This window comes from Macrotis lagotis, chromosome 2 (assembly GCF_037893015.1).
Source record: "Macrotis lagotis isolate mMagLag1 chromosome 2, bilby.v1.9.chrom.fasta, whole genome shotgun sequence".
Lineage (NCBI taxonomy): Eukaryota > Metazoa > Chordata > Mammalia > Peramelemorphia > Peramelidae > Macrotis > Macrotis lagotis.
In genome coordinates, this window is record NC_133659.1 from 214,236,649 (window position 1) to 214,472,565 (window position 235,917).

The 235,917-nt window shown below is 34.9% G+C and overlaps 1 protein-coding gene across 1 annotated transcript; it reads left to right on the forward strand.

The window, feature by feature from the left end:
* Window positions 1–36,028: 36,028 nt before the first annotated feature.
* Window positions 36,029–166,619, forward strand: LOC141512089 (cilia- and flagella-associated protein 337-like). The gene is given in 20 exon segments (XM_074220973.1): window positions 36,029–36,054; window positions 51,456–51,708; window positions 52,273–52,419; window positions 75,494–75,616; window positions 76,616–76,787; window positions 78,508–78,554; window positions 82,337–82,474; window positions 85,162–85,347; window positions 85,453–85,681; window positions 92,239–92,570; window positions 101,410–101,532; window positions 102,078–102,227; window positions 103,706–103,890; window positions 113,157–113,296; window positions 129,269–129,414; window positions 131,761–132,047; window positions 140,716–140,903; window positions 147,964–148,065; window positions 148,068–148,090; window positions 166,293–166,619. Coding segments are annotated over 20 exon segments (3,225 nt in total). The 3' UTR covers window positions 166,521–166,619.
* Window positions 166,620–235,917: the final 69,298 nt, after the last annotated feature.

Here is a 235,917-nt window from a genome sequence, read left to right on the forward strand (position 1 = left end):
GTTTCCAGATTTATTTACCCACTCCTCAGTCTCTTTTGCTAGATCATCATCCAGGTCACACTTGTTAACTACTGGGGTTCTTCAGGATACTGTCCTGAGTCTTCATCTCTTCTTCCTCTATACTATTTTATTTGGTTATCTCAATGACTTCCATGGATTCAATTATATCTTTATAATAGGGATTCTCACATCTACTAGTTAATCTGTATATATCTCTCTGCTGATCTCCATTTTTATACCTCCAACTATTTATTAAACTTCTAAAACTGGAAGTCCCCTAGACACTGAAACATGAAATCATTTTCTTTCCTCACACACCCTCACCTCTTCTAAATTTCCTTTTACTGGAGATCACACCATCTTCCCAGTCACTCAGATTCATAGCCTAAGTGTCATTCTCAACTCCTCAATCTTTAACATTCTTCATAGCTAATCTATTGCAAAAAAGTCTCTCAATTTTATTTCAATAACAACATCTCTTGCATATGCCTCCTTCACTTTTCTGATATTGAGATCACCTTGGTACTGAGTTTTTTAATCACCTTTTACCTGACTTTTACATTTGCCAGATGAGTCTGACTGCCACATCTCTCCCCGCTCTGTTCCACCTTACACTTAACTAAAAAGCAGAGATATGACCATATCACTCCCCCTATGTGTGCATATTCTATGATCCAGAAATGCTGGCCTCCTTGCTGCCCCTTGAACAAGTCATTCCATCTCCTGACTCTAGGAGGGTCACTGCCTGTCTCCTATACCTAGAAAGTTCTTTCTCTTCATTTATGCATGCTAGTTTCTCAGGACTCCTTCAAGTCAGGAAGTCTTTCTCAGTCCCTCTCAGTTTTAATGTCTTTCTTTTACTGTTTATCTCTAATTTCGCCATGTAGGTAGCTTATTTGCATGTAGTTTTTACATGGTTTCTCCTCCATTAGAAGGTGAGCTTCTTGAGAGAGGGTACTGTCTTTTTTGATTTCTTTGTATCACCACCACTTAGTACAGTCCTTGGCTTAATATATATATTACCCCAGGCTGTTTCTAAAAGTTGGGGCAGTTAGGTAGTTCAGTGTACAGAACACTAGATCTGAAGCCAAAAAGACTTATCTTCCTTTATTCACATCTGACCTCAGATACTTACTACCTGTGTGACTCTGTGTAGCCCTGTTAGCCTCTGTTTTTGCATCTGTTCAATGAACTGGAGAAGTAAATGACATACCATTTCAGTATCTTTGCCAAGAAAATGCCAAATTGGGTCATTAAGTTTAGGATACAACTGAAAAGACTGCACAACAGCATTGCCAAAAGCTAGAAAGCAACTGGGCTACTTCAAATCAAAGTTCCTTGACTCTTAAATTCAGTGTTCTTTCCTCTATATTATGCTAACTGCTATTATGGAGAATGGTGAGAAAGAATATAGGATAAGATGCCCTGTAAGGAAGAGGAGCTTGACTCAGATTGACTCCAGGCCCAGTGGTTTAGCAACTGCACCACCTATTCATCTCTAGAGCCTGGGTCTAAAGCACATGTTTGTAAATGAGAAGGATTAGGAGAGTGAGTCTATTTTTACTATATGCAGACCCATGTGTTAATTGTTACTGTGCTAATTAGAGAGGAAAATAATATTATTATGGAACTCATGTTCTAATGGGTGAGACAACATGTGAATAACCATGTGCCCACAAGATCCATATGGAATAAAATGGAAAATAATCTCAAAGAGTAGGTGTTAAAAAAGTGAATAGGAGTAATTTGTTAAGCCATAAAGGAAAGGGAGTGCTGAGCAGGTAGAGGTGATAAAAGAAAAATTTGCAATTTTATTTGGAATGCTGGTATGAAAGCTCTTACCCAGTCTATGACCCTCCTCTTGATTTTCTGGGTTGTCTAATAAGAGAAGTACCATAGCATTTCTTCTGGGATCATACCACACCTCATCCTGCAACTTACTTTCAAGGCTTAGATTCCCAGAAGGATGGAAGATTGCTTATTATTTAAGACTCTAGGGATAATCCTGAGGAAATGAGTTTATATGACTATTGCTCAATATTCAACCATTATGCTTCTCACTAACAATTACTTAAAAAGACAATTAGGTTTTTTTAAAACTAACTAAAATGGAATAGTAAGAATATATGGTAAAAATATTCTTCCTAAAATCTCAGGGATCATTCTCGCATAAATACAAACAGATCCATAGGAAAAATGGGCTCAAACTTAGAGGAGGGTGGTGAGAAATGTGAAGAGGATTCACAACCGCTAGCTTTATGACTGAAGATCTTTTCTTGAACCCATAGCCATAATTCTTCTTGAAGCTGCCTCCCTTCTAGGTGAGTTCCTTTCCATATTTGTTTGTTTTGGTGTCACCTTGCTTCCAAAATGGATGTATTTCTCTTACTTGTTCATTCTCTCTGGATGCAATGTCAGCTATTTGTCTAGTCTCACAAATGACATGAGGGGAGTGGGAGGGGAAAGAGATAGTAAAAACTCTCTCTTCCTCCAAGAGCGAATCCCTCTTAGGGGCTTGGTTCCAACTTTACAACTAGAATTATCATCTCTCAAACTTGGTTCTCTTGGCAAATTCATTGCTGAAATTTGCTTAGTTCTTTGGAATTTCCAGAGAGAGATTGTATACCAGTTTAATTACCAATTAGTGGTTCCCTTCTAAACCTAAAGAAGTTCAGACTTCAAAAAGATATCATAGGGTATAAATCATCTTTTTCCCTACATTTAAACATCATCATACCTTTATATTAATTATATTAATTAAGATGAGGTAAACGTGGGACTCCCTCTGCCATAATTGTCTGTGTCCCAGATGAACTCTTTCTCCCAGATTTTGTGTATTTTTAAAAACTGTTTAATTATTACTCTTTTCTTTCTTTTCCTCTTTTTTTTAATTACCACTAGCATGTTAGGGGTAAATGACTAGTAGTGGCTTAGTCAGATCAAATAATATAATAGAAATTTTTTGATATAATTCAATTTGTTTTTTCAACATAATAATGGAATAAATTTATAGTACTAATAATAATACAATATGGGATGTGTCTTTTCTCAAACAATTGTCTTTTTCACTATGTCTTCTTTGACAATCCAGTGAACATGAGATAGAAACTAAGAGTTTGCTTTTTATTGCATTTTTCTTATTGTTTGTGATTTGTTGCTTTTTTTCTTGTAGTTGTTAATAACTTGTATTCTTCCTTTAAAAGTTACCTATTCATATTCTTTGTCCAGTTTTCTTTTGGAGAATAAATATTGGTATTTGTATAAATTCTTTAGCTATGAAAGGCATTAAAGCTTTATCAGAGAAATTTTCATTCAAAATAAATTATTCTACCCAGTTAATAACTTTCATTTTTATTCCTGATTACATTGATTTTATTGGTGTAGAAACTTTTCAACTTTGTGGAATCAGAATTGTCCATTCATGGCCTATATGCTTCATTATTTCCTATTTGATTAAGAATTTTGCTGTTACCAAATATTATGAAGCTTATCTCCTTTCCTTCTATTCTGTTCATAATGTAATTTTACCTATCTCTGTGTCATATACATTGATATCTATTTGAGCTCACTATGTATATAATGATATATTGGTCAAACTTAATTTCTCCTTGGACTGCTTTTCAATTTTCCCAATTTTTTAATAGTGAATCTTTACCCTACTAGTTGGAGTACTTGGTTTTATCAGACACTATATTCAATTGTTTCTAATTCTTATGTATTTAATCTGCTCCATTGATCAGCTTTTCTACTTCATAATCAGTTCTAAGCAATTGAACAGGAAAATTTTGGCAGTAAATTTTTTGATAAAATTTTGATATCTATGCTACAGAAAGAATTATCCAACTTTGATGATTAGTGCTTTATAATACAGTTTTCAGATATGATATTTTCAACCTGTTTCTTTTTTCTTTTTTAACTTTTTATTTTATCTAATTCTATGAACTAATTCTTTTTTTAGTTTGATATGACAATAAATCTAGAAATTAGACTAGATAGTCCTCTTATTTTGTTAAACATAAGCATAAATAGACCATAAGCAATTAATGTCTATTTAATTTGAATAGACTTGATTTATGATTTCATTCATATATGAAATACCCAATACCTTGTTTGTAACTCTTAGTCTTAGAAAGTTTCCTAGAACTATGAGAGGTTAAATGACTAGACTAGTCAGACAGTCAGTATTTGTCAAAGTTGGGACTTGAATTCTGCTTTTCCTGAATTCAAGGCCAGATCTCTATCAATTACGACTCACTGCTTTATTTAAATTTTCCTATATTTCTATAACAAATGTTTAGTAGTTCTTTCCCTGTGATTACTATTTTTCTCGGTAAGAGGATTCCAAAATAGTTTATTTTCTATTGTTATTCAAAAGGAATTTCTTTTGTCCAGCATTTCCTTTTGATTTATACAGAAAAGCAAACTTTTTACCAGCTTATTATATATTCTCAAACTTCAATTATTATTAAATGTTTCTGTTATATAACAATATTATCATTAAATGCTCAGTTGTTTCTGTTATATGAAATAGAAAAGCATAGCAATTAAAATAATTCAATAAAAGAAATGGGCTTCCATCCAGTCTTGAGAAAGTACAGGGAGAAGAGAAATGACAAGTTAGTATAACATGAGGGCAAAATACAGAATTTGTGAAAATATAGGAATGAAAGATTTAATTTATACTTGAACATGTTTGCTTTAAAATTTATTATCACGAGGGGCAGAGCCAAGATGGAGGCAGGAGAAGAGCCTCTCTTAGATGCTCTCTCCAAAATATTTCAAAAACCTTAAAATTATGACTCTAAATTTTGGAGAAAGAGAACCCAAAGAAAAATCCAGTGAGGCAATTCTCCAGCCCAAGGTAACCTGGAAAATAGTGGGAAGCTCTTTTCCTCAGAATTGGAGGAGTGGCACTATGCAGAGGGAAGGAGCTTCAGCCTCCCAGAAACAGCCCCTGAGTGCCTAGGAGCACCAGCAGCAGAAGCAGTTTCCTGACCTGCACCCCAGGGAGCACCAAGCACAACTTGGAAGATCAGCAGGGAAACCTCTGCCACAGTGAGCACGAAGCCCAGGCCCTCAGCATGGCCACAGCACTCAGCACAACCCAGGCCCTCAGCATAACCAGCACTCAGCCTGGCCAGCATTCAGTGAAGCCCAGATCCCAAGATATGGAAGCAGGCCCATGGAGCAATCCAGCAGGAGCCCCCAGGCAGCTGCACCCTGAGTGCTCAGCTCAAGGAAGGTAAGGGAGTGGAGGGAGACTGGCGATGTCTGTCCTCTGTCCCTGAAACTCTGGGGCTATGACCACATTCATACCCTGGTTGCAGTCTAGGCTTGTGGTCATTCACAGACCAGGAGAGCAGGCAGAGCCTCACACACACACTGAGTTCCTTGTGGGGGTGGTGGTGGGGTGGTGGTGTCCCAATAAAACTCAAAAACTCAGGAAGCACCCCAAAATCAAACACAGGCTGGGGAAATGAGTAAATAGGGGAAAAAAGATCCTGACCATAGACAGGTCCCATGGAGAATAAAAATCTCAATATGAAGATGAGAAAGTCCAAGCTTCTGCCTTTAAAGACTCCAAGAAATATAGAAGCTGGGTTCAGGCTTTGACAGAGCTCAAAAAAAAAGATTTTGAAAATCAAGTAAGGGAGACAGAAGAAAAATTGGGAAAAGAAGTAAGAGAGAGATGCAGGAAAAACATGAAAAATGAACTCAGCATCTTAGTCAAGGAGATGCAAAAAATGCTGAAGAAAATAACATGTTAAAAACCAACTTAGGTCAAATGGATAAACAGTTCAAAAATGTATTAAGGAGAAGAATACTCTAAAATGCAAAATTGGCCAGATGGAAATAGAGATAAGAAAGCTCTCTGAGGAAAACAAATCCTTCAGATGTAGAATATAGCTAAAGAAAGCTGATGACTTTGGGAGAAATAAAGACACAATACTTCAACACCATAGGAATGAAAAATTAGAAGAAAACTTGAAATATCTCATTGAAAAAACAACTGATCTGGAAAACAGATCCAGAAAAGATAATTTAAAAATTATTGGAGTACCTGAAAATAATGATCAGGAAAAGAGACGACCTCATTTTTAAAGAGTTTCTACAGGAAAATTGCCCTGATATCCTAGAAACAGAAGGTAAAAATAGAAATTGAGAAAATCCATCAGTCTCTCCCAGAAAGAGATCCAAAAAAAAAAACAACCCCTAGGAATATTATAGCCAAGTTCCAGAACTCCCAAGTCAAAGTGAAAATATTACAAGCAGCCAAAAGGACACAATTCAAATATCATGGTGCTGCAGTAAGGATCACATAGGACTAATCAGCAACTACATTAAGGGCTCACAGGGCTTAGAATAATAATATTCTGGAAGGCAAAAGAGCTTGGAATGCAACTGAGAATCAACTACCCAGCAAAACTGAACAACCTTTTCCAAAGGAAAAGATGGACTTTCAGTGAAACAGGGAAATTTCAAATGTTCCTGTTGAAATGACCAGAGCTGAAGAGAAAGTTTGACCTTCAAGTACAGGACTCAGGCAAAGCATAGAGAATGGATGAGAAGGTAAATTATAAGGGGCTTAATGATGATGAACTGCATGTATTCCTGCATGGAAAGATGATACTGATAATACTCATATGAAACTTCTCATTTAATAGAGCAGGTAGAAGGAGCACATTTAGATAAGGCATAGAAGAGAGATGAATCTGAAGATATATGGTTAAAATGGAGTCATTGGCTGAAAGGAAATGTACTGAGAGTAAGAGAAACTAGAGGTAGAATAGGCTAAGGTATTTCATATAAAAGCTATTTCATGTAACTTTTGCAATGGTATGGAAGGAGGGAAGGCAAGGGGGAATAAGTGAGCCTTCCTTCTCATCAGAAATGGCTCAGAGAGGAAACAGCATACACACTCAATAGAGTATAGAAGTCCAGAAGAAAAAGGAGAGAAGTGGTAGAGGAGGAGGGGAGGGGTTGTGGGTGAAAGAGGAGAAGGTAGATCAAAGGAGAGGATAGTCAGATATAAAACATTTTCTTTTTTTCTTTTTTTGCAAGGTGCTGGGATTGGGTGGTCTATCTGGGACTAAGGGGCAGGATGGTTGCTGGGTCTCTGGAGTGGGATATGAGCTTAGGGCCTCTTGACCCCAGGGCTGGTGCTTTGTCCACTGTGCCACTTGGCTGCCCCACAGCACATTTTTGGAAAGGGACAGAGTGAAAGGAAAGAGAAAATATAATAGATGGTAGTGGGGAGGAATGGATGGAGGGAATTACAATCAACAACAACTGTGGAAAAATATGGAAGTAACTACTATGATGGACTTAGGATAAGAAAGTGATCCACCCAAAACAGAGTTGATGGTATCAAAACACATACTGAAACACACTTATTTTCTCTTACTTTATTTCTCATGAGGTTTTATATTTTTGTGGGGGAGGGTTATTATGTTTGTTCTTAAACAAAAATATTTTAGTAATGTGCAAATAAATTAAAGAAAAAAATTCAGGAGCGGCTAGGTGGTGTAGTGGGTAAAGCACATGCCTTGGAGTCAGGAGTGCCTGGGTTCAAATCCAATCTCGGACACTTGGTAATTGCCTAGCTGTGTGGCCTTGGGTAAGCCACTTAGCCCCATTTGCCTTGCAAAAATCTAAAAAAAAAACAAAACAAAAGAAATTCAAAAAAAGAAAAATGCTTTCAAAAATATTTTGCAAAGGTTGATATATCTGTATCTTAAATAGTATTTTATCTACCAACAGTTATTTTTTTCTTGAAAGCAAATTCTTTTAAATATTATTTTGCCTTGACCTCTAATATACAATTGGGTTAACTCCAGGAAAGCCATTCAAAATCAGAACATGTGAGAAGTAATTTATTTGGACCCCTATGTTTTTCCAATCAGTATGAAACAGGTTGAAAGGCGTAGTGATTTTAATTCTGTGTATTACACCCCAGAGCTGTGAATTCCAAGTTGTAAACCCATTTGATTAGTCATAGGAAGTTAACTAGAGGCCCTCTATCCTTGTTTTACCTTGTTATGGTGAACAAGTCCAGTGTGGTGGAGGTTACACAATTATGTGGAAAGTCCCCCAATTTAATTTTATACCACTGAACCATTCTCTCTTGCCCGACATGATCAAGTGGCCATTTTATTATAAATCAGTCAGTTTGAGATGCCTCTTGCTCCACCCAGCTCAAGACCCTTACAGTCCTGTCACCACACTGATAAACTGTTTCTGGCTGATATATCACTTTTTTATTTGTGAAGCAAAATCTATTAGCCAAAGAGATTTTTCCTTTTTATAGCCTCTTTAGAATGTCCAGGTATCAAATCTGACATCAAATCTTATAAAAATAAGACCCTGGAAGGAAGGATCATCTCAGATCATGAGGAAGATCTTAGGTTCACTTCATTAGAGGAGAACATGGACCTTTTAATAAACTGCCATTATCTCAAAGTTCTGCCTGTCTTTTTACTGGACAATTTTAGGTAGGTTGGACAATTTTAATTCCTACAAGTATAAGAACCTCACTCTAAGAAAAATGATCTGGAGCATACCTTCCCCCTTGGCAGGAGGACCCCTTCTCACTGAAGCATATCTTTCTGGTGAATGCATCCATGTCTCTGTGCATATCAGTATGCTGCCCTTACGTTAGTTATACCCTATATTATTTGGTCTGCCTGGGCTGTATTTTGCATCTTTTTTTCCTGTTCTCTTCTTTCCCATCTTCTCCATTGCTTGCAATAAAGCTTTGCATTCAACTGAAAATAAAAATAAAATATATTATCACAAAATCATCATATTTGAGAGTTAGGAGGAATCTTAGAAACTATCCCTCCCAGTCCATGTAAAGAACAAATACCCCCTCTAACATCTACATCAAGTCCCCTCCAGTATCTGCAACAACTAGTCATAGGGTCTCTACTTGAAATACCTCTGCTGACAGAAAATTCATCATCTCTCATAATAGCTCATTTTACTTTGGATCAGCTCTAATTGTTATTATCTTTTTTCTTAGTATCAAGCCAAACTATATCTCTCTGAAACTTCCACGCATAATGGTCCTAATTTGTATCTTCTGGAGACAAATCAAACAAATCTACTCCCTTTTAGTTACAGAATACTTTAACATCTGTGATTAGGTCATTTGATTCTCATAACAGTCGTGGGAGGTGGGTCTGATAGGCATTAAATTCAGACCAGTGGGATTTAAAGTATTCATGTCCAAAAAAAAGGAACTAGGCTCACAAAAATGAACACATTTCTAATTAATAATGAATGAAAGTTGTGACATGTGAGAGAATAAAAGTCATGTGTTAATGTAAAGATAATATTGAAGTCATTTGTTTTGAACTTGTTTTTATTTGGAAGTCAGTATCTCCTCATTTCAAATAATACCAACATTTGATTTTAGAAATGTAACATTTTCATGATTAAAAGTTATGTGCCTAATTGTTAATTTATTCTTTATGTTGAACAAACCTTGCATATTTATCATAAATTCAACCTAGTGATAGTAGATGATATTTTAATAGATTACTGTAGGTTTTTGCCTGAATTTTATTCTAAAATTTTGCATCAATATTTTTCCATACATTTAAAAAGAAAATTAAAACTGGTTAGTTTGACATCTTGGAGAGAGAGAGGGAGACCCACAAATGCAGAAAGTAACAGAAAATAAGAAAGGAACAAGAAAAAAGGTTGTACAGTAGAAGAGGAAGAAGTACCTATAATAAAAATAAAGTAAATATAATATAATAATATAAAAATATTAATAATATATGATATATAATAATATAAAATAAAATATGATAAAATACTCAATCTTCAAAAGATTCCCACCAGAACACTGGAAGGAACTGTGCTTTTATCAACTAAGGAAATTCCCTCTACAATTCCTCTATGTTTTATTAAATATATACTAAGCAGTTGCCTGAGGCTCCTAGAATAATACAGCTATTAAATATCAGAAAGTGGATTGAAATTCTGATGTTTTGCCTTCAAACCTACCACTTATTCCATGATTTCTTGCTGCTTCTCTCTGGGAAATGTATTCTCTGAAAACCACAGCTAGGTAGCACTGTGGACAGAGCACTTGGAGTCAGGAGGACAGGAATTCAAATCCAGCCTCAGTTACTTGACACCTACAGTTAATGTGTCCTTAGGCAAGTCACTTAACCCTGATTGCCTCGAATTCCAGGGACATCTCCAGTTGTCCTGATGCATATCTAGCTACTGGACCCAGATAACTCCAGAGGAGAAAGTGAGGTTGATGACTTAGCACAGCACCCCCTCACTCAAATCCAATTCATATGCTTGTTATGGCATCATCTCCCCTGATGACATGAGGGGTTTTTTTTTGAGAATGGAGGACAGACATCATCATCATCATCATGTCTGAAATGACAATTTTATCACTTATGTTTCTTACAAACATGACAATATATTTCTGTAAAATCAAACAATCAATAAACATTTATTAAGTATTTTAGTATGAGTCAGACACTATGCCAAGCACTGAGGATACAAAAATGCAAGAGGATGTCCCTGCCCTCAAGGAGCTTACAATCTAATGGAGGAAGGCAACATGCAAAGAAACATATACAAAGCAAACTATATATCTATACACACGCATATATATGTATATGTACATATATATAATAAATAGGAAATAATTAAAAGAGGGAAGGCATTTAATTAAGAGAGTTTGGTGAAGGTTTCTTTATAGTAAGAATTAAGGACAATAACTATAATGCTAATATATGCTTTCAGGTTTATACAAAAAAAATATTCATTGATATTATCCCCAATTCAAGTCAAGAAATATTCACTCATGAATAACTGAGATTGAGGAGGAATGGAAGCCATGGGCATAAGAATGTTTTTGAACTGATAGACTAAGGGTGTTTAAAGGACAACAAGATGAATATAGAAGTCTCTAAGGATGAAGACAAGGAATGAGTAAAAGGAAGAGTATGAGTCAGAAACTAAACCAAATGAGAAAAAATAGAATTTATGGAGGTCAGTGAATAACTACATATAGCATTTGTTCCAAGTCTTAACAGCAATTATAATAACTTAAAGCTTTTTTTAAATTTCAAACATTAAAAATGCATAAAGCATTGGGTCTTTGATCATGGTACTAGGACAAGGGGAAGCTAAAGGCTTAAAGCAAGACACCTGGAGAAGTAGTGTATGGAAAACAAGAGCAATGAGGAAAAGATACAACCAGTGTAGTTCCAGAACACTGAGGCAAATATAATCTTCAGGGCATGGCAAGAGGAAAAAGGCAGGTCAACAATGATCCCCAGAAAGGGACATTTATATTTATATTTATATTTATATTTATATTTATATGTATGTTTATATTTATATTTATATTTACATTTACATTTATATTCAGCACACTCATCTACATAGGGGGAGTTCTCCAATACTCCTAGTTGGTAAAAGACACTTTTGCAATAATTTTTATATCACAACAGAAAATGGAAAGAGTAAAAAGGAAAAAAACTGAGGTAGAGGGAAATTTTTTAAGAATAAAATTTGAGTTCCAGGGAACATAATGCAAGAGAAAGGAAGATAAAAACGGGGCATAAGGAGAAGAGATGAATAGGAAAGGAGAACAGAGGAAAGGAATTATAGTAAGAGGAGGTAAGAATTTGCTAATAATATGACAAAAGAAGTTCCATGTATTAAGAAGCTTGATGGAAAAAATTCAGCTCTAAAATGGTAATTATAATTCTAGTGTGAAGGGACTTGTTCCCTTATTGAACCACTTTGGGGGAGAAATGAAGACTGAGAATTAATTGGAATGGAGGATGGAAGGGCAACTAGCTGGTGCAGTAGACAGCACACCAGCTCTTTTGAATCAGGAGGACCTTAGTTCAAATCCAGTCTCAGACACTCGACCCTTACTAGTGACCTGGACTAGTTACTTAAACCTAATTGCCTCACAACCTCCCCCCCACACACACACACACACCCACACACACCCTGTAAGGTAGAAAGTTCTTGAGATGAAGACTGTTAAGTGATGCCCATTCCTGTAGTTTACCTCTCCACAATGGACTGGTATTGGCATCTGGAAAGCTGATTTGTTAGAAAATTTCTTGCAATTTAGGCCAATTCACTCAGATAATCTTAAAACTTGTAAGATACCTAAGAGCTCTTGAACAAAAATTCCTTTTAAATATAACCAAAAAGTATCTGTCTGCTTGAGACCTCTAATAAGGGGGACACCATTTACTACCAAGGCAGCTTATAAAGCTCTATTAAGAATGTTTTGTTTATATCAAGACTAAATTTTCTTCTCTATAACTTCCATTAATTGCTCCTAATCTTTCCATTTGTGGTCAAGAATAAAATCTTTCTTCCCCATAATAGCTCTTCAAGGACAAAAGGGAACTTACTATACTCATCTACAATTCTTTGAGTTAAGCATCCTCAATTAATTCAAATAGTCTTCAGATTATCTTGAGATCTTCTACCTTCCTGGTTATCTTCCTCTTGGTGTTATTGAGTTTTTATTTGTTCCCTTGTTTTTGGCAAATCAATGGGATTGTGATTTGCCCAAGGTCACACAGGTAATAATTATAAAGTATCTGAGGCTGCATTTGAACTCACGTCCTTCTGACTCCAAGGCCAGTGCTCTATCCACTATGCCACCTAGCTGCCCCCTTATTGAATTTTTTAAATCATTAAAATGTGGACCCTAAATGTGCCAGAGTAGGATACAATGGAATTTTAACTTCCTTAGTTCTGGTCTTGAGTACTATATTTCTCTGACTGCAACATAAGATGTACATTTTTGGTTTTCATATCATATCATTGACTTGAGATTGCAATTATTAAACATTCATATATGTTTTTCTTCCCCAGAGGAATTGCTGTAAATCATTCCTCCCCCGTTATTTACTTTCAAAGTTGACTTTTTTTTAAACCAAGTATAAGACTTTGCATTTACCCTTTTAAATTTAAACTCTGGAAGGGTGTGAGGGTGATGGTAAAGAAGGCATGTAAGAGCCCTTCTGCTAATCAAAAATGATGATTTAGAGATCCAGTAGGGAGTTCACCTCAAAGAGATGACCTAAAAATCCTTTGTGAAGAAAATGAAGAAGAATTTTCTCTGCATTTAATCATTTTTCATGAAACTTTCTCTCAGATGTTAGAAATGGAAGAATAAATTGAAAAAGATCACTGGACAATTTTCCAGGAATCCACTGGGTACGATTCTATTGGATGCATAGGAGATAGAAAAGGCCCTCTTAGAAATGACTAGAGAAGGAGACTATGATTCATCTGCTACACAACTTGAAGTGATTCTTCGACAAAAAAAAAATAGACTTTGTTACTAAACTTTAAGATAAAGTGAAATCTTTCAGTGCAGTTCTCCAAGAAGTGGTAAGTAACAGAACAATCCAAAGAGACCCAGAGCCCATTAAAATAGGCACATGTTGCTAAAGAATTCCTGAAGACCTCCATACTTTAACATTTATTGCTTTGGCTACAAGGATAATTTGAACATTTAAAAACCTTTTTAGTATCTGTGAAAATGTCCTGTTCTTCATCAGAAGGACATTTCAATTGTGTGAAACACTTTGTCTACAAAAGGCTTTCTAAACCAGGAGTCTCAACCAAACAAAATTAGGATTTGTGAAGCATTTTGCTTAATATTTCATTTATTTGAATTATGAAGCTTAATTTGGTTATCCTGGCCATTTTTTTTTTGTTTTTGAAGATGAAGTAAGATTGTGGACTTTTCTTAAAAGAAAAAAAGTCACATTTCATTTTGACTATTCAATTTTCCTACAAAGACCAAATGAGCAGTTTTAAATTCTGTTTGAGTATATACATAACTTATCAGTGATTATACATTACCTGACCTTTCCTAAAGATAAATGTGCTTCTCTTTTCTAGTTCTGTGCCTGGAGTATGGTTAATTGATCCTAAAATTTCTCTTTATTGAAGCAAATCTTAATAAATGGAATTCCTTATTCAGTTGTGTAAATTACCTTTATCATGCATATATTTTTTAATGTGTGAGACTTTTTTTCATGTGGAGGATGTACCATATCACTGAATGGAACTAAAAAGCTGTGACAGTGACAAAAACCACTGGACATCTTAAATTTGTAAAAAAGAAAATAATCTGAAATTATGACTTGAAATAATATAGAGAGTAGTTTTAATATTCTTAGCACTTTATTTGTAAAGGGAAAATATATAAATTGCTTGATGTAAAATAAAAGATGAAGAGATAGAAAAAAATTTAAACTCCATGGGTTGCACCCAGGATGTTTATCTACTGAAATCTCTTTCAATGTATTTGTTTTTCCTTCCAACTTTGTATCATCTGCAAATTTGATCAGAATGTCATTAATGCATCTTTCCATGTCAGTAATGTGTGGCCAAGCTTAAGTTAAATTTTTAGATCCTACCATTTATTCTGTTCAAAGTTCATTTCATAGTATTATCACTGATCTCATACCTCTCCATCTTGTCCACAACAATAGAATAAGACAATTTGCCATGTCTTGCTAAATCTAGTCAAACTATATCCATGGCATTCCTTTAATCTACCTCTAGTGACCTTGTTAAGAAAAGAAATGGTTAGCTGGCATGACTTACTCTTTGGGTCACCACTTTCCTTTTGTGATATTTACAATATATTTTATAACATAGTCTAGGATTTTGCCACAAATCAGAACCAAACTCATTGGCCTACAAATTACAATCTCTATTCTCAACTCTTTTTTAAAATTTGGATCTCTATCCCTTCCCAGTTCTCTTCTTCACAATATTTCAAACATCATTTGCAATGGATCAGCATTCATACTCACTGATTATTTCAGGTAACCATGAAATGTATTTGGTCTGGATTTGGTGACATGAATTTCATTAAAGTCGAGTAGATGACCTCTACTACTTTATGCTTCACTTGATTTTCATCCATCTTCATTCTGACCCTTCTAGTTCAAATATAATTCTCCTTGGCAGGATATAATTGCATGGTTCTATAACCACTTCCTTCATCCCTGTCTACCACAATCCCTAAATGCACTCTGCTTTTCCGGAAGCTATTTCCCTATGACATCAATGGAAATTGTACCTACACTTAAAAAGATCATAAATCCATATAAGTATTTAAATAGAGAACTGTTCAATTGACTGATTTTTTTTTTACTTTTTAATCAGTTTTAACATTTTGGAACTATACAGTTTTTCTAATTTATTCCCTGTTTTCTTTCTGATGCACTCTTTTTACTATTCTTGTTTTCATTCCTTTTCAACTTTACCACATCCCCTTTTTGTTGTTTTTAAGTTTAAACCAGCATGTTTATTTTTCTACTACTTAGTATGGTTTGTGTTGAACAAATGCTGGTGTAAAAAAAGTGAAGTAGGTGAGTCAACATGAATGGAGTTTCTCTAGGGAGTATTCTTTGTTGAGCTTTCAGAGGGAGAGCACATCTGGAGAGCTGTGGAGCTGTACAGAAGATGAGAAAGGAAGACAAATCTATACTATCAAATAGTAGAGAGGAAAAAATACCAGCCTTCAAAGGAAGTGAATCTAATATTTTTTTTTCAGTTTCCAGGATCCTCCCTACTTATCTCTTCTCTCTCTATGTTCAACAAAAAATAAAAATAAAAATTACCCTGGGATGAAGTAAAATAAAAGAGCCTTACCTAAGCATTTTATTCAGTTAATTTAAAACCTGATTGGTGAAGCATAAGCAATTTTATCAACTTGAATCATATATATGCATACCAAGAAAGTGGCAAAGCCAGACTTTAGCAGGAAATAATCTCTTAAACTGAACTCAATTTAACAAGCATTTATTAACACTGAAACTTGAAGGATCAAAGTTTATCCCCATTTTCAAAAAGCTTACATTCTATTAAGGAGAAACATGCACCAGTGATATCAAACTAAAATAACAATGTGTTCATGCAAGGAATTTATTGACTTAAAAAAACTCCAAATTGATATTAACCATGTTGTATTTTTATTTATTTTGTTAAATATTTCCCAATTAGAGTTTTGCCTGTGTGTTGGGTCAATAATTTGACACTTCAGATGTACACTGTTATTAAAACAAAATGTGTATAAAGAAAACACAAAACAATATAAGGAAAGTAGAAGCTTTAATTAATTAATTGGAGAGATCATAAAAAAGGGATCTTTGAGACGGGAAAGCATTTCAGAAAAACCTGGATGAAGACAGAGATGTGAGAGGCAAAATATTCTGCATATGGAAGAACTAGAAGGCCAATTTCTCTGGAACATAATATGCATAAGGGAAAGTAGAAGGTAATAAGAGTATGAAAAACAGAAGGGAGCAAGACTGGTCTTAGATGTCAAGTAGAAGGGTTTGTATTTTATTCTATAGATAAATGTAGCCACTCTTGAGTAGGGAAGTGGCAAGGTCAAAATTGTGCTTTAAGAATTTCAATTTAATAGCTATGTGGATGAAGAATTGGAGTAAGAAGGGACTTGAGGTAGGGAGATCAATTAGGATGCTATCTAGGTGGACCAAAAAGGATAGTAGAGTAGGAAGAATAGCTTGTTTCTCCCTGCAAATACTACGAAAAAAATTTAAGAGAGGTGCAAGACTGAGTATTGATTGCAAAATTTAAGGAGAAACCAGAGTGGGTTATTTTTCAAGTCCAAGATCATGAATTCAAATCACAAGCAAGTGACCAGACAAGAAGTGTGGAATAAGGGGGTGCCTTGAGTTCTGTTGCTCCAATTTCAGAACCAAGACCAAAAAATAATATATTTCAAGAAATCAGAAAAAAACTTTCCATATTGCTTAGAACCAGAAAGCAAAGTAACAAGAGTCTTCAAGAAGTCTCTTCTTTAATTGCTATTTTTCTTCCTTTCCCTCTTCTCCAGCCACCAAAAATCATAAACTCTATACCAATGACCCTCCTGCCTACACCTAAGACCATGTTCTAGGGAATTTTAAGTCCTAAGGTATTGCTCTTGTACAATATTATGCTAAGAAAACTCCAATTATGCTTTACCTCACTCTCTCTCCTCTGACCATTTCCTCCACAATCTTCTCATTAACTGTTTCATTGCCTTCTCCTAAAGGACCCATGTAGCCTTCCCCTACCATCATTCCCTACACTTCATCACCACCTTTCCACACTCAAGTTTTGGAACCAAGTACCATGACCAAATCAACTCTGCCATTGTTCCTGTTCTCTTCACCTATTGTCCCATTCACTATATTTATAGCTTTTCAGACCAAAATACACTTCCCTGTTTACCATATTTTTGTCTCATACCTTCCTCATTAGAATGTAAGCTTTCTCATAGTGGTGACTACCTTTATTTTCATATTTGTATTCTAGTATGCCATAGTATTTAGCACATAGCTATAATGTAATCACAGTATTTTCATTCATTAATGCAATTATTCCTTAAAATATGGATATGCAATCAAGCTTCCAAATACAACTGGGTTTTTTTGGTTTGTTTTATATATTAATGGTATGCAGAGGGAGAAGCAATTGTTGGCAAGAAGACTGAGCATGGTAGGTATTTACTTAAGGGATTTATTAAGTTAATTGCAGATGTTTTTAGGGAAAGACAGGTGGATAGAGGATGTACCATGTCAAAAAATACTGAGAAATAAAAGACATGTATGGGGAAGTCAGCTGTATAATGTCTATAGATTTATTTGAAATTCTAATGATGACTAAAATGGATCTTCTCTGAGGCTCTATTTGAATCCTTAGCTTCTAGTTTCAGTTCAGTTCTAATATACATCTCCTAGATGTCTTGGTTAGGTCAAGAATGTCTGCATCTTTTCCATTTAAAATTTCTTCCTGATGGGACCTGCAGAGCCTAATATCCCTCCCTACAAAAGGGTGGGGGAAAAGAAAAATGGTGAAGGGAAAAAATGGTAAGCCAAAGATGGAAGACAGCATCAGATTGAGGCATTCTGAAGAAAAACTGAAGGGAAAATTAATTATGGCATCATGACTCAGAACCCTGAATTATATATTTTTTTATTTTTGATGTTCATATTATTACTTGCTGCTCCCAATTTACTATCAATAAGTGATAGTAGATGTGATAGAAATTCTATTTTAGTTTGTATCATTTCTCTATTACTGTGGTACCAAACAATAGAATGTTCCAAAGGAGACATTCTGAAAAATGCCACATGATATGAGGACCATCTCCAGTAGAAACTATACTAATATTGTTACCTGAAGGACAAGGATTGTATGGCTTTCCATGTTATCCTGGCAGAGATACAGACATCATTCTACAGCAACAGACATGATTTAGCCATTTTTATGATTGAAATCATGGTGTGCTCTAGCAATTCTAATTATTCTGATATTTTACGTTATTGTTCCTGCTTACTGATAAAGTCTGATAAAAGTATAAATCTGAAATATAAAAAATAATAATGTAATATTGCAGAACATCCCTGCACCAGGGAAAAGAAGAAATGACAAACTAGCTGTGAGTCATCCTGGTTCTGAGTTTATGAAAAGGGAATAGAAGAAAATAAGAATGAAATTTGTCTCCCTTCATAATTAGCGATATTTATGCAGTGTTCTATGAATGTCTTCAAAGTAAAATAAAAACTATTCATTTCTTCACTTCCTTCCCTTTTACAAAGGCTTATTAAGATAACTGATGTTAGGATTGACATTTTGGTTTCTAACAGTACAGCATTCACCAAAGAGGCAAGTTTTACAATCTAGGCAAGTTTTACAATCTAGTGGTATGGTAGAAATAGGGTCACATAAACAACCTCTTAATGTATGTTAGACATTCAGTTAGAAAAACTTGGGTTCAAATCCCTGACTCTTGCTAAGTAAGTGACATTAGTCAAGTTACTTTGAGTATATCAAGTACTTCATTGATAAAATAGGAATAATAATAATAATAATAATAATAATAATAATAATAATAATAAATAGTAATAGCTCTAGTGCCCACCTTTTAAAGTTGTTGTGGAATTCAAGTTCAATAATATATGTCAAATGTTTTGCAAACTTTAAAGTGTTATCTAAATGTCAACTATTATTATAGACAGATGCTTAATTTTTTTAGAAAAATACCATGACTACCAAAATGTTTCTGGCAGAGATGAAACTGGGAGATAGGAATGAATTCCAATATTAAGTAACATGCTAAGGAAGCTAAGTCCAGCTGCCAAATGGAAGACTAAAAAATAAGTTTCTTCAGCATCTAAATGATTTATTCATAAGTATTTGATTTATAGTTGATTCCATTACTTGTCTGTATGACCAAAGGGAGTAGCCTATCTGCAGTCCTCTCTGACATGATTCAAGTTCATGTTCACTCATAGATCTTCTATAGATGGTGCTTAAGACCATCCTCTATGTCTCTTTACATTCCAATGGACAGTGAACAAGTTGTGAATATGATTAATTGCTACTTTGCTACTTGATTGCTTCTACTGCTTCAATTGCTACCACTTTCTTTATATAAATTATTTTATTTGTTTTCTAAATATATACAATAGTAATTTCTACCTATCATTTTTTGATAAGGTTTTGAATTTTACACATTTCCCCCTTCCCTCCCCCTTCCCCCCCAAAGGCAGTCTGATAATCTTTTCATTGTTTCCATGCTCTTCCAATGATCAAAATTGAATGCGTCAAGGAAAAAAGAAAATATTGTAAATGGCAAAATTATGTAGTACATAAGAAAACTATTTTTAAAAAAATGAAGGTCTTTGGTCTTTATTTAAACTTCTTTCTCTGGAAACAGATGATATTCTCCATTGCAGATACCCTAAAATTGTCCCTGATTGTTGCACTGATGAAATGAGCAAGTGCATTAAGGTTGACCATCACCCCCATGTGACTGTTAGGGTGTACAATGTTCTGGTTCTGTTCATCTCACTCAGCATCAGTTCATGCAAGTCTTTCCAGACTTCTCTGAAGTCCCATCCCTTTTTATTTCTATTAGAACAATAGTATTCTGTAACATACATATACCACAATTTGTTCAGTCATTCCCCAATTGATGGACATTCACTCGGTTTCCAATTCTTTGCTACCACAAACAGAGCTGCTATCAATATTTTTGTACAAGTGATGTTTTTACCCTTTATCATGATCTCTTCAGGGTTTAGATCCAGTAGATACTGGTATAGCAGGATCAACGGGTATGCACATTTTTATTGTCCTTTGGGCATAATTCCAAATTGCTTTCCAGAAGGTTGGGTCAATTCACAGTTCCACCAACAATGTATTAATGTCCCAGATTTCCCACAGCTACTAGTTTTTGAGCATAAGTCATCTTGGGAATTATGTCTCATACTACTTGAACTTAGCACATACTACTCTATTGTCCTTTGGGTCATCCAAAATTTTAATTTCCTCTGAGACTATGGTATTCTAAAATTCATAACTGTGAAGTATCACTACAAGACTATTTTGGTTCAATTATAGGTTGTTGGACCAGTGCACAACTTGAAAATATTGAAAGTAGAACCATATCCTATGTGGAATCTAGCCTGGTTACATCCTCTAATTGAATTCTGGATCTTCATTAATCTTTTTATTGTTTTTATAGTAAACACATGAAATGAGGAATAAATAGACAGACTAAACATCCAACAGTCCATATTATATTCTGATCAATAGGCATTTTTCATAATTTGACTTTTACATATAGATTACTAGGACAAGGTATTATGGAAAATAATGAACTCCATTATAAGGAGCTAAACTTCAAGAAGAGAAATTGGTCTAAGAAAGTTCAAAGCTCTCAAGAATGAAATTCTGAAGACATGAAGGAAAATATTATTTTAATGTGGCAAGGGAAGAGAAGTTGCCTGAAGAAGACAACTGTAGATGAAAGGGAATTCATCAACCAACTTAGTTATTTTCAAGATGGAAATGTCTTAAAAGAAAATGAAAGCAAAGGTAGACAATAGAGGATGAATTTTTAAAATGTGGCATAGTTTTTTAATTATTGATAGCATTACATTCATAACATTAAAGTTGCATTTAGTATGAAAGATTGAAAACAAAACAAAGATAACAATAGAGATTTATATTAGTTGTACTGGAGCAAGGAAGAGGCTAAAAGAAAGACTAGGATCATTGCTTGGAGTGGGTAAAACAAATAAAAAATGTAGTTGTCTATTCTATTTCTCTTCCATTTTCTTTGCCAAGAGGAATGATCTTTGGACTAGAAAGAACCCTTAAAATGGCTAATGTGCAATAGATACCAAGATTTATCACAGGACAGTAAAAAAAAGAAAGCCAATTGTCCTTTAATTGGTTCAGACACTGATCAACTACATCTCAGAGTACTAAAAGAACTGGCATGTGTGATTTCTGAATCACTGTAAATATCCTTGAAAGATTGGAAATGTGGAAAAGAACCACAAGACTGGAAAATAGCAAATATTAGCTCTATTTTCAAAAAAATACCTGAAGAGAATGAAACTAAAAAAAAAAAACAACTATATGCCAAAATGGGTCCCAAGATAAAAAAGTGTCTCCATAAGGGATTCAGGGATTCAGGACTTTGTGACACTAGAAAAATACTCCACAAACCCTCCTTAGAAGGACTGGCCTTTTTTTTGTTTTTGTAAGGTGATGGGATTAAGTGACTTGTCCAAGGTGACACAGCTAGGTAAGTATTAAGCTAAGTAAACTATTAAATCCATCTGAGGCCAGCTTTGAACTCAGGTGCTCCTGACTCCAGGGCCTAGCTGCCCCTATCTAGATGTCCAAATATATATAATTCACACAAATAAAAATGGTAAATTGTTAGGGGGGGCAGGTACTAGCTAAGGAAACAAGAAAGGTAATATGCAGATGGTGTCATTTGAATAAACTTTTAAAGGGAAGAAGGGTTTTGGGAAGGCCAAAATTAGAATGAATTCTAGACAGAGAGTATAAAGATACAGAGAAGGAAAATGAAATGTCAAATGTATAGAGAGAAAGAAGGGTAGTTTGCCAATACCACAAAGTGTCAAAGGAGGCGGAATATATAATAAAATAGGAAAGGCTCCAGAATTCTCCATCTAAAGCTAGGAAGGTCTTCGAAAGCTATATAGTCCAATTTCCTTTTCTGATAGAAGAAGAAATAGAGGTTCAAGACAAGTAACTTGTCTTAGGTTATCCAGACAGTAAGGGATTAGAATTTCAACCCAGATTCTCTAACTCCAGGGATAATTTTCTTTCCACCATATCATTAAATGCTAAATAAAGGAATTTAGGAGAGAGTCATTGTAATTTATTGAGTAGGGAAATCATAAAGTCAGCTGTATACTTTGAGAGATTCACTTTGGCAACTGAGTGAAGTATGAGATGAGTCAGAGATGTGAATTAAGAACCTATTGAAGTAATCTAGATGAGTGGATGATGAAAGCCTTACCTGGGGTAGTGATCATGTGGGAAAAAATGAATAAGTTCTGCAGCTATTATAGAAGTTGAAATTAGATGATCTAGCAAGAGACTTGGACATCTGACATAAAGGAGGGTGAGGAGTCAAGGATAATATCAAAGGTTACTAGAAGAACAGTGGTACCCTCAACAGTAATTTTGAAATTTCAGAAGAGATTCTTTTGGAAGTAAAGATAATTGTTTTGTTCAAAGTAACATGTTGAGTTTGATATGGCTGTAGGTCATTTAATTTGACATGTTCCATATGCAATTGGAGATGCATGACTAGAGTTCATTTGAGAGGTTCAGTCTGAATATCTAGCTTTGAGAATCATATGTAGAGAGAGGAGATAAATAAACTGATGGGGTTAATGAGATCCCTAAGTGAGAGCAGGTAAAGATAAAGTAGAAGGGGGCCCAGGAGAGCGGTTTAAGTTATATTTACAACTAAGGTATCTGTTGAGAAGTAGGGGTCAGATAGAAAAAAAAATGAACAGAGTGTTATAGAAGATCAGAAAGGAGAGCATATCTAGGGGGAAAGGGTGGTCAACAGTGTCAGCTGTTACAGAAAGATAGAGAAAATGAGGATTAAGAAAAGGATAATGAATTTGGCAATTAAGACATTACTGGAAAATTTGGAGAGTAGTTTCTGTTGAGTGATGAGCTAGGAAGCTATATTGTAAAGGTACTATTTTGCTCCATCAAGTAAAATTTTTATTATTATAGTTAGTTCTCTGCATCACAGTTTCAGAAAGTCAATGATAATCTAAATTGTCTAGAGAACAGTAACCAGAATGATGAAGACCCTCTGAGTTCATATCATTTGAGGAAAAGAAAAGATGGAGATAGATAGGGGAGAAGACATGATACATATCTTCAAGTATTTGAAAGATTGTCATGTACAGCAACCCCTGAGAGAGAACTGGCCACAAAACCCCATAGGATTTGCAGTTTTTCTGCATTTTCAGAGAATAAACTACCTCAAGAACCACAAAGATTATAAAGATAAATTTAGAAATAGAGAAAAATAATCCCATTTTGTATCCACTTCTGATTCTCCTTCCATAGTCATTATAAATGCTCTGTGGATGCTGCATCTTAACAGAGGCTCACATGAAACTTTTGAATAGATTTGTTTTCACTTACATTGCTTTTTGCTCTTTTGTGAAACCTAATATGTATACAATTTTTCTCCAAAGGTTTAAGAAATGAGTTTGTATTTGAAAGTGACTTTGCTCAGGGTTGCTGTGCCTATCTCTCCATTTGACAAACAAATTAAATGTTTTCTGGCCAAGGTAGCTTCTGGACTCTTTTCTTTTCTTTGTGGTGACTGTTTTACAAAAATTCATTGCAGCAAATTCTCACAAGTGAGGTAATTTCTTTGCTTTTCTCCAATTCCATTTACCATTTGGGGGAGGTATCGGTGACTCATTTGAATAACACAGATTGAAGTTGTTACAATTGTGCTTTCATAAAATCCTACTCTGATACCCCATCATTAAGATTCTGAATTCTTAAACACTATGCCAGGAAAGCATAATTTTTTATGTCCCTTTGTACCTTACTGGAAAGTCTCTGAGTGTGGTCCCAGTGGCAGTCTGTTTAGTTAAGTATAAAGACTCATCATCAGAGATAATTCAGTTTTGAACACCATATCCATTACAACTTATGAAATAAATTAAAAAGATAAATGGCCCCTCAGTCTTATGTAGCTCCATTCTACTTCTACAATGATAAAATATGATGATAGAAAAGGGGTCATAGAGTACTATGGTTTGGGCATTGTTTATAAATATTAGTATATGTATTGGTCTTCTGTTCAATAATCAATGAATTGACATTATTAAAACTGATAGGACTTTTGGAACAGAGCCCAGATGGCAGTGTGAAACTAGCCTGCTCCTAGAGCTTTTCCTTATACAACATTATATGAAGCCTTAACACAGACATTAAAGCTACAGATATCACCAAAAAATAGATTGAAACAAGTTTTCAGGCCAGCAGAGAGGATCCCATCCTCCAAACAAAGTATGAACCCTGGGAACACTGGGGCAACAGACAGGACTGGGCTGGGAACAAACCATTGCTTAGACATAACCAGGACACAAAGGAGGAAACAAACCTCTGCATAGGCAACACCTGGGCTGTATAGGCAACATCTTGGCAAATGATAAGTCAAGGATCAGATCCCAACTCCAGCACAAAAAATTCAGGACTATACTCCCTATAGCCCACGAGCAGAGTTCAACATCCAAAATGAATAAAAAAATAAAAGAATCTTTACTATAGAAAACTACTATAAAGATAGAGATGAGAAAAATGCCTTCTCAGAAGAAGAAAGAAGTGGTAAATTACCTACTTGTAAGTCAAAGGAGTTTATGAATTGGACTCAAATCAAAAACATCATAGAATAGTTTTAAAATTATTTTAAAAAACAAAAAAGAGAGGAAGAAGAAAAATGTAAAAAACAAATGAGAACCATGCAAGAAAATTATGAAAAATTGACCAAAGAAATCAATTTTAAAAGTAAAACTAACCAACTGGGAAAATAATTAACTCATCAAAAATAAAATCAACCAACTGAAAAAGGAATGTAACTCATCTAACAAGCAAATCAACCAACTGAAGAGGGAATGCAATTCAACAAAAAAGGAAAATTAACCAAATAGAAAAAGAAAAGAACGCACTGTAAAATAAAATTAACCAACAGGAAAAGGAAGCACAAAAGTTAACTGAAGAAAATAAAACCCTTAAAATTAGAATTGGACAAATAGAAACTAATGAATCTATGAGACATCAAGAATTCCATCAATAAAATCAGATGGCTAAAATAACCTGAAGAAAATATAGGGTAACTTTAGGAAAAACAAATGACCTGGAAAATAGATCCAGGAGAAAAAAGTTATCAATTATTGGTCTACCAGAAAATTTAGACAAAAAAAGACCCTGGAAAAATATCTTTTTAGGAAATTATCATGGAAAATTTCCCTAATATTCTAGACTAAGAAGACAAAATAGTCCTTAAAAGAATACCCAGAACACCTCCAGAAAGTGATCCCAGGATGTAAACTCCAAGTACTATCATAGCCAATTCCAGAATTCTCAAAGAAGAAAATACTGTAGACAAAAAGAAGCAATTTAAATAAAAAGGAAGCATCCTGAATAATACAGGACTCATCAGCTTCAACACTGAAATATTGCTGGACGTGAAATGTTATATTTCAGGGGGCAAAGGACTTTGGATTACAACCAAGAATTTACTGCCCTGAAAAATTCAGCAAAATTCATATTCTATCAGAGGAAAAGATGAATTTTCAAGGAAATAAAGGATTTCAACATTTTCTGATAAAAAGATCAGACCCAAACAGAAAAAAATCAATCTTCTAATAACAAGACTCAAGAGATGCATGAAAGGTTAATGGAAAGGGGGAAAAAAATGCAAGTTCAGAATATTAGATTATATACATCCCTATCATTTCTAATTCTTGAGAATTGTATTTCTCTTAGGATAGTGTACTTGAAGGGATTGCATTTAGAGTACATCTTGTCTTTCAGTTGATTCTTATCCTTTGTTATTGAAGAAGATCAAAATGACATCACTTTGTCCAACTTGGCTGACCAGACCAATAGGAGCTGAGAATGCTCTGCCACAGGTCAGGTCCAGGTGAAGACCTGGAGTGTTTACTCTAAACTCAAGTATTTCCTATTTCCTTAGAGCTACTTTAATTCTGCTTTGCTCATATTGCTCAGCACTTTCTTTGATGAGGGCATCCTTTGCTAGACAGTCCTGTGCCAGTGTTTCCCATGCCTTAAATCAAATCTGAAGTTCTTAAGAGATACCTTCAGAGTATTCCAGTACTTAGGAGTACTTAGAGTACTCTCTATACAATTAGACCTTGCTTTTCTAGATACTTAGTTAAGGAGTGTTGTAATACAACAGGGAGCACACTCAGAAGAATTGGACATAAAGAGATTAGGAAGTGATCTTGCCTTAATCCATACATTAGTTAATAAGGTGTTTTAAGACCATAGTTGGGACAAAGGAATAGAGTGTACTTTATACTTTGGTTGGGGAGGATTATAGTGCTATAACTGGAGTACTATAGAGAAGGAGGGAAAAAGTATACTTATAGGAACTGAACATGAAAAACATCATGAAGAGATTTTGCTTTACTTGACACTTTGCCTACAATTGGAAGGAGTAGACTTGGGGGGAAGGGTATAAATGGTTCATGAAATAATTAGATTTTGCATGATACTTAGGCTCATGAGGATTGTGTGTCCATGGAGGTACTTGAAAAAGTGATATGGTAAAGTGATTAAAATTTGAAGTGATTTGTGACTCTTGAGAAGTGTATTTCTAATGAGACAAAGAGAGTGGAGGGCACTTAGTGACTATGAGGCAATGCTGCTTATCAAGCAATCAATCAACCTACCTTTGAAAATCATACTTCTATCAGGACAGATAAAAGAAATATATTTTGACAAAGAAGTTGCAAGTACAAGTCAGGGTTAAAATAACATAAAAAGAAGGACCTTACTAGGAAAAGGCCAGGCATTAGTGAATAAATAACACCAGATGAAGAGGCACATAAATTTATTATAGAAAAAAGAAGGGAGGGTATGAACACTGAGTAAATCTATTCCATAGATTTGGCCCAGAGAGGGAAATATATATACTCCTAATAGGATTTATAAAACAGTTCTACCTTACAAGTAAATAGGTAGGAAGAAAGGAAGAGGAAGAAGGGACTAATAAAAGGAGAAGGCAAAGATAAAACTGAAAGTAAATTTAAAATTTATATTTAAAAGAAAAGTCAAAGAGGAAAGAAAAAAAACATTGGTGAGGAAAGGAAAGAGAAAGTTATAAACAGGGAAAGACAGCATGGAGGGAAATACAGAATTAATCATCTTAACTATAAATATGAATGGGATAAACTTTCCCTTAAAATGGAAGCAGATAGCAGAATGGTTATTATAAAAACCAGAATCCTGCAATATGTTGTTTACAAGAAATACATTTTAAGCAGAGAGATACAGGGTAAAAGTAGAAGGTTGAAGGACAATATATTATACTTTAGCTGAAGTAAAAAAAAAATCAGTGATTCTGATCTCAGACAAAGCAAAAGTAAAAAATAAATCTCATTAATAAGGATAAGGAAGGAAACTACATCTTCTTAAAAGGTCCTTAGTCAATGAAGTTATATCATTATTAAACATATATATATATATACATATATATATATATATATCTCAAGTGATATAGCATTCAAATTCTTAGAGCAGAGGCTAAATGAATTACAAGGTGACATCAACCCCAAAATTTTGATAATAGAGACCCTCAGTCTCCCTCTCTCAAAATAAGAAATCTAACCAGAAATAAAACAAGAAGGAACTTAAGAAGATAAATAATATCTTAGAAAGCTTAGATATGATAGACCTATGAAGAAAACTGATGGGGATAGAAAAGAATAAACCTTTTTCAGTACATGGCACCTATACCAAAACTGACCATCTACTGGGCCATAAAAACCTTACACTGAAATGCAGAAAGGTAAAAATTATAAATGCATGCTTTTTTTTTGGTTTTTGCAAGACAATGAGGTTAAGTGGCTTGCCCAAGGCCACACAACTAGGTAATTATTAAATGTCTGAGGCTGGATTTGAACTCAGGTACTCCTGATTCCAAGGCTGGTGTTCCATCCACTTCGCCACCTAGCCACCCCAATGCATGCTTTTAAGATTAAGATGCAATAAAAATTGTATGTAATAAAGAGCCATGGAAAGATAAACCAAAAATTAATTGGAAACTAAATAACAATTTTAAAGAATGAGTGGTTCAAACAACAAATCATAGAAGTAATCAACTATTTCATCCAAGAAAATGATAACAATGAGACATCACACCAATTTTATGAGATGCAGCCAAAGAAATTTTGAGGAAATATTATATCTCTAAATGCTTATATAAATAAAATAGAGAAAAAGATCAATGAATTTGGTATGCTACTAAAAAAGCTAGAAAAAGAACTAATTAAAGATCCCCAATTAATACTAAATTAGAAATTCTGAAAATCAAAGGAGAGATAAATAAAATTGAAAGCAAGAGAACCATTGATCTAAAACATAAAGCTAAGAGTTGGTTTTATGAAAAAAAAATAAAATAGATAAATGTTTGGTTAATCTGATTTTAAGAAAAGAAAGAAGAATACCAAATTACTAGTATCAAAAATTCACCACAATGAGGAGGAACTTAAAGAGATAATTTGGAGCTACTTTGCTAAAGTGTATTCCAATAAATTTGATAACCTGAGTGAAATGAAGGAACATTTACAAAAATACAAACTACCCAGATTAACAGAAGAGGAAATAAAATACTTAAATATCCCCATTTCAGAAAAAAGAAATTGTAGAAAACATCAATAAGCTCCCTAAGAAAAAATCTCCAGGTCCAGATGGATTTCAAAGTAAATTCTACCAAATATTTAAGAAACAATTAATTCTAATTCATTTTTTTAAAAAGGAGGAAGGAGTTCTGCCAAATTTCTTTTATGACATCAATATAGTACTGATTCCTAAACCAGGAAGAGTCGAAACAGACAAAATGATAGACCAAACTCTCTAAATAACAATGTAAATAAAATTTTTGCTAAGAAATTAAGAGGATAACACATCATAATCAAGATGGATTTATGCCAGATAGTCAGGAATGGTTCAATTTTAGGAAAACACTCAACATAATTAAACATATCAATAACAAAGTCAACATAAATCATATGATTATCTCAATAGGTACTGAAAAAACCTTTAACAAAATACAACTTCCATTCCTATTAAAAACACTAGAGAGTATAAGAATAAATGTTTTCAAAACAATAAGCAGTTCCTATTTAAACCATCTAAAACCATCAACAAATATATCTAATAGGGAAGAACTGGGAGCATTTCCAATATGATCAGTGCTAAAACAAAGGATAAAAATGCCCTTTATCACCATTACTATTAAATATAGTATTAGAAATGTTAGCTTTAGCAGTAAGAGAAGAAAACCCAATTGACAGAATTAGAACTGACAATGAAGAAGCAAAACTTTCATTCTTTGCAGATTATATGATGGTATCTTTAGAGAACCCTAGATAATCTTTAAAAAACTACTTGAAACAATTAACAATTTCAGTACCTACAGTAGCAAGGTTATAAAATAAATCCACATAAATCATCAGCTTTTCTTCATATGAACAACAAAGCCCAAGGACAAGAGACAGAAGGAGAAATTCCATTTAAAGTAACTTCAGACAACATAAAATACTTGAGAACCTATCTCCCAAGACAAATTCAGAAACTGTATGAACACAATTACAAAACACTTTATATATATATATATATATATATATATATATATATATATATATATATATATAAAATCAGATCTAAATAATTGGGAAAATATCAGTTACTCATAGTTAGGCCATGCTAATAAAATAAAAATGACAATTCTACCCAAATTAAACATTCAGTGCCATACCAATCAAACTACCAAATAACTATTTTACAGAGCTAGAAAAAATATTAACACCATTCATTTGAAGGAACAGGATAAGAATATCAAGGGAACTGATGGAAAAATGCAAAGTAAGGTAGCATAGTTTTAGAAATATACTATACTATTGTATAAAGTGGTAGTCATCAAAACTGCATGGTACAGGGGCAGCTAGATAGAGCACCAGCCCTGGAATCAGGAGTACCTGAGTTCAAATTCAGCCTCGGATGCTTAATAATTACCTAGCTGTGTGGCCTTGGGTGAGCCACTTAACCCCATTTGCCTTGCAAAAACCTCAAAAACAACAACAAAAAAAACCTTGCTTGGTACTAGCTAAGAAATAGAGTAATGGACCAGTGGATTAGGATAGGTACAAAAGATACCATGGTAAAGGACTATAGTAATCTATTGCTTGACAAACCCAAAGACTCACTACTTGACAAAAATTATTGGGAAAGTGGAAAATAGTATGACAAAAACTAGACATAGACTCACATCTCATACCCTATACCAAAATAAGTTCAAAATGGGTACAGGATTTAGGCATAAAGGGTAATGCCATGGACCAATTAACAGATCAAGAAATATTCTATCTGTGGTATCTATTAAAAGGGTTGAAATTTATGACCAAGCAAGGAAATATAGTACATTATAAATTGCAAAATGGATGATTTTGACTATTAAATTAAAAGATTTTGCAGTAATAAAACCAATGCTGCCAAGAATAATGGAGACAATTTTCAAAGCTAGGGCTTCTAATAAAGGTCTCATTTCTAAAATATTTAGAACATTGAATCAAGTTTACAAGGTTGTAAGTCATTCCTTAATTGATAAATGATCAAAGGATATGAACAGTTTTCAAAAGAAGAAATTAAAGCTATATATAATCATTTGGAAAAAATGCTCCAAATCGTGGTTGATTAGAGAAATGAAAATTAAAACAACTAAAACAGCTATCAGATTGGTCAAGATATCAAAAAAGGAAAAATGATCTTGTTGGAGAGATTGTGGGAAGATTGAGACATTAATGCATTTTTGGTGGAGTTTGGTGGAAAGCGATATGGAACTATGCCTAAAGTGCATTAAGACCAATCATATCCTTTGACTCAGTAATTCTAATTCTTTTGCAAAGATGCAGAAGCTGGGAAATTCTAAAGGAAAAATATCTGATGAGATCCTTCAAAATAAATCAACATCAATGACATCAATGCAACAGCATACCCTGAAAAGCACAATTCAAGTTTGAGAAATGAAAGAGGTTTAAGGTTTATACACTTAAGCCTATATAGCATGCATTGTTGTCCAGGCCAGATTCATGCCAGTATGGTACTTCAGGTTTGCAAATGGCATGTGTATAACCAATTAACAGTCAAAAGGAAATTTTCTTAACAATAGCATAGAAAACACTTTCAGGAAGGATACAATAACAACTCACTTGAGTACAATTATGCAACCTCTTTGCTGATCATAGTAGCAATAGCAATCAAACCCAAGAGAGGCCTCTGGAGCTGATTTTTTTTCCCCTTAGGACAGAGGCATCAAGACCAACAGTACAATCATTACTCACCTGAATCAATTTAGTCCTAAAGTCAATTTCAATACTTTTCAAGGAAAAACTATTCTTTTACCTAACCTACATTGCAAATACTTGCTCCTGCAACATCATTAAAATATACTTATAATATCATATAATCCATTAAAATTTCAGTTCTCTGCAGAATAATCAGCAAAGGTATTGTTAAGGATAGTCATCCTTTAAAATGAAGATGAGATGACTTCTACGATTCTGATTCCATTACCTAAAATAATTTATTTTAATTATTATTGCACTGCCATACTTATTTAAAGTAGCATATAACCCCTTACTTTTTTTAAAATATAAAAAGGAACTTGGACATGTTCTATTGAAAATTCAAGCTCAACAGTACAGTTGTGTTATGTTGAAATATAGTAATGGCCTCAACATCCGTTGAGTTATATTGCTCTACCTTTGCCTGTGTTAAGTGATCCCATATTTCTGTGCTTATTAAATTTATGTTTTCTCTTTTTATAACTTTTTTATCTCTACCTTTGGTGTCACATTCTCAGTTGTTTGCTTTTTTATTTACACTCTTACCACCAGAACCCTTCTTCCTACCTATTGTGAGTTTGAAAATTCAAATCAGTTTAATTTTAAAAATTTCCTGAAATCAGTAGTAAACCTTGCTAGAATTGCATGTAAATATCACTTTCACTCAGTTCAATAAATATTAATAAATGTTTGTCATGAGTAAGATTGAATGTTGAATTTGGAATAAATGAATCAAAAAAAAGATCTGAAAATGACTCAGGTAAGTCCTGGGAATAAATAAATTTGCTATTTATTAACATGAACCTTATAACAGCTCCTTCAACTGTTCCAAAGCATTTTTACATCCCTTATCTCTGATTAGTTTCATAAGATTATCAGACAAATGTGATCTAATTATATGAGATACTATTTTATGATTTATTTTATAGTCTATCTGCCCCCACCAGCTCTATTTCCCCTCCTTTTTCTTAATCTTTTTTTATTTCTTCTATTTCCCTTATATTCTATTACATGAAAACACCTATTATTCTTTCCCTTTTCATTCATTTCTTCCTCCTGTCTTTACACATAGCAAATCTTTCCTTTCAAAATTTGAATCAAAATACTTGAATTTACAGATTGAATAAACCGAAAAAAAGACACAAGATCATGGATTTCTGGTGACATTTCTTGGCTTCACCAATTAGCAATTATATTTGACATAGTTAATTTGGTGCCTAGAAATGTGAATCAGACTGTTAAATGAAACATTCAGCTTTAGGACACAGGACTGTAATAGAACCACCTCAAGGGATTACCAAAAATTTTTTCTTAAGATTCCTTTCAAAGTAGATGTCTGACATCTGCTTTGGTTTAAATATCACATAGTTAATGAACATTCCTCTGTCCATCTGTCCATCTTTCTGTTGCATTGGGAATTTCATATTTTGGGCAGTTCTACTAGACTAGTCATTTTAGAAACATGTTTTTGGTAAGAACTTGTAAGTTTCTTACAGCTTTTGACCAATTTTTTAACCTTATGTTGATTAGAAATAAGAAAGATTTTTCTTAAAATCTGTGTGTGACTTTTCTGTATCCATGTATCCATGGTATGTAAACTAAAATCTACTTTCAGGAACACAATAGTTGCAAACCTCAATAATTGCACCTTTTACTCAGGGTGAGACTTTTTCCTTGCTTTCTCACCATTTAATTTGAGAAAAATTTACCTAGAAAAACCATAAAAAATGTACAGTATATTTTATAGCTATATGTGTCATGGTTAGGGGAATGTGACAATTTAGATATTACAAATCTATACAGTTAATTCAGGAAAGGGTATAATAGTATATTACAGAATACGCTACCAACTCTTGATAATCCTTGAACATCCTTTGAGGGAAAGTCTATTATATTTTTTGCTATTTATTAACCCAGAATGAGTGGATGTGCTCTCTATTATTGAATAAGTAATAATTTCATATATCACAGCCCTAGACAGTCAGGGAGGAAAATTTGGTACAGCTCAGTTATAGTAGTACTATTTCCTTACATACATGCTTGCCATCAAATCAATTAATCAATAAGCAGGCATAAAGTTCCTCCTATGTGAAAAGCATGTACTAAGGGATATAAAGAAGGCAAAAATTTGAATAAATAAATAATGAACAATCTTAGAGATCTCAGGGTGCTTACTGTCTAATGTTGGAGACCACATTTAAATAACTATGGATTTTGAGTTTTGGGGGCATCCTGGGACACTGTGTTAATGGGGGAAAAGAGAAAGGTAGAGGTAGTCAGGGAAGAACTCATATGGTAAATTATTATTTATCCAAGATCCTAAGTTTAATTGTTTATACCTATTGAAAAAACACAAGAACTATCAATATTACCTGCTCCCCCATTTTTCAGGGTCCTAGAATAAAGTGTTTTTGCTCTAATTTCTATGGTCTATGATAGTAGTATCAAAATCAAATAGATCCCAGTGGTTTGCATATTGACTTAGAAAACTACAAATTAGCATTATTTATGTTGTATTATATTTTTATTATCTTGTGCTTAAAAACATTTTCCAATTACATTTTTATTTGATTCAGGCTTTACTTTTACTTTGTAAAATTTAACACTTCTGATCTCCTTGCTCTTCCCTCCATTTACTAGATTTGGTTAGCATGGTCAAAGCCCTCCAATTGTATATAAAAAACATGAATTGAATCCTGATTTTTCATTGTGATGTAATAGAAAGAATTATATTAGGGATACTGCTAATCAAGTCTTTGGGAAGGAGGTCCCTATGAGAATACCCTGAAATTCATTTTGTTCATGTGCCTCTTTGCCATTTTATTAATGATTTAAATAAGGGCTAAAAGAAATGCCTATCTCCTATTTGTAGATAAACAAAATCTGGTATAAACACACCTGATCACTGTCAGGATCAATTAAATGAATGAGTAAATCTAATAAGATGAAGTATAATAGAGATAAATAGGGAATTTTACACTTAGGTTCACAAGTACAAAATTGGTAAAGACTGATAGATACCGATTTATCTGAAAAAAACATGGAAGACAAGTGGATTGAAAATTCAGTACAAGTTATCAGTGTGATATGAAAGGCAAGAAAGAAAGAAAATTCTGACAGCCTTCATTGAGAAAGGTAAAGGATGAAGAAGATGATAGTCTTGATCAGGTCACATCTAAAGAACTATGTTTAGTTCTGGCCACAACATTTTTAGGACATTGACAAAGTGTCCAGAAGAAGGCATCCCAGAATGGTGATGAGCCTTGATACAGTATGAAAATTGGTGGGAAAAGCTAGGGATGACTGAGCCCAGAAGGAAAAGAAAAGACATGAAAGTTACCTTCAAGTATTTTATAGGCTTGTTCACATGAAATAAGAATTCAACTTGTCATTCTAGGTCCTTTGGGACCCAAGAGTGATACGTGAAGAGTTAGACTTTATGTAAGGGAAGACTTTCTTTTTCTTTTTTGTCTTTATTTCTTCATTTTTTTAGATGGGGTCTTCCCAACCTACCCAAGTTAGAAATACACCAGCTACTCAAAGACCAATTCTATTTCTGAGCTATAACTTGTTCCATTTTCCTGACTTGAAACAGTGCCTGAGTACTTCTAACAGAATACTTAAGTGAATACTTCTAACAGTTCTAACAATTACAAAATGGAATTGGTTGCCTCAAGAGACAGTAGATTCCTCTTAATTGAAGGTCTTCAAAGAATACTTTAAACACTTGTTTGATATGCTGTGATGTTTATTCTTATTCTGGTATAGGTTGGACTCAATGCCATCTAAAACCTTTTCTAGTTCTTAGATTCTTTAATTCAGAGAAAGGTTTTATACATTATAAAAGTTGTATTTTTTATTCTATTGTGTTAGATGACTGATGAGGTCAGTTAAAAGTTGAATAGATTAGTTGTTTCAAGGCTATTTTAAAAATCAAAACCACAAACTCCTTCATGCAACCATGTTAGCCTTCATAATTCTACTTACAAACAATAATACTACCCTTTATGAAGCAAGCAAAACAACAGAATATGTGGGGGTAACACAAAGAAAGCTATCTCTTCCATTGTTTGCTTCATTGTGATGACAAGGAACCCTAAACATTGATGCTTTACTATCTATGGCCCATTTTTTCTTTTCCCTGTGTTTTAAGTGTAGTATATTTGAAAGTAAGAAGTGATTCAATCAAAGTATTGGAAAGAATTCAGGTGACCCAGTGACCTCTGTGGAAGGAGTGAATTATATTTTTAAAAATCTAAATGAAGGTGAATAAATTACAGTTGATTAATAAGTAAAATCTTATTCTAAATCTCATATTTCATAGCAGTGAGATATAAAACCACATGAACAAGCTAAGTCACAGAGAAAACAGATTTATACTCTCTGGAGAATATATTTTCCTAGGTGAAAACTGAAAGCTGGTCAATATTAAATACACTATATATAATCAATAGTGATAGCATTTGAAATATAATTTTCAGAAAGTCCAGAAAGCAGACAATCAACCTGAGATGATTTCCAATAAAAAGACCATAAGGTAAGTCTACTTTCTAGCCTTAACAATGGTTCTGGATTTGCTACAGATGTGATAAAGTTTCTTCTGTTTTATTCCCCTTCACCTTATACATTTTGTTGCTATTAATGTTGTTGTTGTTCAATTCCTTTCAATGATATCAGACTCTTCATGACTCCTTTTGGAGTTTTCTTGGCAAAGATACTGGAGTGGTTTGCCATTTCCTTATCTAGTTCATTTTATAGATAAGAAACTGAGTCAAATAGGGCTAAGGGACTTGCCCAGGGTCACAAAGTTAGTGAATATCTGAGGTCTCATATAAACTTAGGAAACTGAGTCTTCTTGACTTCAGTCTCAGCATTCTACCTACTCTTTCACCTAGTTGCCCTATCACAGACATTACTGCTCCATTTTTAGGAATGTGATTACAATAGACAAAATGTGTGGTCTCTATGTTTGAGGAAGTTTTCCCAAAAATACACACTAAAATTTTATGTTAGCACCCAGTCTACTAGTCTCTGATGGCAACTAATTTGAGAAGATTGAATTGCCTATTTTTCCAATATGAAACTGACCCTCTGTCTTTGGAAAAACACACTTTAAAATGTTAGAATGATATTTCCACAGATATTTACATCCTTCTCCTTTCTTTGCTTCCTGGATTACTTCTCACCTCATGCCATCACATGAGAGTCTGGAAACCTTAAGTTAGAAGGAAAAACATAGAAAACTCATAGAGCTGAGCAGGCAAAATTTCCAAATGACAGTGGTTTGCTTTTGGTTCTTCTCTCAAGTCCTTTCCTTTTTATTCAGGATCTGAGACTACTGTTCTTGCCAACTAGTAACAGAGTCTACTTTATTCAGTTCTTCCACTGTTGACACCCAGAACAAAATTCTATGATTCTGTAATAGAATCCAACTGTATCTTTATAATGATGGGAATTAGTACAAAATGTCAGAGCAGCTTGTGGTGCCTACCAACAGGGTTATGTTACTACAAACAGAACAGAATGTCCCTTTACTGAATATGTTTTCTATGGCAGGCATCTCATTTCATGAATCCTCTGTCTTCTACAAAATAGAATAACACAATGTCATCAAAGTCAGACTCAAAAATATTTTTTCCTCTGAGAAATAGCAGTTGATAAGATCAGTTGATAACCCTTAGCACTAGATGATTTCACCATTGGATGTAAGAAGTTTGATGTGGATATCACTTTTGTGTCTATGTCATTTCTTGGGAAGAAGGTGACATGAGACATATTTTTGTAGGCTAAGTATTATGCCTATATTTTTTCAGATCTTATGAAATTATGAAAGACAGAGTGTTATAGTGCTTTGAACCTTGGATATACAGTCAAGTTCTGCCAAATGATATCTATTAGTTACGTAACTATAGCCAAGTCACATATCTTCTCAGTTCCCCCCTAACAAATAACTTCTGTACCTGAAGCAGTTAGGTGACTGGTGGAAAGAGAATTAGCCCTGAAGTTAGAAAAACCTGAATTCAAAGCCAGCATCAGAAACTTTCTGGCTGTGTAATTATGGGCAAATCACTTAACCTCTACCTACCTCAGTTTCCTCAACTGCAAGACAGGAAAAAAAAATACCTCTTATTTCTCAAGGTTGTTGCAAGAATTAAATGGAATATAATATTATAAACTGCTAAGCACATTGCCTGGCACTCAATAGGTACTTATTGTCTATTTTCTTCCTTTATTTTATAGATTTCACTTACCTGAGAAAAAAAGTTAATGTAGTTTTGTTCAAATGCTATCTAGAAGGGTTTAAGAGATCACCTAGTGACTATGTGATCTACTTTGTACCATGTGAACACTTAGAAAAATGTAACACGTTTATGTATATGCATAAGAATATTTATATACTTATATATATGAGTGGATGAATAAATCATTTATCATGTAATGTAGGCCAAACACTGAATGAGAACTGGGAATACAAATTTAAAAGCAAAGAGAGTCCCTTTCTTCACAGGATACATATTTTAATAGTGGAGACAATACATTTAGGGTAACTATGACCAAAGATTGTTATTTTAAAGTGGAAATTTAAAGGGTTGGGGATTGAAAACATAAAGGAATGGTAGATTGACATATCTTTCTACGAGTGATGAAAGAGTTGATTTTGTATGCCCAATATCATGGCATTGTCCCAGGGCATTGTGAGAAGAAATATAAGGAGTGCAATGCATCAAGATTAAACCCCAGAATTAGATATAGTAACCATGAGAAATTCAGAAAGTCTAGGATGCAAAATATGTCTATAGAAACATATTATTGGGGCAGCTGGGTGGTACAGTGAATAGAGTCAGCCCTTGAGTCAGGAGTCTCAAGACACAATAATTACCTAACTATGTGACCTTCAGCAAGTCATTTAACCCCATTGCCTTGCAAAAACAAAAAGAAAAGAAACATTATTCATATAACATATGGATATATTATATTACCATATGCAATTTATATTTATGCTTGATATACAATATCTACAATAATATATATTATACATCATCTGATATGTGTCTGTCTATTTAGTTCATTTCTTGTACTTCTAACCAGCTTTCATGCCACATGGTACAGAAACCAAGACGTAGGTGCTTTTTTTTTTACATCAGAACTCTTGACAGACAAGGTTCCCAGTTGTCTCTATAATTCAACTGTAAGTTTCCTTGCTTCCTGGATTACTTCTCACCTCCTGCCATCACAGTGCATAAAACAAATTAGCACTATTGTGATTCTTGAAGAGCATATAAAAATCTATTCCCTTACGACTCCAGTCACCATCCCTGTATATGTAATATATGTATATAAAAATATACATATAAACATAATATACAATATACACATAATATACACATATAAAACATACATGTATACTATACATGTAATATAATATACATACGTGTATATATAATATCCAAGTATACATATATAAACATAATATATATAAAACATAAACATACATATAGTATATATATGTGTGTGTGTGTGTAATGTGTATCCATATACATGTGATTTACATTTACATGTGTATCCATATTTATATGTGTATGTAAGGTATCTAGAAGCAAAAACAAATAGCTATGTATATATACATACATATATGTATTTATGTATTACATTTTTCTAGGTACAAATGTTATATAAAACTAGACCCTTTCTAGATAAACTGTGAATAAAATTATGTTAAATTTTTCCCCATTAAATGAACTCTACAAAAAGAAAAAGGCAAAAATAGGGAATTTATTTGATTATAAAGTAGTCCTTTACTTGCCCATTATTATTTGGAAGTCTTTGGGATATAAATTCTCCAAAAATGTTGCTTCACTATTCTTAGCTTGGTTGAATTTCTACTGCCCTCCAAGACAAAAATCTATCCAAAAAATTTAAACTATTTTTGATCTTAAACCTAGCATTTAGACTACAGAGAATATGCTTGAATATCAGAAAGAAAATGGACTTGCTCTAAAATCGAATATCACATAATCTAACTCCACACATGGAATAAAAACATCATTAATCAAATTCCATTATGTAAATGCCACTATAGTCCAAATTCTCATCTAATAAAAAGATTTATAAAGTCTAGCTAATGGTCAGCTAGCTTTAAATATAATGTGCATCAGATTATATATATATATATATATATATATATATATATATATATATATATATATATAATTTGTCCAGTCCCTCAGCTTTTGTAAATAAAATTGTCATACCACTTTTTTTTGATTACATGGACTTGATAACAGAAAGAGATCCCAGACTTTAAGTCATTAATTTCCTGCTTTGTGGATTAGTCAAGTACTGCAGTTTTGCCAGTTTCTTTCCTAAACATGATCCTCAAGAAAAAACATGAAGTCAATTGTATATTTCATTAAATGAAAGGCATTCTGTCCACGGGTGCCCTCTTCTCCCATATTCATTTGTCTGATTACTTATCTTAGGTAAGTATTTATTAATATTAGCCACTCTTCTTCCTGCAAATCAAACAATATTGGGAGACTGACTTAGTTATCAGGACAAGTTTTCCTCTTTGAATTAATGACAGTGTCACATGGAGAAACCAAAGTACAAAGTTCCACCATATTGACCATATTTACTTAGATTTCAAAAACAGTTTCTGGGCACAGTGTCAGGGCTTTACAGTCAGACCTTGGATTCCTTGTGTTTGAAGTCACAGGTACCAGGACTTTTTTGGATGTCTTCTCCTTTCAGCAACTTTTCTGAACATTACAGATATATCAAAATATGAACCTATAAAGAAGAGCTCTCAAGCTTGAGGAAATCTTAAGAGGTCTCTAAATCAATTCTTTGTCTTTTTGGAATAATCAATTTAAAAAATCTCCATTGAAAAAAGGATGCATGCATGCATGCATGATCAACACAAGCATTTCTTTGTAGGCATTCCTAGTGGTGGAGATCACTAGAGTTAGGAATTCTACCTCCTAACCTACCTAAACTAAGAAAGAGAGCAATTTCACATAGCTTCCAACTTTAGAACACAACTACCTTTAGCCGTCTGAGTTGAACTTTAGATAATATATAAATATTGCCTCCAAACCATCTTTCCAGAATGACTAGGTAGTTCTCAGTCTTCATGCTATATATACATTCTAGCCTAAACAGTCTATTTTCCATGAATAGTCTATTTTCTATTCTCCATGAAAAATATTATATCTATAATCTATATGCCTTTTCATAGACAATTTCCTATATCTAGAATATATTTCCTTCTTGGTTTTGGTCTTATATTTTGCTACTTGTGACTCAGCAAATCACTTAAGCTGTCTGGATTTACTGTTTCTGCATTTTTAAAATGAGATTAGGCTAGATGACTTCTTAAGTACTTTTTGCATATAGGTTTAAAATCTTTTCATCTGAGCAAAGGAATGGCATACATGCTTAAGGAACATTACTCTGATAGCAGTATTAAAAATGTATTAGGTAGGAGAGTGTAAATAAATGGAAAGATCTTTTAAGAGGCTATTACATTATTGAAGGTAAAAATATTGGAGTGAATTATTAACCTAACAAAGGAGAGAAACAATTATGAAAGAAAAAACAAATCATTTTGATTGTGACATTGAAAAAATTTTGCATGATCAAAATTAATATATCTAAAATGAGAAAATGGTATAAACTAGGTTTAAAATCTTCATATGATATATATATTTATATATGTAGACAATAGATATAGAAAATTGAAAGAAATATGTTAGCAACTGTCACCATCTCCCCCCTCCCAGTAGATACACAATTATCTTTACATACTTAAGGGATTGTCATTTGAAAAAGAGTAAACTTGCTCTATATTGCTCTAGAGAATGGAAGTTAACTGTGAGTAGAAGTTGAGTTCCTTGTAAAAAATAACTTTCTAACAATTAGAGCAAATCAACAATGAAGTCATCTATCTTTCAAAGTAGTGGCTTCCCCCCACCCCACCACACCCAACCCCATTCCATCAGTAGGAGAGTTTTGTTAGGGATATTATAGCAAGAATTCTTATCTTGAGAGATTGGATTAAGTGGTTCCTAAATTACTAAGTAAATGAAAGCTGAATTCAATTTAATTAAGGCTAACTGTGTACCTACTAAGTGCAAAACATTGTGTGAGGTACAAAAAAAAAAAAGTTCCAAAATGCTTTACTGTGATCTTGCAACAGAAGGAAACATCTTGTTGACTGGGAGTGTTATTTTTCCAGCTCCTATACTCTGCAGCTGTTCTAGTCTAGGGAAGGGGTGGGGGGAATCCCTTTCTCTGCCCTGTCTCCCAAACACAGACCATCTTGTTATTTACACCAACAACAAACAATTCTTTGTTTGTTCCAGTCTCAAAGAACACAGTAAAAAGTCTCCACATTTCCCAAGAGGGACATTGCTGTGAATGTTTTCCAAGACTGAAAGTAGCTTCCCAGAATCCTCTGTAAATATCTTCAAGATGTGAATGTGGTCTTTTGCAAGAATTGATCTCTTGCTGTAAGTCAGATTCCTGGCTCTGATACAACCAGCAGAATTACTGGTCTCTGAAAAAAACCAGGAAAGTAGGTTTTCAAAGGGTGCCATCTTCTGGTCTGATTTTTTAAAGCCAACTCAAAATGCTTAGTTTGAATTAGTAAATTTAGCTTGTCTTTTAACCTAAAACAACCATTAAAAAACACAGCTCTGCTACTTCTTTGAAAACACTCAGAAGGACATATCAGTCTGTCTCAGACAAACTTAGCAAGTATAGTCCTGAATTGTATCCTAGCCATAAAACTGTAAAATTTCAGTGTTTATTTATTGAAAAAACATCATGTAGAACCCTTTCTTCTTTCATAGCGCTTTAATGATGAAATTGGAAGTGATCATGCTCCCTTCCAAGAAATGCTTTATTGTTGACCTTGTGTCTGTTGAACATGCTTAACTCCTAAGATGTACAGCTTTCTTTAGTTCAAAATTCTTTTTAATATTTCTATAATGTCTATTAACATCTGACAATTATATTTCCAAAGTAGGACACCCCCTTCAAAAAAAATTTCTTAACCTGGGGTCTAAGGACCCTCAAGATGCCTAGGAATAAATTTCAGAAGGTCTGCAAACTTGGATAGAAAAAAATTATTTAAATCTTTCATTTTCACTAACTTTTCACTAACTCTTTGTAATCATATATATATATATATATATGTATGTATGTATATTATTTTATGCATTTAAAAGTATCTTCTGAGAAGAAATCAATAAACTTCATCAGACTGCTCAAGAGTTCCAGGAAAAAAATTACACTTCCTGTTCTAGATGCTGATGATGTTCTGATTATATTCTAGTAATTCTTATCACTGCCCCCAGGACAGGCATGACTTTGGAGTCCATTTTGTCAAGTTTCAAACAGTTAACAAGTTCCATACATGAATATGCTTTATTTATTAAAAATATTCAATCAAAAATAGCAGTATAACTTAGTTATCTCCTTTCTGTGAGATTAATATTAAAAGGTTTAAATGAATCCATGAACTCATAAAGATGAAAACTCCTCCTAACCTCATTCTATCTGATACTTATTCCTATGTTTTGGTAAATATTTCAAAAAGAAGCTCACTCTATGATTTTCTATTATTTCAATAATTCAGCAGTACTTCATTGGCATAAATTTGTTCATTTAGTAAGTAGTATTAGTAATGACAAAAATAGTAATATAATAAGACCGTTAACCCATCATGCAAGGGAGGTTGGGTAGGGAAGTTAAGAAAAGTTATAATAATGATTTTATGTGGCCTTCTACCACTGTAGTAGTTATGAAGGCTTTATAGGAACTCTGAAACATTGGCCAGTTTTTCTCTGGTGAAGCTATATGACAGAATAGCATCTTAGTATGATGTAACTAATTCTAAAAGTAAAAAAAAAAAGCAGGATCACAAAGGCTTCATATACTAAACTGTCAAGATGATCATCCTGACAGAGTATAGCAAAATTACTGGTGCTAACCCGTGTTCTGGTACAACAGCAAAGAAAGGAAAGCTGCAATGGTGCAAATCAAAAATACTAACTCTCTACCACTCTAGAAAATCTGCAGTAAAAATGGTACTGAACACTAAAGTACACAAACTACAGGTATACATAAAACAGCTGAAGACCTGAAAACCTACATTATATACCTGAACTACAACCTAACAAAACTGGAAATTTATTTTTCCCTCATATAGACAATGTTCCACATTACTTTTTGTCAGTCTCACCCCCAGCTTCAAATCACATTGGTTTATATGACAAAAAAGTATGCATATGACCAGCCTTCAGACTTTATCAGTTCTTTCTCCAGGTATGAATAGCATTTTTTCATCATTTTTCATATTTTAGATAGCATCCCACCGTATTCAACTCAGTCAAGCTCTCTATGTAGGAATGCAAACAGCTTAACTTTATTGAATCCCTTCTCTTCCTGTTTATCTCCTTATACTTCTCTTGAGACTTGTATTTGAAAATCACAACTTTCTATTCAGTTATAGTCTTTTCCTAAGGGAATGCTTGAAAGTCGAAGTTCTCTATTTCATTAAATATACATTCTCCCCAAAAAGTTATAACTTCAGTTTTTTCAGTGTAGGTAATTCTTGGTTGTGATCCTAGCTCCTTTGCCTTCCAGAATTTCATATCCCAAGTTCACTAATCCTTTAGTATGAAAGTTGTTAAATTTTGTGTGAACCTGACTGTGGCTTTATGATATTTGAATTGTTTATTTCCAGCTACTTGAAACATTTTCTACTTGACTTGGGGGCTCCAGAATTTGATTATAATATTCCTGGGAAGTTTTCATTTGGGATCTCTTTTCAAGAGGTGATTTATGAATTTTTTCAATTTCTATTGTACCCTCTGGTACAAGGGTAGTTTTCCTTGAAAATTTCTTGAAAGTGATATCTAAGCTCTTTTAAGAGTATGGTTTTCAGGTAGTCCAATAATTCTTAAATGATCTATCCTTGATCTATTTTTCTAAGTCAGGTGTCAAATGAGATATTTTACATTTTCTTCTTTCCCCTCTGGTTGGGGATAATTAAATTGAATTCAACTTTCATTTACTAGGGATAGAAGTAACTGTAGGAATCACTTAATCCAATCTCTCAAGATAAGAATTCTTGCTAAATATCCCTAACAAAACTCTTCTACTGATGGAATGGGGTGGGGGTGGGGAAGTCACTACTTTGAAAGATAGATGACTATTTTATTGTTTCTTGTTGTCTCATGGAATCCTTAATTTTTACTTGCCCAATGCTAATTTTCTTCAGTGAACTTCACCTATTTCTCTATTTGGTCAATTCTACATTTTAAGGAATTCATTTCTTCGGTGAATTTTTAATATCTTTTTTCCATTTAATTAATTCTACTTTTTAAGGTCTTCTCTTCAGTGGATTTTATACCTTTTTTTATCATTTGACCATATCCTATTTTTAAGGTATCATTTTCTTCAGTATCTTTTTGTGCCTCCTTTACCAAGCTGGTACATCACTTATCATTATTTCCTTTTATCACTGTCATTTATTTTCCCAATTTTTTTCTTCTACGTATCTTATTTAAATTTTATTTATTAATTCATTCATTCATTCATTCATTCACTCATTTATTTATTTATTTATTTGTTTGTTCATTTATTTATTTTCATCCAGTTGTACATGCATATTTCCAAGTTACAAAATTTCACTCCACCCTTCCTTTCCACACCCCTCCCCTCAGTAGGGAACAGTCAGGTTAGCATTTTACAAACATATTTACAAATTAGTAATTTTTGGCATGAGGAATTAGGATTAAGATATATATATATATATATATGAGAGATAATTTTTATAAAGTGTTCATCAGATTAGGTAGGGGTGGTTTTTTGTTTGTTTTTTATTTCTGTGTGTTTTGTTTTGTTTTGGTTTTCTTCCTCTGGCTGGGGATAATATAGACCATTATCATGCTAATACAGTTGTCCTAGCTCTCTGGACTGTCTAGAGTTATTTCCATCAAGGTTGTTCATCTCATAATGTTGTTGATGTGTACAGTGTTTTCTTGGCTCTACTCCCTTCACTCAGCATCAGATCCCGCAAGTCATTCCATGTTTCTCTGGAGTCCAACCTATTATGGTTTCTTATAGAACAATAATATTCCATAGTATTCATGTACCATAACTTATTTAGCTGTTACCTAATTGGTGGACATTCCTCAATTTCCAATTCTTTACCATTACAAAAAGAGCTGCTATGAATATTTTGGAACATATAGGACTTTTCCCATTTTTTACAATTTCTTCTGGATATAGTCCTAGAATTAGAATTGCTGGGTCAAAGGGTATGAACAGTTTTATTGCTCCTTGGGCATAGTTCCATATTGCTCTCCAAAAAGGTTGGATCCATTCACAACTCCACCAGAAATGTATCAATGCCCTAATTCTCCCATAACCTCTCTAACACTGATCATCTTCCCTTATTATTTTTGTTTTAATTTTCATTTTTCTATAATCAATAGTGATTTGAAGCATTTTTTTCATATGATTATATATATAGCTTTACTTTCTTCATTTGAAAACTGTCTTTTCATATCCTTTGACCATTTATCAATTGGGGATCTTATGTAAATTTTAAAAGCCTTTTAAACTGTTTCAGAAATTCTTTTTTGGACCTGAGATTAATGTACATTTCTCTTTGAGATTTTGAAGATAGCAGTTTTGAGTTGTCTTCTCTGTTTGTGTTTTGATCTTCTCTTTCACCATAGTAACTTTCTATGGTCAGTTTCTCTTTTTTGTTGTTTGCTTATTTTCCAGCTTATTTCTTGACCTTGAACTTTATGTTAAAGTTGTACTCTGCTTCTGAGATGAAGCAAGCACTTCCATAACTTTGGGTTTTTAATGCAACTGTTTTGAGGGCTAGTTCAATTCTTCCAATATGGTAAGCTCCAAGAAAAGATGTTACTGCATTTTTGACCTGTGCTCTGTTCTGTCAATGACCACAGTCATTCTTTTCCAATCTAAAACTATGCTAAGGGTCCCTGCTTCCCTATGACTGAAAGTCCTGGGGTTCAATTAATCCTCTTTGCCTTGGACCTGTGACCCAAAACTGTCACCTAGATTCAATGCAACAGAGTCCTACCCTCAGTGCCAGCAAAGGGTTCCCTATAATCTCATTCTAAGAAGTTTTCTGATACCTTTACCATCTGTGGCCTAAGAGTTCCAGAAACTATTGCCACCATTTCACTTGCCCCCAGGGCCTACTGCTAGCTTGCCAAGGCACAATCTTGCTGGCTCATTGAACAGCACCTGCCCTCAATGAACTTTCACTATTGCTAAGAGAATATAATAGAGTCACATATAAATAAATATGGGATACACAAAGTTATAGGGGGTCATTAATGATCAGGGGAATCACAAGAGGTCCCTTGGATGGTATAGCTCTTGAAGTGAACTTTGGTAAGAATTAAAGATAAAAATAAATACCCTTCCATGTGTGAACTTATGCAAAGGTATTTAGGTAGAAGATGGAGGCTTTCAGTGTTCTCCTTTCACTTAGGTCATATTCCTGTCCTTATAGTACATATATGTCAACAGTAAAGATAAAGAATATTCCATGTATGAGATCAGTTTATGCAAAGGTACTTAGGTGGAAGATAGAGGCTTTCAGTGTTCTCCATTCACCTAGGTCACATTCCAGTTCTTATAGTACATATATGTCAACAGCAAAACCTAATTGCTTGGTCCTAATTTTTGTCTATTTTTGAAAAGTCTCCATCACCCTGCATATGAGAAAAATAATCATATCAGTTTGACTGAAGAATAAAGTGTGAGTAGGTTATTAGTATATAATCACTCTATCAAGTCATAATCAGCTAGGATGTGACTCCTAGCTGGAGTTCAATTATGAAGGCCTTTAGATTCACAGAGAGGAGAGGAGATTTATTATTATTATTATTATTATTATTATTATTATTATTATTACTAAAACAACAGAGTCACTAAAATTTCTTGAGAAAACATCTGACATGGTCATACCTGTGCTTAATAGCTGTTTGAAGGATGGATATAACTTCAGAAGCTGTTTTATTAGTCCAGGTACAAAGTGAATGTTGCCTAGACTTTAAAGGTTGTGCTGTAAGTAAAGAGAAAAGAATTATGCAAAAGATATTGAGGTAGAACAGACAAGAATCAGTAGCTAATTGGATAAAGTTTATCACTGAGAATGAAAGGGTAAGAATATTTTCTTGGTTGTGAAAGTGGTTGAACTCTTGACAAAAAATAGGGATATTAGAATGATAGGTGAATGTTTGGGAAAAGATAATGAATTCTTTTTGAATTAGCCAAGTTGATAAGCCTATGAAATATCCTGGTGGAGATGTACAGAAGGCAGAATTATATGATTGAAGCTTATGTGAGTAATGAAAGATGTTTGTGTAGATTTAGTCATCTTCTAGAGACAATTGTTGAATCAATGGAAACTGATGAGAACACAAGGTCAAAGTAGAGGAAAAAATAAGAGAGGGCCCAAGAGAAAACCCAGGGTTACCTCTGTCCATGGGAGATGGGACATGGATGATAAATTGAAAAAACCATGTAGGAAGCAATATCATGAAAATCCATGGAAGAAAGAATGGTTGTAGTGTGTCATATCCTACAGAGAAGAAGTGAGAAAAAGGTTTTTGAATTTAGGAATAAGGAAAGTAATAGTGATCCTTAGGGCAATTTTAATGGTAAGCATAGAAACCAGATTTCAAAGGGGTCAAGAGGTGAGGAAGTTAAAGCTATAAATATAGACAACTTGCTTCTAGGAATGAGAACATAAAGATGAGCATTATAGGACAAGAACTTGAAGGGATGGTGGGGTCATGTGAAGTTATTCCACATAGGGAAAATTTGTTTGTAGGAAGCAAGAAAGGAAACAGTGGATAAAGAAAAGTTACAATTTAGAGAATGGGAAAAAATAAAATGGGCAAACTACTAGAGAAGAAAGGTAAAAATAGTGGAGAGAGAGAGAGATCTCAGATGGATAAACTCAGTGTTTTGGGGAGCTGATTTTTTGTGGTTAAGTATGGGAATATTCCTCTGCTGAGGTGGTGTGTAGATGTAGGGTACAGGTGACTTGGGAAGAGAGGGTTTGGAACAGCCACTGTGGGGATTCCAATAGAATTCATCAGGAAAGAGTAAAAAAGACTATGATGTGAATACCCAGCTAAGATTAGATAAAAGGGTTGTTGTGAGGTTCAAATGAGATACTTCATAAACATTAAAGTGCTTTAAGAATGGTTATGACTAGAGAAACTCAGGCTTTTTTGGAGTTTTTCTATTCACTTGACACAACCAACTTTTTAATTTTGGACTTCTGCAATAAATTGTTTTCCTACAAACTGCAAAAATTAAACACACCTGCAAGGAAGGAAGATAGTATTCTCTTCCTTCCAAGTAGAAATAATTATGAACTGGTTGGTCTAAGTTCCTTTCCACTTGACCCCAACCTCCCTCAATTTTGTCCACAGTTGAAACGAATGGAATCTGGAAGCCTCCTCCTAGAGTCTTTTGGATATTCTTAATTAGGTCTTTGACAATACACTGAAAGTCATCACTGATGTCTGAACTCACTCTCTTTGGTATTATGTGGAACTTGAAAGTCTCCTTTCAGATAAAGCATACTTGAATTCATCTTAACTATCATATACTCTAGTCAGAATAATCCATTATTGAGGATATGGTTTCACTCATAAATGAGTCTAAGGTAAATTGGCACATCTTCATTCTCATTCTGGAATTAAATTCAAGTCCAAATTCTCGCCAAATCCTTTTTGATTAGTTATAAAAAATAAGAATGAGTAGAGAGAAAGGAATGTATGCAAGAGCCACTGAGAAGGCAAAACATACAAGAATTGTCAACACAAGAAGAAAAAATTCAAGTCATTTTTATGGCATGTCAATTCAAAGAATTGGTAAAATTACTGTTATGAAGAGAAGTAAAAGCTTTTTGGTTGAATAAAGGAAGGAAGGAAGGAAGGAAGGAAGGAAGGAAGGAAGGAAGGAAGGAAGGAAGGAAGGAAGGAAGGAAGGGGAGGGGGAGGGGAGGGAAGGGAAGGGAAGGGTGGGATTTGGCAGTCCCTGGGTATCTAAGCAGACTTTGAAGGGCCATGCTGTTTGTTCCTTGGTGTGAGATTTGCTCAACCCTGGCCTGTTTACTTCAACAAACAGGGATCCCACTCTATGGTCAAACATAAAAAAAAGATATATACAAAAACTTTTGCAAAGATGACTCCACTCACCATTGATACATGGAATGTATGCATGCTTATAGACAACACAAAATCCAGTGGGAAAATTTAGCAGATACCACCTCCAAATAGTTGCCCTGAATGAAACAGGTAGTTTCTGACAAATGAAGGCCAGCTTAATGAAGTCAAAATTGGATACACATTTTTCTGGCATAGCCACAATGAAAGGGGTGAAAATGGCATAGGTTTTGTCTCAAAACTAGTCCAGTCAACAAGCTTGTATACCTACCAAAAGGAGTGAATGGTAGATTCATGATAATGCTGTCACTCTTGGGAAAGCACTATACCACCATCCATCATCAATGCATGTGCTCCCATTATGATGAACTCTGATAAGGTCGAAGAAAAATTTTATGAAGACCGGAGATACTCATTAGCAATTTGCCAAAAGAGGTCAAGCTTGTAATTCTGGGTGACTTTAATGCAAGAGCAGACATAGAAGGAAGTCCTTGGGAGAAATAAATTCAGAAAAAATAAAAGCAATGGTCTCTTACTATTGAAGACATGTATCTCATGACCTTTTCATCAACATTATCTTCCATCTACCTCAATTCATTAAAACTTTATGGATACACACTAGCAGGAAAAATGGACACTTAGAGACTATGCCATTATAAGAGGAAGAGACAGGATGTGAGAGTGAGAAAGGCAATGTATGTCACAGAATGCTCTCCAAGCTAAACAGTCTCATTCAACAAAAGCAGCAATTCCAAGGCAAGATAATTAAAAGAAAACTTAATGTCAACAGTTTAGAGTGCTTCTCTGAACAAAACAGTTAATTGCTAATTGGAGGAAAAACTGAGCCAACAAGCCCTTGGCAAAAGTAGAACAGAAAAGGAATGGGCAGCTTTCAGAGATTTGGTGGACAGCATTGCAATTAGTCGTCTGTGCCATAACACTCTCAAACATCAAGATTGGTTTGATAAAAATGATGGGGAAATTCAAAAGCTGCTAAACACTAAAAAGGAGAGCTCCAATAGCAGGATAGCAGGGTTAGGGTTTGTAGTAAGGAGACATTGAATTAGAAAGAGGGTCTCCTGAGTCTTAGGCTACTGACATCTTCTTTGGTCTGAGTAGAGGTCAGAGAGCAAAAAAGAGCATATAGTCCCTCTGTGGGTCCTCTAGGTTGGATGAAATAAGAAGAATATGACTGTCAGAGTATAGCCCCTTCAATGGATACTCCAGTCCCTCCCTGAAGATTTCTAACATATTCTTTGCATTTGACCAAGGCAACAAACAAAGATTTGCTTCTGGGATTTCCACTCAACCATGTGAAATCCCATAAGGCATAGTAGCTGCTCCAAGAGGGAAATATTTTCACTGAAAAGATAATTGTGGATAACTTTTCACACTAATCAGAGTTTTTATTTAGTTATTTAAAAAAAAATTGTCCCTTTCTAACTTGAGTAATCATGGCCTGGAGATCAAAGTGCTGGAAGGACAGTCAGGAAATGTGGATTCAAAATTGTCCTAGACATTTACTAGTTGGGTGACTCTAAGCAAGTCAATAAATCTCCCAATCAGTTTTTTCATTCATGAAATGTATCCTCTCTTCTTGGAGAGAATCTTGGTGTGGATCAGAGATAATGTATATAAAGTGTTAAATTAATGCCAGTTATTATTATTATTATTATTATTATTATTATTATTTTATTAGCCCTCATCAGAGTGAAGATAACAGTCTGGAAGATAAGCTACACCTGAGTCATTTGAAACACTTGGAGCAGCTCTTTAGAGCCTCAAATAGGGAAAACACAGAATTTGAGAACAATCCTAACTGCTGAACACTCCCAAAACATAAGACATCTTACCCTTCAGGAAGTTTGACTCTCCAGGAGTTCAAGAGTGCTTTGACTGAGCTTTTGGGTTCAGAATACTGGAATGGCCAAACCGAGTTACTTTTTAACAAGGTACATTCTCAGTATTTAAAACTACCACCATCAATTTACATTCCTTCCAGTGAGGGATTGAGCATTTGTTCAGAATGGGGAAAGGGAAATGGCTTCTAAAATTTGCAATTTTCTGAGAGGAGTAATGGAGCAGTTACCTTTGGAAACTTTATATCCATGTTACATTGAGAATATCATCTACCCTTCATACAAGTTCCCATTTTCTTCCCCTACCCTCTTTCCCTTCTTTTATTCTACTACTGTTGCTCCCATTTGGTGTTTATCTAAATGGACTGTCAACTGGATTATCAATATATATACATATATATATATAGTGAGAGTTTGTGGACAACAAAAAATGCAATTGTCTACTAGTCTTGCTTTAAAATTTTGAACTTGGCTTGCTTGAAATCTAAGAAGTATCTCAGCCAGGGAAATAAAATATTCTTCTCCAGAGGGCCCATGGGTTTTAGGAATTTAAAAAAAACTTGACCTTTGGGAGGCATTTTATAATATCACCCAAATATATAAATTAATCTAGATGTTTTTATTGTGCATATACATGGGCACATTTTTTTTTTAAAGATTCACATAGCTCATGACAATATTGTGGATTGGAGCGAGTTCTGTACACATTTGCTACTACAATACAGAAAAAGAGAGAATTCAGAAAAATTCAAGGATATTTTCTTTCAAGGGAAGCCCTTGATCTGACAATGTTCACAGAACCAGGTGAGTATGAAGCTACTTTATCATGTCAAAGGTTAACCTAGCTACTTAAGGTCTACCAGAAGAAAGTAGGAATGGGTAGGATTAAGAATAGGGGAAATAACGCCTACTGACAATTCTCTAGACTGAATTAGGGGTTGGGGGATCTAGGAGCAAGAAAAAGTTTTCATTCCCTCTTCTGGCTTCCTTCAGGTGTATGGGACCATTTGGGGAATTGGCTATTCTAGTTAAACAAAGTTGACCTTTAACTTGACCTTTATCAGATATGGGATTTGGAATGTCTGTACAGGGCAAGTAATTGGTACTTCTCAATACAATTTGGAAGATATCTGTTAAAAATTCAATTTTGACTGAAAACTTTAGCTAAGGAGAATAAACCTAGAATAAAAAGATTTTCTCAAAGAGTGGTATACCAGAAAGAATCCTAGACTAAGAGGTGAAAGGCCTAATTGACATCTATCATTAACTTGACAAGTCACCTTAAACAAGTCATTTAATCTCTTTAGGTTTCTTCATCCTTTAAAGATAGGTGATCTCTAAAATGATAACAATAATAATAGCTATTATTTATATAATACCTGCTATGTGTAAGGTACTGTGTGGTAAGCTCTTTACAAACTTCATTTCATTTCTCACAACTCTGTGAAATATTGTCCCCAGTTGAGGAAACTGAAGCAATAAGAGGTTAGGTGATTTGTCTGGGGTCACACAGCTAGTAAGTTTCTGATCATAGATTTGAACTCAGGTTATCTTGTTTCCAGGCCCAGAACTCTGTCACTGTATAAGTAGTGAAAAGATTCAGAAATCCTCAAGAAAAGAAAAATAAAACCAAATACTAAAACAATTGAAACACAATAAATATAGTCAATAACAAAATTGCATGATACATAGCTTAGCTAGGAAAATAAACCTAGACTAATAACTATCTAAAATATATTTTCCTTTAAATCAGAGGGTCCTAACTGAGGTAAAAATGTTTTGATAATTGAATTTAGATAGATTTGTTTTCCCTTTAATTCTATATTTTTTATTTCATCATTTAAAAACATTCTGAGATGGACTTCCTCTTTACATAGTGCAAGTTATTGCATGGGGCAAGGATAATGTGCTAGAGGGGTTTATGACACACAAAAAAGGTTAAGAACCCTCTACTTAAAGATTAAAAAGGTGAGAGAATCTCAGAAGTTATTGAGAAATTACTATAGAAGCTATAGTAGGAAACTTTATATCTCTTCAATCAGAGGACCTGAGTTCAAATCTATCCTTCTGGTATTTACTGTCTACATGACTTTATGTGAATTACTTAATTTCTCCCTGAGTCTCCTTTTCTTTATCTATGGAATGATGTCCCTAACAAATCTAGAAACATGATTCCATAATACTACATTCTACAAGATCTATACTACCAATAAGAAACTGTTACCCTTCTTTGGAGGATTCCAAACTAACTATAGTTTAGACTTAGTAGAGAATTGAATTTCAAGTCAGTCATTCAGGGAATCAAAAGATTATGTATCAATATGTCAGAAGTTAATTGATGGAGTTATGGTATTTCTTTATTGTTTTATTTTAATTTTTTTAATTTTATGATTTTTCCCCTAATCTCACTTCCCCCCACCCCCCCACAGAAGGCAGTTTGATAGTCTTTACATTGTTTCCATGCTATACATTGATCAAAATTGAATGTGTCGAGAGAGAAATCATATCCTTAAGAAAAAAATGAATTTTAAGAGATAGCAAAATTATATAACTTTTTTTTTAAAAAATTAAAGGTAATAGTCTTTGGTCTTTGTTTAAACTCCACAATTCTTTCTTTGGATACAGATCATATTCTCCATCACAGATACTAAAATTATCCATGACTGTTGCACTGATGAAATGAGCAAGTCCATTAAGATTGATCATCACCTCCATGTTGCTGTTATGGTGTACAATGTTCTTCTGGTTCTGCTCATCTCACTCAGTATCAGTTCATGCAAATCCTTCCAGGCTTCTCTGAATTCCCATCCCTCCCGGTTTCTAATAGAACAATAGTGTTTCATAACATACATATACCACAATTTGTTCAGTCATTCCCCAATTGATGGGCATTCACTCAATTTCCAGTTCTTTGCCACCACAAACAGGGGTGCTATGAATATTTTTGTACAAGTGATGTTTTTACCCTTTTACATGATCTCTTCAGGGTTTAGACCCAGTAGAGGTATAGCTGGATCAAAGGGTAGGTACATTTTTATTGTCCTTAGGCATAATTCCAGATTGTTCTCCAAAAAGGTTAGATAAGTTCACAGCTCCATCAACAATGTATTAGTGTCCCAGATTTCCCACAACCCTTCCAACATTGATCATTGTCCTTTCTGGTCATATTGGCCAGTCTGAGAAATGTGAGGTGTTTTAATCTGCATTTCTCTAATCAGTAAAAATTTAGAGCAATATTTCATATGACTATGGATTGCTTTGATTTCCTCATCTGTAAATTGCCTCTACATATCCTTTGACCAATTGTCAATTAGGGAATAGTTTTTTTTTAATAAATTTACTCAATTCTCTATATATTTTAGAAATGAGTCCTTTGTCAGAAATATTAGTTGTAAAAATTATTTCCCAATTTTCTATATTTCTTTTGATCTTGGTTGCAGTGGTTTTATTTGTACAGAAACTTTTAATTTAATGTAATCAAAATTATCTAGCTTGGTTTTAATGATGTTCTCCTTCTCTTCCTTGGTCTTAAATTGCTTTCCTTTCCATAGATCTGACAGGTAGACTATTCCTTGATCTCCTAGTTTGCTTATAATATTGTTTTTTATGTCTAACTCCTGTACCCATTTTGATCTTATCTTGATATAGGACATGAGATGTTGGTCTAACTCAAAGTTTTTACCACACTAACTTCCAATTTTCCCAATAGTTTTTATCAAAGAGAGAGAGTGTTTTACTCTGGATTTATCAAACAGCAGATTACTATAATCATTCCCTGTTATCTCTTTTGCACCTAGTCTATTCCACTGATTCACTACTCTACACCTTAGCCAGAACCAGACAGCTTTGATGACTGATGTTTTATAATATAATTTTAGATCTGGTAGGGCTAAGCTACCTTCTTTTGCACATTTTTCATTAAATCCCTGAAAATTCTTGACTTTTTATTTCTCCATATGAATTTATTAACAATTTTTTCTAACTCATTAATTTTTTGCAATTTTGATTGGTAGGGCATTAAATAAGTAGTTTAATTTAGGTAGAATTGTCATATGATAAAAATATTAGCTTGGCCTATTCATGAGCAGTTGATATTTGGCCACTTATTTAAATTTAATTTTATCTGTGTGAGAAGTATTTTGTAGTTGTTTTCATAGAGCTTCTAAGTCTGTCTTGGCAGGTAGACTCCCAAGTATTTTATATTGTCTGAAGTTACTTTGAATGGAATTTCTCTTTCTAGCTCTTTCTGCTGTATTTTTGCTAGTAATATATAGAAATCTTGAGGATTTATGAGAGTCTATTTTATATCCTACAACTTTTCTAAAGTTGGTAATTGTTTCTAATAGTTTTTTGATGATTTTTAAGGATTCTCTAGGTATACCACCATGTCATCTGCAAAGAATGAGAGTTTTGTTTCTTCCTTCCCAATTCTAATTCCTTAAATTTATTTTTCTTCTCTTATTGCTGAAGCTGTCATTTCTAACACAATATTGAACAGCAGTGGTGATAACAGGGATTCTTGTTTCCACCACTGATCGCATTGGGAATGCCTCTAGCTTATCCCCATTGCATATAATGCTTGTTGATGTTTCAGAAAGATATTGCTTATCATTCTAAGGATTGTTCAATCCATTTATTCCTATGCTCTCTAGTGTTTTTAGTAGGAATGGTTGCTGTATTATGTCAAAGGATTTTTCAGCATCTATTGATATAATCATATGATTTATGATAGGTTTGTTATTGAAACAGTTAATCAAACTAACAGTTTTCCTAATATTGAACCAACCTTGCATTCCTGGGATAAATACTAGTCATAATTTGCTATAATTGCTTTGCTAAGATTTTATTTAAAATTTTTTTCATCTATTTTGATTAGGGAGATAATTTTCATTAGGCCTCTAATTTTCTTTCTCTGTTTTGACTCTTCCTAGTTTAGGTATCAGTACCATATTAGTGTCATAGAAAGAGTTAGGCAGAGTCCTGTCTTCACCTATCTTTCCAAAGAGTTTATATAGAATTGGAACCAATTGTTCCTTAAATGTTTGACAGAATTCACTTGTGAATCCATCTGGCCCTGGAGAATTTTTCTTAGGGAGTTCAATGATGGCTTGTTGAGTTTCTTTTTCTGAGGGAAAAAAGTATATTCCTTTCTATCACCATTTAACTGTCTCCAAAGGTATATCATGTCTAGGTTTTCTAACTATCTATTTACCTCCTTAACTTCCTTCTTGTTTATTCTATGGTTAAATTTATCTAAATCTGAGAGAGGGTTGTTGAGGTCTCTCACAAGTAGAGTTTTGTTGTCTATGTCTTCTTGTAACTCATTCAACTTCTCTAAATATATGGATGCTATACCACTTGGCGCATACATATTTAGTATTGAAATTGCTTCATTGTCTATGGTACCTTTTAGGAGGATATTGTTTCCTTCCTTATCTCTCTTAATAATATCTATTTTTGTAGCTGCTTTGTCTGAGATAAGGATTGCTCCTTGCTTTTTTCACTTTAGCTAAAGCAAAATATATTTTGCTCCAACCTTTTACTTTATATGTATCTTCTTGCTTCAAATGAGTTTCTTGTAAGCAGCATATCACAAGATTCTGGTTCTTAATCCACTCTGCTATTCACTTACATTTTATGGGAGAGTTCATCCCATTCACATTCAAAGTTGTGATTACTAACTCTTTATTGCCCTTCATGCTATCTTCCTTCTGTTTGTACTTTCCCCCATTTTTCACTTTATCCATCTTCCCCACTATTTTGTTTCTGAATGCCACCACCTTCAGTTTTCCCCTTATATCCAACCCCCTTCCCCTTTCATTCCCCTTTCCCTTTGCCCTTTTCCTTCTGTTAGTTCCTCTTTTCCTCCCCCCTCCCCCTTTCCCCTTTGAATACTTGAAAGGTAAGATATATTTCTTAACTTAACTGAGTGTGTGTGTGTGTGTGTGTGTGTGTGTGTGTGTGTGTGTTAGCTTTAGGTCAAATATGATGGGAGTAAGATTCAGGTGGTTCTCATCTTCTCCCTTCTTCCTCTCTGTTGCAATAGGTCCTTTGTACCTCTTTTTGTAATGTCATTTACCCCCATTCAATCTCCTTCATCCTCTCATCTCTTTACTGTCCCCCTCCCACCACCTTTTAAGGAGATAATTGTTTTTAAATCACAGATTTAAGTCATGGATAAGTCATGAGTGTCTAATACTTCTGGCTAAGTATATTCTGTCTAAGAGAGTTGCAATTCTCTAGAGTTATGAGAATCTTTCTCCCAGGTAGGGGTATAGGCAGTTTCATCTTATTGGATAGCAGTTTTTTTCTTTATCCTTCTTTTACCTTTTCATGTGTCTCTCTTGAGTCTCCTGTTTGAAGTCCAAATTTTCTATTTAGCTCTGATCTTTTCATCAGGAAAAGTTGAAAGTTTCCTATTTTGCTAAATGTTCATCTTTTTCCCCTGGAAGAGAAGGCTCAGTTTTTCTGGATAGTGAATTCTTGGCTGCCTTCCAAGTTCCCTTGCTCTTCTGAATATTACATTCCCGGCCCTTCAGTCCCATAATATTGATTCATCCAGGTCCTGTGTAATCCTTACTGTGACCCTTCATGTTTAAATTGTTTCTTTCCAGCTGGTTGCAAAATTTTCTCTTTTATCTGATAGTTCTAAAATTTGGTCACAATATTCCTTGGTATTTTCATTTTGGGATCCCTTTCAGGAGGGGATCACTATATTCTTTCATTAACTATTTTTCCCTCTGGTTCCATGATATCAGGGCAATTGTTCATCACTAAATCCTGTAATATTGAGTCCAGGCTTTTTTTCTCTTCAATGTTTTCAGGGAGCCCAGTGATTCTTAGGCTGTCTCTCTTGGATGTATTCTTGAGGTCAGTGGTTTTTGCCTATGAGAAAATTTATATTTTTTATTTTTTGGTGTTGTTTAACAGATTCTTGTCTCATGAAATCATTAGTTTCCACAGACTCCATTCTTTTTTTTTAGCGAAGAATTTTCTTCATTTATGTTTTGCAACTCTTTTTCCAAAAATTGGTCAATTCTATTTTTGAAGGAGTTTTCCATTTGCCCAATTGAGGTTTTGAGAGAATTATTCCTTTTTGCATTTGTCCAATTGCATTTTCCAAGGATTTGTTTTCTTATCATGAGATGTTAATTTTCTTTTGCAAGGTGTTAATTTTCTTTTGAGTTTCTTTCCAGTTTTTCCAATTGATTCTTAAACTCCTTCCTGATTTCTTCTAGGAAGTCTTTCTGGGCTGGAGATCAATTCATATTCTCCTCAGAACTTCTATATCATTCTGCATTAGGATCTTTGCCTTCAATGGATCCCCCTTTTCACTGGTCTTTCTTCATTTTTCCTAAGATCTTGTGTTGGAGGTGAGGGGGGGGGTCAGAGATCCTTGATGTTGAAAACCCTAGAGGCTTCACTCACTGGGTTTAGTAACTCCAAGTGGGCCAGCCAGTAGGGGGTGCTGGTTGCTTTCTCTGGAGTGTCTGTGACTTTGATTTGAGGCCCCCTCCCTAGGCCTGGAAGGGGGGGGGCAGCTGGATATTGTTATCCTTGAGCAATGTAGGATGCACCCTGGGGTGAGGTAGTTTAATTTCCCTATTTGGCTGAGGGGGCTTTGCTGCTGACACCTGAGCCTGGGACAGGGGGTAGGGAGGGTGAGAGGGCTGTTACTCTGCTACCAGGAGGTAGCATGAAGATGAAAGTATGGAGCTCAAGGCCCCAGTTGAGTGGATCAATGTCCAGCTGCACTCTGCAACTCTGTGCTGGAACTTATCTTCACTCCCACCCAGGCTTCCCAGACTACCCCTCCTACAGCTAAAGCCTCCATGGCTTAAGTTGGTCCTCTGGATTCACCCCACCACCCTGGCCTGGCTCTCTGTTCTCTACCACCAGTTCACCTACGCTCCTCTGAGACAGACCTTGTTGGTAAATGTTCTTCATCTAGCTTCTTTTTCTGGGTTTTGTCGATCAAATTTCTGTTAAGAGGTTTCTTTCATGTTATTTCTGAGAGAAAGCCAGGAGACCTTAGTATAGTGCCTGGATTCTCTCCACCATCTTGGGCAGAAGTCTCTGAGTTATGGCATTTTCTCAAAGACTCATTACTGTTTTAATAGACCCTGAATGAACAAACTGAGGGAAAAAGTGTGAGGGGGCATGGGGAAAAAGTAAAGAGGCAGGAAAGATGTTTTGTTGTCACTGTCCTCCATCTCAAAGAGATCTCAATCAGTCATTATTTATACTGAAGTTTTAAGTGACAATTTAAGATTAAATGTTTTAGTTCCTCTGCTTCAGTCATTACAGGGAGGGTGCAGCTAGAGAATCAGTGCCAGATTTTAAAGAAAGCAAATTAAACACAAGGGCAAGACTTCATTCTGTATTACTGGGAATTTGGTGGCTTGAAGGTAGCAAGGTTAAATAGAGTTGAGGGATGTCTCAAGGTCCTTTCCAGCAATACAACTTTATTCCCCATGAAAAGAGTTCTATAAAAGAACTAAATATATATAAATGGAAAATATGATTCCAAAAACAATAGTAGTAATACTAGGAAAGCTAAAAGAGGAATTGAATGCCTTTCCTTAACCAAGTTGTGAACAGATAGTGAAAGTCCAAACTTCTAAGTAGCGAGGGGTTTTTTGGTCAAAGTTATCTAAGTGTATATATTAATCTAAGTAAGGATCGAGTTGAGCTTTAAGTTTACAAAGTGAATAAAAAAGGAATTCAGAAGTTTAGTTTATATTCCTTTCAGATGAACAAGCTAGGGGCAGCTAGGTGGTGCAGTGGATAGAGCACCGGCCCTGGAGTCAGGAGTACCTGAGTTCAAATCTGGCCTCAGACACTTAATAATTACCTAGCTGTGTGGCCTTGGGCAAGCCACTTAACCCCATTGCCTTGCAAAAAAAAAAAAACTAAAAAAAAACTAGATGAACAAGCTAATCTTGAGAAAGATTTTAGAGAATACATGAATTTGGATGAGGAAATAATTACATCTGTTTTTTTCCCAGTAACTTTGGGGGGGGTGGGTTTGCAAGGCAAATTGGGTTAAGTGGCTTGCCCAAGGCCACACAGCTAGGTAATTATTAAGTGTCTGAGGCCAGATTTGAACTCAGGTACTCCTGACTCCAGGGCCGGTGCTCTATCCACTGTGCCACCTAGGCCCCCCCCCCCACTAACTTTTAATTGAAATTTAGCCTTTCTTAAATGTTGAGTCCGGAGGAGGGAACTCAGGCCGACATCAATATGATGCATAAGCTGGTTCGTTTATTGATCACAGGATACATACTTTTATACTCTACATTTATGTAACCAATTACATAAGCGTTTTAGCAAGCATTTTTTCACATGCATACCTTGTGTATGTCTTAGGTGATTGTTTTGAGAACTAAACAGTGTTCTGCTAAACAGAGAGAAGATTGTTTTGAGAACCAAACAGTGACTTGATAAACAAAGTGCAGAAGGTAATTATCTCAGAATGTGCTATCTATCTGGGCCTGGGAATGTACCTCCTAGCTCACACATGCAGCTACTCCCTTGTCTAAGCTCTGAAGCACATCTTGCTTGTTAAAGCACATAACTATTTCTGTATTAACCCTTCATAGCTCTTAGCCTGGAACATATGTGACACAACACTTAAATTACAAATATTGACAATAAAGCACTATTCTGAGAAGAAATTCTTAAGTTTCAACTATATGAATTGTAGTTGGATCAGTTCACGACTCCACCAGAACTATATTTATGTCCAGATTTTCCCACGTCCCCTCCAATATTTGTCATTTTCCCTTTCTATCCTATTAACCAATTTGATATGTAGAATATTATCTCACAGAAATTATTTTAATTTGCATTTCTCTATTCAATAGTGATTTAGACCATTTTGTCATATAACTATAGCTTTAATTTCTTCATTTGAAAAGTCCATGACAAAAAAGTCAAAAAACAATACCTGGGTTCAGTGCTTATCTTAGAAAGGGAAGATTGATCAATTTAGATTAAATTGAACAATGATTAACATTTTCCATATAGTCCTGAAATTACTAAATAATATTTTAATGAAATTAGAATCATATCAGCTCAATGGATCAAATACACATTCATACTTTTCCTATATAATTTTGTCTATTTTCTCTGAATCATCAATCTTTCCCATTCTCAAGGGAGAGGAGAGGCATTCTTTGTCCAACATTCTGGGATTTTCTCCCAAGAACTCAAGCATCACTGGAAAAAAAACTGCAAATTAAAAATGTCCCTTTGCTTGGTAAAACTTCACGTCACTAAAAGTCATTCAGCCAATAAGCATTTCCTGAGCACAGACAATGAGTTAAACATTTGCAGTATATAAATAAAGGTTTGAAAAATTAGTCCCTATTCACAAGGAGTTCACAATATAATGAGAGAAACAACAAAGCATATATATATATATATATATATACATATATATATACATGTATATGTATATGTATATATATATATATATATGTATATATATATATATATGAATTGAATAAATAATAGGCATAAATTGAATATGGATAAATTGAAGATAATCCCAGAAGAAAGGCATTAAGATTAAGGGGCAGCTAGGTGGTGCAGGAGATAGAGCATCGGACCTGGAGTCAGGAGGACCTGAGTTCAAATCTGGCCTCAGACACTTAATAATTACTTAGCTGTGTGACCTTGGGCAAGTCACTTAATCCCATTGCCTTGCAAAAAAACTAAAAAAAAAGGTTAAGTATAACTTAGCGGAAAAAAAAGATCTTAGATTGTGTTCCAAACAGGTAATCATCAAAGCAAACAGGTAATAGCTAGGAAATAGAATGGTGGATCACTGGAATGAATTGGGTACACACTAGATAATAATGATCATAGCAATTTAGTGTTTGATAAAATTCCCCCACTTTGGGAGGATGAAAACTCACTATTTGACAAAAACTGCCGGGAAAACTCAAAAGCAGAAAAATAGAAAATAAAGATCAATCAGCATCTTACAGCATATAGCAAAGGGTTGAAATGGTTATTTGATTTAGACATAAAATAAGATACTCTAAGTAAATTGGGGAAGCTTGGAATAGTTTATCAGATCTATGGATAAGGGAATAATTTATGATGAAATAAGAGATGAAGAGCAGTATGGGATGTCAAATGGATTTTTTATTGCATTATAAATGAAAAAGATTTTGCATAAACAAAACCAGTGCAACCAAGATTAGAAGGAAATAGAAAACTGGAGGAAATTTTTAGCAAGCTTTTCTGATAGAGGTATCATATCTCAACTATATAAAAAACTTGATCAAATTTATATTATTATTAATCATTACCCAATTGATTAAGGGTCAAAGGATATATAAACAGGCAGTTTTCAAATGAAGAAATTAAAACTATAGTTATATGAAAAAGAATGCTCTAAATCACTATTGAGTAGAGAAATGCAAATTAAAACAGCTCCTCTGAGATGCTACTCTACACCACCTATCAAATTGGCTAATATGATGGAAAAGGAAAATGACAGGTGTTAGAGGGAATGTGGGAAAATTTGGGTATTAAATATACTTTTGGTGGAGTTGTTAACTGATCTATCATTCTGGAGTACAATTTGGAACTGTACCCAAAGGAGTATAAAACTTTGTAAAATCTCTGATTCAGGTAATAGTACTGCTAGTTCTGTATCACAGAGATATAAAAAAGGGGGGAAAGATCTATATGTACAAAATAGTTATAATAGTTCTTTTTGTGGTGTCAAAGAATTAGCAATTGAGGGGAAGCTCATCAATTGAGGAATGGCTGAACAAGTTATGATATGTGATTGTAATGAAATACTATTGTGCTATAAAAAATGTTGGGCAGTATGTTATCATAAAAACCTAGAAAAACTTAGACGAACTGTTGTAAATGAAATGAGCAGAACCAGGCAACATTGTACACAATAATAGTAGCATTATTCAGGGATTAATTGTGAATGATTTAGCTATTCTCAGCAATTCAAAGATCTAAAACAATTCCAAAGGATTTAATATGAAAAATGCTACCTGACTCTAGGTAAAGAACTGCTGAAATTTCAATATGGAATGAAGCAAACTTTTTTTTTGCAAGGCAGTGGGGTTAAGTGGCTTTCCCAAGGCCACACAGCTAGGTAATTATTAAATGTCTGAGGCCAGATTTGAACTCAGGTACTACTGACTCCAGGGCCGGTGCTCTATACACTGTGCCAACTAGCCAGCCCTGAAGCAATCTTTTCTCTTTTTTTGTCTGGTTTTTCCTTCACAATATAGCTTATATAGAAGTATATTATGCATGACTGCATATGAATAACCTTTATAAAATTGCTAGGCTTCTCAATGAGAGGGAAGGAGAGGGAAAAAACTTAGAATTCAGAATTTGAAAAAAATAAATGTTGAAGCTATTACATGTGTTTGGAAAAAATAAAATATTTTTTAAAAATATTAAAGAGATCTAATAAAGGATTTTTGCAGAAGGTAGAACTTTAGCTAAGATTTGAAGGAAGTCAGGAGGTGGTGATAAGGAAGGAAGGAGAGTTCCAGGCATGAGGGGCAATCAGTGAAAGTAATACCTAATCAGGAGATGGAGTGTAATGTGCATAGAATAGCAAAAAGATAGTTTTCCAAGTGTAATACAGACCACTCTCCTTTTCAATTCTGAGCCTATCTCATTGTCCTCCCATGGTATCTATAACAGACATGTTCTAATAGACCAGGTCTATCACTGTTGTTCTAGTTGTATATCATAGTCTACTCTAGACAATAGGCATCTTCTATTTATGTGGTTTATTTTTTGCTTTTTCCCTGTATGGATAGTTTGACTAGACATCTGCTCATTAAGTAGTTTTTTTTAAAAAAAAACTTGTATTTCTCCATATCTTAACTTGTATGGGTAACATGGCAAGTTAATTTTGTGCTTGTGATTTAGTAGATTTGTTGTTGCTGTTATTGTCATTTTGATTGTGTCCAATTCTTCATGACTCCATTTGGGATTTTCTTGGCAAAAATAGGACCGTGGCTTTCCATTCTCTTCTTCAGCTCATTTTACAGATGAGGAAACTGAGGTAAACATGGTCAAATGACTTACCCAAGGACACACAGTTAAGTGTCTGAGACAAGAGCAGCTAGGTAGTACAATGGATAGAGCAAGGAGAGCCTGAGTTGAAATCCAGGCTTAGACACTTATTAGTTATGTGACCCAGAACAAGTCATTTAACCCTGAATGCTTCCTCCCACAAAAAAACCAATAATAATAAGAAGAAGATTTGAACTTGTGTCTTCCTGATTCTAGGGATGTGCTCTATCCATTTTGCCACCCAACTTCCCAATAGATTTGTAGGAAAAAGTATAACTGACAGAAAGGCCTTATATTTTCTTTGTCTCTTACAAATCTTACCTGAGGCAATGACAAATCTAGACCATAAATCTACACAGTCATAATCCAAATATCTTAAGTCCCTCAGTGACAGCTCCTTCAATTAAAAATAGTCTCTGGAACATTATCCTTAACAAATTATTTTTGGTATCTTTCAGAAAAGTTACAAACATGACACCCTAGTCAGAAAAATGGTACATGGAAATTCTTTGCTGATCCAGATTGACCACACATCTATAATTTATCATATTAGAAAATTGCCTGAAAGATTAAATGACTGATTTTTCTACATTACAAAGATAGCATATGTCAGAGGTAGGAAGTGATCCAGGTCTTTCTGGCTCCAAGACCAGTTTTCCTTATTTTTTTGAGGCACTGAGGTTTGAAGCAAGTGTCAGGTCCTCCTGACTGCAGGACTGCTTCTCTATCCATTGTGCTACCTACCTCCCCCCACTACCATTTCATTAAACTATCTCTCTTAACACACCACTTTTTATTTTTTAAAAATTTATTTTAAAAATGACCATACTTCTCAGAGGGTGAAACCAAGATGGCAGAGTAAAGGCAGGAACTCCCACAAACTCTCCCCTAAACCATTCCAAATATCTTTAAATAATGATCCTAACCTAGAGTGGCAAAATCCACAAAAAGACTAAGTAAAACAGTTTTCCAGCCTAAAACAATTTGGAAGATTCATGGGAAAAGACTGGGGTTTGGAAAGAACCTACAGTTTAGCAAGCAAACCTTTTCCAGCCATCCAAGAACAAATTGAAGGGTGTCTGAGTCCCTGTGGATGCCTGGGTCCATGGCAGCTGTGGCAGTTTCCAGATCTTTCAGTTCAGGGGATTACAAAGGACAATTGAGGTCAGTAGGAAAACTCTGGCACACCAGAATGAGAGCGGAGCCCAGTCCAGTGCAGGATTCAGTGTAGACCCAGTCCCAGGGAACCAGAAACAGTCCTGGGGAGCTACCTGGCAGGAAGCCACTAGGCAGATGCTTCCAGAGGATTCAGTCCACTGATGATAAGGGGGTTAGAGAGACTGCAAGGATCTCTTTGCTATCACTGAGGTAGAACTCCATTGTTTCACAGATCTGGGTCACAATTTGGGGCCCTAATCTCAGGAGATGGAGAAGAAATACAACAGAGCTTATGACCTGCAGCAGACAGGGACCCTCCTCATGGTTCCAGGACAGAAAGAAGTGCATATGAGACCAGCGCACAGGCCAGGAGAGCAGTCAAAACCTCTCATAAGATCTTGGAGGAATTGAGAACTTGCAGATCCCTGGGGAGTATCTCTGAAAACAGCTGCAAGAATTCTCAAAAGCATGGGACAATGTGACCTCCATCCTGGAAGCAGAGTACCACTTTAACAAAGAGTTAAAATCAGGTCATAGACTAGGGAAATGAGGAAACAATAGAAGAAAAAAATCCAAACATGGACAATTACTTTGGTCCTATGAAGGCTCAAAATACACACTCAGAAGAAGATAACAGAATCAAAGCTTAAGCATCCAAAGTCTCCAAAAATATGTTTTGGGATAGTCCAAAAATATTTTGAAAAACAAGTAAGGGAGGTAGAGGAAAATTGGGAAGAGAAATGAAAGCTATGCATGAAAATCATAAAAAACCAAGTGACCAACTTGGTGAAGGAGATACAAAAAAATAATGAAGAAAACAAATTCTTAAAAATCAGTTTGGGTCAAATGGAAAAAGCAGTTCAAATGGCCAATGAGGGGGGAGAATGCTTTTAAAAAGGCAATTGGTTTAATGGAAAAGGAGGTACAGAAGCAATTCCTTAAAATGCAGAATGGAGCCAAGGGAAGCTGATGACTTTGTGAGAAATCAAGAAACAATAAAACAAAACCAAAAATAGGAAAAATAACTAGAAGAAAAAGTTAAATATTTCAATTTTAAATTTTAATTTCAATTTTACAATTTTAAAATTATTGAACTATCTGAAAATCATGGCCAAAAAAAGGAGCCAAAACATCATATTGTGAGAGATTCTCCAGGAAAATTGCCCTGATATCATAGAACCAGAGGGTAAAATAAAAATTGAGAGAATCAACTGATCACCTCCTGAAAGAGATCCCAAAAGGAAAAGTGCCAGGAATATTATTGCCAAATTTCAGAACTCCCAAGTCAAGAAGAAAATATTACAAGCAATCAGAAAGCAGTCAGAAAGAATGTGAATCTACAGTCAGGGTTACACAGGATTTAATAGCTTCTACATTAAGCATTCATAGGGCTTGGAATATCATATTCTAGAAGGTCAAAAAGCCTGTATTACAACCAAAAATAAACTATCCAGCAAAACTGAACATACTCTTTCAGAAGAAAAGATGGATATTCAATGAAATAGGGGACTTTCAAACTTTCCATTTGAAACAACCAGAGCTGAATAGAGAGTCTGATCTTCGAGTACAGGACTCAGATGAAGCAGAGTAGACAGGAAGGGAAAATCATTAGTGACTTAATGATGTTGAATAGCTTGTATTCCTTCATGGGAAGATGATACTCATAACTCATATGAGTCTTCTCATTTATTAGGACAGGTAGAAGGAGCATATGTAGACAAGATACAAGGGGAAGCTGAATTTGAAGACTTATGTCTTTATTAAAAAGATGGAGTTAATGGGGGAGAAAGGAAATGTACTGGGAGAAAGGGAAAGGAAAGGTAGAATGAGATAAGTTATTTCACATTAAAGAGGCAAGAAAAAGCTTTTGCAAAGAGTTGGAAGAGGAGGGAGAGGAGGAATGACTGAGTTGTACGCTAATCAGAATCGATTGAGTGGGAATAACATATACATGCAATTGAGCATAGAAATCAATATTACCCTAGAGGAAAATAGTTGGAGAAAGGGATAGATCATAGGAGAGAGCAGTCAAATGCAACACACTTTTGAGGTGGGTCAGGGTGAAAAGACAGAGAATATAGAATAAATGGGAGTGAGGGGAATAGAATGAAGGGAAATACAGCTAGCAATGGCAACTGTGTGGGAAAAAAACTATTGAAACAAGTTTCTCTTATAAAGACCTCATTTTGCAAACATAGTCAACTGAGTCAAATGATCAAGATATATGAACAGTTTTCAGATGTGATTACCAATGTAATCTGTTTAAATATATTTTTAAATATTCTACCTCACTATTGATAGGAAAAACATGAATTGGAACACTTCTGAGATACTACCTTATATCTATTGGATTGACTAATAGGATAGAAGGAGAAAATGACAATATTGGAAGAGATGTATGGCAATCCAGACATTGATGCCATGTGGGAGGAATTGTAAAATGTTTAAACAATTCTGTCACTCAATTTGGAACAATAGCCAAAGGGCCATAAAGCCATGCCCACTTCTTTGGTCTAGCAGTGCTAATGCTAGATCTACATTCCATTCTATTCCATTGATGAAATATGGGAAAGAAATATGGGAAGAAAGACTCTATATGTAAAGGGATAGTTATAGCATCTCTCTTCTAGTGGCAGAGAGTTGGGAGACTGAGGGGATGTCCAGCCGCTGAATAATGGTTGAGTAAATTGTGGTATATGATTGAGATGAAATGCTATTCTGTTATGGAAAATGATGAACAGGATACTCTCAGTAAAAAACTTAAATGAGGGGTGGCTAGGTGGTACAGTGGATAGAGCACCTGCCTGAAGTCTCAAGGGCCTGAGTTCAAGTTCAGGCACTTAATAATTACCTAGCTGTGTGACCTTGGGCAAGCCACTTAACCCCATTCATTGCCTTGCAAAAAAAAAAACTTTAAAAAACTTAAATGAGCAGATACAATGTGAAATGTACCTTATACAATGTAACAGGATCAGCTGTGAATGAACTACCTTTGCTCAGTAATATTATTACTCAAAGGATCTCTGAAGAACTTGTGATAAAGAATGCTATACATCCCAAAGAAAGAATTGATGGTGTCTGAATATAGACTGAAGCATACTTTTTTCCCCACTTTATTTTTCTTAAGGTTTCTCGTGTGTGTGTGTGTGTGTGTGTGTGTGTGTGTGTGTGTGTGTGTATGTGTGGAGGGGAGTGGGGGAAGGCAAGGTTATGTTTACTTTTTCAACATAACTAATGTAATAATTGTTTTCATGGATACACTTTCCACCTACATCAAGCAACTTGCTTTCTCAGTGAGGGTGAGTGGGGTGGGAGGAAGAAGGAGAATTGGGGTTTTTTTCATTAATATTTTATCTGTTTTCCAGCTATATACAGTATTAGTTTCTACCCATCATTTTCTGTAAGGTTTTGAATTTGACAATCCTTCCTCCACCCTTCCTTCCCTCCCCCATTTCCCCCACAGAAGGCAGTCTGGTAATCTTTACATTGTTTCCAAGCTATACATTTAACGAAATTGAATGTGTTGGGTAGGGAGGGAATGCAGCTAGGTGGCACAGTGGAGAGAGCACTGGCCCTGGAGTCGGGAGGACCTGAGTTCAAATACAGTCTCAGACACATACTAATTACCTAGCTATGTGACCTTGAGCAAGTAATTTAACCCCAAAGCCTTGTTAAAAAAAAAAAAAACTTAAAAAAATAAATTGAATGTGTTGGGAGAGAAATTAATAAAATTGAAAGCAAAAAAAAAAACTATTGAATTAATAAATAAAACCAAAAGTTGGTATTATGAAAAAACCAATAAAATTGATAAACCTCTCATCAATTTGATTAAAAAAAAAAGAAAGAAGAAAACCAAATTGCTAGTATTATAAATGAAAAAGGTGAACTCACCACCAATGAGGAGGAAATTAAAGTAATAATTTGAAATTATTTTGCCCAACTTTATGCCAATAAATTTGATGATCTAAGTGAAATGGATGAATATTTACAAAAATATAAGTTGCCCAGGTTAAATGAAGAAGAGATTAAATACCTGAACAACCCTATCTCAGAAAAAGAAATTCAACAAGCCATTATTGAACTCCCTAAAAAACATCTCCAGGGCCTGATGGATTCACAAGTGAATTCCACCAAATATTTAAGGAACAATTGGTTCCAATCCTATATAAACTCTTTGGAAAAATAGGGAAAGATGGAACTCTGCCTAATTCTTTCTATGAAACCAATATGGTACTGTTACCTAAACCAGGAAGAGTTAAAACAGAGAAAGAAAATTATAGACCTATTTCCCTCATGAAAATAGATGCAAAAATCCTAAATAAAATCTTAGCAAAATGACTACAACAAGTCATCACAAGGATAATAGATTATGATCAAGTAGCATTTATTCCAGGAATGCAGGAATGGTTCAATATTAGGAAAACTGTTAGTATACTCAATTATATCAACAGCAAACGTATCAGAAATCATATGATCATATCAATAGATGCTGAAAAAGCTTTTGACAAAATACAGCATCCATTCCTATTAAAAACACTAGAGAGTGTAGGAATAAATGGACTGTTTCTTAAAATACTTAGCAGTATCTATCTGAAACCATCAACAAGCATTATACTCAATGGGAAGAGGCTAGAGGCATTCCCAATAAGATCAGGGGTTAAACAAGGGTGCCCATTATCACCACTACTAGTCAGTATTGTATTAGAAATGTTAGCATCAGCAATTAGAGAAGAAAAAGAAATTAAAGGAATTAGAATAGGGAAGGAAGAGACAAAACTCTCACTCTTTGCAGATGACATGATGGTCTACCTAGAGAATCCCAAGAAATCATCTAAAAAACTACTGGAAACAATTAGCAATTTTAGCAAAGTTGCAGGTTATAAAATAAACCCCCATAAATCCTCAACTTTCCTATATATGTCTAGCAAGAAACAGCAAGAAGAGCTAGAAAGAGAAATCCCATTCAAAGTAACCTCAGACAGTGTAAAATACTTGGGCGTCTATCTGCCAAGACAGACTCAGAATCTTTTTGAAAACAACTATAAAACACTTCTCACATAAATTAAATCAGATTTAAATAACTGGGCAAATATCAACAGCTCATGGATAGGGAGAGCTAATATAATAAAAATGACAATTCTACCAAAACTAAACTATCTGTTTAGTGACCTACCAATCAAAATTCCAAAAAATTACTTTAATGAGTTAGAAAAAAATGGTAAGTGAATTCATATGGAGAAATAAAAAGTCAAGAATTGCAAGGAGCTTAATGAAAAAAAATGCAAACGAAGGTGGCTTAGCACTACCCGATCTAAAATTATATTATAAAGCATCAGTCATCAAAACTGTTTGGTATTGGCTAAGAAATAGAGTGGTGGACCAGTGGAATAGACTAGGTGTAAAAGCAGGAGAGGATTATAGTAATCTGCTGTTTGATAAACCCAAAAAGTCCAGCCATTGGGATAAAAACTCCCTCTTTGACAAAAACTGCTGGGATAATTGGAAGTTAGTATGGAAGAAAATTAGATTAGACCAACACCTCACACCCTTTACCAAGATGAGATCCAAATGGTTACAGGACTTAGACATAAAAAAATACTATAAGCAAATTAGAAGATCAAGGACTAGTTTACCTGTCAGATCTATGGAAAGGGGAGCAGTTTACGACTAAGGAAGAGTTGGAGAACATTACCAAATACCAATTAGATGATTTCAATTACATTAAATTAAAAAGCTTTTGCACAGATAAAACCACCGTAACCAAGATCAAAAGAAATGTAGTAAATTGGGAAGCAATCTTTACAACTAATGATTCTGACAAAGGACTCATTTCTAAAATATACAGAGAACTGAGTCATATTTTTAAAAGAAAAAGCCATTCCCCAATTGACAAATGGTCAAAGGATATGCAAAGGCAATCTACAAATGAGGACATCAAAGCAATCCATAGCCATATGAAAAAATGCTCTAAATCATTAATTATTAGAGAAATGCAAATTAAAGCTTCGCTGAGGTACCAGCTCACACCTCTCAGATTGACCAGTATGACCAGGAAGGATAATGATCATTGTTGGAAGGGATGTGGGAAATCTGGGACACTATTACACTGTTGGTGGAGCTGTGAACTCATCCAACCCTTCTGGAGCTATTTGGAACTGTGCCCAAAGGGCAACAAAAATGTGCATACCCTTTGACCCAGCAATACCACTACTGGGTCTATACCTTGAAGAAATGAGGAAAAAGGGTAAAAACATTACTTGTACAAAAATATTTATAGCAGCCCTGTTTGTGGAGGCAAAGAATTGGAAATCCAGTAAATGTCCTTCAATTGGGGAATGGTTTAGCAAACTGTGGTATATGTATGTCATGGAACACTATTGTTCTATTAGAAACCAGGAGGGACAGGATTTCAGGGAAACCTGGAGGGATTTGCATGAACTGATGCTGAGTGAGATGAGCAGAACCAGAAAAACACTGTACACCCTAACAGCAACATGGGAGTGATGTTCAACCTTGAAGGACTTGCTCATTCCATCAGCGCAACAATTGGGAACAATTTTTGGCTGTCTGCAAAGGAGAGTACCATCTGTATCCAGATAAGGAGCTATGGAGTTTGAACAAAGTACAAGGACTATTCCCTTTAATTCAGAAAAAAAAACCCAGATGTCTTATTGTTTGATCTGGTTACCTCTGAGAATTCTGTTCCCTTTAAGGATATGATTTCTCTCTCATCACACCCAATTTGGATCAAGGTACAACATGGAAACAAAGTAAAGACTGACGGAGTGCTATCTGTGGGGTGGGGGTGGGGGGAGGGAAGCAAGATTGGGGGAAAATTGTAAAACTCAAATATCTTTAATAAAAATTTTTAAAAAATTGAATGTGTTAGGAGAGAAATCATATCCTTGAGGAAAAAATAAAATATTAGAGATGGCAAAATTATGTAGTAGATAAGACACCTCTTGTGTATAAAAAAAAATTGAAGGTTTTTGATCTTTGTTTAAACTTCATAGTTCCTTTCTCTGGGGACAGATGGTATTCTCCATCGCAGATGCTCTAAAATTGTCCCTGATTATTGTATTGATGGAATGAGCAAGTCCAATAAGATTGATCATCACCTCCATGTTGCCATTAGGGTGTACAATGTTTTTCTGCTTCTGCTCATCTCACTCATCATCAGTTCATACAAGTCTTTCCAGGCTTCTCTGAATTCCCATCCCTCTTGGTTTCTAATAGAACAATAGTGTTTCATAACATACGTATACCACAATTTGTTCAGCCATTTCTCAACTGATGAACATTCACTTAATTTCCAATTCTCTACCACCATAAACAAGGCTGCTATGAATATTTTTGTACAAGTGATGTTTTTACCCTTTTGCATGATCTCTTCAGGATATAGATCCACTAGTGGTATTGCTGAATCAAAGGGTATGCACATTTTTATTGCCTTTTGGGCATAATTCTAGATTGTTCTCCAGAAAGGTTGGATGAGTTTGAAGCTCTATCAACAATACATTAGTATTCCAGATTTCCCACATCCCTTCCAACATTGATCATTGTCCTTTCTGGTCATATTGGCCAATCTGATAGGTGTGAAAGAGTATCTCAGAGCTACTTTAATTTGCATTTCTCTAATTAGTAAAGATTTAGAGCAATTCTTTGTATGACTATGGATAGCTTTGATTTCCTCATCTGTAAATTGCCTCTACATATCCTTTGACCATTTGTCAATTGAGGAATGATTTGGTTTTTTTTTATAAATTTTTATAAATTTGACTCAATTTTCTATATATTTTAGAAATGAGTCCTTTGTCAGAAATACCAGTTGTAAAAATTATTTCCCCAATTTACTACATTTCTTTTGATCTTGGTTACAGCAGTTTTGTTTGCACAAAAGTTTTTAAATTTAATGTAATCAGAATTATCTAATTTGTTTTTAATGATGTTCTCTATCTTTTCCTTGGTTATAATTGTGATTTGGGCATAACTTAATTTTTTAGTGCCTAGGCAGTTTGTGAAAGCTTTAAGTTACACACCGATACCTGGCCATATTAGACCACATCTTTTTGGTCTTTTCTTTTTTCTTCCCTTTTTCCCCCTCCAGCTTCAAGCAAAAACAAATTTCAACATTTACTTCCAAAATCTTGAGTTGAACCCAGGTCTTCTTAATTCAAGACCAGCTCTTTGACCCTGATGCCTTGCTGCTTCTCAAAAATACATAATAGCAATTAACTAAATATTACATTTGATTTTTCAAATAAATAGTAAAAATAAAAGTAACTTTAAAAGTTATTGTAAATACCTGCACCATATGAAAGAATTGACCTATAGATTATAGTATGATCCTCTTTTTTCCTCCTTTTGCTCAGCAAGAGTCAAGCACTCAGATCTTAGCCCTTTTTTCTCCTTCTTCACACTCATTTGTGACTGTCAACAAAGGAGGAATTCTCATATGGTTCATTTCCATATATCTGACAAGTAAACTATTCCTTGATCTCCTAGTTTGCTTATAATATTGTCTTTATAGCTAGATCCTGTATCCATTTTGATCTTACCTTGGTATAGGGTGTGAGATTGGTCTAATCCAAGTTTCTGCCATACTAACTTCCAATGTTCCCAATAGTTTTTATCAAAGAAAGAGTTCTCATCCCAGAAGCTGGACTCTCTGGGTTTATCAAACAGCAGATTACTATAATAATTTCCTGCTGTCTCTTTTGCATCTAATCTATTCCACTGATCCACCACTATTTCTTAACCAATACCAGACAGTTTTGATAACTGATGTTTTACAGCATAATTTTAGATCTGGTAAGGCTAAGCCATCTTCTTTTGCACTTTTTTTCATTAAATCCCTGGATATTCTTGACTTTTTATTTCTCCATATGAATTTAGTTGCAATTTCTTCTAGCTGATTAAAGTAATTTTTGAAAGTTTGATTGTAAGGCACTAAATAAGTAGATTAATTTAGATAGAATTGTCATTTTTATTATATTAGCTTGACCTATCCATGAGCAGTTGATATTTGCCCAGTTATTTAAATCTGATTTTATTTGTGTGAAGAGTGCTTTATAGTTATTTTCATAGAGTTTCTGTCTGCCTTGGCAGGTAGACTCCCAAGTATTTTATATTGTCTGAAGTTACTTTAAATGGAATTTCTCTTGAAGAAAGAGAATTTGGAACTCAAGATTTTGGAAGTAAATGTTGAAATTTGTTTTTGCTTGTAGCTGGGGGAAAAAAGGAAAGAAAAAAGAAAAAAAAGAAAAATGACCTAAAAGATGTGTTCTAAAGTGACCAGGTATCGGTCTGCAATTTAAAGCTTTCACAACCTGCCTAGGCACTAAAAAATTAAGTTACGCCCAAATCACAAAATCAGTGTATGTCAGAAGTGGGAACATGAACCCAGGTCTTCTTGACTCAAGATCAGCTCTTTGACCCTGATGCCTTGCTGCTTCTCAAAAATACATAATAGCAGTTAACTAAATATTATATTTGATTTAACTCCAAATAAATAGTAAAAATACAAGTAACTTTAAAATTATTGTAAATACTTTCACCATATGAAAGGATTGACCTATAGATTAGCTCCAAAGAAACTATATGACCATATCTTGGTATGATCCTCTTTTTATTTCCTTTTTCTCAGCAAGAGTCAACCACTCGGATCTTAGCCCTTTCTCCTTCTTCTTCACACTCATTTGTGACTGTCAGCAAAGGAGGAATTCTCAGTTTCTGGGACAATAACTTGCAGCTCCAGAAGACATATGAGGTGATGATTCCAATGGGAGAGCTACAGGCAAACTAACTTACCTCTTTCATAGCATTGAGGGAAAAAAAGAAATGAAATGAATATTTATTGAATACCTATAATGCACTAAACATTATGCCCAGTAATTTTGGTTCTCACAACAGCCTTGTGAGGCAGGTGCTTTTATCCCCATTTTACAGGAACATAAACTTAACTAAGGCAAACAGAAATTAAGTGACTTATCCAAATCCAGACAGCTAGTAAGTGCTGAGGCTGAATTTGAACTAGGTGCTTCCTTACTCCAGGCCCACCACTCTGTCTACTGCACTACCTCAGTGGTTAAAACTAAAAGACTAAAACTCTTGCTAGATGCTAACAAATCTACAACAATTTTTTTATTTATTAGTTTAGAAGTTTCAGGTTTCTCTATTTAGTCTGGAAGTTTCATGATTTGACCCCGGATGTAGCTAACCCACATAATATTGAGACATATTATATCAAAATTGTAGTTTATCTGCTACATAAAGAATTATTACTTTCTAAAGGTACAAAGCACAGGATCTACTTTTTAAAGACACCTTATTTTCATTTCCATATCTATGATCTTCCATTTTGTGGAGGGAAAGAGAATTTTGTTCTAAGAGGCATTTTTTCATTTAATATAAGGAAATGCTTCCTGACATTCAGAGTTGTCCAAAAGTGAGATACGGGTGTCCTCAGGAAGTACAAGAGTTCTCTTAAGCCATTCATTGGGTTCCCCTTCATCATTCCTTGGGTTCATTTCAAAATTAAGCTGAATGAATTCTTCTAAGGGTTCCTAATAAGGAAAAGAGAGATTTCTTGGCAAAATGCAGAATGAAAACTAGCAAAGTCATGAGTTCAGTTCTAGCACTGACATTCTATGGTTGTAACAAATTGCATTGGAGGATAGTTTCTGGGCCTGAGATTGCTTCTGAGTAGCTCAGGGTGGCACCAGAGCCCTATTGTTGAGATCTGTCTCCCAGCCTTGTTTCCTAACAGATGTCAGCAGATGCTATTGAGGCTCCAACAGGAAAGAAGAAGGTAAAAGTTTGGACAACAGATGCTGTCTATATGCCTAATGTTCATAAAATTGCTGTTGCTACAACCAGCAGAAAATTGTACTTTTTTGAGGTGTTTCTGGGCCCCATCTTTGAAGATTTCCATCTATATGGTAGGATTTATTACCTTTTAAAGAGCCTATATTTACAATAGTTTGTGTTTGTTTATTGCTTTACAATTCATAGTGCAATAGCCTTGTGAGTTAGACATCATAAATATATGTGTAAGATTGTGGAATTTTTAAAGTAAGAAATAACTTACAGATCATTGAGATCAACTTCATTTTAAAGAAGAAAAAAATGAAACCTAGAGAGCTCAGGCAACTTACTTATTTTCACAGAGGGAATAAGTGGTAGAAACAAGACTCAACCTAAATCTTCTGATTGTGAATATTGTCCCATTTTAGAAATAAGAAAACTGAGGGTCAAAGGACTTGAATATAGTCACATGGCTAGGAGATGAGAGAATTGGAAAACAAGCACAAGTTTTCTGACAAATAATTGTTTGCCACACTTTCAAGTTTTCAATAAACTTGAATTTATTATAGACAAATTGAAAAGAATGCCATTCTCATTGAAAATAGCCTAACAAATTGTTGATTTTTATTTGTCTGATTTTCTTTCCATTTTTTTTAGCTTTGTGTCCCTGGGAAAGTCACTTAACTTCTGTCCACCTCAGTTTTCTCATCTTTAAAATGGGGATAATTATAACACCTTCCTCCCAGTGTTGCTGTGATGTTAAAATAAGATATTATTTGTAAAGTGTTTTGCAAATTTCAAAGCACTATATTAATGGTATGTATTATATATTTGGATAATGAGGTGGTTCAGAGGTCTGAGCCTAGAGTAAGGAAGAACCGAGTTCAAATTCAGTTTCAAACACTCCTAGCTTGTGATCCTGGGTAAATCATTTAACCATGTTTGCCTCAGTTTCCTAACTTGTAAAATGAGCTGGAGAAGAAAATGGCAAACCACTCCATTATCTTTGCCAAGAAAACACCAAATATGGTTACAAAGAATCAGACATAAGTAAATAACAGCAAATTATTTCTTTCTTTGTTTTAAGCATTAATGGAATCCTGATTTAAGTTGTTATCCCTACTCCCTACATCATTACAAGCATTCATATATATCTTGATACTGGTAGAAAGTTAATGATTTACCTTATTCCCTAAGGGTCTGTCTTTTGTTCTGTAATTGTCTCTTAGAATGATGGTTTAAAAAGATCCATCCAGTATCTAGGCAGTAGCCCCAGAGAAGATGTAGATAGATCACAATCTGCTACAGTGGAGAGAGGACCCACAACAGTGACATAATAGATTCATTTAACTACAGAAGCATCTTCTTCAAAACAGAGCATTTGTAGTTTAACCATAAAGCCCATTAGTTGAACCTGTTTAATATAAAGACCTGGTAATTATACTCTTACCTCAATGTTTTTGTACTTCTCCCACCACCAAAAGTTTATTTTTAAAACTGTAAAATTCCCCTGTATCTCAAAGCATTAGACACCACTATTCTCTTAACCCCATCTCTTTTACTGGGGACAGTAATTTAAATAAGGACATGATATATATGAATTTATCCAGTTAAACTCTTGTAGTTTGTGGTGCCCCCCCATCCTCCAAGAAGCTCTACCTTTTTTTCCTTTACTAATACATTTTAATAGAGTCAATCATAGACATGAGATTTAAGAAAGTTAATCATATAAACTTCTGCTTGTTTATTATCATTAATCAAAGTTTAGCATGTAATAAGCATTCAAAAGTAACTGTGGATAAGAAATATATTTCCCTGCAGCCAACCTGATGACTTGTTTCTTTGTTTCTACAGCCCTGAACTACATTCCAACATCACTATTTTATTGGTATAACACAGAAGTAAGTATAAGAAATATCTTCTATGTTAAAATTAACTTTGTTAAAATGTAACCATATTTTATCATCTTATATGGTGGTATCTATGCTTTAATGTGAAAATATTGACTTCAAAACTTATCTGAAGTTTTCTGACTTATCTTCTGGGGAAAATATTCAGGCCTAAAACATAAGTTCAAAAGTTAACTTGTGCATGGTAGATTCTTTGAAACTGTAATTAATGATATATTGATTTAAATCTTGTCTTTCATTAGCTCAGAATGGGATACAAATTTCTGTAAAGAATTATAATCCTAAATTATGATCAACCATATTGGACTTGTTCATTTCAGTAGTACAATAATAAAGGCAATTTAAAAAAGACTTGTGATGGAAAATACCATTCATATCCAGAGAAGGAACTTTGTAGTTTAAATGAAGACCAAAACTTATGATCTTTAATTTTTAAAAGTTGTCCTATATATTATTTTTTGTTCTCTCTAATGTTTTCTTTCTTCCATTTGGATCTGATTCTTTTCTCTCAATATGTTCAATATTGATCTATGTTTAGCATGGTTATAAACATAGAGCTTATATCAGATTTCTTTCTGTCAGAGAGAGGGGAGGCAGGGAGAAAATTTGTAAAACTCAAAACCTTACAATAAATGAGTGGTAAAAACTAAAAACATTATAACCCTAAGATGGATATGTGATTGTAAAATAATCAGATTCTTCTTCACAATAGAAACCAGGAGTGTAGTAAAGGATTCTGTCAATCATCAAGTGTTGAATGAACAAAGAAGAAAGAGGTCTCAGTTCACCAAATGATGGGGTAATGGTCTTCTGAGAAGTTTGGACCTAGTAAGAATAATCTTGGGGGATGCCTGCTATCCCCTGGTGAAAGCAACTGAGGGAATAATTGCAATCCAAACATGGATTTTATTCCTTAAACTCCTGGGTTTTCTTTGGGAGTTGCCTATATAAGAATATTGAAACTAAGCTCTCAGTTTATATTCCTGGGTTGACCTGCCTTTAAATAAAATTTTGAGTTATCGGGTCTAAGCCTAGCATAGGCATTATGCCTGGAGGGTAGTTGTTTTTAAATGCATTTAGTTCATTTATTTTCCCATTGAAATATTTTCTTATAGCCTCCGATAATATGATGAAACCTATTCTGCCAATTTTTTTCTTTGCTTCTCCAGGAAGTACCTGTGAGTCATCTTGCTATTTAGTTGCTACTCCCTTCTTTCTTCTTTTATTGATTTCAAGAATGCCAGGATTATTATGATTCAGTTTCTCCAGAAATATGTCTACTCCTTGGTTACTAGTCAGGGATCCAACATTAAGAACACTAATAATCAAATTTCATTGATTTATAAAGGACCTAAAATGTATAAATGTTGGGACCATTTGACCCTTCAACTAAATCCTGCTTTAGTGCCTCATATAGAGAGTGCAGGTGATCCTAGGGTCTCAAAAGCTGTGCCAGAGATATAGGACTTGGTAGGTTTTGCCTTATTGGAAAGTTTTGAGAATAATTAGCTGAGTTGGACAGGCTTGTTACCAGTGGTATAGTAACACAGATAAGAATTTTTGACCAAGAGCAGTCCCTAAAACAAAGAAAAATACAAGGTGGACCTTAGTTCTGTGTGCCTCCTCCACACTCTTCTGCTATAACAATGTAAAAGTTTCTAAACTATGTGGATTGAAGAACTCTCAAAGTAAAAAGAACAAGAAAATATCAAAACCATATAGGAATAAAATGAGACATATTCCATATTCTTTGTGTCGTGTCTACTGTTAGAATTGTCTCAAAGCAGTTATATCTTTTTTTTTAATATGACCTGTGATTTCATCAGCATGAGGAGCTCACAAAGAAGAACTCCTCTATCAATGTAGATCAGAACCTTCTTTGAAATAGTCTAAAATAATTGCCTGGGGGACACTGAAAAGTTTAAGAGTTTGACCCAGTACAATTTGTGGTAGGGACTTTAAATTCTTGTCTTTCTGACTTTGGAATCAATTCTCCACTTGTCTTGCTGCCAGGAAACCCTAAAATTCTTTTTCAAAAGTAGAAAGCAATCAATTTATCTCCCTGCCAAAAATTAAACCTCTAAGAACAATGGTAGGATAATGAATTTTCCTAGGACAGTTTCCATCTGAACATCACTGCTATCAAATAAAAGATGAGAACAAGAACAAGAATTAATACTATCCCTATTACTTTATACTTAATTTATGCCTAACACAGTACTTTTAAGGCTCAAAAATTTCTTAACATTAATTATCCTATTTGATCCTCACAGCAATACTATAAGGTGGTGATATTATTATCCTTATTTTGTGTAGATGAGTCAACTGAGTCCAAGAAAGGTTAAGTTACTTGGGGACACTAGATTTCTGTCTTCCTGATTCCAGCTACAGAACAATATTCACATCATGCCACCTCTGAAGGTGAAGGGAATTGCCTAAGGTTACATAGCTAGTAAGTCTCAAAGCCAGTATTTGAACCTAGATCTTTTAATTCCAAATATAGAGTAATTTCTACTCCTTATTTACCTATCAGTGACACTTTTGGTAAATTAACCTTTCAGGTCCTTGGTTTCCTCATCTTAAGGATAAGAGGATTGGACTAGATGACCTATGAGGTCCCTCTAGCTTCAAATTATGATTCTACAAACTATATCATAGTCATACAGCAGATAAGGATCATGAACAGAATTTGAATCAGACATTCCTGATTCCAGATGTAACTATAATGATGCTTCTCAAATGCATGGATATAATAGGATGGATTAAATAGACCATTCATTCTGTCTGCCCATGGTGATTGCTGTCCTCTCATATCTGGTCTTTCTAAGTACTCAGAAAACTCTCTAGCTATCAGATTCATACTATCACATTAAGAAGAAATTGTTTCTGAATACAGCTTGAAGCTTAAATACCATAGTAAGTTTAGAAATCTCCTTAGGGGATTTTTTTCAAATATTCTATTTTGAATTTTACAATTTTTCCCCTAATCTTGCTACCTTCCCCCATCCCATCCCCCACAGGAGGCAGTCTACTAGTCTTTACATTGTTTCCATGGTATACATTGATCTAAGTTGAATGTGATGAGAGAGAAATCATATCCTTAAGGAAGAAACATAAAGTATAAGAGATAGAAAAATTACATAATAAGATAACTTTTTAATTAAAGGTAATAGTCTTTGTTCTTTGTTCAAACTTCACAATTCTTTCTATGGATACAGATGTTATTCTCTATCGCAGATATCCCAAAATTGTGCCTGATTGTTGCACTGATGGAATGAGCAAGTCCATTAAGGTTGACCATCACCCCCCATGTGGCTGTTAGGGTATACAGTGTTCTGGTTCTGCTCATCTAGTCAGCATCAGTTCAGACAAATCCTTTCAGGCTTCCCTGGAAGGGAATTCCCATCCCTCCTGGTTTCTAATAGAACAATAATGCTCCATCACATACATAAACCACAGTTTGTTAAGCCATTCCCCAATTGAAGGACATTCACTTAATTTCCATTTCTTTGCCACCACAAACAGGGCTGCTATGAATATTTTTGTACAAGTGATATTTTTAACCCTTTTTCATAATCTCTTCAGGGTATAGACCCAGTAGTGGTATTGCTGGATTAGGGGATATTTTAAAGAGGAAGATAAACTATCTATCTGGAAGTTTCTTGAGTAATTCTGCCCAAGAATCAAAAGATATAGCCTGTTTTCCCTCCAAATTCCCTTTAGTGTTGTGATCCTGTGGTTTCTAACACTTGTCTCTTTTCTCTCCCTGCCAGTCTGAAGAGAGCTGTTCTGTACTACTGTGGGGTGATGACCATGGAGGAGTGAGTGTACTCAGATTCCTCTGCCCCACCAAAAGCTTATATGAAAAGTCTTTATTTGAGCAGTCTGGATTCTCTGGAATCTACTTGCAGGTGGGAAATTATAACTGCAAGTGTCTAATGATCACCCTCGATTGAAATGTGCAAAGTCAGGGCACAGAATAAGGGGGAAAGGAAGAGAGAACTGACCCAGTCAGCACTTGGGGAAATTTTGAAAGGCCATTGAAGAAGATAAGGCCTTTAATTTAGATGATACCAGAATCACTAAAGTTAAATCCCATTATGACATAACAATGATAATAATGAAAATTACCTAATATAAAACTCTGCAGGAAATAGTATTAACTATAAACCTGAAATACAGTTTTAGAACAGCTGGCTCATGATTTTCAAATGTGCATTTGAGAGGAAGCTGCAAAATTGTGTCCACAAGTCATCCACCTAGACTATACTTGTTTACTTATTTAATTCTTTCTCCCAAGAAGACTGGTTTAAGACAACATCTTGAGTTTCTTCCTGACATATTATTTCACAAAAGGCTGCATAGGTGAATAATAATGGAAATAGCTGAATAATAATAATAATAATAATAATAATAATAATAATAATATGGAAAAAGAACCCAAGCTCTTCATGATTGTCCCAGTGCTAAGCATGCATTAAGTACCTAATGTTTGTGGTATTGAACTGTTGCATTGACTCAGTCAAACTCAACTTATATTTCTATAGTTCTCAAAGATTTACAAATTGCTTTCCTCAGAACAGCCATGTAAGGTAGGTGGTACAAGTGATTGTGCAGACAGTTCCCAAAGTGGAAATTCTCTTTACCAAGTCAGTAAATTGTCTGTAATGTAAAAACTTAAAAGTCTTGCCTAAGACAATGAAATGTTAAGTGATATGTATGTATTCCCTGATTTGTTGGTCCCTGACTCCCAAGCCAATAATCTTCTATCTAATATATCACATTGTTTCTCAGTACAAGCATTATAATCTTCATTTATAGATGAGAAAATGGAGACTCTAAACAAATTACTTAGTCACATAAATAGTCAATGATAGGCTATGACTTACACTGAGGCTATCCTTTTCTTGAAGGTACAATGTCTCATAAAAAGCACTTTTCTCCTAGCAGTGATGATGCAGTGCAAAGATTATCCCCATAATCACTTATCTGAGGACCAGATAAGTGAAGCAATTTGCCTTTGCACTATATATTCTGACTGAATTCAGAACTTAACGTATTTCCCCAGGTATAAGACGCACCTTTTTCCAAAAAATGTGGGGTCTAAAAACTGGGAGCACCTTATACAATGGTTGTAGTTTTTTTTTAACTTGCATTTTCCATTTTTTCTTATTTGTTGTCTTTGCGCTCATTGTTTCACATTTGTTACCAGTATATTAGGTTACGTGTTGCCACGTTCTGTCCAGAAATGTCTCAGAAAAGATTTTCATACAGTGCTGAATTCAAGTTAAAAGTGATCCAATTTGCAAAAGTGAATGGAAGTCGTGCTGCTGAAAGTCAGTTCTCCAACTGAGAAAACAATCTGAGATTGGTTACAGGAAGAAGAAACCCTCCTGAAAATGCCTTGTCAGAAGAAGATCATGAAAGGCAGGTCAGTCAAATGGCCCAGATTAGAGAGGGAACTGAAGATATGGATTGAAGAGTGAAGGCAGTTGGAATTCCTTTGTTCACAAAGATGGTTCATCAAGAGGCAAGAAGAATTGCTGATAAAAAAGAAGTGACTGATTTCAAAGGAGGACACAATTGGTACTTCAGGTTCATGAAACAGAATGGACTAGGCATGCATACATGCACCAGACTTGCCCAATAGATGCCTGAAAGTTATGAGCAGAAAGTCCTTGAATTTCATGATGAATAAAACAAGTTCAATAACTTTATGTAATATATTATTTTCAAATTTTGGGCCCCTAAATTAAGGTACATCTTATGCATGGGAGAGTCTTATATGTGGGGAAATATGGTTTACTATTATTACCACACCCTTGCTCCAAATTATAGTTCATCAAGTATAATCCAAATGAATTTTATTTTTTTAATATTAGCAAAGTATACCATTATGTTACACTTTGTATAAATGTAGCACTATTTGAGATCATGATTTAGATTATACCTTCAGATTGATATAATCCTCAAGAGATTCCTGCTGGATCAAAAATTATTCTACCCTAGAAAACACTCGTTAATTCAGTCAAGTCAAGTCAAGTCATGGCAAGAAGTATTTATTAAGAGTTTAAAAAGTGCCAGTCACTGTACTGAGCACAGAGATACAGAGAGGGAAAAACCATCCTTTCATTCAAAGAGCTTGCAATACAAAAAACAATTTTGTATAAATAAGATGTATACAGGATAAACTAGAGGCAAGCTACTGAGAGAAGGCACTAATATGAAGACTGGGTTGGAGCAATAACTTATGGTCAAATCTTCAGATAAACTTTCTTCCTGAAGTAGATGTACATTATTTGGGAAATCATAGAAACTGTTTTTAAAATATATTACTTTAAAGAAAACTTAAGGGGGACTTAAAAAAGTTATGGTACTGTGTGCATTGAAGTTAATTTAAATGTAAAATTACTTTTGAAAATATATAAATTATGTGTCTGCATATGTGTTTTCTTTGCAAGATTGGGTTTGAGCACCCACAATGCAGAATACACAAAGTTTTAAGTGCTTCTTTGGTAGAAACCTTAATGTGTTTTTAACTTTTGGATGCCATATTAGATCTAGATTTGTACTCTGTTCTATTGCTATTTTCCACCAGGATATTGGAGATCACTGTCAGTTTTTAAGTTACAATTACATATGTCGCATACATCAAGACTTCATTTCTCAAATCCAATATATTCCAGAAGACCTCTGCATTACATGCTCAGGGAATTCTCAAACCTCATTGGTAATCATGGACATGGACCAAAAGATAAAAGCATATACATGGAAGATTAAGAGGGTAAGAGCCTTTTCTTTTTCTTCCCTCAAAGTTCCCACCTTAGATTCTGCTGCTCTTGATTTTTCTCATCTTTGCAAACTAGTTTCTCCATTGTTTACTCTCCAGGGAATAAAATGCTTCGATTTTTCTAAGTCTCTGAATCTCTTGGTCAGTGGTGGGATTGACTGTTGTGTCCGAATGTGGAATCGATTTGTCCCAAACCTCCCAACAGCCATATTCCAGGGACATTCCTTTCCCATCCTGGGACTGGCCATCCAAGAACAGAATGGGCAGATATTCAGCTACTCCAAGGATGCAGTGAGTTGGTTTTGCATTGGTTATCTCTACCCTCAAAGCTAAGTAGTGATCAAAAGTGAATGGGGTGAAAGGAGAGGAAAGAAAAAGATTCAACCAAGTACACTTAGTAAGGACAAATTTAACTCACCCCAGCAAAGACTTGGAGCTTTACACTTATTTAGAAAACTAGAACATAAATAGTAGAGCAGGAAGGAACCTTAGAAATCATCTAAATCCTTTATTTTCTGGAGAAGGAAACAGAATCAGAGAAAGGGAAAGTTTGATCTAAAGTTTGTGGTTGATTCCAGTCTGTAGCCTATCTTCTTCCACACCATCAACAAATTTAAAACATTGGTCATAAAGGGAGCTATATGATGTGAATGAGCTCATTCAAATCAATGTGAATCTGCTATTGATGGTGGTTTTGGTAGCAATTTCTTTCTATAGTGAACTGTATGGTACAACCACTAAAGAATCAGACTGAGCATCAGAAAGACCTACATTCAAGTTCTGTCTTTGACACATTCTATTTTATCCTACACAAATTACTTAAACTCTCAAAGCATCAGTGAACTCTCTTAGGCTATAAATTCCAGCAAGGTTGCCAGTTTGCATTGGTAAAGGGAGTTTCCTCATCAAGACTCCTAGACCAGTGAAATCATAGATATTATATAGCTAACTTCCCTTTCACTTTAAGGTTTGCAAAGTATTTTATATTCATTATCTCACTTGATCCTGGAAAAGAACCCTGAAAGGCAAATGTTTTTGTTGTCATTGTTATTGTTGCTATTTTACAAGTAAAAAAAAACAATCTAGAGAGATTTATTGAATTGGAAAGTCATACAGATAGTAAAAGTTTGAGATAAAGAAATGCAATATATTATAGTTTCAAAAGTTATATCAAAACTTGTAATCTAAGTCTGTTAATTGCTTTAAGTGTGTTATTCTTACTGAGTTTTGATTTCAAAATAACTATAAATATCTCCACTTAAATACACACAGAGCTGTCTCCTTGATAGCTTCATGCTTTCCTGGAGGAGGCCAATGTTTTTATAAACATCATCTCTGCTCATTGGTTGAATTTGGCCTCTGAATATAAGTTTAAAGTCTTTACTAACTTTTTTTCTTGGAAATTTTTTTGTATAAAGAATTTTATATTCTTCAGGTCCAAACTATACTTTTAAATCATTGAGAAAAGACTTAAAAAATTGAAGAAATTTGATATCAATCATGTGTATCAAACGATTAATAAAACGTTTTTGTTTAATTCTAATTGGGAAACAACATTCACCTCTATTTAGAAAAAATAATAATGAATTTAAACTGTCTTCCTGAATGATATTGCTTTATAATAATTTTTAAATATTATATTGGCAAGTTTTAAATACAGAACAATTTTCCACATGGGTATCAAATGTTATGCCAGATTCATTTTTCTTGTGGATATATATTTTCAGTATATGAACAAATTATTAGTGCACAACTAAGATAAATGCTTTGCCATAGTCAACAAAAATAGTATAAACATTATAATACTTTGGGATATTTTATTCAATAAATTCCAAATCACTAATGAATTGCCCTTTGTATCCCTAACAATCAACATATGGTTTTCTTGTGGTTATAGATTTTTTCAGTGCTTTAAACTGTGAATGTTTTGTATTAAGTACATAAATATGTAATTAACTTATGTGTAAAGGGGTCACTGGAGATTTCATTATTTGTTGGTAAATATGTGATATTTCTGTGAAGAAAGGTGATAAGATATATATGAAAGAGGAAGCTATCAAAGCACTTTTCTATTAATTAATGAACCACTATGAAAAACTTTAAACAAATAAACAGATCTTTTCCAGATCCTTGGCTTTCCAGTTTTTTCAAAGCTAGACTTTTCTTCAACTCTGATTAACAGTACTAGTATGATGGTCAGCATATTTAAGGCACATTTGCTTTCTTATTTGCCTTTGATTTAAGTTACATCCTTGTTAATATTGGATTTCTTGAAATCAAATAGAGGACCAGAAAATTTTCACATCCTTATTCTTGGGAACTTCCCTTTCTCTCCATTGATTATATTGCTTCACCAGTCTCTTTAGTAAAGTTTTGGATTATTGATGGATTACTTACTGAGCACTGCTTTAACTCCTTGTATACCCTTAATCTTTTGAGTTTTTACTTTCAATTGTTAATTAAGAAAATCTGGACTTTCTTATTGGTCTTTGGTTTCTGTTCTACATATTTCTCCTTTGTTGCTTTAAACAGAGGCAATATTGTGTCTTAGTGTTCTATTGTACATACTAGTTAGATAGTAAATCAATTTTCCAGTGTGTTTGGTCTTCAATAATTTAATGAATATGCTTCTGGAATGATGGTGTTTAAAAACTATCCTTAGGAGGATGTTTTAGAAGGATTCACTTTTCTTTTTATGCTTTTTCTTGTAAAAACAACTACCACATAACTGTGGTGTATAGATCTTCAAATGTTTTTATACTTTCTGTCAAATGTTCTGGGAGAATGCATTTGTCCAAGATGGTTATTGAGAAGACCAGCTTTTGAAAGTTAACTTGGGGGGCTATTGTTTTACTAATTGAGTCAGAAGTTGAGAGGAAAGAGGAGAAAATAACACCATAAAAAGGCAAATAGCATAGTATGCAAAACTGAGTAAGACAAAAAAGGAGGATAATCAACAGTATCAAATGAAGCAGAGAGGCCAAGGAGGATGAAAATTAGAAAATGTCAACTGATTTATCTTTTAAGAAATCCATGGTTGCTTTGAAAGGAAGGAACCTAAAGAAGGAATGTGTTAAAGATTAGAGAAGGGGAAGATGATTGAGAAAGTAATATACTAGTAAAAATTCAGAAGGAATAGAATCAAGGGCACATGTACAGAGTTTGACCTTGTCAAAGAAAAGGACAGACTCTTTAATAGAAATTAGAGGAAAGGAGGAGGGTGAGTGATGACGTCAAAAAAGTTTTAGATAAAGAAATAGGGATAAGAGTAAGCTCATGATGAATTTGGTCTCAATTTTCTCAGCAGAGTTGAAAGTGAGTTGGTCAGTCAAGAAATAGAGGTAGGAAAATGTGGGAGGCAAAAAAAGCATAAGAAATTGCCTTGAAGCAGCAAGGAATGTTTAAGTTGAATAATATGAATTCATAATACACCCTGTTCATTATTGCTTTGTGTCATCCTCCAACTCCATTCAGTAGCAGGTAAATAAGTAGGAACAATTTGCATTGGTAAGGATTTAGCAAATGATGAACATTAACAGAATAAAAAGATTCCAGAATTGGTAACATTCTAGAGTTAAATTGATTAACTATAGAATTGCAATTTGGAAGAGGAAAAAATGAAGTCAGAGAAAGGGTAATGACTTGAGAGGGTTAAGGAATTAGAAATTGTGTTGAAGGCAAAGTATAGATTCAGGAAAAATGAAATATAGAGAGAAACAGAATGATAGACATCTGTGATCATATAGAAAAATGTCAAATTTTGTTTACAGAAATGAAACATGGGGTTTATTGATTTATTTTTGATTAATGAAAATCCATTTTCCCCCTCCAAACAACCCCAGTCACTGAAAAAAGGAAGGAGAGGGAACAAATTGGTATAGTTAAGCAAAACAAATTTCCACATTGGCTGTGACATATATCAATCTGTACTTTAAATCTATTTCTTCTTTATCAGAAAGTGCTGTAATAAGTTTCATGATAAATCTTATTATTGGTTATTGCAATGATCAGAGTTTTTAAGTCTTTCAAATGTGTTTGTCTTTTGATATTGCAGTTAATTATTATATGTGGTAATTTTATAGAAATTGCTCTCCTGTTCTGCTAACTTCATTCTGTATCAACTCCAATATGTCTCACCATATTTGGCAAAAGCCATTCCCTTCAATCATTTCTTAGGTCAAAATAGTATTCCGTTGTATTTATATAATCAACTGATGGATACCCTCTTAGTTTTCATCGTTTGCCACAACAAAAAGAACTGCTATAAATAATTTTGTGCACATGAGTTCTGTTTCTCTTTCTTTGATTTCCCTAGTAATTCTACCATTGGGCCAAAGTACATGTTAAATTTAACAACTTTGGAGACAGACTTCTAAATTATTTTCCAGAATGACCAGACCAGTTCACAGCTCCACAACCCTACATTATTTGCCATTCTAATCTTTCTTTTTTAATCAACTCTGCGAATTTGATGGATGTAAGGTAGAATCTCTGAGTTGCTTTAAGTTGTGTTTCTTCAATTATTCATATTTTGGAGAATTTTTTCTTTGTGCTATTGATAGTTTGGATTTCCTTCCTTGAAAATTATTTTTCCATGTGCTTTTATCATTTTATCAAGTAGGGGATGGTTCTCATTTTTATAAATTTAAAACAATTTCATATAAATAGAAATTATATTATAATATTATATATTATATATGTTTATTAAAAAGAGCTCATTATGAGAGAAATTTATATAGTTTTTCCTAGTTGCCTACTTCTTTCTAATTTTAGTTATACTATTTTTATTTGTGCAAATCTTTTGAAATTATGAAATTAAAATTTGGTCATGAGCTCTTCCTCTCTCCATAGATCAGAAAGTTTGTTTCTTACTTGTTTCTCTAATTCATTTATAATGTCATCTTTATGTGTAAGATTTTTACCCATTTGGAACTTATTTCTAAGAGTTCTTAAAAGAGGAGGACTTGTGAGTGAGATCTAGGATGTGACTTCTCTGTGAGTAGCTAAGATGGAATGAAGAAATACATTTTAGGAGATTGAGGAACTGGGAGCTTAAAAAGATATTGGAAGTCCCTGAGCATAAGGGAAAGAGTTAAGTATAAGAACCAGACAATAAGCCAAGTTCTGAATTCCTTTAGAAATGAGGGATGATGTTGGGAGGAAGTGTTACCCAACAACTTAAATAATTAGAACGAAATAGAAATTTCTTAACTGAGTGAACTTAAAAGAGGCAAGGTTAATGAGTGATGGCAGCTAAGAGAGATTCTGGAAGCATCTTCAACTCTGCCTACATAACCAATGTAACAAGAGTGTGGTTGAAGATACAGTCAATGCTAAAAAAGAGAGGAAAGATATCCTGGAAGGTAATGTTGTTGGGAGGAAGTAAGGACTCAGTGAGAAGAAGACATCCAGAATGAGGTGATCTTTGTTCTCGGAGAACAAGAATTCTAAATGACACAGTGGCTAAAGGCAGAGTAGGATGTGGGTTAAATGAGGTTGAGGAAGTTGGAGATACAAAAATGTGAGATGGGGTTGTGAGTGATGATCAATATAGATATAAGGAGAGCAAACTGATCATCATGAGTAGGGCAGGCTATAACCCTTCTTTGCTCCAAGAAGCATTTGCATCACATAGTCTTGAATACCAACTAAATAAGTTAGTGCAGGGATGTGCTAGAGCCAACTTTAACCAGCCAATTGTTAAACTCTCGGTATAGTCATTCACATCTCAGAAATCACAATAAAATCTGGGTTTGACATTTATTGATGACTTAAAAACATATTAATAATGCAGATTAAACTCAAAAAATATGTGTATACATGTTACTGATTTTATTTTTGAGACAGACTCCAGATTCTAGGTTCTAACTAGGGATAAGTTGCTTTCTACCCATGAGTAAGTTATTCAGCAGAAGAATCCCAGTTTCTTCATATGAAAATTGGGAATAACAGTATTGGATTACCTACCTCACAGGGTTGTATAAGGAAAATGATTTATTAATTTCAAGATGCTATAAAAAATGGAAGTTTTTACCATCACCTACAAATACAGTTTATTTCACTGAGAGACAAAACTACTGAGAAAATAGCATTTTTTAAGATGGTTTCTCCCATGTAGACCTGAAAAGCAGAAAAAAAAAACTGGTGCTAAGTGCCCCATTGGTCAGTAAAGTGAAACAAAAGAAAGGTTGTCCATGGGACAAAGTAAAAATAGAATTAAAGGTCATGGAAGAGAGGAATGGAGGATATAAAGAAAAAAAAAATAGAAGAAATCCTAAGTCCCAATTGTGAACCTGACTTTTTGTCAATATGATCTCTAACCAAACTTCTAACAAGATCAGTACTTCTATAAACAGCATAAAGGGAGGTAAATCAGAGTGTCCATTCACCTGTTTCTGCCCCTACTAAGGCTGATCAAGACAAGAAACCTGCCTTGCTTCATGAAAGGAATTTTTCCTAGACTATTTTCATAGACTTAAGATTTAGAATTAGAAGACACTTTGGTGAATAATTAGTCCATCCAAGAGGTTGATAAAAATTGTAACCTTTGTCCAGGTTCACTAAAATAATAAGTAGCAGAGATGATATCAGAGCACAGATCCTTTGTTTTTGAATCTAATATCTTTTCTACCATTCCTTACCCCATAAATTTAACTAGCTTTGTGAGCTCACATTTTATTCTTTGGAACAGATCAAAGCAAATATGCTATAGTTGACATTCAAATTTCTGCTTGTATATCTCATGTGCTTTGAGCTGCTTTGAGATCATTAGATAATAGGAACCAATAGATGAAACAAAAGCAAAAATGGAAGAAATAAGTGAACAGTTACTGAAACTAGAGTCCTTCACTGATAACTTCTTTCTTTACTATTGGAATATGATAGGCAAAAACCAGTTAACAACAGAAACAGGATTCTTAAAGGGAAAAATTTCTACTTTCTATCTTTCTCAGGTGCTGAAGATCTGGGACATGAGTTACCACACTTGTCTCTATACTGTGGCACTGAAGTTCCCCCATTCCCAGCCTGAGCATGTGTTGGAACAAGGAAGCTTCCCCTTTCTATTTTTCCAGAAGCCTTTGCCCCTGATCCTCATTACCTATTCTGACTACATCGGCATGCTGAGATTGCCCTTGCCTACATATTCAGAGATAAACCATACAGTACCCCACAAGGCTCCACTGTGTGGGACTGTGTACAATGCCTTCTTCCATCAGGTCAGACATATTTTAAAAGAACAACTAAGGATTTCATGTCTATAGGTCTGGGCACAGCAGATAGTGTGAAAAGACAAAGTGGTCACCCTCTAAGTGTTTTTGTCTTACTTGATGGTTTTTGGTAGAAATGAGTAGTAAGTGTTGAATGAAAGACAAAAAAAGGGTCCTACTGTCACTTTAAGGAAACCTTAACACAGCTCACATTACATAGATATGGGGACCTATTCAGGGTAAAACAGAACCCTCCAAAAAGCATATTCAATTCAACAAATATTTATTATTACATATTTATTAAGGACCTGCTATTTTAAACACCACTGTTTATTAAGTACCTACTTCTACATGGAAAGAACATAATAACTGCTGGGAATACATATAATAAAACAATAAATGCCTTTGATAAACATTTTCTAGTTTGTGGGTGAAGAAAGAAATAAAATATGTGCAAATGTACATAAGTGAAGTATAAATTCAAAGTCAAGAAATGAAAGAATAAGGAAAAATCAAATTGAGTGTTCTGGGAAAATAATTTAGTATCATTATGGAAGGGGGTTTTTAGAGGAAGATACCAGGTATCTATATTTGCTCCAGTGCTACTTAACATTCATCAAGGACTTAATTAAAAGTATAGATAGTATGCTCAGTAATTTGAAGAGGGCTAAATAACATCCTGCTCGATGGAGTCAAAAATCAGTATACAGAATGATCTTCACAGGCCAAACCATTGAATAAAATCTAGGAAGATGAAATCCATTAGGAATAAATAAAATCTTGCACTTGGTGCAAAAAATCCACTTCATAAGTATAAAATGAAGGAAGCATGTTTAGACAGAAATTGTTTTGAAAGAGATTTAGTGGTTTTAATGGATTGCAAACTCAATATATAAATTTCATGATGTGGCAATCAAAAAACTAATCCTTAACCACATTAAAAGGAGGAATAGAGAGGTGTCCCACTGAGCTTTGACATCATCAGATCTCATCTACAAGATTTTGTTCCATTTTGGACATCATTGTTTAAGAAGGAAATTGATGAACTGGAGAATGTACAGAAGAAGGCAACCAGGATGATGAAGGGGCTTGAATTCATGACCATGGGAACTGATTAAAAAACTGGCCATTTTAATCAGGAAGAAAAGAAGACTCAGGGAGGATATGATAACTATTTTTAAAAATTTGAAGGTTTGTCATGGGGAACAGCAATTAGATTTCTCTATGACTCAAGAAGGAAGAACTCAGAGAAAAGATGAAAATTACAAAGAAGCCAATTTAGAATTGATGTGGGGGGGGGACAGCTTTCCAACAATTAGCACTATCTAAAAACAGAATGGGAACCCTCAAGAGTTAAAAGATTCCCCTTCATTGGAGGTCTTCAAACAGAGGTTGTTGGGTATGTTAGATATGATAAAAAGACTTAAGTCCTTTCTTTCAATTTTCAAATTTTGTTATGTACAAAATAACTGGTATTTTCTAAGTTTTCATCATCCTTGGACTCTCTGCTACGTTTAACAATGTTGACTGCCCTCTTTTTTTCTCTTTCTTATTTTTTCATTCTCTACTATTTGCATTTGGAGACATCATTCTCTCCTCTTTCAAATAATAATTGATCTTTTTACTTTATAGACATCTCATGTTCCTATGAAAGTAGATGAGACAATAACACAGTTGTGTAGCTGATTTCTCCTACTAAGTCCGGCCCAGTCTTGGTGATAAAAACTATCACTTTTACTCTTTCAAGAGCTCTCTATATAGTGGATCAATCTTAATGTTTTCCAACCAGATAGACCTAACTCTTCTCTATTATATGTAGATCTTTAGTCTGACTTGCTGGAGTTTCCCCAAATATACTATCTATCCACTTCTTTTTGGACACTGGGGTATAGTTACAAAAGCATTGAACTTTGGAGTCCTAAGCTTCATCAGTCAATAAATCAATAAACAAGCTGAGTAGCTTTGTGTCTTTGAATAAATCACTTAACCTCTCTGATATGTTCTATTTTAGCAAATATTTCTCTGGTCTTACTATCTCAGAGTCAGACCAACTATCCTGCCCACTCAGGGATTAAGAAGTGTCCCTGAGGGTTGAGTATTCATTCTCTAATGGTCTTAAGAGCTTATTCCAAATGTGTTCCTCCTTTGTTAGTCACCAAAAAAATGGCACCCCAGTTCACTTTGATCAGAATTTATAATGGGATATTTATTTTGAGATTATTGAAGGAGTAAGTATAAAAGTACAAATATTTTCCCTTAACACTCTCCTCTATAATTCCCTGGTCTCTGGGGAAATATACAGAGCTAACAGTTTCTATTTAGCGTTGAGTTCACCAAGTTCACAGTTATCTGCTTCAATGATGCAAGTCGATTGACTCCTCATCAAGTCTAGTCAACAAGCATTAATAAGTGTTTACTCTGTGCCAATCACTATGCTAATAAGCTTACCAATGGGTTAAGCTGGATCTGAGAAGTTTCAGTGCTTGTTCTAGTGCTGGGCTGTCTATGAAACCTAGCAAGGACTTGAAACCTGAACTCCCAGACATCAGGTGGTTCCTGACCTTTCAGAACTCACAAGATGCTAACCTTCAATCAAAACAAAATACGAGGACGCAAAGAGCTGAGCTTGTATCCATGGAACTACATGATAGCCTCATTGAGAGAGAGAGAGAGAGAGAGAGAGAGAGAGAGAGAGAGGCAGAGGCAAAGGTCCCTCCCTCTACAGCATTGTCAAGAAGAAGTTACATCAGGTACCAAGAAGCAACACAAAGAGCCATGGCCAAGATTCTACTTAACTAGTGCCCCTAGCAAAACAAAAAGGTGGTTTCTCATTGTGTGGTTAGCAGACTGAAATCATTTAATACAATGCCTACACATGCTCCCAAAAAAATCTCTCCAACACATTGCAAGTATTCTGAAAGCTATTTTCCACATGGGGAATTACCTTGAAGTATTGAAATGATGTTTAATGTAATTGAAAAGGAACTGGATCTGGATTTGAAGAGTTTATTCCAAATTATAATATTGCTATTCACCACCCATGTAATCTGGACAAGACACTTTACCTCTTAGAGCCTCAATTTCCTCATCTGAAAAGAAAGAGATTGGACTAAATGATCCCATGAAATAGAAAAATTAGCTTAATATATATATATATATATATATATACATAAATACACATATATATTTGTAAGTGTGTATATATGTCTGTATATATATATATGCATATATATGTCTAAAATACAAAAAGTTGTAGCATGTAGGACACATCTATCCTTTATGTGTACTGAGATACCACTAATGTACCTACTCTTACCATAAGCACTGTATGTATTTTTAGAGAGGGTATCTTGGGGAAACTGAGGAGGATAAATATTTTATAACAATGTTTTTATTATGTTATGTTTGCTAAGAGCTAAGAATGTCTACTAGCATATGGTTAATGAGAAGCAATATATATATATAAAATGCTGCATTGACTCCATGGCCAGAGCACTGAGTCTGGAGTCAGGGAAACCTGAGTTCAAATCTGACCTCAGATACTGACTGTATAATCCTGGGCAAGTCAATGAGCCTCTATTTGCTTTAATCCACTAGAGAAGAAAATGGCAAATGTCCAGTATTTTTGCCAAGAAAATCCATGACAGCATGATACACAGGGTTATAAAAAAGTTGGACATGACTAAAACTATTGAACAACATATGGTCCAGCAAATGCCAATGGCAGAGATAGGATCCCTTGTAGGGTTCTGTGAACACTCTTATCTGTTTGGCTTCAGTTTCTAAGAAATAGTAATGACTAACATTTGCAAAAAAAATAAGTTTCATAGGAACTAGAGATTAAGGAAATTTAGAATTCATCTTTTCTGATTTCCCTAAATTATAGATAGGGAAACTGAGGTCAAGAGAGAGAAAGAAAGGAATATCAAACAGGAAGTGAGTAAACAGTGTCAAAATTCAAATCTTCTGACACCAAATCCCTCTTTTCATAACATTGAATATTTTCAGTGGAATTTATCTTTTGGTTCTTATTTCTGCTGGACTCCAAAGTAACAATAATCCTTTCCTTCATGGCATTTACACCCTGTGAAAAGTTGCTATTGAAGAGAAGTGATAACAAGTGAGAAATTATGAGTATAAGGAAAAAATGATGTTATTCCTTCCACTCCCTTCTTCCTTGCACCCCATTCATGTGATGTAGTCCCAAGGTTTAGTCACAAATCATGAAGTTTTAATACTGTAACAAGGCAATAAATTAACTGTAATTATAGCTATACCAGGAAATTCCTTGATGCAGAATGAACCCCCTTCTTTGTTGGTTTTAATTGGGGTAACTTTTTTAGATAAAAAAAATTAGACATGCCTTTGTATGATTTTAACTAAACTATGAAACTCTAAGCCAGGAGTACTTTCTTTGTAGAGAAGTCCTTTAAACAGGAGAAGGGAAAAAATTCTTTTTCCTTTCCCCACCTCATCAGCCATCAACATAGGAAAACACCACATCCAGCAGTTCAAGTGTTTATCAAAGGAAGGATTCAAGGAAGATTTGAGGGACCATGGATTGGTATGTACCCTCCATATACACATGACTACAAAAAAGCAGTCTTTTGATGTCAAAACCATCTTCAAAGCATGAATCACTTACCATCAGAAGGTTGAGTCATGGAAAGGAGCAGACCATAGGAACCTAGCCAAACAATCCACTTTAGTAGAGTTAGTACACATAAGGGGAGTTGTATGAAAATTCCATGAAAAGAGAATGAATTTCTAGACTCTAAAATACCAAAAGTTGTAGCATGTAGGACACATCTATCCTTTTTTTTGTAAGGCAAACGGGGTTAAGTGGCTTGCCCAAGGCCACACAGCTAGGTAATTATTAAGTGTCTGAGACCAGATTTGAACCCAGGTACTCCTGACTCCAGGGCCCGTGCTTTATCCACTATGCCACCTAGCCGCCCCCCACATCTATCCTTTATGTGTACCAAGATACCACTAAGGTTGTGCCTACCCTTACTATGAGCACTGTATGAATTTTTGGAGAGGGTACCTTGGGAAATTGGGGAGCATATTTTATGACTAATGTTTTTATTATGCTATGTTTGCTAAGAGCTAAAAATGTCTACTAGCATATAGTTAATGAGAAGCATTGGTGGAAATTTCTGAACTATAATTTTAGCAGAGTGGCTCAATAAGATATACCCTGGAATCTGAGGAACCAGTCTATATCTGAAGGAAGACCCATTCTGTAAGTGTGAGTGTAAGTAAAGAATAGAATGAGAAAGATTTGAAGTCCACAAATTCCAAGTGTCTTGAAGTTGAGTTCCATTTAGATTTGGCTTCTTGCACATTGTTTAAGAAACTGAACAATGAATTAAATGAAAAGATAGGACCTCATGTTAACATATATGCCTATCTTTCCCCCCCTTCAGTTTAATTCTGCATAACAATTGTATTGCCTTTTATATAAAAGACACTATGTTGGATACTAAGAGAAAAAATAGCCTAATGCCTCAAATAGTTTATATTCTACCATGGGACCTCAACATGTACATATAAATAAATAAAAGTAGAGAAAAAAAGAGATAGGAATCAAAAGTGGCATTTTGAAGGTTATGGTAGCTAAGTTGTGTGAAGGAGAGTTATATGAAATTAAGCACCTACCCAAATCACTCAGAATTTCCTTAAGGATAAATACCCCAAATACAAAGTCCTCTGTAGGTCCACATTCCTAAAACTATAGCTCAAGAACCCCTACCAATATGTTATCTTTTAGTATTCAGTCAGGTGATACAATTAGCTCAAAACAAATATATTTACTGAAATGTCATGGTAAAAAACAAAACACTCCCACCTCTACCCCTTCCCACCCAAATAACCTATGGCTCACTCTTCTTCAAATATACTTAGTACTATCTGGTATAGATAGTAAAGTAATGAGAGCTCATAAGAAGAGAGATACACCTGTACAGAACAAGTATGGCAATGGCACATTAGAGGCAACTTAGGTAGGAGTGAATAGGCACTGGACTTAAAGTCAAAAAGATCTCAGTTCCACTTCTGACTCAAATACTTGGAGGCTATGTAACCCCCCCCCCCCTCAGCAAGTTATTTAACCTTTCAGCCTCCATTTCCTTATCTATAAATATAATAACCCCAACTTCCCAACAATGCTGTAAGAATAAACTGATGTATTTGTATGCACTTTGCAAACCCTAAAACACACAACAAATGCTAACCATGATTGTTCTTGCTATTATATTGTGTGTAAATCACTTCCATGCCTGATAATGGCTGCTCTTCACTGAACAGTGAATATATCCTGGGTGAGATATTCCTGATATACTTGACCTTTTTAAAAGTCCCTTTTATGGATTTCTGGGGTTTTTAACTCTTCACTGGACATAGCATCTCTGCTATTTTGCTATAGTCTCCATTGTCTCCCTCTAGGGCCTCAGTTGAAATCCTGGCCTATGCTATTGCTGTGTTCTTTCAGAAGAAACAAGAGCCTAGAATCTAGGATCAGTAAGAATTTCATCTCAGAGATAAGATGAAAGACTATATGCTGCTATTTTAGCATCTCTGAATGACATGCATTCTTAAGTAGACATGATTCTCTATGGAAGTCATAAATGCATATATAACTTCCATAGAGAATATACATACATACATATATATATATATATATATATATATATATATATATGTATATGTATATAAAACCCCAGGTCTTGTGTACATCAGTGACTCTGTTTCTTCTCTTAATGTCTATATAAACCTTTTATATTCAGAACTGATCCCTTTTTATGCCATAGGTATGCCATTCCTGAGAGAGGAAGAATCATTCCAAAATGGGAGAATTCCATTTAATTTTACACTATGAAGAGTCCTGTACTAATGCGATTGGAGAACATTAAAAATACAATTCCAGGATCCTCACTTTCATTAAAACATTGACAACCTAGAATAATTGTATGAAAGATGATCAGAATGGTGAAGGGTGGCAAATAAATGCCATAATAGCATTATAAGCATTATACAATATGTATAAGCATTATACATTAAATACCTCCTTTTCAGTAAAATTGAAAATATGAAATATTTTTCTATAAATCCCTTTACAAACACCTGGAAAAAGTTCCTTGGAAAGGTGAATGATTGGAAAGACAAAAAAGGCTTTTCTTAGGAAAATAGTTTAAAGGTAATAAACAAACTTGACTCTTCTCGTGCTACTTTTTCCACCCCTAAATTGATTAGAGTACTTACTCAGCTAAAGGCAAACTCTCCTTTGCTCTTTCCCTAGAAGCCATTAGCTAGGAACTAACAAAGGGAAGTGCCTTCTATTTCACAGAAAAGGAGGCAACTTCTGACTTCAATGCAAAAAAGAATTCCTGATAAAGATCTCTAGAAAGAGTTCTATTGTTCTCTTCAGGGGAAAGGTCATGGAAAAAATAGAATAGTAATTTGCTTGCTCAACAATTCTGAAATGTTCATTCAAATTGTATTTTATCATGTTACATTTTTTTTCTAGATTCCTTTTACATAAAATAGTCTTGAAGCAGAATTGTTATGGGGGGAATAAATCAATTCTCTCTCTCTCTCTAAGCTAGAGAGATATTAACATAATATTAAATTAAATTAAATTACTTCCACAAGACTTGAACCCCAAAACACAGAGTTTCATATGAGTCTTATTATGAATTTTATATAACCTGAAAAAGGGAAAACTTATGGAGGGCATTATAAATGTCTTTAAGAGGCTACCAGGGGAAAGAAGAGGCAGAGTCAATATGCTGGAGCCAGCTTTTATGGGAGAACCAATAGTTAAATTTTCAGTGTAAGCATTTATATCTCAAAAAACCCCCTACAAATCAGGGTTTGGTTTATTATTTGCTAATATCTAGAGTTAAAGTTATGGAGAAAATGCTACAATACAGATTAAACAAAAATGCTCCATGTTTAAGAAGAACTGTTTGTTGAACATTCAGCATACCACTGAAGAAGACTAGTGGTTTAGATTTCATTCCAACCCAGGGTGAAATGGGCTACTGCAAGAAGTAGAGATTTTAGTCTGCAGAAATGTTTTAAGTAAAGTAAATTTTTAAGGACAGTAATAAAAAAAAGATCCCTGCTTCAAATAGGGACTAGACTAGATGACTTTGAAGCTCAGTTCTGACCTTAAAGATGCCATAAAATAATATTTCTTCCTCCAAGAAATCTTGCTAGACTATTAGAACCCATAATGAAACCCTCTTCATCCAATTCCTATAGCATCTTTTGCTCAGACATTTATACAATGTATGTACAGATAATGTTGCATAGACTTTTAACATACCTTGTATTCAATTCACAAATTCTTACAATTAACCATGTCATTTCTTATATTATTCAGTTTTTCACATAATTATGACTTGGTTTTCCCAGCTAGACTGAAGTTTCTTGAAGTCAGAAACTATGTTTTAATCATTTTTGTAATACCTAAAACTTTTAAATATCAACTAATCCCAGTTCCTCATTTTACAGATAAGGAAACTGAGTCCCAGAAAGGAGAAGTGACTTGCCCAGGGTCATACAGCTAATAAATAGAAAAGATGGGATTCAAAGTCAGGTCCTCTAACTCCAGGTACTCTTGCACCACACTGTCACTCTGCTTAACACAATACTGCCAAGGGCAGACAGTAGATATTCAAAGAATGCTTGGTCATCAAATGTTTAAGAGATGAGTCAAAACCCATGTTAACCAAAAGAAAAAAAGATATATTTTATTCATATCATATGGGAAGTTTTGTTAACCTGGTTTCAAAATAGATGCAATCTAACAATAATTTGAAATCAAATTATCTCATGGCAGGTAGTGACGGGATGTCACAACTCCACCATTGCAGTGTGGGATGTTGAAACTGGCATGAAGCAATTCGTTTTAAACAACATACATGGAAGGCTTATCACAGCTGCTAGAAATGGCACTGTCAAGGTATGTGGGAAAGAAAATCAGAAGGGATCTGGCACAAACAAGTTATGCCTTTTAGTTTCAATGTTTTCATTTGTTTTGCTTTTTTTGTAAGTGCAGATGCTACTAAAGTACTCATACTAAAATATTCCTTACAATACTATATCAATACTAGTTATGATTATTATTATTATTACTGCTCTGATATCAGTAAGACATTATTAATGTTTTGTCACTGTTAAAATCTGACCTTATCTAATATCAGCTTTGAGTTATTTTTCTTCATAGCCTTAGTTACCTGGGACATTGAAAGGTTAAATTCCTTAATCATAGTCATATAGTTAACATCACTCAGTGGTCAGAATTGAACTCAAATCTTCCTCATGCCAAGGCTCATTCCCTAGCCACTAGAACTGGTGTTTTTCTATTCAGTGGGAAGAAAAAAATAGAAGTGAATATTATGGAAGAAATCCTAGAAAAGATACTAGAATGATCCATCCAACATTATCCGTGAAAGTGGGAGAAAATGAATCCCAAAATTTATTCATTTTATTCTTGTGTAAAAACAGGTCTGGGATATTCAGATAGGTCACATCTTGTACAAACTGGAGATAGTAGAAGATGCAGAAGTAACAGGGGTGGTCCCAGTTCGGAAACATATATTCCTAACAGTGGGATGGAATCGGAAAATCATCCTTTATGACTGTTCAAAACCTGAGGTAAGCTACCCTGGAGATAAGGGAGAAAAGGTGGTACTTGTTACAAACAATGGGCTGTGGGACTAGTCAGACAATAATAAATCTCATTGAATGACAAGACCTGGATTCTCATAGTCTCATTTATTCACTTTGGGCTCAGGAGTAGGGACCAGATACAAAGAAAAGACAATTACTAGTCTTGAAGATGTTTGAAGATAAATGAAAGTGATGAAGAATAAACCAAAAAAAAAAAAAAGGACCATTGTACAGCAGTTTATAAATAAGTTCAAATTTAATATGTTAATGACATGCTATGAAGTGATATTTCTTCCTCCATTTTAGACTACTGTAATACTGTCCCCTTTTCTAAACTCCTATAGCATCGCTAATCTGAACCATTTATCATATTCTTTTTTTGCCTTAGTAAAATCCTTTGCAATCAATTCAACAAATATTTTTAAGCACCTATTTCTATGGCTACAAGATATACTTATGACTTGCTTCTCTGACTAGTTTGAAGTTTCTTAAAGTCAGGAACTATAGCTTATTTATTTTTGTATTTATCCATATTTTTTCAAATAGCAAGCATTTATTTTCTCTCCTTCCCACCTGCCTCCCCCCACCTAAGAAAAAAAAAAGAAAGCATTTAAAAAAATGCATGGTGAAGCCAAAACAATCCCAACTTGATCAAATCCAAAAATGAATCTCTATTTCTGTATCTCGAGTACGTAACCTCTCTGCCAGATGGGGTGCAGCGGATTCACTGGTCTCCTAGAATCATGGTTGGCCATTTTATTGACCAGTTCTAAGTCTTCCAAAATCACTTTTCTTTATAACATTGTTATTGCATGAATTGTTCTCCTGTTTCTGCTTACCTCACTCTGCATCAGTTCATACAAACTGATAGTTTTTTAAAAATAATCCAACCTTCAACCCTTTTACAGACAAGGAACAGCATAAAAATCCTGAGGTTTTGAGGTGGAATAACATTTTGAGAAATGCTTGGTTGTTCAAAAAAACATTATTGAGTTCCCAGAGAGCTCTAAGTCATTTTGAAGATATGCAGAGTATAGAGAGTATAAAGAAGCCCATACTTGCCCTTTGAAGGCAAAACAGATATATAATCAGCATAAACATGTTGAGAGAAATATAGTAATGTTAAGAGTCACATGAAGGGGAGGAATGAAAAGGTAAGGAGGAAGAAATAAACCACTATATTCCTGAAGGGAGATAAAGCTGATGGTTACACCACTGGTTCACCTAATTAGTAGCAGTTAGACACAGACTAGCTACCCCCCCAAGAACATGCAGATATTGTCAAGGTGTTCTACTGAATAAGTTAGGTCATTCATATGGGGGAGGGGGTGGTAAACAGTAGTCGTGTGATCCCTAGGAATTCTGTCCAGATCCTAGAATTTGGAAAGAATTTGTCTAGCCTAATTTGGCAGGTGAAAAATCCTGACTGTTTGCCCATATTAGCACAGTTCTTTGACTTCTAGGTTTCATATGTGCCTGCAGACAAGTCTTGGAAAGGGGGGCAACTCCATAAGGAAGATATCTTAGCTGTAGATTATTGTCCTACACTTGACCTCCTTGCTACTGCCAGCTTTGATGGAGAAATTATTGTATGGAATGTGGAAACCCAACGGCCCCATCACTATGCCAGAAAGGTGTCATATGAAAGGTAAAGATGTCATTTTCAGAGGCTAAAATTGGATGAGTTATAAAGATAGTTAACATTTACATGCTATAATAATAGTAATAATAATTATCATTTATATGGTGCTTTAAGGTTTGCAAAATATTTTGTAAATATCTCATTTTATCCTCACAACAAATCTGGGAGATAAGTATTATTGTTGTTGTTGTTGTTGTTATTATTATTATTATTATCATCATCATCATCATCATTTTCATTGTACAGATGAAGTAACTAAGATAGAGAAGTTGTCACTTGCTCAGGGTCACAGAGATATCTAGTTAATTATATAAGTTCAGTTTGAAATGAAGTATTTCTGATTCCTAATCCAGTATTCTATATTCATTTCACCATCTAGCTGCTGTTCATATATAGGATTTCATTTGACACACAATAATTCTGTGAGAAGTAACAATAATAATAATCTTTAATGTTTAAAAGCATTTCCCCAGCAAAAGTCCTATGAGATATGTGCATAAGTATTATTCTTCCAGTTTTATCCATGACAAAACTAAATCTCAGAAATGTGAATTGTCCCCAGAATGGGGGGGGGGCGTGAATGACAAATTCACACAGAATTCAAACCCACTCTTCTGAGAACAAATCCAAACCACCTTGGAAGTTATGAGAGGGTAGGGTCAGTTACAAATGACCTTTTTCCAGGTTGCATCATTTGGTGAACAGGTGAAATGGAGATCTTATTATTAATAGGTTGCTTTTTCCACTGTCATTTTTTTATACAAATCTCAGAAAATGTTACCTTACACTAAAGATTCATATTAGGATTTTCCGATAATATCTTCATAATGGAGGGCATATGCCATAGTGTGTCCTCAAAATTTGACAAAGGCAGTGTATATGTGTGTGTGTGTGTGTGTGTGTGTGTGTGTGTCTGTGTGTGTGTGTGTGTGTGTGAGAGAGAGACAGAGAGAGAGAGAGAGAGAGAGAGAGAGAGAGAGAGAGAGAGAGAGAAACAGACACAGACACAGACACAGAAACAGAGAGACACAGAAACAAATAGACACAACACAAAGATATTATTTTGCTAGGTAAGAACATGTCAGAATTCTTATTCTCAAGGAGCTTATATTCCAATGAAGGAAAAGAAAACATAAAGGCATGATAGAAACTAGTTGGGGAAAAAAAGAGAAACTAGTTGGGGGCAGGGTTTAACTGTATAAGGGCCAGAAGAAAAGGGAGGCTATGGAGTTGGATGGAACATATCAGGATAGGGAGTTCTAGATAAGGACTCCAATTATCATGTCAGTCATTATGTCTTGGGGTTGGAGACAGGGATCCAGTGGAAGGCAACAGGTGAAAAAGTAGAACAGATCAGAAAGTGAAATCGGAGAGAAGAGCTTCAATTTGTGATTTAGGGGACTTGCAACAATAATAATCATGGTTTTTTTTAAAGAATTGTGTTATCATAACAAAGTGGCAAGAGTGCTAAACTTGGGGTCTCAGCCCTGAGAACGAATACTGGCTCCAGCACTTACTAGCTATGTGATCATGGACATCACTTAATCTGTCTATTTCTTCCTTTACAAAGCTGGAATAATAATACTGACACCACTTACCTCATAGATTTTTATGAAAAAGAAATTTAATTAAACTTATACCACTACAAAAATATGATCTCTTATTGGTTACTTATCTGGGGGCAAATAATTTTTGCCAAAAAAAAGTATTTAAATATTATTTGTGGAATCTTCCTGGAGGAAAGCAGTTTGTATTTTTCAAATGAATCTTATGACCTTGTCAATATTTTTCATTAGCTTATAGAATTGTTTTGTTAAGTACTATTTAGGTCATGGAACTTGAGGATCAGATTCTACCATAATAAATCTATTAAATTTTCCCTAGAGTTGACAGTGCCATTTGACTAGAGAAGGCAAGTGAAGTGTGAGATTTTCAGCTTTTCCGTTCATAATTTTCAATAAATCTTCCTCCTTTTTTCCACTCCACCTCACAAATTTCTTCACATGATAGGAGACCTGTGAGATGAAATTCAAAAGCATTCAGATTTTTGGATAACAAATGCTCATCCAATGTCATCATTTGGTAGTTATAATTTAATTCTTCCTTTAGAAGCATGCACATGGAAATTGTGAAGCACAGAAAAAAAATTGTCTGTTCATTCTTTTTTTCCTGCTTTTATAAATAGAAGGGTTGTGATCCTTTAGTTGTATGTTTATTTTATTTTAGTTTGGTGATGTTTTTTAAGGTTATATATTAAATTAATTTGTAAGTTAATCACTATACTAAAATTATCATTCTTACCCTTCTCCAACCCCAACCCATCTTAATTCTAATACATTCTCTATTTCCTATGTAACCTACTTCTAGTTTGAATTATATATATATATAAATATATATATATATATATGTATTTGTTCATATGTTGCCTCCTAATTGAACTGTATAAGTTTCTTGAGGGTTTGTCATTTTTTATATCTAGAGCTTAGCACACAGTAGTGTTTAATAAATATTTATTGATTGCTTGATATAAATATACATATATGCATATATTGTTTATATATGTCTACATATATGTGTATGTATAAAATAATTTTTTTAAGAAGCAGTGTCAAGTTCTCATGCAGGTCCCATGATTTACCTTTTTTCCATTTCATTAGTAGAGTAGTGAACATGAGGTGACTCATCAAGCTTCTTAATACATACCTTTATGAATCCTTAGAATGGGGAACATATCCCACTCCCTTCGGTGACATTTGTTAAAGCCAAACCAAAATAATTAATGGTGTTACTTTCCTCTAGAGTTGGTCTTTTCCTGCCTGTGTTCCATTTTAATGGAGGATGTGCTCAGAATGCCTAAGTTCTAAAAGGGGTAAGGCTTTTTCACACCATAACAAGCAGGAAAACTGAAATTATGTCACCCTCAGGTGTGATCACACAGCAATGAGACATGATCTGTTTAGACTTCTTTTCACTTGGGAGCTAATAAAATAAGTTCAAGAATAGTTCCATTTACAAGTCAGCTATAAACATCCAGAAAGAGTTTACCCTTACAATATGATTTCTCTCTCATCACACCCAATTTGGATCAAGGTACAACATGGAAACAAAGTAAAGACTGACAGATTGCTTTCCATGGTGGGGGGGGGGGGGAGTAAGATGGGGGGAATTGTAAAACTCAAATAATATCTCTAATGAAAATTAATTTAAAAAAAGAGTTTACCCTTACAAAGATCACATAAATCCTATAGTTTACAACTATATACAAATTATTTACATACCATTCCTGATACAAAGAAAAATCAAAATTATGGAATCTCCATCATTATTGTTGTTCTAAAAGCATTTGACCCAAGAGAAGAGCAACAATAAGTAAGAAGAGTTTGGGAATTTGAGTCTGAACAACAAGGGAGTTCTAGTAGAAAGCATAGCTTTATTTAGGTGACAACTCAAAGCCATTAAAGTTGGGAAGTAGAGTTCAAGTTTAGGGAGGTACATGAAATCAGGGAGTTGCAATTAGGTACATAGCAGGCAACTTAAATCAAAGTTCTTTTATTTTCTATTTCCATCACTCTTTAATGTTTCTAAAATCTTTTTATTTTATTTTGTTTTAAATTTATAGAATAAAATAAACATTTCCATAACAGTGCAATAAAAAAGATAATTGCACATGCAATTGCATATCTACTATGCACAACTTTCTATTCCTGTCAAATATGCAATAAAATTGCCACTAAATTTCTTTTTTCTCCCCTCCCCACCCTAGAGTTGGTTGCCATTAGACAAAATAGGAGTATATGTGTAAAATTATTTTATACATATTTCTATTTATCAGTTTTTTCTATGAATGCAGATGACATCTTTCTTCATATGCCCTTTACAGTTAAATTGGGCATTCATGATAGCCAAAATTACTTGTTGTTACTGATTAAGATTCTCTTGGTAAGGTTTCTGGTAGGCAAACTAAATCAAAGTTCTAAGCAAGTCAGTCAAAATGATCCACCTTTGTTTCAGGTTCAGAAATAGAGTCCAAAACTCAAAAGAGGTCAACAAAAGCAGAAAGGAAGAAATGGGTCAACAAAAGAGACAAAACAGGTTTATCACTAGATCCAAAGATACCAGCTGATTCTTCAGGATGCTGTATTTTGTGTTCTTATTTTATGAGGTCAGGATATAGTCTCCTTATTTTACCTCCCTGTTCAAGAACCTTGAGTGGTTTTTGATGGAATCTAAGATAAAATGTCATTTAATGAAAGACATTTATCTTTGCTATATATGAGTATGCACATTTAAAGCCCTTTTCAATCTACTTCTAGTCTACCTTTTCAGATATTTAATATCACTTCCCTACAGACATTCTACATTCCAGCCAAGCTGACTCCCTGTTCTTCTCCAAATTTTATTCCATCATCAGCTCCCAGGCTTCTATATAATCCATCATGTGTCTTTTGGAGTCATAATTCTTCATCTGTAAAATGGAAATGATAATAATGCAAAGGCAACATATGTAAAGCATTTTGTAAACCTTAAAGTACTATATGAATCTCATCATCGTTACCATGATCATCATAGCATAAATCCTAGTTCTTAAATTCTTCATAGTCATTTCTCTTAAGTGTTGTAGACATTATTTAAATTAATCTCTTGATTTTGCTTACTTCATTTGACTTAAGTTCATATAAAGCTTCTCAAGTTTTCTATAAAGCTGTCCCTTTTGTACATTCATATATCATAATTTGTCCAAACATTCCCAATTGATAGATACCTATTTTTCCAAATCTTTGCTATAAGAAAAGAACTGTTACAAATATTATTGTCCATAAATTTTCTCTCTCTCTCTCTCTCTCTCTCATCTTTAGAATTTTGTTACATAGGTTTTTTTCAGTTATGTCAAACTGTGATCCCCTTTGATATTTTCTTGGCAAAGATAGAGATTTAAATAATTGGAGAGATATTAATTGCTCATGTGAGGACCTTTTTGCATTTGTTTTCATATAATTTATATAGAGATCTTAATTTCTGGACTCCAAGAAAATTTATACATTTTATAGCTATTTAAAATAATTTAATTCTCTTTCTCTTCCTGCTAAATGTTGTTGGTTAATATATATTCAAACTAATGTCTTTAGAGGATTTATTTTATACCTTGCTCCTTACTGATGTTATTGTTTCAGTTAAATTTTAGTTGAGTGGTTCTATAATGTCTGCATTACATGCAAAACATGATAATTTCTTTGCCTATGCTGACTTCTTCAGTTTTTCTGATCTTATTGCTATATCTATAATTTCTAGAACTATATCAAATCATTTGATAGCAAAATATCAAATAAAAGTGGTGATGCCATGATCTTATTGGAAAGTCCTATAACATTTCTTCATTACAGATATTGCTAGCTCTTAGTATTGACTAGTTACCAATTAAGGAAATATGTATTTATGTAAGTATGTATATATGAATGTTTATGTATGTATACATACACATAATATGCTCCCCTATATTTAACTGTTTTTAACATAAAGGGATATTTTATTTTGTAAGAAACTTTTTTCTATGACTTTTGTTTTTGTTATATGGCTTTTATTTGTATGTTTTTCTTAAAATCCAGGATCCCTGAGTTTTATCCAACCTAGTCTTAGTTTATAACTTTTTTTAAATATGTTCTTTTAATCTCTTTGCTAATATTTTATTCAATACTTTTTATAGCACTATTTATCTTTATTTTTATTTCTTTGCTTTGACACTTTTAATCTCTTTGCTAATATTTTATTCAATACTTTTTTATAGCACTATTTATCTTTATTTTTATTTCTTTGCTTTGACACTTCCTTGTTTGGGCCCATGTCTCAAAGGAGTTTAGTGCTATTCCTTCTTTTTCTATTTTTGCAATATATTTATGTAATATTATAAATATTCTTTGAATATTTGATAAAATTAACTTGTAAATCATTTGATCCTGTTCATTTTTCTTTTCTTTTTTTTGGCCTAGAATTAGAGTACTTTTAAACTTTTTTCCATTTTTAAAATTTTGAAAAATAATTATACTTTATTTTAGTAATCATTTTTTTAAAATTTTGAGTTCCCAATTCTTTCTCTCCCTCCAGCCACTTCCATATGCTAGGAGAAGGCAAACAAAATGATATCAATCATACTTTGAAGTCATATGAAACATTTCCATATTAAGCATGTTGCAAACAAAAAATATTATAAGAAATGATGAGCAGGTTGATTTTAGAACATGAAAAGATATGAACAAAATATTACAAAATGAAATGATTTGGTTCTCTCTCTCTCTCTCTCTCTCTCTCTCTCTCTCTCTCTCCTCCTCAACTGCTTTTCCTGCTCCTGACTCCATTAATCGACTATCACACTACCCCCCTTTAACTCTTTAACTTCTCCCCCTTCTACTTCCTTATTGAGTAAGATAGATTTGTTTACCCAGCTCTGAGTCTATATACATATATATGTAATATATATAAAATATATATAAAACATATTATATAATATATATGTTCTTTCCTTTGATTCAGCTCAAATGTAAGTGATGTTCAAGTATTGCTTATTTTCCCTACCTCTATTTTCTCATAAGTTTAAAATTCTTCCTTGTATGTCTCTTTTATGTGAGATAAATTTCTCTATTCTTCCTTTTTCAAGTGCATTCCTCTTTCTCACTTATCTATTTTTTGAGGCCATTCTAATATAATTGGCACACCTATACTCTTTATCTATGTGAACTCCTTCTAGCTGCCCTAATAATGACAAAATTTTAGAAGTTATATGTATCATCTTCCCATATGGGAATATAAACAATTTAATCTTATTAAAATCCTTTGTGATTTTTCTTTCATATTTACCTTTTGATGTTTCTCATGAATCTTATTTTTTATTGTCAACTTTTCTATTCAGCTCTAGTCTTTTCATCAGGAATAGTTGGAAGTCCTCTATTTCATTAATTATCCATTTTTTCCTATTGAAGGATTATATTCAATTTTGATGGGTGTGTTACTTTTGATTGTATTCCTATCTCATTGTCTTCTAGAATAACATATTCTAAACCCTCCACTCTTTTCATGTGGCAGCTCTTAAATTTATACTTCCACAATACTTAACTTCTTTCTGGATGTTTAAAGTATTTTTGACTTGGAAACTCTGAAATTTCATATAATATAGCTAGTGTTTTTCATTTTAGGATTTCTTTCAGAGATCTATTTTACCTTCATTACTATATTCATTCTTATAACTTAATTTCTAAGTAATATAAAGGTATGTTGGTTTTTCTTAATCAATCAATAAAATAATTTCCTCTCAGTCAGTCAATGAACATTTTGAAAGAATTACTTCATAACAGATAAGTACTGGAGAAACAGAGACAAAAAAAAGATCAACATTGAAGCATTTTCTTGTACTGAGGGAGAAACATCAATAAATGAGTTAACATTCAAATTTCAATATTTCATATTTATTCACTAACTCAGAGTGCCCAATTCTTATTTAATAAACTAGAGAAGCTCTCTCTGTCTCTCTATCTGTCTCTTCTCTCTCTGTCTCTGTCTCTGTCTCTCTCTCTTCTTTCTCGCTCTCTCTCTCTCTCCCTTTCCCTCTCTATCTCTCACTTGCTCTCACTCTCTGTTTGCATCTCTCTGTTTATTGACTGTCTGAACAATTGCTTAAAAAACAAGAAGACACTGGAACTTCTTCAATATGAGCATTACTTAGACATGTGCCTTAAAAATATCAAATTTGGTAACTATATAGAAGATGAATTGGAAAGGGGAAGATGTAGGGAGTCCAGTTAGGAAAGTATTGTGATAGTTCAGGAAAGAACTAGGGTAGTTTGGGCATTAATAGAGAGAAGGGGACAGATGCAAGAAATGCTGAAGAGATTAAAATGACAGGTTTTGAACATTGCTTGGATTTATGAAGAGAGACAGAGGAGTCAAAATGAATCCTAGACTGAAAATCTAGGTTGCCTTTGAGAATAGTGCCTTCAACCAAAACAAAGAAATCAGAAGGATATTTTGGCGGGGCAGACAATGACTTTTGCTTTGAACATATTGAATTATGCAACAGCTGGAGATAGAAACTCAGGAAAGAGATGAAGACTAGGTATGTAGATCTGTGAGTCACATAGTTGAATGTACAGGAGCTGATGAGATTTTCCCCAAGAGTGAGATGGGAAGAGAGAAAAAGGGAAGGCCCAGAAAATAGACCTGATGTACATGCTCTAATAGGGAGAAGATACAAATGATGATACTGAAATGGAAGTTAAAAAGGAACTAACGTAGAAAGAGAATAATAAAAATGCAACATGAAAACTCAATGGAGGAAAAAGAATCCAGAAGGTATCACTGATCAGCATTGCACAGTGGTCAAGAATGATGAGGAAAGGGGAAAGTCTGTTATATTCAGCAACATAGAAATTATTGGTCACTTTGGAAAGAACAATTTCAGTAGACTGATGGGGAAGGAAACTAGATTGTAAGGAGATGAGGAGTAAGACAAAAGACAACAATGGCAGAGTATACATAGCTTTTTATTTTTACTTCAGAGTTTAAACGTTAAAAGGACAAAGAGATATAGAACTGTAGTTTGAGGGGGTGATAGGGTCAAATGAAAGTGGGTTTTTTAAAAAAAGATAAAAGACTTCTGGGCATGTTCAAAAGCATCAGGGAATGAGTAAATGTATAACTAAGCATTGCCAAGAAGTACTTAGGATTTGCTTTGATGAATTAATGGTTTGTAATCGTCATATTTATCACTTTATATCAATTCTTGAAACATCCCTTCTCCAACATTAGTTAAATATTCTCTTCGTAATCACTCTTTTAATTGATTTTCTGGTCCTTTTTTCAGAGACAGAATAAAAGTAAATGTCAATCTACATCCTATCCAAATTAGCACAAATTCTAAATTGATAGAATATGATTGGGAGAAATTGTATTCTATCTAATTATACTATTTATGTTTAGATTTAAAACCACTTGTCTCCTTTGTTTAGAGAGACTAGCTAAAGAGGAACTCCTAATAAGTGAAAATTATTGGGGTGGCTAGGTGGTGCAGTGGATAGAGCACCAGCCCTGGAGTCAGGAGTACCTGAGTTCAAATCAGACCTCAGACACTTAATAATTACTTAGCTGTGTGACCTTGGGCAAGCTACTTAACCCCATTTGCCTTGCAGAATCCAAAAAAATATTATTAAAGTAATAAATGTTAAAATTTAAGAAATTCTTGTTCCTTTCACATCTTTCCTCAGAAGTTTCATTTTTATCTGTTTTAGTTCACTGGGTCCTGTGAATAAACTACTATTCCTTCAGCATCGTTGTACAGATCACTCTCTAAGGAAATCTGCAGTTTTTATAAGTGCTGAGGCAGGGACCCTCCACTGGTGGAGTCTCTTTGGAAAAAGGATGGAATGTGGTAAGAAACAGTCTATGGTTGCCTCACAGCCTCAAAGGATTTGAAACTAAAGTATAATACAGAGGAAAATTGATCAAGAGACTTGGGTATCAGGTTCAGAATTGTCACTAAATCACTATGTCAACTTCCCTAATAATTATGAACCTCTTGTCCTATACCTATAAAAATAGGTGATTAAGACTCTCCATCTCTAAAATTCTATTATTCTATTTCTACTTTTAATTTCAGTACTATGTTTTCTGGTTCCATATAGTCCTTTACTGCCCTTCATCTATTCTGTACACCAGTCAAAATTCTTGGCTGTTCCCTAAATACACCCTATCATTTACCTCTTCAATACTATTGCTCAAACTTTTTCCTTAAAAGCATGCTTCCCAAAAATAGCTATGAAAATGCTTCTCATTGTTTATTTCTTCAGTTATGGATGATTCTTCATGACCCTGTGGGCCATAGAATACTATTTTTTTACAGTTTTCTTTTCTTTTCTTTTCTTTTCTTTTTTTAGATTTTTTTGCAAGGCAATGGGGTTAAGTGGCTTGCCCAAGACCACACAGCTAAGTAATTATTAAGTGTCTAAGGCTGGACTTAAACTCAGGTACTCCTGACTCCAGGGCCGGTGCTCTATCCACTGAGCCACCTAGCTGCCCCTCACAGAGTTTTCTTGGTGAAGCTAAAGAAGTGGCTTGTCATTTCCTTCTCTAGTGGATTAAGGCAAACAGAGGTTAAATGACCTGTCCAGGGTAACATAATTTATAAGTATCTGAGGTTAGATTTAAATTCAGGTCTTTCTTATTCCAGGCCCAAAACTTTATCCACTGAGTCACCTAACTACCTCCAAAGCAAACAGGTTAAATGACTTGCTCATGGTCACATAGCTTGTTTCTGAAGCCAAATTTGAACTCAGATTATCCTGACTCCAGACCCAATATTATATCCACTGAGTCATTTAGGTACAAATGTTAACCATGCTTTAAGATCTAGATCAAATTTTCAGGATGCCTGAATATCCTACTCTTCTCCTTTGTACATTTCAAAAAATTGTTATACATTATGCAAAGATGTCGGCCCAACAAAACTGATTTTTTTTTCCCCTTTGAGCTTTGATTAGTGTTTTGTTCCTTTTGAATTTCAATGAATATAGACTGATATTACTTCTATAACAGAGTAAATCAGAGTTGCTTCTGTATCTGTTGGATTCTATTATGTGGAAGACCTATTCCTCTTGACTGATTTTCTGATATCCTCATCACCAACAACCTCTTCCCAATCAACATTCACATAAGGACCTTGAAGATATCAAACATTAATAAAATATAATTCCTATGGAATTCACTTCCTTTGAGAAAAGCTTTCAAAGTCTTGTTAGGGATAAGCTCTCATCAGCTGGATATAACTCTCCCTCAGTTGTCACAATATTACAGAATAGGTTAAAATAAAATTAAATCTTTTTTCATTCACATACATCATCTTTCTGCTTGATGATATAATGAAATGAACCTTTGAAGTTATAAAATAATAATCATGGCCAGATTCTCTTACAATTTAATTTAAATACACTTAAAGTTATCTCCAACAGTTTATCCATGAATTTCTTCTCCTGATCCTATTTGCAGCATGGAGCTAAGCCCAGACTTTTAAAGAGTCTTATGATGAAGAATAAATTTCATCAGGATCAACTACATGGAAATACTTTTTGTACATATAGGTCTCCTTTCTCTCTTTCTCTTTAAGATCTTTAAAATGGGGGTGGCTAGGTGGCACATGGGGTGGCTAGGTGGTGCAGTAGATAAAGCACCAGCCCTGGAGTCAGGAGGACCTGAGTTCAAATTTGACCTCAGACACTTAATAATTGCCTTAGCTGTGTGGCCTTGGGCAATCCACTTAACCCCATTGCCTTGCAAAAAAAAAAAAGATCTTTAAAATGTTTTTTTAGTTGTTTTCAGTTGTGTTTAACTCTCATGACCCCTTTTGTGACTTTCTTGACAAAGATACTAAAGTAATTTGCCATTTCCTTCTCCAACTAACTTTTAAAATGAGGAAACCGAGTCAAATAATGATAAATGACAAACTCAGGGTCATACAACTAATAAGTGTCTGAGACCAGATCTGAACTTTCTGATTTCAGGTCTGGTGCTCTGTCCATTCTAACCTACATTACCCAGGAACAACCACTGAAAACACCTTGAGTATGGCCTCAACACCAGACTGAGTGGACCAGTCCAACTAAAAGCTGAGAGACATCATTAACAATGATGATGTTTGTCCTTCATTCTGGAAGAGGACCATGACAAGCACATGAATTGGATTTTAGTGAGGGGAAGGCTTGCTAAGGCACATTCCTCTTTCTCCTCTGGAAACATCTGGTTCCAGTGGTCAGATATCAATCAGAACTACTGGAGATGGTCTTGGATGTCAGGCAATCAGGGTTAAGTGACTATTGTTGAGTGCCTGAGGCTGGATTCAAACTCCTATCCACTTGACTCCAAGGCCAGTACTCTATCCATTGCATCATCAAGGTGCCCCTTCATTAGCAATAGGTTGGTCACTAAATAATAAATTCCTTTGTGGTAATAACCAATGAAAATAAGAAAAAAAATGGTTCTCAGTTCTAGGCAACCTGCTTTGACTTTACCAATGATAATGGTATGATTGTAGAAAAGGGGAGGAAGGAATTCAAACTCATAGTTTTATTTAACAAATATTTTAGTATTCTACATTTGGTATCTTAGTATGATTCATAAAAATCAATTAAAAATCTAAAAAAACTAAACCATATTAATATTTAAAAACAGTTAATGAAATCAAACCAAAAAAAACTCCCCAAATTACAGCTACATTGAAGGACAGATTACAAATTCTCCTTATAGATTCAAATAAGAAATTCAAAGGCTCATAAGAATTGATTTGGTTTTATCAAATATCCAAACAAAATAAAGAATCTAGACTAGGATTCATTTCAATTCCCTATGGAAAATATCTCTCTTTTCTTTAGGACAGAGGGGTGGGTAAAGAATAAATATTCATTAAGAATTATTATTTGCCTGGACCTTTACAAATGTTTTCTTATTTGATTCTCACAACAACCCTGTGAGGTAGGTGCTGTTATATCCCCATTTTATAGTTGAGGAAACTAAGGCAGAAGTTAAATAGCTTGCCCAGGGTCACACAATTAGTGCCTGAGGCCAGATTTTAACTTAAATCTTCCTAACTCCAAACTTACATGGTATAGGGGAATGAAGAGTAGTTTGAGTCTTAAAAAAAACTGAATTCAGATTTTAGTTTTGTCACTTGCCTGCCTATGTCACTTTGGATATGCTGCTTAATTTCTACAGACATTAGTTTCTCCAATTATAAAATCAGAGGGCTGTACTGACTTCATCAGCGGCTCTTGACCTGGAGATCTTGACAAGAAATTTATTAATAGATTTGAATGAGGAAATAAATCATATTTTTTTAAGTAACCTCTAATTGACATTTAGCATTTCCTTCGATTATGAATTTAAAACAAAAAGAATTCACAGACCTCACCAGACTGCCAAAGAGGTGCTGACACCAAAAGAAAAATATTACATTAAGAATTACTAACTAGGGGCAGCTAGGTGACACAGTCGATAGAGCACCGGCCCTGGAGTCAGGAGTATCTGAGTTCAAATCCTGCCTCAGACAATTAATAATTACCTAGTTGTGTGGCCTTGGGCAAGCCACTTAACCCCATTTGCCTTACAAAAACCTTAAAAAAAAGAATTACTAACTAGATGGATGATATCTAAAATCCAACTCTTAATTTATGATCCTATGAACATATAATAAACTCTATTGCCAGGAAGTTTGGAAGATCAAGCACTGGGAATCAGGAAGGCTAATGTGGATGAATTCAAATCTGACCTCAGATTCTCAGTTTCCTCATCTATAATATAGGCTGGAGAAAGTAGCAAATCCCTCCAATATCTTTTTTTTTAACTTCCAAAAAGGCAGATATGACTGAACACCAACAATAAATATATCTATAAACCATAATCTTTTGAATATATACAAAAAAAACAAGAAACAGATAAATTCTAGAAAGAACTTGAGAAGATTCTCCAACAAATGCTTTAATGCTTAAAGAAACTGAAAAGTAGATTGGAAAATGTTTCTTTTTGAGGACATGAAAAAAGTCAAAAGCTTGTAGACTACTAAGAGGACTCATTATCAGGGTAGGAAATGACTAGCTACTGAGAGGCAACTGCTATCAGAATTAACTGTTCCTTTATCAGTAAGACCATCAATTAGTTAATCTAAAGGTCAATCCACAAACCAGCCTTTATTAAATTCCTACAATATGCTAGGCACTGGTATTAAAAAAGCTCTATTTTTAATATATTCTCCAAATGATGTTACAGGACTGTGACTTGTGTAATGCCAGAATCTGAAAAAAATGTTACAGGTGACCCAAAAGGCAATGGATAGATGCATGATATTTCAAGTCAACCTAGTTCCAGTGATGGCATGTACAAGAGGTAGCAAAAGGTTATCAGTCAAAAAAGTATGATTGGATAAGGAAGTAAATCAGTTGTGTAGAAAGGAAAAGAAATAATAGATGGACATACTGTGCTAATAGTACAACCTTTTTCTCTACCCAACTTCAACATACACTGATCATCACTTTGAATCACTTTTCATAATTGTGCCACCTCCAAAATTCAAAACTTTGAAATTCTTCTCTCCAACCATAAGCTCACATCTACCCACCCTCTATTACTCTCTTTCAAAAATCAAATTCATTATCTGGCTTTTAAAATGGCTTCCAGTTCCTTGACCTATTCCTTTCTCTCAGTCCATTCATTCTTCCCCATCCTGTTTTTACTTGTCTTTCAACACTGAACCTTGAGCCTATGCTTGGCTACTCTATTTCCTAAACTTGTGAGTCATTTGCCCATGTGACTTTTGACAGATCTTGACCTATGAATCCTAATCTCTGGATAACCCCACCATCCAACTTTTCCACTCTTGCACTATGAGCAGTGATAAAGAAAATCACAGATTCAAATTGATCAAAAATTTGTTATGTGCCCTCACCTAAGCCTTCATAATTACTTGAAAAGCTGCCTATTCCATCCTTTACAACTCCCTTTTTCATTCCCCACAATATCTGCTCAAAATATCTTCTATTTTCTTCCCTTCCTCAACCACATGCCTAATCTGGATACACAAACACAGAATCTAACCTTAGAGTTTTCATTGAGAAGATTGAGGCAATCTAACTTATACTTCTTCAACTCAAATTTCTTAGAATTATTCTTTCAGTCCTCCCTTCTTCTTACTTTTCATAGAGACTATATCCCTAACTCCCCAAAGAGGCTAATCCCTCATCCAGGACCTTGCCATGAATTACTCCTGGACCCAGAAGGCCCCAGAGGAGAAAGTAAGGCTAGTGATTTTGCACCGCCCTTCCTCCTTTAAATACAATTCACAGACTTATTAGCCAAGATGGCAGAGAGAAGACAGGCACTATGCTAAGGTCACCTGTAATCCTCACATATAATATGAAACAAACCTCTTAACAGAAATTTTATTGACAAAACCCAGAAAAAAGAAACTAGGAGAAGAACGTCTATGAAAAAGGTCTGTCTTCAGGGATCATGGGTAAGTCAGTGCAGATGGGGTGAGAGCCGGACTGACCTAAGGTCAACAGCAGAGGCTTTGATTGTGGGAGTGGCTGTCTAGGGCACTCCAGCAAGGCTGGAGGGTAAGCTCTTGTGAAGAATGTTACAGAGTGCAGCTGGACATTGATCCCCTGGGCTAGGCTAGTCTGGAGGACCATGGACTCTGTACTTTCATTTAAGTGGAGTCCTCTTCCCAGAACACACACAGCAATATTCCCCACACACACACCCTCAAGGCTCAGGTGTGGGCAGCAGAGCTCTCTCACCTAAATAGGGAGGTTAAATACCTTGCCCTAGGACCCAGCCCACACTGTTCAAAGATAAAAGTATCCAGCAGTGCCACCCACCCCATCCAGAACTAGGGAGAGGGCCTCAAATCAAGGTCACAGACACTCAAGAGAAAGCAACCAACACTACCTACTGGTCATCCCACTTAGAGTTACTAAACCCAGTGAGCAAAGGACTCTCAACATCAAATCTCTGTGAACCAACCCCTCCCTCAACACAAGATCTCAGGAAAATGAAGAAAGGTCAACCAAAAGGGGGGGTCCATAGAAAACTACTTAGAACATAAAGACCTTAACTCAGAGAGATATAGAACTTCTGAGGAGAATATGATTTGGTCTCCAGTCCAGAGAAACTTCCTTGAATAAATCAGGAAGAAGTTTAAAAATCAATTTGAAAATTTGGGGAAAAAAAAACAAGAGAAGATTAACACCTTGCAACAAGAAAACAATTCCTTGGAAACTACAATTGGACAAATGCAAAAAGAAAATAATTCTCTCAAAACTTCATTTGGACAAATGGAAAACTCCTTCAAAAGTAGAATTAAGGGCGGCTAGGTGGCATAGGGGATAAAGCACTGGCCTTGGAGTCAGGAGTACTCAGGTTCAAATCCGGTCTCAGACACTTAATAATTCCCTAGCTGTGTGGCCTTGGGCAAGCCACTTAACCCCATTTGCCTTGCAAAAAAACAAACAAACCCAAAAGTACAATTGACCAATTGGAAAAGGAGTTGCAAAAGCAAATGAAGAAAATTCTTCTCTAAAAAAGGAATGGAATATTTGGAAACTAATGACTTCATGAGACAATAAAAACCTGTTAAACAAAACCAAAAAATTGAAAAAATTGAAAAAATGTCAAATACTTCATTGGCAAAACCACTGATCTAGAGAATAGATCTAGGAAAGACAACTTGGTACAGCTAGGTGGTGCAGTGAATAGAGCACTGGCCCTGGATTCAGGAGTACTTGAGTTCAAATCTTGCCTCAGACACTCAATAATTACCCAGTTGTGTGGCCTTGGGCAAGTCACTTAACCCCATTTGCCTTGCAAAAGCCTAAAAAAAGTAACTTAAGAATCATTGGGCTCCCTGAAAATACTGAAGAGAAAAAAAAGCCTGGACACAATATTACAGGATTTAGTGATAGAAAATTACCCTGACATCATAGAACCAGAGGGAAAAAGAGTTATTGAAAGAATACATCAATCCCCTCTGGAAAGGGATCTCAAAATGAAACCACTAAGAATATGGCCAAATTCAAGAACTATCAGATAAAAAAGAGAAAATCCTGCATGCAGCCATAAAAAAAAAAACCAATTTAGATACCAAGGATTACACAGGAACTGGCTGCATCAACATTAAGGGATTGAAGGGTCTGGAATGCAATATTCTGAAGAGCAAGGGAGCTTGGAATGCAGCCAAGAATTCACTAGCTGGCAAAATTGAATCTTCTCTTCCATCCAGAGATGGACATTTAATGAAATAGGAGACTTCCAACTTTTCCTGATGAAAAGACCAGAGTTAATGGAAAATGTGGACTTCAAACAGGAGACTCAAGAGACACATGAAAAGGTAAGAAAAAAAAAGGGAGGGTAAAGAAAAAAAAAACTGCTATTCAATAAGATAAAACTGGCTATATCCCCACCTGGCAGAAAGACTCTTATAGCTCTCAAGAATTGTAACTCTATTAGAGAGAATATACTTAGTCAGAAATAATGGACATTCATGACTTAACCGTGTCTCTGATAGAATGATTTAAAAACAATACTTCCTAAAAAAAGGGGGATAGTAAAGAGACAGGAGCATGGAGGAGATTGAATTAAATAAATCACATTATGTTAAGAGGTACAAAGGACATATTGCAATAGAGGAGAAGAAGGGAGGAGGTGAGAATCACCTGAATCTTACTCTCATCAAATACACACTCAGTTAAGTTAATAAACTTATCTTACCTTTCAAATATTAAAAGAGGAAAGGGGATGGGGAGAAAAAGAAAACCTAGCAGAAGGAGGGGAAGGAAGAAGGGGCAAAGGGAAAGGGGAAAGAAAGGGAAGGGGTTGGATATAAGGGGGCAAACTGAAGGTGGTTGCATTCAGAGACAAAAATAGTGGGGAATATGGATAAAGTGAAAAAAGGGGAAAAATACAAACAGAGGAAAGATAGCATAGAGGACAATAAAGAGTTAGTAATTATAACTTTGAATGTGAATGGGATGAACTCTCCCATAAAACGTAAGTGAATAGAAGAGTAGATTAAGAACCAGAATCCTGCAATATGCTGCTTAAAAGAAACTCATCTGAAGCAAGAAGATACATATAAAGTAAAAGGTTGGAGCAAAATATATTTTGCTTCAGCTGAAGTGAAAAAGCAGGGAGAGCAATCCTTATCTCAGAAAAAGCAGCTTCAAAAATAGATATTGTTTAAAAAGATAAGGAAGAAAACTATATCCTCCTAAAAGGTACCATAGACAATGAAGCAATTTCAATACTAAATATGTATGCACCAAGTGGTATAGCATCCAAATTCTTAGAGGAGAAGTTGAATGAGTTGCAGGAAGAAATAGACAGCAAAACTCTACTGGAGGGACACCCCAACTCCTGCTCTCAGATTTAGATAAATCTAACCATAAAATAAACAAGAAGGAAGTTAAGGAAATAGATTGTTAGAAAACCTAGGCATGATAGACCTTTGAAGAAAATTGAATGGGGATAGAAAGTAATATACTTTTTTCTGCAGTATATGGCACTTAGACAAAAATTGACTATGTACTAGGGTATAAAAACCTAATAATCAAATGCAGAAAGGCAGAAATATTGACCACATCCTTCTCAGATCATAGGGCAATAAAAATCACAAGCAATAATGAGCCAAGGAGAGATAGACCTAAAACTAGTTGAAAACTAAATAACCTCATTTTAAAGAATGAATGGATCAAACAACAAATTATAGAAATAATTAATGATTTCATCCTAGATAATGATAATAATGAAACAACATATCAAAACTTAAGGGATACAGCCAAGGCAGTTGTCAGGGGATATATTATATCTTTAAATGCTTATATGAAAAAAATAGAGAAAGAGGAAGTCAATGAACTAAACATGTAACTAAGAAAAATTAGAGAAATAACAAATTTAATTCCCCCCCAATTAATTATCAAATTAGAAATTCTAAAAATTAAAGTAGAAATTAATAAAATTGAAAGCAAGAAAACTATTGAACTAATAAAACCAAGAGTTGATTTTATGAAAAAAAACCAATAAATTGATAAACCTCTGAATAATTTGATTAAAAAAAAGAAAATCAAATTGCTAGTGTCATAAATGAAAAAGGTGAACCCACCACCAATGAGGAGGAAATTAAAGTAATAATTTGGGAATTACTTTGCCCAACTGTATGCCAATAAATTTGACAATCGAAATGAAATTAATGAATATTTACAAAATTATAAGTTGCCCAGGTTAAATGAATAGGAAATTAAATACCTAAACAACCCTATCTCAGAAAAAGAAATTCAACAAGCCATTATTGAACTCCTTAAGAAAAAATCTCCAGGGTCAGATGGATTCACAAGTGAATTTTATCAAACATTTAAGGAACAATTGTTCCAGTTCCATATAAACTCTGGAAAAATAGGTGAAGAAAGAACTCTGCTTATCTCTTTCTATGACACCAATATGGTGCTGATACCTAAACCAGGAAGAGTCAAAACAGAGAAAGAAAATTATAACCCTATCTCTCTGATGAATATAGATGCAAAAATCTTAAACAAATTCTTAGCAAAATGATTACAGCAAATTATCACTAGGATAATACACTATGACCAAGTGGGATTTATTCTAGGAACGCAAGGTTGGTTCAATAATGGGAAAACTGTTAATATAATTAATTATATCAACAACAAACCTATCAGAAATTATGATTATATCAATAGATGCTGAAAAAGCCTTTGAAAAAATACAGCAGCCATTCCTACTAAAAACACTAGAGAGCACAGGAATAAATGGATTGTTCCTTAGAATAATTAGCAGTATCTATCTGAAACCATCAATAAGCATTATATGCAGTGAAGATAAACTAGAGACATTCCCAATAAGATCAGGGTTGAAACAAGGATGCCCATTATCACCACTATTATTCAATATTGTATTAGAAATGTTACCTTCAGCAATAAGAGAAGAAAAAATAAATTGAAGGAATTAGAATTGGGAAGGAAGAGATAAAACTCTCACTCTTTGCAGATGACATGATGGTACGCCTAGAAAATCCCAAAAATCATCTAAAAAACTACTAGAAACAATAGCAACTTTAGTAAAGTCGCAAGATATAAAATAAACCCTCATAAATCCTCAACATTCATATATATATATTATGTATGTATGCCTAGCAAGATAAAGTAGAAAGACCTAGAAAGAGAAATACCATTTAAAGTAACTTCAGGGGCAGCTAGGTGGTGTAGTGGATAGAGCACTGTCCCTGGAGTCAGGAGTACCTGAGTTCAAATCTGACCTCAGACACTTAATAATTACCTAGCTGTGTGGCCTTGGGCAAGTCATTAACCCCATTGCCTAGGAAAAAAACCTAAAACTAAAAAAAATAAATAAATAACTTCAGACAATATAAAATACCTGGGAGTCTACCTTCCAAGGCAGACTCAGAAACTTTTGGAAAACAATTGTAAAACACTTCTCATACAAATAAAATCAGATTTAAATAACTGGTCAAATATCAACTCATGGATAGGCTGAGCTAATATAATAAAAATCACAATTTTACCTAAATTAAACTACTTATTTAGTGCCCTACCAATGAAAATTCCAAAAAATTACTTTAGTCAGCTAGAAGAAATTGTAAGTAAATTCATATGGAGAAATGGAAAGTCAAGAATTTCCAGAGATTTAATGAGAAAAAAGTACAAAAGAAGATAGCTTAACCCTACCAGATCTGAAATTATATTACAAAGCAACAGTTATAAAAGCTGTCTGTTATTGGCTAAGAAATAGAGTGGTGGATCAGTGAAACAGAGTAGGTGCAATAGCAGGAAATGATTAAAGTAATCTGCTATTTGATAAACACAAACTGTCCAGCTTTTGGGATAAAAACCTCTCTTCAATAAAAACTGTTTGGAAAATTGGAAATTAGTATGACAGAAACTTGGATTAGACCAACATCTCACACCCTATATCAAGTTAAGATTAAAATGAATACAGAATTTAGACTTAAAATACAATATTGTAAGCAAACTAGGAGATCAAGGAATAGTTTACCTGTCAGATCTATGAAAAGGGAAGTAGTTTATGACCAAGGATACCATTACAAACAAACCAGAAAATTTTGATTACATTAAATTAAAAAGCTTTTGCACACAGAAAATCATTGTATCCAAGATCAAAAGAAATGAAGCAAATTGGGAAACAACTTTTACAACTAGTATTTCTGACAAAGGACTCATTTCTAAAATACATGGAGAACTGAGTAAGTTTATAAAAAAAACCAGGCCATTCCCCAACTGACAAAAGGTCAAAGAATATGTAGAGGCAATTTATAGATGAGGAAATCAAAGCAATCCATAATCATATGAAAAATTGTTCTAAATCATTACTTATTAGAGAAATTCAAATTAAAGCATCTCTGAGATGCCACCTCACACCTCTAAGACTGGCCAATATAACCAGAAAGGACAATGATCAATGTTGGAAGGGATGTGGGAAGTCTGGGACACTAATACACTGCTGGTGGAGCTGTGAAGTCATCCAAACTTTATGGCAAGCAATTTTGAATTATGCCCAAAGGGCAATAAAAATGTGCATACCCTTTGATCCAGCAATGCAACTACTGGGTCTATACCCTGAAGATATCATGAAAAAGGATAAAAACATCACTTGCACAAAAATATTCATAGCAGCTCTGTTTGTTGTGGCAAAGAATTGGAAACTGAGTGAATGCCCATCAATTGGGGAATGGCTGAACAAATTGTGGTATATGTACATTATAGAACACTATTGTTCTATAAGAAACCAAGAGGGATGGGAATTCAGAACCTGGAGGGATTTTTCATGAACTGATGCTGAGTGAGATAAGCAGAACTAGAAGAACATTGTACACCATAATAGCAACATGAGGCTGATGGATCAATCTTAATGGACTTGCTATTTCCATCAGTGCAACAATCAGGGACAATTTTGGGCTATCTGCAGTGGAAAATACCACCTGTATCCAGAGAAAGAATTGTGGAGTTTGAACAAAGACCAAAAACTATTACCTTTAATTAAAAAAAATAATCTTATTATGTAACTTTGCTGTCTATTGTATTTTATTTTTTTCCCTTAAGGATATGATTTCTCTCTCAACACATTCAACTTAGATCAATGTATAGCATGGAAACAATGTAAAGACTAACAGACTGCCTTCTGGAGGGTCAGGGGGAGAAGGGAAGCAAGATTAAGAGGAAAATTGTAAAATTCAAAACTAAATAAATAAATTCAAAATTTTAAAAATCCAATTCATTTGCATGTCATAACATTACCTCACTGAGGTCATGGTCCTCTTTGAGAATGAAAGATAAACAAAAAGAATTTATACACAATCTTCTCATATATCTTCTATTACTCCTCCTACATTGGCTACTTCTCATCCGTATTCACATGTACTCCACCCTACTATGTCTCTATCTCTTTCCTCATGGTTAAACTCATTCCTGTATTTTCTTACTACCTGCCATCACTTCAAACCTGTCAATCAATTTCAATCAGTAAAAAATTCATTTATATTAGACATTTAATGGATGAATCTTTTTTTCTACTCTCACTTAGAAACAAACACTTAGAAACCAATAAAGCAACATCCTACTCACCCACTCTAATGAATAAATTTTTTCTCAACCTTCCCTATGTCCCTAAAGCTTTTGACTATTAATTACTCCCTACTATTGTACCTTTTACCATCTGATCTTCCACAATAATTTCATCTTTTGGTTCTTATTCTATATCTCTACTTCATTTTCTTCTGGACCCTTTATGTCCATAAATTCTAAATTATGCCCTCAATCCTCATTTCTCTTTTCACTTCATGCTCTCCTTTGGAAATCTTATTCACTTCCATGACTTTATGTGGACCATTCGCAAAACTATATCACCATACTTGAACACTCATCTAAGTTTCATTCCTACATTTCTAACTGCCTAAATACGTGTCAGGATATTCCACTGGAATTTCAAACTCATTGTGACTGAATGAAGTTTAGTATCTTTCACCATAAAATATTCTTTCTTCTTTTTCATTTCTGTCAGTAGTATCAGCATTTAACCCAATGTCCTATGCATATAACATTGCCTTACCTTTGGTTTTCATCCCTCATAATTCATCAACTCTCATAACCAATCAGTCTCCAAGAACCATAGATTTTATACCTACAAAATAACTTTCATCTTTCTTTCCTCTCTATTGCAATGCCAATGCCCTAGTTTAAGTTCTCATTAACCCCTCCAATACTGCTATAGTAGTCTCCAAACATATCATCCTGCCTCTGTTCTTTGCCCCTTCTAATCCAGCATTCATTCTGCTATCAAAATAAACTTTCTAATGCAAGACCTGGTCCTGTTATTTCTCTGCCCCAAAAAATCTCTATTTTCTCTTAAATAAAAGTTCAGAATTTGACATCACCATATCTTTCTGTCTTTCTTTCATATTTTCCCCATTTTAGTACCTTACAAACAACCAAACTTGACCACTCTGTTCTCTGAAGATTCTATTCCTCATGTTTTTATGCCTTTGTTCCATCTTTGCCCAAAGACTTCCTACTCATCCTTTAAATCTCAATTTAAATAGCATCTGTACCTGGGTTAATAATGACCTTTTCCATAGGCTCTTATGTAGCATTTTGTTTTATAACTTTCTGATGTATGTATCATAGAATGGATTGTTATATCTATCTGTATTTGTATCAGATTCTGCCCCCACCCTGATAGTAGGTATTAGGCTTAATGAAAGCAAAGATTAGCTTTAGCTAAATTTTGATTCTCTCCCAGCACATAGTACATGCTTAATTTGTAGTAGGTAGTTAATAAATATTTGTAGATGATTACTGAGTGAACAGTTCAAATCTTTTTATGGAGGAACAGAAAAACATTGTAGATGCTGATTATCTGGATATCTTTGTATGAGTGGATTTATTTCCCCATGAAGTGTATGTCCCTGGGAAAAGTCTAATGCATTCAGCTATAACAGTAAGCTGATTCAGATTTTGTGCATAGGATATGCCAAAGCACCAGCCAATTAGGGAAGACATAGTGTTACAAAATCAGTAAAATCATCTCTGACAATATCTTCTGAGCTCTTTCTAATTGTCTTTGAAAGAATTCTAATTCCTTTGATGGACGGGGAAAGTCCTTTGGGAGGGGCCTAAAATATTTAAAACCATTGTTTTAAGTCAATGCCAGGCAAAAGGGATTACATGAGGAGTTTGAGGGCAGTTTTTCAGACTATCTCTCTCCAAGTAACCTGGAAGTTCTAATGGATATGTTTTATAACTCAATGACTATAAGATCAGAAAAGGAAGCAAGTTCAGCCCCAAGATAAATGAGGAGCACAGATGAATAGGTCAGAAAATTCTGAGCCCATGCTATAAACAGAAATGACATATTTTCAGGTCCCTTTCATCTGACAGTTCTAACCCCACCTTAACTGGAAGTCAGAGCAATGTACTTTATATTCCATGGGAGCATATGACTATAAACTCACAGATGAAAAAGACCTTAGAGGTGAATGAGACTAACCATTTCATCTTATAGATGAGGAACTGAGGCACAGAAAAGGTAAGTGTCCACAACTGTACAAGTTCTAGTTCAGGTTTGAAAAAGAGAGTTTAAACCTCCCTCTCCCTGTAACCTTCTCCTCTATTGAAGAAGCACCTCAGAGTCGACCTCAGAATGAGTCAGATCTCTAAGAGAGTAAAAAGACAGAAGGATCCTGAGAAGTTTTCTAAAGAGAAGGGAAATTTGTCAACTACGGAACAGGAGTTCCAGAGGGTACATGCAGAAAGGACCATACAGGACCAGGGTAGAACATGGCCAGGGTAGTGTTGAGGTGAATAGGGATGTGACTACCAGAAGTGAAGAAATAGTAATTTATTTTTAGGCAGTCAGGAGTTGATATCACTGGGAGAGAAAGAGAGTAGTGTTTGCTAAACATTGAGCTAGGATCAGAGTGCACGAATTATCTTTCTTGAACACGGTGATCTTGTAAAGTGATGAGAAGCTTGGAATCAGCTATACCCCTCAGTAATGGTTGAGATGTAAAGGGAGGCAACTGCTTTGTGAGGTTACCTATTCAGTGACTTCAAATATAGGATCCTGGGGTCTCTTCCTCCAAATAGAAGATGCTCTAATGAGAGCAAGGAAGTGAAGGAGAAAGAAATTCTCATGCATTGGGCTATTCTATAATCTGTTAAAATTTTGAGAAAAGAATAAATTAAAAGGTTGAATAATGATTAATGTATGTCACGAAATTGGGACTTCTATGAATACATCCTTAACAACACATTCTGAGTTTTTCTTTCTTTTAATTAGGCATGCCTATGTCAAGTTTCTGAAGTCTAAAAAATTAGTGTTTACTGTAAGACCCTGAGAGGGAGGATGGGTGATAGGACAGGAAATCTTGTTGAAAACACAAGAGAAATTCAAGAAACAAAAAGGAAAAGAATATAGTGATACCAAGAAAAGGTTGCTGGCCATTATTCAGTCACAGTCATTAAGTAAGATAAAAATAGTCAATCTGAGTGTTGAAATAGTAACTGAGGAATTAAAATTATAAAAGTCTTCCCATCCTGGAGACAAATCACTACCATTTCAGTAACCTTAGTCAGTCAAATGGTGAACTTTGAATGATTCAGGGGAAGAAACAAGGCATCTGGCAATGTACCTTTCCCAGGTAAGATCTTTTTAATATTATCTAAGGACTGTGTATATAGCATTATAAAAATTGGTCTATCTAGAATATAATGTGGTTTTTCTGAATAAAATGACATGTCTTTTCCACTACACACAGGCAAATTTTATGCTCCCTTAAAAGAGGATATTTCTGTAACTGGGCTATCATCCAGCAAGGATAATCACTTCCTGGTCACTGGAGATACTAGTGGCTTTATCCAGGTGTGGGATATTTCAGACTATGCCACAACCCTTTCTTTTGTGGTAAGTTTTTCATGAATTGATAATACAAAAAAAAATTAGAATACAACTTCCATTATTTCATTTTCTTTCCATTTGTTATGTGTACTGGGACTTCTATCTGAGGAGAAGGCAGGAAATCTCACCACCACCCACCCCCTTGGCAAACATTTTAATTGCCTTTACATAGCAACAAGCACATTTGCTGGCCTACATAATTCTAAGACTGGGTCTTAAGTTTCTAGCTGACTCTTCTTCATTTCTTTTTTTCTGAACATAGGCAACTGAACAGAAATTTAAAAAACAAAAACTTTTCTGAACTTCACAAGCACCAAAATTTCAATATACAAACATATTAAAACCACAAATATCTGTTACTTTTTTGTTTTAACTAATATTATAAATTTAACATGTTAACTTTCAAACATGTTGTCTTATCTTTTCTTGGCAACCTTCTTTTTTTTAAGTACATAATAAATTTATCCTGATTGTCTATGTAGCTTTCAAAACTCCCTTTTGTTCCTTTATATGAATTTGGTGAAACTTTTATTTCTTTTCTTTTTGGAAGATGGGGTCAACACTATCATCATCTCCTCTTCTCCCCAGTATCCAAATGAAAAAAAATTAAAACACAATATTTATATCAAATAAACATTGTCAAGTAAAATAAATCTACAAATTTGTTATTTCTCACAATTTATAGCTTATTTTGTTCATCATCAACCCACTGTCAGGTGGTAGGTAGCAGCATGTCTCATCATCATCAGTTCTCTGGTATAATGTTTGATCATTAATCAGAGTTCTTTAGTCTTTCAAAGCCCCCCCCCTTCTAATGTTGTTGTGACTGTCTAAATTTGAACAATGACCCTGAGGTGGTATTTCTAGCTTTGTCAGTGATTTTATGATTTCAAGAGGTTGGGAGCTCCTTGATCTGGGTGCTGGTTGCCCAGGAAGAGGTGACCTCTGAAATAACTTCTTGGAGGGAAGTTGAGGACAAATCTAGAGGCTGATGCATGCTAGAAGATATGGACCTAGAATGAGTTACTCAGGCAAAGTCCTAGAAAGCATTTCACATTTTAAGTTTTTAAGATCAGGTTTCATGTTTTACTCCTTGGACATTTTGATAGTAGTTGTGTGTATTGTGTTTTAAATATTTGTCAATGTATGCTTATGAGGTTTTTTAAAGTTTTAAATATTTCATTTGTGGAAGAAGAAATATATATATTCTTCACTTTGTCCAATAAATAGCTTTCTAGAAAAGACTCTATTAATTCCTTCTGGGATGAGTTATTAATTTCCCTGGACATGAGTCATTAACTTTAAGAGATTTCTTAAAGTGTGAGTCACATGGGGATCAAGTACAAGCCTACTGGGGAGCAGAAGGGGAAAGAAACTATTGTTAGTTCCCCGCTCACCAGCCCCTAACATCATACCTTGGGGAAAAAAAAAACAAATAAGCCATAATGCATAATCCAGGTTCCAGATGGAATTGTATCCAGGTTCAATGTATCATTTATCAAAGAATGCACTAGAAAGAGCTGTGGCATAGGTGTCATAAGAGGGGTCCCAAGACAGACAAGTGTCTCCAGAAAGGATTCAGGTATTTAGGACTTTTGTGACACTGGAAAATTGCTCCAAAAATCCTCCTTAGAAGGACTGGCCATTGGTGGTGGTGGGGGGGGGGGTTGCAAGTCAGTGGGGTTAAGGTGACTTGCCCAAGGTCACACAGTTATGTATTAAGTGTCTGAGGCCACATTTGAACTCAGGTCCTCCTGACTCCAGGGCTGGTGCTCTATCCACCCCACCTAGCTTCCCCAGGAGTGGCCACTGTTAAATAAGCAATTTGCTCACTCTTTTCATATTGTTCTTTTCGAAGCCAACCAATAGCCCATTTCACCTGTAAGTCAAAGAGGAAATATTATTAGACAAAATATGATTCAGAAATTTATGCTTCATTTATTAGCCTTATTATAAGAGACTGAATACCACTGGTGTAATTAAGCAGGAATGAGCTGATTTTATATATGTCTTACCCATAGATCTCCTTGCAATTAGGATGTTTCAGTCCTGCCTGAAAAGCCTATCTGGGCTTTTCTTGTGGTTACTGAGGTGGTTTCCCATTTCCTTCTCCAGCTCATTTTACAGATGAGGAAACTAAGTGTCTGAGGTCAGACTTCAACTCAGATCATCCTAACTCCAAGTCCAGTGCTCTAAATCCCTGTTTAATTAAACTCACAGGTCTGGATCATTTCCATCACAAACAAAATAAAACAAAAACTTTGGGACACTATAGATATTGTGAGCTTATTTTGCTCCTATCAGTAGCTCTTGTCACCAGTTATTTGTATCTTTTCTCCATTTTCAATTTAGGGCTCACCCAGTAACCCCCTTCTGCTTCATAGCTGGAAGGCCTACAGCTGCACAGTCATGAGTGTGGAGTACTTTTCCTATGGTTCTGATTCCTTCATCATCAGTAGCTCTTCTGATGGCACCTCTGGGTTGTGGACTTCAGAGGGAATATTTGTGGGACTATTTGGGCAAGAGAAAAAATGGAACCTGAAAGTGCCAGCTACCTTTTCTGCACACAAAAATGCTTTTCAGACAACAATGCCAGTCTTGGATTCCAAATTAGAAGATTCAGCTACTGGAAAAGACAGGTTAGGGAACTTCTGGGGTTGTTGTTGTTGTTGCTGTTCTTGGGGAAATGGAAAGAAACAGTCTATGTTGTCTTAGGGTCCTACAGAACCTTATAACTGCATAATGAATGATGAGTTTCCACATATAAAGAGAAGCATTCCCACATTACACTTGTGAAAAGGATGCTCATACATATTGGTTCCATACAAAATAATGATATATGACTTCAATGGTTTCTCCTACTAGTCTAGGGAATGATGTCTCATTTTTGTAATGTTTCTCTCCTGCAGGACCTACAGAAAAGTCTCTTTCACCATTCTAATTCAGCTCACCTTATGCTAAGAAAAACACCCTTCTTTAAAAGAGTGAAACTTTCCAAATTTTGACCTAAGCCAAATCATTAATCCAGTCAGGATTTTGGTAGGCAGTTGCCAATTATTTTAATATCAAAAATTGGAATATCAGAATTGAAAAGGTGCATAAGCACCAGCCACTTTTTTTGACAATTTTTGAGTTACACTGCTTGCTCTCTTTCTATTTCTTCTTCCCCATGCTAGGAAAGAAGGGAACTATAAATTTTATAGCAATGGCAAGAGGAGCTATGGGTCCTATCTACTATGCCTTGGTCTCATCCAAAACTTCCATAAGTTCAAAGGAAGAGGGACTAATTCCTCAGCTACTTACAATGAAGCAATAGCCCCCAAGAATCTCAGTACACAGGCTACAGAGCTAAGAAAAAGATATCCCTTTCCCAAGTTCAAATGACTTCTGCTCTTCCTCACATCTCTTCAGCATGCCCTTCTCAAGAACCAAATTCAAGATATGATAATCCTGGTGATGTCTGAGTAAAACGTCTTCTCCATTACACTAGAAAGTTCTCTCCTGTTAGTCCCTGCATTTTAGAGTCACACAAAAGAAGAGTTGTTGCTCACAAGCAAGCAATACCTAGAGTTAATTCATGTTTCAAAAACTGAGGACTCTTGAGAAATTTTCGTGTTGGGCCAATGTTCTCCTAACTGACAACTGCTTTCCTAGAATACTTTCTGAAAAACCCCAATCACTCTCTGCTCTCCAGTCATCTTCTTTACAATCTGTTTGCTAAGTGAAGGGACCAACCTTCCAAGTTCTAGAATTATAACTGTCCACTCACTATTAATCCTGGATTGGGTATACTTACCTCTATTCTCTTCTAGTCTCCTACTCATTACTCCTATAACTTTCCCAATCAAGTTTCCTTGCTGACCATCATTTCCCTATATAATGTTGTATCCCCCAACTGTTACAACTGAAACTCCTAAAGATCAAAGATTACCTTTCATTTTGTTTCTATTTGTGACCCTAACACTTAGCACAGTGCCTTGTCCAAGTGAGTGTTAAATAAATCCTTACTGGTTGGCCTAAAAAAATTACACTAAGAAAAGTAGTAGTAAATCAAGTTAGGTCAGGTAAGATTTTCCTGAACAATTTTTGTCTGATGATGTATGGGGGTTGGGGGTGGGGAAGTAACTTTTTCTGTGGATCCCTAGCAAAAATAGGTTTTCAGAATCCACTGGAGCCAAACTCCACAATTCTATTAGGCCTACAACAATGATCTTAAATTATTAATAATCAGGGACTCAGTGACAGAATACAATGGATAGAGAAAAAGAATAAAGAGAAATCCTAGTAGAAGTTGTTATAAGCAAAAGCTAGGGAGTGAGAAATACCTGAAGGTGTTCAGATTATGTCCTTTACTTAAGTGTGAATTATCTCATTAGAAGCACAATTACTTGTGACTTATCAAATAACTCATTGTTCTTCACTTTCTTGATTTGGGACAAACTCAAGATAATCTTTCCTAGACAGAGGGCCAATCAGACATATTGATTAGACATATCAAAAAATGCTTACTAGCTCACAAAGTGCATTTTTACCTCACCTTACCCATTCTTTCCAAGAATCATAAAGATATGGAGATGTTCTTAATGGAGGACATTTTAAGCAAACATTTTTTGATTGCCCATAGAGTTGTCTGAGCAGTCAGATGATATATGGGTCTGACAGATTTCTTGCCCCCCACATTAGGCCCCTTTGGGATTTATTTCAAGTCTTGGATAGTTAGAACTATGTTATTTTGAAGAATTGCATGGAGAAATTCCATCTGAGAATTTGCAAATCTATAATACCTCTGATACTTCCTGATAGAAGTTCCATGACTTTGAATGATATGCACCACTCTAAAGGGCAAGTTTGTAAGTTTTCAGATCATATCCTTCTCCAAATGACACCATAAATTTATTTGTCGGTCTGTTTATTTTGTCTGCATCTGTCATGTCAGTACTGTAGGAATCTCCTAGTGATAAAATTTCTCCAATCAATGAAGATAAGTAACTGCTCTGTAGTTAAAGAGCTAATAAGACATTAAAAATTTGCCCAAGTTGACATGACTTTATGGGTCAGGATTCATATCTTTTTACCCATGAAGTCAGATCTCTATCTGCTACATCATACCAGTGTTCCAAAGATATAAGTATAGAAATTAGCAATATTTTGCTATTTATATTCTTTGTTTTCAAGTTAGAGCACTAGTAACAGTAAGTAAGGTTTTTAAGTGGTTCATTTGCTTGAGACTTCCTAAAAAATTATATTTGCTAGAATACTAAACAAAATAGAAGCTATACTACAATGTATTCGATCAAAAAAAGAGGGGAAATGTTAAGTGGCAACCTATTGAAGTAAATCAAGCCTACTGGATCTCAACTAATGATAGAATCATAGAATAAAGGATCATAGATTTGAGTGCAAGCCATACTTTTAGAAATGAAAATTCAGTGTTGGAAGAAACCTTAGACATTGAATCCAATCTGTACCCAGATAAAAATCAAGATGGATACCCAGTCCCCTGCATTGAGCTCTCCAATGAAGGGAATCCAACTATGTCCCAAGTTAGACCATTCCATTTTCTAGACAGATCCATATGTTATGAAGTACCCCTTCTTGCTTTCATATATTATTTAACATTCCTTTGGATACATCTTGGCAACTTATATACACAGATTGAGCTCCTCAGGGAACAACTACCCCAAGTTGAAGTAATTTTATGGGTTCTTGTCCTAAAATTATTTAGCTCACAAGCTCCCAAACTGTTAGGTGGCACAATTAGCTCAAAGTAAAAAGACGTTTTCTTTAAATGTCAAGAAAAGATTAACAATAAATCATCTTTTCTATAAACCTTAGTCTTGGGGCAGGGAGGTAGCACAGTGAGTAGAGCACTGTCCCTGGAGTCAGGAGGACCTGAGTTCAAATATGATCTCAGGTACTTGATACTTACCAGCTATATACCTTGGGCAAGTCACTTAACTCCATTGCCCATAAATATACATGCATCAGTGGGAATAATAAATGCTCCTAATGGACACAAATAGAGAATATAGTTAAGAAAGACATTGATAGAAGCAACTAGTCTGTACTACAACCCATATCTTTGCATGATTCTCATTCCCCTGGTATTGCTTCTCTTGGGGTATAGCATCTCATCTTGGGGGGTACTTTACAGAGTCCCTTTACCTGATACTAGACTGGATGTGGTTTCTACTATCTCCCGCTTCAGGTTCACCAAGAATTCAAAACCCATACCCTAGGACCAGCATGAGTCTTGGTTCTGGGGCTATGCTCCAGCTCCAGATGCTAGATTCTTACCAATCCAAACTGAATCTGCACCAGAATTCTGTTCCACTGTGCTCTGCCATTTGATTCTGCTGCAAGGTGCTATTGGATGGGGAATAAGGAGGAAAATCCCCATTCAGGTCCACTCTTGCTACACTGTCCTAGAGGTACAAGGAAAAAATAATAAGTAACCTCCTTCCTCAGGACTGACCCTCACCCCAAGACTTATCTGACCCAGTTGAGTTCTCTCATCAACGTTCTTTTCAACTTTCCCTTACAGTATTTTTTGGCTCAGTTTTACAGAAATATTTAGCTTTACACAGAATTTACCAATCACTCTGGGCTTCACTCCCAACCACACTGACTATAAGAAAACCCAATCCCAGAGTACCAAGGACCATTACTGGCATAAAAACTCAAAAGCAAGAGAATTAAACTAAAAGCTACCAGATGCCATGCTTCTTTCTTCTTCTTCTTCTTCTTCTTCTTCTTCTTCTTCTTCTTCTTCTTCTTCTTCTTCTTCTTCTTCTTCTTCTTCTACTTCATTTATCAACTGAGCTTCTCAGTTCCTAGTTATTTCTGTTCTGTTTATCCGCTAGAGGCAGCCTTGCAGAGTTCTTGTCTCCCCTCCCCCCCAGAACTGTGTCTGAGTTTTCTTCTCCCATGGGTCAGTAGCCCAAGTCCTCCTTTCTCAAAATAACTGATTACAGTTGATTTTCTGGGTGTGACAAATTAACTTTTCATATGGGCATGTGTCTTATCTCTTTTTTCTAGACTAGGAGCCCCATGAAAGGATGGTACTAGATCTCATTATCTGTGTGTGTGTCTTTCTATCTCTCTGTCTCTGTCTCTGTCTCTTTTTGTATCCCTGTCTCTGCCTCTCCATCTCTGTCTCTGTATCAGTCTGTGCCTCTATCTCTCTCTCTGTCTCTTTTTTTCTCTCATTACATTCTTGCTTTTATTATCAACAGAGCGGTAATTGTAAGTCCTATTTAATCTTTTTTCCAAGTCACCAATAAGGCCTGACCAAATACTAAGCTTTAAATTTTAAAAAGCAAAAAATAAAAACAAAACAGTGATTTCTCTACCTTTGGGTCTTGTATGCTCATTGTAGATTCATCTTCAATCCCTTTTGAATTACCTTTTATCTTTTAACATTTTTCATATCTTCATACCCATCATAATTCCTCAAGATGTTTTGTTATTCAAATCATAGTGGATTCTGAACTCCTCCACTGGAAGAAACATCACTCTTAACCAGATGTATGTCTTCAGTTCTGCAGATCTATTCCCTAATGTTACTTGTCTATATGTGAGATAAATACACAATGTCATACTCAATATAACAATATAAATAACATATATAGAAACAGTCAAATAAACTTTTTAGAATGTACTCTCAATACATAGAAGTTTTCACTCTCAATAAGAGTCTTTCTTCCATTTAAAATCTGAGCTAAACATTTTTCATGACAGCGACAAACATCTTTGGTGAATATATATAAGCTGTTTTTAGACTGGTTTTGATAATAGTCACTGAATGAAATTATCTGTATTGTTACACTTACTAGAACCCGTGTATGACTTTTTTACATATCCATGGGAAACACCTTGTTGAAGAAAAGTTTTTAAGATTGACATTGTCAAAACAAATACTTTTTTCCTATCATCAACAAACAATTGGGGGCGGCTAGGTGATGTAGTGGATAAAGCACCGGCCTTGGAGTCAGGAGTACCTGGGTTCAAATCCGGTCTCAGACACTTAATAATTACCTAGCTGTGTGGCCTTGGGCAAGTCACTTAACCCCATTTGCCTTGCCAAAAAACCTAAAAAAAAAAAAACAATTAAACTCAATAGGATCTTATCTTCTCTGCCCATTTCAGTCAATGGAGTGTCAATAAAGATGAGGTTTAATGTGGAATATCAGTTTGCAAAAGTCAGTGGCTCACTATTACAATCTTCATCAAGAATAACTTAAATTTTTATATCTTATTAAGATATGAAAGAGGCTAGTCCATGTGCACCATCATGCAGCATTTGTTCCTGAGTATTTGAATTGCATTTTTCCCATATTTCCATCTTTCAGGAAGACAGAAACAGATCATTTCTGAAAGAACCATCTTGATGGTTACCCATGGAGAACTCCAACTTCAATGCTAACTTGATGACAAACCATAATTGTAGAACCTAATTTGATTGGTAAATTTGAGAAGTATGTAGATGCCTTTCATGTTGAAATCCCTCCCCCTATGTCCCATACTAATAGAAGTATTATTAAATTCAATGTATGGGATACAGCTTACCAAAAGAAAATTATTGATCTGAGAGATTACCAAAAGAAAATTATTGATCTGAGAGATGATCCTTACATTCAAGCTTAGCATGTCATTATAATGTTTAATGTAATATTACATCTTTGCAAACTTTTATACAACTAACATAGAGACCTAGTATGAGTACATGAAAATATGTCTATGATCCTGTCTGGCAAGAAAGTGGATAATAAGGTCCAAAAAGTTACAGTGAAATTCATTATCTTCCTTACCAAAAAGAATCTGTAGTAACACAAAATTTCAGGCAAATATAACTATATCTTTCAGAAACTCTTTGACCCATTAGAAAACATGTTGAGATTTATAATTTGGAGTTTTTTATTTGTTTGATTTTGGGTTTGGGTTTTTTTTGCCATGCTTAATCTTATTCTTTCAAAGTGTTGTGGATGAAGAACTGGCAGCAAGTTATAAGCAGGATTTAAAGATTCCTCAGATAACTGCACTCGTTGATTAAAGACTCAAGTTAGAATCCAACATCTGAGGTCTAGGCAGCTGTCCTGTGATGTCAATGGTATAGTGTTTGCCACTTTATTATATAGCTGAGCATAACATGTGTTTTATGTCTGGGATACTAAAAGAGATAAATGGACTTAAGAATGAATGTGGCACTTAAAAAATATAACTCATATTTTAGACATGAGAATATAACTTGTTTTGGACCACAATTACATCCTCCCTGAGTTTCAAAGTACAAGATTGTTGCAATCCCATAACAGTATTCAGCAATGACTCTTGCTTGCTATGTCATTTCTATTCCTTTTTATCTTTTTTGATTATAATAAAGTTTCACTTTATATATCTAAAAAAGGGAAAGATGGAAAAGCAGACATACATTCCTTTTTTTCAGTAATAAGATCTGTGATTTTTAAGCAAAATTTATGTATAAGAAGAAAAAGTTCAACTTTTTTTTTTAAAATATGTTCTCAAGATCATTTCTAACTGATTATGCTGAACTGGAGGAAATGAATGGAAAGAATAAACACAGTTAATTTAAAACAGATGGAAGCCTTGACAGAACTCACTGCAGATTTAACTTGGGGATTTAAAAAACATTTTTAACCAAAATTTTATTAATATTTTTATAAGGTGCCAAAAGTTACAGTTATAGAGATATTCCAAAATTTCCAATAACTAGGTACTTGATGAAAAGCTTTATCTTGACCACACCTGGTTCTTCAATTAGATTTCCTGGATTCCTGTTTTATTTTATTAAAAGTTCCTAACACTATAGACAGGCCCACAACCCACCAAATCCACTGAAGTAGAACATTTATTAAGCACTAAAAAATTTCATATTGGGTTCTAAAATATAAAGTTAGCAAATTTATTGAACCTTGGTTTTGTTAACATGCCCCAACATGTCTTGATGATTTTCAATCTAGTGTTAAAAGATATTAGAAAAATCTAGGAAATTGTTAGTTGGTTAATGAGTAGATATTTATTTAAGCTTGAGATTTTATCCCCTGAAAAACACCAATCATTTTTTTTTACCCACTAGCAGTCATGCAGCAGATGAACTTTGTAAGTTAAAGCTTGTAGAAAGAATCATTGGTTTCAGAAACTGCCAATTTCCATTCTGTCTTCATTGGTTGAACTTATAAATGAAAAATGGTGTACCTTTTTCATTTTCACATATCAAGAACACTTGAACTAGAACACTGTCAGTATAGATCCAGTATAGAGGTCTCGCTTTCTACCTACTAACATCAAAATAAGACCCTGGAAAGAACTATTTCTAAGCCCCTAACTGTTTTCAATTGATAGATACCTCCGGTATTACAGTTTTTATATTAAATTTCTTTAACTTCCAGAAAGAATTTAAAAAAAACAAGCTGATGATGTTCCTCATTTAGAGTTTCTTCAGATGGACTAACCACAAAGAACTCAAACAAAGCCATAATCTCCATTTCTATATTCTATGCTGTGGCAGGAGATCCCTAACTAATCCCAGACATAGCCAAAGTAGAATGATCTGAAGATTTTCTGCTTTTAACCAGTTCAATAAACTCATCATAAATTAACTAATCTTGTCTACCTTGAGGGTTCATGGGTATGAACAGATGCACCTGAGGATCTTTCTAATGTCTTTTAATCTTCTAAATCTGTCTCCCCCATTAAATATCTTTTATGCTGCCTACCTTGGAATTAATGAAATACTCTCAGAACTTTCCTCTTTTATTTTTAGGCTTTTGCAAGGCAAATGGGGTTAAATGGCTTGCCCAAGGCCACACAACTAGGTAATAAGTGTCTGAGGTCGGATTTGAACTCAGGTACTCCTGACTCCAGGGCTGGTGCTCTATCCATTATGCCACCTAGCCACCCCACATTCCTCTTTTCTGCTCAAAAAAATCCTCAAGTACCCTTTGGCTGATGATCCTTATTAAAATTATTCCCTATGATATTAATGAATTTTACAGTAATAATTATTTTATTATTAGGGTTGGAACCTATGATACTTGGCTCTAAACAAGATAGAGTTGTTCTTACTCTTCCTGTCATGAACCTCTCTCCTGGAAAAGCCCTAACTGGGCCTCCAGATTTTCTTTACAAAGAAGGCATCATTCTTTACAAAGAAAATCTTGCTATAATTTGTGGTTCAGACTAAATATTTTATTGTTGGAATATTTGACCTTGGCCATATCTTGGATTCATTTGAAAATAATTGACTCACTCTGAATATCATGCTTCCCTGGAACTCTTTATGTTTAGAGATCACTTTTACAAGTGGAATGAGAACAGGAAGGGAAAGGATGTGACTGAATGCTACCCATCAATTGCTGGTCAGAAGGGGAATCATATGCTGGTCACTGAAGGAAGCTCAAAGCCTGCAGGAGACTCAGAAACTCAAAGAGAAGGAATTTACCTCAACAAAACTGAAACAAGAAAAGACTTGCAGGGTAAGGTCTTTCCATGGAGAATTATCTCATTTTCTGTGAAATAAGGATATGAAAGTGTGACTATACGGGTGAAGGACGATAGACAAAACTAAAATGGAATCTTAAAATAATCAGCATAATATTAATATTTTAGATTTAATAATACTAAATGATTTACTATACACATATTTCACTTGATTATTAAGGCAGATTTTTTTCTTTATTTTACAATGAATAAACTGATTCAGAGAGGTTCAAGTAGTTATCCCAAAGTCACTAGGGAATGGCAAAGCTGGGATTCAAAGCCAGATCCTCTGACTCTTGACTTCAAATCATTTGACTCCATCTTATCACATCAAGTCTTCTACCGGATTCTATCCACCAAGTATATCTTCTACCTAAGCTAAATATGAGAGTATGAACAAGTAGTACAAATGAGAAAATATATACTTCAGAATAAGGACTGACCACCTATGTGGCAGGGGTGTTACTAATGATAACTGAAATCATTGTTGGTGTATGGCATAATGAAATTAGAACTAGAATGCCTGGATTTGGTTTCCAGATCTACTGCAGATTTACTTTATAACTTTGGGTAAGTGACATCCTCATTCATAATATGAATATTGTAAAGATTACATTAATTGCCAAAAATAATCATTGAAACAAAATACCATGTAAATTCTAAAATGTTATACATATATTAGATTATTATATTGTTGTTATTGACATCTTTATTGAAAGTTCAAAGTCAATTTCCATCTCTTACTATTTCCCTTCTTTTTTGTCTTTTATGTCTCCTACCCTTTTGTAAGTTCTTATTCATTTTCTTTGTCCTCTCTTTGTTCCTTTCCTCATCTATTCCCAGGACCACCCATTGGTACCCACAGATATTTCTAAGAGAATATTCTGGAGTGGATTTATAAATGTAGTCATTCAACAATCATTTATTAATTGCTTACTATGTACCGAGCTTTGGAGATACAAAGAAAGGTTAAAAACTACCCTTACTTTCAAAGAGTTTACATTCTAATGGGGAAGACAATATATTAATAACTAAATACACATAAAATTTATATTGGAAGAAAATCTCAGAAGGAAAGGCCCTGGTAAATAAGGAAAAATTGAAAAGGGACTCATAAGAAGTTGGGCCTTGAGTTGAGTTTTTAAGGAAGGCAAGGAAATAACGTTGATAAAAGAGCATGTGTTGGATATTGGGATCAGTCAGTGCAAAGAGCCAGGACAGTCATGTGCAATGGATAATAAGTAAGGTTGGCTCACTGGATCATAGTAGGGGGGGAAGGGTAGGTTAAGATTTAAAATTAGTTTTCCTAGTTTATACTGAGGTGTGGCCTCTGGGCAAACTACAGCATCTTGGAGTCACAGATAGACACCAAAAATGGATAAGCATTCCTAAAAAGGCTGGGCAAGCCCCCACATCAAAGGTGTTAGTCCTCATAGCAGGCTCAAATTCATTGGTAAGAATGATGTATATCCCAAGCATGTGCAGACCTCCCCTGGTGGAATGAGCAGAGGCCTTGTTCCCAAGGCCATGAAGGTAGCTGAAGTAGGCATTGTAGAACACCTTGAACTTGTTCTGACATCAAAGACACCAAAGTCATTCAGTGCCATCACCAATAATCCTCACTTTTGTCTTGCCACTGGACTTGGATGACTTATGGAAGAGAGAATGAGGCTGAAGACTTTATGCAACTTTGCGTGTATTAAATCATGTGTGAGTCAAGACAACACTTCTTCAAAACAACAATAGGGTGTAAGAAAATTGAAAAAGTAGGATCTTCTACAGTATGTTCAGACTAAGAGATTTTCTTAGGACACTGAATAATCACAAAGTCATAGATTTAGTACTAACAGGGAACTTAGAAACCAAATAGTCCAACCTCATCATTTTTCAGTTGAAGAAATTGAGGTACAAAGAATTATTTACCAAATTCACACAACTAGTCAAAGAACCAGGAATTCAAGTTCTCTGTCTCCAAATTCAGTGTTCTTTCCACTGCCTTCCTCCAAACTATATAAAAGTAGGAAGCTAATTTACATTTAAACTTCTTTTTCTTATTTCAATTAAGGAAATCAAAATAGTTTCCATTTGGTAGTTGAAAAATTTTATCCATTTTCCCCATTTTGCAGAGCATCAAAATATCCTTGAAGGCATCAAATTGAACTGTTAAGCCTTGGTAATGAATTTGAAGTAGTAATCCATTTGTTCAAGAAAGATCCTGAGCATTAATAAACATAAAAATATCACTTCAGCACATTTCAAAATAAGGGAAGAATTCAAAGAAAAAGGGAAGGAGAACAGTAAATCCAATAAAGAGACATCAGGTCACCTCTGAAAGCTTCTTTAAGATGAATAATGGTGTCATAGTTTTTAGTTATACAAATGCCACTACTACTATTCTGAAAAACATAGTTCTTAAGAAGTTAAAAATTTCTTGTTCTTAGTCACATGTAATCCCATGAAACCAAACAGATGAAATCTGAAAAGATATGAAAGAAATCTACAGACCATGGACAAATTTAGTTTGTAAAACATAATTTCACCCTGCCACACTGAAACATACAAAGGGGAAAGAGAGAAAGAAAAAGAAAGAGAGCAAATAAGAAAGAGGCGAGATTGGGGGAAATCATCATTTTTGCCTTGGAATTTAAAAGGACTGTGGACAAACTCTTAATAATAATGACAATAATAATAATAACAATAATAATAATATTGGTGTTGAGTAATTTCAGTCATGGCTAATTCTTCATGACTCTATTTGGAGTTTTCTTGACAAAGATAATGGAGTAGTTTTGCCATTTTCTTATCCAACTCATTGTATAATGAGGAAACTGAGGCAAATAGGGTTAAGTGACTTGTCCAGAGTCTCACAAGAATATTTAAGGTCTTCAGATGACTCAGGTCTTCACAATTCCAGACTCAGTCTTCTTCTATCCATGTTCTACCACCTACCTTTGAGACGTAGGAAAGCGCCCAAAGATTCTAGTCAGAGGCTACCCTGAAAAAACATAGAAGCTACTTAAGTCAAATTATTAAATAAGATGGTCTGGGTCCTTGTCCCAGTTCTGCCATTGACTAACCAACTTGCTTCTTCTTAGGTCTCAGTTCCCTTTCTATAAGGGAAATATATTGGATTTGATCATCTTTAAATTTCCTTCAAGCTTTAACTTTATATGGCTTGGATTTTATGAGGCTGCCACCCAGTTTTCCTATAAATACACATCCTCACTCTTTCTCTAGAGCTGGTAAAATATTAGTATCTTAGATTGTAGAGTTAGAAGGTTACCTTAGAGAACATCTAACCCAATTGCATTCATTTTACAGATAAGGAAACTGAAGCTTAGAAAGTTTGACTTGCTCAAGGACCCAAAGGTCATAAATGTCAGAAGTAGAGTTTGAATTAGAATGCTCTGAGTTCAGAGATAAGGCAGATATACCTAAAAACTTTCTGGACCTCTGAAGTGAAAGTCAGTGAGTCCTTCAAGTAGCGATCAGAGCATCTTGTCTGATGTTAGTCTTAGTTATGTCCTTATTCTCTATTTTGGAAATCACTAGCAATTTCTTCCATTTGTGGCCACTAGCCCAAGCTTTCAACCAGTCTTTCCAAATCTTCTCCTCACTCCTACTCAAAAGTCAGAGAAAAAAAGTTTGTAAAGGGAAATTATTTGAACTCTATTAATCCAATTCCATAAACATGTATTAAGTGCTTACTTTAAGTTAAGGAAAGTACTAAATTAGTCACAGAGCTACAAAAATGAGAAATAGCATAGTTTCTGCCCTTAAGGGACTTAGTCTTCTTTCCAGTCTTCTGACCTTTACCCCAACACCAACCTGCACCCAATCAAATCAGAGGACCTAATAATATCTTGTATTAGTGATGATTTAATCTTTCAAAAGGAACCAAGGATCCAAGAAGAAATTTTATTCCAGATCTGATTCTCACTGAGAATAACTGGTTGCAAGAGTGAGGTAGAAATGATGGGAACTCTAGGAGGAAATGACCATCCATCCCTAGAATTTGAGCTAAAGAATACAAAATCCAGCAAGAGATCAACATCCATCTAAACTTGGGAAGAGCACATTTCAAAATATTGAGAGGAAAAGTAGGTAAGATTTCATGGGAATAAAATTCTATAGAGGGTGTTAGCCCAGGAGAGATGGGAAAAGCTGAAGAATGAAATTCTCAAAATGCAAAGGGAAATAATTCTATCTGGGAAGGAAATACAGGATTTGTGTAAAGAGACTGATATGACTACATGGAAAACTCACTGAGAAATTTAGATTTTTTTTTAAGAAGATATGTTTGGAAAATAGAAACAAGACCAAGTAACAAAATTAATATGAGTAGAGCTTGGTTCTGGGAAAAAAATGGTATCAGAAATACTAAAGCTTAGAGTGATCTGAAGCTGTTGAGTGAAGCTAAAAAGAACAAAAAGGAATTTTTAGAGCTAAGTGGGGAGAAAATAGAAGCTCAAAGAAGAAAGACTTTTGGTGAGATGTATGAAAAGATGATAGCTGTCAAAAGAGACAAGGTAAGTTTTCTCAGTTCTTAATTTTTCTGTTTTCTCTGCCAATGAAAATGGACTATGTACCAGTTATGACAACTAAGGAGTTGATATCCAAGAAAAGCAAGGAGATACCAAGAGAGCAGCATATAGCTTCACTGGTTGAATTTACATTATTTGGCCCAAATACACTACTTTAACAGAAATGAAAAGAACTGGCAGATGTGATTTCTGAATCGTTGTTAGAGTTGAAAGATCTTGGAAAATAGAAGACCAACAAAAATGAGGAAAGAGAAATGTTCCCATATTTAAAAAAGAATAAAATCTCCAACCAAAAGCCAATGACTTGGACTTTTATTAATGGTAAAATATTAGAACAAATGAGTAAAAATATAGTTGATTAATAGCTCGACAAAGAAGCCATGATTATAAAGAGCCATCATGACTCCATTAAGAACAAGTCATACTAGATTAGCACTATATCCTTTCATATTAATAGATTAGCATAGCTCCACTGTACCACCTAACTGCCCATAATGCCTAGTAGAATCTCAATAAATGCTTATTAATTGGTTGACCATATCTGACTTCTCATTGTACCTCCCAGAAAGTCATCACAATGTAGAAGTGATATGACAAGGACTGCAATAGGAACTTTATCTCTTTCTCTCCATATCTTCATCTCACTTCTTCCCTCCTCATACACACCTAAAAGAAACTATGATCTCATCAACATAAGAAAAAAAGACAGTTCTGTGATCAAGAGTGAGTTAGAGAATAGACTTTCATTACCACCTGATGCAAAGGTCACTGACTTGTGTTTGGCAAACTGCCAACTACTTCAGGAATTAGAATCTCATTTGTGTAATTGAGGCTTTGGTCAGCTTGAGGGATACAATTTCTAATTTTAAAAAGTGTTGAGAAATGACAGCTGTTTAAGAGATATTATTATGTACTGTTATATTCTAAAATCATGAAACAACTAGTGCATTTGGGAGTATCACTTACTTCTGAAAGATCAAATTTTTATTAGGACTACAATCCAAAAAGAAATTTAAGGTTGGAATAACTAAAACTAAGCAAACAAAACAATACCCTTAGTTCTTGCTGTCATTTGTTCATTTATGAAATAGTCCTTAAGTGCCTACTATATGCAAAAGAATTGGGCTCTGCTAATTTTAAGGAATAGTAGAGTTCCTCTTGACCTCCCATACCTTATCATACTCACCTCTCCCCCTCAAAAAAAAATCCTCTCATTAACTTGTGTGATACTTATGGGTATTTGTGAAAAGAGTCATTTTGATTTAACATTCTTTTCCCCTACTCCAAATTTTCCCACTCCTAGAAAGATGCTTTATCACCTTAGCACCATTCTCCATTTTCAAACCCTGGGACATTAAACAATGGGAAAATAGAATTAATATTGCTCCTATTTTGTTGAACCCACTTATGGGCTAAGTCTCTGGCCATCTGAGACATCAAATTCTCATAGAAGGGAAATAAATATAAAAAGACTGCAATTTTTAAAAAGTGAGGGTAGATATTTTTTTCTCTGCCTTCCCCTTCCCCCAATTTTCTTTTTTCTTTATTTTTTTTTTGTTTTTCTTTACAAGGCAAATAGGGTTGTGACTTGCCCAAGGTCACCACTGCTAGGTAATTTTTAAGTATCTGAAGTCAGATTTGAACTCAGGTCCTCCTGAATCCAGGGCCAGTGTTCTATCTACTGTGCCACTTAGCCACCCCCTCTAATTTTTAATCAAAATAGGAGAGCATAGTAAATGGAAATAAACAGCAACTTGTGGCAATTATGTTAAGGATAAGTTAGCATCTTCTGATGACACTAATGTATGACTAGCACTAGGCAGGAAAAGTATAGAGTCATCTTCTCTGGGCCTTTTAAAGATAGGAGAGAGCCTCATCTATATTGGCTAGTTTTTCTACTCCTGAAGATGTGCATTGAGTGACCTCTCAAGATCCCTTCTAACTACAATATTCTGATCCAATCTGACAAGTTTTTTGAAATTCCTAGTGTACACCTCTCAAAAGAGGGCCTTCACCTTGGCCTATTGAGAGATGTTAAGGATAAAGTAATTATCTTACAAAAATTCAAATGATGGCATAAGGTACATTATCTCGGATTAGTCAATTTGACTATTTGGGAAGGGTATTTTGACTCTTATGATCTCTTCTTAATTAGATTCCTAAGAAGGAGAATTCATACAAAATTGTAGTAGAAGCTGAATGATTGCCCATTTATACTAGTATCACAGAAACCAATAATAACTGACAAAGCATCCAAAACTGTTTATCAAACTCTAGGAGTTGCCAGAAAATCACCTCATAGCAGCAAATAGGTGTGATTTATTTCCCTATAATAATGCTTTCCTTTGCTCAGATTTGGAGGAAAACTACTTTCTGCTTAGTTGCACATTGTAGTTGTACAGCTATTAAATCATCAACAAAGAATTCAGACCTAGTCCTTGTCTTGGTAGAAAGAGCATACCCCATTTCTGGCTCTTGAATTAACTTCTTGTATTTCCTTTTCTTGATGCAGATTGGAAGTTACCCACCCATCTGGGCACTATTCATCCACAACTGATTTCTTTAACTTCAAACTCCCAAAGGGCTGGAGCACAAAATTGGGAACTGCCTCCCCAGTCACCAGTTTCAGAATACATGAGGTGAGTCTTGAAGACACTCCCTATCATCACTAACAGTTTGTTGATAAATAATTGACAATTTATTCTTAATTCATTCATAGATATATTGAAGAAGGTGAGGTGGCTGTCATTTACTATAGTAGAGATTGAAAAAAATGAGGCAATTATTTCTATCCTAATTCACTCTCAATGTCTATATAAGATGGGTAACATATTGATCACTTCCAGAAATAAATGCAAAAATGAAAACTCCCAGGAATATTACAACCAAATTCCAAAGTTCCCAGGAAAGAAAATTCCTCAAGGGGCTGGAGGAAAAAAACATTCAAATACCAGGGAGCCACAGTCAGGATTACACAGAATTTAGCAGCTATCACATTAAAAGAGTAAAGGCAAAAAAAAACCCTTAAAAAAAGAGTAAAGGGTTTGATATGATATACCAGAAGGCAAAGGAAATAGTATTATGAGAAGATTAACCTACCCACCAAAACAAAATATAATCCTTCAGGGGGGATTAATATTTAACAAAATAGAGGACTTTCAAAATTTTCTGATAAAGACCAGAGATAAACAAAAATTATCACTTTCAACTAAAAGACTCAAGAGAAGCATAAAAAGGTAAATATGAAAGAGAAATCAAGGTTAAATTGTTTATATTCTTATATGGAAAGATGATGCATATAATTCTTAAGAACTTAATCATTGTTATTTTTTAATTTTTATTTTATTTTCCAATTATATGCAAAGATAGTTTTCAACATTCATCCATTTGCAAGTTTGAGTTCCTCATTTTTCTCCCAATGGCAGCAAACAATCTGGTAAATGACATACATATACAATGATGCTTAACATATTTCCATATTAATCCTGTTGTGAAAGAGGAATTAGAAATAAGGGGGGGGGACCATGAGTAAGAAAGAAAAAGCATAAAAAGTTTCAAACAGTGGTCATAACATGCTTTGCTTTGCATTCAAACTTCACAATTCTTTCTCTGGCATGGTATTGGATGGCATTTTCCGTATCAGGTTTCTCAGGATTGTCCTTGATCACTGAACTGCTGAGAGGAGCTACATCTCATAATGTTGATCATCTCATAATGTTGCTATTAATGTGTACAATTTTCTCTTGGTTCTGCTCACTTCACTCAGCATCACATCATGTAAGTCTTTGCATACTTTTCTAAACTCTGGTCAATCATGATTTCTTACAGAAAAATAGTCCATAAATTCATATACCATAACTTGTTCAGCCATTCCCCAATTGACAAGCATCCTCTCTCAATTTCCAATTCTTTGCCATTACAAAAAGAGCTGCTATAAATATTTTTGTACATATGGATCTTTTTCCCATTTTTTTATGATTTCTTTGGGATATAGACATAATAGTGGTATTGCTGGGTCAAAGGATATGTATGGTTTAATTAGCCTTTAGGCATAGTTTTAAATTGATCTCTAGAATAATTGGATCAGTTTCCAATTCCACCCACAGTGTATTAATGTCCCAATTTTTCACATCCTCTCCAACACTGATCATTTTTCTTTTTTCTCATCTTAAGATTATCATCAGATATGAGGTGGTACCCTAGAATTGTTTTAATTTGCATTTCTCTAATCAATAATGATTTGAAACCTTTTTCATATAGATAACTTTGCTCTCTTCATCTGAAAACTCTTTTCATATCCTTTGACCATATATCAATTGGAGAATGATATTTTAATCTTATTAATTTTATTCAGTTCTCTATATATTTTAGAAATGAGTCCTTTATCAGAAACACTAACTGTAAAAATTGTTTCCCAGCTTTCTTCATTCCTTCTAATCTTGGCCGCATTGGTTTTCTTTGTACAAAAACTTTTTAAATTTAATAGTCAAAATCATCCATTTTGCAATTTATAATGTTCTCTTTTTCTTGTTTGGCCATAAATTTCTCCCATCTCCATAGTTCTGACAGATAAGGTATTTCTTGTTCTTTTAATTCATCTATAATATTACCCTTTAAGTTTAAAGTCTGAACCCATTTCGACTTTATTTTGGAATAGAGTGTAAGATGCAGTCTATGCCTAGTTTTTTCTCATTCTATTTTCCAGTTTCCCCAGCAGTTTTTGTCAAATATTGAATTCTGATTCCAGAAGCTAGTCTTTGGGCTTATTATCAAAATGTAGTTTACTGCTGTTTCTTTTGTATCTAATCTAGTACTCTGATTCACATCTCTATTTCTTAGCCAGTACTAGACTGTTTTGATGGCTGCTGCTTTATAATATAGTTTTTGATCTGGTACAGCTAAGTCACCTTCCTTTGCATTTTTTCTTTAATTTTCTTGATATTATTGACCTTTTGTTCCTTCGGATTAATTTTGCTACTGTAAAATTTTTTCTAGCTTTTGGTAGTTTAATTGGCACAGAATGAGTAATTTAATTTGGGTAGAGTTGTCCTTTTTATTATATTAGCTCAGCTTAACAATGAATAATTTATTTTTGCCAATTGTTTGGATCTGACTTTATTTGTAAGAAAAGTATTTTGTAATTGTGTTCATACAGTTTCTGGGTTTGTCATGAGAAGTAGATTCCCAAGTATTTTATGCATACAATTACTTTGAGTGGAATTTCTCTATCACTTGCCCTTAGGCTTTATTGGTCATATATAGAATGCTGATGATATATGTCATTTTATTTTCTGTCCTACTATATTGCTAAAGTTGTTCTTTGTTTCCAGTAGTTTTGGGGTTGATTTTCCAGAGTTCTCTAATTATATCATCATATTGTCTGCAAAGAATGAAAGTTTTGTTTCTTCATTGCCTCTTCTAATTCCTTAAATTTCTTCTTTTTTCTTTTTTTTCTAAAGCTAATATTTCTAATACAATATTGAATAGCATTGCTGATAATGGGCATCTTTGTTTCACTATTTATCTTATTGGGAATGTTACTAGTTTATTCCCATTTAATATAATGTTTACTGGTTGTTAACATTTTAAGAAAAACTCCATTTATTTCTATATTCTCTAGCATTTTTAATAGGAATAGGTGCTGTATTTTGTCAAGGACTTTTTCATCATCTATTGAGATGATCATATGATTTCTGTTAATTTTGTTTTGATATAGTCAATTATGTTGATTGTTTTTCTAATATTGAACCATTCTTGTCTCCCTGGTATAAATCCTACCTGATCATGACATATTATCCTAGTAATAACTTGCTGTAATCTCTTTGCTAAAATTTTATTTAAAATTTCTCCATCAATATTCTTTAGGGAGATAGGTCCATAATTTTCTTTGTCTGTTTCAGCCTTTTTTTATTTAGGTATCAGTACTATGCTAGTATCATAAAAGGAATTTGACAGAATTCCTTTATCTATTTTTTCAAATAGTTTATATAGAAAGTTAGAATTAATTGTTCCTTAAATATTTGGTAGAATTCACTTGCAAATAGCCATGCAGATTTTGTCTTAGAAAGTTTTGATGTTTCTTAAATTTTTTTCTGAAATGGGGTTAAGTATTTTATTTCCTCTTTTGTTAATCTGGGTAGTTTATACTTTTATAAATGTTAATCCATTTCACTTAGATTGTCAGATTTGTTGGCATGGAGTTGTACAAAATAGCTCTGAACTTATACTTTAATTTCCTCCTCATGGTGATGAGTTCTCCCTTTTCATTTTTGATACTGATAATTTGGTTTTCTTCTTTTTTTTAAAACAAATTAACCAAAGATTTATCTATTTTATTGGGGTGTTTTCATAAAACTAACACTTTATTTTATTTATTAGTTCAATATCTTTTTTATGCTTTCAATTTTTGTTAATTTCCTCCTTTGATTTTCAGAATTTCTAATGTGGTACGTGGGGATTTTAATTTGTCCTTTTTCTAGTTTTTTTAGTTTGATCTCCTTTTTTCTCTATTTTATTCATATAAGCATTTAAAGATATACTATTTCCCCTAATAACTGCTTTGATTGCTCCCACAAGTTTTGGTATGGTACCTCATCATTGTCATTGACTTGGATGAAATTGTTGATTATTTCTAGGATTTGTTTGACCTACTTTTCAAAATTAGATTATTTAGTTTCCAATTAATTTTAATTTCTCTTTCCATGACCCTTTATAAAATGTAATTTTTATTGCATCATGATGTGAAAAGGATGCATTTACTATTTCTGCCTTTCTTCACTTGATTGTGAAATTTTTATGCTCTGATATATGATCAATTTTAACTTTCTCCAGAAGTCTAGCATACTTAATTTTTCTAAAATTCTAGTTATCTTAACTTCTTTCTTATTTAGTAGTTAGATTTATCTAATTCTGAGAGAGGGAAGTTGAGATCCCCCACTAATATAGTTTTGCTATTCATGTCTCCCTGTGATTCATTTTAGCTTCTCCTCTAAGAATTTAGATGCTTTTCACTCTACATAAATGTTAAATATTGATATTATTTCATTGCCTATGTTACTTTTAAAGAAGGTGTTGTTTCCTTCTTTATTCCTTTTAATGAGATCTACTTTTGCTTTCCTTTGTCTGAGATCAGCATTGCCACCCCCTGCTTTTTTTTTACATCAGCTGAAGCATAATGTACTCTTCTTTAGCCATTAACTCTGTTTCAAATGTATTTCTTGTAAACAACTTATTGTAAGATTCTTATTTTTAATAAGAATCTCCTCCTTTCTGTTTCTGTTTTATGGGATAGTCCCTCCATTTACATTTACAGTTGTGATTACTATCTCTATATTTCCTTCTATGCTATCTTCCCCCATTTATATTTTTCTCTTTCCTTTCCCCTTATCACCCCTCATCAATGATTTACTTCTGACTGCTACCTCTTGATCAGCCCTCCCTTCTATCAGTCTTTTTCCTTTCCTTTTCTCTTTCTCCTTTTACTTTTTTAAACCCAATTTGGAATATATGTTGTTCCCTTTTTGGGTCACCCTCCCTTCTATCCCTCTACTAAAATAGGTCTTTGTGCCTCTTCATGTGGTGCTATTTATCCTCTAATGCCTTGCCTTCTCACTGTATAATCCTTCTTTTCATGCCTTATCTTATACCTGTCTTATACCCAAAATATGGCAAAATATACTACTGATAGTAGTACAATTCTCAAGGACTGATTGATTGATAAGCATAATTACTTCACAAACACTTTATACCCACAGCCAACTGTCCCATTAGAAATAAAATTCTCAAGAGCCATAAGCATCATCAAATTGTAAACAATTTATACCTTACCTTCTTTCCAAGTACCCTCTATGGAAATACAATTCTCATAAGCTTAAATATCATGGAAAGCAAAATCACTCCAATATCCATATATATTTTCATTCTCTGAGGATACTCCTTCCAACTGTCCCAATAGAAATACAACCATCGTGAACTAAAGTATCAGTTAAAACATCACCACTTTGATGAACAATCTAAACCCATATCCTCTCTCAAAGTATGCTACCTTTAACCATCCTAAAAGAAATTCAATTCTCAAAATTTACAAATATTGTCATCTTATATAGGGATGTATTTAGTTTAAGATTATTGACTAGCATGTTTTCTTCTTTCCATTTACTTTTTTTCCCATCTTGAGTCTTGTATTTGAAGACTGAAGATTCTTTTCAGTTCTGATCTTTTAATCAGGTAAGTTTGAGAGTCCTCTATTTTGCTGAAAATTCATCTTTTCCCCTGAAGAACTATATTGAATTTTTCAGGATAGTTGATGCTTGGTTATAACTCAAAGTCCTTTGCCCTCCAGAATAATATATACCAGGTCTCCAATACTTTAATTTAGAAGCTGTTAAATCCTGTGTAATCCTTACTGTAGTTCCTTGGTACTTAAATTGTTTTTCTTTTTTTGGCTACTTGCAGTATTTTTCTTGTTTAGCTGAAAATTCTGAAATTTGGCTATAATTTTCCTTGGAGTTTTTATTCTGGGATCTTTTTCTGGAGGTGATTGGTGGAATCTTTCAAGTAACATACCCTCAAGAATTGATTGATTTATTGACTGATTCTAGAATATAAGAGTGGTTTTGCATGGTGATTTCCTGCAATATTTTTCACAATTTTTTTTTGATTGAGACTTCAAAGTAGACTACTACTATCTGTCCTAGATATTTTCCAGGTCCGTTATTTTTCTTAAGGGGTACTTTACATTTTCTTCTATTTTTTGAACTTCTTGGTTTTGTTTGATGGAAGTTTATATCTCAGAATGCCAATAGTTTCCATTTGTCCATTCTAATTTTTAGGGTTTTATTTTCCTCGAGTTACTTAGTGTTTCCTTTCTCAGTTGGTTAATTTTACTTTTATATGAGTTATTTTCCTTTTCCATTTGGTGAATTCTACTTTTAAAGGAGTTGCTTTATTCAGCCAATCTTTCATAATTCTCTTGCATGGCTCTCATTTCTTTTCTCCATTTATCTTCTTACTCTCTTCTTTGGTTTTTAAAATCCTTTTTGAGCTCTCCCAAGAGAGGTTTTTTTTTTGAGTTTGAGGCCAATTTATAAACTCCTTTGAGGCTTCATATAAGCATTTTGTCACTGCTTTCCTCTTCTGAGATAGCATTTTTATCATCTCTATCAGAATAGTAACTATCTATGGTTAATGCTCTATTTGTTGTTTTGTTTTTTGCACAATTTGATAGTAGAGTTCGTCTCCTGAGGCATAAGGAGTATAATTTTGGGTTAGGATCTGGTCCCTGACTTATCACTTGCTTATAGCATTGCCTATGCAGCAGTTTGTTCCCTGTGTTAGGATAATCAACTCTATCCCTTCTGTTGTACCAGCATTTCAAGGGCTCAAACATTGTCTTTTGAGCTGGAATTGGGACCCTCACTGATGGCCTGTTGCATCACTGGCTTGTTGAGCTTTGACCTCAACTGAGCATGACTAATAGCCTCCCACTGGCTTTTGAGTTCTCCCACCTATGACAGGCCACACACCCCCTTTACCTAGGTGAAAAGGACTTTTATTGAAGTTCCTTCATGATATCTTAAGTTGAAAATTTAGTTTTTTGAGGGATCTATAGATCCCTTAAGGGTCTATGTAGACACTTCCTTTAAAGTTGTTTTGGGAAAAGCTCTGGATGTTTCCTAGCTTCAAACCAACTTGGCTTTGCTCCAGAAGACCTGAACTTAGTAATTATTAGAGCAGTTAGAAAGACTCTACATAAATCATGGAGTTAGGAGTGAGTCAATTATGTTGAGATGATCTAAAAAAAATTAAAGACTGAGAAAGATGGATACACTGGGAAAAGGAATGGAGAAGAATGAAGGAAATTATTTTATATAAAAGAGGAAAGCAAGGAAGAGTTTTTATACTGGAAAGGAAATGGGGGGACAACAGTTGAACATCACTCATCTGAAATGATCTAAAGAGAACACACATACATTCACACATATGCACATGCATGCATATACACATGTATCATATGCAACAGAGAAAGTGGAGAGGAAGGGGAAAAGAAAAGGGGAAGAGGAATAAAACACAGGGCAAATTGAGGTTGGCAGTATGATCAGAAACAAAAGAGACCATTGAGAAGGAATAGTTTAAAAAAAGAGAAAAAGAAAGAGAAAACAGAAGAAAATAGGATAAAGGGAAATGAACAGTTATGAAATATAATTGTGAATACGAATGGGATAAATTTACCCATAAAATGGACATGGTTAACAGAATGGATTAGAATCCTGAATCCAACAATCTAACAAGAAACACACATGAAACAGAGATATAGAAAGGGGTGGAGCCAAGATGGTGGCATGAAGGCAGCATTCCCTGGGAATTCTAACCCCCAAACCCCAAAAAACAAACAAATGAGGCCTTCAGCCAAAATTTAGAGGGGCAGAACCCGCAAAAACACTGAGTGATACATTTTCCCAATCCAAGATAACTTAGAAGTTCCGCGGGAAAGGTGTGTTTGACCAGGACTGGGGGTTGTAAAAAAAGCTGCAGTGCAGCCCAGCTCAGCCCACAGATCACTGGCAACAGCTTGAAGGGGCGGTGAGAGAAGTCTGCTCCACTGGAATGAGTGTGGAGTAGGGGAGCTCCAGCCACAGAATCTGCAGCAAGAATCAGGAGAAAGCAGCCTGCACTCCCAGAGACAGTAAGGGAAGTCTGCAGAGATTTCTCTGCTCTAACTGGGGTAGGACTCTGCTGTTTGCCTACACTCAGATGTTGCAATTTGGGCCTCCATACTAAGTAACCAAGCTGGATCTCTCCTTATAGCCCCAGGGCAGAGGGTAGTGCTGAGGTCATCTACATATAAAAGCACAGGCTAGAGAGCTTAAGACCTTGGAGGAATAAAGGTCCCAGTGGGATGTCCCAAAAAAAAACAACCCCAAAGCATTGGAAGTGCTGTAAATTAGTCTTGGGCTGAGGAAATGAGTAAACAACAGAAAAAGAAGAATCTAACCCATTTAGTCCCATGGAAGATCAAAATACATACTCAGATGATAACAAAGTTGAAGCTTCCATATCCAAAACCTCCAAGAGAAATAGAAAATGGGCTCAGACTATGGATGAGCTCAAAAAAGACTTTGAAAAGCAATTAAGGTGGGGGCGGCTAGGTGGCGCAGTGGATAGAGCATCGGCCCTGGAGTCAGGAATACCTGAGTTCAAATTTGGCCTCAGACACTTAATAATTACCTAGCTGTGTGGCCTTGGGCAAGCCATTTAACCCCATTGCCTTGCAAAAACTAAAAAAAAAAAAAAGCAATTAAGGGAGATGGAGGAAAAATTGGGAGGAGAAATGAAAGTGATGCAGAAAAATCATGAAAACCAAATCAACAGGTGGGTGAAAGATATACCAAAAAATACTGAAGAAAATAATGTTAAAAACCAGTTTAGGCTTAATGAAAAAAACAAAACAAAAGGCAAATGAGGAGAAGAATGCCTTAAAAAGCAGAATTGGCCAGCTGGAAAAGGAGATAAAAAAGTTCTCTGAAGAAAACAACTCCTTCAAATGCAAAATGGAACTAAAGGAAACTGATGACTTTGCAAGAAATCAGGAAGAAATAAAACTCTTTCAAAAAAGCCAAAAATTAGGGGCAGCTAGGTGGCACAGTGCAGAGCACCAGCCCTGGAGTCAGGAGTACCTGAGTTCAAATCTGGCCTCAAACACTTAATAATTACCTAGCTGTGTGGCCTTGGGCAAGCCACTTAACCCCATTTGCCTTGCAAAAAATATTTTTTAAAAAGCCCAAAATTAGAAGAAAATGTGAAATATTTCATTGGAAAAACAACCAAACTCAGATCCAGAAGAAATAATTTTAAAATTATTGGGCTATCTGAAAGCCATGAGCAGAAGAGCCTAAACTTCATTTTTCAAGAAATAATACATCAAAATTGCCCTGAGATCCTAGAAGCTGAGGGTAAAATAGAATTCGAGAGAATTCACCAGTCACTTCCTGAAAGAGATCCCAAAAGAAAATCTTCCAGGAATATTATAGCCAAATTCCCAAACTCCCAAATCAAAGAGAAAATTCTAAAAGCTGCCAGAAACAAACAATTCAATTACCGAGGATCCATAGTCAGGATGACACAGGATCTGGCAGCATCTACATTAAGGTCTCGTATTCCAGAAGGCAAAAGATCTTGGTTTACAAACAAGAATCAACTACCCAGCAAAACTGAACATCCTCCTTCAGAGGAAATGATGGACTTTCAATGAAACAGGAGACTTTCAAACTTTCCTATTGAGACAACCAGAGCTGAACAGAAAGTTTGAACTCCAAGTACAGGACTGTGGTTAACCATAGAGGGAGTGGAAGAAAGGGACTAACTATGAGGAACTTGATGATGTTGAATTGTTTGTATTCCTGCACAGGAAGAAGATATTGATAACTCATATTAACTTTCACATTTATAAGAGCTGTTAGAAGGAGCATATATAGACAGGACATAGGAAGAAGTGGAATATAATGGTATGATGTGGTAAAGGGATAGAGTCAATGGGTGATGGGGGAAAGTACTGGAAGGAAGGAAAAAGAGATGAAGAAGAAGCTGAGAGATTTCACATAAGAGTCAAGAAAAAGCTTTTTCAATGTAGTGGGGGGGGGGAAGGCAAGGGGGAATGAGTGAGCCTTCATTCTCATTGGAAATGGCTCAGGGAGGAAATGACATACACACTTAATAGGGGGAGAACATCTATCTTTCCCTGGAGAAGGATGGGAGGAAAGGAACAGGATGAGGGGGAATGGGGGGAGGGAAGGAGGAATAGGTGATAGAAGAGAGGGAAGATCAAGGGAGAGGGTACTCAGATTCAACACACTTTTGGACAGGCCAGGGTAAAAGGAGAGAGAGAGAATAGAATAAATGAGAGTGGGGAGATATAGAGTGGAGGTACAGCTAGTAACAGCAACTGAGGGGAAAGATATTGAAGAAACTTCTCTGGTGAACTTATGATAAAAGAAAGCCACTCACCCCACAGACAGAGCCATTGAAATCTGAACACAGACTGAAGTTCAATCTCTCTCTCTCTCTCTCTCTCTCTCTCTCTCTCTCTTCTTGAGGTTTCTCATCTTCTTGGGGGAGGGTGGTATGTTTATTCTTATGTTTACTCTTCTAACATTCAATTTACACCAATGTATGGCATGGAAACTATGTAGAGATTGTCAGACAGCCTTCTGTGGCGGGGGGAGAGTGGGAAAAATTGTAGAATTCAGAGCCTAGCAAAAAATGATGGGTAGATATTGTATATAATTGGAAAACAAGTAAGATATTAAAATTAAAAAATAAAGATATATATATATGCAGAATCTATAATACTTCAGTTGAAGCTTAAAAAAAAAGAGTGATTAAAATCATGATCCCAGAAAAAATAAAAGCTAAAAATAGATCTAATTAAAAGAGATAAGCAGGAAAACTATATCTTGATATGAGGCACCATAGACAATAATGTTAATACCAAATTTTTCACCAAAAATTACAGTAACTAAATTCTTAAAGCAGAGGTGGGGAACCATTTTTTCTGCCAATTTGAATATTTATAACATCATTCATGGGCCATATAAAATTAGTCTGTTGTATTTGGTTAAACATTCAATTAATTCACCCATAAAAAGCTCCTAGTCTTATTGAAATTCAAGTTCTGCCTGGCGTTGCCTTTATCACCCCTGTCTTAAAGGAAAAGTTAAAGGAGTTACAGAAGAAAATAGACAATAAAATCATGACAACAAGAGACTTCAATGTTCCTCTCTCTGAGCTACATAAATCTAGTCATTTTTTTTAATAAAAAAAGTTAAACAGATGAATAGATTTCATAAAAGTTAGATTTAGAACTCTGGAGAAAATTCAATGAAATTAGAAAGAAGTGCATCTTTTTTTTTCTTTAGTTAAACATGGCACTTCACACACACACACACAAAAACTGACCATGTAGTAGGTCACAAATATTGCACAAATAATTGCATAAAATCAGAAAAAATAAATGTATCCTTTTCAGATCACATCTGCATTGTACAATAAAAATTATATTTAGTAAAGGGCCATGTAAACATATTAAAAATTAATTGAAAACTAAATAATCTGATCCTAAACAATGAATGAGTCAAAAAACAAAGCCAGAGAACAAAGATTGAATAAGTCAAAGAATAAAGTGCAATAAAACATATTTAGTAAAGGGTCATGGAAACAGATTAAAAATTAATTGAAAATTAAATAATCTGATCCTAAAGAATGAATGAGTCAAAGAATAAAGCATAAAAAAAGAATTTTATTAAAAATAATGACAACAGTGAGACAACATACCAACATTTATGGAATACAGCCAAAGAAATTCTTAGGGTAAAATTTATAGCTCTAGATTCATACATGAATAAAAAAGAAGTATATTAATAAATTAGGTTTAGCTCTAGAAAAAGAAAAAATTTCCAATTAAGTAATAAAGTGGAAATACTGAAAATCAAAGGAGAGATTAATAAAACTGAAACTTTTTAAAGTTGAATAAATAAAAATGGGACATGGTTTTATGGGGGAGAAATTATAGATAATTAAAACAAATTAAAATAAAGAAGATAAACAAATTACCAGAATTAAAGTAAAAAACAGAAAATATATCACCAATAAGGATGAAATAAAAGTAATTATTCAGTTATTTTAGTCATTTATCAGTAAAACTGACATCTTTAAATGAACTAGATAAATATTTGCAAAAATGCAAATTGCCCAGATTAATGGAAGAGGAAATAGAACATTTAAACAAACCTGTCTTAGAAGAAATTGAACAAGCCAATAAATGAACTTCCTAAAAAATAAATAAGAACTAAGACCAGACATATTTTCAAGTGAATTCCACCCAACATTTAAGGAACAATTAATTCTAATACTATATAAACTCCATGACAATAAATTAGTAAAGAATCCTACCAAATTCCTTTTATGACAGACATATAGATTTCATACCTAAACCAGGTAGAACAAAAGCAGAAGATGAAAGCTATAGGCTAATTTTCCTAATGAATATTGATCAAAAAATTTTAATAAAAAATTAGCAAGGAAATTATAGTAATCTATCAAAAAGATCATACACTATGATCAGGTGAGATTTATAGCAGGAATGCAAACTGGTTCTATAATCATATAGCTTGACCATTTGAAAACAAAAAACAACAAAAATCTTAGAAAGCATAAGGATAATTATTTCTTAATATGATTAAATAATAGCTAGCTAAAAGCAAGAGCAGGTATTATCTATAATGGCAATCGGCTAGAATTCTTCCTCAGAAGATCAGGTGTAAAGTAGGGATATCCATTATCATGATTGTTATTTAATAGTATATTAGAAATGTTAGCTATATATAAATCAAGAAAAACTTTGAAAGAATAAAAATAGACATTAAGGAAACAAAACTATTAAGTATTTTCAGACAATATGGTGGTACACTTAGAGAACCCTACAGAACCAACAAAGAGACTATTTAAATTAATAACTTTTAGCTTTGTGTGTCTCTCTGTTTCAAGTGTGTTTCTTGAATTTTGGGATTCTAGTTTTCAAAATTTTACAGAAAATTTCTTTGATTAAGACTTCATTTCTCAAATATTTAGGGAACTGAGTCAAATTTTTAAAAAAAGAAAAGCCATTTTCCAATTTGTGAATGGTCAAAGGAAATATATTGGCAGTTTTAAAAAAAGAAGAAATCAAAGTTATCTGTAGTCATATAAAAATGAAATAAATCACACATGCAAATATGGCTAACATGACAGAAAAGGAAAATAACAAAAGCTAGAGGGAATGTGGAAAAATAGAAATACTAATGAGCTGTTGATGGATTTATGAAGTGGTCCAACTATTCTGAAGAACAATTTGGAACTATGCCCTAAGGGTTTTAAAACTGACCCAGAAATATTTCTACTAGGTCTGCATCCAAAAAAATTCAGAGAAAAGGGGAAAATGACCTACCTACATATACAAAAATATTTATAGTGGCTTTTTTTGTAATGGCAAAGAATTGAAAATTGAGGCGATGCATATCAATTAGAAAGTAGTTGAACATGCTGTTGTACATGCGTTTATTGAAATACTACCGTGCCATAAGAAATGATGAGCATCAGAGTTTCAGAAAAACTGGAAAACTTATATGAACTGAGGAAAAGAATGAAGGGAGTAGAACCAGAATATAGTCTACAGTAAGAGAAATAGTATAAAAATGCTCAAATGTGAAAAACTTTATTCTCTGATCAAGATGATGATCAAAAAACAATTCAAAAAGCCTCATGATTAAAAATACTATTGACTGAGAGAAATAGAATTGATGAACTTGTATGCAGATTCTCTTTTTATGTATGTTTTCTTTTGTAGTATGGTTTAGATGAAATATATTTTGCATGACTTCACATATATAATTAATTTTGTATTGTAAAATAGAAGGGAAGAAGAATAGAAGGAAGAAAATTTGGAAATTCACATTTTATTTTTTTTTTATTTAAGGCAATGGGGTTAAGTGACTTGCCAAAGGTCACACAGCTAAATGATTAAGAGTCTGAGGCCAGATTTGAGCTCAGGTACTCCTGAGGAGTATCTACCTGCCCCTAAATGAAACAAAGGAAATTAACATTTTAAAGAAATCAATGTCAAAAAAATTTTTATTTGTAAACATGTAATGAAATGCATCAAAAAGTTTTGTTAGGTTTTTTTTTTTAAAGAAGAGACTAGTTTAGAGTTCATCTTCTTAATGATTCAAGTTTTCCAGAAGGGAAATTAACTGTCTAGAGAGGAGGTAGGATTCCACTCCTTAGAGATCCTCAGGCAGAGTATGGTGACTCTGTGCCAGTATGCCATAGTTGGGGTTCCTTTTGTTAATCAGTTGATCTAGATGGTCCTTGGAATTCCTTGCTGTCTCTCAAATCTTGTGACTTATTCATCTCTGAAACCAGAATAAAAATGGTTAGAAGGACACAGAGAGACCAGTCCTATCTTTTTTTTTCCTCTCCACAGATTTAATTGTTAATTGTGATAGACTAAGGTATTGTCTAGTGGAGTTCTAGATAGTTTGGTCCAATCATATGTTAATAGGATGAATAATTAGAAGTGATCTCAAATACCCAATCTCATCTAACAGTAGAGGAAACTGAGTCTTAGAGAGTCTCAGAAAGACAAAGTGACTATTCCAAGATCACAGAATTTGGAAAATAGCAAGACTGATTTGAAATCAGGTCTTCTGCCTTTAAATATAATCCAATACCTACTGCACCATATTGCTTCCATCTTACATTGAGGAGGACTTGACCACGGTCTGTCAATTCTCTGTGGGACTTTAATTGTAAAGAATAGTGGATTTAAAATCATAAAAACAAGATTCAGGTTTTGATTCTTCCCCTTCTTTAGTATCACAATAGTCCATTATTTTGTCAATGGGTACTTCTTCCACTAATACATTATTTAATCAGAAAAGGATTCTTAAAATCATTTAGTATTTGCTCATCCAATTGTTACATGCATAAATGGGCAGGCTTGTATCAAAGAGCAGCTTCAACTGTAGAAACAGGTTTCTACCACGATTTAACAAGCCCCATCTCTAACTTGACTCTACCCCTACCTGCAACAATTTGAAGGAAGATTATTGGGACAAGAGAAATTGGGGGGACTATTCTGTACATGGGTTTCTTTACCTATATAACCAAAGTAAGAATCTTTTAAGTCCTTGTTTATCATATAAGTAGTAAGATAAGACTTCAGGCTTAATAATCATACTAATTCATATCTATATAGTACATTAAAGCTTACAAAGTCAAGTCATCACTTCCCTTCCTCACCTGCAAGACTCATTACAGACTTAGTCTTTTTCCTATTCACTGTGCCATTCAATGTGAGAGCAAAGTGAGACCTCGGAGACATTCTAATTCAACTCCCTTCTCTCATTTTATAGATGAGGAAAATTGAAATCTAAAGAGATGAAATAACTTCTCCAAAGTTGTATGATAAAATTAATGGCAAAACTGAAATTAAAACTCTGGTCTCCCATCACTTTTAAAAGGATGAAAATGGCAAATATATATTAGCATATGCCATATGGAAGGTATACTGATGAGAGCTAGGGATATAAAAACATAACAAATAAATATACAGGCACTGATATAAGCTCTGGATATAAAATAACATTTAGTATAATATAACATAATAAAACAAGTTCTTTCCTTAAAAGCACATACATACTACATAAAAGAATATTAGAGGAGATAAAGAGAAATGAGGAAAAAGGTGATGTATGAAGGGGAGAGAAGGAAAGATTACAAAACATAAAGATAAGGAAGAATATATTCCAAAACAAAAATACTGAGGCATGAAAAAAATTCCTAGTTTGTTAAACAACAAGTAGCCTAGTATTCCTATGGTATAGAACACAACCTGGGTAACTGTGTGAAATATATCTAAAAAGCTAGGCTGGAACTAGTACATTGTGATGGGTACTCGTGAAGGAATTGTCAGGATCAGTGTTATGAAAGTGAAGTCTGAAGAAAGGAAGCAATAGTTAACAGTATCAAAGAGATTAAGACTGACAAACTGAGAAAAGGCCAATCTGATTTAGCAAGAAGAGAGTTGGTGAACTTGGAGGGAACAGTTTTATTCCAGTGGTGAATTCTGAAGCTAAATTGAAAGACATTGTGAAGTGAAAAAGCAGAAGCTTTAAGGGTAGACAGCTTTTCCTAGTTTGTTTTAACTATAAAAGAGAGAAGAAATTTAATATAATAGGCTAAGAGTATGACAAGAAGGTCTTTTATACTTGGCCATGTTTTCAGGCAAGAGGGAAGTAGCTAGTAGATAAGAACATATTTGATAAGAGAAGAGATAGTTCCTGCTTAGTGCCTTTTGATAATCATCATCATCATCCATATTCTACTTTCACATGAGTATATTCTCAGGTTCAGTCCTGGCTCTCTTCTGTTCTTCTTCTATACACTCTTTCTTCAAAATCTCATCAACACTCAATGTGACCCCAGTACTAATCTCTTCCTTAGCTTCAGCCCCATAACATTCTATAAGACATTTCAAACTCAATGTTAAATTTAATGTATCCAAAAAAGAAGTCACTGTCTTTCCCTCAAATTTATCCCTCTTCTGAGTTTATATATATTATATCTATATCTATATATCCATATCATATATATATATATATATATATATATATATATATATATGTCACCTAGGTTCAAAACCACAGTCATTTAACTCTTCTCTCTCTCTCTCTCTCTCTCTCTCTCTCTCTCTCTCTCTCTCTCTCTCCCTCTCTCTCTCCATACCAAGTTGCAAAATCTTATTAATTCTTCTCCACTCACACTAATATGGCCATCTTCCCAGTCTGTCCATGCCAATAAATTACATTGGCTCCCAATTTCCTGTTGTATCATATACAAAGAACTCTCTTTGTCGTGTTATGCCCTTTACAACCCAACTTCAACATGCCTTTCCAAGATTATTATACAGTTCTCTCTTTAATGCACTATATGGTCCAGTAAAATTGACTTTCTTGTCCCTCACACACACAAAATTCCATTTCCCATCTCCATGTCTTTACATAGGCTGTCCATCATTCCTGGAATAGACTTCCTTCCTTCTTACCTCCACTGCTCAGAATCCCAGGTTTCCTTCAAAACTGAAGAGCATCTCTAATTTGAGATTTGTCTGATTCCCCAGATGCTAGTGCCTCAGACCAAAAAAAATTACCAAATATTTTTGGCACATATTTTCTAAGTACTTATAGATTTCTTCCCCAAAAGATATAAGCTTTTGGAAGTCATATGCTATTTCATGTTTTTCTTTGTATCCCTATCACTTTAGTTCAGTCTTATTGATGGTCAAAATTAAATAAATGCTTGTTTATTGATTTATGGGAAGGATAGGATCAAGGAGCAGAGCCCTTAAGAAGGAGAAGGCTAGGGTCAATGAATCAGGATCATGTGACTTGAGGGAAAAAAGTGAAATAATGGACAAGCTATTCAAATGACATCACCCTTTGCTACCCTGAATCCAGTGATTGATTGTTCAGAAGTTCATCATCTTAGAATAATTCCCACCATTTCAGCAATACTGTGAACTAGATGGTGTTCCATCTTTAATCACTAGATTAGACCAGTCATTATCCCTTCTATCATATCAGTTTTCTACTCCCCTTTGTCTAGCAAAATCTGGCTGAATAGTATTTTAGTCATCCATATATGCTATTTCATAGACTAACTTCCCTTCCAAGGCAAGGAGAATGTTGCCCACAGGCTGACAAACTAGAAGTCCCAACTTGTAGCAAGCAAAAAATAGGCCTGGATTTTAAAAAAAATCAACTCCATCTATTTCAAGTCAATGGATTTTAACCTGGGAAGGCCTTGCACCAATATCATCATTTTAAAGATGAGAAAACAGAAGTCAATAGAGGACCTTTCCCAGGGAGTAAGTAGCAAAGCTTAACTTTTACTTCTAACCTAGCTTTGAATCTAATTGCTGAGTTAAAAATCAAATTAACTCCAATTAAAAAAAAAAGAAACTGGACAGATTGTCCCATTTTAACACAGTCTTATTTGGCATTCAAAAGTTCTTCACCCATACTCTTATGGGTAAGAAAGAATTTAGGCAAGTTTTCAAAATGATCATTGAGAATTTTAATAGACAATAAAACTTGAGCCTGCTGGCTTATGACTTTGTACTTGCTTCAGGTACAGAATCCCTTCATTGTCAGTAGTCACATATCACAGTGTTCCTGGAGAGAGGATTCTTGGACCTTTCCTGGTTCATTGTTAACAGCTTGAGAAACATGACCATTTCCTCCTTTCTAGGAGATGCGAGGACTGATGCTGCCTCAGGACCTACCAGGAAATGCCCAGATGGACTACATGGGATTCTCCTCCATTCTAGACCCAGAACTCCAAGATTTTCATTTATGTTCTGAAGATATGAATACTGAAGAAGACAGTGACAACAAAACTGAAAAATCAGTGACCCAAATGAAAACACCTTTATTCCCCCCAATAGTTAAAACAGTAAGACCAAGTGACATGAAGTAATTAAGAAAAATCTCAAAATTGCATTCCTTCTCATATGGCCATTGGCATCTCTTTAGAACACTCTAAAAAACTTTTCAATCATTTTTTTAATATTCAAGACTATAAAACTAAAAGAGTACCATGAAATTGATGGGCATTTAGATATCAAGAGAAGGGTAATTGATATATTTGGACCCTAAATTGAAGAAAACTTATACATTAAAAATGCAAATATATAAAGGAAATAATTATTTCAAAAAGAACTATAGGATTCTTTTAGATAAAAGTTCCCCTAAATGTGTGTAGAAACACAGAATCATGAGATGTAAGTTGTAAGAAACCTTAGAAATTACCTAGTTCAACCTACACCTGAATTTTAAATACCCTTTATAACATTCCTGACACCATTCACTTATAGAGTTCAAAAACTGGGAACTTATGAAGCTGATTTCACTTTTGGATAGCTTCTCTTATTAGGAAGTATTTTTTTTCCCTTGTATTGAACCCAAATCTACTTCTCTATTATTTCCACCCATTGTTCCAGTTCTGCCCTAGGGTGTGAAGCAGAAAAAATATAATCCCTCTTTTATATATTAACCTTAAAATATTTAATCATTTCTTCTCCCCTTTACCAAGGTTTCCTTTCTGTCTTCCACCATTTTGACTATCCTTTCCAGCTTCGTATCATTTTCAGATTGATGAACATTCTACCCATGTCTTCATGTAGGTTTTTTCCAGAACACTATTTGCATTAGCAAAGAAGCTAATCTGCTGATAGGCAGATGGTACAGTGGATAAAGCCCCAAAGCACAGGAGTTTGAAAGACACATCTTCCTGAGTTCAAGAGTGATCTTAGACACTCACCAGCTGTATGACCCTGGACAAATCACCTAACCCTGTTTGCTTCAGTTTCCTTATCTACAAAATGAGCTGGAGAAGAAAATGACAAACTACTACAGGATCTTTGACAAAAAAAAATTCCAAATAGGGTCACAGAAACAACATAAACAACCATTATTGTATAACTGAGCATTTGTAATTGCCAGGAGCTGGTTCTTGAACAGGAGGCATTGTTTCCCCTCCTTGCCCTGAAATAAAAATTTGTCTTTTCTCAATATCAAGGTTGTTGGTTGAATCTCAGATCCCAGGACTATTGCAGCTACAGAGTGCATCCAGAATACATGCATGAATATATATCAGAGCAAAATACTATATCCAAGAATCAGTTTATTTTCCAACACTATTAGCTAAGGCTTTTCTCCAATACCTCACCAAGGAAGAAGTGTCATGGCTTTCTGAAGGTCAATCAACTGAAATGCTAGCTCCAAGAGTTTTAAATTTATTAGAAAGCTAGTGTTGTTCATAGTGCAGGAGTTCTGGTTCTGGACTCCCACAATGGACCTTGACTCTAGGCACATATAAATTTGGATTCATCTAGGACACCTGATCCGAAAGAAAAGAGATCAGACTCTCTCTGTGTCCTTCCCCCTGAGTAACTGAAGAAATTTCTAAAAAGAAAGTTTATATAGGGAGTGGGACAAAATGATGAGAGCTATTCTTTGAGCATGGAAGACTTTCCATTCTTGACACATACTAGTCTTTGTGATCTTGAGCTTCTCAATACTTTAGGCAACTCCATAAGATTCTTAAGTTATAGAAAAATTGCTTACCTGAATTAGCAGGAGTTTCCTTATATGGTAGTTCCCTAAACAAATAAAATTACAAGTTTAGTCCCTTTCCCTAAACTTATTCCATTTATGACTCATGTCTAAAGTCTCATCAATTTGTGGTAACAGGGTCTTTTCTAGAAAAGGTACCTAGTATACAATAATGGACATCAAGTATAGAACCTCAATTTCTCCACCAAAGAAAATGCTGAAGGCACAAAAGGCTTGAAGACAAGCACAAACAAATGCAGAGAACATTTGAACATCTCAAATTGCCCATTATACTCATTATCCTCCCCATAGAAGATAAAGATCAGGTAGTCATTTTCATCTCAGACATGCACTGTTCAAGTAATTCTCAAGGACCAGGTAGTTTTCTGGCTAGCCATGCAGAGAGCATTATCTCTCTTTAGTTATTCAGTTCTAATAGCCTGGTGGTAGTCATTTCCTCTGATAGTTTTATCAAGCTGGACAAGTTTTACCAGCTGGACACCCAACTCAGGAACTCTCAAATTCACAAGATAGCCACCAAGTTGACAAAATCAGTTTCTCAAGATTGCAAATCAAAATTTACCTGTATATCAAGTCGAGCATTTATTAAATAGTCCCCATGTGCCAAACACCATGCTAATTGCTGGGAATACAAATACAATCAGAAAGAGAATCCCTCCCTTCAAGGAGTTTATATTCTGAATGAGAAAGTTAGGTGGTACAGTGGATAGAGTACTATCCACTTGGATTCAGAAAGATAGGAGTTCAAATCCAGCCTCAAACACTTTCTACTTACTAGCTGTGTGGCCATAGGTAAATCGCTTAACCCTGATTGCCTCACATCCAGGGCTGTCTCTAGTCATCCTGATTCATGTCAAGCCACTGGACCCAGATGGCACTGGAGGAGAAAGTAAGGCTGGTGACTTAGAACAACACCCCCTTCACTCAAATCTAATTCACATGCTTGCCATGACATCACTTCTCTGAGATCATGGTGTTTTTCAAAAATGAAGGACAAATATTGCATTCTGATAGGAGGAACACATAAAAGAAAAGTGAAAAGTGATGGAGGAGAGAGAACAGCGGGCAGGACAGAGAGCATGGCTCTTCATTTCTCAAATGTTAGTTTTGGTTTTCCACTCAAGAATTTGCCTCCTCCTGAATAAACTGGATACCAGAACACTCATCATCATAGAAACTAATTCAGTTTTGACACTTAGCACCATCTCAGCACCTCCAATTGGTACTCACCCCTCTGATTAGAGCTAGCTGGAGGATGGAGCAAGAAATTCCTCTGAAAGCCTCCTCCCCAGTAGAGGACTCAGAATTTTCCAACTTAATTTCTAACCATTGCTCTTCCCCTGTGCTGGGGATCCTTTCCATTCCCTTCCCCATTCACCCCATCCCATACCACCCCAGTGCACTCCATGCTTTTTAGCTTCATTTTGTGTGTCTTCAACTGTAATCTCCTTTAATGAAGGGTTTACATCAGTATCTGCATAAATGTTTATGTCCAGAGAATCAGAAGGGCAACCTCAAGACAAATGAAGACAAGGCCTGAGAATCCTCTGCAAAAATGGAATTTCTGGGAGGAACTTAGTCAATCAAAGAGACCTTAGAGTCAGAAAGTACTCCAATGAGTGAAGTCCAGGTTCAAAGCGGGCTTCTGGGGAAAAAAAAAGGTTTCTTTGGAATGATAGAGAAAGTCTTGAGACTCAGTTGTACATCTTCAAGAGGAGAAGACATGGCTGGTGTGGGTGGTATCTTCAAAATGGAGGATCTAAGAAAAAACAGATAAAGAGGAGGTACAAAGAGTACTCTTGATGACAGAAGAAAAACAGAAAGACAGTCAAAGACTAGGCAAGCATATGTTTCTATTGCCATGTACTTATAGCCATCTTTGCCATTGGAGATGGAATCTCCCTTAACTAAAAGTTGTACTAAAAGAAAGCATTGGAAGAGAATCACAGTATGGATTTAGAACTAGAAGGTACCTTGGAAGTCACCTAAACCAACTCCCTCATTTTATAAAAGACACTGAAAATCAAAGAAGTGTAGTGATTTGCCCACTGTCAATAAAGTGAATGGCAGAGGTAGCTTTTAAAAAATTTTTCCTTGAACCTGCTGAGAAGGGCATGTACAAAGACATGCATACTCCCATGAATGAAAGGCAAAACATTGCCTGCAGACTACTGATGGGTAAGTCCCTACACAACAGTCTATGTTTTTATTTTTTAGTTTTTGTGAGGCCATGAGGTTAAGTGACATACCTAAAGTCACCCAGCTATTAAATATCAAGTGTCTGAGGTCAGATTAGAACTCAGGTCCTCCTGACTCCAAGGCTGATGCTCTAACCACTGGGAAACCTAGCTGCCACAAGTACCTACATTCTTAAAACTCAGTAGGAACCAGCAGATGGATATGGAATATATTAAGGAGAGAGAATTGCTGACTAAACTGGGGAAAGAATGAGAGGAGGTGAGATCAAAAACTGGGCTCAACTTCCTAAAAGAAATAAATGTCCTGTGAGGTGGAGCCAAGATGGTGGAGTAAAGGCAGAGACTCCTGAGAACTTTCCCCAAACACCTTTAAGTAATGAATCTAACCACATTCTCAAATGGCAAAAACCTACAAAAAGACTGAGTGAAAAAATTTTCTAGCCCAAGACAACTTGAAAGGGTCTGTTAACCAGGAATAGAAAGGACCCACAATGCAGCCGGGGCCACACTGGGGAGAACCATGTCCAGCCATCCAGGAAAAGACTAAGAAGTTCCTGGGTTAGTGGCAGTAGAAATCTACTAATTCAACAGAGGAGAAATCTGAGGTTCATGGAGGAGAAATAACTTACCTAAGTTCATATAACCAGTTGATTAACAGGACTAAGTTTAGAACCTAGGTTTCCTAACTCCCTAGATGGTGCTCTTTTCATTATACTATGCTGGCTCTAATAAAAGCTTTGGCCTAAATAAAATGTTTTGTTTTTAAGAAATATTGTGAATGTTAAGAATTTCTGAAGAGAACAATGAAGATATTTTTGCTTGGAGAGTTGGGGGAGGAGGGGTCCTCCATCCCCTACTTGATGCCACACACATGGCTTCCCTACTCCATCTATACTTAGGATACTACTATCCGGAAGTACTAGCCACTAATTACTTCTGAGGAATTGAAATTAAAGTCAAGTGGGAAACCATATTTTATTTTGCCATAATTTAGTCAAGTCCAACATGCTCACTATGTATAGCCCACTGCTGAATATTATAAAATGTAGTAAGAAATAGTTACCCACCTCTTGCTCTTCTCCTAGTGAGCTATAGAAGAACTATACAGGTGCTCAGAGAATTCAAAGATTTAACATGGAGAGAAGACACAGCTGCAGGAAATGGGTCATTTTCTACCCCCAATTCCCATCTCCCTCCCAACAATATTCTTTAGAAGGATGCACACAGGGAAATATACTGGAATTCTTTGGCAGTGGATGGTCTAATGGGAAGAAAATAGTTCATCTTAACAAAGTGATTAAATGTGCTGTTAGAGTGAAATGCAGCCAAAAAATAAAAATAAATAAACCGATGTTCCATGATAGTATTAAGTGAGCCCATTTGTGAGAATATGTGAGATCCCTAAAAACCAAGAAAATGTTTTTGTCCACTTAGGGCTATTAGTGGAATTTGCTCTTAGCCACGCACTTTGGGTGGATTCATTCTGTCACTAACTTTTCCTCTCTGGCCAGAAGTGGAAGCATTAGCCTGTGTCCTAACCTGACTCCTCCCTTGGGTTTCATCTGAATTACTATAATTTCCCTTAGTCTCCCATAATGATTCCCCTAACTAGGCTAAAATTTCTCTAAGGTAAAGTGTTTTTAATGATGATCTTGGTTCAGAAGGTGTAATTTGACCAGATTATAATGAAACACTTAACCATCTCCACTGTGACATCATCACTACTCACATTGAACTCTCTTTGCCTGCTCCTTCATGCCCTCCTTGTTTCATTGCTTTTCTACCTCTAATATGCAGCGGGCCACCAGAACACCTCCTGATAATTGTTTCTGCCTTTGTGCATTCTTTCCTATTGCTAACAAAATTGTGACCTTGAAGATGGAGAATTCCTAATTGGCTCTCAAGGATGGGAAAATGATTTGAGTAGCATTAAGTCCATTGTCAGCCAGTAAATCAATAAGTTTTTAAATAGCAAGTTCTCCACTAAACGTTATAGATAATATTGGCTGAGATGTGAGTATGGATTGCAAATTCTGGCTGTTTCTTGAAATATTTTATTCAGAAATGGATCTGGAAGTCTTTAAGCAACAGGATTCTTCATGAAAATTTCAGTATTCAGCATGTTCTAAAATAGACACAATGTAACTACCTCTCTTGGCTATTCTTTGGTGCTGAAAATACTGGCAGAAAATACCCTGTAACAATCTATTTTACTACACATAAATGATACTGGGCCCACCCTACAAAGTGGAGTATTAAACTTAGAGTCTGCAGAGACTTGAATTCAAATCCTGCCTCATCTATTCTAGCCCTGTGATTTCTGCCAAGGTTCTTCAGTCCTTCTTAATCTATAAAATTATTGCTGATATTTATATAGCTTGTCAGGGTTTGCCAGGTCCTTTAAACACAGTGTTATAATAATAATCCTGTCAGTTTGGCATTCCAATATTATTTGACTCATTTCATAAAAGAGAAAAAAAGGTACAAAGAGGAAATGAAATAATGTATGTAAACTGCTATATAAATTTCAGTTATTGTTATCATCATCACCCATCACTACCATATCATCATCTGCAGATGGACCCATAGCAACTGGCTGAAGGGGAAGTTTTCCTAACTCCAAATTCAATAATCTTTTCACAACTTGCAAACTATCTCTCCAGAAATGGGGATAATAATTCATAGGCTCATCAATTTAGCATGGGAAGGGACCTCCTCTAGTCCAGTATTTTTCAAACTGTTCTGTAAGCTATAAGTTCAAACTGAACAACCCAATTTTTTTTAATGTACCATATGGTGTTCGTTATTAAGCATTAAAATAAAATTAAATTGAAAAATAAAGAAATAAGAGAGATAAATAATTAAATTAAATTAAAATAATAATTTTAGAGAATCTGAATATAAAGATTTGAGGATTACTATCTAGACCATACCCATAATATTTGTTTCACAAGGTGGTTATTATAAGGATCAAATGAGCCAGGGTCATTTCTTATTTCCTTTATCTGATAGAGAAAAACAGGGCCACAAGAGTTAAAAGGAAGATAAATTAGCTTCTCTAAGAAGCAACATTAACACTAGAAAAAAGTTATAAAGTAGGCAAAGTTTGTTTTTTGAAATGCCCTCCCCCCCACCTCCCCTTTCTTACAATATTTCTGTGCCCTTTTGTTTTTTTTCTACCAAATACACCCCTCATTGGCTTTTCCCTCCCTCAAAATCACAGCTTCCAAAATGACCTCTAGCTCCTGCCTCTTCTCCCCCATCACTTTCTGATAAATTCCTATTAGCACCATTCTTAGGAACCATAGTCCAGCCACTACACTACCATGATGAGGGAAGGCTGCAGACCAAAAACAAACAAACAAACAAATAAACAAGTAAATAAATAAGTTAATGGATGAATAAATAAATAGATAGATAAATAAACAAACTAATTAGAGTATTATTTGTTCATTAGTTTTCATATATGATTAAACTCATATATTATAAAAAAATCTGAACAAGATGAAATAATTTAATAAAGTAAATGGAAGAAATTGTTAACAAGAACTACCTGTGTATAGATGTTATTCAAACTTCTTCAAATCCCCAATTCTATATCAACTTCTAACTAGCTAACCTCACTTCCTACTTTGTTGAGATTATCAAAAACCCTCCATAAAGAAACATTTCAGCTCTCATGTTTTTCTACTTTCTCCTTGACAAGATTAATTCTTCTGTGTGCCTGTTCCCTTTCCATCTCTTGCAGGACCTTGTTCCATCTACCATCCCTTCTCTCATCCTATCTCTTCCTCTTTCTCTACACCAACTCTAGAAAGACGCATGTCTCTTAATATGCCTATATCCTAAAAAATAAAAACCCCACTAATTTCATTATCTTTACTTAATCCTTAATTGCTTTTTTACTTTACTTATTATTAATCCCATTATTCCATCAAACTATTTTTTATTTCTTCTCCCCTTCACTTCGAAATTTCCATTTTTTATTGTCTTTTTGAATTTTACAATTTTTCTCCCAATCTTGCTTTGCTCCCTCCACCCCCCATAGAAGGCAGTCTGATAGTCTTTACATTGTTTCCATGCTATACACTGATCAAAATTGAATGTGTTGAGAGAGAAAGCATATCCTTAAGGAAAAAATAAAGTATAAGAGATAGCAAAAAATACATAATAAGATACCTTTTTTTTTTAAATTAAAGGTAACAATCTTTGGTCTTTGTTTAAACTCCACAATTCTTTCTTTGGATATAGATGGTATTATCTATCACAGATACCCTAAAATTGCCCCTGATTGTTACACTGATGAAATGAGGAAATCCATTAAGGTTGATTATCACCCCCATGTTGCTGTTATGGTGTACAATGTTCTTCTGGTTCTGCTCATCTCACTCAGCACCAGTTCAGGCAAATCCTTCCAGGCTTCGCTGAATTCTCATCCCTCCTGGTTTCTAATAAAACAATAGTGTTCCATAACATACATATACCACAATTTGTTCAGCCATCCCCCAATTGATGAACATTCACTCAATTTCCATTTCTTTGTCACCACAAACAGGACTGCTATGAATGTTTTTGTACAAGTGATGCTTTTATCCTTTTTCATGATCTCTTCAGAGTATAGACCCATCAGTGGTCTAAATTTCCATTTTTTAAAAAAAAAGTAGTTTCCATTTTTATGTATCATAGATATAGAGCTAAAAGGAATTTGGTAGTCATCTAGTCAAACCCCCTCATTTTATTATTGAGAAAATCAAGCCATAAAGAACAATACTGACTTGTTCAATTGGATTTAGCCCTTTTACAGTCTGATTTTCATCTCACTTCTCTAATGAAACTGCTTTTCCCAAGGTGATAAACTCAATTGCCAAATCAAAAAATTTTTTTCAGTCATTTTCCTTGATTTTCCTGCAGTATTTGATGACCTTTTGGTCAAATTCTCTTCCTTATGTTTTAATTAACACTGCTAACTCCTCATTCTCCTCTTAACCAGCTACATACTCGTTCTCAGCCTCATTCATTGGTTCACCAACTTTCTCTAGCTAAACCTTTAAGTATGGGTATGCTCTGAAGTTTTGTCTCCTACTTGCTGCACTCTGCACTATCTGATGATGTCGTTCTCTTCCTCTGACTTTATTCATACCCTCTATATGATATGTATATTGGATGATTTCAAAGATACAATCTGGAACTGGAAATCAAGGAGACACACAGATAGAGACAGACATAAAGAGAGAGAGTCTCTTGTCTACAGGTGTACCTAAGTCCATTTTTCAGTTGACAACTGAGTATCTCCACCTAGATGTCCTACTGACACTTCAGACTCAACATATCTAAAATATTTCATAATCTTATCTCCCCCATAAAAATAAAAAGAAAGAAAACTAAAAACAGATTGCCTCTACCTTCCTATTTACCAATTTACTTGCATAACACTATTATCTTTTGAATTCCCCAGAAACAAATCTTCAGAACCATGTTTGACTCTTCTGTTGTGGAGGAAAGTTAGGCAGCTAAATGGTACTATAGATAGAGAGCTGGTCACGGAAATCAGGAAGAATCAAGTTCAAATCCAGCCTTGGACACCTCCTGTGTGACCTTGGACAAATCACTTAACCTCTGCCTGCTTCCTCATCTATAAAATAGGGATGATAATATCACCTCCCTCTCAAGATTGTAGTGAAAGTTAAATGTGATAAAATTTGTAAAATGTTTAACACAGTACCCAGCAATCACCAGGTGTTTAATAAACATTTGTTCCCTTACAAATAGGTCCTGCAAAAATGTCCTTCATTTAATCCAAAAAGAAAAGGCATATATTCCTCAATTGTCCTTCCACTTTAAAAAGATCTTTCCACCTTTATCTTTGCCACTAATCTGATAAAAAAAAAAAAGATAGTTCTATTTCTGGGAAAAGAGAGTAGCCAACCTTCATGGTCAATGGAATAGAAGCTAGCCTTTGTTACCTAAAATAGGGTTAATAAAAATGTCTACTTCCCAGGATTGTGAGAATCAAATAAGATCATATTTGTTAGGGTTTTAAGCACAATACCTAGTATATTTCCACAATAAATACTTTTCTCCTTCCCTAGAACCCTGAGAAGGAGGATGTAGCTGTTTTCATTCTGGGTTAGGGAGAGCATACCCACTACAAATTAAAAGGGTCTTCTTGTGACCATGAGTATGTATCTTCTGTATTCCTTTAAGATACTTTTACTGGCTTGCTATAAGCAACAAGTGATCTTTTTACCAGAAGAGTAATTGTGCAATATGGTCAGAAAAGCCAACATACAAATCTGAGCGGGGAGGGTCAAGAAGGCTGCTTCCCTTTAAGATCCTAGTCCCCATGTGAAATTGAGATAGAGTTTTTTTTAAATATCTTTTGGTTCATCAGACCACATAGGCTCCCAGATCAGGATTGAAAGTATCTGATTTTTTTTTTCTCTCTGATGAGTCAGTTATTCCAGCATTGATTTGTTCCTGTCCCCGCCCCCCCCCCCCAGTCGGCTGGTTCCTAAGGAACTGGCTTTTTCCTAAGCTCTTGTTTTGCTTCTGAAGCAAATCTACTTGTATACAGATTCCTCAAGTGGAACCAAGAGAAAAGAATCCCCCTAATCATTTTCCTTGATTCGTGGGAGGTTTTCTCAATTTAAGTCTATATCTTCTAAATGCACCCTAAGAGTGTATAAAATTTGCAGCATGATTCCCCTCCCACAGTCACTGATATAAAGACCTGATCAGACCCTTCTCTACTTAAAAAATGTCTTAGATTAGGTAGGAGTACAGCCCCAGCAGCTAGGACCATGGATCAAGTTACTTTTGGATAAAGAGGCTTGGAAAAGAGAATTCTGACCCCCCCACCATGTGTCTGTGAAAGTGAGCCCCACCCCAACACACCCCTCTTTGTCTGGAGTTTCTAATCTCCTTGGGGATTTGACCCAGCCCAAGTAAAGCCTGGCTAGAAGCAACTTAAGTGTTTTTTTAGAGTAGGGGAACTCTATTATATAGCCTCGATTTTTCTTATCTTTATATTTCTGAGGCAAACAGTCCAGTTTAAATTCCAGATAAAAGAAGGAAGGAGGGAGGAAGGGAGGAAGGGAGGAAGGGAGGAAGGAAGGAAGGAAGGAAGGGAGGAAGGGAGGAAGGGAGGAAGGGAGGAAGGGAGGAAGGGAGGGAGGGAGGGAGGGAGGGAGGAAGGAAGGAAGGAAGGAAGGAAGGAAGGAAGGAAGGAAGGAAGGAAGGAAGGAAAATTAAAGAATTTTCTCTTAACATTTTGAGCTGTTCATTAGGAGGATAGGGTGGGAGGTGAGGGATTAAATAGGGACTATGTCCTTCTTCCAAGATTTATTAGATATGAAAATACCTGTTCCATGAGAAGGGGAAAATATTCTCAACTAATTAAAGTCAGATTATGGTCAAAATATGAATAGATAGTGAATTGTTTTGTTTTGTGGGTTTTATATCTAAGGTGTTCATTTAAGAGTGAAAATGTGAGTTTTTTTATCAGTCCTATTGGGCTGAACCCTAGGAAGTTTTGAAACAACATTTTCATAAAATTACAGAACTGGAGTTAAAAGGGACCTAGAGACCACTGAATCCAATTGTCTCATTTTACAAATGGGGAAAAAAATAAAAAAGATTAAGGGATTTTCCCAGGGTCAAAAAAAATCAAGTAACTGAGGTAGGATTGGAACCCAGGTCTTTTGGATCCCAAATCCAGTGTTCCAATGCCTTGTTCACCATTCTTTATAACTTGAGACCTATATTGTATTTGAAAAAAATGTGCACTTTTTTGGTTTAAAGGTAGTTTGGGGTTTGGTTGTTTATTTGTTTGTTTTTGCTGTATCTTAAAAAAACGTAAACCACATATGCAGTTTGAAAAAATATTGTATGTTATGGTTTTGAAATGCTTAGATTGTGATTTTAAATTGAAAGGCAGGAAGCCTTAAATGAAAATAAAAAGGCCTTGAGTTAAACACCTCATCAAACTGTGACAGAAGAAATGTCTATGAAATAATTTTGTTTAAGAGAAATATATATATATACGCATATATACATATATGTGTATATATATGTATATATATATATATATATATATTCTTTAGGAATGTATATGAAATAAAGGTTTTATGAATTTTGCAAGAAATATGGAGCATATTAGAAAATGTATTTAAAATCATAAAAGTCTACATGTATTTCATCAGGTTCAAAATATCTGTGGTTCAGACTCTGTTCAGTTAATGAGATCAGAGAGAGAGAGAGAAAAGTGTGAATGAGAAAAGGAGCCTAAATAGTCTCCTTAAAGACCTAATCCCCCAGAATTACACTCAGTGTAAACCAGAACACAGGAACCCAACCTACATTAGAAAATTGTGATCACATTTTGAATTTCATTTGCTTAGGTCTTTGTTAAACTTTAAATAGAGATAAGATCAACTTATATGAAAAGCTTTTCTTCTAAAACACAAGATGCAAAAACCATGAACTATTTTAGGCCCTATTGGGAAAGTGTATTTGCTGGAATAATATAGATGTATTATGTGTTTGTATGTGTAAATAAAAAATATGTGCCCTATTCAAGAAATGCTATACCTTCACCTTGACCAAACTAAAAGTATCCAAGGCATTTTAATTTTATGATGATAAGGGAAGGAATTTTTAGATCTTGGCTTGCTTCTGTTTTAAGATCATTTGGTTCTAATTAAGATCCTTGGTTTCTCTATTACATGGAATAGTTGTATACTTGCCAGACTCTTTGAAATTTGCATATTAATCATAATTATGCAGCATGGTTGTCTTTCCAAAACAAAGAAAAAAACACATAACTTCTGTATTACAGAATGTGAGGAAATATAAACAGGAAATTTAATCTATTAATTAGACTGTGAGCTCTTAAGAATAGGGGATTGATTTTTCTCTTTATATTTCTTAGTGCTTACCACAATGACAAATAGTAGGCCCTTAATTAATGTTAATTAATTGACTAATACATTTTTAAACTCCTATAATATTTATAAGATCAAACATCTATATAAAGACTTTATGTGGTCAACTAACCTCATATTTGCTTATGTGTATTATTTAATTGAGAATGGGGAGAAAAGTTATGGGTTTTAGATTATGGGATTATTAGTCATCAATAATCTGATATGGAATACTAATTTTGTATTATTTTGAATTTTTATAATATCTGAATAACTATTTGATACTTAATGCTGTTATAGAGGTAATTATTGCCTTTATGCAATACCACAAATTTAAAATAATTGTTATACTCCAAAGTCTCTTATTTCTCAATCTTTTGGACAGATAATATTGCTAAAAATAACATAAAAAACACAGGCTGTTTTCATGCCTTTGTATTAGTTTGTCAATTGCTCTGAGATAATAAGGTTGTGTGTTAAAGATTTTCATTCCTAAATTTAGGAAATCTATCCTGGCCATCAAGGAGAATGACTTCTAGGAGGTTTGCTAGAGAAAGATAAACCAAGGACTCCAGATTAATAGCACTACTGTGTGAATCATCACAGTTCCCATTTTAGATGTCTTTTTTCCCTCTCTAATAAGGTCCATTAACTTGTTGAGACAGATAAACAGATAATTTCAATATAGTTGACTTGCTTTATATTTATTCAGATTTTATTTTATAGAATCATTATTTTGAAAAGGAACCCATAGATTTCACCAGGCTACCAAAGTTGTCCATGTCACCAGAAAGGTTAAGCACTCTAGAGATTGTTCTAGAGTTAAATATTAAAATATTCCTGCTCTAGAAGAAGACTACTGGAAGAACAGAGTGAGTGTGATAATGACTGAGATAAAAAAAACTGTGAGTTCCTTTAACTATGAGTCCCTTTATCTTGGGGAAAGTTATGTAGCACAGCAGATAGATCACTGAGACTAGGGGTAGGAAATCCTGAATTCAAATCTGTACTCAGAAACGTATTAAATGTGTGCCCTGAGCAAGTCATTTAACCTCTGTTACCTCATTTTCCCTCAACTGTAAAATTAAGATAATAACAATAACACCTACTTTGTAGGGTTGTTGTAAGGATCAAGTGAAATAAGAATTGTAAAGTACTTAAGAGCTATATAAAGTGTTTATCATTATCATCATCATTATTATTATAATCTTAGAATTTTTTAAGTTATTTTGCTAAAGAACAAGTGCCTTTCTAATATGTAATGAGCCCCTTTAAAGTGAGTATTCTTGGGGTGGCTAGGTAGTGTAATGGATAAAGCACGGGCCCTGGAGTCAGGAGTACCTGGGTTCAAATCTGATCTCAGACACTTAATAATTACCTAGCTGGTGTGGCCTTGGGCAAGCCACTTAACCCTGTTTGCCTTGCAAAAATCTAAAAACATAAAATAAAATAAAGTGACTATTCTTTATAAAATTCTATCATGCCATTTTATTTTTGTGATTGTTAACATTTACAATTTATGTTTGCTTTGAAATGTATAATGAATGACATGCTATAAATACAATATAATGAAGGTAGTAGCAATAGCATTGAAAGAAAAAAAATAAGGACATGTAAAACATCTTATATGAGCATAGTGGGTGCAAAAGATATTTTCAATGTTATATAATCATGCATTGTGTTATAGCCATAAAATAATTCAAGTGCCTTATGTTGTCGCTATCTGGTATAGCATTGTAAGCCAAAAACCCCTGCAGCACTTTCAAATACAGATTTAGTTTTAAGTAAGTGTAGATTCCTGGGAAAGTTGAGAATATGACCTTACAAATAAAATGGCAGGATAATGCTGATTTGTTTCTCTGTTATTATGTTTCCCCATTGAATGACTAGAGGTGAAAAAAGACTCCTCTGGCCTGATTTTTTTTTTCTTTTTCTTTAGAATAGCAAAAGTATAATGGGGGGATGGGAAGAGACCCCATTGGTGCTTCTCCTATAGCCAGGCAGAATGAAACAAAAATTGGAAACACTTAGGGAGAACTATGACATCAATGCAGGGCTCTAAAGCAGAGGTGTCCAACACGTGGCCTCCACATGTGACCCACAATACTAAAATATCATTGGGAAATATCTTTCAACATAAACAAAAATGCCCCCAAATATAGACAATATTATTATATGTGACCCACAGGAATTTTTATATTTGGTTTTCGTGGCCCTCATTTTTATTTGTTTGACACTTCTGACCAAGAATACTGCAAACATAGAAGAGAAGCAAATAGACAAGAATGAAGACTGGATGAGGGTGGATTCAAGACTAGCTAGGTGAGTGTGCTCAGGTACAATGAGGCTAAAATTATGTATGCCAATATTAAGCAATGTTTCCTTCTTCTGTTAACTCAAAGTATTTATAGGCAAATCTTAATGAGTTCCAAAACTTTAGGAAACTCCCTTTCTCAAAATGACTTTGTTGAAAAAAATCTCAGCAAGTTCTAAAACTAAGCACTTTCCTTATCATTTTACCAGCTAAAAGAAGGTTTATGGGGAAATAGATTGTGCTCCCTAGTTTCATTGTGGCTTGCTACTTGAACACTTCTTTATAATTTGGTTTGCTTGGCTATGCTACCATTGGATGTAGCCCATTATTTTTATTATATCATATGATCATTAAGGAGGAAAAAAGTATATCAAATCCTAAGAATGAGGGGACATGAATAAGAAAGGATGTTTTTCAAAAGCAGCAAATGGGGCTTAAGAGTATAAACGAGAAATTTTCATTAAAAAATTCTAAGCCTATTCTAAATCATACTCCTAGATTTATAAAGAATCTGAGATAAGCTGCATCTTCCAAGTGGATGGATGGGAAGAGGGAGAAGGTTATCTGAATACAATTGGAGGTTAATTAATTAAATTTATGACTGCTCTTGCATGCTATAGATTGAAGACATCAGTGGAAAGAGTCAATTATAGGTGGATACAACTCTGACAGCATCATGTGAAACCCATCTACTCTCTATATGATCTGTCACACTTTGAATAATCTAAATTTGCAAATCATCACAACTCCGTGCAGAAGACTCCTGTATATAGACCTATAATGATTCAAGAACAAATTCAATGCAACAAACATTTATTACTGTGTGCAGTTCTACAGGAGATATAAAGTTTAAGACATTTCTGACTGCAAGTAGTTTTACAATCTACTAGGGAGATAAGACACCTACACTATAGTACAACAATAGTTGGTATTGGTATGGTATGGAATTAAATGAAATGTATGCTTTTGGGGTGGGATTGAAGGGAGGGCAGGTCAGAGTAAGGCAAAGCAAAGAAGAGTAGGAAAGGGTAGGATAAAAGTAAAATACATATAATATGAAATAAAATACAAGTATAACAGAAAATGTTCCATGAAAGTTGTTACAGATAAGAAAAGATAAAAAAAAACTTCATATAGGAAGCCTCTTTTTTGAGTTAGTCAGTAAAAGATGAGTAGGAATTCAAAATAAAAAGAGGTGAAAGAATGGTTTTACAATTCTAGGAAAGCGCATGAACAAAAACACAGTCAGGAAAATGCAGGGGATAGTTGGGTGTTGGAATGGGAGTCCATTGGAGCATAAAATAGTTCAGAGTGCATTTAGATCATAGAGAGAGCCTTGAATGTTCCATCAAAGAAGCATGAACTTTAAATGGTATACAACAGGGAAGTTAAAAGATTTTTCAATATATGAATGGCAAAAATAGATATATGAGTAAAAAATATTCTGTCAGTGGTATGAAGAATTAACTAGAAAAGGAAGAGAGGATAAGAACTGGGAAACTTCAAGTGTTTGATTATGAGGACCTATTCAAATGTTAGTATTAGAAGGACTAGAGAGGAGGAGACACATGGAAAATATGTAGCAGATGTTGAACTGATAGCATGCAATAACTAATTGGAATTGAAAAGTGTGAGAAGGGGAAAAGACAAAGATAACACCAATGTAGGTTTTGAATCTGGGAATCTGGGAGAATGGTAGTTTTAAGGAGACAACAATGCTTCAAATTCATTAGTATCTGGAAGTCTAAATCTCCCTACATAAACACAATTTTGCTGGAGAGAAAGAGAGGAACTTAGGAGGGTCTATGAAGTAGAAAAATCTGACTAGACAAAGATATAATAAAATGCATCAACTATGTATGATAAAATTAGACTCCTTAGTCACAGTCCTTAAAATAAGAGGGGATGGATTTTTTCTGATGAGTGATTGACAAAGGATACTTTTCCTAAACTCAGGCGAGTCTATCTTCAGATGAGGCCACAGACTTCTTAACTTTCAGCAGAAAGAGTGAAAGAAGAAAATGAAATGAAAATGACTGGCTGTTCCTCACCCTGACAAAAAAGAAGCCATCTAGATACCACTCCCCATAGCCACCATGCTGTCTATTATCCAGTCCTCTGCAAGTCAGTTTGGGGAGTCCTGCCTTCTTCCTAAATAATAATAATAATAATAATCTCCTCTGGGAAGTCAGCATGAATTTTATTTTGTTCTGTTTCCAAGGGCAAAATATTCTGCTTCTATGAATTCCTAAATAACTTAAAGGCAATTAGGTATCAACTATTCATTATAACAATGCAAAAGAGCTTAAACAGGCAATCTCCTTCCTATCGGTGGTGCTGCTGATTAATAGTGAAAACAGACAGAGGAAGATTAGGAGAAGATTAATGAGATTAGTTTTGAACATGTTGAGTTTGAAATGTCACTCTAGATTTTTAGATAGAAATTGTGTCTAGAGCTCCAAAGAGAAACCAAAAGGGTTGTAACTTATATGAATCCCAGGGATCAAACAAAAATACAAGGGTAGATAGTTTGTGACATTCAGTAAAAGCTTAATGAATACCTTAATGGCATAGGGAAAATCATCAGGAGATCTAGAATATATGTATCTTGTTTTGTCACATTACATGTAATGATAACAATAATAGCAACAATAATGATAATTGAGTTTATACTGATTTTATGGTTAGCAAAGTACTTTTCTCACAATAATTCTATGCAGTAGGTAATATAATGATTGTTATTCTCATTTTATAGATGAGCACCCCGAAGCATAGAGAGATCAGATGAATTGGTAAGTGATAGACCAGAGATTAGAACTCCAAATTTCTGTCTGGAGTCAGTTAAGTGGTACAGTGACTAGACCTTTGGACCTAGATTCAAGAAGACCTGAATTCAAAACAGCCACATACTAATTGATCTATTAATTCTGAGCAAGTCACTTAATCTTTGTCTTCTTTAGTTTCCTTGATTATAAAAAGATAATAACAGGATAAAATAAATTAAATTAAACAAATACATAAATAATAAGATCAATCAATAAAAATCAATAATAAAACTGATTAAATGATTAATAAATAATAGTATTCAAATGATAGGATTAAAAACAGGATACCTGGCACTTATAATAGGTGCTTGGTAAGTAATTGTTTCGTTACTTTTTCCCTTTCAGCTCTTTCAGGTTGTGCTCATTCTAACAATTTCCTTCAATCCTCAGGGAGACAGAGAAAGATCATAATGGCTAGAACCTTTAACGACCAAAGTATTACATATGCTCGGGCTTCTTTTCCCTTTCCACCTATCAAAGTCATTCACTCTTTTTTAATTCCTCTGAAACAACTGACAATATCTCATACGTAAGCAACAGGAAACAATGTGAAATTTCAACAATAAATAATAAAAATATTTGGGTGTGTAAGCTATGTAGAAATTATAGTGATAAGTAAAAATCAGTTAAGGAAAAGGTTAGAACACTTTACTTTAAAATATATTTCTTTTAACTGCCCTGCATCCTAAACTACATGGAGTTAAATATCTTGCTAACAAACAGAACCCCATCAACAGGAGCAGGGTGTATCCACATCACTTGGTTTGCTTTTTTCGCCCCCTCTATGTTGACCTCTCCCCGAAAACCAGAGGAAGCACTGAATGGGAGAACAATGAAAAGGCAACATATAAACCTTAACTACCATATCCTTGGCCAGATGAGCCTTCTCTTAATTCCTCTGCCCTACTAATTGGCATGCTGTTGTTTTTATATTCTGGTTGCTGTGTTCTGCCTTGTCTGGACTTGATTTAAAATGAGAAGGAAATAAATCACAAGTCCTTATGAGTAACTAGGATGACAACAGACATGTTTTTCCCAAATAAAATTTCCCCTTCCATTTCACTTCACACAAACCCAATGTATCTAAGCTTAGGCTCTGTGGCAGATCCCAGAAAATGGTGAAACTATTTTGCAACCTCTTGGATTTTAACCATTGGTCTTTTTATTTTCCCCTAGAGTTTTCCAAGTATTATATTGTTCAGAAAATGAACTGAACATAATAATAATAATTTGTGTAATAATAATAATAGCATTGTAAACATAAGCAACTTTGAAAGATTAAAAACTGAGCACATAATGACCAACCCGAATTCCAGAAGACCAATGATAAAATATGCTATCCACCTCTGGGTAAGAATATGATAGAATTAGGGTGCAGAATAAGACATTTTTTGAACGTGGCCAATGAGGAATTTGTTTTATAAACAATGAGTATTTGTCACAAGTGTTTGTTTCTCTTTTCTGTTTTTCAATGGGAACAGAGGTAGGAAAGGAAAAGTTGATGTTTGTTCATTGAAATACAAATTTTAAAAACTTCACAATTTCTCACAATGCCTGAAATGTAAAGTAAATCATTTATTTGCATTTCTGTCAGCTATTAGAACTCTAATTTGTTAATCTCTATATTATGACAAAATTTATTAGAGAGTTACTTCATTTTTCATCCACAAAAGTTCATGACTGGAACTGAAATCACAGCTAAAGATTAAGTGGTTAATTTCAAATCACCTGTGTTCAATCTCCAAACTACTAGGAATTAAATCAGTAGCTCCAGACTTATATACCTGATATTAACAGCAGTTAGTTGGTATATATGTGCTACAATGTCCCAAAAGTCAAATTTCTAATTTCTGATTAGTTTTGTCCAATCCCAGTTGACCCAAGAAAAGAAAAGAATTGACAAGAAGGGAATTGAGACTTTCCTAAGGTGTCTTAGAGAGTGTGAGATGAGAGGTATTTTTCAAAATTAAATTCATAGCCTATAAAATTATAAATATTATATTAATTTCTATCCAAAGAAATGAGATGTAGACTTGTTAATAGTTTTAACTACTGAGCCACCAAACCCAGTAAGTAAATAATGCCTTAGAAATTGTAGTAGAAACTTCACTTGGAACAGATGCATAGAGTTACAGAGGCCCATAAAATGAATACAGGAAAAGAGCAAGCTGATTTCCAGATTTGAATAGCAAAGGAGCAATTAATATCAATCAATCAAGAGAGTATACCAAGATTTCTTAAGGTAGGGCAAGATTAACTATGCTTTTTTTTTTTAGGTTTTTTTTTTTTTTGCTAGGCAATGGGGTTAAGTGGCTTGCCCAAGACCACACGGCTAGGTAATTATTAAGTGTCTGAGACCAGATTTGAACCCAGGTACTCCTGACTCCAGGGTCGGTGCTTTATCCACTGCGCCACCTAGCCGCCCCTCCCACTGCGCCACCTAGCCGCCCCTGACCATGCTTTTATATTCTCCCTAATAATGTCAGATATCTTGTTGGTTTGTGTAGTATAAAAGTTACATCTCTTCCCAGGATATCTTCCTGGGCCTTGAGCCTTTACTTTGAAGAATTATTGATCATGGAATGTTTCCACAAATTTTGAGGCATGGTTTCCCAAGTTCTTTCCTCAAGCCTAAAGCCTTCTCAACATACCAAATTATGGAAACAAATCTGTAGCTTCTTTCCATCCGCAATTTCTCATGTTCCTCCAAGAACACCAGAAGGAAGAGAAAAAAATGAGTATTTGGACTCATGCAAGTTTAAATGCAAATTTAGCTCGAAGAAAGTATTACACTATAAGAACCAACAAAAATAAATCTATCTAAAATATTACAGATAATACCAAGCAGGAGATCTTGTTATTTACTACTTAAGAGATTAGGAAAAGGTTTTTGAACAAGTTGGACAATTTCTTGGACACTATTTGTGTAAATGTTCTGGAAATCCAGACAGATGTAAGAATTAATTATTACTTGGATCATGTGCCAATATCTGACAGAATAAGTGACATGCCCAAGGTCACATAATAATTGACCAGATTGTGAAAGTAGGTCCTTTAGTTCTTGAAACCAGAAGTAAACCATTATAGCTGTGATATTGCTTCATTACCTTCCTTCTTCCTGAATATTTTCCTCAAAATGTCAGAGAAAAATCTTTGGCTTCCAAAATCCTCCCACACACCCAGGGAAATAGTTATATCAACAAAGAAATATGAGTAAAAAGTCATGAAAATGACATAGTGTGAAAGGAAACCTGGTAATCTGAAATCTAATTATAAATTCTTTGTACTGAAAAATAATCTGTAACAGGAGGTGCCTTTCATAATAATAGCTAAGAGAAAATTCTTAGGGATAAAGGAGTTCACAAAAGATAAAATACATTTATTACATAAACTAAAAGTTTTGGCATGAAAAAAAGCACTTATATTTAGAATAAGAATAAAAATTTTAGTTTGGGGGAAATCTTCATAGCAAATATGTCTGATATGACTTTGATATTCAGTAAGAAAGAATTTATAGAAATATATATGATCAAAAATCATTTACCAAAAGATAAATGGCCAAACAATAGAAAGTTTTTTAAATTCAATTTTATTTTATTTTCATTTCCAAATGTTCTCCTTTCCTCCTCCCCCTTCCTCACCCATCAAGAAGGCAAGAAAAACAAAACTTATTTCAAATATGTAAAGTCATATTAAACCAATTCCTACATTCAGAAAAAACAATCAAAAGATACTTTAATTTGCACTCTTAATTCATCATCCAACCTCTCTCAAGGTTGATAACATATTTCATCATGAGTTCTTTGAAATTGTGGTATTCACTGGGTAAATCATAACAACTTGCTGTTGTTTGCCCTTCATTTTTTTATATTTTATACATGTTTATATATATATATATATATATATTAAATCAAATACAATTAAATAGAATATGGTTTAGGTACATGAATACTTGAGTGTCAGAGGAGTAATAGAGGTGGTACATAGTACCAAAAACCTATACACAGCCTTTCTGTTTCTTCTTATTGACAATACTCAGTGTGCCTCTATACAATCAAATATTGCAATGGAATAATATTCTGTATTCATTCAAAGATTCTCAAGAACAGAGATGATTGATAATCTTTATAAAATGATTTTTTCCAAGTCCTTTGACAAAAAGCAGTAACAGGAAAAAATAAAAACACTTCCCATTCCATCAAAACAGAAACATCTCACAAGGAAATATGGGCAAAAACATAATGCAGTGCTACCCAAATGCTGTGCTGCCCTGCTGAATTGCTTCATGGTTCTGAATAGGAACATGACAGAGTCAACTTATTGTCTTTATAACAGTGAAAGGAACAAATGGCGAAATTCCAAACTATCAGCAGAAGCTAGGGATGGGGGTGGGGAAAGAGGAGAAACTGTCAAATAGATTGGATTGGATTTAAAATTTTTTTTTCTTCTTAAAAAAAAAGTCCTATTCAGGAACAATCATTCTAATCCGAAGAAAGCATAAGATGAAAAATTGGAGCGAATCATTATGATATAATCAAAAAAACAGTTGCTATTTTTAAATATGCTTCTTCTCCTACATGTATTTTTGGACAAGGAATAGTAACTGGAGAGCAGGGAGACTTGGATGTTCACACATGGCATTCTTAACTGAACCTTTGGCCTTGGTTACCAACATAGTTACACTAGCGCAACACTGGTTTTTAAATATTTTGCATCTCAGAAGCTTGTAAAAATGTAAAAATTGCATACCTTTACCAAAGGCAAGGAGAGTATAGTCACTTCACTCATGACTTGTTAGTTTCCTTCAAAACTAATGCAAAGGAAAGAAATACATTTAGTGTGTAATTAATACTCATCTAGTTTTGGTAAGGAAAGCAAACCAACAGAACTCTGAGCCCATATGCCTTCCCCAGGAACATTTTAAGGATAGGGCAGCATCTTTTTTAGACCCTTCCTCTGCAGTCTTCAGAATGTGTGATTACTACTCTAAGTAACATTAGCAATAGAACATATTCTTCTGGCAATGACACTCAGACTACCTTCTGTCTCTTTAAAATCTTCCTTAGGTATACTACATGTGCAGTGACAAGCAGATTTCTGAAAGTAACTCTCTGCTTTGTGTGGGAGGCCTTCATGGCTCCCCATTCTTTCTTAGGATATGATGGTGATATCAGTGTTTTACAAAAGTACAATGCTTATTTTCATTGACTGTGTTAAAGAAGGATCCAATCAAAGGGGAAAAAGTTCACTTATCTTTAAAAGCCGATTTCCTTGATCTCATGTCTAAAATCATAGCTTGGTTGACTTCTCCAAGGGGGAGTCATACTGTGCCTTCTGCATCACATCATTGACTATCATCTTGTCTATTTTCCAAACCATTTCTTCTTGGGTCACATCAGTAAGTCCCTGCACCCATTTCTTCATGACTTCTGAGAACATGGATCCTCTGGATTTCTTTACATCAGGTTCATTGCCCTTCATTTTTGAAGAGGACCAACCATTACAGGTGATGACTTGCCTATGAATTGAATTTAAGTGAGGCAGCATTGAGCAACATCTTCAGCCTCAGTAGCTCTTCCTAAGCCATCAAAGTTCAGTAGCAAGAAAAAGTGGCAATAATCAGAGCTACTAAATCTTTCAAAATTGTTTGCATTTACAATATAAATACTTCATTCTCCTAATTTTGCTCATTTCATTTTGCATTAGTTGATATGTCTTCTTAAGCTTTTCTGAAACCATCTCCATCATATTCCTAAAACACTTAATTAGCCATTCTCCAATTAATAGAACTCCTTTTAGTTTCCATACCTTTACCATAATAAAAAGAATTCTATAAATTTTTTGAATATATGGGACCTTTTCCTCTTTAAAAAAATATCTCTTTGGACTATAGCCCTAAGTAACAGTCAAAGAGTATTCACAGTTTAATATTTTGGGGGACATCGCTTCAAATTGCTTTCCAGAATGCTCAGAACAGTTCACATCTCTCTCCCAGCAGCAGATTTTCCCATAGTACCTCCACCATTTGCCATTGTCCTTTTTTGTCATCATAGCCAATCTGATAGGTGTGAAGTGATGCTTCAGAATTGTTTTCATTTGCATTACTCTAATTAATAGTAATTTGGAATATTTTTTAAAACATTTTAATAGATAGCTTGGATTTTTTTCCTCTGAAAGCTTCCAGTTTTCAAAAGAAAGAAATACAAATTATCAGAAGTATATTAAAAAATGCTCCAAATAATTAGTTACAAGAGAATTACAAAATAAAGTAACTCTATAACTTTACCTCACATTCAAAAACTGACAAATCAATCAATAACTATTTGAGTCTGCAAATGATAAAAGATTGAAATAATCAATAATGGAGAGACTATCAGAAGTCAGACACATTAGTACACTATTGGTAGGGTCATGGATTAGTCCAACCAATCTTTAAAACAATTAGAAATTATGCAAAATTAGTTACCCTCTATTAAGTAGATATCCCCCAAGAAACTGAAGAGGACAAAAAAGTTCAAAAATACTCATAATAGCACTTTTTGTACTCATAAAAACTGGAAATAAGATGGTTGCCCAACAATTGGGAATAATTGAACAAATTGTGGCATGTATTCTATTATGACAAAATTACAAATGTAAGAATTCAGGGAAATGGAATACTTGTGTGATAAACAATAGGACAAATAAGAAAAAATAAGAGAACAATATACAAATTGACACTTTGTGTAAAGCAACATAAAATGAGGACGGAACTCTGAATAAAAATTACAACCAAATTGAACCCTGTTGTCAAATGACACAGATAGACATAGTTGTATTACCAGTCAGTTTTGCTTGATTGTTTTTCTTTCTGTTACCTTTATAGCAGTATTACAGTCTCCACCCCCCCCATCATTAAGCACTCCAAACTCATAGAGACTAAGTTGGATTCTGGCCCAAAAGGATATGTTTCTCTTCTTGGCTCTTTCCAGCAGGTAAAGTTCTTCAGAAAAATATCTAAAATAAAACTTCGATATAGCTTGTGTCTAAGTTTCTCCAAATGTCAATAACAAGGTCTCCAACTCCCACAAGGGACTCAGTGTATATTTGTACTGGATATGGGACAATTTTTATTTCACCCACCACAGAAAAGGCAAAAAAAACAAAGGATTCACAAAAGTTTATGAACAAGTAAAGGAACATAATGTACTCACCTAGTCCATTAGACTCTCCTTGGAAAATAGAAAAGTAGTCAGACAGTGAGGAAAGAGACAAGTCACAAAAATTCAGGGAGAGATTCCAGGAGTAGAGGTAGTCAATAGTGTCAAATGAAGTACAGAAATTAATGGGGATGAAGACTGAGAAAAACCCATCAGATTTCCCAATTAAAAGATCATTAGTAACTTTGGAAAGGACAGTTTCAGTTTAGTGATGAAGGTGGAAACCAGATTTCTAAGAGATGAATAATGAATGAAGAAATGGAGGCAATGGGTGTAGACATTTTTCCTAGCTCTTTGACTGTTTGAGTAAAAGAAGGGAAAATTAAAGGAAGGAGAGAGAGAGAGAGAGAGAGAGAGAGAGAGAGAGAGAGAGAGACAGAGAGAAACAGAGACAGAGACGAAGAGATTGCAATTTGCTAGAAAAAACAGGAGGGGAGGAGTTCAAGAGTATATTTAGTATGGAATGATGGGAAATTCACATGTGTGGTAGATTGCATACATTTTCAGGCTTTTTTAAAAGTATTGATCAGTTTTGCAGATTTTTTTCTCTTTTTTATTTAAAAAAACATTAAATACATGGGATGGTTCTCTGGAGGAAATAGTGGGGAAATATTGGGATAAATTTTAATGATGTAAAAAGAACCCAACAAAATATACAACTTTTTTCTCAAATAAAACTTACCTACCTAGCTGATAGCACCTATGGGAGTCTCAGAACTTTGTAACAGCACTTGTGTTCGACTCTTTGTGACCCCATGAACTTCTGTCCATGTGGTTTTCTTGGTAAAGGCATGGAGTGGTTTGCCATTTCTTTCACCAGAGGATTAGGCAGAGATGAAGTGATTTGCCCAAGAAGTTTCTGACACTGGATTTGGACTTAGGTCTTCCTGATTCTGAATCCTTCACTCCATCCACCACACCATGCAGCTGTATTGTAACATCTAACAAATATAGCACCCAGCAGACTGTATGCTGTTGAAGTCCATTGTGAAGTAGGCCCAGTTGGAGCAATATAACCAGACCAACCCCCAACATTTATATTCCTTCCATATATGCCCAGTTCCCTACATCTATCCATTCTTTCCTATGACTATATACATATATATATATATATATATATATATATATATAGAGAGAGAGAGAGAGAGAGAGAGAGAGAGAGAGAGAGAGATACATCTGGTATTCTATTGCTACTTTTCTTATTGTGTTATTTAATTAAATCAGAGGTTCTTAACCTAGGATCCTTGAGCTTCTTTTTTTAAAATATTTTGATAATTATATTTCAACATGATTGTTTTCTTTGTAATTCTATCTACTTTATGACAATCATTTTAAAAAATTATATTCTTCAAAATGGGCCATGTCAGCAAGGTGGCACAGTGTTTAGAGCACTAGCCCTGGAGTCAGGAGTACCTGAGTTCAAATCTGGCCTCAGACACTTAATATTATCTAGCTATATGACCTTGGGCAAGTCACTCAACTCCATAGCTTTGCAACCCCCCCCAAAATGGGCCATGAACTTCACCAGATTTACCAAGAGATCTGTGACATAAACGCATACAAAAAATTAAGAATCTTTGAATTGTTTTTGATTTTATTAATTATGTCCTTTGATTGACTAATAAAAAAAAGACCCTTTGGTGAAGACTCATTAAATTTTGAGGTGGTATAAAGATGTGAGTCCATAGAGTATCATGAATCTAAATTATCTTTTCTAAAACAATCTATTTGCAATTTGGAGTTAGTGTGTCCCCAGATGCTGGATAGTTTTTATACTTCCAAAACCACAAAGGTTTTTGGCATTATTTTGTTGTATCATCATTTAACAGCAATGAAAAATGAGAATAATATGTATTTCACTGCCTTTAGAAGAGATAGGAGGAAGGAAAATACATTTGCAAACAATATTTTATTTTGCAAATAATTTTAAAATTCTCCATATGGTGCCCAAAGTAATTAAAATCAGATGGAGTAGAATAATATTTTTTCTAATTATGGGCAGATGTAAGAGAGAAATAGTTTTGGAGTTTTTTGGGTAGCAATAAAAGTAAACTAACAAACTCAATCTTGATTCAGGAAATTTTGTTTCTTTGTTTATTTTTTCCAAGTTGGGTCCTTATTATAAAAGGATATGCTATACTTATCACATTGCTCCATTTTGGAACAATATTCCCTTTCAGTATCTCTTGTGTCTAGATCTTTATTGCTCCTTCTCCAATAGTAGAGTTCCTCTATAGAATGAGTTCAATGGGGATCATAGTTCTAGAGTAGGAAGAGTAGGAAAATTATATGTCATCTAGAGTAGTTCTCTTGTTTTTGTTGTGATTCAATCATGTCTGACTCTTCATGATCCCATTTGAGATTTTATTGAAGTGGTTTGCCATTTCTTTCTCCAGTTCATTTATAGATTAGGAAACTGAGGCAAGTGACATGTCCAGATCACACAGTCTGAGGCCAGATTTGAATTCAGTAAATTGAGTTTCTCTCTCCAGTTTGGGCACTTGATCCTCTATTCTACCCAGCAACTCAGCCCTCTTGTTAGGGATGTGCATTGCTCTGGCCAGGACCCTGCTAGTTCAGGTTTGATGTTGTAATGAAATGAAACATTTGCAAATCAACAAATTTTTTTCTTAGCCATAATTTATATAAATAACATTTAATAAGAATACTCTAGAACTTAGCTCAGTATATTTGACTCTCCTCACCTTCATAAGGAAATGGGTCTAGTTAGCAAGGCAATGTGTAATGATTGACAGGACACCTGTCAAGTTTAGAAGGCCCCACCTCCACACAAGGGAGCAAGTATAAGAGAGCAACAAGGAGAAATATAGCCCCTTGGATCAATCAAGTCCTAGGAATAACTTTGCTGCTTTCAGGGAAAAACCAGAATAACTAGTATGGGAAGATGCATTCGGATATTTTTATTCATTTAGAGATGAAGAAACTGGGGATAGAAAAATCAATAACATTCCATAAGTGGGAGTTAGATTCAAACATGTGTTCTGATTCCAAAGTCAAGGTTCATTCCACTGCTGCCTTAATCTGTTGGTCCAGGTGTCCTACATCTTTTTTAGAAAGTCACTAATCTTCTGTCTTTAGAAGGTCACTAAATCACTGTCTCTGGAGATACCACTAAACTAAACCACTAAACTGAGTTCTATGTTGGTAAAATGAGGGTCACTCCAAAGTGTCCATGTCACAGCTGCAAGGCATGAGCGTGGATGGGCTGTGGTTAGAACCAGTTCCTGAAAAGGTCACTGTCATTTACTTATGATCTGTCCTTTCTTATAATCTTAGTCTCAGTTTGCCACTTCCTGCTTAACTCTCCGGATCTTGGCACGCTCTGTAAACTCCTGGTGGGGATTTGACAATCTTACCTCACCCCCAAAATAAAAACAACTTCTACCCTCACCCTGACTCAGACAGTGGAAGTGCTGTTTGCTCCCTGGTAGGTTCACTCTCTTGGGAGACCCAGGGTTGCTGGGCCAAAACACCACACTCCAGCAAGACAATGAGTCCACCATATTAGTTCTTCTAAGTTTCCAAGAATCAAACCATTTATGATTCTCTAGTGGTCTTCCTATTGCGTGGGTTACAGTTTCATTTATTTACTCCTTATTTACTAGTTGTTCCTCTAGGTAGTACAGTAGGCAACCAAGTGGCATAGTAAGTGGCCTGAGGTCAGGAGGAACTGAGTTTAAATAGACACTATGTGACCTTGAGCAAGTCACTTAACTCTGTCTCAGATCCAGGGCTGTCTCCAATCACCCTAATTCATAGGAGTTCCCTGGACTCCAGAAGAGAAGGTGAGACGTATGACTTAGCACAGAACCTCCTCACTTAAATCCAATTCACATGCATTCATGGCTTCACTTCCTTGATGTCATGATCTTCTTCAAAAATGAAGGACAAACATCATCATCATCATCAGTAGAATAGGAGAAAGTGCTGGAACAAAGTTTAAATACAGTTTCAGAGACTATTAGTTGTGTGACCTATGACAGCTTTATTGCTGTCATTTGTTTTTACATTACAAAAATTTTACAGCTTACTTCCATTTCCTGAAAGGTCTCCTGTTGGGAAATAAAATTCTTACTTAAAACTAATAATATAATGATCTAAGTGGCCCAGGAGATAAAGCATTGAGTCCAAAGTCATTTAACCTCTTTTTTTCCTCATTTCCCTCTACTTTAAGATGGAGATCATGATAGCAGCTACATTGCAGGGTTATTGTAAGAATCAAATGAATCATATTTGTAAAACGTTTGGCACATAGTAGATGTTTTCCAAATACTAGTTCTTATTATTTTTATTATTATCTCAGTAGTCACCATTTTTTTTACTTATACAGTTTTAATCAGTCAATTCTTTAGGATTTACTTCCCCCCCCCAAAAAAGGTCTTTGTTAACATATATTTTATAGAGAGATATTATCATTCTCGGGTGTCTCAGTAGTGCCAGTTCCACTAGAGATGACTCCACTTATGGCACCAGTCCCCTACTCCCATTGATGAATTCCTGATGGGAACCTCCATTTGAGGTTCATGCTCAGTCTTAATCTGACTATGTTCCATACTTCTCTGGATCTTCCCACTCTCCCTACCCTTTCAGTTCTGCTTTTATGTGATGAAATACAAGTTTCTTGAGGGCAGGGATACTATTTGTACCCTCATACTTGTACATATGTATATTTCTCTCATATTCTCTCTTTCCCCTCCATCTTTCCTTTTTTTCAGCCCCTCTCAAATGGATCTGTTATTTTTTTAATGCAGAGGTGGAAGGTACTCAGAATGTAAAATATTGTATGTACTTTCAGATGAAGAAAAGAAGAAAAGAAAAAAAACCATTTATTAAGCACATACTAAATGCTAGGCTCTGTATCAAATGATTTTAAAATATTATCTCATTTGATTTTCACATACAGTTCCGGCAATAGCCTGAACTGAGATAATAATAAAAATAGTAAGAACTAGTATTTGGAAAGCATCTACTATGTGCCAAATGTTTTACAAATATGATTCATTTGATTCTTACAATAACTCTGCAATGTAGCTGCTATAATTATGTACATCTGTATATATGTACACTCATATTTGTACCCTCAGCACTTACCAAAGTGTCTAGCACATTTCTCTTTGCCATTGTTCAATCGATTCAGGCTCTCTGATCTAGTTCAGAATTTCTTGGCAAAAATCCTGAGTTGGTTTGCCATTTCCTTCTCTAGTTCATTTTATGGATGAGGGAACTGAGGCTAATTAATAATAATAAGTGACTTGCCCAAGGTCACACAGTAATTATCAGAGGTCAGATTTGAATTCATGAAGAGGAGTCTTTCTGAATGCAAGTTGGTACTCTAACCACTACATCACCTAGCTTCACTGTCTGGTACATAATAAGTGCTTAATCTACTCTTAAAGTCAATAGGGAACCACAAGAGTTTATTGGTTATGGAATGACATGAAGATCAGAACTGTGCTTTATTAAAATTTTGGCAACTGAGAGATAGATTGGAGAGGGGAAGAATGGGGGAAACCTTGATTTGCAAAGGCTATTGCAATTATCCAGGCTATAGGTAATGAGGACCTGAACTAGGGTGGGGCTGTGCGAACAGAAGAAAAAGAAAAGATGCGAGATTTTGTGGCAGTAGAAATTTTGATATTTGCCACCTAATTAGCTATGTGGGGTAACATAGAGTGGAGAACTGAAGATGATCTTGAGATTGTGACCCTGAGTGATTTGAAGGATGATATTATTCTCAATAGTACCAGGGAGGCTAGTGGAGGGTTGGTTTGGGGAAAAATAATGCAGTGATTATTCATGTCTCAAATTTTCAATTCTTTCTTGATTCTTCATTCTTACTAACTCTATATATCAAAACATTTGCTATATATTGTTTCCATCTTCATAAAATTTCTTCACTAATCTTCACTCACACAACCATTATCCTAATTCAAAATTTTACCAATTTTTACCTGGATTATTGCAATAGCTTTCTATTTTTTTTCTGAGCTTTATTTCTCTCTTTTGTTTTTACATTACGAACATTTTGCAGATTACTTCAACTTCCTGAAAGATCTTTTATTGGGAAATAAAATTCTTACTTAAAAACTAATAATATAATGACTCAAGTAAGCTCAGGAATAAAGCGTTGAGTCCAGAGTAGGAAATCCCTGTGATCTGCCTATTCAAATGCTTTTTCAGATACTTATTAGCTGTGTAAACTTGGGTAATTCACTTATGTGTGCTTCAGTTGCCTAAACTATATGTGAAAATCAAATGAGATAATATTTTAAAATCATTTTATACAGAGCCTAGCATTTAGTATGTGCTTAATAAATGTTTTTTTTCTTTTCTTCCTTTCTTCATCTGAAAGTACATACAATATTTTACATTCTGAGTACCTTCCACCTCTGCATTAAAAAATAACAAATCCATTTGAGAGGGGCTGAAAAAAAGGAAAGATGGAGGGGAAAGAGAATGAGAGAGAAAAGAAGGAGAGAGAGAGAAAGACCGACAGAAAGAGAGAGAGGGAGAGAGAGGGAGCTTTCTTTAAATTATCTAAATTCTGCTCTTTAAATCTTCAACTCTATAATTGGACAGTATGTTTCATCATCAGTTCTCTGGAATCATGATCACTGAATTGTTCATAGTTCTTATTTTTTGAAATTGCTTTTGTGTTATTGTATAAATTGTTTAAATTGCTATCTTAGGTTGGGTCATTTACTACTTCATCAATTTATAAAAATTCCCACAATTGTTCATTTTTATATTTATATTATAAAATCAAATATTCTGGTTCTATTTATTTAACTCTGCATCAGTTCATATAATTTTCCATGTCTTTTTGAAATTATCCATTTCCTCATTTCTTATAGAACAATATTGTCCTATAATATTTAAATACCACAATTTATTTAGTCTCACTTGATGGGCATCCCTTTAGTTTCCCAAAGTTTTTGTTTATTTATTTTTGTCCACACAAAAAAAGTTGTTAAAATATTATTGTTACTGAAATGCAAATTAAAACAGTTCTGAGATTCTACTTCACAGCCATCAGAGTGGCAAAGATGGCAAAAATAAGAAAAAGGAAAATGATAAATATGGGAAGAACTGTGGGGTAAAAAAGGAACAGTTATGTACTGTTGGTAAACCTGTGAATAAGTACAACCATTCTGGAAAGCGATTTGAAATAATACACAGAAAGTTACTAAAAAACTGTAATAGCTTCCAAATGGTCTCTCTGCCTCATCACTTCTCTCTCTAAACCATTCATCACAAAGCAAAGAGAACATTGTAAAGTACAGATGCGACTACAACATTCCCCTACCCCCCCCTCCAGGATCTCACCCACTCTCACTTCTATTATCTCAAGAATCAAACACAACATCCTATTTGGCTTTTTAAAGCCTTTCACATTATGGTGCCTTCCCACCTTTCCAGTTTTCTTAAACTTTATTCCCCCCTCTACAATCCAGATACATTGGCCTAGCTGTCCATCTTCAGGTACAACAATCCCTCTTCCCTCTGTTTTTGTACTGGTTATCACCTAGACTTGGAATGTTCTCACTTCTCACCCCTGTATATTGACAAACCTGGCTTCTTTCATAACTCAGTTCCAATGTCACTTTCTGCAGGAAGCCTACCTGATCCCCCCAGTCACTTGATTCTTCCCTTTTAAACTTACCTTCCTCCTCTCCTCTATAATTTGTGTGTATGTATTTATTTAGATGTTGTGTCCCCTCATTAGTATGTAAGCAACTTGTGGGCAAGGGCTGTTTTTATATTTTTGTTTACCCAATACTTAGTACAGTTCTTTTACACAGAGTAAAAAATAAATGCTTATTGGGGTGGCTAGGTGGCCCAGTGGATAAAGCACCGGCCCTGGAGTCAGGAGTACCTGGGTTCAAATCCGGTCTCAGACACTTAATAATTACCTAGCTGTGTGGCCTTGGGCAAGCCACTTAACCCCATTTGCCTTGCCAAAAATCTAAAAAATAAATTAATTAATTAATTAATGCTTATTGAATGATTGACCAATGAAGGTCACAATTCATACATACCTGTTCATTCTGTAATTTTGTCTGGGATTCATTCTTCTCTATCCAAAATGAAAAAGGGAGAGGTAGGGCCTTAACTCATTCTTATTTATCCTCAATTGTCTACTACAATCACAAGGAATCTGAAGGGGGTAGTATGGACTAGATGTGCAGGGGGTAGGGGAGAGTATTTTTCCCAATACCTGGGCAACACCTATTCTGATTGTCTAGATAGCAATTAACTTATAACTACCCTGAAGGCCTGAAACATAATTCAAAACTGGGGAGACTTGAAGTTAACACAGCAATGGGAGGGAAAAGTAGGCGAGTTGGGGAGAATAAGGATGGGTATGACTATGTTACAGACAGAATCTCAGGAAGATTTTGATTACAGGAAGAATAAGATGAAAATGAAAACCATTTTCCTACCTTCCAGTTGTTGATTATTTATCCCTTGGTGTTAGGCCAAGATCCCAAAGTTCTCCAGTCAGACCAATGCTCTTTCTCATGAGGAATAGCATCCTCTACCGAATAATAGGGAAGGAAGAATTTCTCCACAAGTTTAAGAAGAACTTTTGTCATGTTTCTACTGTTATAAAAAGTCAGCCACTACATTTCCCAATCCAAGTAGAAGCAAGAGACCAAAGCAGAACATGTCAGTTCTTTAAGGAAGCTGTTTTTGAAGTATTCATTCCCTGCTTGATAACATTTTTTAAATTCTTGGCTAGTTATAATAAATTAGCAAAGATATCTTGAGACACATGTGTCTACCCTTGGTCATGTCTAAATATACTGCAATTGCTCCAGAACTCTCTCTCCCTGTCTGTCTTATATTAGCACAGGACACGATTAGAAGATGGGAGTAGTCTATGCAAGTGAGCAAATGCTGACTCCAATCCAATTCCAATATACTGGTTTTGGTTATGAAGAAGGAAAAGAGCCTGGTCCCAAATGTACCCTTTCCACCAGTCCCTATATTGATGAAATCTATTTTTCTCCAAGAAGCTTAACCGATCTCCAAAAGTTATTAATAATAATAATGTTTTATTCACATTTGTAATTTCATTGGTATAAAGAGATTCTTGGTAAGGAAATTTGTCTGGGATTCATTCTGCTCTATCCAAAATGAAAAAGAGAGAGATAGGGCCTTAACTCATTCTTATTTACCCTCAGTTGTCTACTATAATCACAAGGAATCAGGAGGGGGTAGCATGGACTAGATGTACAGGGGAAGGGGGAGAGTAGTTTTCCTAATACCATAGTCTTTGCTCAAATATAAGTATACAAAGAAAGAAAAAGATAGACCCTGTGCTTATGGACCTCACAGTCCATAGGAGAGACAACATGAAGATATTTGTGTATAAGCAAGACTTAAATAGAATAAATTGGAGAAAATCAACAGAGGGAAGGCATCAGCATTAAGAGGAAATCAGCAATTAAAAAAAAATTAAAAAGGGATAGCTAGGTGACGCAGAGGATAGAGCACTGGTCCTGGAGTCAGGAAGACCTGAATTCAAATATGGCCTCAGACACTTAATAATTGCCTAGCTGTGTGACCTTGGGCAAATCACTTAACCCTGTTGCCATAAACTTAAAAAAAATTTTTTTAAAAGAGGAAATCAGGAATGATATTGAGAATTTAGCTAAGAGCTGAAGGAAGCCAGAGAAATCAGGAAGCAGATAAGAAGGACATTCCAGACATGAATGAGCCACTAAAAATGCCAAGAGTTGGGAGAAGAAGAAGGGGAGGAAAAGCAAGGAACCCACTGTCTCTGGATCACAATGTACCAGGGTATAAGAAGATATAAAAAGACTAGAAAGGCATATTGTGAAGGTGTTGGAATATCCAACAGATGATTTTTTTATTTGATCCTGGGAGTGATAAGGAAGCCACTGGAATTAATTGAAAAAGGAAATTGTCATGGTCAGATCTGTGATTTTTCAAGATTAATTTGACAGCTGAATGTAGAATGGATTGGAATGGAGATAAATGAAACAAGGTGGATTCATGAGAAAGGAATGAGGTGAGAATGTATTCCAGGAATGAATGACAGCCAGAGAAGAAGCAATAGAGAAAGAACAGAGAATTCAATAAACCGCCAAACTACCACAGACATTTCCTCTTATTTTTACCATATTCTTATCCCATATTCTAGTGTTAGCAGGACAACCTCCTTCTCAATGAATTTCAAAACTTGTGGGCAGGGTGATACAGGAGAAAGGTCATTGGTTATTGGGTCAGGGGACCTAGGCTCAAATACTGTCTCTGGTTCTTAGCTATTTGTAATCAAATCACTTAACCTCTCTTGAGTCTTAGTTTCTTCATTTGTAAAATGAGAGATTTGACAAGATGTCTTTAGGGTCTAGATCACCTCAAGTCTATTTCAACTCTTGATTTAAAAACCTATGTAGAACTAAATTTTAATTGCAATGTATGTTTCTATTCTAATTATATCAAGAACTTCCCTAAAGACTCATTTGCCAGGAAATGACTACTGATATATTTACAATATTAATAGGTTCTTTTTTTTCAAGTAAAATGGTCCTGGGAAAGATCTGAATTAACATTATCAGATTAAAAGAACTATCAAATTAATAAATTCTTTGACTTCCCTGGGGCAAGGGCTAAACAGGACATATCCTATTTATTGCTTTTCCTTTTTCTTGTCCAGAAAGTCAGTCAGTCAATGAACATTTATTAAACATCTACTATGTGACAATCACTGTGCTAAATGCTGGGAATATAAAGAAATACAAAAAGAAGGCTTGTTTCATCACCTCTAATTAAAAACTCAACGTTTGACTCCCCCCTTTCTAGGGGAACCATGGGAACCTCTCTTTGAGACATCAAGCATAATAAAGGTTAGTAAGCCAACAACTTGGTGTTGGCACAACCATTCCATTTTTTAAACCCTTGACACTGTTATGTAATGTTAGATAAAGAGAATGGGAGGGAGAGGAAGGAAAATAAGATATCAATTGCTGGTGTCAAAATAAATGAATAATATTTATTAAGCACTTACTACATGCTAAGTTCTAGGGATAGAAATAGAAAACTCTACTCTCTCGAAGTTTACATTCTAATGGTAAAAAAAACACTTGTGGGAGGAAACTGCAATAGAACAGATGATAAGGTCCAGTGTTCCAGAGGGTGAAGCCCCAAAGCAAATGGAAACAACTGGCTGTTCAGAAGATACAAGAAGGTAAATAGAATGAAGCTCATCTCTGTACCCTTCAAGAAGTGTGTGTCACTCAGTATCTTGTTCATGAAGAGAAAAGCATTTGACTACTCATTTGACTTTGACTTTTGTCAATTACTGATAGACTTAGTGTAACACCAATCTTCCTCCCACTTCCAATGCCCTGGATTTTGAAAAATTACCAGATTTTTATTATAATTGAAGTCCATACATGTAGCATCAGATAAACTTACAAAGAATTGCTTCAAACAAAGAAGAATATTAGGGATATGCTATCCAATAGAAATGTACAAAGAAATATTTAATAAAACTTTCTTTATCAGACAGAAATAATTTGTCTGCTTTACCAAAAATTTAGCACAATTCATAAAGGACAAAGAAGTAAAAAAATGGAATATATAAACAATTCAAATCCTATAGTGTAGAATATATAAAATGTGGTTTCATTTATTGCTTTCTCTTCATATAAAGTGACTTTATGAAATTACAAAACAAAGAAATGGGCTCATTTAAGAGTTGGTACAATTTACATGAAGTTCAAAAAAAGTAACAAAAATGATTAAAGTGTTGTGAAATAGGAACCAGGTTGTTGTCATTTTGGGAGGCCTGAATTATAGGCTACTAGATAGATGTCATTATTCAAGCATATGAAGTTATTCCACAGAAGAGTTATTCCCCTCTAACCCAACAACAGGAAATGAACTTTAATTCCAGCATGAAAAACTTAAGTTAAATGTAAATATAAACTTTTTGACAATGAGAATCACTATAGAAAGATTGTTAAATCTAAACAATTTCTCATGTCTAAGACATTTATCAATCAATCAATAATAAATGTTTATTAAGAGCCTGTGCTAAGAGCTGGGGACACAAAAAAAAGAGACAAATGGCAGTCTCTGATCTCAGGGAGCTTGCAATCTAATGGGAGAGACAACATACAACCCCGGGGGGCCTTGGGCAAGTCACTTAACCCCATTGCCTTGAAAAATCTAAAAAACAAAAACAAAAAAGAATAAAACAGGTATAAAATAGTGGATATTAATTATAGTATAACTTAACTTAATTTAAAATGAAATGCTTTGGAGGAAGAAGCAGGGACAACTAGAGAAGGACAAAATTAGTGCAGATAGTAAGACCTCAGGTATAATGACCTTAAGACCAAGAGGACCAGTCCTATGATTCAACATACCTAAATTCTTCATCTTTTCCTTCATTGGCATGAGAGATCCAAATCACAAGGGTAAAAGAAGGAAACAATCATGTATTAAATATATCCATGTAACAAATCATTGTGCTAAGTATTTTATAACTGCTATTCCATTTTTTCCTAACAATTACCCTATAAGGTACATACTATTATTACCTTCACTTCATAGCCTAGAAAATTGAAACTTATTCAGGGTTACACAGCTAGTGTATGAGACTGAATCTGAATTCACATCTTCTGACTCAAGATCCAGTGCTCTGTGCATTATGGTGTCACCTAGCTACTCTAACAAATATTTAAACAGCAGGGTGATTCATTAACATAACTTTAAATCTTATTTGAGCTTATTGAGAAGATGAAAATTGGTGCTGATGTCAAGAAAGAGAAGAACTATATATATATATAGATATATAGATATATAGATATATAGATATATATAGAGAGAGAGAGAGAGAGAGAGAGAGAGAGAGAGAGAGAAATGTTGTGTAAAATCTGGCCAAAACAAATAAGGAGAGTAAGTACAAAATAGCAAATTTTCCAGGAAATGACATGATATTGAGCCAAAGTGTAGACTGTTGCTTCAGAAAAATATCTGTTATAAATTCTAGTTATTTTGCACTATCACAGGTTCCCTGGAAGAATTCAAACATAATTTCTTCCTAGTACTAAGAATTTCAGTTTAGTCAAAGACTATGGGCTCAGAGAAAGGATAAGTAGGTTTACACCACAGGGAATATGAACCTGTTCATGATCTATTTAAACCTGTAGCTATTAACTTGATCATGGGATCAGGTTATGAGAGAACCAATTCCAACTGATCAAATCTTCTCAATAATGAGGTCCAAGAACATAGAATTGTGGAAATTACTATGGTATTATGCATAATTCATTTGCATTATAAATTATAAAGGGAAAATGTCCTGATATCTTAGATCTAGAGGGTAAAATAGACATTTAAAAAATTCACTGATTACTTCCTGAAAGAGATCCCAAAATGAAAACTTCCAGAAATTTTATATTCTACTACATTCTATTCTAATTCCAGAGTTCCCAGGTAAAGAAGAAAAGGAAATATGATATTAAAACACCAAATGTACCATTTGTGTTCCCCATATAAGATAACAGAATATATATTATACCCATACAAATACACATTTATATATGCATATATAATTTATTTGCATGATTATATGCACATATGCAAGTGTGTACTGTCTGTAAGATAATAATAGCTAAGTTTTTCGAATATCTTTACAATACTATCTTATTTGAACTTCATAAAAACTCTGGGATGTAGGTGCAATTAATATTTCTATTGAACAAATAAGGAAACTGAGATAGACAAAGATTAAATGACTTTTTTCAGGTTCACATGGCTATTATGAGCATGAGGTCAGATTTGAACTCAAATCCAATACATTATATATACATATATATATTTATGTATATATATATGAAATATATTTAGACACATTTACATTAATACAATTAATACACATATGTGTGAATATATGTTGTACTGTTTAGCTGTCTCTTGTAAAATATTTTCATGAGATGCATATGATTTACATATCTACATGGGCTATCTAAACTTTTAGACAAACAGCTTGAGGGCAGGCATGGATAAATATCTCTAAAATCTTATATACCCTTTTCCAATGACAACTGTAATTCTTGCCTGGAGGAGAGCAAGATAAGAGACCACAAGGCTAGAAAATAATGAAAAATGAATCAATAACTTGCTAAAGGAAGCACAAAAACAAGAGGAGGAGGAGGAGAAGAAGAAGAAGAAGAAGAAAAACAGAAGGAAGAGGAGGAGGAGGAGGAAGAGGAAGAGGAAGGAAGGAAGGAAGGAAGGAAGGAAGGAAGGAAGGAAGGAAGGAAGGAAGGTAGGAAGGAAGGGAGGGAGGAAGGAAATAACCCCTTAAAAAAACAAAATAGACCAAATGGTAAAAGAAGAAAAGAACTAAAAAAAACAGAAAAGACCAAAAAAGTCCCCTGAAGAAACAAACTCTTTAAAAAGCAGAATTGGTCAGATGGGAAAATAATACAAAAGCTCATTGAAGAAAATGATTACTTAAAAATTAGTAGACAAGTGAAAGCTAATGACTCCATGAATCATCATGAAACAATAAAACAAGGGAAAAAAGTGTGAAAATAATAAAAAAGAAAATGTGAAATATCTCATCAGAAAAACAACTGACCTGGAAAACAGATCAAGGAGATATAATTTAAGAATTAGTAGACTATCTAAAAACCATGACCAAAAAAAGAACATAAGCATCATATTTCAAAAAATTATAAAGGGGGAAAATGCCCTGATATCTTAGATCAAGAGGGTAAAATAGACATTTAAAAAATCTACTGATTACTTCATGAAAGAGATCCCAAAATGAAAACTTCCAGAAATATTATATTCTGCTATATTCTTTTCTAATTTCAGAGTTCCCAGGTAAAGAAGAAAAGGAAATATGACATCAAAACACCATAAGGTGTCTGAATCAAGAAACCATAAAAAGGTAATTATGAAAGAATAATGATTAAGGGCTCAATAAAGTTAAATTGATTACATTCCTATGTGGGAAAATGATACATATAATTTCTAAAATGTTAACATTATTGAACAGTTAGAAGGATTCTACATAGAGGAGTATGAGTGTGAGTCAATTATTTCCAGATGAATTTTTTTTTTTAAATGAAGGGGTGAGAAAGAGAGATGCATGAGGAGAATGGAGAAGGGAGAGGTAGCATGATGTATTTCATACAATGGAATTTTAGGTTGTATTTCTTGAGAACAGTGATAGACTATAAGTTAAACATGAAAGATTATTTTTTTCCTTCAGAAAAGAAATAATTTAGCTCCCATCTTGTTTGAAAATTCTGTTTTTTTCTTGTATAGACCTTTTTTTAACCATTGTAGAATATGGCATGATTGACACCCATTTTAAATAAAAATTAAATTAGATTAAAAACAAATAACTTGTGTTTGTTATAAGTAAATTTATAATTTTTTCCTTAAAACAAAAGAGGTACAATTAGAACATTTGTTTAATCTCCATTCAAGAAATGTCTCTGGCTCCTGGAGAGAACTAAATATTGTCTTATCAAATGTTTTCCACAATGGCTTACACCAAAAAATCACTATAAAATTCTTGTGGCAAAATTGTGGTTGGTTTCTCAAATTCCAAATTTAAAGACAAACAAAGCTCAGTTTATTCAGCATAGTTGTTAGGCAATCCTAAAATTTTAAGGATCTGTCTTTGTTTATATTCTCTCACTGTTGGGGTAACTTATGCTACCCCTCAAAGACTGCCTATGTCTGTCTATATTCAATTACAGGTCTTTAGATTCCTGATTCAGCTGCATCATCATTTCCAAAAAAAGTCATTTAAAACCAAACAATTTATGTAAAAATGACTCCCTTAGAACTGAGAGGAAACTTTTTTTCTGACCTCCCTGAAATTGATTGAATTTGAATTTGAATTGAAGTGCCACTGAACATAATTTGTAGCTCTTAAAAATTTTTCTTTTTTAGGAGGAAAAATTTCTTTTTCCATCCCCAAAATTTCAATTCTCCCAGGTTACCTTAATGGTAAACAGAGTTTTGAAGCAATTCCCTCAAAGAAACTGGAAGAGACTTAAATTTCCAGTTGGGAAGTTCCAAAAAAAAAGCTAAAGGTCCTAAAACACTGACTAACATGATAATCTTCAAGGTATCTTCAGCTCAATTATCTTTAAGGTATTTTTTTTTAAAAGACACAGAATATGTTCACATTCTTGTTGAATGTCCATAGGCAGTCCACTCTTTAATCTCCAAGGAGGTATCTTACAGTAAACAACCACTTTTTCAAGAGATAATACCAAAAGCATACCAGAAGTATGAAGGTTGATTTAGAATCACCTGCCTCTACTCTGTTCATCTTCGATTACAGTTATCTCTTCCATATTGCACTTTCCCCATAATGGTTTCTAAACATTACAAGTTGGCATAAGAAATTAAATGAGAATTTTTTTTGGGGGGGGGGGAGTTTTGCAGAACCTGCAGAGAACACAGAAAAAAATTTCAAAATTCAGAATGCATAAAATGTATATATCATTTTATATAATATCCACATATTTTTATCTTCTAATACCATAATAATTAAGACTGAATAAAAGGAGGGTCAAAAAATTCTCCATGGATTTTCAAGTTCATGGAGGCACATTGTCCCTAGCCCTTGTGTTGAAGAAGGGATTACTGTAGTTCATTATGTTACAGTCCTACCTACCTGTTTATATCAACTATTCTGGACTGGGCCTGACTCAGGTCAGTCCTCTGGTAGTTTTTTCTATACTGGAACAAATGAGACACTCATGAGTGATTCAACAGTTACAAAAAGGAAACTTATTTAGCCATAGCTGGAGATGGATATTAAAAAGCAATAGGCATGTTGAATCTCAAATGGAGTTTTGCTAATCTAAACCAACTGAGGACCACTCCAGATGGTTTAGCTTAGTAAAGCTCCAATTGAGATTCATCAGCCAAACGTCAGGGAACTCCTTTAGCTCCTCGTGACTGTTTTGTATCCACATGATGGGAAATGATGTCAATTCTCTGAGCCTTTAGCCCCCCAAGTCAACCAAGTTTGAGGAAATGTCTGAAAACATTTTAAGGAAAAACTAGTCTAACACAACATGAGAGAGAGATGAGATTATTGCTCCTATCACAGTTTCACATAAGACATCTCTAAAAATAAATGACAAACTCATTTGTTCAAGCAAATAGCAAACAGAAATCAAAAATGTCAAGTAGGCTATGAGAAAATACACATGAGTGAATAAACTCTTTAGATGGGAGTGAGATGAAATCACAGCTTACTGAAGAGAGAGAGGTCCCAATATGACTGAAAGGGAAATTTCCTGAAGTTTCTGAGTAAAACAAACTCAAAATAAAGAAACATATTAAGGAAATGATTTTTCTACCTCTGTGCCCTCCAAAGTCTATCTCCATTTCCTCTCTTGTCTGGAATCAGTTCCCAAGTCTGCATTTCCTCACTCAAAGCAGAATGAAAAGATGTCTCTTCTCTTCAAAGCTTTCTGACCAAGTCTTCCCCTCACACAGTCATGCAGAATCGCAACAAGCATTCTTTTCACTATTCTAGACTGTGAAAAACTTAAGAATTAGGATCAATGCAATAACAACTATGACTACAGAAGATCATGCTTCCCACCTTTTAAAAAAGAACAAGAAGTATAAATGATAATGATTTTATATATATATATATATATATATAATTTCAGATATGGCCAATGTGTGGATTTCTTTTGTGTGACAATAAGTATTTGTAAAAAGGGAGGAATTTTCTTTTGAGGAGGATGGGAAGTATTAGAGGAGGGGTCAGGGTTAAAGCAATATTAGAAATGAAAGAAAAGAGAAAAAACATCAGTGAATATTTTTTCTAAATAATCAGAAGAGAGTAGATAAAAGTTCATATGTAATTACAAACAAGCATGGAAGTATTACAACTACCATATTAAAGTTGAAATTCAAAAGAAAGTTGGGGGGAATCCATTCTTACTTCAAACCCCCATATCTAACAGAAAAACTTTACAAGGAGAAGAACATCTTTGCTGATTGGTAGATTCACCCAGCATCAATCTTATGATAGAGCAAACTCCTGGATAGAAGGAGAACAAAGGAAAGTGACTACAAACATATCCAAGAAGAGATATGCTGACACAATTTAAATGACTATTGAAGACAGAAGAAGACAGAATTAACATGTCTTCAACTGAGACACTGAAGCTAGTAGGGGTCAATTGAATATGGTACCAAGAGATAACTAAATGTTAACCAGGAGGGTAAGACAATGATAACTGATAAATGAGTGAACCAGGAGAGCGAGACTGTAATTTCCTCCCTCTACCTTTCTCTTCCCTAGAAAAAAGATGACATTTCTAGTGCTAGCCAATCCCTTTACTTTCTCTTCCCATTGTTCCTTTTTAGAACAACTAATGGTACCTGAGTATGAATTGTTTCCTTTTTTTAGTTCAAAAATTTATTTTCAATCTAAATTTGTTAGCCAGTAATAAAATTTTTGGCTACCACAAAAAATGTTGGATAGAGAAAAATCAAAAGTGATATTGAGATTTTGATATACATTTGGGATAATGTTAGTATTTAAAATATCATGAATGGGGGAAAGGTTTTGAGCAAAAAAGCAAAAAATAAGTTTGAGACATGTAAAGATTGTAGTATTAGTGACATATGAAGGTTAAGCTATCTAGCAGGTAATCTAATTGTAAATCTAGAGCTCAGGAAACATCAGGACTGGAAGTAAAGTTTTAGTCAATCAGTGATAAATCTTATTCTCCCAAAGAATAGACTATCTAGGCCTCAAAATATGACATAAATTAGTAATCATCACAATTATTAGGTACTGAATAAAAAAAAATAGAAAATCAGTTAGTGGAATAGAGCAGATAAAAAATCATAAATGATTCCACTTAATATTCGTGTTAAAAAAACCCTGAGAACATAAATTTACAAAAATAGCTGAGAAAACTGGAAAGCAGTATATCAAAGATTATGTTTATTATTATGAATACCACAATAAACTCAAAATGGTTATTCAATCTAAACACTGAAGGTCACACTATTATAAAAAGAAATAAATGTTAAGTAAACCAGATAAGGTATCTTTCACAGGTATGGCTAAGGAAAGAATTCTTAACCAATAAGGGATAGAGGTCACCATAAAATATAGAAAAGAAGATTTCAATTATACAAATTTGAAAATTTTTTGTATGAACAAAATCAACATAATTGGTATAAAAAGAGAAGATGCCTATTGCAAAAAAAGTCTCAGTATCAAATAACACTGTTAAACATCATCTCATATCCACTATATAAAGAGAACTAATGCAAATAGTCATTTCCCTTTTGGATAATTACTCAAAGGATGTGAAAAACTGTTCTCAAATGAAAAAAAAATTGTAATATGTATTCCCTAGACTTGCTTTCTCAGAGCAAGGCTAGATGTATATCTCTCCCTTAGATTTCTAGGGTGCACATGTCTCCCTCTAATTCCATTAGTTTAATCCACCACTATTTGTGTTCCCCCTCTGCTAACCATCATGACTAATTCCTCAGTTCTATTTAACCAGATAACATCAATTAATTTTTACAAAAAAATATTTGCATCAAAGATATGGAAAGAAAAGAAATACAGTCCCCCTTCCCCTCATTCCTGCTCTATACAGCAGGATATTTCTTAAAACATCTTCAGGGACAGTGGGCTCAAATTTAGCATAAGTTCTACATAGGATTGGGCCACAAAGTTCACATCCTAAGGAGGCATTCCTGCCATATGAGTCTCTCTTGTTACTCTCAGGCTAGATCCTGAAGGGTTAACCTTTCAACATAAAGAATTTATGCTGGACTAATCACAAAATTCAGCATGGACTCAACTCTTAAGACTATTGTAAGTTAGCTCTTCTGATGTTTTGAAACTCACCAGAGAACAGGATGGAAACTACCATGTAAATCTCCTTAATTTAAAATGAAAAAACAAAGCATTAAAGTAAACCAAGAAGGGAGACCCATTATTCATAGAATCACTTATTGGTTTAGGATAGATAGGACTCAGAGCATCTCCCTTTGTAGCATTGCCTCTCATGGGTTGCTATCAATGAAGGAGTTAAACATAGAGCAGAACATCCAAGAGTCAGGTTGAAGTCAGCTAATAATAGCTAACAAACATGAACCAATTACAAAATATCTACACATTCTCCACAATCTCCAATCTCCAAGACCATTCCATAATATGTCATCATGACTCACCCAGAAACAGACTCTCCAGCTGCTTCCATTTGGGAAATTGTATCTGTGGCATTGTGTTCATGCTTGGCAGTACTGGACTCATTGACTAGTCCCCTATTTTATTATGAACTAAATGAGACAGTTTGACATAGTGCGTAAAGACTAAGTCTTGGGGTCAGGAAGACCTGTATTGAAGTCTTACCTCTGATGGCAATATGACCAAGTCACTTAACTTTTCAGTGTCCTGAGCAATGCTCCCAGCACCTACAGGCTTGAGTCAATTGTTAAATTTTCAGCAAATGCTACACATCAGAGTCTGATTTATGGTTGCTAGTTGTTTAGTCATTCATTTGTTTGACTTTTTTTCCTTTTGGGGGGGGTGTGAGGCAAGGGTGGGGTGTAAGTGACCTGCCCAAAATCTCACAGTTAGTGTGAGATGTTTGAGGCTGGACTCAGGTCCTCCTGACTCCATGTCCTATCCACTATTCCACCTAGATGCCCCAGGTCTGATTCTTCACGGTCCATTTGGGGTTTCCTTGGCAAAGACACTGGAACAATTTGCCACTCCTTTCTCTAGTTCAATATTCAGATGAGGAATTGCAACAAATTGGGTTCAGTGACTTGCCCAGGGTCACACAGCTAGTTAAGTGTCTAAGGACAGATTTGAACTCAAGATTTAAGTTCTCACCACTGAGCCCACCTACCTGGTCCTCTAAAAATAAAGTAGACAAATAATCTTCATTGGTAGAAGAAATTCCTCCCCAAAATGCCACCTTGAAAAAAAGAACCACGTGAAAGATTCATTCTGTTTGCAACTTGAAACTCTTCCCCACATCACTGAAAAACCACTAACTGTGAGGCTGATTAGATTTATTCTAGTGTAGCTTTGATTCTGCTCTTTCTCCCACCACCAGACTGCTCCCTTCTTAAAGTCAAACATTTCAGAGACAGGAAGAAAAGTAACTCTTCTGTCAGAAGACAAAAATCACCTATGCAAGCAGAATATAGATTGTTCTCCATATGTTGCTGATGCTAGGACCTTTCTCCCTCTTTCTTTCTCAAAATAAATTGCATGACTCAAAGGATATTATTCTCAAGGACTCAGAGAATACACAACTTTTCCCATCCCAACCATTCACTTTTATTGGTTTGATTTCAATTCAATTCACTGAGCATTTATTAAGCATCTAATATATACTAGGCACTATGCTAAGGGCTGGAGACATAATCACAAAAAATCTAAACAGTATCAGTGAGGGAGGAAGGGAAAGACAGTGGACAATGAGCCATTGAGATGGCAAAATGGAGAATCTCTATGTGGAAAAAGCACACATCTCCTCCTTCAACCCAAGATACTGGCACTTTAAAATAAAGTCCTGGTCATCCCCAACTCTAGTTACAATTCAATAAACTATTTCATAGTTTCTCCAAAGCACTTTCTATTGGCCATGCATCTAACAAGAACCAAAAACAGGATTTTCCCCTTCATTCTTACTCAATGACCCCAGGATGACCCATCCTGCAGTAGAGTCTACAAGTAAAATCTTTCCAAATAAGATGGTATAACATCAAACCTTATCATCTGCCTTATTACTAAAAATCATCCAAGTCTTTCTATTGCCCCCTTGCTATGCTCTTCAGATCCTGGAACACTGTTATCTTACAAGTAAATGCAACCTAAAGACCCACGGACCTTACCATCTGTCTTAAGCTGAACTCTTAAAACTTCTGGGTCTTTCTATTTGCCCTAAAATTTATTTATATTATCCCCCCCCCAGTTATAATGTGAGTTCCTTGTCAAGGAACTGTCTTGGGTTTTCTGTATTTTTATGTTGTTCAGTTGTTTTTCAGTCACGTCCAACTCTTCATGGCCCCTTTTAGGGATTTTCTTGGTAAAGTTACTAGACCACTTTGCTATTTTCTTCTCCAACTTATTTTACAGAGGAGAAAACTAGAGCAAACAAGATTAAATGATTTGCCCAAGGTAACATAGTTAGCTTCTGAGAACAAATTTGAACCCAGGTCTTCCTGGCTCCAGGTCGGATGCCCTAACTATTATGCCACCATAAAACTGCCCTTTATGTAGTTTTGCTATTTGTACCCCCAGTTTTTGGCCCTTACTTGTATACTATGTTCCAACCACAATGTTCCAACCACAAACACAATGTTTCATCATTCATTTATTTATGGTAAAAAAAAAAAGGATTAACAGAGAAAGATACTACCTTACAGGCAAAAGGATAAGAAACATCAATTAAAAGACTAGAATCAAACTTCGAGCAATAATCTTTTTATTCCAATACTCTCTTTGATCTGCTCATTTCAAACTTGAGCCATTGGGGACCTTTACAATCTTCTGGTTCAGTCTCACCCAGAAAGATGACTATAGGCCCTTTCCCTACAAGAAGTATATGTCATGAAATGTCTGTAACATTAGCAATAGTTATATTTGTAGTCACTTAAAGGAAACTATAGCCAGCTCCTACAAACTTGAGTCAGTTGTTAAATTTTCGGTAAATGCTACACATCAGATCTTGATCTATATTACCTAGACTTTAGGAAACTGATTGAGAAAATTTTAATGATACTGATTAAACTTAAAAGTGTTTCCTGCTGTTTCAAAGAATGAGATGACAATAAAAATAAAGAAGGTATCCCAGGGTCTTGACACTTGCTCCCTCTTCTTTATGGTTGATATGGTTATGGTCGGGGGGGGCGTAACATGACACCTTATCCCTGTGACTTGCACTAAGCAAATGTTGAATTGACTTGGAGTTCTGATTTCTGAATGTGAATGATTTGCATTTGGGTGATTCCCCTGCCAGGGTATAGAGAATTTTTCCAAAGCTAATACAATACTACATGTTATCCTAACATCAAAGTTTTCACGATATATTTTCCAAAGATGATATTCAAGAGCCAGATTCCATACTTTTTGTGTATGTGAAATAACTACAAAAAGAATATTGGATCAAATTCTAATTAGACTAGGAAGGCAGCCTCCAGCTCAGTGATTTCATTTTTACTCTTTCTTCGTGAATTATGTAGTGATATTCTGAGGATTAATGACAAAATAAATTAACAAATGAGAGCATAAAACAAATTAGGGCCATCTACACATTCTACTTTCTGACAAGCATGCTAATGTTCCCTGACAGTCATGTTACCAAAATCAACATAGGTCACCAAAGGAGGGGTTCATTCATTACTTTATAAAGGGAATTCAGGGAGATTTTTTCCATGTTTATAATTAAATCATAACTCATAAAATGACATAGTGGATGGCTATCCTTGAAGTCAAGAGAACCTGGGTTCAAATCCGACTTTTATCACATCCTAGCTGTGTGTCTATAGGCAACTTATGTTCTGTGTCCCAGCAAACTCTTCAAGACAATGTTATAAGTTGCAAATATGCATAGATAGAGGAAATTTTCATAAATTCTTTATGTAGATGATTTCATAAGCCCACACCAAATCTAACCACCCACCTAGTGACTCCTTTGAAGCTAAAGCTTCAATCCAAAATTGGCAATCAAAATTATGCATATAACATGCACCACAGTAGTGCTGATCCAAGTTCCACGCTCATATTGACTTTCAGACAGACTTGTCAGTGTGGTCCTTTAACTTGGCAACTCAATCCATAGAACCATGCAGACAGACTTAGTTGCTTTATTGATATTTCTACATAATTAATAAATCATAAAATGATAGAGCCAAAAAGGACCTTGGACATGGTCTAGTCTAATTCCCTCATTTAAAAATGAGATACTGGGGCCTAGAAAGGTTAAGTAAACTCTCTTTAGTTACAAACCTAGGGGGCAACAATACTGGAAGGGAATGGGAGAATAAATAGCTTTTAAAGTTTCTTAAAACCCTAAAATTCTATTTCTATGGTTTTATGGGAAAAGTACTATGATTTAGAGATTCCCTAACACTTAGGAGGGTTTTTTTTTTCATTTTAGTAATATTAAGTAAACTTAGATCAAATCCTATCCATCCATTCATTCAGCAAATGTCTATTTATGTGTGATACATGGAGCAGCTGGGTGGCACAGTGGATAGAGGACTGACCTGGAGTAAGGAAAACTCATCTTCCTGGTTTCAAATTATCAGACACTTATTAACTGTGTGACCCTGGACAAGTCACTTCACCCTGTTTGTCTCAATTTCCTCATCTGTAAAATGAGCTGGAGAAGGAAATGGCAAACCAATGCAGTACCTCTGCCAAAGAAACCCCAAATGGGGCCATGGAGAGTTGAACAAGACTGAAAAAAATTGAACAGCAACAGGACACGTGTAATGTAAAGCTACTTCAAGAAGTTAGTGTAACAATACAGAAAGTCTTCTACATCCAAGAGGATTAGGACACTCCATCACTTCTTTTCTGGGGACCCCTAGCTCTTGGACTCACATATGCATACCAGATTCAAGCCTGGGGGATTCTGGACCATAAAGAATGTATTAAGTGGATTTTATTTTAATCTTGACTTCTCTAGCTCTTAATATTTGACAATGGAGTCCCAAGTACAATCACTGAAAGTTTAAACTTGGTTCATGTTGTCCCAAAAAAAAAAGAGGAATAGAAAGGAACTCAATGCATAATGTAGGTCAGTTGTAGGAAAACTAATTATTTCTAAGACATAAAATAAATGTTTAAAACACAAAAGACTGACAAATATTTACAATAACTTAAATCTGAAGCAGTCACTTATAATTATTCTCTCCTGGGAAGTTAATATTTACAACATCAAAACATGAAGCATTTTGCAGGACTGGTGAACTGACACCTGACATTTGACTTAGTTCTACACTGTTTCCCGCATTTCTTCTAGCAAACCAGACCAGGGATTGAGTTCTTCATCTTACTGATAGTTATCTTTCCTTCCAGGAAAAATTGTATAAGGAATCTCACATAGTTTAGACAGGAGCTCCCAGCCTCTCAGACTCACAAAATTGTCTCCAATCAATCAATAAACAAAAAATTTATTGAGTACTTGCTATATACTAAATATTATTCTAAGCATTGCTGATAAAATAAAAACCAAAATAGTCCTTGTTCCCAAAGAGCTGACACTGTAATAGAGGAGACAATGTGAACATAAATTGGTAAGTACAAAATATGGAGTCAATGTAATGTAACCTTATAGGAGGAAGGAGTAGCAGCTGTGGTGACAGAGAATGACATGGGGTATTAGAACCAAGAAAGAACTCTTACATCAAGTAGAATTTGAGCTGAGTCTTGAAAGAAACCAGATATTGGAAGATGCTGATGTGAAGAGCACACTCCAAACTGGAGGATAGCCAGGGCAAATGCAAGAGTGAAAATATTGTGTATAAGGTATAATAAGACAAGTATGAATAGGTCATAGACTATGTGGAGGAGAAATATGTGTGAGAAGACTGAAAAGGTAGTAAGGGGCCATATTGTGAAAAGCTTTAAAAGCCAGATGTTTCTATAAAGACAATGGAATTTATTACATTGTGGAGTGAGGTGATCAGACCACTATAAGAAAATAATTTTGAAAGTTGTATAAAGAACAGATTAGAGTGAAGTGACTTGAAACAAAAAAGACCAACTAGAAAGCTATCACAGTAAACTAAATCAGAAGAATTGAGGCCCAAAGCTAGAGTGGGGTTATATTAGAAAGGGATGGAGATGAGGCCAAAATGGTGGAATGGTTAAGAATCAATGCAGTGAGCTCTCCTCCTCAATCTCCTCCTAAAATTCTAGAAAATGCATCAGACAAGATTCTCCAGAGGAGAAAATTCAGAAAAAAAATCATAATAAATTCTTTGGCTAGTCCAGTTTGGCATAAGGAAATGAATGGGTAGGAAAAGGAGTAAGAAATTCACTCCAGTGCTAAAAAAAAGGCTGAATACCAGGGCAAAGGCAATTTCAGACTGATGCCAGGACACTATTAAACCCATGCTGGGGCTCTGAGATGAAGACACATGCCAGTGGTAGCTTTGTCACCCACTATACAGGCCTTGGTCACAGATCCAAGGCAAAATGAGAAAGGTACTTGAACATGTCAATGGTATGCCAATGTAGGGAGACCCTGGGTGGTACTAAGGAAATAGGAAACTAACAGTAGCAGCTGTGGTGTGGTATGGTTTATGCCTCATGCACAAAGCAGGGTCTCACTTCCAACATCTGTCCCAGTCTTCAAAAGAATAATTAAGATGAGAATCTCATACCTAAAGGGAACCCATATTTTTTTGCTCTGAGTCAACAGAACTAAGTGGTTAGGGGCAGAATCCAACATCAGTCTACTCTTGTACAGATCTAAACACAGGTCACAAACCTGCAAAGCTCAAACCAGAGGGACAGCAATCAGATTTTATCCTAGATTAGACCATTTTAGGAGCCCCAAAAGCTTATAAATTCCCAGTCTATCCCTGAGATCTTGGAATAGCTGAATACTATAAACTAAAAAAAGTAATAATAAGACCAACCCAGATCTCTTCAAATATGCTGCAAGTTTTAAATGCAAGCCCAAAGTCAGGAAATAGATAGGAAGAAAGTTGAGGTAGGGAGTAGGAAGAGAGATGGTAGAAAGAACTCCACCATAATGAGCTATTCTGGTGGAAAGGATACACACGATACAAACACAAAAGAGAATGACTCCAAAATATCTACAAGTATTGCCTCAGAGAAAGACAAGTTTGGGCACAAATTCAACTAGAATTCCTAAAATAGATGAAGCAAGAATATTTTAGAGTTAATAAATGGTTTGATTATTTTATAAATAGAATGAGAATGCTCAAAGGAAAAAATGGAAAATAATGAGCTTTGGAAGAAAGCAAAGGAAGGGGAAGATTAGCCTGAGAGGTACAAAATTTTTCCTAAGTAATAACTTCCTTGAAAATTTGAATGAATCAAATAAAAGCCAATAGCTCCAAGAAGAAACAAAAAAAAATATTAAAACAAAGTCAACAGAGGAAAAAAAGAGAGAGAAGGGGGGGGAGAGAGAGAGAAAAAGGCAGAGACAGAGACTGTAACAGAGACAGAGAAAAACAGACAAAAAGAGAGACAGAGACAGAGAGAAACAGACAGAATTTAAGGTATCTAATAGCAAAGATGGCTAATCTGGAAAACAGATCGGGGTGGGGGAGATTTTAAGAATTCTTGAAGTACCTGAATACCATAACTAAAAAAGGGGCCTGAAATTTCAGCAAATCTTAAAAGAAAACTGCCCAGATATCTTAGAAAAAGAGGCAAAGTGGAAACAAAATCCATTCATACCCTCCTAAAACAAAAGTCAAAATGAAAACACACACATAATTAAGTAGATACCACTCTAAAGGAGCAGAGAATTTGTAATATGGTATTCCAGAAGACAAAGAATATGAGCTTCCAACCAAGATAACTTACCCAGAAAAAAAGTGAGAATAATGCTACAAGGGAAAATGGATTTTAGTGAAATAGAGTACTTCAAAACATTCTTTTTGGGGGGCATTTTTTGGGGGGGTAGGTTTTTGCAAGGCAAATGGGGTTAAGTGGCTTGCCCAAGGCCACACAACTAGGTAATTATTAAGTGTCTGAGACTGGATTAGAACCCAGCTACTCCCAACTCCAGGGCCAGTGCTCTGTCCACTGTGCTACCGAGCTGCCCCTTCTTCAAAACATTCTTGATGAAAAGATAAAACTGCAGAGAAACTTTAAAATACAAACAAAGGAATGAGAAGTATAAAAAAGTTAAACATTAACAATAAGACAGGTCTAAACAGGGATAAGCTACTTACACTAAAACATGTGGAACTGATATATGCAGTCCCTTCTGATCCCTAACATCATCAGAGTTCATAGAAGGAATCCAATTAGATAAGATTGGAATTAGTTCTGTTATGCCTTGATGATCTTAAGAAAAGAATAGGAAAATAAAGGAAAATGATGAATTCAGTCTGCAAAGTGAGACTTTTTTTCAGATGTCAAAGAGAAATTTTGTTTTGCTAGATTTTATAGCAGGGATTTTCTTCCTTTTTCTTTCTCAAAGGGAATTGGTTTGAAAATAAAATTTAATTTAAAAAAATTTGAAAGTGGGGGGCAGCTCGGTGGCGCAGTGGATAGAGCACTGGCCCTGGAGTCAGGAGGACTAAGTTCAAAATCTGACCTCAAACACTTAATAATCACCTAGCTGGGTGACCTTCGGCAAGGCACTTAACCCCATTGCCTTGCAAAAGCTAAAAAAAAAAAATTGAAAGGGAAAAATGTTTTAAATGACATGATTTAGGCAAATGATAAAATATTTGAATTGAAGAAGGTGAGGAGTTGATGGTGTCATCAGTGTTCAAACCTCAGTGAATGGGAGGATGATGATGCCCTGGGAAGAGGGATAGTTTTTCATAAGGAGATCCATTTTGGAAGTATGGATTTGAGATGTACAATAGGCATTTGGTAATGAGGGCCTGGGGCTCAGGGGAGAGACTATTGCTGTATATGTAGATCTGGCAATCATCAGCACAGATGATAATTGAATACATGGAAACTGATGAGAGAAACAAATGAGAAAAAAGAAGAGGGCCCACAGTGTGAAATGACATGATTGAAGATAAAACAAAGAAGTTAAAACAGAATGATCAGACAGGTAGGACAAACAAGGGAGAACAGCCTTATGAAAGCTCAGAGAGAAAAGAATTAATATCCCAGGAGAGTAGTCAGCAGTGTCAAATGCTGCAGAGAGCTAGAGGAGGAACTAAGAGAGCATCATCAATTATGTTGATATCCTCCAGAGGGGAGGATTTGTCTGGGAGAGGGACACCCTGAGTTAGGCTTTAAACTCTAGGTTAAATGCATCTCGGGACTGTTAAATTACTCATGCTTCAGGAAAGTATATGAAAAGAGGGAGCTGGAATATATAAAAGAGGTAAAGTCAGGGCCTCTGTTCAATCTAATCTAACTGAGCCTGCAAAGATCAAGGAGAGTATCACTTCCTCAAGAAGATAGGGTGGGAAAGAGAGAGAGAGAGAGAGAGAGAGAGAGAGAGAGAGAGAGAGAGAGAGAGAGAGAGAGAGAGAGAGAATTACTTATACTTGGAGAGGAAGAGGTAGAGGAGGGAGAAGAGAAAGAGTGAAGAAGGGGGAAGTAAGAGAGGGAAGGAGAGGAAAGAAAGAAGAGTGAAAGAGAGGAGGGCAGAAAGAGAAAAAGAGAGGAGAGGGGGAGGAGAAGTGAGAGAGAATAATCTTTCATTCTCCTTTTAAAACAAATAACTCAAAGTGGAATTCAGAGACCTCCATGGTGTCCATGAATTTGTATGGGAAAAATTTCAGCTTTATTTTCGTTAACTTATACCTGGAATGAATTTAATCTTTCCTTTGATTAAAAATGTAGATAGCAGGCATTATTCTGAGAAGTGGTCCATAGATTTCACCAGGCACGACACAAAAAAGTTTAAGAACCCCTGTTTTAGGGGCAGCTAGGTGGCATAGTGGATAAAGCACTGGCCCTGGAGTCAGGAGTACCTGGGTTCAAATCCGGTCTCAAACACTTAATGATTGACTAGCTGTGTGGCCTTGGGCAAGCCACTTAACCCCATTTGCCTTACAAAAACCTAAAAAAACAAACAAAAAAAAAGAACCCCTATTTTAAACTAACAAATACCCTTTACCATCATGAGGGGGACCAAGAGACAGTCAGAATTTGCTACACCATCCCACAATACCCAGCCTTTCAACACTAAGCTCAAACAGATAGACCCACCAGAAGTGGTTCAGGGTACCACTGATGGAAGGGGGGAAGTATATACTTGTTTATGCATATTACACTTATGATCTAGTTGAGGAGAGTTATTTGTAAGCAAATAATTTGTAGCAAATAATGATAAAAACAAGCACACTAAATGAGGTAGAGCCCTTTTCTGACTGGTGAAATTAGGGAAAGCTTCATGAAATACACAATATTTGATAAGCTTAAAGGCTGATGGCGTTCCAATGGGGAAGGAGGGAGGGGAAAGGCATCCTAAATATGAGAATGACTTAAGGGCAACTAGGTGGAGCAGTGGATAGAGCGCCAGCCCTGGAGTTAGGAGTACCTGAGTTCAGGGGCAGCTAGGTGGTACAGTGGATAAAGCACTGGCCTTGGAGTCAGGAGTACCTGGGTTCAAATCCGGTCTCAGACACTTAATAATTACCTAGCTGTGTGGCCTTGGGCAAGCCACTTAACCCCCTTGCCTTGCCATAAATAAATAGATAGATAGATAGATGAATAAATGAATAAATAAAAAATAAAAAGAGAATGATTTAAACAGCAGCAGTTTTCAGCAGAGACAACACCTAATGTGTAGAGGCAATGGAATTTTTTTCAGGGGATGACAAGTAATTTTTAACTTGACCTAAGAATTGGCAGTAAGTAGTATAAGAAAAGTCTGAGATAAGATTAGAGCTATAAGTGAGTCATGATTACTAGGATAAAATATTTAGACTTTATTTAGGAAGCAATGAGGGCAATTGAAGCTTTTGTTTTGTGTTTTGGTTTGTTTTGAAATCAGAAAGAGTAAAATTATCAGAGTTTTGCATGAAGACTATTAATCTGGTAATAGTGTAGTGGCTGGAGTGGAGTCACTGACTACCCAAAGTGAGGTTACCAGTTAGGAGGCTGTTGAAATAATCTAGATAAAAATTAACAATGATAGCCCATGCTAAGGTGGGACAGATGCAAAAAAAAATTGCAGTTAGAACTGATGGTGACTGTTCTTTGTAACTAAGTAAGGTAGAATTCCAATTTGGATTAATGAAATTAAATGGAGAAATCAAATGAAAAAATGTATTTATTTTTACTATTGGCTAGAATCTAAGAATATAAAAGGTTTTTTTTTTTCTCAAGAAGTTCTCACTCTAATTGTGAAAGACAATATATGTAGAAGAGTTCAGCTTCAGGGAGGATAGGATATTTGAGAGAAGATCCACAGATTCTAAGGGTATAATTAATAGGGAAGATGTCCAGGGCCTTAGATTCCCTAGGATTCATCGGGACTGTCTGCGCTACATGAGCATGCTACCATCATTAGGAAGATGATAGTAAGCCTAAGGGTCAGAGTAGAGAGAGCTTTCTGGGTTCCATTCCAGCAGGAATGTGAACAGGAAGTCAAAGTCTCACCAGAAGAGGAGGGGTATTGCAGGGCTGGGAGTGGGATTATTCTCTGGGAAAGGAAAGGGAGATACTAACTCTGATGGGTGCCCTCTGGCATCAAAAGAAATTTGGAATCAAATAGAATTTAAGGAAGTTAACCTTCTTATTTTCCTCCAGGATGTAATGTATATACATATATATATATATATACATATATATGTGTATATATATATATGTATATATATATATATATAAAACATGTGTGTGCTTAATAAAATTAATTGAGCAAATTCTTCATAAAAACACAATGAGGCAAAAGATATTGTCTTACCTATCTATAGAAAACAATTAACATGTGTCAAAACCAGAATATCATGCAACTAGAGAGGAAGTCTGTTGAGTTAGTCCACTGATTTATTTATGTATATCAGATGGACAATAATGTAGAACCAGATCTGAGGAAGAGAAGAAGATAGGATTGGATCATAACACCCATTTTCTTTTTCATTCTTTATTAAATTTTATTTTTGTTTTCAGTTCCAAATTTTCTCCCTCCCCAGCTCATTGAGAAAGCAAGAACCCCAATATCTAATATACACATGTAAATTCATGAAAAATGTCTTTTTTCAAACTAGTCATATTCTAAAAAAGGAAAAAAAATGATACAATCTGCATCCTGAAGCCATTAATTCTGCATTTGGAGGAGGATAGCATTTTTCATCATGAGTTCTTTGAATTTGTCATGGTTCATTGCATTGATTAGAGTTACTAAGTCTTTCCTTGTTGATTATCTTTATAATATTGCTGTTACTATGTAAATTGTTCTCCTAGCTCTGTTCACTGCATACTTCATCAGTTCATACAAATTCTCCCTGGTTTCTTACCAAGCACGTAGTATTCCATCATATTGTTATACCATAACTTGATCAGTCATTCCCCAATTAATGGGCATCCTCTCAGTTTCCAATTTTTGCCACCTCAAAAAAGAGGCCATGAATATTTTTGCATATGTCCTTTGCCTTTTTCATTTATCTCATTGAGGTTTAGACCTAAAGTGGGATTGCTTCCTCAAATGACATGCACAGTTTTGTAGTTTTCGAAGTTCATTCTCTAAAACCAATATAAGTCCAATGATAATAGTTTGTCTATGACTCATGGTATACCATGATCTCCAAATAACTTAATTTAAATATGTAAAAACAATGGGAAAAGAAAGATACATAGTGATTATAAATGAGCTACAGCATATTTCCAGTGCTGACTTCGATTTAAGGAGTGATGCTTCAGACATTAGCACAGGTATGTATGGTTGGAAAAGAAATTAAACTAGTCCTGAAGGTTGACAGATAATACATGGCTGGCCCAAGGCCTGAAGAGCCTATAAAAGATTTATGGAAACACGTGAACAAGAATGCCACAGGATAAAGCTTGGAAGGGTTGTGATCTGCTTTAGTAAAGATCACACTAACACTATCAAGGCTTCATTGAAGGAAATTACCACAATGAAACTTTAATATAATATAAGTTCCTAGGATACTCCATTAAGATTCAGATGGGGGGAGGGGAGCCAAGATGACAACAACAGCAGATCGTGTCTTAGGCACTCATAAATCTTCGAAACTAAGGACTTGAACTACATTTTCGAGAGACAGAACCCACAGAGGAACCCAGTGAGGCAGTTCTCCTACTCAAGGTAACCTGGAAAAGAGCAGAAAGGCTCTGCTCCCGGGGTTGGAAGGGCGGCCCACCAGAGGGGTGGCCTGCCAGAGCAAAAGAACTTCAGCCTCCCAGAGGCAGCCCCAGGGTTGTACAAAAATTGTACAATTGTACAAAAATATTCATAGCAGCCCTGTTTGTGGTGGCAAAGAATTGGAAATCAAGTAAATGTCCTTCAATTGGGGAATGGCTTAGCAAAATGTGGTATGTGTATGTCATGGAACACTATTGTTCTATTAGAAACCAGGAGGGATGGGAATTCAGGGAAGCCTGGAGGAATTTGCATGAACTGATGCTGAGTGAGATGAGCAGAACCAGAAAAACACTATACACCCAAACAGCAACATGAGGGTGATGATCAACTTTGATGGACTCGCTCATTCCACCAATGCAACAATCAGGGACAATTTGGGGCTGTCTGCAATGGAGAATACCATCTGTATCCAGAGAAAGAATTGTAGAGTTTGAACAAAGACCAAGGACTATTACCTTAAATTTAGAAAAAAAAAACCCTGATATCTTATTGTCTGATCTTGCTATCTCTTATACTTTATGTTTCTTCCTTAAGGATATCATTTCTCTCTCATCACACTCAATTTGGATCAATGTTTACCATGGAAACAATGTAAAGACTGACAAACTGCCTTCTGTGGGGGTGGGGGTGGGGGTGGGGGGAGGGAAGTAAGATTAGGGGAAAAATTGTAAAACTCAAAATAAATAAAATCTTTAATAAAAAAACAAAAAAAAAAAGATTCAGATTTACATAAAATGTGGAACAAACCTCTCTACGAGCAAATGCCTGAAAGAAATGCACTCTATAGCTTTAGTTAAGAGGATCCTTGTTTCTGAGAATTCGACCATTTATGCCCCAGGTTAAAAGACCATTTTCTCTTTGAGTCTATTCTATCAGTCATTCTTAGTCTTATTATTTATTTGCCAACTAAAATATAAATATACCAGCAAAAGTTCTAGCATTTCCTTCTTACCAGGAAAATAATAATAGAAGCTCCAACCACTGCCCTTTCTCCCCACCTCCTACCCATTACAGGAGCTGTGCTTCATCATACTGAATTAAATTCAGTTCAACAAACATTTCTAAGAGCCAAATCTATGAAAGTCACTTGTCTTGAACTCTGAGTCCAGAAAAGTAACAAAAAAATAAAAAAAAACAGACCATGCCTGCAAAAAGCTTGCACTCTAAAGGGTGGGGGTGGGGTGGGGGGACAAATAAGTAAATTAAAAGTATATGCAAAATAATTCCAAGATCAAGAAAGTCCTCTTGCAGGAGATAACACAGAAGTCAGGCTTTGAAAAAAGCTAGAAATTCAAAGGGCTGAGATGGGGAGGAAAGAAGGCATTCCACATATGGGGGAAAAGCTGTGCAAAACCATGACAGAAGAAGACAGAAAGTGTTTACAAAAAAGAGCTACCAGGTTAGTCTAGAATGGAAATTGCTTGAAAAAGAGATGACCAGAAAGGTTGCTGGGAGTCACATTGTTCAAGTATTTAAATGTCAGATTGAGAATTTTCTTTTTTATCAAAGAAGCAATAAGGAATCACTGAAGATTTTGAGTAGGCAAATGACATAGTCAGATATGTATTTTAGGATTATCCATTTGGCTTCTATATGGAGAATGTTAAGCTGAGAATAATTTTCATAATTTTGCATATCTTACAACAAGAGAACCTTGAAAAGAAGAGCATATTTGCCTTGTTCTCTCCCCTTTTGATTAATGAGTTTTTTAATTAACCTAATTTTTAAAATTATTTCCTCCACAAAGGACTCTTGGTTTCAAGTACAGCTCGAGGTATATAAACTGATGTTCTATGTTGGAGGATGTTTTTCATTTGTTTATTAGTCTAAGTTTCGGGGGGGGGGGGGCGGGAATCATTTCTCACAAGTTCCAGACAGGTATTTGTGATGGAGCAACAGAGGTTTTTTGGTGGGAAGGGGAATCTACATCTGCAATTTCATTAGTGAGGAACTTCATCAATACATATCAGAAATTTATATAAACCAAATTCTGTATAAACAGATAGTTGTCAGATTAAGAAATTAAAGTTAACTATAATGCTCTGACTCACTATTGATTAGAGAAATGCTAATTAAAACAACTCTGAGGTATTACCTCACCTATCAGATTGACTAAATGACAAAAACTGAAAATTATAACTGCTGGAGGGGATGCCAGAAAAGTAGTAGACTAATTCAACTAATTCACTGTTGGTGTATTGTGAACTAATACAATCATTTTGAAAAGCACAACAATGCCCAAATAGTTATAAAATTGTGCATACCCTTTGATCCAGTAATATCACCACTAGGTCTATATCCAAAGAGATCATAAAAATTGGGAAAAGACCCACATGTACATAAATATTTAGAGTAGCTCTTTTTGTGGTGGCAAAGAATTGGAAATTGAGGGAATGCCCACCAATTTCAGAATGGGTGAACAAGTTGTAGTATATTAATGTAATATTATGTTATTGTTCTATAAGAACTCATGAGCAGGTGGATCTTAGAAAGATTTACATGAACTGATACTGGAGTGAAGTGAGTAGAACCAAGAGAACACTGAACACATTAACAGCAATGTTGTGTTGCTGATCAACTATGATAGACTGAGCTCTTCTCAGCAGTTCAATGACCAAGGACAATTCTAAAAGACTTGTGATGCAAAATGGCATCCACAGACAGAAAAAGAACTAAGGAGTCCAAATGCTGCAATTTTCACTTTTAAAATATTGCTTTTTGTTTTTTCTTTCTTGTAATTTTTTCCCCTTTACTATGATTCTTCTTTCCCAGAGTGACTAATAATAAAATGTTTAACATGAATATACACGTATAAACCTATATCAGATCACTTGCTCTCTTGGGGAAGGGGGGAAGGGAAGGAAAAAAAATTGGAACTCAAAATCCTACAAAAATAAATGTTGGAAACTATCTTCCCTGGGGTGGCTAGGTGGCATCCTGGAGTCAAGAGTACCTGAGTTCAAATGAGACCTCAGACATTTAATAATTATCTAGCTGTGTGGCCTTGGGCAAGGCACTTAACCCCATTGTCTTGCAAAAAACCTAAAAAAAAAATAATAACCTAAAAAAAACTATCCTCCCAAGTAACTTGAAAAAAAATGCTATTAACTGAAGAAAAAGGAAAGTAAATCCTGGATGCCCTCATAATTGTGCCCAAGGTCACACACAGTAATTATGCATTAGTGGAAGTCTTGAAGCCAGTCCAGGTCTTACTTATTCTAGAAATGGGTTTCTTAACGTTTTTTGAGCCATGACCCCTTTTGGTAGTCCAGTAATGCCTAAAACCACAAATCAGAATGATGTGATATATATATATATATATATATGTATATATATATATATATATATATATATAATGACAAATATATATACAGAATGATAAAATGGAATTCCAAAAGAAACCAATTATATTGTAATAGTTATCAAAATATTTCAAACAAAACAAAAACAAGTTCACAGACCTCAGGTTAAGGACTTTAAGATTTCTTTGCCATATTGCCTCACTGGTTTTAGAAGAACTAAAAATTTAATATATTCTAACAGATAGATGACTATCAGTTTCTACTTTCATTACAAAAGAGCCAACTAAATGCCTTTTTTAAATGTCCTTGCATCTCCAAACTCTTCAGATAGAGCATGTTTTTCCAAGTTGAGTTGTGAAACTTCTTCTTGGAATGAATCACCCACAATGCAATGGGGAGATGTGTCAATAGAAAGCAATGCAAGGGAATATAACTTGGTCTGCTGCTGTGGGTAATATTCAGGCCATAAGTCACAAAACTTGCCCAAGTCACAAAACAAAGGTGTATTCTGTGTTCCCATTTGCCCTCCAGTGTCAATTTGTAACAATGATTTTTATTTCCCAAATGACTGGGTAGACCCAGAGCTGTCTCCCCTTCTCCTTCCTTACTGTTAATGTACTGGAGCATGTTGTTCACTATATTCCCACTATGTTCTAACAAAGTAAAAGCAAGGGTTGGCTCTGACATAAAAGTGTAGTTGACTCTGAGAGTAGCAAACCAATACCCATCTATCAAAAATCAAAAATGGAAAAGAATCAGATTTAGAATTAGAAAATCTGGCTTTGAATCTCAGTTCTACCCTGTACTAGCATATACTAGAGCTTGGGCAAATGATTTAATCTCTTTATTTGGCAAAATGGTGTTAATATTACTGTACAACCTAATATTAGTCAACCTTCTAATTACCATACAATTCACCTAACAAGATTATTATGAAGAAATCTCTTTGGCAACATTAAAATGTGATTATAGATATGAAAAATTATTACATAGAAAATGGAAACAGAGTTTCTGAAATACCATACTAGGAAAAAAAGCTAATAGCCTGAAATTCTAAGAAAAGTATCTTGCTTAGCTCTCTGCCTAGTTCTGCTGATCTTTTGTTCCCTCAGTGTCAATAATTTCTCCAACTGAGTTGAATAGGAATAAGGAAGGGAAGGAAGGGAGGAAGGGAGGGAGGAAGGAAGGAAGGAAGGAAGGAAGGAAGGAAGGAAGGAAGGAAGGAAGGAAGGAAGGAAGGAAGGATGGAAGGAAGGAATTAAAGAAGAATTGTGATGTTATTAGTATAAATATTCCATTGATAAAGATACTACTTCACATCTCAGTCAAAATACATTGATAATTTGTTATGGCCAAAGAAATTTTCACCAAGTAGTCAGACTTCAGGTGATAACCTTCTCTGAAGTTGGCTACGAAAGGTCTTCCTTATCCAAGATCAAAACTTCCCTAGTTTATTAGAGTCTACCAGTTCCACCAGTATAGCCTTATGAATCACAAGGTTCTTTCTGTTCTAAAATGATGACTTGGACCATTAGAAAGGTTATGATAGATAAATATATAGATAGATAGACAGACGGATGGATGCACAGACAGACAGACAGATAGATAGATAGATAGATAGATAGATAGATAGATAGATAGATAAATAGATAGATAGATAGATAAATAGATGGATGGTTGGACAGACAGAGGCGGGTAAGTGGGTGAGAAAGAGAGAGAGAGAGAGAGAGAGAGAGAGAGAGAGAGAGAGAGAGAGAGAGAGAGAGAGATTATGAAGTGGAGAGGGAGACCAAGACAGAGATAGAGATAGAAACACTAAGATAAAAAGCATCACTAAGAAACTAGCCACATCCATTCTCAACCAAAAAAGCACAACAACCCTAGCTTCCAAAACTGTGCTGCATAGATAGTAAGAAATGGAGTAAGGAAAACATATCTACCATTGTTTAGTATGATATAATAACAGTGAGCTGATATAATGCAAAAAAGAACAGACATGTTTCTTGGATCAAGAATAAAAAAGATCTGAACTTAGCAACAGATGGAAAATGATGCTGTCTCTGGAATCAGAAAACTTAAGTTTAAATTCAATGTCTGATGCCTAATTGCCTATGTGAAATACAGTAAATATAATGCAAGAAGACTGCTCTTACATATTATTTACAACATATAGTATTCCTCTTTAAATAAATATACTCCTCATTGAACACAGATTTTTTTGAATTAATGTCTCTTATCTTTAAGTTCTTTAAGATCAAGATTCAATACTGAAACTTAGCTGTTTCTAAGAAAATAATATTTTTGGAGGAAAGTGTGCCATAAGAAAAGTAAGGTTAAATGGTATCTTGATAGCTAGAAGGAATGCTAGAGGTCAACTAGACAAAATCCTTCATTATATGTGAAAAAATCTGGACATGGACTCTTTCCACATACTCAAGCAGTCAAGCCTTTAATTGGAAGAGTTTCAGGGAAAGGGAACTGTGATCTTCCATTTCACTATTATACCAGTCTAACTCTTGGACAATCCCAAAGGACTCATGATGAAACATGTTATCTGCCTCCAGAGAAAGACCAGATATTATCTGAATACAGACTGAAGTATACTATTTTTCTCTCTTTCTTTCTGTTCATCTTCTTATACAAAATGACTAATATACTAAATATACAAAAAAAAAGTAATTTATATAATTGCATATCAGATTGTTTGCCTTCTCAGGAAGGGGAAAGGGAGGGAAGAATAGAATTTATAATTCAAAACTTTTTTTTAAATGTTAACTGTTTTAATGGGCAACTGAGGAAAAAATAAAAATATTTTTTCAAAAAGCAGTCTCTCCTTATATGCAGATAAAATTTGCCTCTCTTTGAACTTCCACCAATTCGTCCTAGTTCTGCCCTCTAGGATCCAGAAGAATAAGTTTAAACATTTTTTGACATGACAAACCTTCCTTCAAATACTTGAATACTGCAAGCATTGGCCTTCCCTCAATCTTACTTCACCAGGCTTAACATTCTCATTCCTTCCTTTCTATGTAAAAAATCTTGCCTCCTATCAACAGACAATGTAGTAATTAAAGATTTTGTGCCTCAACTGAGAAAAAAAGCCTATGACTTTGATATCTTTAATGTCATTCATTAACTGAGCTAACTAGTCACCAATAGAAAATCAATAGATTTTATTGACTGATTCACTTATTGAGTTGGATGAACATTATTCTTTTGATGATGAGCATTTAAATTCAGGAATTTCAACTCAGATTATGAATAGCATGATTCAGTGTAACTCCAGACCAAAATCTATAGATTTGTAAAATGTCATTCCCAATATGTCTATGAATTGATTTCCTTCTAACCTGAAGTATCACCAAGAACATCAATTGATTTAAACATTAGTCAAGAAATCACTTATCGAACTGGAATGGACCTTTGAGGTTCTCTTGAATTTTAGATATTGTATTTTATTTTAGACATATGGAATTAAAAATCTTGAAATGGGAAATAACATATCCAAGGCTATAGCCATATACATATCAAGAATACTAGGTGGGGCAGCTAGGTGGCACAATGGATAGAGCACATGCCCTGGAGTCAGGAGTACCTGAGTTCAAATGCAGCCTCAGACACTTAATAATTACTTAACTGTGTGGCCTTGGGCAAGCCACTTAACTCTATTTGCCTTGCAAAATCCTAAAAAAAGAAAAAAAAGAAAAGGAAAAAAGAACACTAGGTAACCTGATTAATAATACATATAGGGGGACGGAGCCAAGATGGCGACATGAAGGGATCCAGTCTTAGGAGCTCTCTGATGAAACTCATAAGGTAAGGACTCTAACTAAACTTTCGAGAGACAGAACCCACAAAGGGACCCAGTGAGGCAGTTCTCCTACTCAAGGTAACCTGGAAAAGAGCAGAAAGGCTCTGCTCCCCAGGTCAGAGGGGCGGCCCACCTGAGGGGTGGCCCGCCCAAGCGAAAGAACTTCAGCCTCCCAGAGGCAGCCCCAGGGCGCTGGGAGCCCTGGCTCACAACAGGGGGGAGTCTCCTAAGCTGCACCCTGGGGAGCACCAGGCACAAAGTGGGGGAACAGCGGGAGACCTCTGCCAGAGGGAGCACGTGGAGCCCAGCCCTTGGGGCACACAGCAAGCAGCATGGTCTTTCTCCAGCCCTGATCCAGGAAACAGAAGCAGGCGGAGCTGGTAAGCAGGAGCCTCCAGGACATGAGCCCATTGAGCTGAGGGAGGGAAGTGAAGAGAGAGACACTGCAGAGCTCTGTCCTCTGCCTCTGGAACAGGACTCTGGGGCTCTGACCACATTCAGAACCTGATTGCAGTCTAGGCACCCCATAGAACAACAGGGGCCCCCCACCTCAGCCCCTTGGCAGAGGGGGGCGCTTATGGTCATTCACAGACCAGGAGGGAGGACAGAGCCTCACACACACTGAGATCCTTGTGGGAGTGCCCCAAAAGCTCAAGAAGCACCCCAAAACCAGGCCCAGGCTGGGAAAATGAGCAAGCAGAGAAACAAAAGGAAGACTATTGAGAAATATTTTGCAAATGAGCCCAAGAAGGATCAAAATACTCAGTCTGAAGATGAGGAAGCACAAGCTCCTGCATCTAAAGACTCCAAGAAAAAACAGAAATTGGGCTCAGGCTATGATAGAGCTCAAAAAAAGGCTTTGAAAATCAAATGAGGGAGTTGGAAGAAAAACTGGGAAAAGAAAGGAGAGAGATGCAGGAAAAACATGAAAATGAAGTCAGCAGCTTAGTCAAGGAAATCCAAAAAAATGCTGAAGAAAATAGCATGCTAAAAACCAGCTTAGGTCAAATGGATAAAACAGTTCAAAAAGTTAATGAGGAGAAGAATGCTTCAAAAAGCAAAATTGGCCAGATGGAAAAAGAGATAAGAAAACTCTGAGGAGAATAAATCCTTCAGACAAAGAATAGAATTCAGGGAGACTGATGAATTTACCAGAAATCAGGAATCAATACTTCAAAACCAAAAAAATGAAAAATTAGAAGAAAATGTGAAATATCTCATTGAAAAACCAACTGATATGGAAAACAGACTTAGGAAAGATAATTTGAAAATTATTGGAATACCTGAAAGTCATGATCAGGAAAAGAGCCTTGACATCATTTTCAAAGAATTACTACAGGAAAATTGCCCTGAGATTCTAGAGGGAGAGGGCAAGATAGAAATGGAGAGAATCCACCGATCCCCCCGAGAAAGAGATCCCAATAAACCAACCCCCAGGAATATTATAACTAAGTTCCAGAACTCCCAAGTCTAACAGAAAATATTACAAGCAGCCAGAAGGACACAGTTCAAATATCGTGGAGCTGCAGTCAGGATCACACAGGACTTAGCAGCAACTACATAGGAAGCTCGTAGGGCTTGGAATACAATATACCGGAAGGCAAAAGAACTTAGAATGCAGCCAAGAATGAACTACCCAGCAAGGCTGAATGTCCTCTTCCAGGGAAAAAGATGGACTTTCAATGAACCAGGGGAATTTCAAAGGTTCCTTTTGGAATGGCCAGAGCTGAACAGAAGGTTTGATCTTCAGATACAGGACTCAGGTGAAGCATGGAGATTGGAGGAGAGGGGGGAAATATGAGGGACTTAATGAGGATGAACTGCATGTATAGAAAAATGATACTGATAATATTCATATGAACCTTCTCAGTTAATAGAGCAGGTAGAGGGAGCTTTTATAGTTGAAGCACAGGAGAAAGCTGAATTTGAAGATAAAATATGGTGTAAAAATGAGGTCAATAGAAAAAAAGGGAAATGGAATGGGAGAAAGAAAAGGAGAGGGGGAATAGTCCAAGATGTTTCACATAATAAGATTTTTTTTTTATTACAATGAGCTATTGCAATGATATGGAAGGGGGGAGGCAAGGGGGAATGAGGCAACCTTTGCTCTCATCAGAGATGGCTAGGAGAGGAAACAGAAAATATACTCAATGGGGTATAGACATCTGGAGTAAGAAGTAGGGGGGGAGCAGGGGGAAGGGGTGGGGATGTGAATAAAGGAGGAGAGGATGGACCATGGGGGGAGAATGGTCAGATATAACACATTTTCTTTTTTACTTCTTGCAAGGGGCTGGGATTGGAAGGCCTGTCCAGAACCATAGGGCCAGGTGGATTCTGGGCCTAAGGGGTGGTGTGGGGGCTCAGGGCTTCTTGGCCCCAGGACCAGGGATCTGTCTGCTGAGTCAGTCAATGACCCTACAGCAGAGTCAGAGTGAAAGGAGAGAGAAAATAGAGTACATGGTAGTAGAGAAATAAGAAAGGAGGGAGTTGTGATCAGCAATGGCAATGTTGAAAAAATATGGAAGTAACTTTTGTGATGGACTTATCATAAAGTATGTGATCCACCCATGACAGAGTTGTTGGTGTTGGAACAAAGACTGAAGCACATTTTTTGTTATTATTATTTGGGGGAGGGTGCAGGGCAAGTGGTGCTGGGTGGCCTGCCTGGGGTCACGTAGCAGGGTGATCTTTGGGTGTCTGGGGCCGGATTTGGACCCAGGTGCTCCTGGCTCAAGAGCCAATGCTCTGTCTGCTACCCAGCCACCCTTACTGTTATTACTATTTTATTTTGGGTCTTTTTTTCCTTCTTTTTGGTTTTTGCAGAGCAATGGGGATTGGGTAGCTTGCATGTCACATGGCTGGGTGATTGTTGGGTTACGAGGCTGGATATAGACTCGGGTGCTCATGGCTCCAGGGCTGGTGCTTCATCCATTGCACCACCTAGCCATACCTACAATTATTACTATTATGTTTTTTAATTTCAATTTTTTTTCTCTCCCCTTTACTTTTTTCGCCCAAGCAAGTCTATCTATATTCATGGGGGTGAGGGGTATTTTGTTTACTTGTAAACAAGAATATTTTATTAATGTAAAAAAAATTTGTACAAAATGAGAATAAAAAATAAATTTAAAAAAAAAAAGAAACCAGGAGGGATGGGATGCTGAGCAAGTCGAGCAGAACCAGAAGAACATTGTACACCCTAACAGAAACATGGGGGTGATGATCAACCTTGATGGACTTGCTCATTCCATCAGTGCAACAATCAGGGACATTTGGGGGCTCTCTGCGATGAAGAATACCATCTGTATCCAGAGAAAGAACCGTGGAGTTTGAACAAAGACCAAGGACTATTACCTTTAATTTAGAAAAAAAAATCGATATCTTATTGTCTGATCTTGCTATCTCTTATACTTTATGTTTCTTCCTTAAGGATATGATTTCTCTCTCATCACACTCAATTTGGATCAATGCAAAACATGAAAACAAGATTGTGGGGGTTGGGGGAGGGAAGTAAGATTAGGGGAAAATTGTAAAACTCAAAATAAATAAAATCTTTAAATACAAAAAAATTAATAATAATACATATAGTATGATTATACTATGATATTTCTCTATAGATTTTCACTTGTTTGTGGTAGCATGAGAAGGTCCAGATGTTTGTTAGTATACTATCTCAGCATTAAGGAGAGAGTAATTGCATAGCAGTTTTGTTTTGGATCGATTTTAGCTGCATTTAAATTTTTAAATGGGGGCCATATTTAGACAATACAGGTGTTAGGAAGAGTCCTCCTGAGGAAGAACCAGTAGAGGTTTGAATTGGGAATGTGACAGAACTTCCAAAGACCTGAAAGTCATCTGAGGCTAAATAAATGCAATTTGGTAAAAAATATCAGATGATGCACTGTTGAATTTGTGTGACCTCTGAGGACTGAAAAAACTTGAAACCACAAATCAAGAATGTTTATGAAAGTTGGAGAGGCACTAGGGACCTTCTCTAAATTCTGAGGTGACATTTGTGCTAAATTCAGCAACACCATTCAGCATAAAGGAGAATTGCCCACCAGAATTAGTGAATTCAGGTAAATAGCCTATTATTGAAATTAG